Raw genomic sequence first — 288,358 nt, 5'->3', positions numbered from 1 at the left:
CAGGGCTGCTCTTGCACCTCATACAACTGTCTTCTACCCCAAACAACTTGCTCATTCTCGCTGCCGTCATGTGTGCCCGGTGGACCACCTTAAATTGAGTTAGACTGAGCCTGGCACATGATGAGGAGGAATTAACCCTGCCCAGGACCTCTGCCCACAGACCCGCTTCCAACTCCTCACCTAGCTCCTCCTCCCAGTTACCCTTGAGCTCCTCCACCGGGGTTTCCTCCACCTCCTGTAGTTCCTGGTAGATATCCAACACCTTCCCCTCCCCCACCCAGGTGCCGGAGACCACCCTGTCCTGTATCCTCAGTGGCGGTAGCGTCGGAAAGGCCACTACCTGTTTTTTCAGGAAGGCTCGTACTTGCAGATATTTAAAGGCGTTTCCTGGCGGCCGAAATTTGTCCTCTAGCGCCTTCAAACTGGGAAAGCCTCCGTCTATGAACAGATCTCCCATTCTTCTGATGCCTGCCTTCTGCCAGCTCTGGAACCCACCATCCATCCTACCCAGGACAAACCTGTGGTTGTTGCATACCGGGGTCCAGACCGACGCTCCCTCCACCTTCTTGTACCTCCTCCACTGTCCCCAGATCCGCAGTGTCGCCATCACCGTCCGTTTGTAGAGTAACGGGTTGGCGAGAACGGCAAAGGAGCAGTTATCAAAGTTCCCAGACTAGTATCTTTACATGATGCCGCCTCCAGCTCCACCCCCCCCCCCCCCCCCCCCCCCGCGCCAACCCACCTCCTCTGCCTGCTCTCCAACAACAATTTCCTTACTCGCGGCGTCTTATTCGTCCCCACACAAAGCCCGTAATGATCCTACTCACCCGCTTTAAAAAGGCCTTAGGGATTAAGATGGGGAAGCACTCTATACCCTTGACAATCTCCTCCAATTCAATCGGGGCCCCCAGCCCCTTCACCAGGTCCTCATCCCTTCCTCTCCCGTCGGGGGCTCCGACTCGTATAGTTTACTATGGAACTCCTTAAAGACTCCGTTCACTCCCCCTGGATCCAAGACTGTGTTACCCTCCTTATTCTTTACTGCCCCAATTTCCCTGGCCGCCTCCCTCTTTCGCAGTTGGTGTGCCAGCATTCTACTCGCTTTCTCCCCGTACTCATAGACTGCCCCCCCCCTTGCCTTCCTCAGCTGTGCTACCGCTTTCCCTGTGGTCAGCAGTTCAAACTCCGCTTGCAGACTCCTCCGCTCCCTCAGTAGCCCTGCCTCGGTGGCCTCCGCGTACCTCCTGTCCACTCGGAGTATCTCCTCCACCAGTCTCTCTCTCTCCGCTCTTTCTCTCTTTTCCCTATGTGATCGAATTGAAATGAGTTCCGCTCTGATGACTGCCTTCAGAGCCTCCCAGACCGTTGCCGCTGCTACCTCATCGTATCGTTTGTTTCCAGGTAATCCTGGATGTTCCTGCTAATCCGCCCGCAAACCTCTTCTTCCGTCAGCAGCCCCACATCCAGGCTCCAGAGTGACGCTGCCCTCTCTCCTCACTAAGCCGCAGGTCCACCCAGTGCAGGGCATGGTCCGAGACTGTGATTGCTGAGTATTCTGTCTCCGCCACCTTCGAGATTAACGCCCTGCTCAAGACAAAGAAGTCTATGCGGGAATAAACCTTATGAACGTGGGATAACAAAGAGAACTCCTTCGTTTTCGGCCGCGCGAACCTCCAGGGATCCCCCCCCCCCCCCCCCCCCCCCCCCCCCCCCCCCCCCCGCCGCCATCTGCTCAATAAAACCCTTCAGTTCCTTAGCCACTGCCGGTCGCTTTCCTGTCCTGGACTTTGACCGGTCCAGCTCAGTGCCGATGACTGTGTTAAAGTCTCCCCCCATGATCAGGTGGTGTGACTAAGTCCGGCATTTTGCCTAGCATGCGTCTCATAAATGTCACATCATCCCAATTCGGAGTGTAGACGTTCACAAACACCACCCGGACCTCCTCCCACTTTCCGCTCACCATTATATACCTGCCCACCTTATCTGTCACAATTCTCCCAGCCTCAAATGCCACACTCTTACTAATCAGAATTGCTACCACCCGGTCTTCGAATCCAGCCCTGAATGGAACACCTGGCCTACCCATCCCTTTCTCAATCTTGTGTGATCTGCGAGTTTTAAATGTGTCTCCAGAAGCATTGCTACGTCTGCCTTTAACCCCTTCAGATGCGCGAACACGCACGCTCTTTTGACCGGCTCATTCAAACCCCTCATATTCCACATGATCAGCCTGGACAGGGGGGCTAACCCCCCACCCCCCTACCCCCCCCCTACCCCCCCCCCCACCTCCCCCCCCCCCCACCCGCCGACTAGCCATCGCCATCTTTTGGCCAACCTCGAGCCCGTGCCCTTCGCTTCCTCGAGCGGCCCCACAGGGAGCTACAGCCCCCGACCCTCAATTGGTACCCCAAAATTGATACCTCCTCTGTCAGCAAAGTAGCATCCCCCCACTCCCCTCCCCGCCCCAAACAGCCCCACAACCCAAAATACCCCGGCAAGCACCAGCTGAGCACTTGCTCACCCCCCACTATGCTCCCGAGAATTAGCTGACCCATGCTGACCCCGGCAGCTCCCGCCCCTGGCGCCGATCAGACTGTCGCCTCATTGCCCGGACCCCTCTCCCCACATGAATAAACCAATTAAACTACCTCTCCAGCTCCAGTGAGTAAATAGTAATACGAAACGAAAAATAAACAGCAGACACTAACATTGCCCCGTGAGGGGACACTTGTTGAACCAAGGCTCCAACTTCCTGAAAATTCGCACTAAGTACAGGGCCCCCTTCCCCCTCCGTATCTCAACATTGCCGAAAACACTGCACCCTCCAGCCACCACCACAGCCCTTACACGCACCAAACATTGTATACAATCTTATATTAGAAACGGTACCGTGTTACCCAGCCCCACCGCCGCATTCCACCAAAGCTTAACTGTCCTTTAATTCAAGTCCAGTTTTTCTTGTTTGACGAATGACCACGCCTCGTCCGGCATCTCAAAATAGTGATGCCGTTCCTTGTACTGACCCATAGCCTCGCTGGGTGTAGAATCCCAAATTTCACCCCCCTGCTGAAGAGGGTCACCTTCACCCGGTTGATTCCAGCACGCCTCTTGGCCAGCTCCGTACCCAGGTCCTGGTAGATGCGTATCACGCTGTTCTCCCACCTGCATTTTTTGCCCACCGCAAGACAAGTTCCTTGTCCGAGAAGCAATGAAATCTCACCACCATGGCCCTCAGTGGTTCATTTGCCTTGGGCTTCCTTGCGAGGGCTCTGTCCAGCTCCAGGGGTCGAGGGAATACCCCCGTCCCTATCAGCGTCTCCAGCATCTTGGTCACAAATGCTCCCGCATCCGACCCCTCCACACCTTCGGGGAGGCCCACAATTCTCAAGTTCTGTCTCCTGGACCTGTTTTCTAGGTCCTCCAGCCTCTCCTGCCACTTCTTGTGGAGGTCATCCTGCGCCTCCACCTTAAGGGCCAATACGACCAACTCATCCTCATGGTCGGATAGCTTTTTCTCCATCTCCTTAATCGCTTTCCCTTGTGTCACCTGAGTTGTGATTATTTGGTCCATTTGATGTCTTCATCGGGGTCAGCATGTCCTTTTTAAGATCAGCAAAGCAGCCACTAAGGAACTCCTGTTGCTCTTGTGCCCACTGCGCCCATGCACCCTGGTCTATACCGGCCGCCAAGCCGTGCCTCAGCGCCCGCTCCGCACGCTTCTGTATGTTGGGACTTAAACGCTTCACCCGGCCTCTCCTGGTCCAGCTATCCATACAACAGAGAGGGAATCCCTTTGGCAGTATTCGCTTCACCAATCTGCCCCACAGTCAGTGAAAACTCCTGAAAACAGGTCCGTGAGTCCGTTCCAGACGGGAGCTGCTGAATGTGCGACCTACTCCTCCATGGCCGCCACCGGAAGTCTTGTCACCGCTTCTTCCCTGACCTTTGCGAGATCTTTTCACAGTTGTTCCCTCTGCTGCTTGAATTCAGCTTTAATAAAGACCATCAAGTCAGCTTGAAGCCTTTAAGCTTGCCCTTCTCCCGCCTGCATGCTGGAAGAGGCTTTTGTCTTTGCTGCAGCTTCAGCCAAATCTTTCACTATTTCTGCCGGGTCTGGTAACCAAGAGACATACCATTCCTGGGGGAAAGTACTCCTCCAACATTCACCTACATCTTTTCATCAAAATTCCACCCAGTATTGATTAAAAAGAGCTCGGGCGCGATTCTCCGCCCCCCACGACGGGTCGGAGAATAGCGGGAGGGCCTTCCCGACATTTTTCCCGCCCTCCCGCTATCCCCCCCCCCCCCCCCCCCGCCCAACTCCCGACACGAATCGCTGCCGCCGTTTTTTTACGGCCGGCAGCGATTCACAGCTGATAGATGGGCCAAAGTCCCAGCCCTTTACGCTGTTTTTACGAACGCCAAACACACCTGGTCTGGCCGTTCGTAAAAACGGCGGGAACAACTCGCTTTTTATAACCATGGCACCAATTGGCACGGCAGTACCACGGCCGTGCCAAGGGTGCCATGGGCCCGCGATCGGTGGGCACCGATCGCGGGCAGCGGGCCCGATGCCTGCGCACTATTTCTCCTTCCGCCGCCCCGCAGTATCGTTAAGCCCGTGATGCCGGAGCTTACGGCGTCGGGCTGCTAGCCCCGACCGGGGACCAGAATCGGTTCCCGGTCGGGAAGGGGCGCGCTGGCGTCAAACCCGCCCGGGTTTGACGCCAGCCTTACGATTTCTCCCGTTTTGGGAGAATCCGCCCCTCTTTTCTGTAACCTTGGGCAGGAGCTGCCTTGTGTGTGACCGCTTACTCCATGGTCCACACCGGAAATTCCTCGTTGACAGTTTTATTAAGCCGCACTTAGTCACTAATATCCCGCTCAACATTACTCAGCCTGGGCTTTTGCCAGACCTCATCACAACTGTTGATAAAAGAGCTGAGTCGAAGCGGTGTGTTGAGAGTGACTGCCCTTGACATCAAGGGCAATATTGGACCAAGTTTGGCACCAAGGAGCCCTAATCAAACTGGAGTCAGTGGGGGGTCAGGGTGAACTCCCCACTGTTTGGAGTCATCCCCAACACAAAGGAAGACTGTTGTGGTTGTTGGAAGGCAGTTATCACAGCACCAAATCACTGATGCAGGAGTTTCTTAGGGCACTGTACACAGCTAAAATTATCTTCAGTTGCTTCATCAATGACCTTCTCTTCATCAAAGGTTCAGAAGCAGGAATGTTCACTGATAGTTGCACAATGTTTATTCCCATTTGTAACGTCCAAGATATTGAAGCATTGTGTGACTGTAAGTCGCAACACCCGGACAACATTGAGGCTCGGACTAATTAGTGACAATTACATTCATGCGCAAAAATGCCAGAAATGACCATCTCCAACAAGAGAATGTCTAACCTCCTCACCTTGATGTTCAATAGCATTTTCATTACTAAATCTCTCCATCACCAACATAAGGGGTCAACACTGACCATTTAATTAACTAGGCCAGCTTCATAATTCACCCAGTTGCTTCACAGTCTTTCGAGACTATAACTGAGTGCTGTTCATGGCAACCTCCTGGTCACAGAGAATTTTAACAGTGGAGGAACACAATCCTCTCAGTTAATTCAATGAGTTCATAATACAGGACAGTAGACCAACATAGGTGGCATTGATTACTCATTGACATTTTGGGGAAACTAGCAATATGGTGGAACTGATTTACACAGAGTGTGACCCAAAGTTAGGTTGAATTTCCTTGATCTTCTGAAGATGGTGTTGGCGACTGGATATGCAGGCTTATCTGCCACCCTGGCTGATCTTGTTTAAAATCAGCATTGCAGTAAAGAAGGTGCTAATGGAATTAAAATGTTTGCCACAATCAAAACTTTTCAAACAGTAGATTTGGGTTTTAGGTCAATGTAACGATGGTGACACAATCACCCAGGGTTCTTTAGCACATCAAAACTGGGTGTTCTCACTTGTAAGATCACTAGTATCTCTTGTGGTGCAGGATCGGGGGTTGGCCTCATCCTTCTTTGATGCAACCACACGTCTTCGCTTCCTGCTTCTCATCCATCATGATTATCCATAGGATAATAACCAAAGGAAAACCCATGCTTTTCTATGGTGCAGAGATTGAAATAGGGACTGGAGTCCTTCCATTTGTTCGTCTCAGTAACTCCCCACAGCAGAAAATAAAAATCCTGCAACGTGCAGCAACCTAAGATAAAAGTTGTCCAGACTTTTTAAGTGCAGCATTTGTAACAGACTGAACTGACCAGGATAAGCCACGGTCTTCTGGTCTGACTGTAAGGGAGACAGAGTGTATCAGCACAGGCCAAGGGCAGAAATTATAGGATTTCTGTTATCTTAGGGCGTTTCTAATTCAATGTGCGCAGGTGGAAAAGGAAAGGTGCCTCCTCCCACATTATACTTTTTTCCCCCATAAATTTAGAGTACCCAATTCATTTTTCCCAATTAAGGGGAAATTTACCATGGCCAATCCACCTACCCTGCACATCTGTGAGCTGTGAGGGCGAAACCCACGCAAACACAGAGAGAATGTGTAAACTCCACACGGACAGTGGCCCAGAGCCGGGATCGAAACTGGGACCTCGGTGCCGTGAAGCAGCAGGGCTAACCCACTGCGCCACCATGCTGCCCTCAACATTATACTTTCTGATGAACATAAAATGGTTTGGAATCAGAGCGGAAATGGGCCCAGCCCCAAAATCTGCCCCACAGAATGAAATGTGCTAGAATTATGCTCGTAATTCACTAAAAATAGCAAGGAATTTCTTAAAAATTGGTGCTTTGGTTTATGTTAATCTAATAATAACTTTTATTAGTGTCACAAGTAGGCTTGCATTAACACTGCAATGAAGTTACTGTGAAAAGCCCCTCATCACCACACGGCGCCTGTTCGGGTACACAGAGAGAGAATTCAGAATTGTAGCCATCTGGGATGGCCACTTACAACCAGGAACAGAGAAACTCGCAAAGCCTGATGGGTAAAATGTGCAAAGCAAGATTCAGGCGGGCTCAGAGCCTGAAATGTATATTTGCAAGCAAGGAGTCCAGACGGTATCGAAACTCTGACCAATTAGCATTTTGATGGGCCAATTAGCATTTGATGGCTCATCTCTACCAAAGCAAAGGACTGGTACTCGAGCGACCGGTACAGTCCCAGACATTTCGGCACCACATTTCGGTAAATGCTTGGGACACGCCCAGCCATCCAGGCACCCGCCCATTTATTGGTTAGAAATCGAACACAGTGATCGGGGATCACCCAATTAGTGGGGTCCAAACTGAAGGACTGCCCAAAAGAGCGCGAAAACCCCCAAGTTTCAGAAGAGAGTCCACCATGCGTTTATTCTCTCTTCGACCTGGCGCCCCGGCTACGACCATTTCCAAGTGCAACACCACCAGAAGCAAGTCCACGTTCTACGCCCGCTACCAGATGGAGGAGCCCAGCTGAGCAGCAGTTACTTCTCCAGATTCGATAGATCCAGAATCGAACAACAGCCACTGTTCCTCTGACCTGAGGCGGGTGTCTGAAATTAAGTACAGGTTGTCTTAGTCGATAGGTGTAGTTAACTAATAGTGTTTATGTTGCATGACTAATTGTGTGTAAATAAAGTACCCTTGACCTTGAACTAACTAACTGGTGTTTGGCTCTTTGATCGATATCCGGTTGAACCTTGTGGTGGTATCATTTGATACCTGGCGACTCTGAGCATTAGAATATAGATACCAAAAGAAAGGAGGGCAAACCCACTGATTGCCATAGTTAGAGCAGAGCCACAGAAAAAGGCAACAGAATGTCCAATTCACCTAACAAGCACATCTTTCGGGACTTGTGGGAGGAAACCAGAGCACCTGGAGGTCCCACGTAGACACGGGGAGAAGTGCAGACTCTGCACAGACAGTGACTCAAGCCAAAATCGAACCTCGGACCCTGGCACTGTGAAGCAACAATGCTAATCTTATTAAATTTACTGTGCTCAAACTAAAAATTCACATTTGCTGATTTCTCAAAGCAGTTCTCACGTGGGTCAATGAAAAATTGGGCGTGGGGGGGGGTTATGATTTTTGATTGCAGATGAAAACATTTTGAAATCAGCAGCAGTGCACATGGGAAACAATAAGTGCACGTGTTTACAAATAACCACTGCTTTGAGGACCTTGGAATAGGAGCTATTAAATATTAATGAAAGGGAATGCATTAAAAATGCAACTGTAGGTTGCAGACAGAGATCTTGTGCACCATATGTTCATACAATACAGTTTAAAAGAAGTGTTAGTGAGGTACTCTGTTAAAAGGCAAGGTTACCATTTGCACTTATCATTTAGTGAATGTAACTGCTCTGTCTTCATACATCCTGTTAATTAAAAATGTGCTTGTTAATTAAAAATGTGCCAAACTGCTTCTTAGCAGATTTCCTATCCAGTTGATAACATGCTGCTTCTTACCTGTTCTGGACTCTGTTCACTGTCCCCATCGGATTAACTGAGGAGTGGAGTGAGGTGGTGTTGTGCTGGATGTTAGGGTGGCCAGAATATGCAGTTGGATTGGGAAATAGCAAGTATCGCAGGGTGAGCTTTAATTTCTAAACAATACATTTTATTCAAATGCCTGAAGGATCAACTGCATGAGGGAAAGACTTTTGTAGGGAATCATGGACAGCGGCAGATTGGAGTTTCACGACAGCGATACTTGCTATTTCCCAGTCCAACAGCAAAACTGGCACCGCACCTGGACCGATTCAGCGACTATTGAAGGGCTCGCACCGGCGCCACATGGAACACAATCATTTCCAATGAGAAATAGTGCCGGATTCTCCGGATTCATGATTTACACTCAGGGGGCTGACAAGCTGCAGCCACATATACACACTTCACTCCCCACCATACCTTCCCAGCCAACAAGATGGGTGTGTTATGGGCTGCTGGGGAACTCCACAGCGGATCGTTGGTTTCCTGCTCAAACCGAGCATAGAATGCATTGAGTTCATCGGGGAGGGGTGCTCTGCTGCTGGCAATACTGCTCAGCTTCGCTTTGTAGCCTGTTGTTTAACATAGAATATAGAACATAGAACAGTACAGCACAGAACAGGCCCTTCGGCCCTCAATGTTGTGCCGAGCAATGATCACCCTACTCAAGTCAACGTATCCACCCTATACCAGTAACCCAACAACCCCCCCCCCCATTAACCTTATTTTTTAGGACACTAAGGGCAATTTAGCATGGCCAATCCACCTAACCCGCACATCTTTGGACTGTGGGAGGAAACCGGAGCACCCGAAGGAAACCCACGCACACACGGGGAGGACGTGCAGACTCCGCACAGACAGTGACCCAGCCGGGAATCGAACCTGGGACCCTGGAGCTGTGAAGCATTTATGCTAACCACCATGCTACCGTGCTGCCCCCCCAATTAGGCCTTGCATAATCATACATAATTATAATTAGCTCTGCATAATTATGTAAAAGAGCTGGAGTGGGCCCATCCTGCTAATGGGTCGGCTGAGGCCAAAGGGCACCTGGGTTGGGGGGACAGGGGGTGCCCGTTGGGAGACATCCATACAATCTGTGGCCCTAGGTTCACAGTGGGCAGTCAGCAGTGAGTGCAGCTGCTTGGCTATCTTGCAGGCTGCGGCAATGGTGCTCCATGCCCATCTGCCGCGACTCCACAGCCCACCTCCTGGCCCCCCCCCCCCCCCCCCCCCCCCCGCTGCACCCACTGGCCCAGGCAGAACCCCCAGTCAGTAGCACAACTGTCAGCAAACTATGGCGATGTTGGACACTTTCCGTACGTACCCCCTCTCTCTCCCTCAGCAGCCACGATGTCGGTTTCACAAATTTTAAAAGTGAATTTTACAAGTAAACTGCACCATTCGGAATTCGGCCTCTCGGAGTCAGAGAATCGCAGAGGTCCTGGAGAATACCGGGTCAGGCCCGTTAATGCGGAGTGGAACGCATTGACGAAGCTGTCGAGGTGACGGAGAATTGCGGTTTGGCATGAAATCAGCGCTCGCCGCGATTTCAACGTCTAACCGATTCTCTGCCCAATCGTGTTTCCTGATTTCAGTGTCAGCCAACAGAGAAACCCACCAAGAGTATTTTCAATGGTTAAATGGACATACTAGTGTCCTGCACTGTAGGATATAGGCTTTAGCATAGTTCAGTCCTGAATCATCAAGAGCTGGTGTAATTCCAAAAAGAATAGTAATGAACTAATGCAATTTTTTCTGTGTCTGCTCTTTTGTATAATTATGCAGAGCTAATTATAATTATGTATAATTATGCAAGGCCTAAACAACATAATGGGCTACAAAGCGAAGCCGAGCAGTATCTCCAGCAGCAGCGCACCCCTCCCTGATGAACTCGATGCATTCTATGCTCGGTTCGAGCAGGAAACCAATGATTCGCTGTCAAGTACCCCAGCAGCCCTAACACACCCATATACACCATCACAGCTTACGAAGTCAGATCGGCCTTCATGAAAGTGAACCCTCGGAAGGCGACTTGTCCGGATGGGATCCCTGGTCGTGTACTAAGAGCCTGTGTGGAGCAGCTGGCAGATAGTGTTTGCGGATATCTTTAACCTGTCCCTATTCCGCTCCGAGGTCCCCACCTGCTTCAAGAAGACCACCATCATACCGATGCCAAAGGAAAAACAGGCAACGTGCTCAATGACTACCGTCCAGTGGCCCTGACTTCAGTCGTAATGAAGTGCTTCGAGAGGTTGGTCATGAAGCGCATCACCTCCATACTCCCAGAACGCCTTGATCCACTGCAATTCGCATACCGCCGCAACCGGTCCCTAGCAAACGGCATCTCCCTGGTCCCCCACTCATCCCGAGAGCAGCTCAACAGGAAGGGCTCCTACATCAGACTCGTATTTATTGACTACAGCTCCGCCTTCAACACCATAATCCCCGCCAAGCTCATATCAAAGCTCCAAAATGTAGGACTTGGCTCCTCACTCTACAACTGGATCCTTGACTTTCTAGCCCACAGACCACAATCGGTAAGAATAAACAACAACACCTCCCCCACAATAGTACTCAATACCGGGGCCCCGCAAGGCTGCGTACTTAGCCGCCTACTGCACTCCCAGTCCACACACGACTGCGTGGCAAAATTTGGTTCCAACTGTATCTACTAGTTTGCTGATGATACGACCATAGTGGGCCAGATCTCGAATAATGATGAAGCAGAATACAGGAGGGAGATTGAGAACCTAGTGGAGTGGTGCACCGACAACAATTTATCCTTCAATGCCAGCAAAACTAAAGAACTGGTCATTGACTTCAGGAAGCAAAGTACTGTACACACACGTGTCAACATCAACGGGGCCGAGGTGGAGATGGTTAGCAGTTTCAAATTCCTTGGGGTACACATCTCCAAAAATCTGTCCTGGTCCACCCATGTCGACGCTACCACCAAGAAAGTACAACAGTGCCCATACTTCCTCAGGAAACTAAGGAAATTCGGCATGTCCACATTAACTTTTACCAACTTTTACAGATGCACTATAGAAAGCACCCTATCTGGCTGCATCACAGCCTGGTATGGCAACTGCTCAGCCCAAGACCGCAAGAAACTTCAGAGAGTCGTGAACACAGCCCAGTCCATCACACAAACCCGCCTCCCATCCATTGGCTCCATCTACACCACCCACTGCCTGGGGAAAGTGGGCAGCATAATCAAAGACCACTCCCACCCGGCCTACTCACTCTTCCAACTTCTCCCCTCGGGCAGGAGATACAAAATCTGAGAACATGCATAAACACTCCTAAACGACCCTCTTATGGACTGACCTGATTAACACTACACCCCTGTATGCTTCACCCAATGTCGGTGTTATCTAATTACATTGTGTACCTTGTGTTGCCCTATTATTTATTTTCTCTTATTTCCTTTTCTTTTCATTTACTTAATGATCTGTTGAGCTGCTCGCAAAAAAATACTTTTCATTGTACCTCGGCACACGTGACAATAAACTAAACAAATCAATCAATCAATCAATCAGCTGCTAGTGTAAATTCGGATGTGGATAGTGAGGAATCCTTAATGGTGGGTTTGGAAATGCAAAAAATATTTGAAGGAAGATTGACAGAGATTGTACAAAACACAGGGGCAAAAGTTTGGAAAAGCGCTAATCGCATTTCAAAGTATATGTGAAGACTAATGGGAAGAAAGTGACAGGAGGAATAAGAAATAGCCTTCATCCAAAACCCTTGAGGCTGACTGCATTTTGGATTTTAGATCATGTCGGTTTTCGGATATCCCAGATAAACAATAGCCTAAGCTTAGGCTAGCTATAGTCTAAAGTGAATTCTATGGCTGGAAAAGTGAGATATATCACTGAATAATAAATCAAGGGTAAATTAAGGGTAACTGTAAAAAGTGTATTTTGACACGTTCACTAAAAAAAAATCACAAGGCAAACAGTGCAGACAAACAACTAGACACGCCACACGGGGCAGCACGGTAGCATTGTGGGTAGCGCAATCGCTTCACAGCTCCAGGGTCCCGGGTTCGATTCCCGGCTTGGGTCACTGTCTGTGCGGAGTCTGCACATCCTCCCCGTGTGTGCGTGGGTTTCCTCCGGGTGCTCCGGTTTCCTCCCACAGTCCAAAGATGTGCAGGTTAGGTGGATTGGCCATGATAAATTGCCCTTAGTGTCCAAAATTGCCCTTAGTGTTGGGTGGAGTTACTGGGTTATGGGGATAGGGTGGAGTTGTTGACTTTGGGTAGGGTGCTCTTTCCAAGAGCCGGTGCAGACTCGATGGGCTGAATGGCCTCCTTCTGCACTGTAAATTCTATCTATAATAAATGCAGTGAGGTACTAAAAAGTGTAGATTTTGAGTGCGTTTGGTTTTCAGATTTATGGATGAAGGGCACTCAACCTGTACAGTGTTCTCACCTTAGCAGCTCAACACCTGAGCACCCATTAGCTAACCACTGTTAAAGTTAATAAAAGCAAATTACTGCGGATGCTGGAATCTGAAACCAAAGAGAAAATGCTGGAAAATCTCAGCAGGTCTGACAGCATCTGCAGGGAGAGAAAATAACTAATGGTTTGAGTCCCTGGTTGTGAGGAGAAAGTTCAAGTTTGCCACTATATTGCACCACCCCCATAAGTCAGAATTATTGTGCTGCATCCCACAAGGAAGTAGTGGAGGATTTCAGATCACTGTGGACAATTACGTCATTGTAATCAATGGTAGAGTTCTGCATCTGTCTGCTGCTCAGGCAACTTGTGAATACAACATCCACAGCATTATTGAAATATGTCAACAGTAGATTGCATTTATATAGTACTGTCAGCCTACAGAAAAGACTTCAAAGGATCTCAGAGGTGTAAGGGGAAAGATAGACACTTAACAACAAAAAACAATATTTGGAGAGGAGAGTAAAAGCACTGTCTAAAAGGCGAATTTTAAGGCATGTGTTAAAGGTGAAAAGGCATAGGGGCATAGTGTTGAAACTCCAGATCATGGCCTAAGATGACTAAGGACAGAGCTGTCAATGAAAGGATGCAGACAGAGCGCTCAATGAAGGGATAGAGGGAAACGGTCAATGATGGGATGAAGGGAGAGTAGTCAATCATGGGGTGAAGGGAGAGTAGTCAATAATGATATGAAGAGAGTGCAGTTAATAATGCAATGAAGGGAGAGTGGTCAATGATGGGATGAAGGGAGAGTGGTCAATGATGGGATGAAGGGAGAGTGGTCAATGATGGGATGAAGAGAGAGTGGTCAATGATGAGATGAAGGGAAAGTGGTCGATGATAGGATGAAGAGAGAGTGGTCAATGATGGGATGAAGAGAGAGTGGTTAATGATGGGATGAAGGGAGAGTGGTCAATGATGAGATGAAGGGTGAGTGGTCAATGATGGGATAAAGGGAGAGTGGTCAATGATGAGATGAAGGGAGAGTGGTCAATGATGGGATGAAGGGAGAGTGGGCATTGATGGGATGAAAGGAGAGTAGTCAATGATGGGATGAACGGAGAGTGGTAAATGATATGATGATGGTAAAGTGGTCAATGATGGGGTGAAGAGAGAGTGGTCAATGATGGGATGAAGGGAGAGTGGTCAATGATGGGATGAAGGGAGAGTGGTCAATGATAGGATGAAGGGAGAGTGGTCAGTGATGGGATGATGGTAGAGTGGTCAATGATGGGATGAAGGGAGAGTGGTCAATGATGGGATGAAGGGAGAGTGGTAAATGATGGGATGAAGGGAGAGTGGGCAATGGTGAGATGAAGGGAGAGTGATCAATGATGGGATGAAGAGAGAGTGGTCAATGATGAGATGAAGGGAGAGTGGTCAATGATGGGATGAAGAGAGAGGGGTCCGTGGTGAGATGAAGGGAGAGTGGTTAATGATGGGATGAAGGGAGAGTGGTCAATGAATGGATGAAGAGAGAGTGGCCAATGATGGGATTTAGGGGAGCGGTCAATGATGAAATGAAGAGAGACTGGTCAATGATTAGATGAAGGGTGAGTGGTCAATGATGGGATGAAGGGAGAGTGGTCAATGATGAGATGAAGAGAGACTGGTCAATGATGGGATGAAGGGAGAGTGGTCAATGATGGGATGAAGGGAGAGTGGTCAATGATGAGATTAAGAGAGAGTGGTCAATGATGAGATGAAGGGAGAGTGGTCAATGATGGGATGAAGGGAGAGTGGTCAATGATGGGATGAAGGGAGAGTGGTCAATGATGGGATGAAGAGAGAGTGGTCAATGATGAGATGAAGAGAGAGTGGTCAATGATGAGATGAAGGGAGAGTGGTCAATGATGGGATGAAGAGAGAGGGGTCCGTGGTGAGATGAAGGGAGAGTGGTTAATGATGGGATGAAGGGGGAGTGGTCAATGAATGGATGAAGAGAGAGTGGCCAATGATGGGATTTAGGGGAGCGGTCAATGATGAAATGAAGAGAGACTGGTCAATGATTAGATGAAGGGTGAGTGGTCAATGATGGGATAAAGCGAGAGTGGTCAATGATGAGATGAAGAGAGAGTGGTTAATGGTGGGATGAAGGGAGAGTGGTCAATGAATGGATGAAGGGAGAGTGGCCAATGATGGCATGAAGGGCAGTGGTCAATGATGAGATGAAGAGAGTGGTCAATGATGGGATTTAGGGGAGCGGTCAATGATGGGATGAAGAGAGACTGGTCAATGATGGGATGAAGGGAGAGTGGTCAATGATGGGATGAAGGGAGAGTGGTCAATGATGGGATGAAGGGAGAGTGGTCAATGATGGGATCAGAGAGTGGTCAATAATGGGATAAAGGGAGAGTGGTCAATGATGAGATGAAGGGAGAGTGGTCAATGATGGGATCAGAGAGTGGTCAATAATGGGATAAAGGGAGAGTGGTCAATGATGGGATGAAGGGAGAGTGGTCATTGATGGGATGAAGGGAGAGTGGTCAATGATGGGATGAAGGGAGAGTGGTCAATGATGGGATGAAGGGAGAATGGTCAATGATGGGATGAAGGGAGAGTGGTCAATGATGGGATGAAGGGAGAGTGGTCAATGATGAGATGAAGAGAGAGTGGTCAATGATGGGATGAAGGGAGAGTGGTCAATGATGGGATGAAGGGAGAGTGGGCATTGATGGGATGAAGGGAGAGTAGTCAATGATGGGATGAACGGAGAGTGGTAAATGATGTGATGATGGTAAAGTGGTCAATGATGGGGTGAAGGGAGAGTGGTCAATGATGAGATGAAGGGAGAGTGGTCAAGGATGGGATGAAGGGAGAGTGGTCAATGATGGGATGAAGGGAGAGTGGTGAATGATGGGATGAAGGGAGAGTGGACAATGATGGGATGAAGGGAGAGCGGTCAATGATGGGGTAACCAGGCTGAGCACATGGACGTCAGGGGACTGAATGGGCCGGTCAAGAGGGCTCGTGTGTTCCCGCATTTGAGGGGGCTGATGGAGGACATGGCAATGCTACAAGTCACACACCTAAAGGTTACAGACCAGACGAGATTGAGGAAGGGGTGGGTCAGCCAAGTATTCCACTCAGGGCTGGGCGCAAAGACCAGGGGGTACCGATCTTTATCAGCAAATGAGTGGCATTCGAGGCAGGGAGAATTGTGTCAGAGAAGTGGGGTAGGTACATCCTGGTGAGTGGGAAGCTGGAGGGGGTGCGGGTGGTAATTGTGAACACATATGCTCCAAATTGGGATGACGTGGAATTTATGAGGTGGGTTTTAGGTAAGATCCCAGACTTAGAGTCACATAACCTGATCATGGGAGGAGACTTTAACAGAGTCATTGATCCGGAATTGGACTGGTCCAAATCCAGGACAGGGAGGAGGCCAGCTGCGGCAAAGGAATTGATGCGTTTTATGGAACAGATGGGGGGAGTAGACCCATGGAGGTTTGCACGGCCGAGGACAAAGGAGTTTTCTTTTTTCTCACATTTCCACAAGGTAGACTCTCGCAGCGACTGTTTTGTTCTGAGCAGGGCGCTAATCCCGAAGGTGGTGAATACTGAGTACTCGGCAATCGCAGTGTCAGATCATGCCCCGCATTGAGTGGATCTATGGATTAGTGTGGAGAGAGGGCACGCCCGCTTTGGAGAATGGATGTGAGACTGTTAGCAGAAAAGGCGATCTGTGTGCAGGTTAACAAGTCCATCCAGAACTACCTGGAAACAAATGACACGGGGGAGACCTCTGCAGCGACAATCTGGGTAGCTTTGAAGGCAGTGGTCAGAGGGGAATTAATCTCGATACCGGCTCACAGAGAAAAGGTGGAACGGGCCGAGAAGGATAGATTAGTGGAAGAGATACTCCAGGTGGACAAGAGATACTCGGAGGCCCCGGACACAGGGCTACTGAGGGAGCTGCGGAGGTTACAAGCGGAGTTTGGGCTGTTGACCACAGGGAAAGCGGTGGAACAGCTGAGGAAGGCAAGGGGGGCAATCTATGAGTACGGGGAAAAGGCAAGCAGAATGTTGACGCACCAGCTCAGGAAAACCACTTCCTATATTCCTCTAGTATAATTACCCGATTATTATTCTTATGCATTTCAGTAAATTGTCTAATATCTGCTCCACGATTTCCCACTGACTCTTTGGGGGCCTATAATACACTCCCAGTAATGTGGCTGCCCACTTTGCATTCCTAAGTTCCACCCATAAAGCCTCATTTGAAGACTCTACCAAGATATCATCTCTCCTCATTGCAGTAATTGATTTCTTAATTAACAGTGCAACACCACCACCCTTTTTACACCATCCTCTGTATCGTCTAAAGACCTTATACCCTGGATCTGGAAAGGTTTCAACCCAGAGGCAAAAGAGGGGAGGGGAATTTCTGTAACCAAGCTGCAAAAACAGAAAGTGCTGAAAATGCACAGCAGACCTGGCAGCATCCGGGGAGGGGAACCTCAGTTAACATTTCAAGTTGAATATTACTCTTCTTCAGGCCCTCCACAGATGCCACCAGTCACTGAGTACATCCAGCAGTTTCTGTTTCCAGAATCCACAGCTTTTGTTGTTATTCCTGCAACCAAGTTTCCTTCTCCCATCACAACTACAGACAGCCCACTGACCGACGTACAGCAGCTCAAAGATAAGGCAGCAATTTTGCAGATGATATGGAGCTGGGAAGAGTGGTGGAATGTGAGGACGCACCTTACAAACTACAAAATGGGTTAACCAAAATACCCAAATGGGTGGGACAAGCATGTGAAATGTAATACAACCAAGTTTAGAGAACAATCTTTGGGAAAATAATAAATGGGCAATTTAAGTACTCAATGAGTAATGGTGAAATAGCTAAGGATGAAATTGAAAGAAATCTCATCTCAGGTCTTTAGTAGGATAAAAGCTCAACGTGTCCAAACATTGGAACAGCAATTAACGAAAGCAATAGATTGTTGGATGAAGCCAAGCTCAAATTATAGCATTAGCATACGATAGGGAGTGGTGGAGGCTTGGGCCATACATGTTAAAACGAACCAGCGGCAAATCCACAACTGAATTTATTTTCAGTTACTAACATGCAAAATGGGAGGATAGTTTCCATTTGGAACCCAAAATTGCGATAAGTACATACCTCCTAGACGTTGGTGATGGAGAAGAAAATCCACCCTAAATTGTGTCAGCAACGGATGTTTGATCAAATAATAATTAATAAGATATCTAGAGTGCTTTACATTCTCTCATGGAAAAAAATATTCTAATTACAAGGTGGAGCGAATATTATTTCTAACTGTTGGATGTAATACGAAGCTATTCGATTGATAGGTAATTGCAGGGAGATATTTTTCTCTTTCCTTCCCTTTCTGCCTCCCGGTCCCCAGTAGTTCCTTAAAGTTAAATCAGCTGCTGGTTGAGCAAATGTCAGATGACATTCCAAAAAGGACAATATATCAGATCAGTGCTCTGCAGTACTTCGCCATCCAGTCATGGATGGTGGTGGCCAATTTACCAACCAGCAGGAGGAGAAAGTTCCATGAACATCCCCATCCTCAATGATTACTGAGCCTAGCACATCAGTACAAAAGACAAGGCTGAAGCATTTGTAACCATCTTCAGCTAGAAATGCCAAGTGGATCATGCATCTCGACTTCCTCCTGTCGGCATCACAGACGTCAGCATTCAGCCAAATTGATTCACTCCATGTGATATCAAATAATCATTCCACACAGTGGATACTGCAAAGGCTCTGGGCTCTGACAACATCCCACTCTAATTCTGAAGACATCTGCTCCAGAATTAGCCATACCCCAACCCAGGCTGACCCAGTACAGCTGCAACACTGCTATCTACCTGGCAGAGTGATAAATTGCCCAAGAATGTCCTGTCCACAAAAAGCAGGACAAATCTAACAAGGCCAATTGTCATCCCATCCGTTTAGTCTCAAATGATTAGCAAAGCCATGGAAGATGTCTTCAACAGTGCTATCAATCTGCACTTACTCACCAATAACTTGCTTATTGATTCTCTGGGTTCTGCCAAGAAAACATAGCTTCAGACCCCCTTACAGCTTTGGTCCAAACCTACACAGAAGAGCTAAGTTTCAGAATGAAATGAGACAGATATTGACCGTGTGTGGAGACAAACAGCCTTGACAAATTTGAAGTCATGGGGAATTGTGGAAAACTCTCCACTGGCTGGAGTCATACCTGGAGTCAGCACAAAGGAGCACAGTTATGGTTGTTCAAGGCCAATCAGCTCAGTCCCAGGACAGTGCTACAAGAGTTCCTCAGGATAGTATCATAGATTCAATCATCTTCAGCTGCTTCATAAATGACCTTCCCTCTGTCATATGGTCAGAAGTGGGGATCCTTGCTGATGATTACACAATGTTCAGCACCATTTGTGACTCCTCAGGTCCAGGAGTCCATGAGCACCTGCAGCATGACCCGGATAATATTCAGGCCAACGTTAATAAGCAGCAAGTAAAATTAGGGCACACAAGTGTCAGGCAATGACCATCGCCAACAAGAGAGAATCTAATCATCTCGCCTTGAAAATCATTTATATTACCATCATCAAACCCCCACCAAAATATCCTGGCGATCACCATTGGCAAGAGGCAGACTTGACCAGTCATCAAAATACTCTGGCCACAAAGGTTCGGAAATTCTGTGTTGAGTGAGTCTTCCCCTGACACCCCAAAGTCTGCCCACCAACTACAAGTCTGGGTGTGATGGAATATTCTCCAGTTGCCTGGATGACTGCAACTCCAACAACACTCAACAAGCTCAACATGATCCAGAAGAAAGCAGCTCGATTGATCTACCACCTTAAACATTCACTCCCTCCAACGCCAGACCACTGTGACAGCAGTGTGTATGAAACCGTAAGTCATTGGAGCAGAAGTAGGCCATTCAGCCCATCGAGTCTTTTCTCCAATTCATTGAGATCATGGCCAATCTGATATAGTCTTCAACTTCACTTTCCTTCCCTATCCCCATAGCCATGGATTTCTTTACTGATTAAAAATCTGTCTATCTCAGTCTTGAACACATTCAATGACCTAGACTCTACAGCTCTGTGCGATAAAGAATTCTACAGATTCGCTACCCTCTGAGAGCAGGGGCTGGATCTTCCCAAAAGGGAACAAAATCCTCGAGTGAGCGTGTTTAGCCATTTGTTTCCTGGCACTTGTAGTGCTGAGAAACATGTGGCTATTGAACTCGACTTGCTTTGAATAAGGGACCTGAATGGGGATCATGTGGCCATGGCTGCACATAGCCCCGTTTTTTTACAATGGAGAGCTCCGTTCGCCAGAACTACCTGTTGTAGTGAGAGACCGGGTTGCCATTTTAAAATGGTGGCCCGATCTCCAATACCCACAAAATAAAATCCGACCCCCTCCCCCCCCCCAGCCTGAACGCAGCATAGGCAAATCGGTGTCGTCGTCCCGTCCCCCCCCCCCCCCCCCCTCCCCCCCGCCCCCCTGCTCCCGCAACACCCATGCCGGGCAAATACGGCCCGATCACGCGTGCGCAAAAAGTGCCATCTGGACACCTTGTCAGTGCTAGGCTGGTACCAACGTGGCATTTCCAGGTTGCTCAGTGCCACCGCAATGCCAGGGCACCAAAGGGCATGCAGCTGGGGGCCTCCAATCCCCTTGGAGACCCCCACAATTGCCATTCTCTGTGGTGGCCGTTTGTGGGGACTAGTACCACACGGCGCTCGTCCAAGGTCTCTAAAGCGATGGGATTGAATCCCAAAGCTTCAAGTACCTCGGGAATCTGGACAGTAGAGTAAGGCTTACTGCCTCACTCTAATATGCAGATTTGCCAAAAACTGATCCCGCCCATTGTGGAGCTCCTGGCTTTCACCGGCCATGCCGCGCCACGTTGACTGCTTTTCCTGTGCAGCATGGTCGGAAAATCGCGACCAAGAAATTCCTCCTCATCTCTGTATTAAATGGGCGACCCCTTGCATTGAGATTATGCCATCTAGTCCTAGATTCCCCCAACAGAGAAAACATCCTCTCCGCATCCGTTAAGCTCTCTGAGAAACCTATTGTTATGTATCTGGGAATACATTCTTGATGCTTAACATAGACATAGAACAGTACAGCACAGAACAGGCCCTTCGGTCCTCGATGTTCTGCCGAGCAATGATCACCCTACTTAAACCCACGTAACCCGTATACCCGTAACCCAACAATCCCCCCATTAACCTTACACTACGGGCAATTTAGCATGGCCAATCCACCTAACCCGCACATCTTTGGACTGTGGGAGGAAACCGGAGCACCCGGAGGAAACCCACGCACACACAGGGAGGATGTGCAGACTCCACACAGACAGTGACCCAGCCGGGAATCGAACCTGGGACCCTGGAGCTGTGAAGCATTGATGCTAACCACCATGCTACCGTGAGGCCCCCTTAGCATTGATGCTAACCACCATGCTACCGTGAGGCTTCTGGGTCACATGATGTGTAGTGACGTCAGCAGAGTGTTTGCACAAGCTTTGAGCGGATCACCATCTTGATTGTATGAGCAATACATTTAATAAACCTCTTATGGTGTTTTACAGGAATCCAGAGTGTGGGTACCTCCACTCCTTTTTTCTTAAAGAAACACGGAAATATAACAGGAGATAAAACTGGCAGCGAGGATTCAGGCAGAAAAATTGCTGAAACTAATATTTATAATGACGAACTATGGGACGGCATCGGCAACAACAGAAGATTCTCTGGAGCAGCCACACAGCCTGCAACAAATATTTTGGCATCAACTGTGAGTAAGGAGACCGACAGTAGAGAAAGACTTGTTTGCGTTGAAGTGAGTGTGGTCTGGGCTCCAGGGACCACGCACATGGTAAAGCTACACAGGCTGAAGTCTACTGACTCAACACAGGCCATTACTCGGGGGCAAAAGCCGAACTACAGTCAGGAAAAACAGAAAAGAGATCCTAGTTTCTTGTTCTTTCTTAAAATAAATTTAGAGAACCCAATTACTTTTTTCCAATTAAGGGGCAATTTAGCGTGGCCAATCCACCTGCCATGCACATCTTTGGGTTGTGGGGGTGAGATCCATGCAGACAAGGGAAGAATGTCCAAACTCCACACGGACAGTGACCCAAGGCCGGGATCGAACCTGGGTCCTCAGCACCGTAGGCAGCAATGCTAACCACTGCGCCACCATATCGCCCCCCCCCCCCCCCCAGTTTCTTGTTCAAAGGATTGTTTGTGCCATACTTCAATTAAAAAATCAGTAAGGAGGAAATGTCAACCTTAGGAGCCAGGATCCAAACATGGCGGGAAAACGGGTGCCATGGATGCACTTGATGAGGATTATGAGACATGGGGAAAGATTCATTGGGGAAAGATTCTAATTGTTTCTAATAGCTAATTAGACACTGGACAACCGAAAGGTCACAATATTTCTCAGCTCAGTTGGCCATGAAACATTTACAATGCTACAGAATCTAGTTCACCCAACAAAACAAGGAGAAAAGTTCTATATTGAATCAATGAAAATGTTAAAGGGACATTTCTCTCCTGAAAAGCTATTGATTGCAGAAAGGTTTTGGTTCCCCCGCCATAGTCAGGCGATGAAATCATTTTACAGTTCGAAGCGTCTTTAAGAAGATTAGCTAAATATTGTGAATTTAGTGCAAGACTTGATGACACTCTTTGTGACAGGCTGGTTTGTGGACTCTGCAGTGAAGCTATTCAGAGGAAGCTGTTTACTGTAAGTGATTTAACTCTGAAAGCTGCTGTGGAATTTGTCATACCTAAGGAGTTAGTAACGAGAGAAGCTTCACAGATGGGGACTGTGGGAAGATCCACAAAATGGATACCTCAAGGAACAAGGCTGCAAAGGTGCCACCATGTCACCGTTGTACACAGGTTGGACACTCAACGGGGCAATGCTGGAATAAATCAAATACATGTAAGAACTGTGGCAAGATCCACATTGCCAAGGCATGTTGGGCTCAGGAAACCTCTCCTACACCCAAGAAGGTACAAGAAGGAAACAACATTCATACGGTCTTAGAATGTCTAATTAGTTGATGAAACTCAAAACCACTCAAAAGCCAGCAAAACTGAGCTACAGCAAGACCTAAAGCTAGATGTTTTGTCAATGCAGGATGATCAACAATGTTTTTGGGAAGATCTAAACCTTGAAGATCATGAAGTTAAAATGGAAGTGGGTGCGGTGCAGCAGTATCGCTAATACTGGAGTCAATGTATCATCAAAAGCTGAATTATTTGCCTTTAAAACCATCATATGTGATCTAAAGGATGTACTGAAGAGATTGTATCATTAAAACGATGCATTGTCGTGAAAACAGAAGCAAAAGGACAGACGGCAAAGTTGCCTGTTCACGTTGTCTGTGGAAACTTTCCTTCTCTATTTGGTAGAACATCGTTGACTAAGATTAGGTTAAACTTGGAAACAATTATTGGAATCAAAGAGCAACTTGCAACAACTTCTAAAGAAGTATGAGAAGGTGTTTGAAGATTCGCTAGGCTCAATGACTGGAGTTGAGGTACACCTAAAAATCAAGCCAGACAACACACCCAAATGTCTCAAAGCTAGAACTGTACCATACACCATCAGGCCTAAAGTTGAAAAAGAATCAGAACTAGTACAAGCAGGAGTCATTGAATCTGTTGCTACAAGTGTTTGGGCAACACCAATCGTTCCTGTATTAAAATGGGATGGCTCAGTGAAACATTGTGGAGATTTTAAACCCAGTTTTGTGTGCAGATCATTATTCACTGCCGCTGATAGAAGACTTGTTTGCTGGAACTTTCTGGAGGACAGAAATTAAATAAAAGTGATCTTTTACAGGCATATCAGCAGATGAAAATGGCTGCCAAATCAAAGGCACTAGTTACCATCATGTCGCACAAAGGTCTTTTTTTTTAATTCATTCATGGGATATGGGCACCATTGGCTGGGCCAGCATTTAATTGCCCATCCCTAACGGCATTTAAGCGTCAACCACATTGCTGTAGCTATGGAGTCACATGTAGACCAGACCAGGTAAGGATGATAGATTTCCTTCCCTAAAGGACATTAGTGAACCAGATGGGTTTTTATGACAATCAACAATGGTTTCATGGTCATCGTTAGACTTTTAATTCCAGATTTTTATTGAATTCACATTCCACCATCTGCCCTGGCGGGATTTGAATCCAGTTCCCCAGAGCATTACTAGTCCAGTGACAATACCACTACGCCACTGCCTCCCCATTACAAAATACTTCCTTTTGGAAAAACATCTATGCCTGCTCTTTTTCAAAGATCCATGGATCAAATTCGAGGTGGGTTGAATGGAGTGCAATGCTACTTAGATGACATACTGTCCAAAGATGAGCAGGTTAGGTGGATTGGCCTTGCAAATTTACCCCTTGGTGTCCCGGGATGTGCAGGCTTGGTGGGTTGGCCATGATCAATGCGTGTGCAGGGTTGCGGGGATAGGTTGGGGAAATGGGCCTGGGCGGGATGCTCTTTCAGAGGGTCGGTTCAGACTCGATGGGCCAAATGGCCTGCTTGTGCAGTGTCGGGATTCTATGATGCTCATCTCCGGTTCGAGTGAACAGGTACACTTGGAGAATTTGGAAGCTGCCCTGAAGGGGTTACAGAGCCACAAACTGAGAATTAAAAAGGAAAACGTGTGGCATTTTCAAGTCATCCATAAATTACCTTGGCCATCAGCAAAGACGGTTTACACAAAGAACCAAAGAAAATGTCAGCAATCTTAGAAGCACCATGTCCTCAAAATGTCCCCTGCCCCCCTTGCTCTTTGCGTTAGCAATTGAGCCCCTGGCCATGGCGTTGAGGGAGTCAGGGAACTGGAGGGGCCTGGTGCGGGGTGGGGAGGAGCATTGAGTGTCGCTTTGTGCGGATGACCTGTTGCTGTATGTGGCGGACCAGGTGGGGGGGATGCCGGAGGTGATGAGGATTCTTAGTGAATTTGGGGGCTTCTCTGGGTATAAGCTGAACCTGGGCAAGAGCGAGTTGTTCGTGGTGCACCCGGGGGATCAGGAGGAGGGGATTGGTAGGCTCCCACTGAAGCAGGCAGGGATGAGCTTCAGGTACCTAGGAGTCCAGGTGGCTGGGAGCTGGGGGGCCCTGCACAAGCTCAACCTCACAAGGTTGGTGGAGCAGATGGAGGAGGAGTTCAAAAGATGGGATATGTTACCGCTGTCACTGGCGGGGAGGGTGCAGTCCGTTAAGATGACGGTGCTCCCGAGGTTTTTGTTCCTGTTCCAGTGCCTCCCCATCCTTATCCCGAAGGCCTTTTTTAGGAGGGTCAACAGGAGCATTACGGGATTTGTGTGGGCGCATGGGACTCCGAGGGTGAGAAGAGTGTTCTTGGAATGGGGCAGGGATAGGGAGGGGCTGGCGCTGCCCAATCTATGTGGGTACTATTGGGCTGCCAACGCAGCGATGGTGCGTAAGCGGGTAGTGGACGGGGAAGGGGCAGCATTGAAGAGGATGGAGGTAGTGTCCTGTGTGGGCACGAGCCTGGAGGCACTGGTAACGGCGCCGTTGCCGCTCCCTCCAACGAGGTATACCACGAGCCCGGTGGTGGCGGCTACCCTCAAAATATGGGGGCAATGGAGACGGCATAGTGGAGAAGTGGGGGGCTCAATGGAGGCCCCGATACGATGGAACCATCGGTTTGTTCCAGGGAGCATTGATGGTGGATTTCTGGGCTGGCACAGGGTAGGGGTTAGGAGGTTGAGGGACCTGTTTGTGGAGGGGAGGTTCGCGAGCTTGGGGGAGTTAGAGGGGAAGTTTGGGCTCCCCCCGAGGAACATGTTTTGGTACATGCAGGTTAGGGCGTTTGCCAGGCGGCAGGTGGAGGGGTTCCCCTTGTTTCCCCCATGTGGGGTACAGGACAGGGTGCTCTCGGGGGTGTGGGTCGGAGGAGGGAGGATTTCGGGTAATGCAGGAGGTTGACGAGGCCTCGGTGGAGGAACTGAAGGGTAAATGGGAAGAGGAGCTGGGTGAGGAGATTGAGGAGGGGACGTGGGCGGATGCCTGGAGAGAGTGAATTCATCCTCTTCCTGTGCGAGGCTTAGCCTCATGCAGTTCAAGGTGCTGCATAGGGCCCACATGACTGGGACGAGGATGAGTAGGTTTTTCGGGGGCGAAGACAGGTGTGCTAGGTGCTCGGGGAGCCCAGCGAACCACACACATATATTTTGGGCGTGCCCAGCGCTGGGGGAGTTTTGGACGGGGGTAGCAAGGACGGTGTTGAAGGTGGTGGGATCCAGGGTCAAGCCAGGCTGGGGACTCACAATTTTTGGGGTTGCAGTGGAGCCGGGAGTGCAGGAGGCGAAAGAGGCCGGTGTCTTGGCCTTTGCGTCCCTAGTAGCCCGGCGGAGGATTCTTCTTCAGTGGAAGGATGCGAGGCTCCCAAGCGTGGAGGCCTGGATCAATTATATGGCGGGGTTCATCAAATTGGAGAAGGTGAAATTTGCCCTGAGGGGATCAGTACAAGGGTTCTTTAGGCGGTGGCAGCCTTTCCTGGACTTCCTGGCGGAACGGTAGAGAAATAGGCCGATAGCAGCAGCAACCCGGGTGGGGGGGGGGGGGGGTTTGGTTCGGTGGGAAGGAGAATTGTGTACATGGGTTTGTTGGATGTAGCGGGTGTTATCTCTTTCCTTTTTGTTTCTGTTGTTTCCTTTTTTTTTTCAGTTGCTTTTGTAGTTGGGTGGGTGTTGTTCTTGGGTTTTTTACCATGGTTGTTTTGTTAATATTGTGTTGTTGTTGATATTTTGTGAAAATCTTAATAAAAATTATTTTTTTTTAAAAATGTGACACAATGAAAGTTGTTTTAGGATTGATCCGAATGGCCTCCTTCGTGCCTGCAAATTCTATGATTCTATGATTCTGTGGTAAATTTGGGTTGAATTTAGCAACACAGCCGAAGCCTTTCCCCACTTTGCTATGTGTCAAACAGGCATAGCACTGGTCAGAAGAAGGTTACAATGCACCCAATGAAGTGAAAGAAGCTTTACTGAAGTCAGAGCTGTTGGTTCATTATAATCCCAACATCACGTTGCAACTTGCTTGCGATGCCTCACCCTTAGGGGTTGGTTGGCCCAACGACATTCACAAGGAAAACTTTATTCACACCATAGCATCACACTGCACCTCCATTTGACTATCAATCTGTAACTATGCCTGTGTGAGAAAGACACTTTTCATGATGGTCAACGTGTGTCAGCATTCACCGACGTCACAGGAACGTCAAAAGGTAGAAGCATTGACCTTAAGGTTTGTCGTCAGTTGAACTACACAAAAACAATTGGGAATTTAGGGTGACACGGTGACGCGGTGGTGAGCACTGCTGCCTCACGGCACCAAGGACCTGGGTTCAACCCTGGCCCCAGGTCACTGTCCGTGTGGAGCTTGCACATTCTCCCCGTGTTTGCGTGGATCTCACCCCCACAACCTAAAAAATGTGCAATGTAGGTGGATTGGCCACGCTAAAATTATGCCTTAATTAGAAAGAAAAAAAGAATTGGATACTTTAAAATAAAAAAAATGGAGAATTTTGCCTCCAAGCACAAGAGATCAAATTTTGAAATGATTGGGGTGAGCTGCCACGTTTCTGTCACTAAAAAATGTATTTTTTTTTCAGCCATTTGTTTTTTTAATTTGAAAGTCCTTTTCCAAGTAAAGTAGTAGGAAGGTCAACCAAAGCACAGGTGGGAGGAGTTCGGGTAGAGGTCAACGCCTCAGCCTTTGTCCACGGACATGAGTCTAACACCGACGCTGCTGTCCAGAGTCCTGTTGGACTCCAGATTTTCACCACCAACTCCAGATTTGTTCTATAACTTTAACATTGCGGCAACCACTACACAGTGACGTGATAGTTGCACTATAAATGAAGCCTTATTTTCCACCTTCACATTCCTGGCATGCTGCCTTACCTGCTGAGAGAGCATATTGGAAATTCCAGAATACACTGTCCATTATTGTACTTTTAATAGTTGGAAAATCATGTACAGCACGGACTGGAATCTCCAACATGCACTCTTGGCAGGAGATGTTCCCTGCTGGGAACATGAAGTTTGGAACTGTACCCATTTGGTGTCTAGGAGAACAGGTCCAATTCCTATACTCATACGCCAACTGTTTGAACAGAAGTTGACTCTTCTGCGATCGTGGTTTTCCAGAGTCTGCTGAACTCCAGGACAAATTATTGTTAAAAGGTCATGACTGATTCACAACTTGATATTTCACTTACTTTGCAAGTAAAGTTTCTTTGGTAGCACACTTAAGTTTATAGGTTTAATGCTTGTTCTGAGACGTCATTGATACGTCATTGCAGGAAACCAAGGGAAGCTGTTTAGTGGTCAATCTTGTAATTTTACACAATAACATCTGTGACTAAATCAACAAATGAGGGAACTTGAAGGATTATATTGAAGAACTTTGTAAACAGTTGCAGAGAGATGTGGGGAAATGGCTTGGGATGACTCAGCTGCCCACATTGTATTCTTCCTGTGCAGAGGCTTCTGCTTCACTCAGTTTTTGACCTCGATAAGCTAGCTGGAATTGTGATATTACATGAGCAACTCCTGCCAAGAAGATACATCCATGATTTAATTGCACAGAAGGAACCTGACTCCGCACCTCCCTACACATACCAACAACTAGGTGAGGAGACATGCTATTAATAAAGACTACAGTACTGGCAAAGGAAGGGATGGACAGGTTCAGGGGAATTGAGCTGGATGCTGCGTTATTTGGTTGTTGTTTACTGTTGCGAGACAGTCCTGAATGAGGTTTACCCACAGGAAGGCGAAATCTCACATTATACAGAGCTGAGTTCAATAGTGAGTCTGTGCTACAAGTGTGACCAATGAACCAAAGTCCTGCTCCCCTGGGGCGGCCTTTATTGCCGAGAGCTGTGCACCCAGTTTGTCCCAACTGTTCTGTTGTTTGCTAATTCTGAGCCTGGCCATGGAGCTTGGCTAGAACTTGACTAGGGATTTCTTGGGATTCTCCAATAATTGCTTCATTACTTGGTAAACTATTTTCTAGGCACAGGTCTTTGTCGGGTGGGTGGGTGGGGGGGGGGGGGGGGGGGGGGGGGGGGGAAGGGGGGGGGGGCGCGGGGGGGGGGAGACTCAAATAGAATTTTACAGTTAAGGAAGCCTATAATCCATACACACCATCCTACAGTGTAATATTCAACCCTTAGGTCTGCACGACCCTCCGAAAGAGCACTCTACCTCGGCCCCAGTAACCCCGCACATTGATCGTGGTCAAAGCATCTACCCATCTTTGGGCCTAAGGGGCAATTTTGCATAGTCAATCCGCCTAACCTGGACATCTTTGGACTGTGGGAGGAAATGGGAACACCCAGGGGAAATCCATGCAGACACGGGGAGACTCCACAGTCACCCAAGGCTAGAATCAAACCCAGGTCCTTGGCACTGTGAGGCAGCAGTGCTAACCACTGTGCCACCATGCCGCCCTTGTAAGTGTTGCCATAGTCCCAGAGGCTGCTGTCCGCTTTGAGAGGTGACTAGTGATTTAACCCGAGGTTCACCACATCTCAGACGAGGTCATTTAACAAGGGGCGAGATCTTCCGATGCCGCCAATAGTGCACCCGGCAACGAGGGGTGCATTCTAGGGGAAGCCCTGCTTACAACAGCAGGACAAGAGTATTCCGCCACCAGCTAATGGCAGGCCGCCACCCACCGCCACGGGGTTGCTTGGTGAATCCGGTCAAGGTTTTTTAAATTTCAAACAAATGTGGAATCAATGGAAGATGTTACTTGATATCAGCCACGGATTTACAATATTGACATATTAATGCTAATGAAAGAAAAATATGATCTGATCATGTGTTCAGGATCACACATTATTAAAGTAGTCTTATGTTAGCACAAACAAGTCAAACAAAAGGCAAAGATCAAAAGCAGCGCAATTGTCATTAGTTTTCTAAATTTAACTGCAGCACTTAATATGTCAACAAGTACAGTAGATGGTATATCAATGTGCTGGTGTACTATGTAACAACAAACAGCCATACCTCATTCTAGGCCAAAGATTTTCCTTTGGTTTAATGCATTATATTCCTTGTCTATTTAGAAGCAAGCCTCAAGAGTGTTCCCTTTGAACATAATTATTGCAACTAATCAATTTAAAAAGTTCTGCTCTATTGTGCGATATATTCTTTTATCTAATATCGGTATTTATTTCAACCATATCAAAGTGATTGTGTTATAAAGCACTTGTACTTGGTAAACAGATAAACAAATTGGCGAGGTAGTGGTGCAGTGCAGTAATTCAGAGACCCAGGGTCATGCTCTGGGGAGTCACGTTTGAATCTCACCATGGCAGATGGTGGAATTTAAATTCAATGGAACATCTGGAATTGAAAGCCCATTGATGACTACGGATCGACTGTCGTAAAAATCCATATGGTTAACTAATGCCCTTCAGTGAAGTAAATCTTCTGCCTTTCGTGGCCGGGGTCTACATGTGACCACAGACCCACAGCAATGGTCTAGCAAGCCTCTCCATTGTATCCAACAGCTACAAAGAAAACAAATAGGAATGAAACTGGACAATTCGGAAGTGACAACAGCAATTCTGTCAACCTGCGGAGTCCTCCTTACTAACACCTGGGGGCTTGTGCCAAAATTGGGACAGCTGTCTCACAGATTGGTCAAGCATAGTCATACACTCAGGATCGTACCTTACAGATAACATTCCAGACGCCACGAGCACCAATCCTGGGCATGTCTGACCTCAATGTCCATCACTAAGAGTGGCCCAGTTGTACCATCACAGACCGTGGTGAGGTTCCTAAAGGACATAGCTGATAGACTGGGACTGCAGTAGTTGGTGAGGGAACCAACAAGAGGGAAAAACATCCTCACCATCCTGGCCACCTCAAATGCATCTAACCATGACCCTATCAGTAGGAGTGACCACCGCACAGTGCTTGTGGAGACAAAGTCCAGTCTTCACATTGAGGATACCCTCCATCGTGTTGTGTGACGTTACTATTGTGCTAAATGGGATAGATTCAGAATAGATTAAGCAACTCAAGACTGGGCATTCATGAGGTCCTGTGAGCCATCCGCAGCAGCAGTATTGCATGCAGCCACAATCTGTAATTTCATGGCCTGGCACATCCCCTCACGCCACCATTATCACCAAGCCAGGGGTCAACCCAGGTTCAATGAAGATTGCTGGAGGGCATACCATTAGCAACACCAGGCATATCTGAAAATAAGATGTCATCCTGGTGAAACTACAGCACACTTGAGTGCCAAACAACACAAGCATCAAGTAATAAGAGCTAAGCGATTCCACAGCCAATGGATCAGATTTCAGCTCTGCAGTCCTGCCGCATCCAGCTGTGAATATTGGTGGACCATGAAACAACTCACTGGAAGAGGAGTTTTCACAAATATCCGTATCTCAATGGAGGAGGAGCCCACCCAGCGCGTCAGTGCAAAAGATAAAACTAAAGCAATCACAACAACCTTCAGCCAGAAGTGCCAAGTGGATGATCCATCTTGTTTTCCTCCTGAGGTTCCCAGCATCACAGATGTCAGTCTTCATCCAATTTGATTTACTCCACATAATATCAAGAAATGGCTGAAGGCGCTGGATATTGCAACGGCTATGGGCCCTGACAATATTCTGGCAATAGTACTGAAGACTTGTGCTCCAGAACTTGCTGCGTTCCAAGCCAAGCTACAATACTGGCATGTCTGTGGAAAATTACCCAGATATGTCCCACACACAAGACACAGTACATGCCCAACCCGGCCAATTACCACCTCATCAGTCTACTTTCAATCATTTATAAAGTAATGGAAGAAATAATCAACAGCGCTACGCAGCAGCACTTACTCAGTAATAACCTGCTCACTGATACGTTGTTTAAGTTCTCACCAGGATCACTAAGCTTCTGATCTCATTAAAGCCTTGTTTCAAACATGGACAAAAGAGCTGAATTCCAGAGGTGAGGTGAGAGTGACTGCCCTTGACATCAAGGCAGCTTTTGACTGAGTATGGCATCAAGGAGCCTTAGCAAAACTGGACTCAATGAGAAGGACAATAAATGCTGGCCTAACCAGCAATGTCACATCCCGTAAATTAATTTTAAAAAAGTTACAGTTCAGCCTTTCTCCAATGATGTGTTTTGTAAGTTGAATATCCATGCTGGGGATGTGCTACAGCATGAGCAAGTACCTTCAAATTCTGGCGCAACACACTGGAGATTATGTGTAATGTCCAGAACCGTCTCCTGTTTTCTCCTCAAAGTAGTTAATATCAGACAGTGATATCCAGGCTAAAACTAATAGCATTAACTACAAAGAAGAGAGAAGCAATTATTTATTAGCCAAGGCATAGAATGTGAGAGCAGGGAAGATATGTTAGAACTTTATAAAGCACTAAGTCCACAGAAAGAGGACACCACATTGCCAGAACGATACAAACAAATGAAGTAAGAGTGCTGGCCATTCAGCTCCTCGGGCCTGCTCCGTCTTGGCTGATCTGACTGTGGCCTCGACTCTGCATTTCGTTTCCCCCGATAACCCTGTGTCACACTTGAAAAAAGGTTTAAATAAACAAAGCCAAGCCATTGAAGGCATCAGAATCTCACACTCCAGAGCCATAATATCTTCACCCTCTCAATGGAATTATGTATGAATTTACCCAATGTTTACTTAACAGCAATTGTAAATATAACGGGCAAGATCTTCCGTCTGTTCACGCCGGCAGAATCTATCTGTCCCACCAACGGCGTGGGGTGGATTCAATGGGAAATCCCATTGACAGTGGCAGGACCTTTGGTGGGCCGCCCACTGCCCACCAAGAAACATGCCATGGAGATGCCAGAGAATTTCGCTCAATAACTTGTAATTATATAGGCCCTTTGGCATAATATAAAGTCCTACACTGCATCACTGGAACATTATGAAATAAAGTATGGCACTGAGCTATATAGGAAGGTATTAGATGTCCAATGACCAAAAGACTGGTTGTCGAGGTAGATTTTAATGAGTATCTTAAGGGAGGAAAGAGAGGTTGAGTGAGGGAGAGGTTTAGGGAGAGTTTTCAGAGCTTAGGGTTAAGGCAGTTGAAGGCACGGTCACAAATGCAGAGTGCTTAAAACCCGGGTCGGCAGAAAAGGGAGCATCCATGAGTGGCTGACCTATTGAGGGCAGGCGCTGGTGGGGAATTGGATGAATGAAAATATCTTGAAGGGTTGTGGGGCTGGAAGCGATTACAAAGACACAGCGATTACAAAGGTGGAATGAGGCCATGGAGGGATTTGTAAACAAGAATGAGAATTTTAAAGCCAAAGGGATGGATTCTCCATCCCGCTACGCCAGATTTCTGGTTCAGCACGCCGGCTCAATGATCCGTTTCACCGGCTGGTCAATGGGGTTTCCCATTGTGAAGCAGCCCCACGCCATCAGGAAACCCTCGGACTGCCGGCAAAACGGAGTATCCCGCCGGTGGAGAATTCAGCCCAAGATCTTGCTTGACTGGGAACCAATGTAGCTCAGCGAGCACAGGGGTGATAGGTGTATGGGGCTCAGTGAAAGTTAGGACACAGGGAGCAGAGGTTTGGATAACTTCATGTTTATGGAGGGTAGAATGTGGAACACTAGAGTGCATTAGAATAGCCAAATCAAGATGTAACAAATAAATGAGGGTTCAGCAGCAGCTAAAAGGGGAGGGGTGTGTGATGACGTTGCAGAGGTGGAAATAGGTGACCTTAGTGATGGCCTGAACATTGGTCAGAAATTCATCTTGGGATCAAATCTCATCTTGGCGTCAAAAAGGGTGTGAATTAAGTAGTTTAATCTCAGGCTGTTGCCAATGAGAAAGGTGACATCAGTAGCCAGGAAGCAGAATTTGGAGTGGGGACCAAAAGCAACAGCTTCAGTCTTCCTGGTATTTAATTGGAGAAGCAGTCTAAAAATGGGGCCGCACGGTAGCACAGTGGTTAGCACTGTCGCTTCACAGCTCCAGGGTCCCAGGTTCAATTCTTGGCTTGGGTCTCTGTCTGTGGGGAGTCTGCACGTTCTCCCCGAGTCTGCATGTGTTTCCTCCGGGTGCTCCCATTTGCTCCCACAGTCCAAAGACGTGCATGTTAGGTGGATCGACCATGATAAAATTGCCCTTTGTGTCCAAAAAGGTTAGGTGGCGTCATGGGGTTATGGGGAGAGGGTGGAGGTGTGGATTTAAGTGGGGTACTCTTTCTAAGGGCCGGTGCAGACTCGATGGGCCAAATGGCCTCCTTCTGCACTGTAAATGCTATGATTCTATGAAAATTAAGTAAGTGCAGGAATCAAGAGAGGTGGTGGTTAAGAAGAGCTGAATGTGGTCAGCATACATGTGAAAATGAACATTTCTTTCACATGCTGCCACAAGGGGCAACATGTAGAGAAGAGATAGATGGGGCCAAGGATAGATCCTTGGGAACACTGTAGGTAATGGTCTGGAGCAGAAATGGAAGCCTTTGCTAGGGGTAGTCTGGCTACAATTAGATGGAGAAGGATGGAACTAGGCAAGAGCAATCACATCAAGTGTTGGAGGAGAATTGTATGGTCAACGATGCCAAAGGATGCAGATAGGTTGGGAAGGATGAAGAGGGACAGTTTAGCGCAACCACATAAGATATCATTTGTGACTTTGATAAGAGCCATTCAGTATTGTAATGGGGGCAAAAAACTGATCGAAGGGATTCAAACATGGATTGCTGGGAAAGATGGGCAGGAATTTGGGAGATGTCAATATGTCCAAGGGCTTTAGAGAGGAGGGGAGGGTGGAGATTAAGCAGTAATTTGCATGGGTGATAGGGTCAAGAGTTGTATTTTTGAGGAGAGGGGTGATGATGACAGATTTGAAAAGGAGAGTGGGACAACTTCTGAGGAGAGTGAATCATTAGTAATGTTGGCTAAAATGGGGGCCAGGAGGGAATGTTGGGTGGTCAGCACTTTATTGGTAATAGGGTCAAAGGAAAAGGAGTCTTCTCCACATTCAATAGGATCATTCCCCCTATACATTAGGTCCTCACTTAAAGTTGCAGTTGCTTTCCTGAAAATTGTGACTTTAACTGAAACAACATTAAGTGGATTAACGGTTCCCATAGAAATCACTGTTAAAATCAGAGTTCGATTCCCTCAGACATTTCTCACCCGGAAAAAAAAATGTATAAATTGAAATATTGAACCAAACATGTGGTACTGTGCTTCGTAGATGAAATAACTTGAAAAATAAAATAAATTACTAAATATAAGTACTGCATAAATTCAAATAGATAATAAGCACCAGTCTCTCTTTTTTCTTAAGCAGTCTCCTAGCAAGGGGGATGACTTGCTTTCACTTTGGTTCAATGGGTTCTGAGATGGTCGTTAAGTCCAATGTGCAATCTGCGGACTCTGCTATGTGGGTCAGGTGTTGCGTGGAGGGTCAGTTAGATGAGTTGTTTTTTCACTCTGTCTGCCACCTTGACTTTGCCTCCAGATGCTCTCAGCAAAGGCTCGCTGTTTGGTTCCCTCCCAAATGAAAGAACCTTCTGACATTTTGGTGGATCACAGTTGGAATCACAGAATCATAGAATTTACAGTGCAGAAGGAGGCCATTCGGCCCACTGAGTCCACCTATGCTCACACCTCCACCCTATCCCCACACCTCCACCCTATCCCCATAACCCCACCTAATCTTTTTTTTTTGACACTAAGGGCAATTTAACATGGCCAATCCACCTAACCTGCACATCTTTGGACTGTGGGGGGAAACTGGAGCACCCGGAGGAAATGCACGCAGACAAAGCGAGAATGTGCAGCATCCGCACAGACAATGACCCAAGCCGGGAATCGAACCTGGAACCCTGAAGCTGTGAGGCAACTGTGCTAACCTCTGTGCTACCTTGCTGGAGGAGATGTTTGACCTCTTCAAGGATACTTTGAGGTCATCCCGAAAGTGTTCCACTGGAGCTGATGTGGAGTGATTACCACCTCCGTGCTGGCCGCCAAAGCCTCTCTTAATGGTTTTTAAATTGTCACTCTGCCTCACCTGCTGCAAAGCTGAAAAATGGTCAGACGTGGGGCTCCAAATTTAATCAGAAGATTGCAATGATGTGAAATGGCTCTGAACAACACAAAACAACGTGAAACTGAAATTCGAGATGCAAAACGGGAATAAAATCCTCAAAGCAAAATGACTTAAATGAGGGTAACTTAAAACGAGGATTTACTGCATCCATAAACCTTGATTTGTTTAATGTCCCAAAATCTACTGATCTCAGTCTTCAATATGCGCAATGGCTAAATCTCCACAGCAGTCTGGGGTAGAGAATTCCAAAGCTTCACAACCGTCTGAGTAAATAAATCTCTCCTCATCTCAGTTCTAAATAGCTGATTCCTTTTGCTGAGGATCCCTAATTCTTGACCGGCGAGGTAGGAAAAACAGTCTCTCAGAATCTACTTGTCAAGGCCTCGAACAAGTTTATACATTTCAATGGCATTGCTTCTCATTCTTCTAGCACCCAGAGGCTATAGGGCCCATTGCTGAACGTAAGCAAAGGCGCAAGAGGAAGCCATAGAGATGATTTCATTCCATAGGCAGCTGGGGTGTCGAACTGTCCATCAACCAGAATCAAGGACACAATGAAGTGTGTACACAAGAACCTGACGAGCAGATGTTTCATAACTGCAGTTAGTTCACATTTTCCCGAACTGAAGTATGAAGGTCTGCTTTCTTTCCACATAGTTAACTGAAGTCACACATATTTAGTGATGATTTTACATATATAGGATGAAACACTTGCATTTCTGAGCAACAATCGCTTCTGAGTAAGCGCAATTATATTTGCTTGCGTATTTTTGGGATCATAAAACACTAATCTCCATGACTGATAACAATTTTCCTACATTGCTTTATTCACTGCAGTTTTTTTTTTAAATTGCAAAGGGATGATCTCATCATTTCAGCAACCTGCAGAGTGATTGAGTGCTCGTTACTGCATGAACAAATCAAATATTATCCAGACAATATGATCCTAATTACTCCCACACAACATTGAGACCAATACTCCAATTGTCCTCATACAGTAACCACATTGGCTTATTACATTGTTAAGAGGCTATCTGAACTGGGAAGCAGACATTATTCAGAACCAGTTAAATATTTTATAAGCAACAAAAAAAATGTACTGACTACAATAGTAATAGCAATTTTAGATTCAGTTGACTTCATAAACCACAAGAGAGATATTTGAGTGGCTCATAACAATTAATTTAACCCTTGAGGTCACTTCCATGTTACAGATTTTATGCAGAATATATAAGATAGAACATCCATTTATTATTTTTATTTGAGGAAGGTGAATGAAATGAATGAATGAAAATTGCTTATTGTCACAAGTAGGCTTCAATGAAGTTACTGTGAAAAGCCCCTAGTCGCCACATTCCGGCGCCTGTTCGGGGAGGCTGGTACGGGAATTGAACCGTGCTGCTGGCCTGCCTTGGTCTGCTTTAAAACCCAGCGATTTAGCCCATAATTCTAATATTCTGAGAATTCTCCCCATAACGATGTCCACACTGGAGGATTAACAAAGGTGGCACATTCACTGCAACTTTAAATCATTGTCTATAGTTCTCATACATATAGTCTTGTTTTCTTTTAAAGTTAGAATCTGTTTATTCTATGTAAGGGGTCAACTTTAACCTCCATGTATATACTGACATCCTCTGTCATCTTTTTCCTTGACCCCAAAATCTGACACTTTCTACTATTACTCACGTGGCAAACAGATCCAGATCCTTAAGAACTTATATAATGGCAGTAATGTCCTTTGGCTCCCAAGAGCTCTAGCCCCCTGTCACTGGTTATCAATCTCCTTAATGTCCACTTCAGTTAAACTCGAGCTGAACGGGAGCTCAGCATCTTCCTTTATATCTAATGCAGTATCAGAAATATCCTCTTCTGACTTGGCATTAAATAGCGGGCGCATCTTGGGTGGCTCCCTCACAGGCTCTGGCAATTTGGGCTAATCTGCCCGATCCGCAAGGAATTCCGTAATCGGACTTGACGGCTTGGCAGAGCGATGTCAAAATTGACATCAAAGCGGGGCGGAGGAGTGAAATTGCAAATGATGAGCCCGAACAAGGACACATTAAAGATGGCGGGGGAAGTGGCCATGCCTATCACCCACAACAGGATGGCGGGAGTGGTAGCGAGAATATTTAAAAAGTTTGGTGGGAGACGAATGAGTGCTTCCAGAAACATAGCCAGAAATTGAAGGGTTCATTTCAAATTACTGTGGAGGAATCTTTGGGCCCAGCCAGGCAGCACCAGTGGCAGGCGCACAGGTGGAGAAATTGAAAGGCGTGGAGGAGGTCTGATCCCAATTTGAAGACAGACTTGCCTCTTTGGAGGCCGAAATGGTGATCACTGGGGACAGGAATGAGGGCCTCAAGGCTTTGCTGGGTGATTTGGAAAATAGGCTGGTGGGTCTACCCGAGGGAGTTGAGGGCTCAAGGCCAACCAAATACTTTCCTGCGATTTTCTCCCAGTTGATGAGTGGCGATGAGGTATTTGCCAGGCCAGAGTCTGACAGGGCCCATGTAGCCTTGAGGCAGAAATCGCGACCGAATGAGCCACCTCGAGTGGGTGATCATTTGGTTTCATAGATTCCATTTCCTCTGTTTCTGTGTTTTTTTTAAAAGATTACCCTTCTTTACAGGCTTAGTAGTTGCTGGGACGGCAGGGGACTGGTGGTGGGTCTCTCCTTCGTCTAAGGCCTTTGTTTATTATGGGCTGGAAAGAGGATCGGGGGAGAGATCAGCTTGGAGCAGAAATGAAGGTGGATAAGGAACAGATGGGATCTGGGTGGGGTGGCCACCTTACTAGCACGAGAAAGTAAGTTAGTTAATAGAAGTTAAGTGGGGGATGATGCTGCGACATATCGGGCTAGTTTGGTTAAGCTCGATGGGTCTGGGGTGGCGGGAGGTGGGGGGGGGGGCGATAGATTAAAATAGATGATAGGCTATCTGTTGACAGGGAGTGAGGGGAACTGATAGTGACCAGTTATCTATTTCTGCTCCACCATTTAGGTGGGATGGGTCATCATCTTAGGTGGGCCTGCGGCCTGGGAATCATCAGTAAAGCTATGACCGTTCCCATAGGTAATGACTGACTCAGGGTGGGGGTGGGGTGATGTGTTTCATGATCTTGTCTTTCAATGATTCTATAGAACTGCTGGTGACTTAGCCAGAACTAGGATTTATTGATGTACACGTGCTAAGGTAACGATCTGATACAGACCAAGTTATCATCGAGTTACACTCGACTCTCCTGGAACTACTCTTAGAACATAGAACATAGAACAGTACAGCACAGAACAGGCCCTTCGGCCCTCGATGTTGTGCCGAGCAATGATCACCCTACTCAAACCCACGTATCCACCCTATACCCGTAACCCAACAACCCCCCCCCCCCTTAACCTTACTTTTTAGGACACTACGGGCAATTTATCATGGTCAATCCACCTAACCCGCACATCTTTGGACTGTGGGAGGAAACCGGAGCACCCGGAGGAAACCCACGCACACACGGGGAGGACGTGCAGACTCCGCACAGACAGTGACCCAGCCGGGAATCGAACCTGGGACCCTGGAGCTGTGAAGCATTTATGCTAACCACCATGCTACCGTGTTGCCCTATGTGTGACTGTTCTCATATATGCCTTACAGGGCGGCATGTGGCACAGTGGCTAGCACTGGGACTTCAGCGCTGAGGACCTGGGTTTGAATCCCGGCCCTGGGTCACTGTCCCTGTGGAATTTGCATATTCTCTCCATGTCTGCGTGGGTTTCACCCCTACAACCCAAAGATGTGCAGGGTAGATGCATTGGCCACACCACATTGCCCCTTAATTGAAAAAAAAAGTAATTGGGTACTCTAAATTTATATTAAAATATATATATATGCCTTACAACCTTCCGCTGGTAGCCGGATGTCATCTGGCTTATGTCTGATGCCACCTGTTGGTGGGAGGTCACACTGCTGAGTACTTGTATTGTTATCTACAGACATTGTGGCGCTAACAATTATACTCAAAGCCGACAGACTAGTACAATAGAGGCTTTATTGCTGTACGATGTTTCCCTCCATCTGCAACAGTAGACTAAGGGTCTGAGCAGCTCTCATACATTTATACATAAGCTCCCTGTGGGCGGAGCTAGCCGGCAGGGGCTGACCGGAGGAACCTGTATTACAGGTACAGGCATACATCCCCCTACTGCAGTACACATAACTACAGTGGTTATCTCACCACATTCACCCCCTGTAAAAAATGAGTCCGGCGGGGGTGACATGTAACTCTAATACAAAGGATGCTATTTACAAGAGGGTCCAACAAGGAAAATCAAGAGTCCATCCGGTTAGCAGGTTACAGGTTGAGCCGAATCGGTGGTCGGACGTTCCGCTGTGATCGGCGTAGCTGTGATGGTGACGTCGGCACAGGCGGTGATGGCCCCGATGGTGCAGGTGCTGGTGGTGTTGGTGCTGGCTGCTGGCGGGATGACTCCGAGAGCAAGCCGAAATCTTCCGTGTCCTCCAGGGTGGGCAGGGGGATGAGGGATGGACCTGATGGGGACGAATAGGGGGGCGCTGGGGTTGGCGCAGGAAGTGGTGTGGGCATGGGATCGGCACCTGAGGGAGCCAGGTCCCGGAGCGACACTGTGTCCTGGCGGCCGTCGAGGAACTCCACGTAGGCATACTGAGGGTTGGCGTGGAGAAGGCGTACTTTGTCCACCAGGGGTTCCGCCTTGTGGTGCCGTACATGCCTACGGAGAAGGACTGGGCCCGGAGTCGTGAGCCAAGTCGGGAGCGACACTCCGGATGTGGACTTCCTAGGGAAGGCAAAAACACGTTCATGGGGTGTACTGTTAGTTGCGGTGCACAGTAGTGATCGAATGGAATGGAGCGCGTCAGGGAGGACCTGCTGCCAGCGAGCGGCTGGGAGGTTTCTGGACCGTAGGGCCAGCTGGACGGCCCTCCATACCGTCCCGTTCTCCCTCTCTACCTGCCCGTTACCCCGGGGGTTGTAGCTGGTCGTCCTGCTGGAGGCGATACCCCTGCTGAGCAGGAATTGACGCAGCTCATCGCTCATGAATGAGGATCCCCTGTCACTGTGGATATAGTCGGGGAAACCGAACAGGGCGAAAATGGAATCCAGGGCCTTGATGACGGTGGCAGACGTCATATCTGGGCATGGGATGGCAAAGGGGAACCTAGAAAATTCATCGACCACACTAAGGATGTAGGTGTTGCGGTCGGTGGAGGGAAGGGGCCCTTTGAAGTCCACGCTGAGTCGTTCAAAGGGGCGGGATGCTTTCACCAGGCGTGCGCGATCTGGCCGATAGAAGTGCGGCTTGCACTCCGCACAGATCTGGCAGTCTCTGGTGACTGTCCGTACTTCCTCGACGGAGTAGGGCAGATTGCGGGCTTTGATCAGATGGTACAAGCGAGTGACCCCCGGATGGCAAAGGCTGTCGTGCAAGGCACGGAGCTGGTTCACTTGTGCACTGGCACATGTACCTCGGGAGAGGGCGTCTGGGGGCTCGTTGAGCTTGCCGGGGCGATACAAGATCTCGTAGTTAAAGGTGGAGAGCTCGATTCTCCACCGCAAGATTTTGTCATTCTTGATCTTGCCCCGCTGCGTGTTGTTGAACATGAAGGCTACCGACCGTTGGTCAGTGAGGAGAGTGAATCTCCTGCCGGCCAGGTAATGCCTCCAGTGCCGCACCGCTTCAACGATTGCCTGGGCTTCCTTTTCGACAGAGGAATGCCGAATTTCGGAGGCGTGGAGGGTGCGTGAAAAGAATGCCACGGGTCTGCCGGCCTGATTCAGCGTGGCGGCAAGGGCGACATCTGAAGCGTCGCTCTCTACTTGGAAAGGCAGAGTCTCGTCTACGGCGTGCATCCCCGCCCTGGCTATGTCAGATCGAATACAGGCGAAGGCCTGCTGTGCCTCGGCCGAGAGGGGAAAATGTGTGGACTGGATAAGTGGCCGGGCCTTGTCTGCGTATTGCGGGACCCACTGGGCGTAATAAGAGAAAAACCCAAGGCAGCGTTTGAGGGCCTTGGGGCAGTGGGGAATTGGGAGCTCCATGAGGGGGCGCATGCGGTCGGGATCGGGCCCCAGTAGTCCGTTTTGGACTACGTAGCCAAGGATGGCTAAGCCGTCTGTGCGGAATACGCATTTCTCCTTGTTGTACGTGAGATTAAGGAGAGATGCGGTGTGGAGGAATTTATAAAGGTTGGCATCATGGTCCTGCTGGTCATGGCCGCAGATGGTGACATTGTCGAGGTACGGGAAGGTGGCCTGCAATCCGTACCGGTCAACCATTCGGTCCATTTCTCGCTGAAAGACCGAGACCCCATTCGTGACGCCGAAGGGAACCCTCAGAAATTGGTACAGACGACCGTCCGCCTCGAAGGCAGTGTAGGGACGGTCCGATTTACGGCTAGGGAGCTGGTGGTAGGCGGATTTCAGGTCAATAGTAGAGAAGACCCGGTACTGTGCAATCTGATTGACCATATCAGAAATGCGGGGGAGGGGGTACGCGTCGAGCTGCGTATACCGGTTGATGGTCTGGCTGTAGTCCACGACCATCCTGTGCTTCTCCCCGGTCTTAACCACTACCACCTGGGCTCTCCAAGGGCTGTTGCTGGCCTTGATGATACCCTCCCGAAGCAGCCGCTGGACTTCGGACCTGATGAAGGCCTTGTCCTGGGTGCTGTACCATCTGCTCCTGGTGGCGACGGGCTTGCAATCCACAGTCAGATTAGCAAAGAGGGAGGGGGGCTCGACTTTGAGGGTCGCGAGGCCGCAAACGGTGAGGGGAGGTAGGGGTCCACCGAATTTGAGGGTGAGGCTCTGGAGATTGCACTGGAAATCCAGGCCTAGTAAGAGTGAAGTGCAGAGATTGGGGAGAATGTACAGACGGAAACGGTCGAATTCCACACCCTGTACAGTGAGTTTAACCAGGCAGAAACCCCGGATCGGGACAGAGTGGGAACCGGAGGCAAGGGAGATCTGCCGGTCGGCGGGATGGATCGCAAGGGAATAGCGCCTTACCGTGTCCGGGTGGACGAAGCTCTCGGTGTTCCCGGAGTCGATGAGGCAGGAGGTCACATGGCCGTTGACCAGCACCGATGTGGAAGAGGGTGCCAGGTTGCGAGGACGGGACTGGTCGAGCGTAACGGAGGCGAGCAGTGGTTGGTCGGCGGTTGAGTCAGATGAGTCCGACGAGGAGCGGTAGCGACCCGTGTCCCGTGATGGCGGCCCCTGGAGACGAGATGGCGGCATCCGCAGTACCTGTGGGTAAAATGGCGGCGTCCATGGAGCGCACGTTATGGGGTCGGAACAAAATGGCGGCACCCATGGAACGCACATGGCTGTGGTGGATGAAGATGGCGGCGCCCATGGGGCGCACGTGGCGGGGGCGGCAAAAGATGGCGGCGCCCACTGATCGCACGTGGGGTCGGGGGAAGCGGACGGCGGGGCCCATTGAGGGAGCGGCTGAGGCGTGGGGACCGGCGGCGCGATAGCGGCGACCGTCCGGGACTGACACACCGCTGCAAAGTGGCCTTTCTTGCCACAAGTTTTGCAGGTCGCTGTACGGGCCGGGCAGGGTTGGCGAGGGTGCTTCTGTTGGCCGCAGAAGTAACAGTGGGGACCCCCAGGGGGTGCGGTGCGGCGGGCAGCGCAGGCATAGTGCGCGGGGGCGGCTGCTGGGGGGGCCGTTTGCGGGGTCCACGAGGGGTAGGACGGATGGGCCTGGGGAGCCGTTTGCGGGGTCCACGAGGGGTAGGACGGGTGGGCCGAGTGGCTAGCGGAGTAAGTGTGCGCACTACGGGAGGCGGCCGTCATGGAGAGCGCCAGGGCCTTTGCGGCCGCGAGGTCGGGGCAACCCCTTCCAGCAGTCGTTGCCGGATGGGGTCCGAAGCAATGCCTGTAACGAAGGCATCGCGCATGAGTAAATCAGAATGTTCCGTGGCTGTGAGGGCCCGGCAGTCGCAGTCTCGTATCAGGGGTATAAGGGCCCTCCAGAAGTCCTCAATCGACTCACCCGGCTGCTGGACGCGAGTAGAAAGTTGATGCCTCGCAAACAGGGTGTTCGCCGATGGTGCATAGTTCTCCTTGAGCAGTTCCATAGCTGCGGTGTAGTCGGTCGCATCTCGAATGAGCGGAAAGACGCTGGAGCTAAGTCTGGAGTACAGGAGTTGCTTTTTCTGAGCCTCCGTCGGGGGAGGGTCTGCTGAAGAGATGTAGGCCTCGAAGACTGCGAGCCAGTGATCAAAGTCTTTTCTGGCGTGAGGCGAATGTGGATCCAGCTGCAGACGGTCAGGCTTGACTCTGATGTCCATGGTGACTGGGAAATCGTACAGCAATAAATTGTGGCGCTAACAATTATACTCAAAGCCGAGAGACTAGTACAATAGAGGCTTTATTGCTGTACGATGTTGTCCCTCCATCTGCAACAGTAGACTAAGGGTCTGAGCAGCTCTCATACATTTATACATAAGCTCCCTGTGGGCGGAGCTAGCCGGCAGGGGCTGACCGGAGGAACCTGTATTACAGGTACAGGCATACATCCCCCTACTGCAGTACACATAACTACAGTGGTTATCTCACCACAGACATATCACCACAAGGGTGGTCACCTAGAATGTTCAGGGCCTCGGGGGCTCAGTCAGAAAGGGTGTGGGTTTTTGCTCATTTAAAGAAATTGGGAGCAAATGTGACATTTCTCCAGGAGACCCACATTTGCGAGTGAATCAGTCATGTTTTCGAAAGGTTTGGCTGAGCCAAGTTTTCCACTTGGGGTGTGGCGATCCTTATTACTAAAAGGAAAAAGCGTCCGGTTTCATTCAGGGAAGGTATTATCAGATGCGGGAGGGAGGTTTGTTATTGTAAAGGGGGTGCTAGAGGGATGCAGATGGCGTTGGCGAATGTGTACGCCCCGAATTGGGATTATACAATGTCCATGAAACGGCTACTGGCAAGGATACTGGATCAAGACAACCAACACCTTATTATGGGAGGAGACATGAATTGTATGCTGGACCAAAGGTTAGATCATTCAAGGCCAAGATCGCTGCTCCCAGAGGGTATGGCTAAGGCATTAATTGCTTTTCTGAAAGAAACCGGGGGGGACAGAACCTTGGCGGTTCGAACACCCGGGTGATGAAGAGTTCTCATTTTTCTCCTCAATACACACTATTTCTTTCAGGATTGACTATTTTGTCGTGAGCCGAGTGCTTCAGGGATGAAGAAATTTGAGTACTCTTTTTTTTTAATAACCTTTTATTGTCACAAGTAGGCTTACATTAACACTGCAATGAAGTTACTGTGAAAATCCCCTAGTCGCCACATTCCGGCGCCTGTTCGGGTACACAGAGGGAGAATTCAGAATGTCCAAATTACCCAACAGCACATAGTAGGGAGTTGTGGGAGGAAACCGGAGCACCCGGAGGAAACCCACGCAGACACGGGGAGCACGTGCAGACTCCGCACAGACAGTGACCCAGCCGGGAATCGAACCTGGGACCCTGCCGCTGTGAAGCAAAAGTGCTAACCACTGAGCTACCGTGCTGACGTGATCAGTTCTGACCATGCCCCACATTGGATGGACCTAGAGTTGGGGGTAGGCATGGGACATCGAAAGGGATGTGGGTTTGCTAGCGGACATGCGGTTCTGCACAAGGACCGCAGGGACTATCCAGGATTATATTTTGAACAATGACAATGGGGAGGTCTCGCCCTCAACACTATGGGAAGCACTGAAGGTTGTAATTAGAGAAAAAAATATATCTTTCAAGGCCCATGGAGAGCTGGAGGAAGCAGGAAAAGGTGGTAGACAATATTATGGAGGGAGGTGGTAAATATTCAGACAGTAAATCACCAGGACTATTAGCAGAGAGGAAAAAGCTGCAAACGCAGTTTAATGTGACCACTACAGATAGGGCAGTATCACAGCTGAGGCAATCTAAAGGGGCTATTTACGAATATAGGGAGAAAGCAAATCGGTTCCTGGCATATCAACTGAGGAAACAGGAGGCTGAGAGGGAGATTGCCTAGATTAGGGCACAGGATTGGGGGGAGGGGGGGGGGGGGTTGGTCTCGGATCAGGAGAAGGGTAATGAGGTATTTAAGACCTTTCACTAAAATGTATACAGGTCCGAGCCTCTATGGGATGGGAAAGATATGGTGGAATTCCTGGGTGAGTTGGGAGTTTCCCAGTGTGGAGGAGGAGTTGCAAGAGGACCTTGAAGCTCTGCTGAGGCAGGCTTCAATTCCCTGCTTTTGAAACAAGACAAAGACCCCTCAGATTGTGGAGCTTTCCTGGTTGTAAGATAAAGACAAGAAAGAGTGAATACTTTGTGATTGGGGTGCCGAGGCAGGGAGCGGGGCTTAGGAGAGTGCCGACCCGGCTAGCTGGAAGCCATTAACGGTATTTGGGTGTCTAGATAGCAAAGGACTGGGGTAAACTCCTGAGGTTGAATTATACAAATCTGATGGCAAAGGTCAAAGAGGCCTGGCAAAGATGGGACAGTCTTCCATTGACCCTGGCGGGCAGAGTGCCATCGGCTAAGTGGAAATCTTGCCGAGATGTTTATTTTTATTCTAGTGTCTTCCGATATTCTTGCCCAAGGCATTTTTCAGAGAGATTGACTGTCTGGCGACTGGGTTTATTTGGGTGGGTAAGACCCCGAGGATCAAGAGGATGTTGCTCCAGGTGGAGAGACAATTAGGGCTTGGCCTTGCCAAACTTTCAATACTATGATTGGGCAGCTAATTTGCTGAAAAGGTGCGAGAGTGGTTCGGAGATTCGGATCAGCTTTGGGTCCGGGTGGAAACAGAGTCTGCGAGGGAAGCCATTCTAGCGGGACTGGTATCAGCTTTGTTACCGGTGGCACTGAAGAAACATTTGCCTAACTCGGTAGTAATAGCCATGTTAAAAATTTGAGGCAGGTGGCAGTGGTTAGCACTGCTGCCTCACGACGTCGAGGACCCAGGTTCGATCCTGGCCCCAGGTCACTGTCCATGTGAAGCTTGACATTCTCCCCATGTCTGTGTGGGTCCAAACCCTTCAACCCAAAGATGTGCAGGATAGGTGGATTGGCCACGCTAAATTTCCCCTGAATAAAAAAATTTGGAGGCAATTCTGTCGTCATTTTAATTTGAGGGCTGCCTCTCGGCTCACCCCCATTTGTGAGAACCGGTTATTCAAACCTGCTAGGTCGGAATAGAAATTTAGCGAATGGAAGGCTAAAAGTTTAGAGAAAGTGAGAGGCTTATTTTCTGAAGGTCGGTCGGTTAGCCAAGGGAACTGAAAGAAAAATATGGACTTACAGAAGCTGATAGGTTCCGGTATCTCCAGGTGCGCAACTGGGTCAAAAAGTACTTTTTAGCTTTCCCGATGAAGCAGCTCAAGAGGATCATATCCTGTTTTGGTTTGGAGGTGGCCACCACGTCGGGTATATACCAGCGGATGATGGGGGAGGAGATGGGCTCTGTTGAGGGCATGAAGGCAAAGTGGATGGAGGAGCTGGGACCGATCTTGGAGGAGGAGGTGTGGAGTGAGGCCCTGAGGAGGGTGAACCTGACCTTGTCCTCGTCTCACCCAGCTGTAAGTGGTGTTCTGGGCACATCTCACGAAGGCTAGAATAGTCGGTTTTCTAAACGAGTGGATGATAGATGTGATGGTTGTTTGGGGAGCCCAGCGCAACGTGCTCAAAGCTGGCGGATCTCTAGAGGCCCTTTTTTTAGACTACGTCGGCAATCCTAAACATTGGGTTAGAGCTATCCCATTGGTGGCTATTTAGGGGGTTTTGCTTGTGCCAGAAGTCCAGACAGGGGCGGAGACTGACGTCCTGGCCTTTGCCTCACTGGTGGCAAGGAGGTGGAATCTCATGGGTTAGAGGTCGAGTACACCACCAAGTTTATTGTGAGAGGGTCAGTGGAAGGATTTACTGCAGATGGCAGCCGTTTATATTGTACTTTAAAGAGCAGATCACTGTTAGCTGATAGGAGAGGCAGGTGGCAGAGTGGGTGGGGGGGGACAGAGTGAGTGGGTGGACTTAGTACAGGGGTGGGCAAACTTTTCCGTGCAAGGGCCACATTCAGAAATTCACAATTTTAAAGGGCCGCATAGTATATTAAGTAAAATAATTACTTCACCCGGTTATGATTCTGGGCGCCTCATATAGAACATAGAACAGTACAGCACAGAACAGGCCCTTCGGCCCTCGACGTTGTGCCGAGCAATGATCACCCTACTCAAGTCAACGTATCCACCCTATATCAGTAAGTAACCCAACAGTAACCTTTAAAAAAAAATTTATTAAAAAATAAAAATAAATTTTTTTTAATGACTTGGTGGGCCGCATAAAGACCTTTGGTGGGCCGCATGCAGCCCGCGGGCCGTAGTTTGCCCACCCCTGACTTAGTAACTAAGTTTTACTGTTGTGAGGGAAGACGGAGGGTGGGGGAGGGGGCTCTTGCTGTTTAATTCTCAGTGTGTTTTAGTAGGTTTTGTATTAAAATTGATATAATTTCAAAAAGAAACCTCTTCTCCCTGTACAACATTGCCTGCTTCCATCCCATCTTTAATCTGTGCCTTTGTTGGTCAAGTCTCAGCAACTTTAAATCTCAGAAACACGAAATTGTCATTCTTAGTAGACAGTTTATTGTTCCTACCTCCTCTCACTGAATCAAGTTCAGGGATTAAACAGTGCAACATGATTATTGCAACATTTTATATCATTATATAAGGTGTGGCCTCTTTGAAAAAGGAATGTTGACGAGCTTCTAGATGAGTCCCATCTGACAGGAGTACAAATTTCGCAGGAGCCATGGAAATGGGCGTGGCCTTCTTTGCTTCACTGTACAAACTGAAACAACATGGGAGCATTTTGCAAAAGTGGACAGAACATAAGGCATAGGAGCAAGAGTGGACTATAAGACCGCAGTTACCTGAACTTCGATTTCCCTTTCTATCCCATATCCGTGGATTCCTTTAATATTAAAAAAAATCTAGCATTCTCGGTTATGAATACACTCAATTACTCTGCATTCACAATCTTCTGAGGTAGAAAATTCTAAAGGTTTACAACCCTCCATGAAAAAGATTTCTTATCTGAATCCTGAATAACCAATTCTTTACTCTGACGTTGTGACTCTTAGATCTCGATTCTCTAGCCATGGGAAACAATATGGCAAAGTTGCATTTTGTCCAAAATTGCAAATATTTCTGTATTATCTGTCAAATTGTGATATTCCAACATATGAGGCAATAAGAAGCAAAATACAGGAAAGGGTCTGTTAACTTTTTGCAGTAACAACGTATTGATTAGACATATTGAAGAGAGTGACAAATTCAGTTGCAAAACATTGCTTCTATCAGCTGTTCACCTCAGTTTCCCAGGCGCACAATGCAGTTGCTTCTTGCACACTCTTGTTGGAAGACATGGACACACTTAGGATCCCTTGTGCGCCCAGAAGACATTAATGTGACATGACCCAGATGCCACACAGCTCAACCAACTGATACGATGCCATCATAGAGATCCCTTATTTCGTTCTGGTGTTCCCTTTCCAAGAATTTACATTGTATGAGAATGGATGTTTTTTTCAAAAGTGTGAATATTGTGTTATTCTGTAAAGAAGACAGTGTATATAAATTATTTAATCAAGCTGGGAAATGGTTAATCGAGTCTATTTGTCTGGAAGCATCGAGGGAAAAGGAGTAGAGGTGTCAATACATGCATTTATAATGAAGCTCCAATTAAGTGGCTTTATAAATTAGAAATTTGCACTCGGAGATAGATAGATCTGTTTTATTTTGTTTGTTGAATTTCAGGGAGGAAAAGGCTTTTCCAACTTGCAAAGGTTTCATAAGTAAGCAAGGGAAGGTTATTGAATATTATTTGATCCCAAAAGTGGGGGCAATAGGAAAGGCATAAAAGACTTTTATATTTTAGAAAAAATATGTTAACGAAGTACTCAGAACAATGGAATCGAAGACAAAAAGGAAAAAGGATACATGAGAAGAGATGTCGAATCGATTTGGGGTTGGCTATGTGAGGAAGGCCTCCTAGAAACAGCTCTGGACTGGGAGAAGATGCAATTTGAATTATCCTTCCAGTCAAGCCAGAAATGTCTTGGGCTGCAAAAAGCAGTCTTGCCCTGAAATCTTGGATTTCTACAGCAGAGTGGACGTGAGTTTGAGTGGTTGTGTGGTATGGCTTTATTAAAGCTAAGCAGTTTTCCTTAGGTATTATTACTGGATTTATACAGTTTAACATCTATGAGGGAGTGTTGCCTGGAAGATGTTTATTGGCGATCTGACCAAGTAGGAGTTTTGGGGGGGAATGTTTTGCAAGACTAATTTTAACTGCGTAACTAACTTTGTGTCATTAAATTTCCTTTTCTCCCATCCATTGACTCGGTGTACACCTCCCGCTGCTTAAGGAAAGCGGGCAGCATAATCAAAGACCCCTCCCACCCAGGTGATTCTCTCTTTCAACCTCTTCCATTGGGCAGAAGATACAAAAGTCTGAGAACACACACCAACAGATTCAAAAACAGTTTCTTCTCCGCTGTTACCAGACTCTTTAATGACACTCTTATGGACTGTACTGATTTCACTATGCATCCTATCTACTGTTTTAGGATTATACTCCATATGCTTCACTCGATGACTATGTCTGTGTACTAACATTGTGGATTTATCGCATGTCCTATGTTTTTTATGCATGGAACGATCGGTCTGGACCATATGCAGAACAATACTTTTCACTGTACCTCGGTGACAATAAATCTAATCTAATAAACGTGGTATTTTCAAATTTTCAAATCAAAAGCTTTATGACACTTCTTTCAGCTGAGATCAGTACTTTTCTCACTTTCAGAATCCTCTGGGATCTGGTTTGTCCAGCAATTAATATCTGCTGTGGTCATAACAATTGCACCAATCTCTTTGACCAGCTTCACTTTTAGAGGAACAAGCTGCCTGTACTGGAGTCTGGTGCAGTATTTGCTTTATTGGGCGAACAAAATGGCCAAAGTTTGTTTGCATATCTATCATTTTATTTTAGGCACATTTTTTTTCTTTCTTGGGAGAAAACTAAATAATTGAGGTTAAAGGGATGTTTACGGACTTCCGGTTGCTGCTATGCCTAGCTAGGTCGCACGTTCGGCAGCTCCCGCCAAGAACGGACTTTTGGGCCCTTTTGAGGAGCCCCAGTGGCACTTGTACGACGGTTCCCAGTGTGGGAAGGTGATAGTAAGGTTCCCCCAGCACAGTATGGAGTGGACCAGGAGTGGAGCGATCAAAAGAGTGGTTTTGGAGCAGCGAAGAGAGAGGGGGAGGAAAAGCAAGATGGCGGCGGCTGGAGATCAAGCAGCTTGGCCGCAGTGGTCGCGGGAGCAGCAGGAGTTCCTCAAAAACTGCTTTGCGGAGCTGAGAGCAGAAATGCTGGCGCCAATGAAGGCGTCGATAGAAAAGCTGGTGGAGACCCAGAAGGCCCAAGGGGCGGCAATTCAAGAGGTGCGGCAGAAGGCCTCAGAGAACGAGGACGAGATTTTGGACCTGGCGGTGAAAGTAGAGGCGCACGAGGTGCTACACAAGAAGTGGCAGGAGAAGTTTGAGGACCTGGAAAACAGGTCGAGGAGGAAGAATCTTCGGATTCTGGGTCTCCCTGAAGGAGTGGAGGGGCCTGATGCTGGGACATATGTAGTTACAATGCTCAACACGCTGATGGGCGCGGAAGCTTTCCCGAGGCCCCTGGAGCTGGATGGGGCTCAGCGAGTCCTGGCAAGGAGGCCCAAAGCCAACGAGCCGCCAAGGGCTGTAGCGGTGAGATTCCACCGCTTTATGTACAGGGAGTGCGTCTTGAGATGGGCGAAGAAAGAACGGAGCAGCAGGTGGGAGAATACGGAGATCCGTATCTACCAGGACTGCAGTGCGGAGGTGGCCAAGAAGAGAGCTCGTTTTAATCGGGCCAAGGCGATTCTCCATCGGAAGGGGGTGAAGTTTGGAATGCTGTAGCCAGCGCGATTGTGGGTTATGTTTCAGGACCATCACCACTATTTTGAGACGCCAGATGAGGCGTGGACCTTTATTCAGACTGAAAAGTTGGACTCGAACTGAGGGTTTGTTGTGGGGGGGTGTTCACTGCATTTTGGGGGTGTTCTTCATCTGGTTTCGGGTTTGGAAGAGGGGACATGGGAAGGGGTGCGTGGATATGATGTGGGGACTGTGTGAGAGTGTGGGCGCCGGTACTGTAGGGGCAGGTCCCCGCTGATGGAGGGGGGGTTGGAGGCCCGGGGTCGGGGAGCTGGGGCGAGGTCGCAGAAAAAGGAGCTGCGCAATTGGGGGCAGGGCCGACTCGGATGGAAAGCGTGGGCTTTTTCCCATGCTAAGGAAGGGAGGGGCAGGGCCGGGGGGGAAGGGCGGTGCTGGAGGAGAGCGCATATTGATCGGCAGGGGGAGGCGGGGGGGTTCCCACACTGGGGGGTCGTTGGAATGGCGGGAGTGGCCGGGGTCAGCAGGAGTCAGCTGACTTATGGAAGTGTAATGAGGGGGCAGAATGGCTGGACGGGGGTCTGGCTGGGGGGGCGGGGAACTGGGTTGCTGCTGTATTGGCCAAAGGGGAGCTGAAGGTAGAAGAGGGAGTTGGGGCGGGTGTCCGCCGTCTGAGGGGCTAGATGGTGCGGGAGGCGCAGGTGCGTGGCTGGCCTAAAAAAGGGGATGGCTAGTCGGCGGGGAGGGGGGGGCGCGCGAGTATCCCAGCTGATAACATGGAATGTAAGGGGCCTGAATGGGCCGGTCAAGGGGGCCCGGGTGTTCATGCACTTAAACGGACTGAAGGCAGATGTGGTCATGCTTCAGGAGACACACTTGAAGGTGGCAGATCAGGTCAGGCTGAGAAAGGGATGGGTAGGGCAGGTCTTTCACTCGGGGCTGGATGCGAAGAATAGAGGGGTTGCGATACTGGTGGGGAAGCGGGTGTCATTTGAGGCGATGAATATTGTGGCGGATAATGGAGGTCGATACGTGATGCTGAGTGGTAGGTTGCAGGGGACGCGGGTGGTACTGGTGAACGTTTATGCCCCGAATTGGGATGATGTCGGATTTATGAAACATATGTTGAGTCGGATCCCGAATCTGGAGGCAGGGAGCTTGATAATGGGGGGGGGGGGGGGGAACTTCAACACGGTGCTGAACCCAGCACTGGACCGTTCCAGATCCAGGACGGGTAAGAGGCCGGCTGCGGCCAAGGTGCTCAGGGGGTTTATGGACCAGATGGGGGAGTGGATCCGTGGAGGTTTGCCAGGTGGTGGCCAGAGAATTTTCTTTTTTCTCCCACGTCCATAAAGCCTATTCCCGGATAGATTTCTTTATAATGAGTAGGGCACTAATCCTGAAAGTGGAGGAAACGGAATATTCGGCTATAGCCATCTCGGACCACGCCCCGCATTGGGTGGAGCTGGAGTTGGGGGAGGAGAGGGACCAGCTGTTATGGCGCCTCAATGTGGGACTGTTGGCAGATGAGGAGGTGTGCGGGCGGATCAGGGGGTGTATTCAAAGATACATGGAGGCCAACGATAATGGGGAGGTGCAGGTGGGGGTAGTCTGGGCGGCTTTGAAGGCGGTGGTTAGGGGAGAGCAATTTCCATTAGGGCCCATAGGGAGAAGAGAGAGGACGGTGAGGGAGAGATTGGTGGGGGAGATATTAAAGATGGACAGAAGCTATGCAGAGGCCCCCGAGGTGGGGCTGCTTAGGGAGCGATGAAGCCTCCAAATGGAATTTGATCTATTGACCACGGGAAAAGCAGAGGAGCAGAGCAGGAAAATGCAGGGGGTGGTATATGAGTATGGGGAGAAGGCGAGCCAGATGCTGGCACATCAGCTTCGTAAGAGGGAGGCAGTGAGGGAGACTGGTGGAATTAGAGATAGAGGGGGAATACGGTGCGGAGTGCGGTGAGAATAAACAAGGTATTTAGAAACTTCTATGGGAATCTGTATAGGTCTGAGCCCCCGGAGGGGGGAGGGAATGCGGCGATTCTTGGATTAACTGAGGTTCCCGAGGGTGATGGGGCAGCAGGTGGCTGGTTTGGGAGCGCCGATTGGGCTGGAGGAGCTGGTTAAGGGACTGGGGAGTATGCAGGCGGGGAAGGCTCCAGGACCGGACAGGTTCCCGGTTGAATTTTACAGAAAATATGTGGACCTGCTGGGCCCATTGCTGGTGAGAACTTTTAATGAGGTGAGGGAGGAGGGGACCCTGCCTCCGACAATGTCCAGGGCACTGATCTCGCTGATTTTGAAGCGGGACAAGGATCCATTGCAATGTGGATCGTATAGGCTGATTTTGCTCCTCAATGTAGACGCTAAGTTATTGGCGAAGGTTCTGGCTAAGAGGATTGAGGACTGTGACCCAGGGGTGATCCATGAGGACCAGACGGGGTTTGTGAGGGGCGGCAGACAGTTAAACACAAATGTGCGGAGGCTCTTAAATGTGATCATGATGCCCTCGGTGGAGGGGGAAGCGGAGGTAGTGGCGGCCATGGACGTGGAGAAGGCCTTTGATCGGGTGGAGTGGGAGTATCTCTGGGAAGTGCTTAGGAGGTTTGGGTTCGGGGAAGGGTTCATAAGGTGGGTCAGGTTGTTATATAGGGCCCCAGTGGCGAGTGTGGCTACGAACCGGCGGAGGTCGGAGTACTTTAGGTTGTACCGCGGGACGAGGCAGGGGTGTCCCTTATCCCCCTTGTTGTTTGCACTGGCAATTGAGCCATGGCACTGAGGGAGTCTAGGATCTGGAGGGGATTGGTCCGGGGCGGGGGAGGAACACCGGGTGTCGTTATATGCTGATGACCGGCTGTTATACGTTGCAGACCCAGTGGAGGGGATGGTGGAGGTTATGCGGATCCCTGGGGAGTTTGGGGACTTTTCGGGTTATAAGCTCAACATGGGGAAGAGTGAGCTCTTTGTGGTGCATCCAGGGGACCAGGAAAGGGGGATAGACGAGCTACCGCTGAAGAGGGCGGAGAGGAGTTTTCGATACCTGGGGATCCAGGTAGCTAGGAGCTAGGGGGCCCTGCATAAGCTCAATTTGGCACGGTTGGTGGAACAGATGGAGGAGGATTTCAAGAGATAGGACACGTTGCCACTCTCCCTGGCGGGTAGGGTGCAGTCGGTCAAGATGATGGTCCTCCCGAGGTTCCTGTTTGTGTTCCAGTGCCTGCCCATCCTAATCCCCAAGGCTTTTTTTAAACGGCTAAGCAGGAGCATTATGGGATTCGTATAGGCGAATAAGACCCCGAGGGTGAAGAGGGTGTTTTTGGAGTGTAGCTGGGACAGAGGGAGGTTGGCGCTGCTGAATCTATGTGGCTATTATTAGGCAGCTAATGTGGCAATGATCTGTAAGTGGGTAATGGAGGGAGAGGGGTCGGCGTGGAAGAGACTGCAGGTGGCGTCTTGTGTGGGTACAAGTCTGGGGGCGCTGGTGACGGCACCGTTGCCGCTCCCGCCGACAAGGTACACCACGAGTCCGGTGGTGGCAGCGACCCTGAAGATCTGGGGGCAGTGGAGGCGTCATAGGGGCAAGGTGGGAGCCTCGGTCTGGTCCCCGATACGAGAGAACCACAGGTTCGTTCCGGGTAGGGTGGATGGGGGGTTTCTGAGCTGGCATCGGGAAGGGATTAAAAGAATGGGGGACATATTCATCGATGGGACTTTTGCGAGCCTAGGGGCGCTGGAGGAGTGATGCGACCATCAATTCACTTGGAGACTTGAGTCGAAGTAAACAGTGGTTTTAATCAGCTTACAACTTTGCCTGCCTGCGACTGGTAAATTACTGATGGCGGTCCCACAGGTCAGCTGCTCTTATACTTCCCATAAGGGGCAGAGCCATGGGCGGTGCCCGTACATGCTCCACATCACCCCCTGTGGGTGAAGCCACACAGTGGCCCATAGATGGGGCCCACAGGGTTAATGGCATGGCATAATGCAACACAGTATACTGGTGAATTACTAGTGCTTATACATTCACCACAAGGAGAAATTTGGGTTACCTCCCGGGAATGCTTTTAAGTACATGCAAGTGAGGGCGTTTGTGAGACGGCAGGTGAGGGAATTTCCGCTGCTCCCAGCACGAAGGATTCAGGGCAGGGTGATTTCAGGTGTATGGGTTGGAGAAGGCAAGGTCTCGGCGATCTATCAGGAACTGCAGGAAGTGGAGGAGGCCTCGGTGGAGGAGTTAAAGGGCAAGTGGGAGGAGGAGCTCGGGGAAGAGCTGGATGAGGATCTGTGGGCTGATGCCCTGAGTAGGGTTAATTCCTCCTCCTCTTGCGCCAGGCTCAGCCTAATACAGTTCAAAGTTGTTCATAGGGCGCATATGACGGGGCGAGGATGAGTAGGTTTTTTGGGGTGGATGACAGGTGTCTGAGGTGCTTGGGGTGACCAGCAAATCACGGCCATATGTTCTGGATGTGCCCGGCGCTGGAGGGGCTTTGCAAGGACTATGACCAAAGTGGTGAACACCCGGGTCAAGCCGAGCTGGGGGATAGCATTATTCGGGGTATCGGACGAGCCGGGAGTGCAGGAGCCTAAAGAGGCCGGTGTTCTGGCCTTTGCGTCCCTGGTAGCCAGGTGGAGGATCCTACTAATGTGGAGGGATGCAAAGCCCCCAAGCGTGGGCAGGGTTCATCAAGCTGGAAAGGATAAAGTTCGCCTTGCGAGGGTCTGCGCAGGGGTTCTCCAGGCGGTGGCAACCGTTCCTAGACTTTCTCGCGGAACGTTAGATGGAGGTCAACAGCAGCAGCAACCCGGGGGGGGGGGGGGGGGGGGGGGGGGTTGGTTTTTCTTTTTGGTTTAGATTAGAGTGGGCCGTTTTCCTTACTGGCGTGTTTAACTGTTAAATGGGGGTCATTGTATTTTGTTGGAAATCCCATGTATAATTTTTGCTTGTTTTGTGCTTTATTCCTTTTTCTGTTTGGAGTGTTTTGTTGAAAATCGTTGAAAATTTGAATAAATATATTTATTTGTAAAAAAGGGATGTTTACTGCATATGCAAATTACTCATCACATCTATTTTATGAACTTTATGAAACAAATAATATTTTTTACATGTTACATCCTTTGCCAATCTTTGGGTAATGTATTTTGGATCTGTTTGAATAGTTTTGCTTAATTACAGTCTGGCATTGCACGAATGAACAACATCAAATCAATCATCGCTTTCAGTTACTAGCACCAAGTTAGTCACTCCTCGACTTTGGAGGCTAATAATTGGTGTGACAGACTCTGGATATGGTTTCTTCCATATCAAATTGCCAGAAATGTCCTCAATCCACTTGAGGCATCAAAGCCACAATTACCAAGAATGCATTGGCACAGTGAAAGCTGGAGACAAGTTGATACTTATCCAAAGTTCTGATGAAGGGCTGCACTCGGGGATGCACTCAGAACATATAACTGCCTTTTTTTCTCTCGGAAGCTGTACAATTACAACATCTTCTGTTTTGTTTTAGGTCTCAAGCATTTGTGCGTTTTCTTTAATCGTTACTTTAGATATCTCATTAGTCATGAACATCAACTTCAGGTGGCGGCCATGGAGTGAGTGGTCGCACAAAGGGCAGGTCTGGCTCAAAGGCGTCAGTTTGGGCATTTTATACCCGTTAATGGGTAACTCCGGCAGGAAAGTGGTGCGGAACATGTAGCGGGAGAGGTTCTCCCCAAGACTGGCATGTCTACTGGCTATCAGACCGGACAGTTTAAAGACCGGGCTAAGGAGTTGGAGGGAACCTTGGGCGCAGCAACAATTGTGAAAACGACTGAGGGGGCAGGGTCGTTCCAGTGGGGAAAGCCCCAGATTGAGCAGTTGAAGGCTTTTAACAAGGAGGAATTTCACCACGAAAGGAAGGAGATGCATGGCAACTGGTCAAAGGTCATTGAGGGAGCAGTAATACCTCTGCGAGGTTCAATGGACAGGGTAAGAGAAATGCCTTGAGGCTCAAGGGGCAACGAGAGGAGGAGAAGGCGGTTTCTGACCAGAGCAATCGGATGGTGTCCTTGGAGGCGGAGATCCTGGGGGATCTATGCAGGTCGTTGCAAGTGAAGATGGAGGGGTAAGAGAACAGGTCCAGGCAGCAAGAATGAGTGTCACGAAATACATGTCAAGGATGCTTGCCGGGCTGGTGGAGGGGAGTATGCTGGACAAGACCCCAGAGGTGGGCCGGGCCCACAGGTCCTTAATGCAGAGGCCAAGGGTGGGGGAGCCGCCGCGGACGGTGATTGTGCGGTTGGTGATTGTACTGAAGGAAGATTCGGTTTGGGATGTTGCACCCGGCAAAACTTTGGGTCACGTTTGAGGACTAGGAGTACTACTTTGAAGGGGCCAATGACTTTATAACGGACCATAAACTGGGGGAAAACTGAGAGTTGGTGTGAGATGGAAGAGCTGAATCTGCAAAGATTGGATTTTATGGCTGTTTTGTGTTACCAGAGGGTGGGAATTTTTCGGGAAGTTGTAAGTTTGTAAGGGGTGATCATCCCCCCACTCCCCCCCCCCCCCCTCCCCCCCCCCCCCCCCCCCGCCTCTTTGTGGTGTTTTTCTTTTTGGGAGGAGGTGACTTGTGATTAAGTCATTTTCTTTACTGGTAAGGGGTGTATATGATGGGGCCTGTTGGGTGGGGTTGCCGGTTGAGGGGTATTCAGGTGGGTAAGGGGCCGTTTGTACAGGTTAAGGGGGACTGATGGGGGAAGCGGTGTGAAGGGGGCACAGGAGTTTCCAGGCTAGAGGTAATGCTGGTGAACAGAGGTGAGGTGGGGAAGGAGGTCATGAAAAATGGCTAAGTTGGGGGGGGGAGCGATTGCGATGTGGCAGGGTTGGAGACTGAGCGTGGTCATGGACAGAGATGGGGGTCATCTTGGATGGGCCCAGTTCAGGGCGGTATTAAAGGAGGTACAACCGGTGGGGGATGATGGTGTGGAATGGAGGCATAAGCCTCCGCAAGGGGTTGCGATGTGGAATATACGACGGTTAAATGGGCAATTAAGAGGTCATGGGTTTTTGCACACCCGAGGGGTTTGAAGCAGATTTTTCTACAGGAGACATGCTTCCGGATGAAGGCTCAGGTTAGGTTGAGGAAGGGATGGGTGGGGCATGTATTTCACTCGGGGTTTGACTCGAAGTTGTGGGGGGGGGGGTTTGGCCATTTTGTTGAACAAAGGGTCAAGGATGTGCGGAACTGGGGGGGTAATATATGTGATAGTGAGTGGAGTGTTGGGAGGGGATATCTGTGGTGCTAGTCAATTAGTCAACACGTGTACAAGGTGTATTCTAGAATTGATTGCATTGTGGGGAGTCGAGCGGTGTTGATGGGGGTGGTGGGGTTGGGGTATGTGGGAATTGTGATATCAGATCATGCACTGCATTGGCTGGAGGGGAGGCTTAGTTCGGGCAGGTGCAGAGGCCTGGGTGGAGGTAGATTCGGGTCTCCTGGCAGAGAAGGGGTTTTGCAAAAAGGTGAGATCGATGACTGGGGATTATGTGGAGGTTAATCAGAATGGAGAGGGGTCGGCGGTCATGTTCTGGGAAGCATTGAAGGTGGTGGTCCGGGGGGAGATTATCTAATTCAAGGCAAACAGACACAGGAGGAGGGAGGAACATGGATGGCTGCTGGATGAGATAGTCGAGGTGGACAGGAGATGCGCGGGGGCTCCCACTAAGGAATTGTTGGTGGAGAGGAAGAGGTTGCGGGGCAGTTTGATAGGTTGATGACGGGAGAGGGGGTGGGGCAGTTATGGAGGGCGAGGGGAGTGCAATATGAATATGGAGAGAAGGAGAGCCGTATGCTGGCCCAGCAGCTGCAGAGGCAGGCGACGTCTAGGGAAATTCGGGAAGAAGCGGGAGGTGGTGTCAGAGCCAGGGAGAATAAGCGAGGTGTTTAGGAGGTACAGAGCCAAACCGAGTGGAGAGGAAGGGGATATTGGACAGTTTTTGGATGGATTGGAGTTTCCAAGGGGAGAGAAAGTGAGGAGGCAGGCTTTGGGGGAGCCACTGGGACTGAGGGAGGTGATTGACCATGAGGGCGATGAAGTCGGGAAGGCCCCAGGACTGGACAGCTTCCAGGTGGAGTTTTATAAGGTGTTTGTGGCAGAGTTGCCACCACATTTGTTGGGGATATTTAGTGAGGCGCTAGAGAAGAGGGATCTGCCAGAGACGTTGATACAGGCGTCGATCATGCTAATCCTGAAGAAGGGGAAGGATCCATTGGAGTGAGGGGGGGAACGTAACATTTTGTTGCTGAATAAAGATATAAAAGTACTGGTGAAGTTGTTGGCAGGGTGTATGGAAGGATGTGTGCCAGGGTCAAACAGGGTTGTAAAGGGCCGGCAGCTCTCTGGAAACATCAGGAGGCCGTTGAATGAGATCACAACTATCTTGTTATGCTCTAGGTGTAGCATAAGTGGCTTCCTTGTGGTGCACTCAATAAAGGAAGGATCAGACGTGGAGATAACTTCAACACGTTTATTAAACAATGTACACTGTTATAACTTGGGTTCGACACTACTGTAAATCCTCCTATAGCTCCTCAGACTCACTAACCAGATTGCTACAATCCACGTGGTGGGAATGATATCGAATCAACCTTGTCTCTGTACTCTCTGACTGTCTCCACTGGAAAGAGGCAGATCATGTGTGTGGTGTCCTTTATATATGAGTTGGTGTAATGCCCTCCTGTGGTCGTGTCACCTCTGTGAGTATCGTGAGTGCCCATTGGTCGTGTCCTATCTGACTGATGTATTGGTTGAGTGTGTGTGTATGATGTCTCTGGTGCTCCCTCTAGTGTCTAAATATTCCACGTGTATGTACATTAACCCCTTGTGTATTTACAGTGATGAACATCACCACAACAACCCCATCGGTTGTGGGGGGGGGGGGGGGGGGGGGGGGTGATGGAGGTTATTGTTTATATGGATGCGGAGAAGGCCTTTGATTAGGTGGAGTGGAGGTCTTTATTTAAAATTTTGGGTAGGTTTGGGTTTGGCCCAAAGTTTGTGGCCTGGGTGTGGCTGTTTTATGTATTGCCGATGGTAAGTCTACATACAAATAGGGAAGGCAGCTGAACACGAATGTGCGGAGATTGTTGAATGTCATCATGATGCCGGCGATTGAGGGGGAGGCAGAGATAGTGGTGGCGCTGGATGCGGAGAAGGCCTTCGATAGAGTGGAGTGGGGGTACTTATGGGAGGTGTTGGGGAGGTTTGGATTTGGTGAAGGGTTCATTAGATGGGCAAGGCTGCTATATGAGGCCCCAATGGCGTGCGTGGCCACGAATGGGAGGAGGTCGGAGTACTTCCGGCTTTACCGAGGGACCAGACAGGGTTGCCCCCTGTCCCCCTTGTTGTTTACACTGGCAATCGAGCCGCTGGCGATGGCAGTGAGGGATTCAGAGAGGTGGAGAGGTTTGGTGCGAGGTGGAGAGGAACATAGGGTGTCGTTGTATGCCGATGACCTGTTACTGTATGTGGCGGACCCGGTGGGAGGGATGACGGGGGTGATGGAGCTGCTAGCCGAGTTTGGGACCTTTTCAGGTTATAAACTAAATTTAGGCAAGAGTGAGGTGTTTGTGGTGCACCCTGGAGACCAGGCGGAAGGAATTGGTAGGCTCACGATTAGGCGGGCAGGGGAGAGTTTTAGGTACCTGGGGGTGCAGGTGGCCAGGGACTGGGGGACTCTTCACAAACATAATTTCACCAGACTTGTAGATCAAATGGAGGAGTTCAAGAGGTGGAAACATGCTGCCATTGTCGTTGGCGGGGAGGGTGCAATCCGTCAAAATGACGGTGCTTCCGAGGTTCCTCTTTCAGTGCCTGCCCATCTTTATCCCCAGGGCCTTCTTTAGGAGAGTGACTAGCAGTATCTTGAGCTTTGTGTGGGCACATGGGACTCCGAGAGTGAAGAGGGTTTTCCTGGAGCGAGGGAGGGATAGAGGCGGGTTGGCGCTGCCCAACCTTTTGTGGTACTATTGGGCGGCCAATGTGTCAATGGTGCGTAAATGGGTGATGGAGGGGGGAGGGGCGGCGTGGAAAAGAATGGAGATGGCGTCATGTAGAGATACGAGCCTGGGTGCCATGGTAACGGCGCCGCTGCCGCTCTCCCCTAAGAGGTTTACCACGAGCCCGATGGTGGCGGCGACCCTAAGAATCTGGGGACAGTGGAGACGGCATAGGGGGGAAACAGGGGGCTCGATGGAGGCTCCACTGGGTGGCAATCATCGGTTCATCCCGGGGAACAAGGATGGGGGATTTAGGGGGTGGCAAAGGGTTGGCACCAGTAAATTGAGGGACTTGTTTATTGGCGGGAGGCTTGCGGGCCTGGGGGAACTGGAAGATAAATTTGGGCTTCCCCAAGGGAACATGTTCAGATTCTTGCAGGTAAAGGCGTTTGCTAGGTGACAGGTAGAGGGATTCTCTTTGCTGCCCTCGCGGGGGACGATGGACAGAGTGCTTTTGGGGGTGTGGGTCGGAGAGGGGAAGGTGTCTGACATCTATAAGTAATGCAGGAGGTGGAGGAGTCGTCAGTGGAGGAGCTGAAGGCTAAATGGGAGGGGAACTTGGGGAGCAGATAGAGGACGGGACTTGGGCGGATGCCTTGGAGAGAGTCGACTCTTCCTCTTCATGTGCGAGGCTTAGCCTCATCCAATTTAAGGTGCTGCACCGGGCCCACATGTCCGGGACTAGGATGAGTAGGTTCTTTGGGGGTGACGACAGGTGCACTAGGTGTTCGGGGAGTCCAGCGAATCATGCCCATATGTTCTGGGCATGTCCGGCACTGGACGAATTCTGGAAGGGGGTGGCGGGGACGGTGTCGAGGGTGGTTGGATCCAGGGTCAAACCAGGGTGGGGACTCGCGATTTTTGGAGTTGCGGTGGAGCCGGGAGTGCAGGAGGCGGAAGAGGCCGGTGTTCTGGCCTTTGCGTCCCTAGTAGCCCGGCGGAGGATCTTGCTACAGTGGAAGGATGCGAGGCCCCCAAATGTGGAGACCTGGATCAGTGACATGGCGGGATTTATAAAGTTGGAAAGGGTTAAATTTGCCCTGAGAGGATCAGTACAAGGGTTCTATAAACGGTGGCAGCCTTTTCTGGACTTCCTGGCTCAAAGATAGGTATCTTGGTCAATAGCAGCAGCAACCCGGGGTGGGGGGCGCAAGGGGGGGGCAAGGGGGGGTGTTTCTAACTATAGTTTCTATATATTTTTTGCTACGGTTATGTAACTTAACACTGGGTTAACTTAAGTTGTTGTTAATATGTTGGGTTGTTCATTGAGGAGGGGCGAAGGTTTATGATTGTTGTTATTATTGTTATCGTTGGTATTTTAGTATGGTTTGATGTTGTTGTGTAAATTCAAAATTTTCCAATAAAAATTATTTTTTTAAAAAAAGTCTACATACAAATGAGATGAGTTCACAGTGTTTTGGACTGCATAGGGGACCGAGACAGGGGTGTCAATTGTCGCCGTTGTTCACGGTGGCGATAGGGCCCTTGGCGATGGCCCTCAAGGGGTCCGTGAAGTGGTCGGGGATTGTGAGGGGGAGCAGGGAGCACCGCGTGTCATGTACACAGACAACCTATTGTACTGGAGAGCAGGGGTAGGACCATTGGAATATTGGAGAGGTTTTGGGCCTTCTCCGGATACAAGTTAAATGTCGGAGAGAGTGAGGTGTTTCTAGTGAACGAGCCAGGATGAGAGGCCAACTTGGAGGTGTTGCCGTTCAAGGTATTTGGGGATTCAAGTGGGCCAGGATGGATGGGGGAAGAGTACTGCAGGGAATCCTGTCTAAGGGCGATGGTGATGGCTCAGCTGCCATTAGCACTGGGAAAGTAAACAGGGAGTCCGGTGGTACAGTCAATGGTTAGGGTATAGAATCAGCGGAGGAGACATTTTGAGTTGAAAGGGATGTCGGTGCTGTCGCCACTATATGGGAAACACAGGTTTTAAGCCGGGGGGGGTGATGGATGGGTTGTATGGGAAATGGAGGGAGGCGGGACTGGAGAGGGCGAGGGACTTGTATTCTGAAGGGAAGTTTGCAGATCTGTATGAGCTGTGGGGAAGGTTTGAGTTACCGAGGAGCAGTAAGTGTAGATATATGCAGGTAAGGGACTGTGCACAAAAAGAGTGGAGGACGTTTCCCTGGTTGCTGGAGTACACTTTATTGGAGCAACTGCTCGTCCTTGATGAGTTGAGGGGGGTGCAGGATCAAGAACAAATGGGAAGAGGAGTTGTGGGGGGGGAAATATGTTGGGGATTGTGGTACAAGGTGATGCGGAGGGTGAACTCAACCTCCTCCTGTGTGAGGATGTGCCTGATCCAGTTTAAGGTGGTGCACAGGATACATATGACTCGGGGTTCTTTCAGGGGATTGCTGATGAGTGCAAGATGTGTGGGCGAGGGTCGGCAAATCATGCACACATGTTTAGGGGTTGCAAGAAGCTGGAGAGCTACTGGGAAGTGGTGTTTGGGATGATATCTCAGGTTTTGGGGGTGGAGGTCAGGCCGAACCCAATGGTGACCATCCTTTGGGTATCGGAAGCTGTTGGAGGGGAAGGGGGAGCCGATGTTGTGGCTGTCGCCTCTCTGATCACCCAGTGAAGAACCTGTTAAATTGGAGGTTGGATACGCCACCAGGGGTGTCGGCCTGGTTGGGGGACTTGTACAACTTTCTCCAGTTGGAGAAAATTAAGTTTGAGTTGAGGGAGTCTGTGGAACATTTTGAGATTCGGTGGACATTGTATTGATGTTTGAGGAACTGTTCGACATGGGAGGGTGGTAAAAAGGCAAAACAATTGTACAAACTGTGGACTGTGATTTTATGGGGTGTGCATTTCACATGTTGCTGCCTTTTTTATACACATGTTTGGAGTAAAGTACAGCTAAAAAAAAAATCAACACATGCGATGTTGGTGATATACTTCTCGCAATCTTGATTGTAAGAGGATTTTTTTTTTGTTTAATTGAAGCTATGATAAATCCCAAGGAGCTGATGGCCTGCAACCGAAGGTCTTCACGGAGTGGCTGCAGAGATGGCGGAGGCATTGGTTTTAATTTTCTAAAATTCCTTAGATTTTAGATAGGTTCCAAATGTAAAACACCTGTATTCCAGAAAGGAGGAAACTATAGGCCAGTTAGCCTAGCATCTGTAATAGGGAACCTGCAAAGAAGGCTATAGCAGGACACTTAGAAAATCATAATAGGCCCAGGCAGGGCCAACATGGTTTTGTGAAAGGGAAATAATGATCCCCAACTTCCTGGAGGATTTGTGACTCTAAGTCGCTGGTGCTAAAAGCGCGCAGCGTTTAAACACCCGATTTTTTCCCCCTGCTTGAAGTTTTACGCTGCTGACTGAAAAATCCAGCCGCTAACTTGAGCCACTTACCGAATATTTGGTGAGTTTTCACACCTTTTTATTTACTTGGAAGTTTTTCAGTCTAGCAGAGGCAGGATACATCGGGAGACATTTTTTTGGTTAAAGTTTTATATTTTTAGTTCTTAGTGTTTGTAAAGATTTTTCAAATGTAAATAAAATGAAAGGAAGATATATTTGTATTTTTTTTAAAACTTTGGTTCATCATGAGGCTGTTAATTCCATTAAAAGGATATTTTACTGTATAAAATGAGTTTGAAGTCACAGGTGAGCAAATTTCTTTTTTTTAAATTTGGTTTGTTACGAGGTTGCTAATTCCAATAAAGGAACTATAATGGATAGAACGTGGTGATTACTCGCTAATGGGTATAATTGTCTAGCTGAGATACTCAGTGTTGCTGGTCACGGGTTCTGTGGGTCCTTGCGCAGCTGATAAGCCCGATTCTAGAGCTGCATCTTCAATCAGTCACCTGGCAGGAGTTTCCAAAAGGTGGGATCGGTCCTTGGACGCCAGGTGATTCTTTTCTCAGGCTCCTTTTCCCAGCCTCCTCTTGCCTTTGGGTGTTCTCGAAGAATTGTGTCCCTTTAGTCAGGAGGTCCCTCCAAGTAGGTTTCTTCTGAGCTAGCGTGTCCCAGGCACTGACGTCTATGTTCCATTTCTTGAGTAAATCTTCAAGGTATCTTTGAAGAGCTTCCTTTGTCCTCCTCTTGTTTGTGATCATTCCTGGAGCTGGGTGAAGATTTGCTTTGGCAGTCAGGACTCTGACATCCTAAGCATATGGGCGGCCTAGTGAAATTGGTTTCATATGGTCATCGCCTCAATACTGGTGCTATTGATTCCTTCAAGGACACTAATGTAAGTACGCCTGTCCTCCCATCTGATGCAGAGATACATTTGGATTTTGCATTATTTTTAAGCTATGTTGTTTGAGTGCCCCTGATGTAATATTCATCCTTACAAGCCTCAGTGATTACTTTAAATTCTTTAATAAAGTTTAATGCCTTAGTTGTCATATAGAAGGCTCTAGTAAGCTAATGTGAGCTATCTCTCTGACAGACATTGCAGAATCCAGTGCAGATTCAAAATCTGTAGTCATGCTTCACCTTCACTGGGGCATCACACTTATAGCTTTGGAGGCATCGACATATGTGTAGGAATCATCTCTGCCTGGCGAGGAAGTGAATCAATTACCCCCCCCCCCCCCCCTCCCTCACTAAGAATGTACAGGCAAAGGACATCCCAAAATGTGTCAGAGAAGATGTGTGCCAGGACACTGTGCTTCAGCAGCTGCTATTTTTGGTCTTTGAGTTTGCAAAATTAACCGTTGGTATGTTGAAGCCCTCTCTCCCTCCTCATCTTACTCCTCCCTCGCTCCCCTTCCTTCCCCATTACAAATAGACAGAACCGTTGTGTTTGTGGAAATACTGTCATGGACGTGTCGCTTTAAGAAATGTTTTTGTCTTACCACATGGCTTCAGTGATGTCATTGCATGGGTGGAGCTGGGCTGTGGCCCTGGGAGTAAGTTGCACTTTTGCTTTGAGTTTGACTGGTTTGTTCTGCACAGGTTCAAAAGAAGTGTCTCTATCTTCATTTTAAAAACTGCTTCCAGACTGCTTGATAACCTGAAAATAAATAACTGTTTTCTGGAGGGAATTCAAAGCTGCTGTTTTGGAAAGGAAACAAGAGCATCCATATCAGGTCTTGAGGGCTGTGTGGTGGGCCACACCTTTGAAAAGGGGGTTTCTGTTTTGTGGGATCTTGTTATTAAATTGGAACAGCTTAAGGGGGGAATTTATTAAGGGTGATACATAGATTCCTGTAGCTGTGTGGGGTATTTATGTTTGTAGTTGATAAAAATACTGTGTGTATTTATAAAAATGTGAACTTAATTCGTAGAATAAAGCTTGTTTTTGGTTAAAGGTGCTTAAGGCCTCTGTTGAATAATACTCGAAAGGCAGGCCCTTGTGCTCCTCGTAACTAAAATCTATAAACAGTTGTAGGTCAGGTGAACTCCATGATATACTTTGGAATTTTCTAAACCCCGACCCATAACAATTTGGGGGCTCGTGGGGCAAAAGTCTGTCTTTTGTGATTGGGTTGGCTGAGTGAACTTAAAGACAGAGTGGGATGATCATATTTTTGTTTGCGTTTCAGGTGCTGTATTCCAGTTTAAGTAGGGCGTGTGTTGTGTATAATGGCTCTTTCAGAGGCTGAGACAGTTTGGAGGTCACACGCAGTACCTTACAGAGACTAAAAAAAGGCTTTTAGATTTTGTTGACATTGCCTGACTAAATACGAAAAGAGGTAATTGCAGTGGTAGCTGAGCATTTAAAATTGCCTGAGAAATAGTCAGAATCGTTGGAAATGGAAAGAATTCAATTACAGATCAAGCAGCTTGAACATGAAATGAGGGAAAAAAGAGAAAGGGAGGTACAGATCAGGTAAAAAGAAAAGGAGAGAGAAGGGGAAAAGAATAGCCCTAGCAAAAAAAAGAAAGAGAAAGGGAGGTACAGATCAGGGAAAAAGAAAAGGAGATAGAGGAAAGGGAAAAAGGAAGAATAGTCCTTGCAGAACAAAAGGCGAGAGAAAGGGAGGTATAGATCATGGAAAAAGAAAAAGAGAGACACTTTAAACTTCAGAAAATGGTCATGAAACATGAAAATCAGTTAAAATTGGTGGAAGTAAAGAGAAACGTACAGTTTGAGGATAGTGATGACAAAAGTGGGAATGAGTTTCACAGTCGAAGTCTTGGTAGGGATCTATGATGTGGAGATGCCGGCGTTGGACTGGGGTGAGCACAGTAAGAAGTCTTACAACACCAGGTTAAAGTCCAACAGGTTTGTTTCAAACACGAGCTTTCGAAGCATTGCCAAGGTTTGATGAGAAGGATGTAGAAGCCTTTTTCTTTTAATTTGAGAAGGTAGCTAAACAAATGAAATGGCCACAGGACATGTGGGTATTACTGATTCAAACAAAGTTGGTAGATAGAGCTAGTGAAGTGTTTACATCATTATTAGAGGAGGTATCTGGGACGTATGAGGAGGTGCATCTTAGGTGCATATGAACCAATGCCTGAAGCCTACAGACAAAGGTTTAGAAATTTAAGGAAAGAATCTGGTCAAACATACATGGAGTTTGAAAGGATCAAAGAGTAATTTTGATAGGTGGATAAGAACTTTGAAAATAGACCCAACGTATGAAGCTCTTAGAGAAATGATAATTTTTGAGAAATTTAAAAACTCAATTCCTGATCTAGTAAGAACTCATGTGGAAGAGCAGAGAGTTAAAACTGTGAGTTTATCAGCAGAAATGGCAGATGATTATGAATTAGTTCATAAATCAAAGTTTGGTTTCTGACATCAATTTCAGCCTGTGAGGGATAGAAATTGGGGAAAAGATAAATACTCAAGTGGTAAAGGTAAAGAGGATGTGATTGGAGATAATAAGGAGAGTGTAGCTCAGATTAAAAAAGAAATCCAGAAGGGTGGGAGAAATTAAAAGTTTCAAATTTTTATACTGTAATAAACTAGGCCATGTAAAGTCACAGTGTTGGGGATTGAAGAGAAGCACTGGGAAGACTGATGTGGTAAAAGAGGATAAGCCAGTGGGGTCTGTTAAAGTGGTAAAGGAAAGCCCAAGTGAAGCGAAGGAGGTGCGCTGGGGATCCAAGGTTGCCACTGGAGCAGGAAGATTTGTTGTGCTAAGGGTAGTAAGTGTGTAGTTTTCTCTCAGTATCTGCGGCCCGTGGCTTTCTGCCGATAATTGGAAGTTGTGGGCCAGTGTTTCCTTGTGTGCAGGAGACTAGAACTACGGGACACAGTTTAAGTATGAGGTCTCCCTTTTAAGATAGAGATGGGGAGAATTCTATTCCTCCGAAAGGATGCTGGGTCATTGAATTTGTTTAAGGCTGAGTCAAATACATTTTTGTAGAAAAAGGACTAAGGGGTTAATGGGGAGCTGGGTGGAATGCAGATAGGAAAGTGATGTTGAGACAACGACCAGATATGTTCCTGCTCCTAAGGCCTATACCCTACAAAATGTGCTGTATACATGCAAGTTTGTTCTAAGTGCAAGACTTTATATAAGCCTCCAGAAATCCATGTATGCTTTCAATTGCTATGGTCTCCCTATATAATATCACAATGTAGATTAATAATTGTTAAAAATAGAAGAGCTTTAAGACAACCATGTTGATATTTTTATCCAGGTCCCAAAATTGAGCATAAAGCTGTGCGGGATACCAAGCTAATGTATATAAAATAAATTACGTCGACTATATCCAGTATTCCACTGAGGACAGCAATAGAGCCATAATGTCTACAAAGCATTTCACCACCATGTCCAAGTTTCTTCAATGATCATTAACATCCTTCATAAACAAACATTTGTTAGCAAAGGAAGCTATTCACTGTATTGATAGCTTTTATATATTCATGTAAAGGTTGAGGACATCTCTGCTCGGCCAGCATGGATTTCCCAACCCTCACTGCCCTTCAGAAGGTGGTGGTGAGCGGCCTTCTTGAACCGCTGCTCATGATGCAAATCTATTTCACAGAAATCCCCAGCCAGGAAATGGCACCATCTGAAGTGCCAGTGGTGAACTCACCCCTGCCAATACTCCAAGGAACTTTAATTGGCTGGAGATCGGACATGTGCCTCTCAGAGTGGCTGATTGGCCGGCAGCTCTCTACTCCTAAAAGCTCTAGAAACTTCAGTGTACACGACTGGGACAACAAGCAACTCTCTGTCTACGGGTGGGATTCTCCGGTCGCCGAAATCGCGTTTGGCGATCAGCCGGAGAATCCCCGTTTACAACCAGATTGGGGCAGTTTTCACGATGCTCCGCCCCCTCCAAAGCAGGGTACTTTCAGAGTACGCTACGCGCTGTATCTGCGGCCTCAGGCAATCCCCGATGCTCCGCCCACGACCGGCCGAGTTCCCGATGGTGTCGGTCGTGTGCGGCATCACCCGTAGGGAACTCAGCATGGCTTCTGTGGGCTCAGTCCAGCACCGCCACAGTCGGAGGAGGGCAGATCCGTGGGCAGGGGGGACTTTGTCAGGGGCTGGGGCACTACTGGAGGGGGTGGTCCTATGTTTGCGAGCCGGCCAAAGGGGGGGGCAGTATTTTGCAGACCGGGTCTGCGGGCGGCCGCTGCAGGCCGCCGCCGTGTGCATGCATGGCCACGAACCCGGCAATTCTCCGGACCGTATCAGCAGCTACAACCGGGTGCTCTACGCTGTTCGGCAGCTGGCCCCCAGCCAAAAAGAGGATCGGTGGCCATTTTATGCCGAATTTTCAGTCGTAAAACGCCGCCGTTCCAACGCCGGACTGGGGACATAGCCTCAAAATCAGAGAATCCAGCCCCAAGTCTCAGAGGACAGGATCAGGTATGGGCAGGGATCTCAGGGTGGGGGGAGGTGGTGAGGTACAGGCAAGGGGGATGAGGGGTTTAGGTATTGGGAAGGTCACCTTGTTGGTGGGAGGGGGGGTGCGGTGCACTATATTGAAAGGCGGCTGTTGATGGTGGAACCCTACCTTCACCTGCCACTCAAAGACCGAGCAGGGTTACTTTCAGAGTTTTCCCTGCTGCTGTTCTCCTCCTGCTGGCCTGAAGATTGAGATAGGAAATAGCCCATAGGTGGTCAATAATTGGCCACTTAAGGCCTCAGTTGAAGCAAGGCAAGGCGGGTCGTGCTAGGCCTTGCCCCATCCCACCAGAAAATTGTTGAGAGGTTTGAACGGAGAGTAAGCTGGTGGAAAGGTCACATGAAGAATTTTATCGTTCCTCCTGTCATGTGAGAGTACCTTTAAGAAATTGGTGTTTGGGAAATAGTGGTAGTGGATGTACCTTTAAGAAATGGGTATTTTGCAGTGATGTCAGAATATGGGTGGAGCTGGCTGTCTGTCTGCTTTTACTTTCACTTTGGGCTGTCTGCTGCAGGTTTTCTTTTAAAAGTTTCGTTTTGAGAGCTGGATAGCTGTACTCACAGCAAGGTGCATTAGACTCTCTCTCTCTCTGCAATCTAAAGCCTAACTCCAGATCCTGTGGTGATTTAAAAATAATACCTGTTTCTGTAGAGAAGTTAAATCTGATGACTTTCTGTAAAAAGGGTTCTTTTTGACTTATGGATGTTGCAAGGACAGATTAAGAGTTACTTACAGAGTACTGTATTCTTTGGGGGATTTATTGGTGTTGATAGTTGTTAAGATGTTTACTGTGGGTTTATAAAGTGTTAACTGGTTTCATAAATAAACATTGTTTTAATTTAAAAGTACGTTAGTTCTCTGTTGCATCACACCTGTAAAGTAGGCCCGTGTGCTCCCCATAACCACAATCTATTAAAAGTTGTGGGTCAGGTGAACTCCATGATACACTTTGGGGTTCTCTCAACCCTGGCCCATAACACTTCCACCTGCCAATCCACTGGCAGGGGAACATAAAATTCTGGCCTAACAAATGGAAGTGTCAAACTTATTGTAGATGCAAAATAATCTTGAATAGGCAGTCTTTTCATACAGGGGATCTTCTGTATGATAAATATATGCAGCCACAATTACCCGGATTTGTTAAGCCATACAATTTATTCAAAGGGAGTGCAGGATCCAGGTAAGTTGGAGTGGCAGCAACATTGCGTTCCAACCCTCTGATGGATAATACCATGAAACATCATCCAGGGAGGAAAACAAAGGGGATGATTTCCCTTCTTCGAAGTGGCTAAATTGCTTCTCATCTGCACGTCAGTACCAAAACTGTAGGTTTTAGATCTCTGGGTAAATTTAAGAATGGCTATAATAAATCAGTCCTAAAATTGAGTGTAGAAACAAGACTTCCAAATAGAGTGCCTGATGTAGCCGGATCATCCTGTCACTACGTGATGACAGTCACATGGAGCATCATGGTGGCGGAGCTTGGCAGGATTACTATAAGACCATAAGATATAGAAGCAGAATTAGACCATTTGGTCCATCAATTCTGCTCTGCTATTTGATCATGGCTGATATGTTTCTCATCCCCATTCTCCTGCCTTCTCCCCACAACCCGATTCCCTTAGTAATTAAGAATCCATCTATCTTTGTCTTAAGAGACTCAGTGACTTGGCTTCCACAGCCTTCTGCGGCAAAGAGTTCCATAGAGTCACCACCTTCTACTGAAGAAATGCCTCTTCTCTTCATCTCAGTTCTAAAGGATCTTCCTTTTAGTCTGAGGCTGTGTCCTCGGGTTCTAGCTTCTCCTACATCTCCACGTCTACTCTATCTAGGTATCTCAGTATTCTGTTAAGTTTCAATGAGATTGCCCCCTCATCCTTCTAAACTCCATAGAGTACAGACCCAGAGTCCTCAACTGCTCCTCATACAACAAACCCTTAATTCTCATGATCATTTGTAAACCTCTTCTGGAATCCTGTGTGGCAAGTCCAAGGCCTTCGCCCCGTATGACCAATGTGTCTTACATGCCCATCACAATGCACACTGCTGATAGGACATCCCACCTGCACCTATTGGTGACAAAGTCCCGATGCCGCATATTGGACTTTCTCAAGTGTCGTACACGTTCTGGACGTTTGAGAAAGTCCAATATGTGGTATCGGGACTTTGTCACGTCTTAAACTGTCTGAAGAAATGCTGTCCATTTTACTTTTGTTATTCCTCAAATGTATCCTGAAAGAAAGGGGAGGAGTGCACACAATGGACACACAACAGGCTATGCACTAGTTACAAGAGCCAAGGTGGAGTTCTATTGTTCACTGTGCACCAACTAACTGCAAGAGTCAAACTGGTGTTTGTTTGTACAGATTATTGTACATTTCTGTAAATTATTGTTCTGTTTACACGTACTTAGTTGTAAATAGTTGTATGCGTATACTGTTACATCTTGCACCGCCGGAGTCCAAACTAAATGGGGAGGATGTAGACCTAGTCATGATGACGTAGTCACGTAGAGCAACACGAGGCGGTGGTAGGAGGATCACCCAGGACCTCGGGCAGAGTAGGTGTGTTAATGAGAGTTTATCTTTATCAAAATAACCCTCAATAAAGTGTTTTAATCTCATCTATAACATGGCATTAATTTTAAATTCTAGTCTTGTAATCATATCTTAAATTGAAACTTGTTTATATCCTTTGCTTTCAAGACGTTAAAGACCAAGATCATGTCTGTAATTTTTGAAAAAGTCTATGTAGATTATTCTGGAGTTGTGAAGATTGAAAGCTGTGAGCAGAGACATCCTTAACAAGGTTTGATACTTCAAAAATTAGATCATGGCACAGTCAAGGAGAAATTCTTCATGATACAAGTTACATTCCTTAAAAACCCTGATTCACCAAAACAAGCTTAAATTTGCATTGATATTCTGCATACAATGACAAGAGATCCTGGCACTGCTTTAAACTGGAATAAACAGACAGGTGAAAAATGTAAAAGTTGTACAATGAGTAATTTGTGAGCACCTTTCTCTACTTCTGGTGGCTTATCCTTACAACTCGATTTAAAGTACCACAATCATTACTATATTTTCCTTTCAAAACTAAGATGCACACAACTGCAGAAAATATTCCAAATGTAAGCTCCCACATGACTTATATAGGGCTAAGATAACAATCAGCGTGCTATAGCTTGAATTGACATGTGGCATGTTGAGACTCTAAACGCAATACTTTCAGCGAGTAGTAAACCAGCATGCATTTACTTTTCCAAAAGTCATCCATTATGTACAGGCTTTAATGTTCCTGTTCCATGGATCCACACTTCTTCACCTTAAATTGAATTTGCCTTTCCATATCCTATCCACTTAATTTGAACATTTGATTCTGTAAATCTTCACACAGATACCTGGGTGACATAGTTTTATTAATTGTGCAATATAAGGGTGGACCTGTGCATAATTGACAACAGAACAAAAAAGGTAAATCCAACATGTCACTTCAAATAGCCCAAGCAGTCAGGCTTACAATAATAACTTGTAAATTTCATGCGGGTTTTAGCATAGTAAAAATCCCAAGTAATGTTCCCTCTTATTATTTTTTTGTGAGTGGGCTGTATATTGCCCTGCGTAGCCCCTTTAGCATTGCTGTGTGCCTATGCCAGCTCACATGTTAAAGGAAATCCTGGTTGCGTGCGGGCTCTCTGCATGATATGTTGTGGATTGCTAGTCATGCAACTCAAGAGGAAACTTGGTCCCAACAGGAGTATTGGCAAACAAAATTTGACACCAAACCAGAGAAATATTAGGACAGGTGACCAAAAGCTTAGTCAAAGATGTGGGTTCAAGAAGCATCTTAAATGAAAGCGAGGACGACAGGTTTCAGGTGAGGATCCCACAGCTGAGCACAGGAAACTAAAAGCATGGCAGCAATTTACATTGATTAAAACCGGGCATGTGCAAGAGGCCAGAATTTGAGGCACGCCATGATATCAGACAGGTGTTAGGAATCACCAATATATTGAATGGATTTTATAGGTCATGTGGACGGAATCAAAAGTCATCAAGTCACATTCTAATATTTTGTTATATTGACGAAGCAGTTATGTAATTGTGTCAGGTTTCATTGCTGTCAAATTGGCCCCTTTAATATTGTGGGAGATTTGCTAACAGAACTGCATGCATATAAAGTTTATTTGCAATTCAGTCATTCTGGCTGGAACTTTTCCAGATATTAAAGAGATGTTATGCATGCTTTTACACTTGCCGGCTTGTGACCTGAGGCAAGATGGAAGTATGAGTTGCAGTACTTCATTATTACAGGCGTACAGAAAAATGTCTTTCTGTTGAGAACGTAGTGTCCCCAATAGCACCGTAAGGTAACTAAGGTAACTAAGGAAACCAAAGGTTTCCACAATGGCTTATAAGAATGACTTACTTTTCCTTTGAATGTACCAAAGATTTGGGTCAATTACTGGGGAGGTGGGTCAGGTGAAGAACCTCGCCTAGGGACTCTACTGTTAGATTTTGATCATAAAAACCTGGGATAAAACTGAGGCAAAACTACAGATTGAATCCGGTCTTAGTTGCTTCTCTTCTCAGCTATTTTTCATTCCTTTAAAGACCATGGATGTAAAGAGGCAATTTCGCGATTCCACACTGCAGCTGGGAATCCACATTTGGAGGTTTAGAATTGAGAAATTACCACTTTAGAATTGTGCTAAAAACCTTAAATCCTAAAAGATGGCCAATTGGTTCAAACTTGTTCCAGCTGGAAACTTGTCTATGGTAACCATTTTGCAAGAATAGTAACATTTCATAATTGGATAATGCAATTCAGTGGTCCTTTTCTTCACCTTTTTAACATATCTCAACATCTGTATAATGCTGAGGACTTTCAGCTTCTTACTCAGCTCTATCACAACCAAACCTGGAATTATGTTCTTTTTCTGGGTTGACCCATGTATACAGGTATCTATTGCACCATGTTTCGGGTTGTTTTGATGTTGTTGCTGACCATAATGAGGTTTCCCTAATACTATGCTTTCCAGTCTTACCGAACCTTTATGAGGCTTTGCTTCCCTTTGATAAGACTAGCTGGTTGGTTTAGCTTAACTTCAATCCTTTTATTAAGAACTATTTACAAAGACCGCAGGATAAGCACATAACATTCAGGACACAGACTGTTCACTCCAGCTCTCTTGGAGATTCTCGATCGTGCAACTGTTTATGTCACAATTACATCACTAAACCATCATGGTCTTATTAACCCATTAACTCAACGTTTATCTTGAATTTTACATAATCCATTAAAAAAACACTGATTTTGCATCCTTTCTACTACCAAGAAAGTGTTTAATTTATTCAATCAACCAAAGCATTGTTGCGATGGGTTGAGCATTGTGGCCACAAAGCAAGGTCTTTATTTAAAAACCAGCCCCCCCCCCCCCCCCCCCAACTACTTCATAAACTAATTACCTGCATTTGGACAACGTTTAAAGTAAGGAGCAAAACAGGAACCCCAGATGTAGAAACTTCAAAAGCATAGTGAATAAAATGTTGTTTCCTGATGTCTTTGCAAATACATAGTTGTAGTTTTTGTCACTGAGGACATTTATTAACTAGAGAAACCCAGGAAAAGTGTAGTTACTCAAGTTGCTTCCATATACTTTCTCCTACTAACTGAAAAATAATGGAAAAGGAGCACAGGGTAGTGACTTTTCTACATGATCCTCAAAATTATTTTCTAAATGATTCGTCCTCAGTGTATCTGAACAGGCGCCGTAGTGTGACAACTAGGGGATTTTCACAGTAACTTCATTGCAGTGTTAATGTAAGCCTACTTGTGACAATAATAAAGATTATTATTAATTTGTTTTATTTTCAACACATGGGCAGTAAGCCATTTTCAATCCCAGGGTGAATTTGGAAAATGGTCTTACCCGAGTTACCATGGTCCGCTGCAGATGTGTTTTTATTCTCTCCAGTTTCACAGCAAGGAACATGGGATGCCACAAATTGCTTCCAGATGTTTGCTTCTCTTTTCCAGCAAGCAGTTCAAGACAGGCAGAAACAACAGAGTAAAGTGTCCACCTACACCTTTTTGTGGCACTGCACAACAGAAGATCCTACTCCGGTCAGTATTTATTTTCAATTTAGGCATGTTGCAACTAATTCTTCTACATTTGAACTCTTCTCATAAAATTAAATTGTGACAGGAACCATAGAGGACTCCAGAATGTATAATATTGGCAAGCAAGTTAGCAAAATATATTATAATGTAATATATTATAATTGCAAATATCGGATTCCATAATCCATGAGGTATACTTTTAGTTTTAGCAATTAAAGTGTTAAGTGCAGATAACTGGAAACACTTGGCTGAAGAACTTGTAAACTGACCCGAGGTAATTGCAGTTCATAAGCTAACCAATGTTTATTTACAGTAAGGAGGTTTACAACACCAGGTTAAAGTACAACAGGCTTGTTTCGAATCACTAGCTTTCGGAGTGCAACTCCTTCCTCCGGTGAATTCACCGGAGGAAGGAGCTGCGAACCGAATGCTAGTGATTCGAAACAAACCTGTTGTACTTTAACCTGGTGTTGTAAACCTCCTTCTGTGCCCACCCCAGTCCAATGCTCGCATTTCCACATAATGTTTATTTAATGAGGGAGAATTGGAAGTGATAAAACTTAAAAATTGGTTGGTCCATCTTTGAGAGTTTGGCAGGGCCAGGAGGTCTGCAGCTAGGACAATAGACAATTTGAATTATTCATGTTGCTCTCAGGTCAAAAAAGCTACAAACACTTTTATAAATAAGGGTGTTACTTGGTGGGACCAGTTAGTCTGCAGGACATTAACTGTATTACAGATAAATTAAGCATGTGGGTCACAGAATCAAAGTGGTTGATTTGAAGGGAAAAGTGGTTAATTCACATTTGTTTGGAACATTTATACCATGCTGCCATGCAGATGGGCTCTGGGACTGAGGCCTTGTTATTTGCTTACATGTGTGTGCTTTTGCTCACAGAATAATTAGCTTAGAGAAGGGGGAGGAAAAGGATGAGGAAGATAGACTGGCAGGAACCGTGTCTGTCTAAAGCCAGGACATGGAGCAAGAGAACCATTAGAAATCAGGGGGTTTTCTGATTTTTAAATCTCTAAGCATGAGCTTGGAGCTTAACCACTGTTAGTTCACAGTTGCAGGGTCAAAACTCTGGGATTTCCTTCCTATCGTCACTGTAGGTGTAATTACAGTTCAAGATGACAGCTCACCGCCAACTTTGGGCAATTATAATATCAATCTTTATTAGTATCTCAAGTAGGCTTACATTAACACTGCAATGAAATTACTGTGAAAATCCCTTAGTCACCACACTCTGGCACTTGTTCGGGTACACAGAGGGAGAATTCAGAATGTCCGATTCACCCAACAAGCACGTCTTTCTGGACTTGTGGGAGGAAACCGAAGGAAACCCACGGGGAGAAACCTCCCTGCAGGCACGGGGAAAACATGCAGACTCCACACAAGACAATGGCCCAAGACAGGAATTGAACCTGGATCCCTGGCGCTGTGAGGCAGCAGTGCAAACCACTATGCCACCCATGCAGATGGGGCAATGAATGTTGGCCGAGCCAGCAATGCCCACACCCACAAAAGAATAAAAATAAACCTTGGAGAATTAGGAAGTAAAGGGTTACTGGATTTATAGTCAAAGTCTTGACAAACTGGTGTTAAATTAGCAGAGTTCACTTTGTTTAGTTTTTTTTAAAAAAATAAAGTTTTTGTTTTTAAACGTGAAATCTTGTGACGTGGTTCTTTCAGTTAATTGTTGGGTGCTTGAATTTCTCTTTAAATGTTAATAGTCTCTATGGGGATTGTAACAGTACAGAAATGTGAAATAATACATTTTGAAAGCAATAAGTGGTAATATTTCAAATGCTGCAGAGCAACAGAAGAGTCTTGGTGCAGATCATAGGTAAATAACTGCCACCTTTAGAACAAAGGAAAGTACAGTACAGGAACAGGCCCTTCGACACAGGCTTGAAGGGCCTGTTCCTGTGCTGTACTTTTCTTTGATCTGGAGATGCACCGGTGTTGGACTGGGGTGAGCACAGTAAGAAGTCTTACAACACCAGGTTAAAGTCCAACAGGTTTGTTTCAAACACTAGCTTTCGGAGCACTGCTCCTTCCTCAGGTGAATGAAGAGGTATGTTCCAGAAACACATATATAGACAAAGTCAAAGATGCCAGACAATGCTTAGAATGCGAGCATTTGCAGGTAATTAAATCTTTACAGATGCAGAGATAGGGGTAACCCCAGGTTAAAGAGGTGTGAATTGTCTCAAGCCAGGACAGTTGGTAGGATTTCGCAAGCCCAGGCCAGATGGTGGGGGATGAATGTAATGCGACATGAATCCCAGGTCCCCGTTGAGACCGCACTCATGTGTGCGGAACATGGTGATAAGTTTCTGCTCAGCGATTCTGCGTTGTCGTGCGTCCTGAAGGCCGCCTTGGAGAACGCTTACCTGGAGATCAGAGGCTGAATGCCCTTGACTGCTGAAGTGTTCCCCGACTGGAAGGGAACATTCCTGCCTGGTGATTGTCACGCGATGTCCATTCATTCGTTGTCGCAGCATCTGCATGGTCTCGCCAATGTACCACGCTTCGGGACATCCAGCATACGAGGTAGACAACATTGGCCGAGTCTCACGAGTCTACCTCATGCAGACGCTGCGACAACGAATGAACTCTCCAGGTAAGCATTCTCCAAGGCGGCCTTCAGGACGCGCGACAACGCAGTATCGCTGAGCAGAAATTTATAGCCAAGTTCCGCACACGAGTGCGTCCTCAACCGGGACTTGGGATTCATGTCGCATTGCATTCATCCCCCACCATCTGGCCTGGGCTTGCGAAATCCTACCAACTGTCCTGGCTTGAGACAATTCACACCTCTTTAACCTGGGGTTACCCCTATCTCTGCATCTGTAAAGATTTAATTATCTGCAAATGCTCGCATTCTAAGCATTGTCTGGCATCTTTGACTTTGTCTATATGTATGTTTCTGGAACACACCTCTTCATTCACCTGAGGAAGGAGCAGTGCTCCGAAAGCTAGTGTTTGAAACAAACCTGTTGGACTTTAACCTGGTGATGTAAGACTTCTTACTATACTTTTCTTTGTTGTAAAGGTGGCAGTTTAACTATAAAAGCCACAAAAAGGACTGTATCTGACATAAAAAAAACAAAGGCAAGCAACCATGCTGAACTTTCATTACAGATTAATTTGGCTACTGCTGGAGTATTATAGTTCTGAACACCTCTATAGGAAGAATGAAAAAGATGTATGTTACATTCATGTGCATGTCAGCAGGAACAGGGAAACAATTTGTTATTGAGGTATTTGCAGAATTAAGGGTTTTTCACTGGAGGGGATTCAACGGGGGATTTTACAGTTCTGAAGGATAAATAGCGGATTATATTAAATTATAGGGTAACTAGCAATGAATTGTTTCCATTGGACAGCCAGATGGTAACAAGAAGGGTCAAACATGATCACTACAACAAAAATGAAAGGAGAAATTAGAGAAAGTATAGTTTTAGGATAGTCAGAACTTGGAATTCTCCGGCATAAACTGTTGTTGAAGCAGATTTCTCGTACATTCAAAAGAAAAATCAGATACTTGCTTGAAACAATATTGAATATTACAGGAATAGATCATGAGTGGGATTAAACTAGCCAACAGTGCTGTGACTTGATAGCCTGTTTCTATGCTTCAACATTTCATGACCTACAGGAGTGGAATATAATCATCATCATCATAGATGCAGAATTTGTTACCAAATGAATTGCAAATTATTTCTTTCTTTTAAAAAAAATAAATTCAGAGTACCCAATTATTTTTTCCAATTAAGGGGCAATTTAACATGGCCAATCCACCTATCCTGCACATCTTTTGGGTTGTGGGGGTGAAACTCACGCAGACACGGGGAGAATGTGCAAACTCCTCATGGACAGTGACCCAGGGCCGGGATTCAAACCCGGGTCCTCAGCGCCATAGGCAGCAATGCTAACCACTGTGCCACCGTGCTGCCCGCAAATTATTTCTTAATAACATTCTGTGAAGTTAGTCTTGGGTACTGCGCTGTAATGTTCTATGTTCTCTATCACAATGGCCATAACGTAAGTGGCTATATGTGAGGTCAATGCACAATATGGAACTGCAATTAAAAATGGAGACATCTTACTTCAGTTTGAAATGAAACACTGGGAATTACAACATAATTACATCTAGACATTTATATTGTTACTTTATAATCAAGTAAGATCTGAGGCAGTGACTTGAAAAAAGCATTAAAACATCAACAACTTCCATTTATCTAGCACCTTTAATGTAATAAAAACATCTCCAGGTGCTTTACAAACATTAACAAACAAAATTTGACACCTAGCCACATCAGCAGCTATCAGGTTAGATAATCAAAACCTTGGTCAGAGATGTAGGTTTTAAAGGAGAGTCTTAAAAAGGTAGCGGAGTAGAGATATTTAGGGAGGGCATTCCAGAGTTTAGTGCCTTGTGGCAGGAGAAAACATTTCCAATGGAGGAGTGATTAATCAGGAATGCTCAAGATATCAGAACAGGTATAGCATAAAAAACTCAGGACTGTAAGGTTGGAGAATATCAGAGATGAGGAGGGCCGAGACACTGGAGATAGTCAAAAACAAGGATGAGCATGTAAAAATAAATCTGAGGCGTTGCTTAACTGAAAGCCAATGTAGGGCATTCAAGCACAGGTGAGATGGGTGAGCAGAACTTTGTGTAAATTAGGACAGGCAGCAGAGCTTTGAATGAATTTAAGGTTGCTGAGGGAGGCTGGGCAGGAGTGTGTTGGATCAGGCAAGTCTATGGATGAAGGTATCCAAGCATGGACCAAGATGTCAGCAGCAGATGAGTCGGGCAATGTTACAGAGGTGGAAATAGATATTCTTCGAGATGGTGCCATACGCAGTAGGAGGTTAATTTTAGGGCAAAATTTAATACCAAGGATGAAAGCAGCCTGCTTCAACCACAGACAGTAACCAGGGAAAGGGATGGAGTCAGTGGCAAGGACACAGATTGCGACAGGGATTGAAGACAACATTAAGTTGTAAGAAATTTCTGCTGGTCAAACACTGGATATTGGACAATCAGGCTGAAGTTTAGAGACAGTGGGGAGGTCAAGAGAGATGTTGAAACTGTTGGTTTTAGGACAACATCTGGACCACTTGTTCAAGGGCAATCTACTCTGCTATGTTACTCTACTAGTGCCTTACATATTATTTGTTAGTATTAAAAACCAATTATCCCGATAAAAAGAATATGCATTTTACACTGAATTTGTAAACAGTGAAATATATAGCAATTAGAAAGAGAACATTCAATATCTTCTGCCTAAATATCAAGTAACTAATAAAAACACTCAAGGTTACACATCTTACATTTTATTTAAACACTATGATTTAAGAGCCTAAGGATGCAAGTTCTTTCAATTGTATGTCTCTCAACAGCACAGCAATCTTAAAATTCCTTACAAAATTTTAAAATACAAAATGTACATGAAATTACAAGGCTCTGTAAACATCTGCAAAACAGTTGACTTAGCCTGTAGTAGCTTTGCTCCTTCTACAAAACGTACAATTGTTGAACAAATTCAACCGTTAGGAATGACATCTGTTTTGAGTATCAAAAATAGAGTTTTAAAGCAAGTGTTCACACCAGCAAATGAAAGTTTTTATTCTTTGGTTAAAAAAAGGATGGCAGTTCCATTGACACAGTAATGTTTTCCAAAGGATGAACATAATTGCACTGAAGCCAGTTTCAGTTCCAAATTATACAATCCTATTCCATCCTTTTTGTAACTGACGTGATTATAATTCAGGACTTTTAATGTAGTTTATTTTACTAAAATGCAACCACAATTCATTGAAATTTACAGATTTTTTTTCTCTTGTAGCTTTTGAATACAATAAAATTTAAGGCTTTCTTACAGCTTTCCAAACATTCTATGAGAGTCAGGAAACTTTTTTTTGGAAATACAGAGTACAGAGGGTACCATAAATATCAGCTTATTTTTTGTGCTTGCCAACAACAGGTCAAAACCCCAACGTGCTGTTTACAAAACTGAATTTGCATAGCCTAATAAGTCTGTGCTTTTACAATAAAGGATTAAAACAACAGTTTCAGAAAGTTGTTTACTTCTACACTCCTATGAAAGCAACAAACTGCAGTTTTATTAAGACCCTTGTATGTAATCATTGACAAAGCAGATACATAGACGAAAGGTGGTTGTCCACAGCTAAATATTTTTTGGGATTTTGTTTTTTTTTTTAAAAAGCAGTTCTAGACTTTCTACATCTTCAGGCGTCAAGGTAATTTGAAGGCATCAGGAGGTTCAGTGCATAGGATTTTCTGGGGGTTGTACGGGATTCCGTACACTAGTACAGTACAGCTTCATAAGTCACTCCAGAGGATTTGCAAAGAAAACTCAGATGATGCACCAGTCATTACAAATTCCACATGCTATGATATCCAAGGTCAAAAGATAAGGCAGGGAAACAGTTTAAGCCTTTATAGAGTTCTTTATGTAATAAGTGCTAGATATATTGTGAAATAAACATGCCTGAACAATATATGGTTCAGTATAGAAAATGAAAGCAACTGAACCTTTCACTATTGCACATGTTCGATCTAACATTAAGAATGATACTCCGCTCAGAGCTCCCTACTCTAGACAGCAGTGACATGAACAAATTAACCTATTCGGTTAACCTTTGTTTTAAGAATAATGGTACCTAACCAAGTGATAATATAATTGTAATTTGGCAGTTAAAAGGTTGACCTCAAATTCATAAAGTCTCACGATATAATGTCACCCAATGAACTATGATTCAGATTTTACACTGGCCCCACAGAAATCTGAATTTTGTTCAGACTTGTGCTTTTCTTTTGTGATGAGTAGTAAAATTAAACATTCTCATTGCCCATGTATGGTACAGGTTAATTTTGCATTTAACAAGCAGATTCACTAACATAACAGGAAAATAAAAGCAATTTATTATGCTGACAAAAATAAAAGCAACGTTTGTTTCACCTTTTATTTTACCTCATCCATTGCCTCATTCTTTAAAATGCATTAATGCTATTTCATAAAACAGCCTGTGTGCATTCTGCATGAAACAGATAAAATTGGCCAAACAATGGAGTTACATTGTTTGAATTTCATTTGTTTTTATTTTAAATATTTGGACTCTCATGCTGTAACAGTGGCAATTCATTGTTTTTATAAATACTTGAAGATTAAGGATGTTGTGGGACTGTTAATAAGGTGATAAACATGATTGCAACTATTTATGTGCCAGTCCTTTGTATACTGTATAATTTGGAGTTTAATGAAAAAGACAAGCAAGATGTTTCTCAATTATATTTCCACTGTACCAAAAGCAAAGCTATATAAATTCTAGGTACAAACACAATCATTTTAAATGTAAACCAGAAATCTGGTCTACACCATCCTAATCAATGGTCAGATTACCAGTATTGCTGTCGAATGAAGCACCAGTTTTCTTCCCAATGCCCTGTTCTGAACCTACAACAGCTTCTTAGTAGGATCTGTTTGATGATGTACAGGCGTCACATAGGCTATTGCAAATGACTAAAACACATCAAAAACGCTTGAAATCCTTTGCAAACTGAGTCATTTAAACTTATTATACTTCAATGGCTTCAACATAAATCCTGTACATAGTAAAAGTTCTTTATTCAGGGAGCCCTATTACAAAATCCATCAGTTCTAAGAAAGCTTCTGACATATTCTAAAAGCTAAATTAGTAAGGCGCTTGTATTTGTGCTAACTTGAAGTATAGAGAAACATATCTACAAAGTTTCAAAAACTCCTTGAATTTGGAATGTTGTTTCCCAGCCGCCCCAAACCACATATTTCCATGATGGAATGGTCTGTCGAATCTACAAGATACCATTTTAAGTTTAGAAACAAATGCAGGACCACATTTGGCTTTTCTTCCTATTAACAAAGAATTGTTAGTCATTTTAGATTATGGCTTCCGCGACATTGGCTACACTGGACAGGCTTCTAGTCTCTGTTCATTTTCAAGAAACCTTTTGCACATCCTGCATGCTTAAGCACTCTTCAGGATGACAGAATGAAGAATACACCATTTCGCTTACCATCTATTTATATTACCACCTTATTAAATCCCCTTTTAGCTTAAAATGAGTGTAATATTTACAGTAGATACAAATCACCTTAATTGTGATAAAACACTATTCAATACTATTTGATTTAATCTACCAAAGGAGACCCACCTCTCTAAATGTATTCCTAAAGTAGATTAAAGTTGCTTTTGCTTTTTCAGAAATTTTTGCCTGTTGCAGTGACATGCAGGCAATAGGAGATTTGTGAGCATTACGATGTAGGACTGACACCGTATGCTCTCTTTCAGTATAGAACTGCAGCACCTCTTGTAGGAACTACGCAAGGATCCACTGTTCCACTTTATAAAAGGCCACAATATTGGAAGCACAACAACTTTGTCTAGATGGGGTGGGGTGAGGCGGGTGCAGGAAGGGTTGATGTTCGGCAGAATATGTGGTGTGTGGTTGACATCAGACTCCCTCAGGTATTCCACTATCCAAAGCTCCAGAACAGACACATTGTGATTGGGCATGCACTGCTGTTGCATGAGACGTTGGAATATGTGACAAGTCTCTTCCTATAATTTCGTTCACTGGCAAAAAAAAAAGAAAACAAAAATTAGGGCATTTCTATGTATACATGATAATTAAGGCATATAAACTTCCCCCATCATCAAGTCTACTAAAACAAGAATGGAAAGTATTACATTCAGATGTATTCACATTAATGTATTTTAATTGTTATTCAACTTTCATAAATAACATTTTATAAGTCAACGACATAATTCATTTGAACATGTTTTATCGATACCCATTTTAAATAATATTTATAAACAACCCCTATTGACTGATGGGTTGGGTAAGCTGGGTCGGCGAGGACTGCGTTTGCTGCAGCAGTGAGAGAGACAGGCTTCCAACACTTGAAGAAATGCAACTTGATTTTATTGAACTCTGAACTATCATACATACTTTAACTGTGGGTTGACACTATGCTGACTTGACTGGAGACCTGAGGCTAACCTGACCAGACTATCTTACTACCACATGGTGTATGTTCTAGTTGTTGCTCACGGACTCTGACTGTCTCAGAGGCTGTATCCCAAGAGAGCGGGAAAACTAGTGCCCTCTGGCTTTATAGTGGTCGTGTCCTGTTTGGTGATTGGCTGCTGTGTTCAGTGTGTTCATTGGTCATCCTGTGTGTCAATCACTGCCTGTCTGTGCACCATCATATATGTGTGTGTATATTATGACACTGACATCAACGAGGGCACTACATTGAAAAAAAATAGCGATTCTAACAATAGGAAAGATAAATTGCCAGCAAACTCATCATTAAACCAGAGTACTGTATGTTACCTCTGAGAACTGCAAAAGCCAGGGCCAAGAGAGGGGAGAGCAGGGGGGTGGGGTGGGAAGGGAGTCAGGGAGGGTGGGGAGGAGAGAGAGGGGGCAAATGAGGGAGAGAAAAAAGCGAGGGGGAAGGTGAAAGAGAGATGAAAGAGAGAGAGAAAGGGAGGTGAGAGAGAGAAAGGGAGGAGAGAGAGAGAAAGAAACGGAGGAGAGAGAAGAGAGAGGGAGAGAGAGAGAGAAAGGGAGGGGAGAGAGAAAGGGAGGAGAGAGAAAGGGAGGAGAGAGAGAGAGAGATAGAGAGAGAGAAAGGGAGGAGAGAGAGAGGGAGAGAGAGAGAGAGAGCGAGATCTGTAAGAACAGCAGGGCTTTTAAGGCAAACACATAGATCACAGATACTTAATCTGTAGCTGGGTTGTGACACTGAACGTAACAAGAGAAAAAACTGCAAGTGATGACAGAGATCAAGGAGACAAGCGAGGTGAATATAGTGGTAAGCTTACAAATTAATTCAAGTTAAACTATAAAGACCAGTGTGATTAATTTGTATAAAAACTAAAACCAATTTCATAATTTATCAAATAATTACAAGCAGTGTTAAATTAGTTAGCTTTATTCCCCAGAGTTGATCTCAATATTCCAGTAAAGAGGTATATCAAGGTTTAAGTACAAATATTTACATTAACTCCCTATTTTTATAAAGAAACATCAGCATACTAGAAGCATCTAATTGATGTCTTCATTTATTTAAGTTTAATAGAGGCATGACAGAGCAGGTCAGACCCATGGTGTGTGCATCATATTTCATGTTGGAACTCCAGATAATTTCTCCTGTCAGGAACATGTGTAGCTCAAACTGCAGGGTTTGCAGCCTGAGCCACCAGCTGGCATCACTCTGCTGCATCCATGAGGCTGAAAATGACATGGATAGCACATCTATGCAGGAATCCCCCAAGTGCATTTCATTCTCCAACAAGTATTCAGTTCGGAATACTGGCGAGAGTGATGATTCCAGTGGAGAGTGCAGTCAGAACCTAGTCCATGACACAACAGCTGATCCAGTTTTACAGGGGGGCGAAAGATGATTAGAAAAACAATAGCGATAGGGGATGTGATAGACAATCGTTTCTCTGGCACCAGGCATGAATCCAGCATGGTATGTTGCATCCCTGGTGCCAGCATCAAAGATGCATTTGAAAAACTACTGAGCGCTTTGGGGGTAAAGCCAGGCAGCAGTCTTAATCCATACTGCTACCAAAGATTTAGCTAGAAAGACGGGTGAGGGCCTACAGGCAGAGTTTAGGGAGCTAGGAAGAAAACTAGTAAACAGGACCTCAAAGATATTTAGCACAAGATTATTCTCATTCTGCCACATTCTGTACATGCGAAGCAAATTTAGCCTTTATTAAATTCCCTCTTACTGTGATGTTATATTTCCTACTCCAGTACTATCTGAATCTCCCAATTCTCTTGTGCACTTTAGTTTTCCTATCTAGTAATGCCTCCTGGCCTCACGGCCCCGTCGAGTTAGTTTAACTCTCCCCATGATCCAGTGAGTATAGAAACAGGAGGATGGAGCATATAGCTGGAGAGATGGTGCAGGAGGGAGGGCTTTAAATTTGTATGTCACTGGGATGGATTCTTGGGGAGATGGGAAATGTACAGGCTGGATGAGTTACAGCTGAATAGAACTGGGACCAATATCCTTGTTGGGTTATTTACTCGTGCAATTGGGGGGGAGTTACACTAACTCGACAGGGCCATTGAGACCAGGAGGCATTATTAGATAGGAAAACCAAAGTGCACAGAGAATTGGGAGATTCAGATAGTACCAGAGTAGGAAATATAACAAATTAGATGGGATCACAGTAAGAGGGAATTTAATAAAGGCAAAATTTCCTTTGCATGTACATGGATGTACAGAATGTGGCAAATATAGTTAGTGAGGACATGAGAAATAGCAGCACAAGTCAGTTATTTGACCACTGAGCCTGCTCCATCATTCAATATTATCATGGCTGATCAGACTATCGCTTTTAAGTCCTCTTTGCTGCCTGCCCCCCATAACCATTGACACTTTACAGATCAAAAATCTAACTCAGTCTTCAATTTATTCAATAATCCAGCTCCCACACCTGCTTTCTGGGATAGGGAATTCCAAAGATTATTGACCCTCAGAGAAGAAATTCTTCTTTACCAGTCTTAAATGGGAAAATCCATATTTTAAAACTATGCCCCTTAGTTCTAGATTCCCCCATGAAGGAAGCAGAAGGAGTGGTTCCACATGAAATTATGATGCTGTGGCAGTAACAGAGACTTTACTCATAAAGAAATCAAATCAAATCAAATGAAAATCGCTTATTATCACGAGTAGGCTTCAATGAAGTTACTGTGAAAAGCTCCTAGCCGCCACATTCCGGCGCCTGTCCGGGGAGGCTGGTACGGGAATTGAACCGTGCTGCTGGCCTGCCTTGGTCTGCTTTAAAAGCCAGCGATTTAGCCCAGTGTGCTAAACCAGCCCCTAGAGCAGGACTGGGTACTAAATATTCCTGAATGATGTTGAAGAAAGGTGGGGAAAGTATTGATTAAAGATAACATTACAGTGCGGGGGGGGGGGGGATCGTGGTGTAGAGAGAGAATGTCCTAGAAGGGTCAAGGAGAGAAAGGTCTTCTCTATACATATAAATAGTAAACGGGTAGTAAAAAGAAATAGTGGGGCAGACTGGGGATCTAAAAGGGAATTCACACAAGGAGGAAAGGGGAAGGACCAAGGTACTAATTGAGTCTTTACCAAAGACAATGATTTCCCACAGGGCAAGAGAAGGTGGCTGAGACATTGGATGTGATTAAAAATTAATAAACGGTCAGGTGGAAGCAGTTTATCGCTGTCTTTAAGGACTTGTTCGTGACCAGCAACTTTGGGGGGGGGGGGGGGGGAGGAAAAAGAGGGGGGGGGGGGAGGAAAGAGAGGGGGGGGGGGGGGGGTGGTGGTCATTGTTTACGCTGTTAAGCCAAAAAACAACAAAATGTTTGCACCACATTTATCCGTTCTATTATTGTTTGTGAGTTGCATGGTCTTTGTTTTTTTTTTGGCTACGATTGGAAGAAAAATGTAGTTAAAACTTTAAGAAAGGAGCGATATTAGATAGGCTAGCTGCACATTAAAGTTGACAAGCCACCAGGACAGAATGAGATGCATCCAAGGATATTGAGGGAAGAGTGGAAATTGCATATTTCTCCAATCCGCCTTAGAGACAGGGACAGGAGAATTGCAAATGTTAAACCCGTCTTCAAAAAGGGTGCAAGGATAGGCCCAGCAAATATAGGTCAGTCAGTTTAACCTTGGTAATGGGAAAGCTTTTAGAAATGATTGGGACAAAATTAATTCCACACTGGAAATTGTTGATTAAATTAAGAAAGCCAGCACGAGTTTGTCAAGGAAAATTATGTTAAACTTATTTATTTGAGTTTTTTTGATGAGGTAACAGGTGGTGGGTAATGCTGTTATGGATGTGGTATACATGGACTAATAAAAGCATTTGATAAAGTGCCACAAAACAGACTTGTAAGTAAAGTTAGAACTTATTCCATAAACAATAGTAGCAGCTTCAATATAAAATTGACCAAGTGGTGCAAAACAAAGCAGTGGTAAACACTTGTTTTTCGAGTTGAAGGAAGATATTTAGTAGGGTCCCCCATTAAGGACCAGTGCTTTTATAGATCTATATTAATGACCTAGACTTGGTTTCACAGGACACAATTTGTGAATGATGCAAAGCTTTGGAGTACTATGATCTGTGAGGAGGATAATGTTAAAATCAGCACAACAAACAGATAGAATGGACGGACAAGAGGCAGATGAAATGGAATGCAGAGAAGTGTGAAGTGATATTTTAGCAAGAAGAACACAGAAAAGAAAAATAAACAAAATGGTACAATTCTTAATGAGGGGCATGTGCAAATGGAGCTGGGGGTATATATATGGGGCAGGTGGAGAAAGTGTTTAATAAAGCGCACAGGATCTTAGGTTTTACAAATAGGGGCAAAGAGTACTAAAGCAAGGACGGTATTATAAATGTGGATAAAACACTGATTCAGCTTCAACTGGAGTACTGTCTCCAGTTCTCGGCGTCACTTTTTAAAAATAAATTTAGAGTACCCACTTTTTCCAATTAAGGGGCAATTTAGCGTGGCCAATCCATCTAACCTGCACATCTTTGGGCTGTGGGGGCGAAACCCACGCAAACACGGGGAGAATGTGCAAACTCCACACGGACAGTGATCCAGGGCTGGGATCGAACCTGGGACCTCGGCGCCATGAGGCCGCAGTGGGCATCACGTTTTAGGAAAAATGTGAAGGCGCTGTGGAAGGTGCAGAAAAAATTCCCGAGAATGATTGTAGGATGAGGAACTTCAGTTACGTGGATAGATTAAAGAAGCTGTGGCTGCTCTCCTTGGAGAAGAGAAGATCGAGAGGGGACTTAATATAGATGCTCAAAATCGAAGGGTTTGGACAGAGTGGATGACAAGAAACTGTTCCAGATGGCAGAAGGATCGGGAACCAGAGGGCAAAAGAAGCATCAGTGACATGAGGAAAGTCTTTCCTTACAGTTAGCGGGGAGGATCTTGAATGTGCTGCCGGAGATTGTGGTGAAGGCAGATTCAATCAAGGCCTTCAAAAGAGAATTGGATAATTATCGGAAGAGAAAATAGATTTACAGGGCTCTTGTGAACAGGTGGAGGAGTGGGACTAGTCGAGTTGCTTTTGTAGTTAGCCTGCACAGACAACAGGGCAAATAGCCTCGGTGTAGCCATTCGGAGATTCAATAAAGATTAAATATCTGCAACAATCTAGTCAATTTCTAATACTTTCACAAACACAGGTCTACAAATATTACAGGACAATTCTCCAATTACCACTCAGTTGTAGCAAAACAATTTGTTTCTGTACTAAATGGACTAATCTACCTTTCATTACATGATTTGGGTTTTTAGAGAAGGCAGTAAGGTGTTGTTGACAATAGTACAGATAAAGATGTCAATTCCTCGAATCAAGAAATGTGGGTGGTTGAAAATAAGCCAATGACCTTAATATGCTGCATTTATTTTTGTCATTGGAGACTGAGTGAAGTGGAAATTAACTGTTTGAGGATAAAGTTGTCTCGCAAGCTTAAAATGCTATGCACTGAAAAGGATAACTGTACAGTTAATTTGCATCAAGTTAATCAAATGAGCCAGAATGACATGATTGTAATAATGTTGAAACTCTGAAAACAAACAAATAAAATTAATACAAAGAATATTTTGCACTGATGACAGATTTCTTTTAAAAAACATTACAAGTCTATGCATGATCTTTGCTTTGTTTAATACATTAGGAACTGCTGCGATACTTCTGCTTCCCGACTGTGAAAGCCTCCTGTCCACCACACTTCATTTCTAATTAAAGTGTATTAAGACTGTCACATTTGGGAATACAGCCCAAGGGTAGAATAATAGTGAAACACTTTACATCTTGGAATAGAACTAGTGAATACTAAATTCCATTTGCTCATTTGAACAAAAATTATTTTGGCTCTTGTGCAAATAATGCTCAACGTCAACTTATTAATAATTAGAATTGATTTCACAAATCTCATTTCATGAAATAGGTTGACTGCACAGGCTTTACAAATAATAGACCTATGTGCCACACATAATCCCACATTTCTTGAATGAGTCTCATTGATACAACTCAACTGATACAGCCCTATCAACTAATGGCTTTAACCATATCCAGCAGGGGAAAAACACACAGCTCCACTTCATCTTCTCATCTCCCAGTTCATCTTCTATATGATCAAAAAATATTCATTCCATACATAGCATAATACTTAAGTAGGTGTCATAGGATCTAAAATATCTATTTGGCTTAGACCCAACTAGAATGATTTTTTAATACATGCTGGGAAAATGCCACAAGATATTTGACCACATATTCTTGCCATGTGAACCACACCGATGTTGTCAACACATGTCACAATTAGTAAATGACACTGTCATGTGGTAGATTAGAGCATCTGCATACTAGGACACACGACCTTCCAAAAAATTAAACCACGCTTTCAGCTGTGCCAGAGACAAGGGGCGGAATTCTCCGCAGGGGGCCGAATTCGTGAAAGCCGTCGTGAACACGGCCGAGGTTCACGACAGTCTCGGAGCCTGCTCCCCGCACCTAATTCACCCCCACCAGGAGGGCTAGGAGCGGGCCTCCGTCTTTCTCGGCAGCGACCTCGTCACGCCGAGAATGTGAAGTCATCCGCCTTTCTCCTCAGCCGCCCAGCAAGATGTGGCGGCTTAATCTTGCCGGGCGGCGGAGGGGAAAGAGTGCGTCCGTTTTGGACGCTGGCCCGACGATCGGTGGGCACCGATCGCGGGCCTGTCCCCTCCCGAGCACAGTCGTGGTGCTCCCGTCCCAATTGGGCCCCTAGATGCCCCAAATGGGCATCTGGCGCCCGTTTCACGAATGCAGCGACCAGGTGTGTTTGCTGCCGTCGTGAAAGGCCGGCCCCATGGGCTCGGAGAATCGCCGTTCGCCGTGAAAAACGGCGAGCGGCGATTTTTCCGAGCCCGGGGCAGGGGGGGGGGGGGGGGGGGGGGGGGGGAAGAGAGGAGGAGAATCCGGGGGGAGGAGGGGAATCGTGGGGGGGCGCAAAAAATGTCGGGGAGCCCTCACGCGATTCTCCCAGGCCGCCTGGGGAGCGGAGAATCGCGCCCATGGTATCATATCGTGATCAATCTTCCTGAAAGAGGACAAATGCATGGAAAACCCCCCACACTTGCATATATTTTTTATTGATGATTACGCTCAAGTGGGCGGAGGATCTTTTACAAAGGATAAAACTTAATGTTGTTTCATATACTGATAACATGTCATAGTAATTCTATCTTTCAATTTTTATAGTTGTTGTGATGACCTCTCATAATGTATCTAAAATCTAAAAGGCAATGGTTAAAAAAAACTTCCTAAAATCAGAACTATCTAAAATTTAACCTCCGCTTTATTTAGGGGCTTTTCACAGTAACTTCATTTGAAGTCTACTTGTGACAATAAGAGACTTTCATTTCACTTAATTACCAATTTTCTCCCCTTTCTTCTTCCCTCAGCCAAGCCTCCACTGACAAAAATACTGATTCTCTGCATCGAAGTTCTGCATAGATACCATTTGCTATCTATGGTACCACTCCTAAATGGTCTTATTTACATAGATATTGACTGCGAATGTTAGCGAACTATTCAACCACGTGGCCCTTCACAGAGAAGTCAGATTGTATTCTTAATCAATATCCACACACAGGCACTTAAATCAGCGAAGTGGACAGTGATCAAGTGACACCTCCACATTTTTTTCTTTTCATAGTCCACGAAGACGAAGGTTAGCAACCGACTGCTTCCTCCACAAATTTAGTATTTCATAGTCAGAGTACGTAATAAGAGGACTGTTACCAGAAATTACAGAAACTGTAATAGACAATGACGCACAAACAGCAAATCCTTTTAGATCTCTCTGCAACCTGCTCTGAATGCATTTCATTAATGGAAGTGTTTAAATATTAATCAAATTCTAAGCATTGTAAACATAGAGAAAGTACTATCAGGTTTTAGGGAACATACTTTAAATACCTCTATTACCTAGATGATAAAGAAACTTAGGTTGAAGTCTGTAGATAGTTGCATTGTGAATTGTACCAAGATAGAACACGGAGGAGTCAGGAGACCATGAATAAGTTTTGGTCTGATCTGTGTAAACATGGCATGTTAATGCTGTGTCCCAGGGTTTAGTGTGACAGCTAGGTTGAATTCAAAAGAATCATAGAATCCTTACAGTGCAGGAGGAGGCCATTCGGCCCATCGAGTCTGCAGCGACCTTCCGAAAGAGCCCCCTTCCCAGCGTACTCCCCAACCCTATCCCCGTAGCTCCACCGAAAGTTTGGACACTAAGGGGCAATTTAGCGTGGCCAATCTACCTCACTTGCACATTTTTGGATTGTGGGAGGAAATCCAAGCTGACACGGGGAGAATGTGCAAACTCTGCACAGACAATCACCCAAGGTTGGAATCGAACCTGGGCCCCTGGTGCTGAGGCAGCAGTGCTAACCACTGTGGCACCGTGCTGCCCCAATTTACATTTCAAATACTTAGCAGCAATTCGCCATGGAAGTTCTGTTAATTACTTATGGTGCTTATGCTCTTTGTACAAGTACAATCCACTTCTACTTGCAGTTGTTTGTGCTCTAAGAGTTTTGGAATGAAAAAGGAATGGACTGCATATATTGACACAAATGAATATTTAGGCCACCAAGACAACTAATTCTATGAAAAATACTTTACTCTGTACTCCTTCCACATTATTCTTTGATAAACAATTCTAGGTACTGCTGGACCGCCTCTTGGTCTGGAAAGTGACCTGGACAATAACTGAACAGCATCGATATTGGGACAGGAAAATATTCCTGCCTATTTGTTGATACTGTAAACCATATGTTCTCCGCCCACACCTGGTCTGTTCAGAACAATGTCCGTGTGCTAGGTCAGCATCTGCACAAATCATCATTTCAGTCTGCTTGTGTGTCAGGAATATTATGGGAGATCCTCAGATCTCTGACAACCAAGGTTCAAGGTGCATTTTTCATTCTGAAAGGGAGGTTGTCAAGAAAATTGGAGGTTATAAGGGCTGCAGAGATTATAGCAGCTCATTTGAGCTCTGTGAACCAGCAGAGGTGGTAATCTGGGTCCAAAGGAGGTTCACAAGAATGATCCCTGGAATGAAGAGCATGTCATATGAGAAAAGGTCAAGGACTCTGGGTCTGTACCCTTGGAGTTTAGAAGGATGAGAGTGGATCCAAATGAAACTTACAGGATACAGCAAGGCCCGAATAGAGTGGACGTGTAGAGAATGTTTCCTCTTGCAGGAAAACTAGAACCAGAGGACACAATCTCAGACTAAGGGGACGATCCTTCAAAACAGAGATGAGGAGGACTTTCTTCAGCCAGTGGGTAATGAACCTGTGGAACTCTTTACTGCAGAAAGCCATGGAGTTCAAATCACGGAGTGTCTTTAAGGCAGATATAGATAGGTTCTTGATTAATAAGGGGATCAGGGTTTATAGGGATAAGGCAAGAGAATGGGGATGAGGAAAATATCAGCTATGATTAAATAGTGGAGCAGACTCGATGGCCGAATGGCCTAATTTTGCTCCTATGTTTTATGGTCTTCTAATTTCAGCTGGGTAAGGGTTATGCAAATATTTATATATTTAATTACTCCTCAATATCATAGAGTTTCTTGTGTTTCTATGTGGGTGATCTGGGACAAAGTGATAAATTATTTAAGTAACATTTTTTGGAATAACGTGAACCAAAACTAAAAATAACCTATCTCAATAATTTGAAAACAATTATGTTTGTTGGGATATTACAAAAGGTTTTAAATTAAACAGATGGATCATTTCAAATTCACAATATTAATGTAAGTTTCCTTCCTAGAGGGGCAACCCCACTTCCCCAAGTTCAAACAATGTAACTCAGGTCCATTTAGCAAACTCCAGGTGTGTGGAATACTGTTGGTGTTTAACCAATTCACACCATAAAATTTACCAGTACAGAGCAGACAACCTTTCTGCTGTGTGGGTAACTGGACTACCTGTCCAGATACACCACTGATTGCATAATTGTTTGTAGCCAACTGGGGAGAATTTCCTGTGTTAATTCTATCAAATCACTATGCGAGCCAGACTGGCTGGTAAACCAATAATGCTCTGGAGATACAAGCTTTAGAACCAGCATGAGGCAAGATAGCCCATGCCAGAGTAACACAGCTCACTTTAAATGCATAACTGTTTTGCTCACATCTGTCCTGAGCGTGGGTCCTTCTGTTTCGAACCCTTGGTGTAGGATTTGGTTCTAATGCAGACTATACTCTTATCTGCTTAACATTTGTTGTTAGTACTAATTCTAAACAGGTTACAGAGTAGGCACATATTTCTGAGTATTATTCCAACTCCTCTCTCTTTCTGTCAAGTGTGACACATGACTAACTAATGTCAGTCAATCATCTACATAATACATTAAACATATCCCATTTGTTAACCCTATATACTACAGCATCCTCCTTCCCACACATATAAATACACACTTTATCCCCTTGTAGCTTATTTTTGCTAAACCCAAAGCAAAACTTAACAGCTGAATGCTTCTGATGTGACATAATGGGTCTGAATGTCCGTGGATTAGCAGAGAAAGATTGCCACTTTGATCCTAGTTTTTTTAAACTCAAAATCCTTTTGATCCTTTGTCACCGAACCTTCGGCCTCAGGCTGGGCGAGAACTGCGTAAGACAGTGCGCCCTCCTGAGGCCTTGTGTCAAGGACTACTGAGTCAGATGCATGGAGGCATTAACGGCACAATTTGGAGCGGTGGGGTCCAGTGGCAGGGTGCAGTTGGCTGGACGATAGCACAAGAGTTACCCAGAAGCTAGAAGTGGTTTTAACTCATCAAACGTTTTCTGGGTAACTATTGCTGTCAGACCATCCAAAGGTTTGGGTAACTCACATTTTGGATGGTTCCCAGTTCAGGGCAATTGCCCATCGGAAGTTTGAGCATCCCAGGCAATTGCTGTGCAATCCTTACCTGGGAGGTTCTTGCAGCTGGAAACTGGGGGGAGACGGGGGGGGGGGGGGGGGGGGGGGGGGGGGGAGAATTCACACATTTTCCCTTTTATTCTTTATATACTCTGAATGAATTAAATAAACTATAAGCAAACTTGGATCAACGACCTGAAGCAATAACACAATTGCACAAGTGTATACACCTACAGATGTACAAAATGGGAGAACAGACATTTCTAACCCTTTCAAAGCTTATCGGTATCGCGGAAGGAAAAACTACTCTTCCAAAAGTTTGAAGATTTATCTCTTTGCGATATACATTTATTGGATATTCTTTTAAAGGTCTAACTGGAGGCTATGTAATTTTAGAATAAGAAGTTAGTTTTAATTTACTGAAATAACTAATAAAATGCAAATTATGAATGACTGGAAATTACATTTCAACAAGAGATGCTGCTTTAGAAGGGCTTGTGTGGTGAAAGATAATGAACAAACCCAATAAACCACCTGCAGCTCAGGATTCTTTTTTATATGCTAGTTTGCTGACTCAAATTTGCTTAATCAACAACCTCTTTTATCCTTTCTACAGTCTGCATGAAACACCTGCTTCTGCAAATGCATAGCCAAAGAATGCATTATTGTTAAAGCTTCCAATTGTTGATGAGTGCCAGAAATATATAGCACTGAATCAATAATTGAGTAGCTTGCTAAGCTACAATCATCATTTAGGTACCTGAGCAAAAGTGAAATACTATTTCCTGTAGGTAAAATTTTTAATTGCAATCTGCTTCTCAATTTAGTTTGTTCACAATGCACTGTTACTGATGGAAACATTCTATGCGCCCTGTATTTTGTATCATTAACTCCGCCCTTTGTAAAATTAAGCATTTACTCTAGAGAGGAAATAAGCCACATTTGTGTTTCAATTCCCATGGATTCACTTGTTATCAACTTAAACAATGCTCATGATCTTGTGTTTCATACCACCAAGTTGAAGTGAGAAATGGAGAAAGAAAATTTCTCTGGTTTTCAACTATGTTCACTTAAAGATCAGCAACTATAATTTAGTTTCCAGCCACATTTTAAATCAATGTAAAATGGATAATGAATAGTGGCTTTTAGAAATTCATATATTTAGAAACGTCATATGACGCGTCAGCCGGCGCAAACTCTGGCAAGCGGGCTTAACGAAATTCGTTAAGCCCGCGATGCCGGAGTTTACGGCGGCGGCATGCTAGCCCCGACCGGGGACCAGAATCGGTTCCCGGTCGGGGAGGGAGCCTTACGATTTCTCCCCCTCTGGGAGAATCGCGCCCCATATTGGGTTGCTTAAGTGGAGTTAGTAGCAGGTATTGGTAACAGATTTCCATTTTTCTTTGTTCTTTAGAACTGTTTAAGTGATAATTGTAAAGCTATTTTCTTTGATGTGAATGTGGTTGATTCTGTGTTTAAATTAAAGTTTGTTTTAACCTAAAAACTACCTATTGGCCAAAGTCAACACTCCTGGGATTAAGTATCCATTTGTCAATTTTACAAATTAAAAATAAGTTGTTTGGGGTTCTTGTCCGGTATCCTAACACATGTTGGGGTGGCCCGGTATCCTAACAACTGCTGCCATCAATTGGGCCATAAATTCCAAGCTCCAATATCAGATTTGGCAGGGTGTGTGTCCCAAAGCTGCACTGGAAACCCCTCTCAGAAGTCCAAAGGTAATTACCCAGAAGTGCCAACTTCCTCTGAACAAATGGCCTGTGGATCGCTGACTCCACCACCCCTCAACGTCCAATCTACCACCCCTTTTTATTGGGCCAATTCACCTAATCTGCACATCTTTGCTTGTGGGAAGAAACTGAAGCACCCTGAGGGAACCCACAGAGACACGGGGAGAAATTGCCAACTCCACACAGTCACCTGAGGTCGGAATCGAACATGGGTCTCTGCTGCTGTGATGCAAAGGTGCTAACCACTGTGTCACCATGCCACTCAGCATAATTTCTGTAGCAGCCCTATAAAATTACTAAAGCAACACTATTTTAAATGATGTTCTTCCAAGGCTTCTCTGGAGGCAGCAATGCTCGAGCTGCTGGACATAAACAGCGGCAGCAACCGACTATTGAAGGCCAATGGATGTGGAACCAGAGGCAGTCAGACCTGGATCTTGGTCATTGTTGGAGGGCGATGGTTTGCCGGCACCATCCCACTCCTGAGCCATTTTCAAGGTTGATTCAGAGGCAGTATGGCTACCTGCCCACGGGTAGCTAACTCAGATAATGAAGGGAAACTGGATCTTTTCCAGTCGGCAGGCCAAACCATACTGCGGCCTCCCCCTGGGGAACACCCTTTTCTGCACCCATCATGGATGTTGAGCCACAGCTTGGCTGTTGGTTGCAGTGAACGGGTTGCCCTCAATTCGATAGCGAGTGTGCCTTCTGGCTAATAACTGGCAAGCTCACCAAAGATTATTTGTCAGGTGACTATTGCAGACCAGGTGAGGCTACAAGCCACATTTGATCCCGTTGTCGGGGTCCCAATACCAAATGGAAAATCAGGTACCATGTTTCCAGTTAGCTGGGAGTTAAATGTAGATTTTATATTGCAGGATCTCCAGATCTTTTCCAATATTAGATAATGTCATTAGGCTTGTACTAAATTGTAGGTGTGCCTGGTTGCTATGCTGCTCTGAATTTTACCCTGTGGTTCTGCATAGCACCAACTCAGTAATGATGTATTTTACCGGCATCCATTACTGTTGCACGAGTACTGTGAATAACACTAACTGCTGCACTCCTGAAGTTTTTGGTTCAAGTCTCGATTACAATTGACATTAATACTTGACTATTTTACCTACAACAGTTTTGTTGTTGCTTAGAGCAACTTTCATAAAAAATAGTTCATTTTAAGACTGTGCACTTAAGTGTTACTTTTGACTGTACTATAATTTCATGTCAATTTCTTTCTTTAGAATATGATTTTGTAGTAAGCACTCCAAATGCAATCTTTTCAGAACCATACGGTGCTGGAAAGCAGGAAATTGTAATCAAGCTAGCTTAAGCACTGAATGAAAACCCCATTCCATGCTTGAATGGGTAATTTACAACCTCCTTCCAGTGAGTTACCTCAGAGAAGCTCTACTCGGACCCAAACTAAATCTAATCTATGGAGATGAAGAGCGTATGACAGACTTTGGAGTGGAATCAGTAGGTAGTCAAATGCACTGTCTCGGAGAGATTACTCAAATGATGGAGGTTTTGCAATTATACAGGGGAATGGAAACAAAGAAATATGAATCCCAAAAATCATTTGCTGCCCACATTCTAAAATTATCCCTTCTCTCACAATCAGCAACTGAATGCACCATACAGAACAGGATTATGATTGCAATAAATTGTATCTAAACTGAATTTGATGTGTTTGATATTGGTCCTTTTGAACTTTTCCATTTTGAACTCCTACTCCGTCTAGTTTCTTCTTGTAAAGCACTTTTGGATATTTCATTATGTTAAAGAAAAGTTATAACCAGAGTTTACATTACAGATCAGGTAATTCTGTCCAACTAGCCTACTGTGGTGTTTCTGTTCCACATAAAGCTCCTCCCACTCTATTTCATCTAACCCAATGTGCAAATCTTTCTATTCCTTTCTCTCTCGCGTGCTGATCAAAGCTCCTATGTGGTAGCAAGTTCCACATCTCAATGTTCCCTGGGCAAAGACGTTTCTCTTGAACTCTTTATATTAGATTTTTAGCAACTACCATATTTATGACCCCTAATTTTGGGCTCCACTACAAGTGGAAACAATTTCTCCACATCCACCCATAAGACCATAAGACATAGGAGCAGAATTAGGCCACTTGGCCCATCGAGTCTGTTCCGCCATTCAATCATGGCTGATATTTTCTCATCCCCATTCTCCTGCCTTCTCCCTATAACCCCTGATCCCCTTATTAATCAAGAATCTATCTATCTCTGTCTTTATGACACTCAGTGAATTGGCCTCCACAGCCTTCGGCGGCAAAGAGTTCCACAGATTCACCACCCTCTGGCTGAAGAAATTCCTCTCTTCATTTCTGTTTTAAAGGATCGTCCCTTTAATCTGCGATGGTGTCCTCTGGTTCTAGTTTTTCCTACAAGTGGAAACATCCTCTCCACATCCACTCTATCCAGGCCTCGCAGTATCTTGTACACTTCAATAAGATCCCCTCTCATCCTTCCAAACTCCAACGAGTACAGACCCAGAGTCCTCAAACGTTCCTCATGTGACACGTTCTTCATTCCAGGGATCATTCTTGTGAACCTCCTCTAGACCCTTTCCAAGGCCAGCACATCCTTCCTTCGATATGGGTCCCAAAACTGCTCACAATACTCCAAATGGTGTCTGACCAGAGCCTTATACAGCCTCAGAAGTACATCCCTGGTCTTGCATTCTAGCACTCTTGACACGAATGCTAACATTGCATTTGCCTTCTTAACTGCCGACTGAACCTGCGTATTAACCTTAAGAGAATCGTGAACAAGGACTCAAGTCCCTTTGTGCGTCTGCTTTCCGAAGCATTTCCCCATTTAGAGAATAGTCTATGCCTAGATTCTTCCTTCCAAAGTGCATAACCTCACACTTTTCCACATTGTATTTCATTTGTCACTTCATTGCCCACTCTCCTAGCTTGTCCAGGTCCTACTGCAGCCCCCTTCCTCAATACTACCTATCCCTCTACAGATCTTTGTTTCATCTTCAAACCTAGCAACAGTGCCTTCAGTACCTTCTTCCAGATCATTAATGTATATTGTTAAAAGTTGCAGTCCTATCAAACCGCTTTATAGTTTAGGACCTCTATTAGATCGTCTTCTCTTGTCTAGAGAAAAGAGGCTCAATGTGTTCAGTCATTGCTGATGGATAGAATTGCTCAGTTTTGGTATCATCCACTGAAATCTAAATTGCACCATTCCTCTCAATATGAATCCCGGTGCTTTGTTTGTATTTTAATAGCCATTTTAACTTGTGCTGCTACTTCTAATGATCTGTGCATTTGCACCCTTAGATCCCTTTGTTCCTCTACTCCAATTAATTTGACAATTACACATATCTGTTCTACAAATTTCTGAACATTTTTTGTATTTTTTCTAAGTATTAACTAAATACCCCCATTTGATGTCAACTGCAAATTTTGAAGTTCTACTTCCAATGCACAAGCCCAAATAATTTATATAAATAGTGAACAACAATCATCCCACCACAGATTCTTGTGCAATACCACTTCCTACCTTAAGCCAGTCTAGGTAACTATCTTGAACCTCTACTATATTTTGCTTTATTGCCAAATAGTAAATTATATCAACAGTGCATCAGCTTGCAAAAATCCAAAATCGTTCCTACCCTCTTCTTTGAGCACTTTGAAGGCAAGCTACCCCAAACTATAAGCAACATTTCAAATGTGGTTAGATCAACTATCTAAACAAGAAGAATGCAATTTTTTTTGAACTTATACTTAAATGCCATTGAAGTGAATTTTAGCTGTTAGACTTGCCAATAATTTCATAATAACCGATACTTTCAATGAACTTTTAAACATATCAAGATCTTTTTTCTTTGCTAATGGATACGTTTTTATCGTACATTTTATGTTTCTGGTTCCAGTTTGCGTAACCTCACATTTATCTCCAAATAATGTTTTTCGACATATATAAATGTTTTGTCAGCAGGGATTTAGTCCTTGGAAAACAAAGCGGATAAATGGCTAACACATTACCTTTTCTTTCACCTGATAATTTTTTAAAATCGTTGTCACTTGCCATCGTCATGAGATTTATTGGGTCGGTACGTGTTTATTTCTGTAGTGTTATAACATGCTAGGAATTTACCATCAATACTGCAGCATCTGCGCCTTTGACTATGGGTTCCCCCAGCCCCAACAGGAATTGGTTTGTACCAGTACATCACAAAAAAATAGAGAAACTAGGACAGAATAACCAAAAAGGTTAAACATCTGTCAACTGTTGATCTATTTGTTTCCATTTATGATGTCACAACAAAAGCATCAATGCAAAATACTTGAACATCAGGAGGCAAAGTGCCCACTTTCAGCATGCAGCTACTTTGTTCATCAGAACAATTTCAATATGTTCTCCACTTACATTTCCATGATGTGAAGATGCCGGCGTCGGACTGGAGTGGGCACAGTAAGAAGTCTGACAACACCAGGTTGACCTGATGAAGGAGCTGTGTTCCGAAAGCTAGTGATTACAAACAAACCTGAAGACTTCTTACTGTGCATTTCCCATGAGCAACTAAGGCACAAATGAAACCTAGTGGCAAATTTTTCCATTTTGTGCTTATTTGCTATATTTTTCTTGAAGGCTTTATTTGCATTTGAAAATAAAAATATTAAACCTCTTGCCTAACAGAAACAGACATACAACAAATCACAGTTGTGGCAGTTTCTTTTCAATTAGACAAGCAAGAAATTAACTGAGGCAAGCATGGCTATCACATTTTGGATAAATTAATGCGGATTTCATAAAAACAGCATGCAGTCAAATTTAACTCTGATATTTATAATTTTGTGGAAATCTTCTTTTAAAAATTAAACATTGCCTAAAATATACACAGTTCACACCTTATTCTCTCTTACTCTTACTATATTCATTGCCATCTATATTGGCTGGTCACACATGGCCAGATTGAACAAAGTAGGTTTTATCTCACAATTAGAATTGCCTAGTTATTGGCACATGACTAAGTTAAAAAGAACAACAAATCAAAGGCATGACTTTTTGAGTATCTGCATTAATAAATTTAAAGTCAATATTAATCATGAACTTCTTTAATTCACTGACACTCGATCTTGTTGATAGATTGCAGGCAGCAAAGGATCACTTTCATAACAGGCCAAACAGCTGCACTAAACACTATGGAACAAGAGGCTTACACATTAATGTTGGTTTTTCTTCGAAAGGGAGCTAGCTAAAATAACTTACAACTGCGGAGAAATATTCCAGACTCTCAATTCATCAAGTTAAATGTTACTGATGAGATGTCAGAATAAAGAAAATAAAAGGCAGGGTATAAGGAGATGACAAAGAATTAGAAATTAGTTACAAAACTGCAATCTAATCGAAGGTACAGAATAGTTTATAAACTAATGGCCGCGATTTACTAGCTATGCGCACTCAAACTGGAGCGCGGCACAGCCAGTAGGTGCTGGGTGAAGCCTCCCACAGGCTTCCCGGCAGCCAAGTATGCCTCGTAAAGCGTTGGGATCAGTATCCTGTTCACATGGGAGTGACCAAGCCACGCTCGCTTTAGTCGGTTTTAAACTAGGCGTACTTAGGAGATGGGGCACCATTTCAAAATGAGGACCCAATCTGGCATGCGAGTTCAACTCTCCAGTGATGAAAGTAATTCCAAGTGTGGGCTAAACCTGTGAGAAACTCCCTAGGGCCCAAAAGAGTGACGAAGTGTCATTAGATAACGGTTCCCCCGCCAGCAGAGGCAGCGGTAAACTCCCAGGTAAACCCACCACAGAAGACACTTAGAAACCTTTTCATTAGATCACGCCCTAAGAGTCTGAAGCTACCAGCTAATTGTCACCGAATTATTTTTGAAGGCCATCAATCCAACAGAACTAATCTTGAACTGGCAAGTAGGAGAAAGCAAACAGACATTTCAAAGTGCTTTGTAATGTTCATTTGAGCAATTAATTTTTTTCTCGCAGATTAAATGTTCTCAGGAAAGGTGGTGTGTCTCACCTAAAAGGTTATAAAATCAAATTATTTTGAATAAGATGCTTATTCTCAACTGCAGGGCAACGGAGAATAATAGACAAAAACAGAAAATACTGGACAATCACAGCAAGTCTGAGAATATCTGTGGAGAGAGAAGGGAGCTAACTCTTAGTCAAAGCTGGAGAGAAGTGGAAATAGGTCTAGATTTATAATGTTGTGGGGGGTGGGGAGGAAAGGTGTGGGACCAGCGATAGGTGGCGATTGACATTGTGGACAGAAAGACAAAAGAAATGTAAATGGAGTGATTAAGGCTGAGGAGGGTGCCGAATAGTGGCACATAAAGAGATTAAAATATGTGAATGGCAAAACAAAGGTGAACCAAGGGCAACTCGGAATTGATGGCCCAAATGGAGTGGGGGAAGGGTGGACAATGGTGAAGGATAAACAGATTAATGGAAGAAATAAGAATAAATTGATAGAAATAAAAATGGGGTGTAGTTGGAAGAGAGTGTTCACAGAGACAAGCGTCTGCCTTCCAGTTTCCCTAGCCCCAATGCTTTCTGATCCACTTTTCAGTCCGAGCTGTTCCCAGCTTTCCAACTCAGCCAAACTGCTTAGCCATTGTTATTCATCCTTTTTCCTGAAGTGTTTCCTCCCAAGTGTTTGAGCCGACATAACCTCAATACAGAATAAACAGAAGTTAAAAAGGGAGAGAGTCTGAAGTGACAGAGAGCAAGAAGGGGAGGTAGTAGTGTGAAAAGCATAGAAATGAAGGAAGAAAGGAGATGGCAGTGAAGGAAAGGGTGCATAAAACAGGAAGAGCAAGAGGGTGAGAGGGAGAGAGCACAAGTGAGAAATGCATAAGAAAGAGCTCAAGTGTGCAAGAGCAATAGACACCATGAGTGAGAAGATAGGATTTGTTCCTCTAATGAGCTGCAAGTGAAGGCCAATGGATGTTAACGATTAGTGGCCTAAGGGAAAATTCTGCTTGTATTTCGCAGCCAAAACAATGGACTGAAAAATCTCAAAGTAATCTTACATCAATTTTTAAATTTTTTTTAATATTGAAAATACAGTAAGTTCTTTTTCTTCTGGGTTTCCAAAAGTTGTTTATTTGATTCTAAAAATGGTTACCAAATAAAAAAATTAAAAAGTAACGAAGGATAAACTTTACACAGTAAACAAAAAAAGGGAGTGGAAGTGGGGAAAACATGCCCTGAGATAATTACAGGAATTATTTTCAGTAATTTACTGAGTTTGGTGAAATATCCAACAGACTTGCACTAGAACAGGGTACCTCAAGTTTAGGAGTTGACTCTAACCTTGAGCTTCAATCATTTATCCCAATCCAGCAGCTCACAATGGTCTTAATTGAATTTTATTTCACAATACTGAAAATCTATTGACTTTATTTATCCACAATAGCTTCAATCTAGAGAACATCATATGCTTTTATAAACAGATATGCATGGTTTCTTCAGTGTGTTCTACACTGGTAATTACTATGCATACTGTATGTGTTTGCAGTGCACTAGCAAATTTCGAGATAAAAGAAAATCAGATATCTAATCACAAAGATAATCTATTTTGTGGGGCAGACTTCCAAAGAGAACATTTTATGTTCTGTAGACAAAGGCTATATAGCTTTTTATAGCATTTCAAGACATCTCAGCTTATCATTGAAATAACCCATAACATTTGACAAACAACATACAGGTAAAATGGTTAGTTTTTTAACAAGTACTTTCTCATTTCCAAAACCTCTCTTTAATCCAAAAGAAATACCACCTCAAACATGGCACCAAGCCTTTTTTTGTATTATCTGACCTACTTTATAAAGAAACTCACCAACAAAGGTATATTGGTAAAGGAGTGGTGTATTTCGCTCAATAACCTTCATCAGCTTTCATACTGATCCCATTTATCTAATGCTGTCCTGTACCATGTAACCATTTTCTTGTCTGAAAATAACCTGCTTTATCGGTACATCTTTCCTGTAGGATAATGTACTCGATGATCTATTATACAAATGCTAGGTTAACAGATCCAGTTCCATATTTGACTTAATCGAAGAACATATTGGCTTAAATCTTTCATTCTCCAGATAGTCAGACTCAAAATGCACATCAGGACCCTGCGCAAGTCTCAACACGATGGCTTTATGGAAATTGTCCAGGAGGTTTGGACTTCTGACAGGAAATCCCCCTGTTCCCTGGGATCCTCAGAGTGTCTCAGACTCTGAGCTAAAGTCGGGGACTTTGGGTAGCTCTGACATACATGGATAGTTACCCAGGAAATGTTAAGACAGAAAAATCCAAGGGCAGCACGTGGCACAGTGGTAAGCACTGCTGCCTACAGCGTTGAGGACTCGGGTTCAAATCCCGGCCCTCGATCTGTGTCTATGTGGAGTTTACACATTCTCCTCGTGTCTGCATGGGTTTCGCCCCCACAACCCAAAGATGTGCAGGTTAGATGGATTGGCCACGCTATATTGCCCCTTAATTGGAAAAAAGAACAATTGGGTACTCTAAAATTATTTTTTAAAAAGACAAAAAAATCCTAGTCTAACTCCTCAAAAGCTAAAAAACTGACCATCTCCAATTATACAAACCAAGCCACAATTCCTCCCTCTACCAGACATGAAGTCCTCTTCCCAAACCCAACTAAATTCCACCCCCCCTCCCATCCAGTCAGACCAGATTCTCTCTCCCGACCACGCTACCCCAACCACCTGACTACCCTTTCCAAACTGATCCCCCTTCCTTCACCACTTGACGAACTCCCATGACCAGAGCTGACCAGTCACCAACCTGACAATCTCACAACACACTCACCTAACCACCACCCTTCCCACCTGCCCCTTCCCACCTGCCCCCTGGCCCACTTAGCCCATGCACACTAACACCTTCTCATTCATTCACAGTGGACATTTAAACTTGCCTTGCGACAGCTAGCACTGTAAAAATGGGCATGTCCAGCTCTCCCCATCCACCGACACTATGCTGTGATGGAGTTCACTGATGAATTGTGCACTCCACATTTCGGGAGAACACAGATTTGGTAAACACAGTCAGAAATGCGGAGCTGTGTCAGGACACAGGGAAGTACGGTTAGAGTGGCAATTATATATGGTGATTGAGGCTTCGCCAAAGATTCAATATATCAGTTTGAATGGAAGAATTATCATGTTTTTAAATGGGTGATGTCAAAATATTGGAATTTAATTTTAAGCATTAAAATTATAGTTTAAAGATTCCATACATGGGGTTGGATTTCCAGGCCAGGCCAAGAATGGTAGCGAACGAGGCCCATAATTACCAAAGCCAAGCATTTTAGTGGAGGCCGGGTAGGGGCTGGGATGGTAGATAGTCCAAAGGTGTGCGGGTTAAGTGGATTGGCCATGCTAAATTGCCTGGTGTCCTAAAAAGTAAGGTTAAGGGGAAGTTGTTGGGTTACGGGTATAGGGTGGATACGCGAGTTTGAGTAGGGTGATCATTGCTCGGCACAACATCGAGGGCCGAAGGGCCTGTTCTGTGCTGTACTGTTCTATGTTCTATAATTAGGCTTAAGAGCCTTGTCAAGTGCAATTAAAAGAAATTGAAGGGAAATTTCCAGTTGGTCTCCTGTTTGGTGTAGAGTGTCTGGTGGCAGGGTGGGTGTCCAGAGCTCCAGGCGAGTCTAACATCTCTCACTGTCTGCGTGCACAAGAGCAGCCACATGCGGCGCCCCCCCCCCCCCCCCCCCCCCCCCCCCCCGGTACACAGGCTTTCCCCAATAATGGTGGCCTGGCTGTAAGAATCAATTCTAATTAAAGAGGTAGGTGATTGGGTACTTTCCTGTTGAAGCACTCTGTTCCTCACCTGTCATCATATCTTGCTCTCAAGCTGGAAAGCTTCTGATTAGCCCTCCAACTTTGAGAGCCCACTCACCAAGCTTAATCGGACAGGGACCTGCCTCTGTACAAACTAAGGGAGCACATCATCCAATGAGCGATAGCCTCCCCCTTGGGGTGGGTTTTCAAGAACTGAAAATGGCCCTGACATCTGTTTCCCGCCTCTGTAACAAAATCTAGGCCATGGATCCTTTGGTGATGTTACACCATCAATGTCCAGTACTCTAGAGGCAACACAGTGGTTAGCACTGCTGCATCACAGTGCCAGGGGACCAGAGTTCAATTCCGGCCTTGGGTGATTGTGTGGTCTCCCCGTGTCTGCATGGGTTTCCTCCGGGTGTTCTGGTTTCCTCTCAGTCCAAAGATGTGCAGGTTAGCGGGATCGGCCATGATCAATGCACAGGGTCATAGAGATAGGACGGGAGAGTGGATCTAGGTAAAGTGCTCTTTTGGGGGGTTGGTATAGACTTGAGGGGCTGAATGGCATCCTTCTGTAGGGATTCTATGGTTCTACGGTTAATTTTTTCAAAGTACGTGTCTAAGGATTGAATCCAGAATAGGGTTTCTAGTGTTTAATTTCACTGGTTGATGTTTTTGACTCCTCATTTTTTGTTTCTTAATGAAGTCAGTAAAGAGATGAAAAGGGTCATTAGGGGTGTCATCAAGCGACAATGAGTTACCAGTAACCCACTCACGGAAACTCAGTTTAGCATCACCAGAGCCATGCAGCTCATAATTTCATTGCAGCCTCAATCTAGACATGAACGCAAGAACTGAATGCAGAGTGGAGTAATTTCCCTCAATTTTAAGGCATACCATTCACTATCCACAACATGCAAGTCAGGACTGTGATGGAGTAATCTCCATTTTCCCGAATGGATGCAACTGCAGCAACACTCCAGAAAATTGACATTACCCATGACAAAGCAACGTGTTTTATCATCACTTCATCTGCTAGGCAAAACATCCAATGCCTATCCCATCATAGCATTCCTGCAGTGCAACAAGGTTTCTTCAGCAGCATCTCTCAAACACACAGCCGATACCACTCAAAAGACGAGGCTAGCTGGTGCATGGGCCACGGTCAGCCCCAGGTTTCCAAGTCACGCACCAACCTGACAAACACACATCGCTATTTCTTCACTGTCGCTGGGTCAAAACAGCAATTTGGAAACAACTTTACCACATAGTGCATCTACTTCAATCTTTTCAAGTGGGTCAGGCACTAAAGTTGACCATGCTAGCTACACCCACATCCCGAGAATGAATAAAACAAAAATAACTTGACCTAGTACAGCATCAAAGAACCTGGACTTGACCAAAGTCCCTGGGCTTCAAAGGGAAATCTCAAATCTTCAAAGGGGGGGGTACCGGCGTTGAGGGGGGGGTTGTGGCGTTGAGAGAGGGGGGGCGGCGTTGGAGGGGGGTAGGGGTGGTGCAGAGGGGGGGGCGACGGTGCGTTGGCCCCGGGCATCCGTCACCCCCCTCCTCTGCACGCCGCTGCCCCTACCCCAACCCCCCTCACCACCCCTACCCCCTTCACCACCCCTACCCCCCTCCAACGCCGCCCCCCCTCAGCTCAACGCCGCAAACCCCCCCCTCTCCTCTCAACTCAACGCCGCAAACCCCCCCCCTCACCTCTCAACTCAACGCCGCAAACCCCCCCCTCTCCTCTCAACTCAACGCCGCAAACCCCCCAACGCCGGGTCTGACTCTCTCCTCCTCCCCCCCCCCCCCCTCCAATGCCGGGTCGCTCTTCTCTCCCCCCCAATGCCGGGTCGCTCTTCTCCCCCCCCCAAAATGCCCGGTCGCTCTTCTTCTCCCCCCACCCCACTGGGTCTCTCTCTCTCCCCACCACACAAACTCCGGGACTCGCCACTTCCGCAGCTGGTGAAACTGACGCCTATCGCATCAGACCGCTGCTGGCCCTTCCGGGAACGGAGATTGCCAGCTTAAAAGAAGGTCCGGACGCCGGAGTCATGCGCACTGCTTTTTCCCGCCGGAAATGGGCGTCACGTCGGTCCGCGGAGAATTTCGCCCCAGATTTTTATTATTTTTAAAAATGTTTTTATTGCAGTTTTTCATTTTATATACTGTACAATACACAAAGCTATGTGGATTGGGTACAATATACAAAAACTTTCCATTACTTTGGCCCAAGCCTCTACCCCTTCCCCCGCAATCGCCCTCCCCTTTTTTATTGTTTTAGGATACTTTATTAGATCACATATTTTACAGAAGGTAATTGTCCTTTATTTACATATGTGCAGCTCTCCTTCCCCCTCACCCCCCTCCCGTCGATTGGTCCTGCCCCTCTCTCTCTGGGAAGCATCTTCATCTTGATCGTCTGCACCCTCCCTGCTAGGGAGAGCGGGGTGTGTGTCCCCACCTCTGTAGGTCCTTCTTTACTTCCTCCGCCAGACTAGTCAGGTTCCACTTGTGAATCCATGTTCAGTCATGGGCAATCTGGATTCCCCCAGATAGCGGAATTTGCTTTGGGCTAGTTTGAATGGTAGTCCCCCCGATTTTGCCCTTCCCCCTTTCGGATTCACGGGGAACATTTCACTCTTGCTCATATGAAATGAAATTAAATGAAAATCGCTTATTGTCATAAGTAGGCTTCAAATGAAGTTACTGTGAAAAGCCCCTAGTCGCCACATTCCGGCACCTGTTTGGGGGAGGTTGGTATAGGAAGTGAACGGTGCTGCTGGCCTGCCTTGGTCTGCTTTAAAAGCCAGCTCTTTAAAAGCAAGCTGTTCATTCCAGGGATCATTCTTCTGAACCTCCTCTGGACCCTTTTCCTTAGAAACGGGGCCGGAAACTGCTCCCAAGACTTCAAATGGGGTCTGACCTGAGCCTTATATCCCTGCTCTTGTATTCCAGTCCTCCCGACTTGAATGCTAACATTGCATTTGCCTTCCAAATTGCCAACTGAATCTGTACGCCTGTGAGCAACCTGCAAGGTGAAGGCTAAAACGTCTGCCCTGCTCCTGTCTACTCCAGCAAGTCCAACACCCCAAATATGGCCCTCAGGGGACTGGGCTCCCAATCCAACTGCAAGATCGCCGACATAGTGCTGAAAAATGACGCATAAAATTTCTCCAACTTCGGGCAGGACTAGAACATATGTACATGATTGGGCGGACCTCTCCCACTCCCAAGCGTTTTCACAAGATATCCGTCCTCGGGTTGCATTAATCAAAATATTTTAAACTTCAACTTTCTGAACCAGTGTTATTTAACGCTAACATCAAACCGTTTATTTAAAATGGATTCACACTTAGGTTAAATAAGGAGATTTCAGAAATCTAGACACTAACGGGCAGGAAAAGCAATCAGAAGCAATTTTCAGATAGAAACAAGTAAATATAATTCTGTGCTGTATATTCTATGTAATTCTAAGGATAATAGCTTGGCTGCATTTCTAAAGCTCGGAGAGAGGAGTTCAACCCTATATTCCTGTAGGTTTAAATCAGATTGCCAATCTTTAAAGATTGTCCAGGAGATTCCCATAGGGAGGCGTAAATCTGTTTGCATTGTTACTAACAGCCTGGATGAACTTAACCAGCGAGATTTCTCACTGCATTAGAGGCCTTTCTCCTTAATGTCCTTACTGCACAAAAAAAGTTTCCAGTTTGGTCACTTAAAAAATTGTGGTAAGCTTTCAGGATTTCACACAAGCACACTGAACAGATTGGTTCAGTCCTTAAGTTTCAGAGCTATTAGTATTTGCTGAAAAGTCATATAACGTACAGAATCTGTATTATATTTTACATTTTTAAAGTCTAGATAAGCTTAACAAAATCTAATCAAGTATTACCAGATTAAATGGAGGGTTTTTTTTGTATTGCTGTGATTTAAAAATTTTAATAAAATAAAAACAAAAGCCCCCACTTCAGTTCAAGAAGCTTTAATAAACACAAACATCTGGATAACCACATGGATAAAAGTTGGAAACATGACTAATGTATATCCTCACATCTGTTTAGGCTAATGTCAGATGAAAATTAACTTTAAGAAACATAATTACTATTAAAAAGTTAACTTGAACTCCAAGGCACCCTCAAGTAAGTTATCTAGCGTACAATAAAAAGACAAGCGTGATCAATACATGGGAAACATGCTGCTGGCCGAAGTGGAAACTACCACCACAAACTGACGTACATCAAGCAGAACTTTCACTGCTACTTTTTCCATGTGAAAGTACATTTAATCAATTGGTTTTACAAGTGCAAGTTTGTGGTAAATATCTGAACTCCATTTACATACATACCACTGCAATGTCCAGTAAGCATACTGCTATTAAAAGACCCCTTTGTTGAAATTTAGGGTACATTTACACTGCAAACTTAATGTTGGTAAAATGCAACTTCAGCTTCATGCCAAAGATAAATTGGCAATGCAAGTTTTGATTCCAGAACAAAGCTTAGCGAAGCCTCCTGAGAGGATGCTCCTGTACTGAACATAAGAACATAAGAACTAGGAGCAGGAGTAGGCCATCTGGCCCCTCGGGCCTGCTCGGCCATTCAATGAGATCATGGCTGATCTTTTGTGGACTCAGCTCCACTTTCCGGCCCAAACACCATAACCCCTTTATTCTTCAAAGAACTATCTATCTTTATCTTAAAAACATTTAATGAAGGAGCCTCAACTGCTTCACTGGGCAAGGAATTCCATAGATTCACAACCCTTTGGGTGAAGAAATTCCTCCTAAACTCAGTCCTAAATCTACATCCCCTTATTTTGAGGCTATGCCCCCTAGTTCTGCTTTCACCCGCCAGTGGGAAAAACTTGCTCGCATCTATCCTATCTATTCCCTTCATAATTTTAAATGTTTCTATAAGATTCCCCCCTCATCCTTCTAAATTCCAATGAGTACAGTCCCAGTCTACTTAACCTCTCCTCGTAATCCAACCCCTTCAACTCTGGGATTAACCTAGTGAATCTCCTCTGCACACCCTCCAGCGTCTGTACGTCCTTTCTCAGGTAAGGAGACCAAAACTGAACACAATACATGGATTACGGTAGAATGCTGGGGTGTAGATTGATTTGTTCTTAATGTAGGACAAAAGTTCGGCACAACATCGTGGGCCGAAGGGCCTATTCTGTGCTGTATTTTCTATGTTCTATGTTAATACTTCAGGTGTGGCCTCACTAACACCTTATACAATTGCAGCATAACCTCCCTAGTCTTAAACTCCATCCCTCTAGCAATGAAGGACAAAATTCCATTTGCCTTCTTAATCACTTGTTGCACCTGTGAACCAACATTTTGCGACTCATGCACTAGCACACCCAGGTCTCTCTGCACAGCAGCATGTTTTAATATTTTATCATTTAAATAATAATCCCTTTTGCTGGTATTCCTACCAAAATGGATATCCTCACTGCTGAGACGATGTTCCTGTATGCTTTGATTGACATAATATGGAATTTAAATCCAGTATTGTGCTACCCAAGGCTTGTAAAATGCTCTGGTGGCTCAAGTCCCATGGACATTTTGTAAATCCAACTAACCTTAATTTAGATGTTGAGAGAATAAGAATTCTCTGCTTGCTAAACATTTAGGCTTGGATTCTGCTGTTAAAATGATAGTGAATTATTCAGCATCATTACTCCTCTGATACGGACAGCAACTTCTGCAGTCCAAACATGTGTAGTTAGGCACAGAAATCCAGAAGTTGATGTCAGTGATTCTATTCTTCATAGAGTACACTGTTGAAGTCTTCCCCCCCCCCAACACAATCAAATATAAATCACTGAACTGACAAAATTTGACATTGATACCATTAGCTGTACTACAAAGTCTCTTGAAAGAATTATACCTTGTTGAAGGAAGAGCAACTGAGTTTTTAACGACATACTATTACTAAACAGCCTCACTGTCCTTGAGCAACTAATTACATTTGTAGAATGTCAGATTTCTTCATTATGATAAAAAAATTAGACTTTACACACGCAATTTTAAATTTTCTTTTTACAATAATGACTCAAAACCATCACCCTCAGACAGGGTCCATGCCAGTGTACGGGGGAGGGGGGAGGGAAATCAGAACCTTAATTCAATTAATTGGGAGCACAAAGTCAAGAGATTAAGTTTCTATAGTTTATACACAAGTATTTTCTATCCATTCGAGTTTCTAGTCTTTCTCGAACACCTTCTTGCTTCGCCTGGCTTTTCTATTGATGCTAACAAAGCTTGATATGACATATTGGGAGTTTTTCTGAGTTTTTTTTGATTGATTGCCGTAACTTTATTACTCTGCACAGTGTACCAGTATCACTAGCTGTATCGAAACTGTGCAAGTTTTAAAAAAAAAATACAAGTTCAGTTTTATTAGCTACTGGGATCAGGTTGGGTGCTCCTATACGGGTCGGGCAGTTTGGGCAGGTTTGTGTTGGTAGATCAGACTGAGTTTTTTGTTAATTTAGAGTCTCCAATTAATTTTTTCCAATTAAGGGACAATTTAGCCTACCCTGCACATCTTTGGGTTGTGGGGGTGAAACCCACACAAACATGGGGTGAATGTGCAAACTCCACATTGACAGTAACCCAGAGCCAGGGTCAAACCTGGTACTTTGGCGCATGAGGCAGCAGCACTAACCACTGTGCCACCATGCTCACTGAGCTGGGTAAGACAGGGAGACGGTGGCGTAGTGGTATTGTCATTGGACTAGTTAACCAGAGACCCAGAGTAATGCTCTCGGGCCCCGGGTTCAAATCCCACCACTATAGATGGTGAAATGGAATTCAATAAAAAAAATCTGGGATTAAAAGTCTAATGATGACCACGAAACCCTTGTCGAATGTCGTAAAACCCCATCTGGTTCACCAATGTCCTTACCTGGTCTGGTCTACATGTGACTCCAGACCCACAGCAATGTGGTTGACTCTTAACTGCCCCCTCAAGGCCAATTAGAGTTGGGCAATAAATGCTGGCACAATCTGCGATGCCCTCGTCCCATGAATAAATTAAAGGAAAGTGGGGTCAAGTTTTGTTCTGATCACTAGGAGCGCACAAAGGTGGTAACTACTCAACACGTCAATGCAGCAACTCACTGAACAAACCAGTAAAAAAAAATTTACTCTCTTAATACAATGTAAAATTCTTGCATGGCTGTTTACAAAAATGTCTGTTTTTTGGAAAGCGAGATACTGTATTGTATTTCAGTTTCTACCTTAATTCCATGTGTATTTTTCATGTAATTTGTTTTGTTTATTGTAAAATTTTAATTAGAAATGAAAAATTCAGTGCAGTTGTTGGGGAAATTACTTCAATGTGGTTGGCTACTTATCTTGTTTGATGGCATTCTTGTTGTTAGAAGCCTGGAGACCACGTTGACATGATGCCAGATTCAAACTGACGTCGGGAAAGGGGAAATCCACACCAGAGATAATTAGCCTTTTGTGGACGGATTCCTGAGATGCAGCAGTGGTGAGTGCCATCAATTTGTCATTTACAGTGAAATCTGCGCCAAACATTTTAAGGTATTGCGAGAGAATTCTACTCACATTTGTATCTGCGCAAGCTGGTAGCTCTATCCTGGACAGGACTTTATGGTCTCATCCAAAACATGGCACCACTGACAGTACAGCACTCCCTCAGTACTGCACTGGAGAGAGACTTGAACCCACAACCTTCTGACCCAAAGACAAGAATGTTACCCGCTGACCCACAGCTGACACATACCAAAATCCATGTTTCACAGCATAGTGTAATAACATCTTATCAGTATGTTATCCAGATTTTGCTAGGGCAGAGCAAGTTTTCTTCCCTCAGCTAGCAGCTCAAAAGGTTTTGCCTGCAAGTTACTGGAGGAAGAAGCTGATAACAGAGAGGGACAATGGGACTAAACAGTCTATTTCCTTAACCAATGAGATTTAATGATTGAGGTCAAAACAGGAATGAATGAAAGGAAATACAGAGAATTAGAGTCAAATTAGATACTGAAAGTGAAATAGAGAGAGAAGGAATAATTGATTAAGAGAGGGAAATGGAGACAGAAGAGTAAGGAAAAATGAATTTAAAAATAAATCTTTCAATTTTCTACGTGTAGGGTTCAGACGTCTTAGTTTACATTGTTTCCTTTCAGAGACAGATATGGGTGAGGCAGAAGAGTGTCTTGGATATGGGTTCATATTCCACCATGGCAGCTAGTGGAATTCATATTAATTAATAAACCTAAAGTAAAAGTTAGTCAATTTCTGTAAAAAACTATTTGGATATCTAACACCCTTACCTAGTCTGGCCTACACATGACTGCAGACCCACAGAAATGTAGTTGACTCCTAAATCCCCTTCAAAATTGCCTAGCAAACTTAACCTGCTACAAAAAGTCAAATACGAATTCAAACTGGATGGACCATCTGGCATCAATCTAGCCACCAGAAATGGCAACAGGAAACCCAGCCCTGTCCATCTTGCAAAGTCCTCCTTACTATATCTTGGGGGCTTGCACCAAAATTGGGAGAGTTGTCCCACAGACTAGTCAAGCGCCAGCCTGACACAGTCATACTCACCGAATAACTTAAAATGTCCCAGACACCACAATCATTAGGCATGTCCTTTCCCGTCTGCAGATCAGGCCCATCAGAGGTGGCAGCGACACAGTGCTCTACAGTCGGAAGGAAGTTTGTCTGGGAATCCTCAATATTGACTGCGGATTCCAAGTCAAGCATGAGCAAAGAAACCTCCTACTGATTATCAACATTGCCAGCCCCGCATTCCCTCCCTCCGGCCAGTGGCGAGGAAACCAACAAGAAGGAAAAACATACTTGATCTCATCCTCACCAATTCACCTGTCAAGATACAGCTGTTCAATACAGTACTGGTTGGAGTGACCATCGCACAGTCCTAGTTGAGACACTGTCCCATCTTCTCCCCGTGTCTGCGTGGGTTTCCTCTGGGTGCTCTGATTTCCTCCCACAGTCCAAAGAGGTGCGGGTTAGGTGCATTGGCCATGCTAAATTGCTCTTAGGGTGGGGTTGCAGGTATAGGTTGGGGGATTGGGCCTAGGTTGGGTGATCTTTCAAAGGGTCGGTGCAGACTCAATGGACCAATGGCCTCCTTCTTTACTGTAGGGATTCTTTGATCTATGATTCACATTGAGGATACCTTCCATAAATGTTGTGTGGCATTACCACTGTGCTAAATAGGATAGATTAACAGATGTAGCAACGCAAAACTGGGCATCCAGGCGGCTCTGAGAGTCATTAGCAGGAGCAGAATTGTATTGAACCGTAATCAGTAATTTCATGGCACAGCATACCCTAAATGGCACACTCTGCTGTTCCCCAGCATTAAAGATGCCAATCATCAGCCAATTCAATTTGCTCCACGTGATATCAGGAAATAGCTGGAGGCATTAGATACTGAAAATGCTATAGGCCTGACAAAATGCCGGCAATAGTACTGAAGATGTGTGCTCCAGAACTAGCTGTGTCCCTAGCCAATCTGTTTCAGTACAGCTATAACATTGGCATCTAGCCAGCAATGCGGTAAATTGCCCCAGTACAGCCTGTCCACAAAAAGCAGGTCAAATTAAACCTGGCCAATTATCGCCCCATTAGTCTACTTTCGATCATCAGTAAAGTGATGCATGAGGCTGTCAACAGTGCTATCAAGTGGCACATACTCCGCAATAAAATCTGCTCAGTTGGGTTCCGCCAGGGCCACTCGGCTACTGACCTCATTACAGCCTTGGTCCAAACATGGACAGAAGAGCTGAGGTGAGGTAAGAGTGACTGCCCTTGTCTTCAAGGCAGCATTTGATCCAGTGTGGCATCAAGGAAACTGGTGTCAATGTGAAACTAGTGAAAACTCTCCGTTGGTTGAAGTCATACTTAATGCAAAGAAAGATGGTTGTGGTTCTTGGAGGTCAATTATTTCAATCCCAGGATATCGCTGCAGAGTTCCACAGGGTAGTAGCATAGGCCCAACCATCTTCAGGTGCTTCATCAATGACCTTCCCAAACCATAAGGTCAAAAGTAGGGATGTTTGCTGGTGATTGCATAATGTTCAGCACCATTCGTGACTGCTCAGTTACTGAAACAGTCCGTGTCCATATGCAGTATGACTTGGGAGATCATATGCAGGCTTGGCTGACAAGTGGCAAATAACGTTTGCGCCACACAAGTGCCAGGCAATGACCATCTCCAACAAGAGAGAATGTAACCATCACCCTTGACCTTCAATGGCATTACCATTGCTGCTTTGTCCTGGATGGTGTAGGAGCGGCACAATATTATGGGAGTCATAATATTTTTAAATTGTGTGCCGGTTCTTGATTCCCTCCTAAAGATCTTGCTCTGTGATAAATGTTGCTAGATCATGGGAGATTCATAGAACATAGAACATTACAGCGCAGTACGGGCCCTTCGGCAACATCGAGGGCCGAAGGGCCCGTACTGCGCTGTAATGTTCTATGTTCTATGAATCTCCCATGATCTAGCAACATTTATCACAGAGCAAGATCTTTAGGAGGGAATCAAGAACCGGCACACAATTTAAAAATATTATGACTCCCATAATATTGTGCCGCCCCTACACCATCCAGGACAAAGCTGCATGCTTGATGACACTCCAACCAAAACCTTAAACATTCACTCTCTCTACCACTGACGTACAGTGTGTACCATCTACAAGATGCACTGTAACAACTCACCAAGGATCCTTTGACAATACCTTGTAAACCTGCAAACCCTACCACCTAGAAGGGCAAGAGCAGCAGATGCATGGGGATACCACCAACTGCAAACTCTCCTCCAAGCCACTCACCATCCTGACTTGGAACTATGTTGCTACTCCTTCACTGTCGTTGAGTCAAAATCCTGGAACTCCATTTTCATCAACACAGTGGGTACCTACATCACATGGACTACAATGATTCAATAAAGTGGCACACCATTACATTCTCAAAGGTAATTAAGGATGGATAATAAATGCTAGCCTAACCAGCAATGTCCACATCCCATGAATAGACAACTAATGAAAAATGTTGATTAGCATTGCAGGAAACACAAATCTTATTGGAAAGGTTGGAATGCTATCAAGTGGAAGCCTTTCACAATGAGTTTAATTGGTAATTGCTTTTTTAATGCAAAAAACATTAATGTAATTCAGTGAGGTTGAGGACAGGCTATTTGCACAAGGCTAGAGTGGTGCAAACTGTTCGGCAACTTATGGCGTTTCACAATCGTCTGGATTTCATTTTTACTTACCATCAGATGCTGGGTGATACAGACACTAATAATGGCGCACTACATTAAACTGCTGTTATTTTGGCTGCCAAATCTAGGAAATTGAATTACATATTGTATTTTAAAACAACCACGGATTGGTACAAAATATAGGATATTGTTTCCTGTTGACCCATCTTGTTTTTGGTGCGACATGAACCACAAGATATTATTCGAAGTTTAAACAACCCACGCAACCTTGCAAAAGAAAAACTGCTTGCTCAAGTGATAAGTTCTAAACCACATTTTGTTCCTAGGTTTTAAAATTGATAAATGTGCACAGTGAAAGAGAGATAAAATTGAACTCTCTTTTTCGAAGAAAGCAAGCAGAAACAACCAAAAACAACTTAAAAAGTATCCCTGTATTTACATTTTACAACAATCCAGTTATAAAATATTCTCCCAAGAGTATTTTTCAAAATGAAAGCCATTAAGCAAAATGAGAACAAATTCAAAGAATCAACAGAGGCAGGATTGGTTTGAAAATAAGAAACCATTTAATTCAAAATATTGCTTCATGTTTGGTTGGGAAATAATGGGCTCAGCATATTGCATAAAACTGATGCTATCACTGTTATGTTAAAACACTGCCAGTTACTCTGAAAATTTCAAAGTTTACAATCTGAACGCCAAATGCAATTTGGCCCTTCATATATTACCTTATTCTATACTAATTTTACAACTACATGGAAACAGTAAGTGAATTACTTCCCTGATTTTGAGATTGCAAAGTTGTTTCATTTATCTTTCAATAGATATCCATTTACAGGGAAAATTAATCTAAACAAAATTATAAATAATGCAACAGTTTTATATTAAAATGAAAGAAACACTTCAGTGAACTCTTTGGAAGCTGCCATGCTATTAAGCATCCACGAAACATGCTCTACCGAGCTTTCATGAAGATTGGAAAATCAAAGATTTTCACTTTAATGGCACAAAGTAAAACTTTATGCTCAGTTCTGTGATGAATTTAGAAATTGTTATACATATTTCATATGTATTGCAGTAATATTATTAAAGAACCCTTGTTTAAAATATATACAGGCAGCATGTCTTCTAAAGCTATAATTAGGGAACTGTAAAGGTGAGGTCATGATTCATTTCAACCACTCATTTGATTACAGATAAAGGTCTAATGGGAAATTGTTATGATTGCTGGAGATTCCCTGGAAAAATATAATTTATGAGGGGGTGTATTTAGTCCTAGCTAAGCAGGTCATGTGGGATACAGATGATGTAATTAATGGGCGGAGCCAGGTCTGACTGTGATTTTGCAGTTTGCTATAGAATTGGGGTCTGACAAGACAGAAGAACTTTAGCTGAATAGCAGTTTTGCCAATTACTGCTAGGCTGGGTAGAAGTATACTGGCTCTGCTCCTGAAAGAGTTCTCTCTCTAAAGGTTTCTCCACAACTAAGCAAGTAATCTGCTTGTTAACTTTATTTATAAGTGCCATTTGAACAGTATTGGGTTCAGTAATTGGAATTAGTAGCAGGTGTAGAGTAAGGTTAAGTTTTTCCTTTTATTCAACAATTGTTTAACTGATAACTGTTGAATGTTTTCTACTTTTTGTAGTAGAAATTATATTTATTTTTAAAATTTAGTTATCTATTTAATTGCAGTGGATTTTACAAAACTAGGATACAGAAATAACAGTTCAAAAATCTGAATTATGTAGAAACAACATTTACTTGCTCAACACTTACAAATGCTGGGAAACTTCCGGTGACGGCTATGAAGGAATAAGTCACACATTTGGTGGCTCCCGCTCTGGTCAGACTTTTGGACCTTTTCCCCTGATTTTCTACCGGACTTGAATTGTAAAACTGAGGACAGAGGCAACTGTATACTGAATTCCCACATCGGTGCATGGACAGAAGGACTAGAAGTGCTCGTAAAGGCAGAAACAGAAAAGACAGAAGGCTTGGGCTGAAGCTGCAGCAGGAGACATCATGGCGGAGGACTAGACCTCTGGTTTGTCGACCCAGCGGTCAACGGAGCAGCTGATGCAAGTTATTCAGGAAGGCTTTGCTAAGGAGAAACAGGACTGCTTGGACCAGATAAAAGAGTCAATTGAGCGGCTGGAGCTTAGATTGGATGCCCAAGATCGGGCGATCCAGAAGGAAGAGAAGGCGCTGGCTGAGCAGGAGGAACATCAAACTGCAGTGGAGTTGGAGGTGGGGATGATGAGAGACCAGCACGCTGAGACACCTAGAAAATAGGTCCCGCCGGCAGAACTTGAGAATCGTTGGGCACCTGGAGTGGTCCGAAGGAGCGGACGCTGGGGCATACATCGCAGACATGTTTGAGAAGCTGCTGGGGAATGGGGCATTCTCCCGGCCCTTGCAGGTGGACATGGCTCACAGAGCAATCGTGAGGAAGCCGCGAATGGGAGACCCTCCCCCCCGCCCCCGAGGACAATGGTGGTGAGATACCACAGGTACGTGAATAAGGAGCGCATTCTGCAGTTGGCCAAGCAGACACGGAGCTGTAAGTGGAACAGCAGTATCCTGCGGGTTTACCAAGACCTGAGTATGGAGGTGGCCAGGAGAAGAGCAGGCTTCAACCAGATTAGGTCGCTCCTTTTCAGAAAAAAGTGAAGTTTGGACTGTTGTATCTGGCCCATCTCAGGGTCACGAATGAGGAACAGCACTTTTATTTTGAGTCGCCTGAGGACGCGCTGGACTTTGCAAAAAGGAAAGGGCTGGTGGTGGACTGAGAACTTTTGAACTTTGCTGCAACGTTCTTGTTTTTTTTTGTTTGTTTTTCTGTTCTTTAAAAAAAAAGTTTCTCGTTTTTTGTTTTGTGGAAGCTGTTTGTAATCCCATTTGCATTGATTTGGGACCAGCGGTAGAGCTGAGTGAGTTAAGGTTTTCATTTGCACTGTTGGGGGCTGGAGGTGTGCTTGTTTAGATCTTGGTGTTTTTCTGTCGGGCAATTGTGTGGGGATTTTTTGACGTTGGAGTATGTTTGTATGAGCGGCGGGGCGGGAGACTATCCGGCGCCAGGGATGGGGGGCCACCAAGCTAGCTGGGCGGGCTAGCTCACGGAAGCGCAGTGGGGGGGGGGGGGGGGGGGGGGGGGGGGGATGCATATCTTTGGTTTATCAAAGGGGTTGGGTTACAGAGTGTTGTTACTAGGGGGGCGAGGGGGGTAAATGTTCTGCTGACGATGGAGGGACTTGGGCTAAGGGACAGAGAGAAGGTTGGGGGCAGAGGCTGCCTGTCGGCGAACGGGTGGAGGCGCCAGAGCATGGGCTGGCGCCGGCCCAAAAAAGGGGATGGCTGACCGGCAAAGGGGGGGCAATGAGCCCCCAAATATGCTGATCACCTGGAATGTTCGAGGGTTAAATGGGCCGATGAAGAAGGCACGTGTGTTCACGCATCTTAGGGGACTAAAGGTGGACGTGGTAATGTTGCAGGAGACGCACCTTAAAGTAACTGACCAGATTAGATTGAGGAAAGGCTGGGACAGTCAGGTCTTTCACTCGGGACTGGACTCAAAGACTAGAGCGGTTGCGATCCTGATCAATAAGTGGGTGGTGTTTGAGGCGGGTAGAATAGTCTCGGATGTGGGAGGTCGGTACATTATGGTCAGTGGGAAACTGGAGGGGGTGCAGGTGGTATTAGTAAATGTGTATGCACCAAATTGGGATGATGTGGAGTTTATAAAGAGGATGCTGGGGAAGATACCGACCTGGACTCCCACAGGTTGGTCATGGGAGGGGACTTTGACACAGTTATTGACCCTGGCTTGGACTGGTCAAGCTCGAAAACGGGCAGGACGCCAGAAATGGCAAAGGAACTAAAAGGATTCATGGAGCAGATGGGGAGGGGGTGGATCCATGGAGATTTGGGCAGCCGAGGGTGAAGGAGTTCTCCTTCTTCTCCCACGTGCATAAAGTGGACTCCAATCGCGGGCCAAGCCACCGTGGGAGCACCCCACGGGGTCCGATAGCCCCGCACCCCCCCAGGACCCCTTGGGACGGCTCGCGCCGCCGGCACCAGAGGTGCTCCAATTCCCGTTGGCTGGAGAGGCCTATCAGCGGCGGGACTTCGGCCCATCGCAGGCCGGAGAATCGCAGCTGGGGGCACGCCGATCGGCGGGGCGTGATTCCCGCTCCCGCCAATTCCCGGGTGGTGGAGAATTCCGGCCACGGTGGGGGCGGGATTTACGCCAGCCCCGGGCGATTCCCCAACCCTGCGGGGGGTCGGAGAATTCCGCCCTAGATGTGGGACTTTTGGCCGACGAAGGGGTGTGCAAGCGGCTGAGGAAATGTATTCAGAACTACCTGCAGGTCAACGACACGGGGGAAATTTCAGCAGCGGTGGTCTAGGAAACACTGAAGGCGGTGGTTAGAGGGGAGCTGATCTCGATATGGGCCCATATGGAGAAGGTGGACAGGGCAGAGACGGACCGACTGGTAAAGGAGATACTACATATCGATAGGAAGTACGCAGAGACCCCAGAGGCAGGGCTTTTAAGGGAACGGCGGAGGCTACAGGCGGAGTTCGGCTTGTTAACCACAGGGAGGGCGGTGGAGCAGCTGAGAAAGGCGAGGGGGGCGATCTATGAGCATAGAGAGGCGGCCAGCAGAATGCTTGCACAGCGGGGCCGGAGGGGATGAGGCACTTCTTGGAGGGGCTGAATTTCCCAAAGGTGGACGGGGAGCTGATAGAAGGGCTGGGGGCCCCGATCTGGTTGGAAGAGATAGTGGAGGGTCTGAAGGCCATGCAGTCGGGAAAAGCCCCGGAGCCGGATGGGTACCCAGTGGAGTTTTATAAAAAGTTCTGTGGGATATTGGGCCGGTGTTGATGAGGATGTTCAATGAGGCAAGGGAAAGAGGGGTGCTGCCCCCGACGATGTCACAGGCCATGATTTCGCTGATTCTGATGCGGGGCAAGAACCCGGAGCTGTGTGGGTCCTCCAGGCCGATATCCCTGTTGAATGTGGCTGCTAAATTGCTGGCCAAAATTTTGTCCTCCAGGACTGAGGATTGTCTTCAGGACGTTATTGGGGAGGACCAGACGGTGTTTGTTAAGGATAGGCAGTTGGTGGCCAATGTAAAAAGGTTGTTAAACGTGATCATGATGCCCCTGCAAGGTAGGGAGGTGGAGGTAGTGATCGCAATGGATGCAGAAAAGGCTTTTGATTGGGTAGAATGGGATTATCTGTGGGAGGTATTGGGTTGGTTAGGATTTGGGCAGGGCTTTATTGACTGGGTCAGGTTGCTGTATCAGGCTCCTGTGGCAAGCGTACGGATGAATAGGACAACATCGGACTATTTTAGACTGCACCGGGGGACGAGACAGGGATGCCCCCTCTCCCCACTGTTGTTCGCGCTAGCTATAGAGCCGTTGGCAATTGTTCTGAGAGCCCCAAGGGGCTGGAATGGTGGTGGGGGGGCACAGAGTCTCACTCTATGCAGACGACCTGCTTCTGTATGTATCGGACCCAACAGAGGGGATGGAAGAAATCATGAGGAATTTAGGGGAATTTGGCCGGTTTTCAGGGTATAAGCTAAATATGGGTAAAGTGAGATGTTTCCGGTCCAGTCGAGGGGACAGGAGAGGCGACTGGGGGAGCTGCCGTTTAGATTAGTAGGGGGAAGCTTTAGGTACCTAGGCATTCAAGTGGCACAGGAATGGGACCGGCTGCATAAACTAAATCTGGCCCGACTCGTAGACCAAATGAAGGATGATTTTCGGAGATGGGATGGGCTTCCGTTGTCACTGGCTGGGAGGGTGCAGACGGTGATGATGACGGTCCTCCTCGAGATTCCTGCTTGGATTTCAGTATCTCCCCATCTTTATTCCGCGGTCCTTCTTTAAACGGGTCAACAAAGTGATCACTGGCTTTGTTTGGGCGGGCAAAACCCCGCGAGTAAGGAAGGTAATGCTTGAGCGGAGTCGGGGAGAGGGCGGGCTGGCACACCCAAATTTTAGTAACAATTACTGGGCGGCGAATATAGCCATGATCAGGAAGTGGGTGGTGGGGGAGGGGTCGGCATGGGAGCGTATGGAGGCGGCTTCATGCAAAGGCACCAGTCTGGGGGCGTTGGTAACTGCGCCTCTGCCGTTCCCGCCGGCACGGTACTCCACCAGCCCCGTGGTGGTGGCGGCCCCCGAGAGTCCGGGGGCAATGGAGGAGACATGTGGGAGCAGAGGGAGCATCGGTCTGGTCCCAAATCTGTAATAATCACCGGTTTCCCCCGGGAAGTACGGATGGGGAGGTTCCGGATATGGCGGAGAGCAGGGTTTGAGAGGATGGGGGATATGTTTATAGAGGGGAGCTTTCCGATTATGAGGGCGCTTGAGGAGAAGTTTGGGTTGGCGAGGGGAAACAAATTCAGGTATCTGCAGCTGCGGGACTTCCTACGTAAAGAGGCGTCAATCTTCCCACTCCTACCGTTAAGAGGAATTCTGGACAGGGTAGTTTCCAGAGGATGGGTCGGAGAAGGGAACGTTTCAGACATTTACAAGGAACTTATGGTGTCAGAGGAGACGCAGACCGAGGAGCTGAAGTGCAAGTAGGAAGAGGAGTTGGGACGAGAGATAGAGGATGGTTTACGGACAGACGTGTTGAGTAGAGTCAACGCGTCCGCAGCACGTGCCAGGCTCAACCTGATACAATTCAAGGTCGTTTATCGGGCTCACATGACAGTGGCCCGGCTGAGCAGATTCTTTGGGGTGGAAGACAGATGCTCAAAATGTGCGGGAGGACCAGCGAACCATGTCCACATGTTCTGGACATGTCCGAAGCTTAGGGGATTTTGGCAGGGGTTTGCAGATGTCATGTCCACGGTGTTAAAAACAAGGGTGGCACTGAATCCAAAGGTGATGATTTTCAGGGTGTCGGAAGACCCGGAAGCCAGGAAGAGAAAGAGGCAGATGTTCTGGCCTTTGCTTCCCTGGTAGCCCGGAGACGGATACTATTAGCTTGAAGGGACTCAAAGCCCCCGAAGTCGGAGACCTGGCTATCGGACATGGCAAGCTTTCTCTGTTTGGAGAAAATCAAGTTCGCCTTGAGAGGGTCACTGTTAGGCTTGGCGCTTATTTCATTTTCACATTTGGCAGAACAGTTTGTTTAATGCCCAAATAATGTCCAGGTAACATTATACTCAGATTTAAATAAGTTTAAACTCCCATAGAGTGTCAGTAATAATTTGTGTGCGCCCATAGGCTGACAATATATACATCAAAAATAACACTCAGACACGGCGCCGAGATCCCAGGTTCGATCCCAACCCTGGGTCACTGTCCGTGTGGAGTGTGCACATTCTCTCCGTGTTTGCGTGGGTTTCACCCCCACAACCCAAAGATGTGCAGTGGATTGGCCACGCTAAATTGCCCCTTAATTGGAAAAAATGAATTGGATACTCTAAATTTTAAAAAAATATATCTTTCAGCAACAGGGCCAGGGGAAAGAGACATTTGGATTCTCATTCCACCAAAGGCCAATCACCATTGTGACAGAGGGCATTTTAAGCCAGTATTTTTGGATGCATATATTGACTCAAATGAATGCAAAAGGGGTAGCTACAAGCAGTTTACAAATTGAGTGATTTGGTTAGTCTTACAGTTGTTGGCTTCTTCTCAAATTGGAAATGGTAGCAATCAGATGTCAGGAAAAAATAGAAATGGTTTACTGAGCAACTTCTGATTATTTAAGCTGGTCATTCAAATGTGGCACATTTAAACTGCGGAAGTGGTGACATAGTGCTATTGCCACTGGAGTAAACCAGAGACCCAGAGAAATGCTCCAGAAATACCCAGCTTCAAATCCCTGCCACTGCAAATTTATCACAGGGCTAATTCACTGGCTTTGAAAGCAGACCAAGGCAGGCCAGCAGCACGGTTCAATTCCCGTAACAGCCTCCCCGAACAGGCACCGGAATTTGGCGACTAAGGGCTTTTCACAGTAACTTCATTTGAAGCCTACTTGTGACAATAAGCGATTTTCATTTCATTTCATTTCAGATGTTGAAATTTGAATTTTTAAAAAAAATCTGGAATTAAAAGTCTAATGATGACCATAAAACCATTGCCAATTGTCGTAAAAACCCATCTGGTTCATTATGTCCTTTAGGAAAGGAGATCTGCAATCTTTAGCTTGTCTGGCTGGCCTACATGTGGCTTCATATCCACAGCAATGTGGTTGACCCTCGAGGGCAATTAGGGATGAGCAATAAATGCTGGCCCAGCCTGCATCACCGCTGGCCCAGCCTGCATCACCTGCATCCCATGAACAAATTTTTTAAAATCCAGTTAAGCGTACATTTAATATGCAACATGTATGTGATCAGTTTCACGAGGACCACGGTGGAGGGGGTCACTCACTGATTGATCTCCCAGCGGGCTTCATAGAATACATAGGGGCAGCACGGTAGCATGGTGGTTAGCATAAATGCTTCACAGCTCCAGGGTCCCAGGTTCGATTCCGGCTTGGATCACTGTCTGTGCGGAGTCTGCACGTCCTCCCCGTGTGTACGTGGGTTTCCTCCGGGTGCTCCGGTTTCCTCCCACAGTCCAAAGATGTGCGGGTTAGGTGGATTGGCCATGCTAAATTGCCCGTAGTGTCCTGTAAGGTTAAGGGGGGGGGGGGGGGGTTGTTGGGTTACGGGTATAGGGTGGATACGTGGGTTTGAGTAGGGTGATCATTGCTCGGCACAACATCGAGGGCCGAAGGGCCTGTTCTGTGCTGTACTGTTCTATGTTCTATGTTCTAATACAAGTTCCTATGGTAAGCAGGCAGAAGCCCGCCAAGCTGGGACTCGTTCGCGGGACCTTTTCAGTTTAAAATAAACCAACTCGGCCTCTCATGCTGCGCCTCTTGGAATTATTGCGCACGATGTGGGCCATCATGAACGCTTCAAGTGTATTCAGTTGCAAAAGCTCACCAAACGCATGGATAGGATGGAGCAGCAGCTGGAAGCAATGAGGAGCACACAATTAGCTGAAATTGTGATAGATAATAGCTTCAGAGATGTGGCCCAAGGTACAGGAAGGTAGATGGGTAACCGCCAGACGGGCTAGGCAGACAATGCAGGGGTCCCCTATGGCTGTCCCCTTATCTAACAAGTATGCCGTTTTGGATACTGATGAGGGTGAAGGTCCATTAAGAGACAGCAGCAGCAGTGGCCAGAGCGAAGGCACCAGGAATAGCCCTACTGCACAGGCGAGGGTTACAAAGTGTAGAAAAGCAATAGTGGTTGGGGATTCAATAGTCAGGGGCACAGATAGGCGCTTCTGTGGCTGCAAAAAGGACTCCAGGATGGTCATTTGCTTCCCTGGTGCCAGAGTCCTGGATGTCTCTGGCAAAGCATTCTAAAACGGGAGGGAAATCAGAGAGGTCATTGTCCACCTTGGGGCGAATGACATGGGTAGAAAGAGTGGCGAAGTCCTGCAATGGCAATTTAGGGAGCTAGGTAGAAGATTAAAATGTAGGACCTCTAGGGTAGTAATCTCAGAATTATTTCCCGTGCCACGTGCTAGCTAGGCTAGCAACACGGATATAGTGCAGTTGAACATGTGGCTAAACAACTGGTGCAGGAGGGAGGGCTTCAGTTTTTTGGAATCACTGGGATGTCTATCAGGGAAGGTGAGGCCTGTACAAGAAGGATGGGTTACACCTGAACTGGAGGGGCACAAAGATCCTGGCTGGGAGTTTACTAGTATGGTTTGGGTGGGTTTAAACTAATTTGCGGGGTGGGAATTAGGACAGTAAGGGGGGTGGGAATCAGGACAGTAAGCCAGCAAGTGTTGAGACTGGGGATGAGCATGGTACCAGGTTCAGGCTGGCTAAGAGGAAGGGTAGGCTGATGGAGGTCGAACTCAGTAGGCCTGGAGGTCTGGAGTGTATCTTCTTCAATGCAGGGAGTATAACAGGCAAGACAGATGAACTTAGAGCATTGATTCACTCGCGGAACCTGGATGTGGTTGCTGTAACGGAGATTTGGTTAAAAAAGGGACAGGACTGGCAGCTAAATATTCCAGGATATAGGTGTTTTAGGCGAGACAGGGAGGAAGGTAAAACAGGTGGGGGAGTTGCAATACTGGTTAGAGAACATATTACAGCTGATCAGAGGGAGGACACCATGGAAGAATCAAGTAATGAAGCACTGTGGGTAGAGCTCAGAAACAGAAAGGGGGCAGTCACTAAGATGGGGGTATACTATAGGCCTCTCAACAGCCCACGGGAAGTTGAAGAATAGATATGTAAGCAGATTCTGGATAGATGCAGAAATGATAGGGTTGTTGTAGTGGGAGACTTTAATTTTCCTCATATTGACTGGAAATCCCTTAGTGTCTGGATGATGAGGAATTTGTTAAGTGTGTCCAAGAAGGGTTTTTGGAACAATATGTAGATCGTCAGACTAGAGAGGGGGCTATACTGGACCTAGTACTAGGGAACAAACCCGGCTAGGTTATCAAAGTTGCAGTGGGAGAACACGTAGTGAACAGTGACCACAATTTCGTACGCTTTTGGATACTCATGGAAAAGGACGAGTGTTGTCATAGGGTTAAGGTGCTAAATTGGGGGAAGGCTAACTACAATCAGATTGGGCAGGATTTGGAGGCTGTTGTTTGGGACAGGCTGTTTGAGGGCAAATCCACATTTGGCATGTGGGAGTCTTTTAAGGAGCAGTTGATGGGAGTGGAGGACAGGCATGTGCTGGTAAAATGACAGGAAAGGCAGGATTCGGGAACCATGGATGACCAGGGAAATTGAGAATCTTGTCAAAAAGAAAAAAATATGCAAATGTGAGGTACAGTTAACTAAAAACAGATAAAGCACTTGAGGAATACAAGGAAAGCAGAAAAGCTCAAGCAGGGAGTTAGGAGGGCAAAAAGAGTCACGAAATGTCCTTGGCAGACAAGATTAAGGAGAATCCCAAGGTATTTTATACGTATATTAGGAACAAGAGGATAGCTAGAGAAAGAGTTGGTCCATTCAAGGACAAAGGAGGGAAATTATGTGTAGAACCAGAGGAAGTAGGTGAGGTCCTTAATGAGTATTTTCATCGATATTCACAAAGGAGAGGGGCATGTTGATTGGTGGCGTCTCAGAGGGACGTGTAAACACTTCAGAACAGGTCATTATTACGAGGGAGGAAGCATTAGGTGTGTTAAAAAGCATGACGGTAAACAAATCCCCAGGGCCAGATGGCATCTATCCCAGATTATGGAGGGAGACAAGAGATGAAATCGCCGGGCCTCTGACAGAAATCTTTGTGTCCTCATTGGCCACAGGTGAGATCCCAGAGGATTGGAGGATAGACAATTTTGTAACATTATTTAAGAAGGGTTGCAAGGATAATCCGGGTATTATAGGCCAGTGAGCTTGATGTCAGTGATAGTGAAATTGTTGGAAAAGACTCTCAGAGATAGGATCTATGCACATTTGGAAGTTAATGGTCTTATTAGTGACAGACAGCATGGTTTTGTACGAGGAAGGTCATGTCTCACTAATTTGATTGAATCTTTTGAGGAGGTGACAAAAATGATTAACGAGGGAAGGATTGTGGATGTTGTCTATATGGACTTTAGTAAAGCATTTGATAAGGTCCCTCATGGCAGGCTGGTGCAAAAGATTAGATCACATGGAGTCAGGGGTGAACTAGATGGATGGATTTAGAACTGGCTTGGCCATAGAAGACAGAGGGTAGCAGTGGAAGGGTATTTTTCCAAATGGAGTTCTGTTACTAGTGGTATTCCGCAGGGAACAGTACTGGGTCCTCTGCTCTTTGTAATATATATATAAATGACTGTGAAGAAAACGTAGCGGGTCTGATTAGCAAGTTTGCGGATGATACTAAGATTGCGGATAGTGATGAAGATTGTCAGAGAATACAACAGGATATACATAGGCTGCAAAATTGGGCAGAGAAATGGCAGATGGAGTTTAACCCAGGCAAATGTGAGGTGATGCATTTTGGTAAATCCAAGGTGGGAGATATAAAATAAATGGCAAAACCATCAGGAGCATAGAGATCTGGGTGTGCAAGTCCACAGATCCTTAAAAGTGGCAGAACAGGTGGAAATGGTGGTAAAGAAAGCATATGGCATGCTTGCCTTCATAGGATGGGGTATAGAGTATAAAAGCTCGAAAATTATGTTACAATTATATAGACCGTTGGTTAGGCCAGATTTGAATAGTGTGTCCAATTCTAGTCACCACACAACCAGAAGGACGTAGAGGCTTTGGAGAGAGTACAGGAAATGTTTACCCGGATGTTGTCTGGTATGGAGGGTATTAGCTATCAGAGATTGAATAAACTAGGATTGTTCTCCCTAGAGAGACGGAGGCTGAGAGGCGACCTGATAGAAGTTTATAAAGTTATTAGGGATATAGATAGGGTGAACAGTTGGAGGCTTTTTCCCAGGGCGGAAAATACAATTACATGGGGGCACGAGTTTCAAGGTGAGGGGGGTTAGGTTCAGTGGAGATGTACGGGGGAAGTTTTTTGTTTACACAGAGGGTGGTGGTGGCCTGGAATGCACTGCCAAGTGAGGTGGTTGAGGAAGATACGTTAGCGACCTTTAAGACTTTTCTGGATAGGCACATGAACAGATGGGGTACAGAAGGATATAGGCAGTTGGTCTAGATAGGACACGTGATCAGGGCAGGCTTGGAGGGCCGAAGGGCCTGCTCTTGTGCTGTATTGTTCTTTGTATTACAATGTACCTACACAAGGTTTGGGGGGGAAAAAACACAAACACACTTCATGTCTGGTATATTAGATGACATCTAACCCTGGAAATTACAGGCCAGTTAGTCTTACTTCGGTGGTAGGCAAAGTAATGGAAAGGGTACTGAGGGATAGGATTTCTGAGCATCTGGAAAGGAACTGCTTGATTAGGGATAGTCAGCATGGATTTGTGAGGGGTAGGTCTTGCCTTACAAGTCTTATTGACTTCTTTGAGGAGGTGACCAAGCATGTGGATGAAGGTAAAGCAGTGGATGTAATGTACATGGATTTTAGTAAGGCATTTGATAAGGTTCCTCATTGTAGGCTTGTGCAGAAAGTAAGGAGGCATGGGATAGTGGGAAATTTGGCCAGTTGGATAACAAACTGGCTAACCAATAGAAGCAGAGAGTGGTGGTGGATGGCAAATATTCAACCTGGAGCCCAGTTATCAGTGGTGTACCGCAGGGATCAGTTCTGGGTCCTCTGCTGTTTGTGATTTTCATTAACAACTTGGATGAGGGAGTTGAAGCGTGGGTCAGTAAATTTGCAGATGATACGAAGATTGGTGGAGTTGTGGATAGTGAGGAGGGCTGTTGTCGGCTTCAAAGAGACATGGATAGAATGCAGAGCTGGGCTGAGAAGTGGCAGATGGAGTTTAACCCTGCCAAGTGTGAGGTTGTCCATTTTGGAAGGACAAATATGAATGCGGAATACAGGGTTAACGGTAGGGTTCTTGGCAATGTGGAGGAGCAAAGAGATCTTGGGGTCTATGTTCATAGATCTTTGAAAGTTGCCACTCAAGTGGATAGAGCTGTGAAGGAGGCCTATGGTGTGCTAGCGTTCATTAGCAGAGGGATTGAATTTAAGAGCCGTGAGGTGATGATGCAGCTGTACAAAACCTTGGTCAGGCCACATTTGGAGTACTGTGTGCAGTTCTGGTCGCCTCATTTTAGGAAGGATGTGGAAGCTTTGGAAAAGGTGCAAAGGAGATTTACCAGGATGTTGCCTGGAATGGAGAGGTCAGTCATACGAGGAAAGGTTGAGGGTGCTAGGCCTTTTCTCATTAGAACGGAGAAGGATGAGGGGAGCCTTGATAGAGGTTTATAAGATGATTAGGGGAATAGATAGAGTAGATAGTCAGAGACTTTTTCCCCGGGTGGAACACACCATTACAAGAGGACATAAATTTAAGATAAATGGTGGAAGATATAGAGGGGATGTCAGAGGTAGGTTCTTTACCCAGAGAGTAGTGGGGGCATGGAATGCACTGCCTGTGGAAGTAGTTGAGTCGGAAATGTTAGGGATCTTCAAACGGCTATTGGATAGGTACATGGATTAGGGTCGAATAATGGAGTGTAGGTTAACTTCTTAAGGGCAGCACGGTAGCATAGAACAGTACAGCACAGAACAGGCCCTTCGGCCCTCAATGTTGTGCCGAGCCATGATCACCCTACTCAAACCCACATATCCACCCTATACCCATAACCCAACAACCCCCCCCCCTTAACCTTACTTTTATTAGGACACTACGGGCAATTTAGCATGGCCAATCCACCTAACCCGCACATCTTTGGACTGTGGGAGGAAACCGGAGCACCCGGAGGAAACCCACGCACACAGGGGGAGGACGTGCAGACTCCACACAGACAGTGACCCAGCCGGGAATCGAACCTGGGACCCTGGAGCTGTGAAGCATTTATGCTAACCACCATGCTACCCTGCTGCCCGTTATCTGCCCATTAGCATTGTGGATAGCACAATTACTTCACAGCTCCAGGGTCCCAAGTTCGATTTCGACTTGGGTCACTGTCTGTGTGGAGTCTGCGCATCCTCCCCGTGACTGCGTGGGTTTCCTCCGGGTACTCCGGTTTCCTCCCACAGTCCAAAGATGTGCAGGTTGGGTGGATTGGCCATGAAAATTTGTCCAAAATTCTTTGATTAACCTAGGACAAAAGTTCGGCGCAACATCGTGGGCCGAAGGGCCTGTTCTGTGCTGTATTTCTCTATCTATCTATCTATCAAGCGTGCCAAGTTTGTGTCCAAGTTTGCAGATGACACTAAGATGAGTGGTAAAGCGAAAAGTGCAGAGGATACTGGAAGTCTGCAGAGGGATTTGGATAGGTTAAGTGAATGGGCTAGAGTCTGGCAGATGGAATACAATGTTGACAAATGTGAGGTTATCCATTTTGGCAGGAATAACAGCAAACAGGATTATTATTTAAACGATAAAATATTAAAGCATGCCGCTGTGCAGAGAGACTTGGGTGTGCTAGTGCATGAGTCACAGAAGGTTGGTTTACAGGTGCAACAGGTGATTAAGAAGGCAAATGGAATGTTGTCCTTCATTGCTAGAGGGATGGAGTTTAAGACTAGGGAGGTTATGTTGCAATTGTATACGGTGTTAGTGAGGCCACACCTGGAGTATTGCGTTCAGTTTTGGTCTCCTTACTTGAAAAAGGACGTACTGGAACTGGAGGGTGTGCAGAGGAGATTCACTAGGTTAATCCCAGAGCTGAAGGGGTTGGATTATGAGGAGAGGTTGAGTAGACTGGGACTGTACTCTTTGGAATTTAGAAGGATATGGGGGGGATCTTATAGAAACATATAAAATTATGAAGGGAATAGATAGGATAAATGCGGGCAGGTTGCTTCCATTGTTGGTTGAAAGCAGAACTAGGGGGCACAGCCTCAAAATAAGGGGAAGTATATTTAGGACTAAGTTTAGGAGGAACCTCTTCACCCAAAGGGTTGTGAATCTATGGAATTCCTTGCCCAGTGAAGCAGTTGAGGCTCCTTCATTACATGTTTTTAAGGTAAAGATAGATAGTTTTTTGAAGAATAAAGGGATTAAGGGTTATGGTGTTCGGGCCGGAAAGTGGAGCTGAATCCACAAAAGATCAGCCATGATCTCATTGAATGGCGGAGCAGGCTCGAGGGGCCAGATGGCCTACTCCTGCTCCTAGTTCTTATGTTCTTATATTAAAGAACCAAAACGATGTGCTACGGAATCAGCGCACCTGTACAAGTATCATGCTACTGTACAAGGATAAGAAAATGTTCTCAAAATTCTCACAGGAATTTTCCACAATGGCAGCCTGAATGTATTCCTGTGGGGCAAGAAAAATATTTAAGGAAAAATTATTTTCATTTGAAATTTCACAATGAATTGGCCACAAAATATATGCTCGTGCGGAAATACGGTTGTGCAGATAGATCTGTGAAGATGACTACAGTGACACCAATCTTTGAATAGCGGGGGGGAATTTAAGCAGTTTCAAGGTCATCATAAAATCCCCCTTTTCCTGTCAGACAAATACATCTCAAAAATCTCAATATCAATGAGATTGAAAAGGAACATCAAATATAGGAGATGAGATTTCACTAGACAAGGTCAATATTCTAATAGTATCTCAAGAAAATTGTTCAGCTGAGTCAATAGCTGGGCGTTTAGGAACACTGGCCATGCCAGTGATGTCCACGTCCATGAAATAATAAATTAATCAAAATCACCTTGTTTGAAGTTACTTCCAATACTACTGTTAATTGAGACAAGATTCATTTTTGAAGTATACAAGGATACAACCAAACAAGGTCTTTTGCCAGCACATATAGAATAATCCTTTAGAAACTGGTTTTAAGTCTGTTGGTGTGGTGTGCTATTTTTATACAATTCATATTGTATGTTTTACATCATTTTCCAATATAGACGTTTCTCACAGAAAATCATTATTCCTATTTGAGTCTGTAATGAACTCTCTGCAGCTTAAGTATTATGTTGGGCTGTCCTATTGCCACTTATTAATTACATGAGCAGCGGCTTGGGTCCCTTATTGACCCCATCAATCACATTTTGGTTGAATGTTTTAAGTTTCCCTTTAAGGGACTGTCCCTTCAAATTTGTGCCTCAGTTCATTTGATTTAGTTTACTTGGTTATTTATGTGAATCAACATAGTGAGAAAGAAACAGGGATATATATTGCTCAGATTTCTTGTATAAACTAAGCAAAAATCCACAAATTGACTTTTGAAGGGAAATCCCAAGAAAACTTTAGTCAAAACAGGTTTTTAGATAGAAATCAAACATTTAATGCATATTTAAAGCAAGTCTCAAATTAAAAATAAAACTACTTTGAAACCAGCAGCTGAAAAATGTTGCATGTTCCGAAATGAAAGAAAATACTCTAAATCGGTCATTAAACTTTGCAAGTTGCTTATTTAGCTCTGAAAACTCTTTCATGAAGGATTAGATTGATAAACATAGTTCTGGAAGCTAAAATACAATATAAAATTTAATTTATGATGTAACTAATTTGGCCTTTCTTAAAAACTGAAAATGCAACAAAAATTGAAATGCTTTTCACTTTTTGTTGATTTCTTCACATTGAGTTTGTGAGAACACAAGGTGGAGGTTGGGGTAAAATCAAGAATAAACTTAATTGATAAAGAACATATCAAACTGTAATAAACAGAATTTCAAAGCTCAAAATCTTTTACTAATTAATCTGCAGGTAAAAAAAAAATCACTCGACAGTTCCTAGCAGAGTAAATCCCCAACTGATCATAGAACCTGTCTAATTTATATTCCATACATATAGAAAGAATGAAAATGGAGGCAAATTTTATAATGGGCAGCCAACCTGTCTTGGCAATGAAAACAAAAATAAGCAACTCTTCAACCAACTACATTATAACTGAAATACAAACATTAATCCATTCATTTGTTATGTGTGCATGCATTTTTTAATGTTTGGCCATTCCCTGAGACAGTCCACTGAGTTCCAAAGACAGCGAAACTTTAGGGAGTAATTATTATTGCTAATCTCGATTAACTGGACCACACTCGAAGAAGCTTAAGGGCAACACTTGACATACAAGGCCAATTGCTTATCATCTAGCTGTACAGTTTTAACAGCTGTGGCTGCGTAGAGATTCCCTGTAGTGGCGTCAGATTATTAGCAAAGTATATTTAGCATTGCCTGTGACTGAGCGCAACCTGCGGCTGGTATGGTGTCAACTTTCACCGTAGCAGCAGCCTTCACCTATAATTAACCCAGATTATTCTTATAGCTGAGCAACAGCTGCAATCTCTTTGCGCTGGTATGATCAATGTTAGCCATTTGGTGGAGATGGGAACTTTGTGATATGAGATAGCGCAATAGAATCATTCCAATTCGACTAACCTTTTGATTAAGAGAGTATTTATCCATTTATAGTCCATACAGTATACTCTCATATCTCTCAGAATAGATATGCCATTTCGCAAACTATTACAACCTATGATTTCATAACATTTCATACTAGCTCAGAAAGAAAAGCTTGCATCTGTATAATGGCTTCCCTCTCATCCTTCAGGTACCATGCTTGAAGAGGGTGTTGGCGACCAAGGACTCTATTGGATCAGTCCATGATTATGCTTGGCAAAGTATTGCAGTGGTTTGGTCATTGCCTTCTGCAGGATGGCTGACAAGGAAACTCTCCCATTCTTAATGCCTGCATCAGATGAATTGTTGGGATTTATAAGCTGATGATCAACCTGTATGAACGCCCCTTCTGTAGCCATCAGATCCTTAAGTGAAACTTAAAGCCAGAGCTTCGGGTCCAGAGACAATCAGCAATTCAGGTGCCTGGATGACTGAGGTCATGGGCATTATTGAGAGGCAGAAAAGGTCAGAATCCAAGGAATGGGAATTGAGGGGAGTATGGAGGAGGGGATTTGGATTGGAGGGGGATACAGCAATAAGAAGGGGCAAGGCAACAATGGAATTTAAACATTGGCTGTGATCAAATCGGCAAGAGTGAAACCACCTCCATATTCGGCAGGAATGGAAATCGGATTGAGGAAAAGCAGAGATATGGATATATGCAGACTTGGTTGAATACAGCTTCCATTTGAGTCTCAATAAAATTAAAATAGAAAGTTTGAATTAATATGCTACTTCAGCTTTGGAAAATTAAATACATAGCAACAAGGTTGCAATTTTCTCCATTCAAGTGAAGAAATTTAAGAACACAATTATGTCAGAGAATACACAGGGAAAAAGGGATTAAATGATTGCCAATTGCGAAATGTATTTCTGGGAACATGGATTTTTCATTGACAATGCACATTAATCACCTTTCAAGTTCTAGCACATTTACATTTTACTCATTCCTTGCGGAAAATGCAGGAGGGTACTCCCTGTACAGCTATGTATTTTCTTAACTGTACATTAATCAAACAGACAAAGGTTTGGTTCTCTTAACTTTTCAATATGGAAAGCATAAGGTATCCAAAATTAGAAATGTTGCCTTGTCCCAACATTATTAAACAAAAAGCAGAATAAAATGCAGCCTTAATAATAAGAAACGGTCAAAATTTAATATACAATCAGTTATAAGCTGCCCGAAAGGGCTTTGAAATCAGTTCATATTTAAAATAACGTAAAATATGTGTTTCTTAAATTTACACAAATGTGGTAAACTACAGATAAACTTCTAAAACGGAGGGCAGACTATCGATTGCAGGTTTGTGTTTAGCATATTTACACTTAACTCTTTTATCTGCATGAGCGCATGCTTGTACATGTAAACTTGACACAGGCACTTTTGATTTTTTTTGAAGAATATGGGAAGCCCTACTCAGAGGCAAAATGAATCACCTCTCCAGAATTACTGTAAGACTCAGAAATCAATTGCAGGACAGGGCAAACAGTAGATTGGAAGCTGCCCAGACTCTTTCAAGTACAGAATTAATAGAGTAAAAGTGGGCAGAATGTGGAATTAGAATTTGGGAGACTGTAGACTCTGGAATAATAATCCAGAGGCCCAGGCTAATCCCGGAGGACATGGGTTCTAATCCTACCATGGCAGCTGGTGCACCATGAAATGGCAACCATGAAACTTTCAACAATGGTCATAAAAACCCATTTGGTTCACTAATATCATTTAGTGAAGGAAATTTGCCATCCTTACCTGGTATGGCCGATATGCGACTCCAGACCCACAATAATATTGTTGATTCTTAACTGCACTAGTAACCACTCAGTTCAAGGGCAAATGCTGGCTTCCCAATCAGGGAACCATCCTTTCTACATCTACTCCGTCGATCCCTGTAAGTATTTTGTCTCAATGATGTCACCTATCATTCTTCTAAACTCTATATAGGACAGGGCCTGCATTCTCTCAAGTAGGAAGGATAGATGCAGGAAGGATGTTTCCCCTAGCTGGGGTGTCTATAACCAGGTAGACCATTTAGGACTGAGATGAGGAACAATTCTTTCACTCAGAGGGTGGTGAACCTTTGGAATTCTCTACTCCAGAGGGTCAGTCATTGAGTATGTACAAGACAGATGGATTTCTAGTCATTAAAGATATGAAGAAAGTGTGGAAAAATGCTGTTATTAGAAGATCAGTCATGATCTAGTTGAATGAAAGGGTTGAAGAGGCAGAAATGCCTATTCCTGCTCCAATTTCACATTCCTAAAGAATAAAAAATTTGAAAAAGAGACAATATTTTGGGGTGTCTATTAAAGCACAATAGCCATTTTAACGTGTAGCAACGCTACTTTGAAATCTTCATTTAATTGGTATCACACGCAACAGCAAAGCAAATTAGCAGGATGGGCTCTGTTGGAAGTTGAAAGACCCGACATTCTAAAAAGTATAATAACTGTATCATTTACTTTTGCCCAGTGCAAAAAAAGGGAATTAAAAATACCCATACATGTTCCCTCCCCTTTTAGTAAAAATACAGGAGCTTGCCATATTTGTGCAAATTAGGTTCAGACCATTCAGAAATAAATATCCCCTGTTTACAATGGAATTATACAAGTGATTTTACAAGAAACAAATTCCTTCCAGCTTAGTGGTTCGGTTGAACGAAGAAGCACTTAATTTCATTTCTGACTGAAGAAAACGTTCAAAAACCTAAACCATGGTAGAATTCGCACAACCCCCCCCCCCCCCCCCCCCCCCCCCCCAAACGGGTTCATTCAATGGCAGGCAAGAAGGAAGAGTTCAGTGGGAGACCAAGAAATCAAGTTTTTTTTAAGAATCCCAATAATAGAATCCCTACAGCGCAGGAGGCGGCCATTTGGCCCATCGAGTCTGCACTGACCCACCGAAAGGATACTCTACCTAGGCACACTCCTCCACCCAATACCCGTAAACTACCCTACACATCATTGGACATCAAGGGGAAATTTAGCATGACTAATCTACCTAACCTGTACATATTTGGACTGTGGGAGGAAGCCAGAGCACCTGAAGGAATCCCACACAGACACGGGGAGAATGTGAAAACTCCTCATAGTCGGGTCCCTGGTGCTGTGAGGCAGCAGTGCTAGCCATTGAGTCAGCATGCTGCCCTGCCTCTGAAAATGGCGCAAAGCACCCAGTTGCATAATTAAAAAGGTCGGGGAAAGAAGATTTGGCATGTTTCCCAATTGGTCTCTGGGGCGGGAAACAGTTTACATTCCCAGTCTGTCATGGAACTTAGTCCCAGGATGGGAGAATTCTGCCCCCACATTAAAAAAGATCAATGCTTTATTAAAAATGATTCTCATAGGCAAAATATTAATAATAGTACCTTTCCTATGTTTACATCATATTACTCTTATTGCAAATTTCCGTTTTGTTACTCAGCATGCAGTTATTTAATTAGAAATTATATAAGTGAAACCTGACTACATAATCAAACGCATATAGTGCTACATAATTATTAAGTTATAATTTAAATTCATTCTAAGTCTAGCAGCAAACAGAGATGGGTTACAGACTTTGCCATCTGATAGTTATAACTCAAGTTTGAGTAAAAATAGTGTATATTCTAAAACTTTAAGAAACAGGTATCTATGAAAATATATTGATGACTGACAATGTTCTTTCATTTACGTACTACAGCTTATACATTGTGAAAAGATTAGTTTTGTACTCTAATACATTGTAGACATGAGGATTAACTTTCTTTTATGTATCTTCCTCCTTCCTTCCTCTCATATAGTTGTTTGCTTGCCATTGGCCTAGGTGTAATCTGCTATATGTTAGTGATTGTAGGGGACATCATAGATTACACCAGACCAGATCTGGCATCCCAGTGTCTGCATGTGCTCCAGTTTCCTCCCACAAGTCCCGAAAGATGTGCTGTTAGGCAATTTGGACATTCTGAATTCTCCCTCAGTGTACCCGAACAGACGCCGGAGTGTGGCACCTAGGGGATTTTCACAGTAACTTCATTGCAGTGTTAAGGTAAGCCTACTTGTGACAATAATAAAGATTATTATTATTAGATCTGCATTTCAAGCAGGGGTCAAATGATCAAAAGCAGAAATGCTGACCAGTTAGAACCATAGAATTCCTATGTTTCTTTTCTTACTCTGGAACTTACTCATTGAACAGTTTATAAAATATGGAGAATTGTAAGGAATTTGTCTGTACTTCTATAACACAAAACATTTCTCTTATCATTAGGAGGTGTTATATTGACACATCAGTCCATCTTTGGGTTCCTCACTAGATTCTTTTTGTCAGGCCTCTTAGTTTTCAGTTCTCCCAAGTTATACACAAGTCAGTGCAGCTATTTGCCCTCAGTTGGGAGTTTGGTTGAGTGCCAGAGTGTGTCCACATGCTAAAAGGCCTGTACACCGCATGTCCAGGAGCCAAACCTTTTCAGAGTTCCTTTGATGGTTTAGCCTGGGGCCGTGAGGGACCCAATTTCCACATGTCACCACGAGGAGACACAGCTGAAGACCTGCAGATGTACAGGCTATATATATATATATATATATACTGACAGGGAGATATATATATACATATTTGGCACCCTTTTGTTTTTTAAAATTGCTGCCAGCCAGCAGTGTAGGTTGAAAATGATACAAATTAGCAGACAAAAGTGATACCGATGTCAACTCTCTTCACCCACACACTGGACACATCACATTGACCTTTTGGACATGTCTAAATATGTAATCTTTGTGGAAACTCCTGAAATCATGCCTGTGGCAAATATAGTGCTTTGCATTCCTTTGAACCCATCTGGGAAGCCTAATATTTGGCCAGCCCAGGATGTGCATAATGTTTGTCTAGATTCAGACCCTGGAGAGGGCACTCCAGCTCCACTGCAGAGCATTAACATAATACAGGAGACATCATTTTATGAGAAATAAGCCCAACTTGATTGGCGTAGTAAATGGCTGCTATGGGCCATCTCTGACGGTGGAAAGGAACATCATAACCCACTGGTCAGCCACTGCCTACCTCCAGTCAGGCAGCCCCTGACACGAAATATGCTGACCCAACATGGTCCATTAGCTTCAATGGGTGCTTGGAGTTTAAGAGACTCTGCTCAACAAGTGGATATAATCCATCACATGAGGCAAACAAACAAAAAGAAAGAATGTGCCAACTCTTCGATTGGCAAGCTGGAATGTCAGGACCATCTGCACAGGTTTGACAGATGGTTTGCAGCTGGTCGATAATACCCGTAAGACAGCTTCAATTGATAGACTGAGCATCGTCATAGAGTCAAGAGACCAGGCTACAAGAGACCAGGCTCGCTGAGATTACTGAAAGAAAAACATTACTTATTCAACTGGAAGGGGGAAGTGCTCAGATGAAATGCGTGAGCGGGATTTAGGCTTTGCTGCAAGAAACTCGCTACTCTCGATGATAGAACCCCGCTTAAATGGTTTAGAACATTTTATCTCCATCCACCTTTCAAGTCAAACAGGATCAGTTAACCTTACGAGTATCTATACTCCAACAACGTGTTCCAGTACAGAGGCAAAAAGTTCTGAGGAGCTTGACATTACTTTCAGCAGAATTCCCGTCAGAACACTTTGACCTACTGGAGGATTTCAACGCAAGTGGGGAGCATGAGGCTTGGCTCTCCTCAACCATCACCACCTGGGAAATATAAATGAGAAAGGACAGAGACTATACGAGCTTTGTGTACTTAACAGTCTTTCAGAACAAACCATTCTACAAGGTATCCTGGAGACATCCAAATTCAGTGCATTAGCACCAGTTGGATCAGATCATGAACAGACGTAACTCTCTGAACAGCATTCTCAGCACACGCCATGTATTCCCTGATATACACTGACATTTTTCATTCAAAGCAATAATGCTATCCTTGTACCAATATCAGCCATACTGCCTATTCAGATAGAAACCAACAGTTCCATGACTTGATTAAACAAGCGCTCTTCACAGCACTACCACACAAACTTCAAAGCGAAATGGAACATGCTTCACAATACTGTCTGTGATATCACACTCTCAACACATGGAAAAGAGCAAAAAAATGCTGACTGGTTCAAGGCTAATATAACTGTGATGGAACTTGTCATTGAAGCCAAGTGTTCCACTCTTATTAATTATAAGAGAGATCTGATCAAGAAAACTACGCATGCACGAAGAGCCGTTTGATGTAAAGTCCAACAGGCTGCAAGGTGGTCAGCCAATGGCTACTCGTTATAACTCTGCCAGTCCAAAGATATACAGGTTAGATGAATTGACCATTCTAAATTGCCTCTTATTGTCCAAAGGTTAGGTGGGGTTACGGGGATAGGGCGGACGTATGGGCCTAGGTAGGGTGCTCTTGCAGAGGGTTGGTGCAGACTCAATGGGCCGAATGACCTCCTTCTGCACTGCAGGGATTCTATGAATATCCAGTTGTCCTTCAACACAGGGAATATCAAGGCAGGTATGAAGGGATCAAAAAAGGCAACAAGTCCATCAAAAAAGAAAAAAAATGACCCCACTGCAGTTCATCACTGGCTGCAACAAACTGCTGGAGGGCTTGCTGGAACACTATGGGCGGCACGGTGGCGCAGTGGTAAGCACTGCTGCCTCACGGCTCCAGGGTACTGGGTTCAATTCCAGCCTCGGGTGACTGTGCAAATTCCGCACAATCTCCCCGTGTCTGCGTAGGTTTCCTCCAGGTGCTCCGGTTTCCTCCCACAGTCCAAAGATGTACACGTTAGGTAGATTGGCCGATATAAATTGCCCCTTAGAGTCCAAAAGATTAGATGGGGTTACTGGGTTACGGGGACAGGGTAGAGATATGGGCTTGAGTGGGGTGCTCTTTCCAAGGGCCGGTGCAGCCTCGATTGGCCGCATGGCCTCCTTCTGCACTGTAAATTCTATGATTCTATGACTACCTTAAATTGTATTCTGGGGAGAAGATCACCAAAGAAGCTCCATACATCCTACCTTCATGGCAGAGCTGGAAATCAAACTCAGAGTGGAGTTTACCAAAACTAATGACTAGTTTACCATAAGCAAAGCTCTAGATGTAGATGCTACACTGCTTGAATTTATTAATGTGGATATGCCGGAGTTGGACTGGGTTGAGCACTGTAAGAAGTCTTACAACATCAGGTTAAAGTCCAACAAGTTTGTTTCGAATCACTAGCTTTCGGAGCACTGCTCCTTCCTCAGGTGAACCACGTGAGGAAGGAGCAGTGCTCCGAAAGCTAGTGATCCGAAGCAAACCTGTTGGACTTTAACCTGGTGCTGTAAGACTTCTCACTGAATTCATTAAGCACAGGAAACCTGCACTCCTGTAACATCTGCACAAGCTCCTCGGTCTCTGTTGGAGGGCGGAGGCAGTGCCCCAGGAATTGTGGGACTCAAAGATTGTGACCCTGCACAACATCAAGAGTGACCACAACAATTGCAACAACCATCAAGGTATTTCCCTGCTGAGCATCGTGGGACAAGTATTTGCCTTTGTCGGACCACAGATCTTGACTGAATGGATCTATCCTAAGTCCTAGTGTGGTTTCAGAACAGCAAAATTTAGAATTGATATGCTATTCTCATTCCAGCAGCTGCAAGAGAAATTCTGTGAACAAAGGAGGACACAATATATTGTCTTCATTAATCTCACTAAAACATTTGACCATGAGTAGAGGCAGTCTATTTAAGCTGCTGGAGGAAACTGGCTATCTGCTGAAGCTGCTCATTGTGATCTCTGCTTTCCATGACAACATGACGGGGTAAGATCAGACATGATCTTATACCAAGAGATGCTGAGGATATGTTTGAGGCAGCAAAGTTGGAAACTATTTAGCCGTTTCTCCTGCCTAGCATATGTTCTCCAGGTCTCACTGCTGTAGAGGTGTATGAGGGGGATACATTGTAACTTTGTGAGATCCACAGTGGGGTCGAGAGGCTGGTGTTCTGGCACCGACACTCTTTCGCATATTCTTTTCTTTACTACGGTCATGTGCCTTCACGTCTGTCTCTATCCATACCAGACAGAGGGAAAGCCGTCAGCTTTTCTCCCCAAAGATCCAAGACGAAACCGTGCCAAGTTATAATCAGAGTTGGTCTACTCTCACAATCTCTCACTCAAAATCCATACTGAGGAATACCTGCACTGGCAAATGGACCTTCTCTCACGTCTGTAAGAGTTCGCTTTGACGATCATCATCAGAAGACAAATATCATGGTCCAGGATGTTGCCAGATTACTATCTACAAGCATTGCTAATGCAATGTTGGAGATTGTCAATAGCTTCACGTGTCTAGGCTCGATAATCACCAGCAATCCATCATAGTGCTGAAATCAGCACAATCGCAGTTGTTATGTCCAGGCTGAGTAAGAATGTGGAATAACAGCAATCTGACAAAGAACATCAAACTGCAAATCTACTAATCTTGCATCCTCAGTACACTCCTCTACAGCGGTAAGACCTGGAGAACATATGCTAGGCAGGAGAAATGGCTAAATAGTTTGCAACTTTGCTGCCTCAAACATATCCTCAGCATTTCTTGGTAGGACAGGTCACCAATTCAGAGGTCCTGGAGAGTTCGAATTCAATCAGCATACACTCATTGATAAGCCAACAACATCTGTGTTGGCTTGGCCATGTTCAATAAGTGGATGACAGCTGCATACCCAAGGAGCATCTGTGTGGCGAACTGGTCACTGAGACACAACCTGAAAGCGAGATATGAAAATGGTGGATGTTGATATTGACAACTGGTGTTAAGTAATGGGTTAAGAGACATTGCAATTAGTTGTCTCATTTATGTTAAGTGTTCAATGATTGTCTCATTTATGTTAAGTGTTCAATGATTGACACTGATATGTAAAGGGGCTTCAGGTGGCCTCTGGATCAGGTGATGTGCAGAGTTCTGTTGGAACAAATAAAAGTGGTTTGATGAACCAGCAGCAGAACTTTTGCCTCTTCATACCACAACATCGAATACGTCTAACAACTGGGAGACAATTTCTGACAGCATTCACCTCTGGAAGCTATGAGGTGCTTAACAAAGTGTTGACTCAAACCAATGTCTTAAGAGATAGATGGCTGTCACAGACTATGGGGCCAGGGGTAGGTGAATTTTAAAAGTTGAACTTTTATATTTTAATGTATCAAAGGTATGAATTTTTATAGCTTATATGACAAAATATTTTTGGTCAATTTGTGAATCAATGAGTAGCTGATCAGGACATCTGCGCCCATGATCATGAAAATTAAACATCTGTGGGAAGCTGGTGCTCTACACTACTGAAACTTCAAAAATACTAAGCACATTTGCATAAAACCGCAATTAATTATCAATCACTAACTGGCAATTAGTTATTTTAAGATTTCTGCATTTGAAATGAGAGACATTAAAAGCTGGTTATAATTGTACAGCATTTTTTTAAAAACTTAACCTACTAGAATGAAGCAAAAGACTTCCTTCAACTGCAGGTGGATTCCAACCACATATTCACATCATTACTGGTACTGACTATTTCCACATGGGTAATGTCACGCGACTCAGGCCCTGCCTTAGTTCATCTGCTGCTGAAAACTTCATCCAAGTCCCATTCACCCGTGCTCATTGGTTTCTGGTTAAGCCATATCTCTATTTTAAGATTTTCATCCTAATTCCTCCGTGGCCTTGCCTCTACCTGTCTCTGTAATTTCAAGTCCTACAACCCTCCAAAGTATCTACACTTCTCTACTTCTAATCTCTTCAGCACCCTTGATTTTAATCTCACCACCATTGGTGGCCATGCCTTCAGCTGGCAAAACTCCAAGGCTCTGGAATTTTTTTTTTTATCATTCGCTCATGGGACATGGTGTCGCAGGCTGGGCCAACATTTATTGCACACCCCTAATTGCCCTTGATGAGGGCAACCCACACATTAGTGAACCAGATGGGTTTTTAAGACAATGGTTTCATGGCCATCATTAGACTTTTAATTCCAGATTTTTATTGAATTTAAATTTCACCATCTGCAGTGGTGGGATTTATACCTGGATCCATAGAGCATTTCTCTGGGTCTCTTATTTACTAGTGCAGTGACAATACCACTCTGTCACCCCCTCTCCTAAATTCGCTCTCTAGACCTGGAATTCACACCCTAGGCCTCTGTCCAGCTTTTAAGGTGTGCCATGCAGACCTTCAATCAGCATCTGGTCATCTGCAGTAATATCGCCTCTGTGGTTCAATGTCAAATTTTAATTTACAATGTTCCTAAGAAGCTCCTTGGGGCATTTTATTATGTTAATGATCCTATATAAATACAAATTGTTATTAGATCTCCGCTTGCACTAAATTTGGAGTTGCGATGTCTTACTAAATAAGTTAATTCAAATAACTGCAGCTGCTGGTAAACTTGCAGTCAATTCGAGAGAAACTATGACAAATTTCTGATTCTCAGTCTGAAGAAACAGGAAGAAAATATTTACTTTTCTTTCAACTTTTTGTTTTAAAAACAGTATAACAAGGGAATTTCAGGGTAACAAAAATACATCAGCTGTTTTCATACATATTTGCAAAGCTCCAATAGTGATAGTCACCTTGAGTTATCAAAATAGGGGCAGCACGGTGGTACAGTGGTTAGCACTGCTGCCTCACGACGCCAAGGACCCGGGTTCAATCCCGGCCGCCGGTTACTGTCCATGTGGAGTTTGCACATTCTTCCCGTGTCTGCATGGGTCTCACCCCCACAATGCACAGGGTAGGTGGATTGGCGATGCTAAATTGCCCCTTAATTGGAAAAAATAATTGGCTACTCAACTTTATCAAAATAGAACTGTCATACCGTGAGATATGTTATATATTACCAGGGCTCATAATTACTGAATAAATCAAATTCCACCTATGTAACAAGGAACTATGAAATTATTACATCAGTGCTTAGAGCATCAACCATTTATAGTTGTGAAAAACTGCTAATCAGATTATAGATTCCTTTACCCACACATTTAATCTTTATTTTAATTTTAATAAAGTCCAGGTGACACAAAAGGTTGGCAGGCAGTGTGCAGGGAACTATAGGTATAAATTTAGCAGCCAAGGTAGTGGTTATTTAGCAGCATTTTTCTGTGGTTCTGGAGAATGATAACAGTAGGGGAGTTATGGGCTTGGTTGTACCAGGAAAGGACTGGAGAGATTGATAGCTCTGTATGGTTGGACTTTGTAGTTTGAGTAGATTCCTGAGGTGTCACTGGAAGGAAGGGGCTGGTGGTCCAGGGTCAGCAGCTTTGGGGGGTGGGGGCGGAGGGTGGAAAGAGTGCTGGAGTGCCTGAAGATCAATGTTTGGCCCAATATTTCCTTTCCTTTCGGTTTACAGTGTAGTGTTAGGAACCAAACACATATATTAGAATCATAGAATTTACAGTGCAGAAGGAAGCCATTCAGCCTATCGAGTCTTCACCGGCCCTTGGAAAGTGCACCCTATCTAAACCCACACCGCGAACCTATCCCAGTAACCCCACCTAACATTTTTCGGGCACCAAGGGCAATTTAGCATAGCCAATCCACCTAACCGCCACATCTTTGGACTGTGGGAGGAAACTAGAACACCCGGAGGAAACCCACGCAGACACAGGGAGAACATGCAGACTCCACACAGATAGTGACCCAAGCCGGGAATTGAACCTGGGACCCTGGATCTTTGAAGCAAATGTGCTACCCACTGTGCTACCGTGCTGCTGTATTATTTTAAAAACATGGAAGTTGGCCTTGAGGCCAGTAGTGAAGAAGGGCTTTAAATGTTTACATCACAATGACACAGCTCAATATTTGAATATTTACAACAACCGCCGGCACTGAGATTTGAGCTTCCAAGTAGATTTGTTTTTGTTTTAAATAGTGTCTCTGAACAAAACTATTGCATGGAGGTGATCCAAAGGCACATTAACCATTCTGAAACTCTGAAGTTTCCAAAATGGCATCTGTAGATTAATGCAATTTTACAAAACCAAAGTGGCTTAAGTGGATGTGATTGTAAACTTAAGTAAAACTTGAATGAGACAGAGTACAGTCATTAGGCTGAAATTTTTGTTTTGAGTGAGGCACCAAAGCAAGACAGGCCAAAAATAATTAACCCAGTTACAAAGGTTCCCCCTTCCAGTGTAAAGCTTTCACAATTTATTAAATACACGCAAAGGAATCTGGAGTTTGAAGTATTGGTCTTTCCTGGCTCATAAAATATTTAATATCTCATTTCAAGTGAAGTAAATCCATTTAATCAACTGTTCAGAGAAAAATCTCAACATCTGAGCGGTATTTGACTCGGTATGGCACCAAGGAGCTCAAGCAAAACACAAGTAACTGAGGATCCTAACCATCCAATGGCTGAAGTCATGTTATACAGAATAAGACAGTTGCAGTTGTCAGAGGCCAATGAATGCCAAGGATGTCACTGCAGTGGTTTCACCTCAACCCAACAATCTGTAACTGCTTCTTCAATTACCTTTCTTCTATCGCAAGCCAAGGAGCAGGGATCTTCAGCATGGATTCCACACTGTTCAACTGCCTGCAGCAAAACTTGGAAAAGTAGCACAGAAGGTTTATGGCACTCTAGTGTCAGATCATGAATCTGTTAGTCAAGAGAAACCCCTGTCATGTCCTTTGACCTTCAATTACTATTTCTTTAGCCAGCAACATCTTGGGGGTCATCATTAAATAGCGCAGAGCCTGGGGACTTCAATAAGTGGCTCACATCCTGGATCCTCAAAGTTTCTCCTTTAGAAAGCTCAAGTCAGAGTGTTATTGAACATTCACTACATGCATTGAAGGGTGGAGCTGTAACATTTAAGAAGCTCAACACCAAGCAGGTTGAGAAAAAATAGAAAACGTCAGGCAGAATTTGTAAAGAAAAGAGAATTTTGACCCTTCATCAGCACTGCGCACAGCGGTTTTCTTGATCAATGCCATTGCCACTAGACTGGATGACAGGGTAGTTGGTGGTTAGCTTAGCACTGTTATTTCATAGCTCCAGGGTCCCATGTTTGACTCCCCGCTTGGGCCATTGTCTGTGCAGAGTCTGCACGTTCTCCCTGTGTCTGCGTGGGTTTCTTCCAGGAGCTCCAGTTTCCTCCCACTGCCCAAAAACGTGCAGGTTAGGATTAACCAGGATTGGCCATGCTAAAATGAGGTTGGGTGGGGCTGCTGTGTTACGGGCATGGGGCGGATCTGTAGGCTTGAGTGGAGTGCTCTTCCAAGGGCCGGATGGCCTCCTTCTGCACTGTAAATTCTATGTCTATTTTTATGACTCTCCTCTACCACTTTGGCACTGTGACAATAGTATGTATGAACTACAGGATGCACTGCAGTAAGGTTACTTTAATAATACTTTCCCTCCTCTGTGACCTCTACGCCAAGAAGGAAAAGAGCAGCAATTTACAGAAACAACACCAGCTCCATGTCACACACAGTTCTGAGTTGGAGCTATATCACTTTTCCTTCATCATCAGTGGACCAATATCATGCGGGTTCCATCCAAAGGCTTTTTACCATTTATAAGGCTCATGTCAGGAATGTTGGAAAACCGAACACTTTCACAACAAGCAGCTCAACATCACCAGGACAGAACTATTCATTTCACTCACATCTATGACACTGGATTAAATATCTACCCTTTCTACACTGTGGTTCCAGTAAGTATGATGAGCAAGATGCACTACAAGGTTACTTTGACAACACCTCCTTCCACTGCAACCAAGAGCAGCAAACGTAGCAAAGTTGTGGGAATATCCTCACCTCTACAAGTTCCCTTCAAAATCAAACGCCAAACTTGACATATCACTTTCCTTGATTTTTTTTCCTTGATTATCACTGGCCTGAAATATCCTAGCTACTACCGCTGTCGAAGCACCAACATCACAGGAACTCCCAAAATTCAAGGCGGCCAACCACCACCTTCTCAGAGCAACTAGGAATAGGCCTTAAAGGGACATGGCCAGCATCTGAGTAAAGTAAAATCAACTTTTCAAAATATAAATCTTTCTCAGTTTTCAGACAAACCATTTCCATTGATAAATATTACAAAGCAAAAAAAAAAGAATATTGTTAGATTTGTGGAATAAAAAATATTTTAAATTCATGTTTTTGGTCGAGAAATGTACCACAGTCATTAAAGGATTAAGAGCAATCCTAAATTCCAATAACGAGCAAGCTTAATTTTTCCGCAATTTTACTGCTCGCCAAGAATATTCTGTCATTAGTTTGAATGCGGTTTCTTTCTTTTGAATAAATGTGGTGTATCCAATTTTTGTTTCCAATTAAGGGGCATTTAGCCTGGCCAATTCACCTACCCTGCACATTATTTGGGGTTGTGGGGGTGAGACCCACGCAGTCACGGGGAGAATGTGAAAGCTTCACACTGAGTGACCCGGGGCCGGGATCCTCAGTGCCGTTAAGCAGCAGTGCTAACCACTACACCACCATGCTGCCCTTACTTCAGGGGTTTCTAAAGTGCCAACAAAATGTATGGAATTCAGTGCCTTCCTCGGGTGGTCCTAACTCCTTTGAATTTGTATCACAACCAAAAGGGGAAGCGCAGTGGTTAGCACTGCTACTTCACGGTACTGAGGACCCGGGTTAGATCCCGGCCCCGGGTCACTCTCCGTATGGAGTTTGCACATTCTCCCCATGTCTGCGTGGGTCTCACCCCAGCAACCCAAGGATGTGCAGGGTAGGTGGATTAGCCACGCTAAATTTCTCCTTAATTGGGGGAAAAAAGAATTGGGTACTTAAAATGTTTTTTTTTAAATAACACCAATAGCTTACTCTAATCATAACAATTTCTTATTTTTATGGAACAAGGAATGTGAAGGTGCTAAATATATGCTTGTCTTAAAATTACCCCTTGAAGTCTTTATAGTGTTGACATTATTTGTAATGTTATTGCAACTTCAATTAGAGATACATTATAACTCATGAATTTTCTTTACCAAGTAGCTATCATAGAAGTAGAAATTATTCCTGACGTTTTGTGGAAATGCAACATGGTTGATGACTACAATCTGTAACAACTTTGGATATGAGTTTTCTTAGTTTATTTTTCACCTTTCTAAATTTCTGACTCGTTTGCCAGAATTTGTGTACTATTTGGAACTGCCCATTGTCCAACAAATCAGGATAAGACCAATATACACTAGCATTAAACAATGGAGAAATCAAATCCGTTTTAAGTCTGCAGTACAAGGTATTGAAGGATCAGACTCTGTTATAGTTCATAGAAAGAAAGGAGACATTATTTATTGCATTGTATATGTTTCACCTCAGCTTGAGCTGCAGGAAAATGAGTAACAAATTGCTCTAATCATCTCCTCCCCCATGAAACATTATGGAGAAATGTTGACCAAAAAAAAACTGCAAACCAGTAAAACCCTCAGTGAAGAACAGTTAATTATATATCAAATTGTGTTTCGATGTGGGCAGGTAGGAGGCGTTAGCCAGGGATCCACTTGTGCTCTGATAAATGGACACTGACCTAATCTGTGGCTGCTAGTTTAAGAACTTGTTTGCATCCTGTAACTGTAAATATATGCTTATAAAAGGGTATAAAGATTGGCTCCAGTAATATCCTTCACCAACTGGCTTTCTATATTACTACATACACCACCAGAATATCTTTCTCGCAAACCTTGCTCAAAAATAATCAAAACCAATGCATATGTTTATAGAATAGAACAGTACAGCACAGAACAGGCCCTTCGGCCCTCGATGTTGTGCCGAGCAATGATCACCCTACTCAAACCCACGTATCCACCCTATACCCGTAACCCAACAACCCCCCCCTTAACCTTACTTTTTAGGACACTACGGGCAATTTAGCATGGCCAATCCACCTAACCCGCACATCTTTGGACTGTGGGAGGAAACCGGAGCACCCGGAGGAAACCCACGCACACACTGGGAGGACGTGCAGACTCCGCACAGACAGTGACCCAGCCGGGAATCGACTAATTCTATATGGTTCCTTTAAAAAGCAACTCTTGTTCCAATTTGGCAATTCTGTGATTCATCATAAAGTGTAAACAATTACTAATGACAATCAGCAAAGGTTCCTTAGGCAGCACCTTCCAAACCCATGGCCATTACCATCTAGAAGGACAAGAGCAGCAGATACCTGGGAACATCACCACCTAGAGGTCTCCCCACAAGTCACGCATTACTCTGACTTGGAAATATATCACCATTACTTCACTGTCGCTAGGGCAACATCCTGGAACTCCCTCCCTCCCTAATAGCACAGTGGGTGAGCTGCACGTCGTGGACTGCAGCGGTTTAGAAGGAAACCCACCACCACCTTCTAAAGGGCAACTTGGAAAGGGCAATAAATGTTGGCCTAACAAATGACGCCCAATTCCCAGGAATTTTTTTTTTTTTTAAATCCGCAGTTCCCATTTTCTTCAGCAAGTGCTGGCAACGGCTTTGGTTTTATCATCTACATCTCCTCTCTACCCAAGTATTTTTTCTTCATTTATCTCATTACCACCTGCTATTGCCTTGCACCATCATCCCTTTTGTAATTTAAGCCCTCATGCCTTCCATCCTATCTCAGATCTTTCTATTTCTTCTTTCCTCCCCTCCCACTTTTTTCTGTCTCTGGGCATGCTTAAAACCGTTCTCCAACATGTTTCAAAGCTGATGAAAGATCATCAAGTTGAAAGATTAATGCTATTTCACTCTCCACAGATGCTGTCTGAGCTGCTGAATATTTCCAGCATTTTGTTTTTTATTATTACATTAGTAATGTTTTTCTTGACCAATAACCTCGCTCTTGATGACACATGATCCTGATGTTCCGAGGATTTCATCTTTAGTGAAAAATTTACCATCTTCCTAGTCAACATAACAGATACAAAATATTTAAAATAGGCATTTCAACTTGGTAGCTAATTAAAAGGATGTGTTTGGTTTGCGTAGGTGGGGACGAAAAAAATCATGATAAAAGATAACATCTGTGTTTCTGTCAACAGTTAACATTTCTAGAATTGCACTTAACCAAAGAGTACAATTTCAAGAAGTTATGCATTAGTAGCTGTTCAGAAAAATCACTATCTTATTTTTCATTTTTTTCATATACGTTTCCTAAATTTAGGTATTAATCCTTTGATAATATCCTTTTCAACGATAAAATTAAAAGTTACTTGAATTACTTACCATCATCAAGTGTGATATCCTGCAGACCAATAGCCTGAAAAGGCAACTCACTATCCTCTGGTTCTTGTTTAATATTCATTGATGCTCTTTCTGGTGTTGGAAATGGCAATGGATCACACACATTGTGATGCGTCAATGGAGGAGGTGCTGACAGACCTCCTAAACTCGTACTATGTAGCTGTGGTGAGTTTTGTCCAGAGTGTGGAGAATGTCCCAAAGGGTGAGCTGCTGTTGGAGATGGTGAAGCTGGACCTGAATTCGGAGAACAGTACATTTGCTGCATTTGCTGACATCCAAGGTTGATTTGAAGTGGACCAGCTACATCAGGCTGATAGGATAATTTATCATATCTCTGGCTAGAAACAGAGTTCATGGGAAGACCTGCCTGCCCATTGTACATCATGTTAGATTGCATAGGCTGATAAGAAGGCCTGATAGGTGGAGCTGGTGTTGGGAAGGACTGGCAACTCATGGAAGGTATAATGGGACATTCTGAACCTGGGCTAATGCTTCTTCCGGATAGGTGTGACATACACGCTACTGATGGAGAAATCATTGGTGCATACGTTTGCTGCATTGGAGGGCCGAGGTTCCTCTGTGAAGCAGATGCCAAATTTTCATGATGGTGGCCCGTATCTGTGGAAGGCAGCTGAGATCCAACTTGATGTAGACCAGATGTTGCAGTGTGTGCAACAGACATTGGAAGGGCTGGAATGGTGGGCAATTCTAACTCGTCTGTGAGCTCCCGTTTGATTAAAACTGTGAAGAAAAAGAAAAGACAGAATAAGTCCAGATGGAGTGAATAATATATACCATTAATACATCAATGCATCCACTTTCATACCTTTTTTGCTGATACCATGGTGTCAGGTTGCCGAATGTTCAACTCATCTGAGTTGGCGAATGCCAAACTCAAAAAAGGTTGTGGGCTCAAACTTTATTGCTGGATTAGAATACATAATCTGATGCTTCAGTGCAATACTGAAATGAGAAATGCATTTCCAAATGTGCAATTATAGATAGTCAGAGGCCCTATCTGACTACTCTGGTGGTTCACAAGGACAAGATGATCACATGACACTATTCTATGAGGAGCAAATATTTCTCCTCTGAAACAACAAACTAACAGAACAATTAGCATTAATTTCACTCTTATTTCGGAATCTAGCTACTTACAGTATGACTGCCACATTGACTGAGGCAACATCACTTCAAAAGATGAATTCTTGGATGTGAAAAATGTCATCATGTGCTGTATAAAGACAATCATTTTTTCTGACTCTGGCAGTCCCGAGAACCAAATCCAATTGGCCATTTAGTATAAGCGGTCGTAGACCATGAGAATTCTTTATTCCCGTCTGATTTTTCTCTTCCTTAGCCCAGCACCACTAAGGCAAACACTCTTTTATTCTGATCAGGGAACTCAGCACAAACCTGGGGCTAAATCTTTTGATCTGTAGCGCTGGATCATACAAGGGTAGAACTTTTACCCACCAAGTCATCAATGGTGAAATCTTAACATTCTGAGCATAATAATATAACCTACACTACTTAAGTAGAACTTTAGGGGGATACTTTTCCTCCTTCGGAAACAGATGTAAAAGTCTGAAATTACATTTACTACAATTACTGTTTGGCTCCTGCAGTCTAATCAAAAGTGTAGCTCAGCAGTAGTGCTCACTCCATAAGAAGACATCTGCTTAATACATGCACACTGCAGCAGAATGCACCTGCTTTTCACACCAACTCAGTCACACAATTTATGAATATAATCTTAATCTGGGACCACACAATTCCAAGCAATTCCCATCTAATTGCATAACACACATATATTTACAATCTGTAAGAAAACCAGGTAAAAAAATTAACAATGTTAAGACATTTTTAAAAATGCACTTATCTATCTTTTTTTTTTAAGACTATTGTTTACATATCCCCATGACAGAACTGCAAACTGCCAAGTACACATGGAAGATTCAAGGGGATGAAAGGTTGCATCTAAAGCTGCTTATAGTTGGGCTTATTGATGAGTTTTTAAAGATGTATGTTAAAATCATTCCATAATCATGGTTCTTTGACTAATCTTTTTTGAGTGGAATTAATCCATTGGTAAAGGAATAAAATAGCTATAGTCAGTTCGAAAAATTCTGAATAAAGTCAAGATTTTGCAGTGCAGCCAGATGCATCACAAAACTTGGAACATGGGTAGTTTTGTCTCCATTTAAAGATATGGAATAGTTTGTGACAAATGTTAACAGCTACTTTCAACATCTCCACTCAACTTTGAAGACCAAGTACAATCACTTATACCACTTCTACTGCTCTATTTAACAGTTTCAATTTCAAATTCACTAGAAGTTTAACTGTTTTGAGATTTTAAAATGAAGGACCTTGTTCACATTTAAGAATCTACATTTAGAGTTGAATATAAGTCTTTTATAAACAAACGTGTTTCCTGTTTCACTGAAATGTAAATAGAAGTTCACAATTATCATTTCCTATTTTTTTGAAAAGCACACCAATGGATCTTCCATGGCATTGCTCATTTGATTGGAGGATATATTTTGTTATAATGACAGGAAGGTTGCAACATATTATGCACAACACCAACTGTGCACAAGGAAGGAAAATCGGTCTCTATTCCTATCATTTCAAAGTAAGTCGGTACATGGTCCAATTCTCATCCAGTCATGCACTTGGAAAATCATCTGGCAAACCTTGGTCTCTTGCATCCATAAACTGCATATTTCAAACTAAATTATTTGTCTTTGTTTTAAACCTCCTGTCAAAAAGATTTGTAAATTACTCTCCTGGCTACCAACTCTAATCCTTTGATTACATATATGCCAAGTACTCAAGAAAGACAATACAGTAGCTGTTATACTTTTGTAAGATGGTAAAATACCATAAAACAAGCTATTTTACAGGTTTCCAAAATTTGGGTATCAAAACACTTTCGCCATGCTCCGCCCCTCCAAAACGGCGTACCCGCAGAGTACACCACGCGCCACATTGACGGCCTCAAGATGTTGCCTGAAGGCCACCCCCCAATGCTCCGCCCCTGACCGGCTGAGTTCCCGACGGTATCGTTCACATGTGGTAGCATCCATTGAGAACTTGGCGTGGCAGTTGCGGACTCCATCCAGCGCCGCCACAGTCAGGGGAGGGCCGACTTTGTCAGGGGCTAGGGGCACTATTGGGGTATGGTTTGGGGCTTGCGAGCCGGCCAAAGTGGTGGCACTATTTCATAGGCCGGGTCCGCGAGCAGCCACCGCCATGTTGCATGGCACGGCCACTGCAGGCTGCCGGTGTACACCCACAGACCCAACAATTCTCCGGGTGCATCGGCAGCTAGAGCCGGGTGCTCTACGCTGCTCGGCTGCCATCCCACAGCCAAACGGAGGATCGGTGGCCGTTTTGCTCCGTAGTTTAGCTTGTAAAATGCCACTGTTCCCACACCAGCGTGGGAACATAGACTCAAAATCTGAGAATCCAACCCTTAGTGTTGATGCTGGAGCAGGATTGGTCGACTTGCACTTTTTTTTTTGCGTTTTAAAAAAAAAAAATTTAGAGTACCCAATTATTTTTTCTTTTCCAATTAAGGGATAATTTTAGTGTGGCCAATCACCTAACTTTTACATCTTTGGATTGTGGGGGTGAGACCCACACAAACAGAAAAAATGTGCAAACTCCACACAGACAGCGACCGGGGTCGGGATCGAACATGGGTCCTCAGCGCTGTAGGCAGCAGTGTTAACCACTGCAACACAAACCTTCACAACAGTAAAACGGGTGCCGAACCTGTACCAATTTAGCAACTGTAGAGGGGCTAGCATCGGTGCCATGTGGAACACAATCGATTTCAATGAAAAACAATGCAGGATTCGCTGGCTCCGTGATTGACACTCTGAAGCTGTCGAGCTGCAGCTGCATATACACATTACAATCCGCGCACACAGTCATCCCAGCCAACAAGGTGGCATTGGTTGAGCAGGAGCATGGCCATTCCACTGACGGGTCAGCTGGGGCCAAAGGGTACCTAGGGGAATGTCCTGGGGGAACACTGTACGACATGTGATCCGAAATTCACAGTGGGCAGTCAGCCGCATGCGCAGCTGCATGGCTGTCCGGCCGGCCTCTGCAATGGTGCTCTGTGCCCATCCACCCCGACCTCTAAGCCCACCTCCTGGCCACCCCACTGCTACTCCCCCAGACCTGGCAGAAGCCTCCCGGCCAGCGACACCACTGCCAACAAACTATGGCGATGTTGGGCACTTTCCGTATCCCCTCTCCCTCAGCAGCCAGAACTTCGGTTTCACGATTTTTAAAAGCACAAGTGAAATTCTCCATTGGGAATTCAGCGCACGATGTTGTGCCGAACTTTTGTCCTAGATTAAGAACAAATTAATCTACACCCCATCATTCTACCATAATCCATGTACCTATCCAATAGCCGCTTGAAGATCCCTAACGTTTCCGACTCAACTACTTCCACAGGCAGTGCATTCCATGCCCCCGCTACTCTCTGGGTAAAGAACCTACCTCTGACATCCCCTCTATATCTTCCACCATTCATCTTAAATCTATGTCCCCTTGTAATGGTTTGTTCCACCCGGGGAAAAAGTCTCCAACTGTCTACGCTATCTATTCACCTGATCATCTTATCAACCTCTATCAAGTCGCCCCTCATCCTTCTCCGTTCTAATGAGAAAAGGCCTAGCACCCTCAACCTTTCCTCGTAAGACCTACACTCCATTCCAGGCAACATCCTGGTAAATCTCCTTTGCACCTTTTCCGAAGTTTCCACATCCTTCCTAAAATGGGATGACCAGAACTGTACACACTACTCCAAATGTGGCCTTACCAAGGTTTTGTACAGCTGCATCATCACCTCACGGCTCATAAATTCAATCCCTCTGCTAATGAACGCTAGCACACCATAGGCCTTCTTCACAGCTCTATCCACTTGAGTGGCAACTTTCAAAGATCTATGAACATAGACCCCAAGATCTCTCTGCTCCTCCACATTGCCAAGAACTCTACCGTTAACCCTGTATTCCGCATTCATATTTGCCCTTCCAAAATGGACAACCTCGCTCTTTTAAGTGTTAAACTCCATCTGCCACTTCTCAGCCTAGCTCTACATCCGATCTATGTCTCTTTGCAGCCGATAACAGCCTTCCTCACTATCCACAACACCACAAATCTTCGTATCGTCTGAAAATTTACTGACCCACCCTTCAACTCCCTCATCCAAGTCGTTAATGAAAATCACAAACAGCAGAGGACCCAGAACTGATCCCTGCGGTACGCCACTGGTAACTGGGCTCCAAGCTGAATATTTGCCATCCACCACCACTCTCTGACTTCTATCGGTTAGCCAGTTCGTTATCCAACTGGCCAGATTTCCCACTATCCCCTGCCTCCTTACTTTCTGCATAAGCCTACAATGGGGAACCTGATCAATTGCCTTACTAAAATCCATGTACACCCCATCCACTGCTTTACCTTCATCCACATGCTTGGTCACCTCCTCAAAGAATTCAATAAGATTTGTGAGGCAAGACCTACCCCTCACAAATCCGTGCTGACTATCCCTAATCAAGCAGTGTCTTTCCAGATGGTCAGAAATCCTATCCCTCAGTACCCTTTCCATTACTTTGCCTACCACTGAAGAAAGGCTAACTGGCCTGTAATTCCCAGGGTTATCCCTGTTCCCTTTTTTGAACAGGGGCACGACATTTACCACTCTCCAATTCCCTGGTACCACCCCTGATGACAGTGAGGACGAAAAGATCATTGCCAACAGCTCTGCAATTTCATCTCTTGCTTCCCATAAAATCCTTGGATATATCCCTTCAGTATGAAAGAGGACACTAATTTTGTCGTATCAATTTTAACCAGTTTCTAAAATAAACCAATTCTTAAAACCGATGATTTGAGACAAGTAACCAAAAAGATTGGTTGCTTTGCTTCAAATGCTCAGATGACAGCTCAAGCCTACACATTTCACACTGCTTTCCCAATGCTTTGGGTGCCATACGCCCACACGTGTACTGTTGTTAGCGACAAACAATTTGTGACAAGTTCAAGCCTCAGCTTCTGCCAGTTTAGCAGACGACCGTGGTTTACAGATAATAACTGGTTGCTGCTTAGCAGTACAACAAGCCACTTCCTGCCAACACCTGTCCTGATCCATCATTGGTCCACTGAACATTTCATGCAATGAAAACAGGAAACATATCAAGTAGGCTGTGTTACGAGCACTCAACTTTGATATAATATTTCATTATTTTACAGCTCTATGGCAGCACTATAGCTAAACATTACACAAACAAACAGACATAACAGGGGATTTAAATTCGCAGCTCTTGGCCGGATAGGAGTACAGCTAAAATTGAGTTCTCCATTTGCTGCTATTTCCCTGCTTCTGTTGCTGGTTCAAGTAGAAGGTGAGAGGCTCCTGCTGGAGCCTCAGTATAAATTTAAATTTTAGCCCCATAACTTACATATGGTCTCAATGGCATCTTTACTCATTCCTTGGACTAAAACAGGGGAACTCCTCCAGGGCCCGACACCAAAGTCCAGGCTTCTTCATTACTAGACACCCTACTTCCCAGATGCAATATCATCGCAACACTCCTCCCACCCTATCCTCTGCGATATTAGTTCACTGGGCTAATCTGCACCCCCTCCAATTACTTACATTTTTCAATATTTCAACCTTGCTCAAATTGCGATAAGTTTAATACTAATAATCTTATCTTACTATTCAGAAGTTATGTTGTCCATTGAGAATAGCAAAAGGTCGGAAAACAGCAATATGACCGTGAGACATAGGAGCAGAATTCGGCTATTTGGCCCATCAAATCCATTCCGCCAATCAGGGCAGCATGGTGGTGCAGTGGTTAGCTCTGCTGCCTCACGGCGCCACGGTCCCAGGTTCGATCCCGGTTCTGGCTAACTGTCCGAGTGGAGTTTGCACATTCTCCCCACGTTTGCATGGGTTTCGCCCCCACAACCCAAAGATGTGCAGAGAGGTGGATTGTCCCTTAATTGGAAAAAATTAATTGGGTACTTTACATTTTTTTTTTAAAAGTCTGTCCCGCCATTCAATCATGGCTGATATGTTTCTCATCCAAATTCTCCTGCCTTCTCCCCATTGTCCCTGATCCCCTTATTAATCAAGAACTATCTAGCTCTGTCTTAAAGACTCGGTGATTTGGCTTCCACAGGCTTCTGTGGCAAAGAGTTCCATAGATTCACCACCCTCTGGCTGAAAGAATTCCTCATCAGACCAGTTTTAAAGGATCGTCCCTTCAGTCTGAGGCTGTGCCCTCAGGTTCTGGTTTTTCCTACCAGTGGAAACATCCTCTCCACGCCCACTCTATCTAGGCCTGTTAGTATCCTGTAAGTTTCAATAAGATCCCCCCCTCATCCTTCTATGCTCCACGAGTATAGGCCCTCAACTGCTCCATTTATGGCAAGTTCATTTCAGGGATAATTCTTGTGAACCTCCTCTGGACCCTTTCCAAGGCCAGCACATCCTTCCTTGGATAAGGGGCCCAAAACGGCTCACAATACTCCAAATGGGGTCTGACCAGATCCTGTCCTGTCCCGACCTGACCAGAGCCTTATACAACCTCAGAAGTACATCACTGCTCTTGTATTCTAGCCCACTCGACATGAATGCTAACATTGCATTTGATTCTTAACTGCCAACTGAACCTGCACGTTAATCTTGAGAATCTTCAACTAGGACTCCTAAGTCCCCTTGTGCTTCTGATAAGGCAATATAATCAAGGAGCTCTGATATTCACGCTAGAAGAGCAAAGCTGAAACTGTTACAAAATCCAACCTTTTTTTTTATTTGATACATTTTGATTTCTTTCTTTCCCCACAGGGGAACCTTCCCAATTAACTTTATATCTCTTTAGGTTTTGCTGTGCGACATGAAAATGTCAATACCAGAGTTTTGGGAAGAAATTTTTTTAAATATAAATTTAGTACACCCAATTCTTTTTTTCCCCAATTAAGGGGCAATTTACTGTGGCCAATCAACCTACCCTGCCCATATTGGGTTGTGGGGGAGAGACCCACGCAGATATGGAGAGAATGTGCAAACTCCACGGAGAGTGACCCAGGGCCGGGATCAAACCCAGGTCTTCGGCGCCGTGAGGTATCAGTGTGTAAAACATTTTTAGAAGGATATTCATTGTGGCATGCAACTTTTCACAAATTGAAAAGAGCTCTCAGAATGACACTGAGTTTATCGTAAGTGACACTGATCAAGGAACTATATTTATTGAGTTTGAACCTTAGTATCTACCAAGTTAGTTAATTTCAGCAGGAACAATCGTGGGAGTGGTAATGGATTCAATGTTTTTGCATGATGGTAGAGGAAAATTGATAACTGGTCAGTATGATTGCTTCTGTTCCCTATCCATTTTTAAAAATTTGTTCATGGGATATTGGTATCGCTGGCTGGACCAGCATTTGTTGCCCGTCCCTAAAGGCCCTTGAATTAAGTGGCTTGCTCAGCCATTTCAGAGAGCATTTAAGAATCAACCATATTGCTGTCGATCTGGAGTCACGTGTAGGTCAGACCAGGTAAGGACGGCAGATTTCCTTCCCAAAAGGATGGTAGTGAACCAGATGGGTTTTTACGACAATAGAGAATGGTTTCATGGTCATCATTAGACTTTTAATTCCAGATTTTTTATTGAATTCAAATTTGACCATCTGTCATGGTGGGATTTAATTCCAGGTCCTCAGAGCATTACCCTGGGTCTCTGGATTACTGGTCCAATGACAATACCACCAAGCCATTGCCTCCTATTGTAAAATCTGGCTTGGCACTGAGGTTCCCGGCCTACCCACTGGTCAAAGGCCTACTGACATTTCCTATTACAATTTCTTCATGAATAATATTTGCCTGCCACTCCTCTATACCTTGTCAAATGTCTAAACACGAGCAAATAATTAATGCTCGGATGCCTAAGGGAAAATTTGACAAGAAAAATATAGGATCTTCCAGTCACTTTATCTTCCAACTGCACCACCAATAAAGGTGAGAATAAGATACTGATTTAAAAGAACAGTTCAGCTAGACCCTCAAAATCTAGCCTACCACTAAATGGGAAATACTTTTTAATTGCTCAGATTTGATAAAATGGAGAAAAACTAAACCACAACATCAAAAGTAAAAATAAAAGCTAGTGATGGCCATTTAACTGTTAGGTACAACCATTTTTATCTCCCTCCTCCCCTCCCTGTATATATTTAACCCATAACACCAATTCTTTTATAACAGAATTGTGCATGAGAAGGCAAGATACAATGTGGTCAGCTGGACTTTTAAACATCTAAGAAAACTTGCTGCACTATTATTTATCCAACTTGCACATGCCCAGGTCCTCGGTGCCGTGAGGCAGCAGTGCTAACGACTCCGCCACTGTGCTGCCAAAAATAAAGATTGTTTGATAGTAAACAAGTAGTTAAAGGCGACAAGCCCTAAAATTATTAGTTTAGCCCACATCTATATCAAATCACTACTGGCACTTCACACAATAAATCTGAATGGGAAGCCAGACAGAAATGCTGTGTTTATGTAGCTTATGACAGAGTGGGTCATCTCAGACGTTCAGATTTTTGGGTTTAACTGTGCATCTGTATTTGCCTCGAGTTACTTTCCATTTTGCGCATAATTGATAGTGAACACCATCAGTCTGTTATTTTAATGGTAAATTCCAGCCCAATCCATTGAAGAAGTAACTACATTGTCCAGTATAAGCAAAAACTCTAATGTCATATGCCAATCATTTCTTAAAAATTCTCTTTGGGTCATATTTTATTGCTTGAAAGTAGCAGCAACTCCCATTTCACATGTCATAACTCAAGCGGTTGCTGCCAAACCAAACAGTCTATCTGCCAGCACATAGAGAAATCATATTCCAAATTGTAGGATAGAAAGAAAAATAGCCACATATGCTGGAAATCATTGGGACATTTTATTTCTGCTGAACTCTTTGCCCTCGTATATTTTGCTTCATACTTGGGTTTGCATGACTGAATTAGTTTTCCCTCACCCTTATCATTCTCGGCTTTTCCTGATTATATTCTCCAAGCATGTTTTCCCAACATCTGCACTGAATCATCAATGAATATGTTTTCCTTAAGAGAACTGTAACTACCCCTAGATTGCAAAGCTATTCTAATTTTCAGACATTGAACTGCTGGGCAGGGGAGGTCAATGTTTGTTACAACCCATCATACTCTGTTTCTTAGGTAACTAAATGAAAGAACAATGATTCTGATTTGAAGACCAAGTCCAAATGCAGTACTGAAATAAAAATGCATATTTCGTTAAAAATGCATTTCATTGTAATTTTACTAAGAGAAAATACAATTCCCCTTGTATTTGCAGTAAAAATTAGACCAACTGAATGAAATGATTTACCTGGCATGTAAGTGAAGCGTTGGGACTGACTTCTTTTTCTCTTTCCATTACAAACATAAAATTGAACTTGAACTGCAGACGTTATATTTTTATTATGGTATGGAGGGACTTCAACAACAAGATTAACCTGAAAGAAGACAACTTCAAAGAATAAGCTCATGCACAATTGACTTTACAATATTTAAAGTAAAAAAAAAGTAAATTTTGTCCATGATCAAGGTGGCTTTTGAATATTGAACAGCAAATTAAGATCAGCTACAATAAAACTGCAACAACAGTTCTTGGTATCTTTCAAGTTTCTTTCAACTCAACAATGAAAAGAAAAACAGATTTAGGAGATGCTCTGGGGATCAAAACCTTAAAATAATGAAATATCTGCCAAATATGCAAATAGTTCCAAATTTAAAATATTAATGGCATCCAAGAAACAGGTTTCCATAAAACTTGAACAAAATTTTCCAACCAGAAAGCAAAGGCTTCCAATTACAAGTAGAATAATGGCACACAATGGAATTTGACTGATTTTAACAGGCATAGTAACTCTGCCACAAGACCATATTTCTAAGCCAGATTAATATTTTGAAGTCAGTAGCCAATTTCGAATTTTGAGCTAAAATACTAATATGATTTACTTGCAAAAATACTATGATTAAGATGTGTGTGAGAATTTGTAGAATTCTCCAATGCTACTTATTTTGCACATAATTCAAAAAAACTATTTTCAAGATGAATTTTCTTTTGCTCAAAATTAGTTGAAATGAAAATCAACTTTGTAATCGGGTTTCATTCTCTTAGCCCAAATGGCAGTAAACAGCATTAGAAAAAAAGTCAAAAAGACTAAGGCCGGAATTCTCTTCCCGTTGGGATTCTCTGTTCCCACCGGCAGTACACCCCCACCCGTGGTTTCCCGGCAGTGTGGGGTGGCTTCAAAGGCGAATCCCATTGACAAATTGCTGGAGTAGAGAAACCCGCCACCATCAAATGACATGCTACCAAGAAACACACGGCTGGGGGACCAGATAATCCTGCCCCAAAACTTTCATTCCTCAAGTCAACATAGATAAGAGGAGAAATTGATCAAGATTGCTTTTCATCTTCACAGTTCATGCAACTCAGCATTATTTGGACAAAACTTGAAAAAATGTACTTTAATCTTCTAATGTTCATCTAATGTGATGAGCAGCCACTCAAGACATATACAAGACTGTCTAAATATTACCACCTGGAATAAGATTAAAAATGAAAATTAAATATCTTACCCCTTGAAATTTCTCCCTGATAATTTTTCCTTCTACCTCCCATTGAGGGCGTCCATCTGTAGAACATATTAGAGCCATCTAAATATTTGCTGACAAAAATGACATTGTATCTGTGCAACTGATAAGGACCTGCAATACTGAGTCATGTGAACACAATTCTAAATACCACCACAGTTCCTGAGGGCCGGAGGGTGCTCTCCCGTTCGAGAGCTCACTGGTAGTGATTTAACCCTTATTAGTAAGTTTGCGAGTGACACTAAGGTTGGTGGAGTGGCAGATAGTGTTGAGGATTATCAGAAGATGTTTAATCTGGACAAATGTGAGGTAATGGACATAATTTTGGACATGGGGGGAAATATACCGTAAATGGCCAAACTCTTAGGAATATAGAAAGTCAGAGATCTGGGTATGCAGGTCCACAGATCTTTGAAGGTGGTAACAAAAGTGGACAAGGTAGTCAAGAAAGCATACGGAATGCTTGCTGTCATTGGATGGGGCATAGAGTATAAAAACTGGCAAGTCATGCTGCAGTTGTATAGAACCTTGGGACAGCCGCACTTGGAATATGGCGCACAATTCGGGTCGGCATACTACCAGAAGGATAGGAGGCTTTGGAAAGGGTGTAGAGGAGTTTAGCAAGCTGTTACCTGGTCTGCAAGGTGTTAGCTATGTGGAGAGGCTGACTAGACTGTTTTCATTAGAAAGACGGAGGTTGAGGGGTGACCTGATAGAGGTCTATAAGATTTTGAGGGGCATGGAGAGAGTGGAGGGGTCAGTCACCAGGAGGCATAGGTTTAAGGTCCATGGGGCAACGTTTATGTGCGAAGCAGGTTTTTTTACGCAGAGGGTGGTGAGTGCCTGGAAAGCGTTGCCAGGGGAGGTTGTGGTAATGGCGTTCAAAAGGCAACTTGACAAACACATGGATAGGATGGGTATAGAGGGATACAGCACAAGGAATTGCTGAGGGTTTTGGCAAAGGTTGGTATCGTGACCGATACAGGCTTGGAGGGCCAAAGAACATGTTCCTGTGCTGTATTGTTCGTTGTTCTTTGTTGGGTCACCACACCTCAAGCAAGAGGCTAAGTTGAGATGGCAGGGCCTTCATGAATAACCTCAGTTAGTATAGGAATCGAACCCACCCTGTTGTCGTCTCTCCATATAACGAACCAGCCGTCCAACCAACTGAGATAACTCGACCCCCAACTCTCAGCCCTCTGAATCATCTTTGTGACCATTATTCATGTGCACTCACACAGGATTCTGATCTTGTAAACAGCTAAAATTCTCTTTTCCTCAAGGTGGCTGGCCAGAAGTGAGGGAAGTACTTGAATTTTTACATTGTACATGGACACATACTTGCGTATGCTAGAAATGTGTATCTCTGTCCAGCATGCGTATCCCGACACATGCATCCAAGCTTGCATTTAAACAGTATGTTATACCAAATTTCTCACCATTATTTAGTACATAGTGATATCTCAGGACAAAACTATTTAATGAATGAATACTAAATTTCTTGGTAATGCTAGTTGAATGGTAACCACTGAGCACAGTGCAGGGAGATTTTCATCTCGAAGTAGGGCAAAAGAATCTTTAATGGCCATCTGAACAGGCTTTGGTTTAATGCCTCATTGGAAGAATGTCACTTCCTAAATCACATAAATCCACAAGAAGGTTTGAATCAAAAATCTTCCGAATCCAGAGCCATCTATTATCAATTGAGACAGACATGGTCACACAATTACAGGATCGGTTAACTCAGTCCAGACAAGGGATCAAAATGGGATTCTCCTGATTTAGAAGAGTCATTGCCACACATAGATAGAATGAGGTCACAATGACATACATAACCTTTTATATTATCTCTTTTTTTTCATAAAAATACCATTTGTTTTCTTTACACTGCTTTTAAAGTACTATCGTCATTCAGTACTCAAAATAAAATCTAGATAGTTACAACCTGTTGGCAAGTTTTAATAATACACAAAATTCAACATTTATGGAAGCTGAAGTACCTGCAAATTTACTTTAAAGAAAGCAGCAGAGTGTGACATAGTTGGAAGCCTGAGAGTTCAGCGAGTACTTGCAGAAGAAGCCACGGAAATGGGAAAACGTTCAGTCTTTAGCTTATACTTTCAAAACATTTTAAAGCAAGTAAAGTTCCTCGATCATCTGAGTCTTCAAAGGCATTTCATAATACAGTTCAGGGGCATCCGGAGAAGTTTTCTCCCGTAAGTGGTGTAGGCTGAAAATTCAATTCACTACTTTTTTTTAAATTTAGAGTACCCAATTGATTTTTTTTTCAATTAAGGGGCAATTTAGCATGGCCAATCCACCTAGCCTGCACATCTTTGGGTTGCTGGGGCGAAACCCATGCAGACACGGGGAGAATGTGCAAACTCTACACTGACAGTGACCCAGAGCCGGTATCGAACCTGGGACCTTGGTGCCATGAGGCCGAAGTGCTAACCCACTGCACCACCGTGCTGCCCTTATTCACTACTTATGACTAGGATTATAAATTAATCCTACGATAGGCTTTCACTACATTATACAACTAGTCTTCTGCACAAATCATTGCAGAATCTTGTGTACGCCTCAATTCTTGTAAAAAGATTCTAGACAGTCAGAATCGTTATGATATTTTAATTTTCCCGTTCACATTCAATGTTGATTTGGTCTTTTTTTTTTACTCGATTACAACATTATAATGAAATTTAGTTTAAACTCAGCAGCATTTTCAACACCACACTTTCTACAATTTTGATACCGGGGGGGGAGGGGAAAGAAGGGAGACCCCCGGCGTTTGGGGGGGGGGGGGGGGGGGAGAGAGGAGAACGACCCGGCGTTTGTTGGGGGGGGGGGGTTGCGGAGAGCGAGAGAGAGAGGGGTTACGGCGTTGAGAGGAGGGGGGAGGGGGGGGTACCGGCATTGGAGGGGGTAGGGGTGGTGAGGGGGGGTTGAGGTAGGGGGCAGTGGCGTGCAGAGGGGGGGGGGGGCGCGACGGATGGCCGGGACCAACGCACCGTCGCCCCTTCTGCACGCCGCTGCCCCCTACCGCAACCGCCCCCTACCGCAACCCCCCCTCACCACCCCTACCCCCCTCCAACGCCGCCCCCCTCTCTCTCAACGCCGCACCCCCCCCCCACTAACGCCGCACCCCCCCCCCCCACTAACGGAGGAAGGAATGGGGGGAGGAGGAAGGAGGGGGGAGGAGGAGAGAGGGTGGGTGTGTGGGTACCGGCCTTCAGAGGGAGGGGGGGGGGTACCGGCCTTCAGAGGGAGGGGGGGGGTACCGGCCTTCAGACGGAGGGGGGGGGGGGGGGGGGGTACCGGCCTTCAGAGGGGGGGGTGTGTGTGTGTGTACCGGAGGAGGGGGGGGGAACCCTGCGTTGAGAGGGGGGGGAACCCTGCGTTGAGAGGGGGGGGAACCCTGCGTTGAGAGGGGGGGGAACCCTGCGTTGAGAGGGGGGGGAACCCTGCGTTGAGAGGGGGGGGAACCCTGCGTTGAGAGGGGGGGGAACCCTGCGTTGAGAGGGGGGGAAACCCTGCGTTGAGAGGGGGGGGTGGGTTGCGGCGTTGAGAGGGGGGTAGGGGTGGTGGGGAGGGGGGTCGGGGTGGTGAGGGGGGGGGTGGTTGGGGTAGGGGCAGCGGCGTGCAGAGGGGGGGCGACGGTGCGTTGGCCCCGGCCATCCGTCGCCACCCCTCTCTCTGCATGCCGCTGCCCCCAAACCCCCCCCCGCACTCGCCCCCGGACACTGAACGGCGTCAACCATCATCAATGGTTGACGCCGTTTTAAAGCTACTCTGTTTTTCGCCAACGTGACCCGTGGCCACGTCGGCGGGACTTCGGCCCATCCGGGCCGGAGATTTGTTGAAACAAAAATATAATGAAATCCCGCCGGCGCCAGCTGTTTTCAGAGGCTGCCGGCGGGATTTGCACAACGCCGGTTTTTGGCCGGTCAGAGAATAAAAAACCCTGCGGGAGCGGGATTAACGCCGCTGCCGGCCGATTCTCCGACCCTGCGTGGGGTCAGAGAATTTCGCCCCTGAGACCAGATGATCAAATGCTTGGTGAAAGTGTTGGGTTTTAAACAGCTTCTTAAAGGTGGAAAGGAAAAGATGGAGAAGTTATAGGAAGGCGTTTCAGAGCAAAGCACATTGCAGTTGAAAGCACAGCTACCAAAGGTAGACAGTTAAAATCAGGGATGTTCAAGAGGCTGGAATTTGAATGCAGTTGTCTCTGGAGTGCTGTGGAGCTGGAGGAGATTACTTACATATGGAGAGATCCGGTCATGGAAGGATTTGAAAACCAGGATGAACATTTAAAAAAAAAAAAAATAGGAGTATTGCTTAACTGAGAGTTAATGTCAATGAACACAGAGCTAGTGGCCAAAAGCACTGGGAAATCAGAAGATTGGGAAGGCTACAAAAACAAACAGAGGTTAACAAAGAGACAAATAAGGAAGGAGAGGATCAAATATGAAGGCAGGCTAGCCAGTAATATAAGAAATGATAGTAAAAGTTTCTTTCAATACATAAGAAACAAACGACAGGCCAAAGTAGACATTGGGCCAATTCAAACTGATTCCGGAAGGCTAGTGATGGGAGACAAGGAAATGGCTGGAGAACTTAATAAGTACTTTGCGTCTGTCTTCACAGTGGAAGACATGAGTAATAGCCCAAAAATTATAGAGTGTCAGGGGGCTGAGTTGAGTATGGTTGCCATTACAAAAGAGATGGTGCTAAAAAAGCTAAAAGGTCTTAAAATTGACAAATCTCCTGGCCCCGATGGGCTACATCCTAGAGTTCTGAGGGAGGTGGCTGAAGAAATAGCGGAAGCGTTGGTTGAGATCTTTCATAAATCACTGGAGTCAGGGGAAAGTCCCGGACGATTGGAAGATCGCTGTTGTAACCCCCTTTTTCAAGAAAGGATCAAGACAAAAGATGGAAAATTATAGGCCAATTAGCCTAACCTCGGTCGTTGGTAAAATTCTAGAATCGATCGTTAAGGATGAGATTTCTAAATTCTTGGAAGAGCAGGGTCGGATTAGAACAAGTCAACATGGATTTAGTAAGGGGAGGTCGTGCCTGACGAACCTGTTAGAATTCTTTGAGGAGGTGACAAGTAGGTTAGACCAGGGAAACCCAGTGGATGTGGTCTATCTGGATTTCCAAAAGGCCTTTGATAAGGTGCCACACAGGAGGCTGCTGAGTAAGGTGAGGGCCCATGGTGTTCGAGGTGAGCTACTGGCATGGGTTGAGGATTGGCTGTCTGACAGAAGGCAGAGAGTTGGGATAAAAGGTTCTTTTTCGGAATGGCAGCCGGTGACCAGCGGTGTCCCACAGGGTTCAGTATTGGGGCCGCAGCTGTTCACCATATATATTAATGATCTGGATGAAGGGACTGGGGGCATTCTAGCGAAGTTTGCCGATGATACAAAGTTAGGTGGTCAGGCAGGTAGTGCTGAGGACGTGGGGAGGCTGCAGAAGGATCTAGACCGTTTGGGAGAGTGGTGCAGGAAATGGCTGATGCAATTCAACGTGAGAAAATGTGAGGTCTTGCACTTTGGAAAAAAGAATCCAAGCATAGACTACTTTCTAAACGGTGAGAAAATTCATAAAGCCAAAGTACAAAGGGATCTGGGAGTGCTAGTCGCGGATTCCCTAAAGGTAAACATGCAGGTTGAATCTGTGATTAAGAAAGCGAATGCAATGTTGTCATTTATCTCAAGAGGGTTGGAATATAAAAGCAGCGATGTGCTACTGAGCCTTTATAAGGCTCTGGTTAGGCCCCATTTGGAGTACTGTGTCCAGTTTTGGGCCCCACATCTCAGGAAGGACATACTGGCACTGGAGCGTGTCCAGCGGAGATTCACACGGATGATCCCTGGAATGGCGGGTCTAACATATGATGAACGGCTGAGGATCCTGGGATTGTATTCATTGGAGTTTAGAAGGTTAAGGGGAGATCTAATAGAAACTTACAAGATAATACATGGCTTAGAAAGGGTGGACGCAAAGAAACTGTTTCCGTTAGGCGAGGAGACGAGGACCCGTGGGCACAGCCTTAGAATTAGAGGGGGTAAATTCAGAACAGAAATGCGGAGACATTTCTTCAGCCAGAGAGTAGTGGGCCTGTGGAATTCATTGCCGCGGAGTGCAGTGGAGGCCGGGACGCTAAATGGCTTCAAGGCAGAGATAGATAAATTCTTGATGTCGCGAGGAATTAAGGGCTACGGGGAGAATGCTGGTAGGTGGAGTTGAAATGCCCATCAGCCATGATTGAATGGCGGAGTGGACTCGATGGGCCGAATGACCTTACTTCCACTCCTATGTCTTATGGTCTTATGGGATTTGGTAAGAACACAGCAGCAGAATTTTGGATGACCAAAGGTTATGGAGGTTAGAATGCTGGAGATCACCCAGGTTGCCTTCAAATAATCAAGTCTAGAGGCAGCATGGATGAGGGTTTCAGCAACAGATGAGCTAAGGCAGGGGCAGAGACAGACAACGTAACAGAGGCAGAAACTGGTGGTCTTTATAATGACATAGATATGTAGCTGGAAGATCATCTTTGGGTCTGGCACTAAGTTTGCAAACTGCCTGGGCTAGGCTTATCAGTATATAGCAGGACCGGAGACAATAGCAACTCAGGAATTAATTTTCTTATTACTGCATCATGTACTGTGGCAAATTAGAATATTTTCTGAGCAAAATAAAAATTGAAGCTGCCATTTAATGTCAAGTTATTCTCAGTTTGTATGCTCTATTTTCCAATTAGGACATTCATGTTAATGTTATCTAAGCTTTACACATTTTCAATATCATTTCCTTATTAGATAAAGCAAATTGTATTTCTTGCTCTCAACTTTAACCTCATTGGATTGTCTTCCAAACAACTGAATGTTTTTAATTCAATTTCGCAACTTGTAAAAGTGGGATTTGTCTATAAAACCACCGGTTTCTTCATTGATCAACATCTAAGCAGGTAACCAATAACACAATGTGACTGACTCTAGTCTGTGTCCACGGTCAGCATTTGAGTATCTTATTAACAGATCTACTCATCCCCACTTGCACATATCAATCCCCCTCAGTGATACCAAAAGATCAAACTCTCCCCAGACATCATGAGGCTGAGAATATTTTCAGTCAATTACTTAAATATTCTCGAATGGTGAAAATAAATAGATTTTTGCTGTCCCCGCCCACCTGCCATTTTTCAGTTTTCAATTTGAAGTCAAGAGTTTTCCATCTGAAGTCACAGTATGCTCTCGTAATTCTGGTTTCACGGGAGCAATTTAAGAATTTTAAGGTCTTTGATTGAACTTTACCTTGACACAAGCAGACAAAACTTGCCCACAGTAACTGGCAATTACATAGAATTACATAGAATTTACAGTGCAGAAGGAGGCCATTCGGCCCATCGAGCCTGCACCGGCTCTTGGAAAGAGCACACTACCCCCTACCCAAGGTCAACACCTCCACCCTATCCCCATAACTCAGTAACCCCATCCAACACTAAGGGAAATTTTGGACACTCAGGGCAATTTATCATGGCCAATCCACCTAACCTGCACATCTTTGGACTGTGGGAGGAAACCCACGCACACACGGGGAGGATGTGCAGACTCCGCACAGACAGTGACCCAAGCCGGAATCGAACCTGGGACCCTGGAGCTGTGAAGCGATTGTGCTATCCACAATGCTACCGTGCTGCCCCACTTACGCACATGTGAAATTTTCAATAAGCTCTTGATAAAGAAGGATATTTGGTGAAATTAGTTGATCATTACACAGCCAAAATAATGGATGAGTTCCGTGATTAATCATACCATAGAATCCCTACAGTGCAGAATACGGCCATTTGGCCCATCGAGTCTGCACTGACCCTGTGAAAGAGCATCCTAACCAGCCTCCCTGCCACCCCATATCCCCACCTAAACTACACTTCACTGGACTCTAATGGACAATTTTAGCATGGCCTATCCACCTAACCTGTACATTTTTGGGCTGTGGGAGGAAAACAGAGCACCTGGAGAAAACACAAACTGACACGAGGAGAACATGCAAACTCCACACAAGCCAGAATGGAGCCCAGATCCTTAATGCTATGAGGCAGCAAAACCAACCACTGTGCTACCGTGTCGCCCAAATTAACTGTATGATTTGTCGTCTTACTTTGAGTTGGATGCACTCATCTGATCTAAGCCAATTCCGAATTTCAATATAAATGAGAAATACTTTAGGACAATTTTGAAGTAGGCTGCAATAATCCAAATATGATCAGCCGAATTCTCCATTTGGGAGACTAAGTGTGGACGCCGAGGCTGAATCACGAGTATTCTATGTGGATAAAAGCAGCGCCAGTCCCAGAGATATTCCGATCCCATTAATGGGCCAGCACCAGTACCACATAGAATTCATAGGCCGACCCTCATCCCAGCCAGGATGATGGCACTGGTTGCGCTGGAGCACGCTCATCTCCACTGCCCACCTCCTGGCTGCCCCACTACATTCCCAGCCCTGGCAGAACCTCCCTCCCCTCCAGCCAGTGGCTCAACTGCCAGCACAGTATAGCGATGTTGGGCACTTTTCATATCCCCACTCTTTCCTTCAACAACCACGGTGCCAATGTTCCGATTTGAAATACCACAAGTGAACCTCACCGTCGGCAATTCCTCCTGGCAGAGCTGGGAGAATGCGGCCTTAACCTGGCCATGCATATTTAAATGAGCCTAATGGATGGATCATTTAAATATTACCTGGATCACGGCCGGTGACGGTGTGGTCTTGATCACGCTATGCACCACAGGTTGAGTGACCCGCGCGCAGTTTTGCACCCAGTGTAAAGTCCGATTTGGGCCTCTCCCATGATGCACCTGACATGCCGAGATTAGCGCCAGCCACAACACGGTGGGAAACCAGTCATGTCAAATGGGGTTTCACCCACAACTGTGGTTGACAGAGCCCTTAACTGTGTCCAACCCATCTCTGCCCCCACTCATTTCCCAACCTCCCAGAAGCATGACAGGGTGCCTCTTGTTTCACTTTTCACCCCACCAGCCTCCACATTCAGAGGATTATCCTCTGCCTTTTCCGCCAATTCCAGCATGACACCACCACTAAGGGTGGTTTAGCTCAGTTGGCTAGACAGCTGGTTCACGATGCAGAGCAAAGCCAGCAGTACGGGTTGAATTGCCATACCGGCGAAGGTTATTCACGAAGACCTTACTTCTCAACCTTGCCCCTCACCCGAGGTGGTGATCCTCGGGTTAAACCACCACCAGTCAGCTCTCCCCATCAAAGGAGAAAGCAGACTATGGTCACCTGGGACTATGACAACTTTACCTTTGCCACCACTAAACACACCTACAGTCTACCCCTCCCCATCCACCTATTCCGCTGCGACCACTCCCTGGTCTACTCCTCTTTTCCCCAATCCTTCATCCCCTTCTAGCAGCACCTTTCATGCCGCTGCCACCACTCCCTGGTCTACTCCTCTTTTCCCCAATCTTTCATCCCCTTCTCGCAGCACCTTTCATGCCATCACAGAAAGTGCAACATCTGGTCCTCGGCTTCCTCATTGTCCAAGGCCCCATACACCTTTCAGGTAATGCAGTATTTCACTCGCACGTCCTCCAATTTGGTCTACTGTATTCGCTGTTCCCAATGCTAAATGTAGACTGGGTGACCACTTTGTGGAAGACCTTCTCTCCGTCCGCAAGCATGACCCCAACCTTCCGATTGCTTGCTGTTTCAGCTAAACACCCTGTTCTCATGTCCACTTGTCCGTCCTTGGCCTGCTGCAATGCTCCAGTGAAGTCCAATGTAAAGTGGAAGAACAACACCTCATCTTATAATTAGGTGCGTTACAGCCTTTTGGACTGAACATTAAATTCAACAGCTTTAGACTGTGAACTTTACCCTCCATTTTGACCACCCGCTTTATTTTCTGTTATTCAGTTCCCCTGGCATGTCTCCCCCCCCCCCCCCCACCACCACCACCACACACACACACACACACACACACACACACACACACACACACACACGGCTGCTGACCTTTGTTGGTCAGCTTTTCTCCCACTGAGCAATATCCTATGTTCCCCTACATTTTGCTTTGTCTTTTTTCCAACTTTAGCACGATTAACACTCTTCAATCCCTAATGACACTATCAACAACCCCCTTTCTCATGTCCCATGACATATTTGTCAATCTCTCCTTAACTCCAGCCTATCACTGACTTTCCATTCTGCGCCATCCCCTCTCCTAGCATAAAATTAATCACATTTCTATCCCTTTTCAGTTCTGTAGAGCTTCATATGGAGGGGACGCATTAACAATGAGCACGATCGGAAGGCCACGCTGTGCCTGAAAAGCAGCGCGCCGAGGCACAACGTGGCCGATAGAAGCTGGGAGACCCCACTCCGGGGATCTACCCGGCTCTCTTCGCCTTGCGAGATCTAACGCGATCTTGAGATGGTCAAATGTGCGGGATCACTTTTTGGCAAATCTGCATTTTACATCGAGACAGTTAGTCTCACTGTAATGTGCAGTTTCCTGAGGCGTTGGGATCGATCCCCTTCACCTTAGAAACGTCGGGAGAGCACAGTCAGTACTGGTCTTCACAAACGGGACCAGGCAGAACGGCACTCGTGGGGGTCTCCCAGGGCATTGGAGGCCCCCAGGTGCATGCCCTTTGGGCAGGGCTGCACCTTAATATTGCTGGTGTCACCTGGGCAACCTGGCACTGCCAGCCTGGCGGTTCCACCTGGGTGCCAACCTGACACCGCCAGATGGCAGGGCTCTGCCAGGGTACCAGGCTGGCAATGCCAAGGTGCCAAGCTGGTATTTTTTGCACGACAGTGATCGGGTCGGGGGTCTCCAGAGATCAGAACGCTATTTCCGCTACACTGAGGAGTTCCGGCGAATAGAGCTTCTCAATGCAGAAAACGGAGCTGCGTGCGGCCTCGGCCATGCGTTCCCCGCTGAGGCCCCCTATCTAACCCGAGTGCCTTTCGATAGCATTGTGTGTCTTGGCGCTGTGAGCTGCTGAGTTTATCCAGCATTTTGTTTTATTTCAGATTTTCAGCATCCGTAGTATTTTGCTTCTATTTGAGAGTTTGATTTATTGAGGGTTATTTGCAGTGTCTGTAAATTCCCAAAAGCAAGTCAAAAAGAAAAATCGAATAACTACCAAACATTTTTCCCCTCGTATTTTAGATCTTTGACAGATTCTGTTAAAACATCTACACAGAGCAGCTCACCTCGATGGCTGCGGAAATTGGGCTAATGAGAGATCGTCAGAAGAGGCTACAGGACAAAATGGATGACCTGGATAGATCGTGCAGGCAGAATTTGAGGATCGTGGGCCTGTCGGAGGTCAGTGAGGGAGTGGACACCGATGCATATATAGCATGAATGTTTGAGAAGGTGCTCGGTGAAGGAGCGTTTGCTCGGCCCTTGGAGGTGGACAGGGCACGTGAGGAAGCCGCAGAGAAATGAGCCGATGGTGGTGCGAATGCACCAGTTCTTGGATTGGCCAGGCTGACGAGGCACTGTACATGGGAAGGCAGCGAGCTACGTGTCTACCAGGACTTGGGTGCGGAGCTGGCAAAAAGGAGGGTGAGCTTTAACGAGGTTAAATCAGCCCTCTTTAAGAAGGGGGTGAAGTTTTGCATGTTGTACCCGACGTGTCAGTGGGTAACGTACGAGGGCCAGTAACTCTACTTTGGATCGCCAGAGGAGGCGATGGTCTATATCAGAGACAATGGACTGGCAGGACAAGGGGAACATTGAATTCTGGAGGGAGTGTTTATATTTTGTATTTTTATTTTCTTCTGGTTTGTATGAACCACATTTGCACTATGTTTGGGACATTGCTCTGTTTTGTTTTTGGGTCTTGTTTTGTTCTTAATGGCGGATGGTGGGCTGCTTTTTATTCTGTGTGTTTGTTGGGGATTGTAAAGTTTGTCCACAAAGGATGGTCGAGCATGGAGGGGGGGGAAATCAGTGGAGGGATAGGTTCATTGGCACCATGGATGGGAGCCACCAGGCAGTGGGAGGCGAGCAGGTGATAAATTTGTTGATGGGGGTTGGGATTGTTAATTTGCTATGGGGTGGGGGGCTGGAGGGGCAGAGAGGGAGGGGGGGCAGAAGTCTGCTGACAGGGAGGGAATCCCCGACCTGAAAGCGCATCGGCTGATTGTGTAAGGGGGACTTTAATACGGTCAGAGATTGGATCAATCGAGTTTGAGGACAGGGAGGGTGTCAGCGGCTGCGAAGGAACAAAAGGCGTTTATGGAACAGATGGAGGGGGAGATCCGTGGACGTTTGGGTGGCCGAGATCAAAGGAGTTTTCTTTTTTCTCCCATGTACACAGTGTACTCCCGGATTGACTTTCTCATTATGGATGGGACGTTGTTTGCGGGGGTGGGGGATGCCAAGTATTTGGCGATTGTAGTGTGGGAATATGCCCCACACTAGGTGGATTTACAGGTGAATAAGGAGGGGGGGCAGGGCCTGCACTCGAGATTAGATCTGGGACTATTAGCGGATGAAGGAGGTGTGTGTGCAGGTGAGGGAGGCCATTCGGAGATATGTAGAGCTAAACGATAGGGGGGAGGTTTCGACAACTACAGAATGGGAGACGTTGAATGCAGTGGTGAGGGGGGTGTTTATCTCGATACAGGGAGAAGGTCAAGCGGGTGGAAATGGATACAGTAATTAAGGAGATTCTTCAGGTTGACAAGAGGTATTAGGAGGTCTCGGAGGAGGGGTTGTTGAAGGAGCAGCAGAAGCTGCAGATGAATGGAGTTGTTATCTACAGGGAAGGAGTGGTGCAATTGAGAAAAGCGAGAGGGGCGGTGTATGAATATGGGGAGAAAGCCAGTAGGATGTTAGCACACATGTTTGCAGATGACTATTTGCAGGTCAAATAGACCAATCTCCCTTCTGAATGTGGAAGCCAAAATGCTGGTGAAGATCTTGGCATCGAGAAGAGAGAATTGTGTGCCAGGGTAATAGGGGATGATCAGACGGATTTGCGAAAGGGAGGCAGTTAACAGATCAGAAGGCTCTTATGACACCCTTTGAGGGAAGGGAGGTGGAAGTGGTGGGCACCATGGATGTGGAGAAGGCCTTTGATCGGGTGGAGTGGGAGTACCTGTGGGAGATCCTGGGGCTGTTTGGGGTTTGGGCACGGTTTTGTGGACTGGGTCCGGTTGCTGTACCAGGTTCCAGTCGTGAGCATGCGGAAAAAAACGAGTGAGCTTGGTTTATTTTAGGCTGCACCAGGGGACGAGGCAGGGGTTACCACTCTCCCCATTGTTGTTTGCCTTGGCCATAGAGCCACTGGCGGTGGCACTGAAAGCATCAAAGGGCTGGCAGGGGATAGTGCTGGGGGTGGGGGGGGGGGGTGGTAGTAAAGAAGGTGCTGCTGGAGCGGGACCAAGGGGGTGCAGGTCCTACTGAATTTCAGGAACTACTATTGGGCAGCAAACATAGCAATGATCAGGAAGTTGGTAGTGGGGAGGAGTCGGTGTGGGGGCAGGTGGAGGTGGCATCGTGTCAGGGCACAAGTTTAGGGGCACTGGTAGCGGCACCTCTGCCATTCTCGCCAGCTCGGTACTCCGCAAGCCCGGTGGTGGTGGCGGCTTTGAGGGTGTGGGAAGCATGAGAGTGGAGGGAGCTTCGGTATGGACTCCAATTTGTGGCAATCATTGGTTTGAGCTGAAAGCAGATACAAAAAAGGGGGGCGGATGGTTGAGGCGAGGTTAGCAAGTGGAGGAGGGGGACTGGGGAATTGTGCATGTAGACCATGTTGGCTGGGTGTGATTGTTGGTTGGGTGGGTGTTACTTACTTTGTTGTGTTTTCTCTTGAAATTGTTGCTAAAAATTTACAAATGCCTTATTAAAAGGTTTTTTTTTAAAAAAACTTCTACACAGCTAGATATAAACGGCAAAGCAACGACCTCATCCTTCACAAATTGTATGATCGCTATGCTAACGAGGAAAGTCAGGAAACATTTACCTTGAAAATTTTGCCAGACACATGGCTGTGAGCTACTTGTTCATATTACTTACAACAGTCAATCATATGTGGCCAGAAGGAGCAAATTTAAATAGGAGCATTTATAAGAATGCAGGAAATTGCTGCAGGAGTAGGCCCCATAAATCTGCTCCACCTTTCAACAAGACTGTGGTTAAGTTTCTATATTAACTCCATTTTCTCACCCAAATTCTAGACCACTTGATTACCTTACTGCCCAAAAATCTAAATCAATCTCAATGTCAAACTTGAAACACTCATTAACTGACCATCCACAGTCCTGAGGTACATAATTTCAAAGATTAACAACCCTCAGTGAATAAATTTGTCATCTTAGTCCTAAATGACTGAACCCTTGTCCTGCGATAATGAGCTTCAATTATAGACTTTAGTCAGGGAAAACGGGCTCTCAGCATCTACCCTATCAAACACCAACGCATTGTGACAGCCGTGTGTACCATCTACAAGATGCATTGCAATAACTCAAGGTTCCTTACCTTCCAAACCCACAACCACTACCATCTAGAAGAACAAGAGCAGCAGATACCTGGAAACCCCACCACCTGGAGGTTCTCCTCCAAGTCATTCACCACCCCGACTTGGAAATACATCGCCATTCCTTCACTGTTGCTGGGTTAAAATCCTGGAAATCCCTCCCTAACAGCACTGTGGGTGTACCTACACTTCAGGAACTGCAGCGGTTAATGAAGGCAGCTCACCCTATGCAACAACCTCTTGGGTGGCACCTTATCGAATGTCTCCTCAAAATCCAAATATATTATAAACGTGTCCACAGTTTTTCCCTCATTTACCCTCCTAATTTTACCCTCAAAACTCTTGTGCATTTGTCAAACACTATTGCTCTTTTATAAAACCAAACTAACTCTACCTAATCATATTGTGATTTGAAGTGCTTTGTCATCATATTCCTAACTATAGATTATAAGAGCATAGGAAATAGGAGCACCATCTGTGCCTTTAAAACAATATTTCTTTCAGTTTCATTTTGACCACTACCGATGTATCATAGAATATACAGTTAAACGAGCTGGCCATGTTTTCTTTCTTTCTTCCTTTATATTTTCTATCACTGACAATTCCAGAATTTAGGAAATTCTGGAAGATGAAGCCACCAGCTCTGCAGCAAACCCTTTTAAAACTCAAATGATGTAGACCATTAGATCCAGGATGTCAGTTTTTAGCCACAGTTTTTTTTTTAAAGTATATTTTTTTTCCCTAATTATTTTTGAATTTCTCACTCCCCACAATTTTTGATATGTCCTATGTCTCATCTTCTGTAAGGCAAGACACAAAATATTAGTTTGTTTCTCATTCCATTATTGTCCATTATAATTTGCTGTAATACTGCCTCTAAGGGACCTATGATTTATTTAATTAATTTCTCCCTTTTTACATTCTTTTAGGGGCTGTTATAATCCATTTTTCTATTACTTGCTAGTTTACTGTCATATTCTATTTCACTCTTCTTTATCAATTTCTTGGCTATCCTTTGCTGATTACTAAAACACCCCTAATCCTCAAGCTTACAACTTTTTTTGACAACAGAGTAAACATCTCCTTTTGATTTAACTTCTAGTTAGGCACTTTTCCACAAGAACTCAAAAAAAGAGTAGACCATATGGCCTGTTCTGCCATTCAATACGATCATGGCTGATCCTGGACTTCAACTTCATTTTCCGGCCCGTTCCCCATATCCTCTCGATTTCCTGAGACACCAAACACCTGCCTATCCCAGCCGTAAATGTATGCAACAATGGAGGATCCGTAACCCTGTGGGGCAGAGAATTCCAAACATTCACGAATGACGTTATTTCTTGTCATCTTAATCCTATATAATTGACCCTTATCCTGAGACTGTGCCCAATGTTTTAGCTTTTCCTACCAGCAGAAACAATCTTTTTCAGAGTCGACGCTATCAAGCACCTTCAGAATTAGTGGGCGAGATTCTTCGCAAATGCGGAGAGTCGTAAAGGCTGCCGTAAAACTGGCCGTGTTTCACGGCAGCCTTCACGCCCGTTCTCAGGACCCGATTCCCTCTCTTTCCCCCCCCCCCCCCCCCCCATCGGGGCTAGGAGCGGGACCCGGGAATCACGGCTTCGCGGCCTTAACGACCATCTTTAAGGCCGCGCGCCAAGATGACGCACGGCCGGCTCCAACCCGCACATGCGCGGGTGACGTCATCACGCCATTGACGGAACCCACGCATGCGCGGTTCTGCATTTCTCCACCGCCGCCCGACAAGATGTGGCGGCTTGATCTTGTCGGGCGGCGGAGGGGAAATAGTGCGTCCCTTTTGGACGCAGGCCTGACAATCGGTGGGCACTGATCGCGGGCCTGTCCCCTCCCGAGCACAACGGTGGTGCTCCCGCCCCAAACGGGCCTCTGGATGCCCCAAACGGGCATCCAGCGCCCGTTTTTACGACGGCAGCAGACAGTGTGCTTGCTGCCGTGAAAAAACGGGCATAAAGACTTGGCCCATCGGCCTGCGGAGAATCACCGCTCGCCGTAAAAAACGGTGAGCGGCGATTTGTGACGTGGATCGGGCGAGGCGGGGGGGGGGGGGGGGGGGGGGGGAATAGCGGGAGGGCGCAAAAAATGTCGGGAGGCCCTCCCGCTATTCTACCAACCGGCGTCCAGTATGTTTCAATGAGATCACTTTCATTTTCTAAACTAAAATAGATCTAATTTGCTCAGCCTCTTGTCAAAGGTCAACTCCCTCATCCCAGGACCAATTTTGAAAACCTTTGCTGTGCTACCTACATGCAGGTACATCTTTTCTCAAAAATGGAGACTAAATCCAAAACAACTCTAACAAAGTCTCTATTCCTGTACTCCAGTCCCCTTGCAATAAAGGCCCATATGCTATTTGCCTTCCTAGTTGCTTGCTGTACCTATGTTAACTTATGTTCCATGTGCAAGCACATCCAAGTCACTATGAACATCAATACTTGGAGGTTTCACACCTTGTAAAAATATTTACCTAGAACATAGAACAGTACAGCACAGAACAGGCCCTTCGGCCCTCGATGTTGTGCCGAGCCATGATCACCCTACTCAAACCCACGTATCCACCTATACCCGTAACCCAACAACCCCCCCTTAACCTTACTTTTTAGGACACTACGGGCAATTTAGCATGGCCAATCCACCTAACCCGCACATCTTTGGACTGTGGGAGGAAACCGGAGCACCCGGAGGAAACCCACGCACACAGGGGGAGGACGTGCAGACTCCACACAGACAGTGACCCAGCCGGGAATCGAACCTGGGACCCTGGAGCTGTGAAGCATTGATGCTAACCACCATGCTACCCTGCTGCCCCAGATTCTATTCCTCTTCTATTTTTTTGACCAAAGTGAATAGCTTCACACTTCCCTACATTATAATTCATCTGCCTCTTATTACTCACTCACTTAAGCTCTTTATATCTCTTTGCAGCCAGCACAGGTGGCAGGGTTTCACAGTGGTTAGCACTGCTGCTTCACAGTGCCAGGTTCGATTCTGGCCTTGGCTGATTGTCCATATGGAATTCACCTGGTTTCCTCCTACAGTTCAAATATGTACAGATTTGGTGGATTGGCCATGATCAATGTGAGGGGTTACAGGGCTAGGGCGGGGAGTGGGCCTATGGAGTGCTCTTTCGGGCGGCGCAGTGTCACAGCGATGGCACTTCTGCCTCACAGCGCCAAGGACCCAGGTTAAATTACGTCCTTGGGTGACTGTATGGAGTTTGCACTTTCTCCGCGTCTCTGCATGGGTGTCCTCTGGATGCTCTGGTTTCCTCACACAATCCAAATATGTGCAGGTGAGGTGAATTGGCCATGCTAAATTGCCCCTTAGTGTCCAGGGATGTGCAGGTTGGGTGGGGTCCTCTTTCAGAGAGTCAGTGCTGACTCAGTGGGCTAAATGGCCGCCTTCTGCACTGTGGGAATTCTAGTCTAATTATATGCTGTTGTGTGGCCCCTTATGGAAAACCTCTTGGAAATCCAGCTTTACTATATCTACTGGTCCCCCTTTATCTACCATACTAGTTAAATCTTCAAATAATTCCAATAAGGGATGGCATGCGGCTCAATGGTTAGCACTGCTGCCGACAGTGCTGAGGACCCTGGTTCGATCCCGGCTCCGGGTTACTGTCTGTATGGAGTTTTCATATTCTCCGCATGTCTGCGTGATTTCATGCCCACAACCCAACGATGTGTAGGTTAGGTGGGGTGGGCTTGCTAAATTGCCCCTTAATTGGAACAACAAATATTTGGGAACTCTAAATTTATTTGAAAAAAAGAAACAAAAATTTCAATGTTGACTTGTTTCAATCATTCTATGCTTTTCTAAGTGCATTATTCACAGTTCCTTGATAATAGATTCCAGCATTTTCCCAACAACTGATATTAGGTTAACGGTCCTGGAATTCACTGTTTTTTCCCTCCCTCCTATCTTGGAAAGCAGAGTAAAATTTGCCAATTTCAATCTGTTGGGACAATTTCCGAATCCAGTGAATTCTAGAAAATCACAGCCAATTCATCCATTACCTATGCAGCTATATCCTGTAGAATTCTAGGCAGTAGACCAGCAGGCCCCAGGTAATTGTTGGATTTTAGTCCTTTTAGTTACTCCAGTACTTTTTCTCATTACAATATCCTCTGTCTCTGATTCTAACTTTAGCTACTGGCTTCCTTTATATACTTATAAAAGCTCTCACAATGTATTTACATAACTGGCTAGTTTACTCACATTTGTTTCCCTTTTTATCCACTTTTTGGATGCCCTTCCAGTGGTTTCTAAAACATTCTCAATCCACAGACTTTTTTTTTACAATATTGTAAGCCCTTCTATTAATCTAATACTATCCCTAACTTCCTGTGTGAGACACTACCTTGCTGCATTTTTCATTTTCTATAGAGTGTATTTTTGTCGGACTTTCTTTTGTTACAAAGTGATTTTTAAAAGTATTTCTTTACGTGTCTCTCACTGTTCCTTTACCGACCTACCTTTTAATCTATTTACCTTCGCAAGTTCTCCCCTCATACCTATGTAATTGTCTTTTTATTAAGTTTATGATTCTTGTTTGTAATTGGAGTACCTTATTTTCAAATTTAATCTGGAATTCAATCATGTTATGATCACTGTTTTCCAGTGGATCTTTTATTACAAAATTACTAATTAACCCAGCTTCATTACACAATGCTAGGTCTAAGAAAGCTTCATCCATAGTTGGTTCCAAAATGTCTTGGTCCAAGAAACTGTCACAAAAATATTTCACAAATTCATCTCCTGGGCCACTATTCTCAATTTGATTGCCTGAGTCTGAGTCTATCTGAAGGTTAAAGTCCCTCACAAATATTACATTGCTTTTGTTACAAGCTCGAATAATTCCTAATTGAACACTCTGTCCAACAGTATAATTACTATTAGGGGCCTATAGCTACTCCATTAGTATTTTCTGATTCTTGTTATTTCTAATTTCTACGCATATTGACTCTACATCGTGGTCTTCTGAGGCCAGCAACGGTCTTTCTAAACGTCCAGTGGACTTAAAAAGCAATGTATGCTTGTTGACAATTATGAATTAATAAAAACTTATTTGCCATTGCTTATCTACTTAACTCTAATTTCCTAATCTACCTCCGCTAACTCAACCTTCATGCCTCCATAATTGACCCAATATCATTCTTGAAAGTAATTTGAAATTCTCTCCTAGTGTCTTCATAGATCTAAAATATCCTGTTCCCTAGTTAGTTCCTTGACTAGTGTTGAAAGGCCATCAACCTGCTTTGTTAACTTTACTTTTCTCCATCGATACTGTCTGGCTTGCTGAGTATTTCCAGCATTTTCAGTTATTTCAGATTTCCAGGATATGCAGTATTTTTGCTTTTTTATTTCCAGTTATCTGCATCATTAATTCATCTATCTTGCTTTGTGCATTCAGAAACAGTCTGTAGTTTTAACATATTACTATTTTCCCTGATGTAACCTTGCTCGCTCATGTAATTTTATTATAAAACCCTCTATACTTTCCCGACACAATCTGCTTGATTTTATCTAAAACACTGCTCTGTTCTACAGTCTTGACTGTTCTATTCATACTTGTAAACCACTTGCCAACCTAGAACCTTCTGACCTGGCAATTAAGAGCATTACAATTATGTCAATCCAACACACAAGGTCGGATAGGCCAGAATGAGATGGCCGCAAGAAAGCCAATGCTCTTTGATCAGCAGTTTAAAGAAATACCCAAAAGTACTGTTTCATTGATTAATAATGCACTAAGGCTATGACTTCACAAATGCAGCAACAGCACATAATTTAGTCTTTACTAAGGATTGCTCTAGTCACTGTAGTGAAATACTCTACAATCCACTGGCTAATGACTAACCAGCGATTATTCTGCCCAGTCAAAATCTCTCCAGAATCTAAAAGTTACAACAATATCTGGAAATAACTGATCAATTTCAAAGGTGTCAAACAATCTATCACTGGGATTACAATGGTTTTTGGTTATTTGAATTTGAGTATCAGAAGCAGACTTATTAAGAATCAATGGGCTTGATTCAATTAAATGGTAACAAGGTCCCATAGCGAGCATGTTTAGCCACGTGTTTCCTGGTACTTGTAGTGATGAGAAACACATGGCTATACAATGCAACTCGCGTTGTACATGGGGTCTCAGCGGGGAACGTGTGGCCGAGGTTACACACAGCCCCATTTTTTACACTGGGGAGCTCCCGATCTCCAAGGGCCCCGAAACGATCCCCGACACCCCCAACCTGAATGCACTAGGGTCTTCCCCATGCGCCCCCACCCCCCCAAACAACAACTGATCGCACGTGCAAAAAGCGGCAGCATGGCACTTTGGCAGTGCCAATGTGGCACTGCCCATGTCAGCTGTCAATGCCACCTGGGCACCTTCGCAGTGCAAGGCTGGCACAAATGTGGTACTGCCAGGGTGCATAGGGGCATCACACTGCCAAAAGGGCATGCGGCTGGGTGCCTCAGATCCTCTGGGAGATCTCGGACAAGTGCCATTCATGTGGTCCCGGTTTGTGGGGACCAGTGCTGAACTGCGCTCGTCCTCGATCTCCGAGATGAAGGGTATTAATCCCAAAGCCTCAGGTACCTTGGGAATCTAATATGCAGATTTGCCAAAACATGATCCCACCCACAGCGAGCCTGATTTACATCGCAATGTCTCGAGAGATCGTGTTGGATCTCGCAAGACGTTGTGGGCCGGGTAGATCCTGCCTGCAGGATCTCCTGGCTTTTATCAGCCATGCTGTACCGCAATGAGCTGCTTTTCAAGCACAGAGCAGCCATTGGATCGCACCCAGTGACTTGAACTGATTGAATTTGAATCTCTAAAATGTTCCTCAGAGGGCTACAAAACGTAAGGCAATTCAAAATTAAGCACCTAAAGATGACATCCTGTCTTTGCCTAAGAAAAATTGTTCTTCCATCTGAAAATCAGTTCATACTCAGTTTCTAAGCATAACTGCACATACAAGAACAGGTTTTGCAGACTGTCCACCTGTGGATGGGCAGCTAACAAAGATAGCTATCTAGTAAAACATGGGAACTGCTATTTGCTTAAAGAGGCTACTAAATAGGCTCTAAATTGATAGGTAGAAAACCGACCAGACGCTGTGGGCTGACTTTCCCCAGCTCTTGGAGATGGCCCGGGAAGCGTGGCAATATGGCAGAAAAAAAAGTCAGGAGAGAAATGCCCCGGCAACCTCCTGGCAGGTCTCTGGGAACGGGGCTCTCGTTTATAGATGGAGAGAGGTTCTCACAGTGGGCCCCCTTCAGTAGCAATGGTTTCCACTGCAGCAGCAGCATCATTGCTACCCCACGACACCACCCCCCTCACCCACCGCTGATCATTGAAACCTGTCTTCCTGTCCCGGCTCTCTGATGAACTTACCTGCTCTTTCAGGGCATCGCTAGTAGTGGCGCTGTGGAAACTGCTGAGCAATTTCCTTCTGATTATGCCAGCAGCAGATCTGGGGTGCCATTGTCAACTGTATGACAGCCCCCGCACCATGCAGTTAATTAGCTGCATGGCTGCCGTCAAGAGCATGTTTTACCAGGTCCCTGCCCCACGATTTTCAGCTGAGAGCAGATCCCTGATATGGAGATGCCGGCGTTGGACTGGGGTGAGCACAGTAAGAAGTCTTACAACACCAGGTTAAAGTCCAACAGGTTTGTTTCAAACACTAGCTTTCGGAGCACTGCTCCTTCCTCAGGCGAATCACCTGAGTGAGGAAGGAACAGTGCTCCGAAAGCTAGTGTTTGAAACAAACCAGCAGATCCCTATAATGGCCAAATTCACCCCTATATCTGAGAACATAACTGCACACTCTATCGCAACTTGTTTATATAGCACGTTCAGCACAAGATGTTCCAAGGTGCTTCACATTAGATGTACAAAGCTAAACTTAAAACAAGCCATATTAGACCATGATGTGGAGATGCCAGTGTTGGACTGGGGTGAGCACAGTAAGAAGTCTTACACCACCAGGTTAAAGTCCAACAGGACCTCTTACTGTGCTCACCCCAGTCCAACGGCGGCATCTGCACATCATGGTGATTCGAAACAAACCTGTTGGACTTTAACCTGGTGTTCTAAGACTTCTTACTATATTAGACCATGTTAGAGCACACAATCAAAAATTTGAAGCAAATTTCAAGTAGGGTTTAAAAATAAGAAAGAGTATCAGAGGGGAGAAGTTTGGGAGGAAACTGTGAACCTTAGGGTAGAAGCAACTGAATGCAAGGTCACCTCCACCAATGGTGAAGCAATAAAAATCATGTCACAGTTAGATGAGCACAGCTACGGTTGTGGGACTGGTGCAGATTACAAAAATAGGGAAGGGCAAAGCAATGGAAGGATCTGAAAAAGAGGATGAGAATTTTTAAAAATAGAGCAGGTGCTTAACCTAGAGGTCAGTAATTACAGGGGTTAATTGGACATGGTGTAAGTCAGGACATGGCAACAGAGTTTTGAATAGCCTTGCCTCAAGTTTACAGAGGGTAGAATGGCGGAGGCCAGCCAAGACATATTTGAACAGTCACATCTAGAGGCAATGAAGAGATGGATGAGGTCTTCAGCAGCAGATGAGAGACGCTGGGCAGAATCAAGCCAAGTGACACACTGGTAGAATCAAGCCAGTTACAGATGTGGAAACATGTGGGCTTCTTGATGACATGGATGCGAGTTGGCAAGTTCAGCTTTAGGTCAAGTATGTCACCAAGGTTGCAAACTAAGGTTACACAAATCGAATAATGATAAATAGGAGAAAAGTAACTAGACACACGAGAGCACAGCCAACATAGAGCCGGAAATAAAAATGTATTATTCAAATTTCTCCATCTGATATGCCGATTTCAACCAAGTAAAGGATAACAAGGAAAATAAAACAAAATTTGCATGCAAGCAAAGCTGCATTTGAGGTGAAAATCACAACTGACTTTTTTCCAAAATAAAGATAATTCTAGACAGCCAACAACTTAAAATGGCATTCAGTGCAGCTAACTGCACAATTCTTTACCTGGGCCCTTTTCAAGGAAGACAATCTTAGATTCCGGAAGAAAATTGAAGCCATTAACGATCATTTCTTCTCCACCATTGACAGTGCATGAATTGATGCTGTACTTTTCAATCTGAGGAAGTTCCTGAGCTGAACGCTGGGCTGTATTAATCAAGTAACAAGGATTACTGATAATAAAAACCTGACCAAGTACATATTTATTATATCATCGATTCTTCGCCAATTCAACACAATATGTTAAGAGTTATATGAAATGCTCAAAAAGAGCATAGTACATAAGAATCACAAACACAAACCATACAAATATTACAAAGTCAAATTTTGAAAATGTGCAGGTGCATTTGCTTCAGTTCTGCTTTACCTGCTCAAAGGATGTGTCTGCTCTGCCCAAATATGCATTCTATGCTAGCCCTCTCTAATGCAATTTTGTACATTCTCAATATTGAAATAGCATTTAGCAGCTAATATCAAGGACAGCTAAGAAAGATCCAAAACATTCAAGTAATGTCTCAAATTAAATTCTGACGATATTTCCAGATGATTGAGATGACAGGATAGCTACGAAAGTACAAAATGTTCACATAGTCTGTCTGATTTAGATAGTAGCCGATGTGTTCATTTTTAAACAAAGGAATCCACAACAGTAGTGAAATCAACAATTCGGTGAATTTCAGCATTTAATTAATTTTGTGATATAACAATATTCTGGTCACATGAAAGGAAAATACATTCTGCATCTGAAATATTTCATTACTGAGACAATAAGAAGTTTGTGTCCGTGCATATGTGCGTTTCTGCTTGGGTTCCAGAGTGTGAAGAATAAACAATATTAAAAACAAGTTAGCAAAACTATCTGACATACTGAACAGCACCAAAGTACATTAACTCATGGTAGCACTGCCCGCATTCAACCCATAATATTCCACATGATGAATCCCACTACCAAATACTCAGTAAATTACAACTTGAGAACATTTCCCAACTTCCTTAATCTTTCCTCACACATGCCAAAAACCAGGACTATCAATGAGTGTTATCTAAATAAATTGGGGCACAAGAGCACTGAAAGTAGGAGCAGACCATATGGCCCATCAAGCCAGCTCTGACGTTCAATAAAATTAAGGCTGATAGAACCATAGAAATGATACCGCAGAATAGAACCATAGAAATTATACTGCAGAATAGGAGGCCATTTGGCCCTTCCTATCCATGCCAAGAAAAACCCAGGTGCTCTTTCTAATCCCATCTTCCTGCACAAAGCCCATAGCCCTTCAGCTTACAGCGCTTAAGGTGCAGATCCAGGTTTTATTTTTAAAAAGAGAGTTTAGGGTCTCTGCCTCCACAACTAACTCAGCAATTCCAGACAGCCACCATCCTCTGCGTAAAAAAATTTTCTTCGTGTCCCCTCTAATCCTTCTGCCATTTACCTTGAATCTGTGGCCCTGGTTCTTGAACTCTCTGCCAAGGGAAACGGGTTCCTCCTGTCTACTCTATCTCTACCTCTTACAATTTTGTATACTTCAATCATGTCACCCCTCAGCCCTCTTGGGCTTCAAGTCAATGGCAGCACGGTAGCATGGTGGTTAGCATAAATGCTTCACAGCTCCAGGGTCCCAGGTTCGGTTCCCGGCTGGGTCACTATCTGTGCGGAGTCTGCACGTCCTCCCTGTGTGTGCGTGGGTTTCCTCCGGGTGCTCCGGTTTCCTCCCACAGTCCAAAGATGTGCGGGTTAGGTGGATTGGCCATGCTAAAATTGCCCGTAGTGTCCTAAAAAGTAAGGTTAAGGGGGGGTTGTTGGGTTACGGGTATAGGGTGGATACGTGGGTTTGAGTAGGGTGATCATTGCTCGGCACAACATCGAGGGCCGAAGGGCCTGTTCTGTTCTAAGTCCATTTTCCCACCTGCTCCCCAGATCCCTTAATTCCCTGACAGAACAAATATCTGTCTATCCCAGCCTTAAGTGAAGCATTCAGAATCCTCTGGGGTAGAGAATTCCAAAGATTCACAACATTTGAGTGAATAAATTTCTCCTCATCTTAGTCCCAAATGATCGGCCCCTTATCCTGAGACTGTTGCCCTGTGAAATGAGATGACAGGTGCATGTCAAATTTTACTATAACCTTACATACCACAATCTAAACATATAGTGCCTGACAACAACTAGTGGGAGGCACAGTATCTAGACATCAACACCCGGCCAAATAAAACAAGTCACTAAAGCAGCAATCTCTGTGGGAAGATATGGAAACATGAAGAAAAAAATGTAGGAAAATAAAGTTTGATGAATGTGAATTTAATACTAACAGCATTCAACTGGAATGGAAGCTGCTTGCAGTGAGACAACTTTTCCATTGGGCTGTGGGATGTGCACACGGAAAACAAGGCGAACTCTTGTATTTTTTCTACCAATGTCAGTTTCACCCTTGCGAAGTTCAATATCAGAGTTGCGTAGTTTCAAAATTCCTGCACAGTCAATGCTAGAAAGAAACAACAAAACAGATTTGTAAGAAATGCATGTTACATGAACCTAAATGGGACACTTTAAAAAGTTGTTTAATTTTAAATAGATTTTAAATAAAACTTGAGCAATCAGCTGTCTCATATTAAAACAGAAACAACATTTTTTTTTTTTAAAAACAGGCTAATACTAAGCCACACTAATTAGTTTGCTCCATGATTAATATAAACCAACATTCTGATTTTCACACATTTAGTCTGGGGTGCTAAAAAGGTAAATGTACGGTCAAGGTATCTTAATTTTTTGCTCAGTTTAGTAACATGAATTTTGAAGCATGGACACAATGATACCTGCTCCTGCAATTCAATAAAACTCATGAGAATCCTGCTATTTGTAAGGCGAAGCACATAAAACTGTAAATGGCCAATCAGATTTGATGTTTTAAAGTAGTAGTAAAAAGCTGCAACACTCACAGCAGGGATAAAATGCACCAGGCAATTTCCTAGAAACTGGTTTCCACCCATCGATCCCTTCAGGATAAAATAAAGCTACAAGCCTTGCTCGCAACTCTTACTTCCCTTGCTCAATCAAACACTCACAACTGATCAACATTTCTGTTCTGCAGCCAATCAATCGACATTAAATGTTTCTATGTGAAATTTAGCAATCGGTTCTAGTTAAGGCCTGCAACTAAGATAGAAATGAATCAACCCCAATTTGAAGTGCCATTCGCGTTGCTTCACAGTGCCAGGGACCCGGATTCGATTCCCGGCTTGGGTCACTGTCTGTGCGGAGTCTGCACGTTCTCCCAGCATCTACGTGGGTTTTCTCCGGGTGCTCCGGTTTCCGCTCAAGTCCCAAAAGACATACTTTCAGGATTAGACATTCTGAATTCTCCCTCAGTGAAACCAAACAGGCGCCATAGTGTGGCGACGAGGGGTTTTTCACAGTAACTTCATTGCAGTGTTAATGTAAGCCTACTTGTGACACTAATAAAAGATTATTATTATTATAGGTATTCAGCCATGTAATTTGTTTCTGCCAAGAATAAATAAATTGTGGTGGTAATCAGCTGGCAAGTTATCCGAACCCTGTAAAAGAAACATAGTTTTATGATTATGACTGAGATAGTGAAGAAGTGCTTTGCACCCATCTTCACAAAAGAGGACGTTGCCAATATCACAATGAAGAAAGATTGGACAGAATTAAAATAATAATAAAAGAAAATTACTGCGGATGCTGAAATCTGAAACGAATGAGAAAATGCTGGAAAATCTCAGCAGGGCTGACAGCATCTGTAGGGAGAGAAAAGAGCTAACGTTTCAAGTCCGATGACTCTTTGTCAAAGCTTTATAAAATAATAGTAATCTTTATTGTCACAAGTAGAATTAAATTAATACCGCAATAAAGATACTGTGAAAAGCCCCTAGTCGCGACATTCCGGTGCCTGTCCGGGTACTCAGAGGGAGAATTCAGAATATCCAATTCACCTAACTGCACGTTATTCAGGACATGTGGGAGGAAACCGAAGCACCCGGAGGAACCCACGCAGGCAAGGGGAGAACGTGCAAACTGCACACAGACATTGACCCAAGCTGGGAATTGAACCTGGGACCCTGGAGCTGTGAAGCAACTGTGCTACCCACTGTGCTACCATGCCGCCCAAATAGTTCAAGAGCACATACTCCCAGCAATAGTACCGAAGACTTCTGCTCCAGAACTTGCCGCACCACTAGCCAAGCTGTTAAGAGTACAGCCACAACACTGACATCTAGCCAGCAATGTGGAAAATTGTCCAGCTGTGCCATTTTCACAAGAAACAGGACAAATCCAACTCGGCCAATGACCACCCTATGAGTCTACTCTCCATCATCAGCAAAGTTATGGAAGGGGTCATCAACAGTGCTATCAATAATGGCGTCTCTGCCGTTCTTGCCGGCCAGGTACTCCACAAGCCTGGCAGTAGTGGCTGCCTCGAGGGTATGAGGACAGTGCAGCACATGAGGGGGGGGGGGCATTGGTGTGGGCACCAATCTGTGGTAACCACTGGTTTGTTCTGGAATGATAGGGTGGGGGCTTCCAGGGGTGGCAGCGGGCGGGGATCGAGCGGTTTGGGGATTTGTTTATTGTCGGCAGCTTTTCATGTTTGGAGGAGTTTGAGCTGGCTGGTGGTAATGGGTTCCGCTACCTGCAGGTGAGGGACTGGTGCAGAGGCAGGTCCCGACTTTCCCGCACCTACCGCCCCAGGGGCTACAGGATAAGGTATTGACGAAAATGGGAGTCAGGGAGGGGAAGGTATCGGAGATTTATAAGGAGCTGATGGAATGGGAGGGAGCCCTGATAGGGGAGGTGAAGCAAAAGTGAGGAGAGAGCTAGGTTGGGAGCTGGAGGCTGGGTTGTGCCCTGAGGCAAGCCAGGCTTATGTCAGGCTTAGCCTGATACAATTTAAGGTGGTCCACAGGGTGCGTATGACTGTGGCGCAGATCAGAAGGTTCTTTGAAGGGGCGGAGGATAGGTGCGGGCGGTGTGCCTGTGGGACTGCGAATCATGTCCACATGTTTTGGGCATGTCCGAAGCTTAGGGGATTCTGGCAGGAGTTTGCTGACGTCATGTCGGAGGTACTGAAGTGTGTGTGTGTGTGTGTGTGTGTGTGTGTGTGTGTGTGTGTGTGTGTGTGGGGGGTTGGGGGGGGGGGGGCTTTCAAGCGGCACTTACTCAGCAATAACCTGCTTACGGATGCTCAGTTTGGGTATCACCAGGTTCACTCAGCTCCTGATCTCATTACAGTTTTGGTTCAAACATGGACAAAAGAGATGAATGCCTGAGGTGAGGTGAGAATGACTGCCCTTGACATCAGGGCAGCATTTGACAGAGTATGGCATCAAGGAGTCAATGGGAATCAGGGGGGAAACTCTCCGCTAGTTGGAGTCATATCTGGCACAAAGGAAGATGGTTGTGGTGGTTGGAGAGCAATCATCTCAGCTCCAGGACATCACTGCAGGGGTTCCTCAGGGTAGTGTCCTAGCCCCAATCATCTTCAGCTGCTTCAGCACCCTTCCATCATAAGATCAGAAGTGGGCATGTTTGCGGATGACTGCACAATGTTCAGTACCATTTGCGACTCCTCAGATAATGAAGCAGTCCGTGTCCAAATGCAGCAGGACCTGGACAATATCCAGGCTTGGGCTGACAAGTGGCAAGTTATATTCGCGTCACAAGTGTCAGGCAATGACCATCTCCTACAAGAGAGGATCTAACCACTGCCCCATGACATTCAATGGCATTACCATCGCTAAATCCCCACAAACAACATCCTGGGGAGTTACCATTCAGCAGAAACTGAACTGGACTAGCCACATTAATACTGTGGCTATCAGGGCAGGTCAAAGGCTAGGAATCCTACAGCCAGTAACTCGCCTCCTGACCCCCCAAAGTCTGTCCACCATCTGCAAGGCACGAGTTTAATGGAATACTCTCCATTTGCCTGGATGAATGCAGCCCCAACAACACTCAAGAAGCTCAACAATATCCAGGACAAAGCAGCCCGCTTGATTGCTCCCCCTTCCACAAACATTCAAACCCTCCACCACCAACGAAATGTGGCAGCAGTGTGTACCATCTACAATATGTACTGCAGTAACTCACCAAGGTTCCTTAGATAACAGCTTCCAAACTCACGACCATCTAAGAAGGACAAGAGCAGGAGATACCCGGGAACCCCACCACCTTCCCCTCCAAGTCACCCACCACCCTGACTTGGAAATATATCACTGCTCCTTCATTGTTGCAACATCCTGGAACTCCCTCCCTAGTAGCACAGTGGGTGTGCCTACACCTCGAGGACTGCAGCGGTTCAAGAAGGCAACTCACCACCACCTTCTGAAGGGCAACTAGAGATGGGCAATGAATGCTGGCCTAACCAGCGACGCCCACATCCCGTAAATGAATCTTTAAAAATGGGCCTATTTCCAGTGTTGTAACGATTCTTTGGCAGAAATCTTGGAGCTGCAATTGATTCGGCCTAACATTTTCAAATAGAGGAGAAGCTGCAAAAGGTCTTCCAGTATGTATGCATTTCTCTGTCAAACCCATTAGTGCTTTAATTCACAACCCTTCGAGTGCAGAAATTTCTCATGTCAGTCCTAAATGATCGGTCCCTTATTCTGAGATAATGCCCTTCTGTTCTAGATGCCCCACCCAGAGGAAACAATCTCTCAGTATCTATCCTGTCAAGCCCCATCAGAATCATATATGCTTCAATGAGATCTAATCTCATTCTTAAAAAATTCAATGGATATCGCCCCAATTTTCTCAGCCTCTCATCATAGGACAACCCTCTCAGCTCAGGCACTAAACTAGTAAACCTTCCATCACAACTCGTATACCTACTGAGCTTTATATCATTAGCCACTTTAGATATATTACACTCTTCATCCAAGTCATTAATATAGATTGTAAATAACTGAATACACCAATTCTTTCAGGACTTCACTAGACACAGTCTTCCAACTTGAAAATGCCCACTTTATCCCAACTCTTTTACTTTCCGATAATTCTCTATCCATGTTAATATATTACCTCCAATTCCATGAGCCCCTGATCTGGTGTAGTAACCTTTGTGTGTGGTACCTTATTAAATGTCTTTTGGAAATTCATATTGAATGCCTTTTGGAAATGCAGGTATACCACATCTACTGGTTCCCCTTTATCTACCCTACTGGTTACATCCTCAAAAATCTCTTAACAAATTTGTCAAACACAATTTCCCTTTCATAAGCCATGTTGACTTTGTCTGATCATACAATGATTTTCCAAGTGCGTTGTTAAGACTTTCTTAACAACAGATTACAGCACTTTTCCAATGACCGTCCAGCTAACTGACCTGATATGGAATTTGGGTTTCTCCCTCCCTCCTTTCTTGCATAGCGGACTTAAATGTGTTAACTTCTAATCCACTGGGACCATTCTAGAATCTACAGAATTTCAGAAAATCATACACAGCATATCCATCATCTCTGCAGCTATCTATTTTAAAGCACTAGGATGCAAACCATCAGGTTCCAAATATTTGTCAAATTTTAGTCCTTAATCTTTCTCCATGCTTTTTCTCTGTTGGTATTAATTACCTTAATTTCTTTACTCTTATTAACCCCTAAATTGCCTTCTATTTCTGGTATATAACTTGTAACCTCTGAGATGACAAAAAATGTTTGTTCAATTTCTACCATTTCCTCATTCATCATGATATTTCTCCTGTCTCTGCCTCTAAGAGACCAACAATGCAGTAGCCACTCTCCTTTTTATATACTTGCAAAAGCTCCTCCTGGCTAGTTTACTTTCATATCTTTTTTTTTAAACCTTTAAATCGTCTTTTTGTTGGCCCTTTGCTGGTTTCTAAAATATTCATAAACCCAAGATTTATTACTAATTCTTTGGAATATTATGAACCTCTTCTTTCAATCTAACACCATCCTTAATCTCCTTAGTCAGTCACAGATGGATCTTTCTTGCTGAGCTTCTGTTTTTCAATGGAATGTAATTTTGTTGAACACTTTGAATTGTTTCATTAATGTTTGCCATTGTTAATTCACTGCCATATCTTTTAGTCTATTTACCTAATCAACCTTAGCCAGCTCTCCCCTCATAACCTTGTGTAATTGGCTTTGTTTACATTTAAGATTCTTGCTTGTTATTGGAATATCGCCTTTTCAAAATGGAATTCAATTGTATTATGATCACTATTTCCCAGCGGGTCTTTTATTATGAGTTTAATAATTAACTCTGCCTATGCACACTTCGAGATCTAAAATTGCTTTATCCCTAGTTGATTTCACAGTATGTTGCTCCAGGAAACAGTCACAAAGGCGTTCTCCTTCTTGTCCACCTATGCTAATTTGATTTGTCCAGTCTCTATGAAGGATAAAGTTTCCCACAATAACATTCTCTTTGTTACAAATTCTTGCAATTTCTTGTTTGATGCTCCTAATTTTCATCCACACTGATTCGACTTCCTGATCTTGTGAACGAAGATCCTTAATCACTAAATGTCCTATGCCACCCTTTACTATGAGGGCCACCTCTTCTCCGTTTCCAATCTGTCCGTCTTGTCAAAATGTTGTGAACCTTAGAATACTTATTTCCCAACCTTAGTCACCTTGTAAACATGCATCCGTAATGGTGATTAGGTCTAAACCATTTATCTCTACCCGGGCCACTCGTTAACCTATTTTACTTCTCACATTCAAATAAAGAGCTTTTATTTATACTTTTACGACTATACTTTGCATATGCCTTATTCGCAAAAGTACTATTGCCATTAAACTCAGTTTTTTCCTGCCCAATTCTGCTCATCTTTACCCAAATCGGTACAACATTTCATGGTCTTAATTTTTCTCTTTGGATTTCTAAATCTCTCGATACTCAAATTCTCCTGTACTCTGTTAAGTTAGAGCTCTACCCACAACACTGGTCACACAATTCCTCAGGATCCCGGTTCCAGGCCGGTTTAAGTCGACTCCATCCCAACGGAGCAGCTTCCCTTTCTTGAAAACTGATTCCAGTACCCCCGGAACCTATACCCCTTCAACCCATACTATCTGAGCCTTATGTATAATTCTCTAATCTTCTGGACTCTTATGTCAATTGACGCGTGGCTCAGGTAACAATTCAGAGATGATTACCTTTGAGGGTATTTTTTAAAATTTTGACACTCGGGTAAACTCTCTTAGCAGAACATTCCTAGTTCTACATGTGCCAATAGTTCCCCCATCCAGTCCAAGTTTGTTTCCAGCCATTATGAGATGTCCTTAACCCTGGAACTGGGAAGCCATCACAACCTTCAGTGCTCCTGGCTACAGAGAATAGAGTCTATCAAAGACTGTACTGTCCCCTATTACTACAACATTTTCTTCCCCCCATCCCCAACCACCTCCCAACTTCTTGAATGGCACCCTGCCCTTTGCCCCGGACCTGCAATTTGTTTCTCTTTGGGTGCTTATCCATTTCCCCCCTTAAAGCCATGATCTGCCTCCACCAAATCCCAGGTAGTGCACTAAAGTCCTGTAGCTGTGCAGTAGCCATGTAAAAAGTTTTTCTTGTTGCCTTTGTCAATCGCCTTAAATCAGGGTCCTCTGATTCTCAATCATTCCACTACTGGGAATAGTTTATCCCTATCTACTCTGTCTAGACCCCTCAAATTTTGAACAGTTGTTTCATTCTCCTCTCAACCCTCTCTTGTGACCAGCTCTGAAAAATACTCTCCTTTGGTTCAATGTTAAGAAAACAATATTTAAAAATATATCAGTTGCATCAAGATGTTCACCACCAATACTTCAGCTCATCTATAATCATATGTAATCCCCATCTACTGGAAGCATCCCAATATTCCACAAATAACCTAACACTGGGCTAAATAGCTGGCTTTTAAAGTAGACCAAGGCAGGGTGGCAGCACGGTTTAATTCCCGTACCAGCCTCCCCGAACAGGTGCCGGAATGTGGCAACTAGGGGCTTTTCATAGTAACTTAATTTGAAGCCTACTTGTGACAATAAGCGATTTTCATTTCATTTCATTTTTCATTTGTAGAGGGTTTGCCATGGATGAACATTTAGTGGGGTCTTCATCTTAACGCAGGAAGAAAAATCTTTAAAAATTGTTCCAACAGAAAATACTCCTTGCAGAAAAGAATACATTATGTCAAGAATTCAATCAAAATATGTACAATCCCATCCAAGTTGCTTTTTAAGTTTGTTATACTCTAGGGCAGGAGTCCCTTGCTGGTGGCCGTTTTATACTGGAATCTAGTTACAGAAGCATGACATTTCTTCACTTCGATTTCCTGTTACATCCAATACAGAAAATGATCAGAACTAAGAAATCTAATTTCTAGAAATAGAGTTATGAATAACACCTTGAAGAGACGGACATGGATTTTTTCTTGCAGTTTATACTGTGTAATTTATTTTCTGAATAATCAAGGTCAAGAGTTTTGTGACATCTTATCCTGGAATATTATTTGAATAAGATAACAGTCTCTCTCTCTCTCTCTCTCTCTCTCCACCCTGTGTAAAAATGCATTTTCAGAAATTTAATTATTGGGACTGCAGCTTCATATTAGATGGAACTAACAAACGTTTTAATAAAGTTCCAATGCCTTCTGCAGTTATGGGGTTACACTATCAAGTTTTCATCGCTCAAGCGTGAAAGGATTCAAACAGCAGAGATCATGAAAAGATAAATACCATTACATTGAGGGATTTGGTTAAGTACCTGGCAGTTCCTTGTCGTGTGCGAGGTGAAACCGCATCCAGTTTAAAGTGGTGCATAGGGGCCACGTGATGGTGGGGAGGATGAGCAGGTATTTTGCAGGGGTGGAAGACAGGTGTGGGCAGTGTGCGGGGCCACGAATCACGTCCACATGTTCTGGGTGTGTCAAAGACGGAGGGCCGGTATGGATGAGCAACCTGGCAGAATTCCTGAGGTTGGAGAAATTTGGGAGATTTGTGGCTGTGTGTTTAGGTTGATGTGTTGCTCTTCTGGTATTTTATGTATATATGTAAAAAGCCTTGAATAAAAATATTTTTTAAAAAAGTACCTGGCAGTCATATTGTTTTCAGGCAGAAGAGGAATTTCAAGAACCTTTGTACTGGTTACTATAATCTCCTGGCTAGCTGTAGCAACGGTCTTCCCAGTGATTCTGTGCACCTGGTAGAATGCATGTGGTCTTAAATAGCGATCATCAGCAGTTCCAATAAACATCTGCAGGTTGATTGGTTTTTCATTGTAACCTTGAAGCTGCAAAACACAACATGTTTACAGTAAGCAAAAGCAACTAGATTTTCTGGAGAGAAAGAACAGGAAATGATCACCAAAAGATGAATCAGGTTTTCGTCAATGAGAGGAGCAGACCATCTTCAAAACCCCCAAGTTATCTTTTAAAACTGGAGACTTCCCTTTAGCAACACAGCATTAATAAGTGAGAGTTATTTTTCTCCCCTCACAACTTTACATCTTTTCTTCTCAGTTTTTTCTGGTTCAACATGGAAGGTAATTTCAAAATACAGCAATCGTCAATCAGAAATACTATCGTAAAACTGCCTACTCATTATTACAGCGTTCTATAATCATTCACCACATTGGTAACAAACATACTGCAAATCCAAAAAGAAACAATTGTACAGTGTGGAAAATGTCATATTGCATGGAAAAAGGACACTTAAATTTCATAGTCAAGAACTTTGCTCAATCATGGAAACAGTAATGCAGTGTTTCGAGTTTGATTATTGCAACTTTATAATTAGCACTACATTGGCTTCTGCCCATTACATGCTCCTGACTTCCATCAGAAATAAATGAAATTATGCAGCAATTTACAAAGGCACAGAAAAAAAACCATAATGGAAGTCAAAAAGTAAAATACCGCAGGTGCGAGAAATCGGAAGTAGAAATAGAAAAATCTGGAAATACTCGGCAGGCCAATAAGCCTCTGTGGGCAGCAAAAGAGAATTAAAGTTTCACATTGATGCCATTTCATCGGAAGTGCATATGTTAAAGCTGCAACTGGTTTTATCCGCCCGGGGGGGGGGGACAAAATAGGCTGGAAGGCACAAAATGGTAATGGGGCAAGTAGTCTGCAAACTGCATGGTTATTATTAATTTTAATAAAGAAAATTGAATAATTTACTGTTGAAAAAGAAAAGCAGAAATTAATTTCCAACCACGTTCAAAGCCTCATTTTGTTTCCTGATTTTAAAGTTAGATTTTAAAACTATACCTATTGAAGCTTCAGGAGTGTACTCAGATTGACACTTTGAGGGTCAAAGTATGAAAACATCAATCAAGAAAATACCTCAGATGGGGCAGAACAGTCTTCCCACTATAAAGGTTCAGATGGTTTTGGTGTACAAAACTCTTTGCTGTTTAAAATCTCTTCAATGATGCATGTGAAATTGAAAACTCCTGCCAAAGTCAGGAGTTTGCCAGATAAAAAAAGATCTTTCATTCATTGTTCCCTAATTTTTGTACACCAGAGAATCAATATTGTGCCCAGTGTGCTTAGGTGGGGCAGTGGGGTCGAAGGTGGATGTCAAGGACATCTCTCTCTGTCTCAATGAATGTACAGTGACAACCATTACATATTGGGAAAAATTTGTCTCAATTGTGTTTAGGTAGCACAATGGTTAGCACTGTTGCTTCACAACACCAGGGACCCGAGTTCGAATCTCGGCTTGGGTCACTGTCTGTGCGGAGTCTGCACGTTCTCCCAGTGTCTGCGTGGGTTTCCTCTGGGTGCTCTGGTTTCCTCCCACAAGTCCCAAAAGACGTATTTGTTAGGTAAATTGGACATTCTGAATTCGCCCTCAGTGTACCCGAACAGGTGCCGGAGTGTGGTGACTAGGGGGTTTTTGCAGTAACTTCAATTGCAGTGTTAATGTGAGGCTACATGTGACACTAATATAGGTTATTATTAAATTTACAAACCTGGTGGCTGTAATTATTGGTCAGTTAAGGGCCACAGGATATTTTTCTAAGAATTATTGGTTAATTTAATTGTGTTACGACTCGGTCAAGGGGGGGCTGGAATTGACCATGCCCTAGTTCAGGGTGCTGTAACAGCACTGACACACCACATTAAAATTTAGAGAGCCATTATCAGTTAAAGAAAACCACTGGCCAGCAAAAATAGGAAGTTATGGCTTTTCAATACAACAAGGTAAAACTATCTAGCACTTCCAAACTGGGTTGACAGGATAAGTAACAAAGTTTTAATGTAATTTTACTAATTTCCCCTTGAGGCTGAAATTCATTACCATTTTGTAGTTGATCTGATAAGAGGGTGTTTAAGCAAGATTAGGAATTGGGAGGAGCCTCCATGAGCTAGAGGGTACAATAACTAGCACTGGCGGGAAAGACCCTTAGATGTTTCTTACATCTTTTTTTCTGAGAGGATCGTAGGTCTATGGAATTCTCTTCCCAATGCCCGCAATGGATACATAAAAACATAGAAAATAGGAGTAGGCCATTCAAGCCTGCTCCTCTATTCATCATGATTATGGATGATCATACAACTCAGTAACCTGCTCCCGCTTTGATCTTTCGCCCCAAGAGCTATATCTAACTTCTTCTTTAAAACATACGTTTTGGCCTCAACTGCTTTCTGTGGTAGAGAATTCCACAGGCTCACCACGGTCTCGGGTGGAGAAATTTTTCCTCCACTCGGTCTTACATTGTCTACCCCGTATCCTCAGACTGTGACTCCTGGTTGTGGACTCCCACGCAATTGGGAACATCCTTCCTGCATCTACGCTGCCTAGTCCTGTTGGATGTCTATAGGTTTCTATGTGAACCCCCTTCATTCTTCTAAACTACAGCAAATATAATCCGAATCGACTCAATCTCTCCTCATGTCAGTTACGCTATCCCAGGAATCAGCCTGGTAACCCTTGCTGCACACCCACCATAGCAGAAACATCCTTTCTCAGATAACGAGCCAAAATTGCCATAATATTCCAGGTGTGGTCTCACCAAGGCCCTGTATAATTGCAACAAGTCATCCCTACTCCTGTACCCGAATCCTCTCGCTATGAAGGCCAACATACTATTTTCCTTCTTCGCCACCTGCTGCACCTGCATGATTACTTTCAGCGACTGGTGTACAAAGACACCTAGGTCTCGTTAAACATTCCCCTCTCTCAATTTGTAGCCATTCATACAATTATCTGGCTTCCTGTTTTTGCTAACAAAGGGATAACCTCACATATATCCACATTATGCTGCATCTGCCTTGCATTTGCTCACTCACTCAGCTTGTCCAAATCACAATGAAGCATCTCTGCATCACCCTCGCAGTTCATCCTCCCACCCAGCTTGGTCTCATCTGCAAATTTGAAGATATTACACTTAGTTTTCACATCTAAATCATGAATATATATATATTTTGAATAGCTGACGTCCTAGCACTGATCCCTGCGGTATCCCAGCAGTCACTGCCAGCCACTTGGTAAGACTGGCTTGTTCCTACTCTTTGTTTCCTTTTCTCCAACTAGTTTTCTATCCACCTCAATACACTGCCCCAATCCAATGCGTTTCAATTTTACACACTAATCTCTTAAATGGGATCTTATTGAAAGCCTTCTGAAAGTCCAAGTAACCCACATCACCCTGGCTCCTCATTAATTCTACTAGTTACATCCTCAAAGAATTCCAGTAGATTCTTTGAGCATGATTTCCCCTTTCAGTAGTTAGTGGTGTCCCTCAGGGATCAGTGTTGGGCCCACAATTGTTCACAATTTACGTAGATGATTTGGAGTTGGGGACCAAGGGCAATGTGTCCAAATTTGCAGACAACACTAAGATGAGTGGTAAAGCAAAAAGTGCAGAGGATACTGGAAGTCTGCAGAGGGATTTGGATAGGTTAAGTGAGTGGGCTAGGGTCTGGCAGATGGAATACAATGTTGACAAATGTGAGGTTATCCATTTTGGTGGGAATAACAGCAAAAAGGATTATTATTTAAATGGAAAAATATTAAAACATGCTGCTGTGCAGAGAGACCTGGGTGTGCTAGTGCATGAATCGCAAAAAGTTGGTTTACAGGTGCAACAGGTGGTTAAGGCGGCAAATGGAATTTTGTCCTTCATTGCTGGAGGGATGGAGTTTAAGATTAGGGAGGTTATGCTGCAATTGTATAAGGTGTTAGTGAGGCCACACCTGGGGTATTGTGTTCCGTTTTGGTCTCCTTACCTGAGAAAGGATGTACTGGCGCAGGAGGGTGTGCAGAGGAGATTCACTAGGTTAGTCCCAGAGCTGAAGGGGTTGGATTATGAAGAGAGGTTGAGTAGACTGGGACTGTACTCGTTGGAATTTAGAAGGATGAGGGGGAATCTTATAGAAACATATAAAATTATGAAGGGAATAGATAGGATAAATGCGGGCAGGTTGCTTCCATTGGTGGGTGAAAGCAGAACTAGGGGGCACAGCCTCAAAATAAGGGGAAGTATATTTAGGACTAAGTTTAGGAGGAACTTCTTTACCCAAAGGGTTGTGAATCTATGGAATTCCTTGCCCAGTGAAGCAGTTGAGGCTCCTTCATTAAATGTTTTTACGATAAAGACAGATAGTTTTTTGAAGAATAAAGGGATTCAGGGTTATGGTGTTCAGGCCGGAAAGTGGAGCTGAGTCCACAAAAGATCAGCCATGATCTCATTGAATAGCGGAGCAGGCTCGAGGGGCCAGATGACCTACTCCTGCTCCTAATTCTTGTGTTCTTGTGTTCATAAAGCCACGCTGACTCTGTCCGAACCTGCCACTGTTTTTCAAGTCCACTGCTATTAAATCTTTTATAATAGACTCTAGAATTTCACCACTACAGACATCAGGCTGACTGGTCTATAATTCCCCGTTTTCTATTTACCTTTCTTTTTAAATAGTGGGATTACTTTAGCTATCCTCCTATCCGTAGGAACTGTTCCAGAGTCTACAGAATCTTGGAAGGTGACCACCAATGCATCCATTATTTCTAGGGCCACTCTCTCAAGCACTCTGGGATGTAGATAATCAGGCCCCGGGGATTGACAAGGGAGTCAAAGCGTTTGGTGTGGACAGAAAAGTAGAGTAAGACAACAATCAGATTAGCCTTGATATTAACAAACAGCAGAGCTGGCTTGAGGGCCAGGAACTCCTGTTCCTGATATGTATGTTAACATGTCTCTATTGTCTTGAGAGTGGGGACCCTCTACTGGCAGCGGTAAATGCCGGCCAGACACCCCCTGCAATCCAAGCTGATCTTGGCCATGATAAATTGCCCTTAGTGTCCAAAATTGCCCTTAGTGTTGGGTGGGGTTACTGGGTTATGGGGATAGGGTGGAGGTGTTGACCTTGGGTAGGGTGCTCTTTCCAAGAGCCGGTGCAGACTCGATAGGCCGAGTGGCCTTCTTCTACACTGTAAATTCTATAACCTCACACCATGAACCTAATTTGCTGGTGTTAGAAGGACATCAGTGAACACTTCCATAAAAAAAAAGAACTTGAAATCAGTCAAGGAAAGTTAGTAAAAGCCATGTGGTACTCTGTAGTCATCCAAGCAGTGCCGTGGTTCAAAATAAACCAAAGTCTCCACAGATAGAGATGTTACATCAAGTATATCTTGTGCTCAACAGTAATATATTTGTTCTTTGCGCAGTAAATATTTAATATATCCCTTCTTCTACCTATCCTGCATTTATTGACCAAGAATAGCAGAAAAAACCTCCTATTTTAACTCCAATTTTACCTGGTAGGCCGATAGAGCTAAGGCGAGCACAGGGCAGGATGGTGGCGCAAAGGTTAGCACAGCTGTCTCACGGCGCCGAGGACATGGCTTCGATCTAGGTCCCAAGTCATTGTCCGTGTGAAGTTTGCACATTCTCCCCGTGTCTGAGCGGGTATCAACCCCACAATTCAAAGATATGCAGGGTATGTGAATTGGCCACACTAAATTGCCACTTAACTGGAAAAAAAAATTGGGTACTCTTCCATTTTTAAAAAAAGGCAAGCACCAACATCTGCTTGAGACACGAGTGTGATTTTAACTACGGAGTATTTTTTTTTTTTTAAGTGGTGACCCCCAAAGAAGCCGGAAGTGGCAGCCAGTAGCCGAGATAAAAGGAATGGTCTTTGGCACTGGGATAAGTTTCAGGAAGGACATTTCGATGGGAGCTTCTGATTGAGAAAGGAGGGAATCTGAGGATCTATGCAGACGGTGATCCCACTGTTACATTAAATTTGTTGAGCCCTTTTTGTAGGCATTCCAAACAGATACCCAAAACATGCATTCATTAATATGCAAGTTTGTGCACCTGCTAAAGAACCCCTTTCCAAAACCTGTCTGCAATGATTGAGAAAGATGTGGACAGCTCATGCTCATTAAAAAACTAATCATTTGTTTTCTTAAAAGACATAAATTGCTTTTTTGAAATAATCGCCCTGATATTACAGAAGTGTACTTGTTCTTCACCAGCCTGCTCTAATCCCCACACGTGATATACCCGTGTTCTGCTGTTGTTAGTCAGGTGGTCTGATAATTATGCAGATCTTGTGAAGGCATGACCAGTGCTGGTGGCATTTCATCCCAAATATACCAACAAGAGTCCGATTGGCAGAGACAAGCTTGTTGCACAACTGGGTGCCTATGCCCAAACTAAGTTTTAGGTCTATATCTTGCACAAAACCCAAGGTGCACTTACTTATCCAATCTTTTGAGTAGATGGATTGAAATACTTTAGTGAGATGAAACCATATATTAAGTTGTTTTATTTTATCGACAGACAGTAAACATACTGAAAGTGATGTCATGATCAAAACTTACTCACTTCATGTCTCTTCGTCACAGATAGGAAATTAGTAAACGATGTCACACCTAACCCACACAAGAACATAGAACATAGAACATAGAACACTACAGCGCAGTACGGGCCCTTCGGCCCTCGATGTTGCGCCGACCTGTGAAACCATCTGAAGCCTATCTGACCTACACTATTCCATTTTCATCCATATGTCTATCCAGTGACCACTTAAATACCCTTAAAGTTGGCGAGTCTACTACTATTGCAGGCAGGGCGTTCCACACCCCTACTACTCTCTGAGTAAAGAAACTGCCTCTGACATCTGTCCTATATCTCTCACCCCTCAATTTAAAGCTATGTCCCCTCGTGTTGGTCATCACCATCCGAGGAAAAAGACTCTCACTGTCCACCCTATCTAACCCTCTGACTATCTTATATGTCTCTATTAAGTCACCTCTCAGCCTTCTCCTCTCTAACGAAAACAACCTCAATTCCCTGAGCCTTTCCTCGTAAGATCTTCCCTCCATACCAGGCAACATCCTAGTAAATCTCCTCTGAACCCTTTCCAAAGCTTCCACATCCTTCCTATAATGTGGTGACCAAAACTGCACGCAGTACTCCAGGTGTGGCCGCACCAGAGTTATGTACAGCTGCAGCATGACCTTGTGGTTCCGAAACTCAATCCCCCTGCTTATAAAGGCTAGCACACCATATGCCTTCTTAACAGCCCTATTAACCTGGGTGGCAACTTTCAGGGATTTATGTACCTGGATGCCGAGATCTCTCTGTTCATCTACACTACCAAGAATCTTGCCATTAGCCCAGTACTCTGCATTCCTGTTACTCCTTCCAAAGTGAACCACCTCACACTTTTCCGCATTAAACTCCATCTGCCACCTCTCAGCCCAGCTCTGCAGCTTATCTATGTCCCTCTGTATCCTATAACATCCTTCAGCACTATCCACAACTCCACCGACCTTCGTGTCATCTGCAAATTTACTAACCCATCCTTCTACACCCTCTTCCAGGTCATTTATAAAAATTACAAACAGCAGTGGCCCCAAAACAGATCCTTGCGGTACACCACTAGTAACTGAACTCCAGGATGAACATTTGCCATCAACCACCACCCTCTGTCTTCTTTCAGCTAGCCAATTACTGATCCAAACCGCTAAATCACCTTCAATTCCATACTTCCTTATTTTCTGCAATAGCCTACCGTGGGGAACCTTATCAAACGCCTTACTGAAATCCATATACACCACATCAACAGCTTTACCCTGATCCACCTGTTTGGTCACCTTCTCAAAAAACTCAATAAGGTTTGTGAGACATGACCTACCCTTCACAAAACCGTGTTGAGTATCGCTAATCAACTTGTTCTTTTCAAGATGATTATAAACCCTATCTCTTATAACCTTTTCCAACATTTTACCCACAACCGAAGTAAGGCTCACAGGTCTATAATTACCAGGGTTGTCTCTACTCCCCTTCTTGAACAAGGGGACAACATTTGCTATCCTCCAGTCTTCCGGCACTATTCCTGTCGACAAAGACGACATAAAGATCAAGGACAAAGGCTCAGCAATCTCCTCCCTGGCTTCCCAGAGAATCCTAGGATAAATCCCATCTGGCCCAGGAGACTTATCTATTTTGACATTTTCTAAAATTGCTAACACCTCCTCCTTTTGAACCTCAATTCCATCTAGCCTCGTCGACTGAACCTGAGTGTTCTCCTCGACAACATTGTCTTTCTCCAGTGTAAACACTGACGAAAAATATCCATTTAATGCTTCCCCTATCTCCTCTGATTCCACACACAACTTTCCACTACTATCCTTGATTGGCCCTAATCTTACTCGAGTCATTCTTTTGTTCCTGATATACCTATAGAAAGCCTTAGGGTTTTCCTTGATCCTATCCGCCAACGACTTTTCGTGTCCTCTCCTCGCTCTTCTTAACTCTCCCTTTAGGTCCTTCCTGGCTAACTTGTAACTCTCAAGTGCCCTAACTGAGCCTTCATGTCTCATCCTAACATAAGCCTTCTTCTTCCTCTTGACAAGTGCTTCAACTTCCTTAGTAAACCACGGCTCCCTTGCTCGACAACTTCCTCCCTGCCTGACAGGTACATACTTATCAAGGACACGCAGTAGCTGTTCCTTGAAAAAGCTCCACATTTCGATTGTACCCATCCCCTGCAGTTTCCTTCCCCATCCTATACCTCCTAAATCTTGCCGAATAGCATCATAATTGCCTTTCCCCCAGCTATAATTCTTGCCTTGCGGTATATACCTATCCCTGCCCATTGCTAAAGTAAACATAACCGAGTTGTGATCACTATCACCAAAGTGCTCACCTACATCTAAATCTAACACCTGGCCGGGTTCATTACCCAGTACCAAATCCAATGTGGCCTCGCCCCTTGTTGGCCTGTCTACATACTGTGTCAGAAAACCCTCCTGCACACACTGCACAAAAACTGACCCATCTATAGTACTCGAACTATAGTATTTCCAGTCAATATTTGGAAAGTTAAAGTCCCCCATAACAACTACCCTGTTACTCTCGCTCCTGTCAAGAATCATCTTTGCAATCCTTTCCTCTACATCTCTGGGACTATTCGGAGGTCTATAGACAACTCCCAACAGGGTGACCTCTCCTCTACTGTTCCTAACATCGGCCCATACTGCCTCAGTAGACGAGTCCTCAAGCGTCCTTTCTACCGCCGTAATACTTTCCTTGATTAACAATGCCACACCCCCCCCTCTTTTACTATCTTCTCTGTTCTTACAGAAACATCTAAATCCTGGAACCTGCAACAACCATTCCTGTCCCTGCTCTACCCATGTCTCCGAAATCGCCACAACATCGAGATCCCAGGTACCAACCCATGCTGCAAGCTCACCCACCTTATTCCGGATGCTCCTGGCGTTGAAGTAGACACACTTCAAACCAGCGTCCTGCTTGCCGGTGCCCTCTTTCGAACTTTTAACCCTATCCCTGACCTCACTACTCTCAACATCCTGTACACTGGGTCTACAATTTAGGTTCCCATCCCCCTGCTGAAGATTAACCTTTTTTGGTCATCTTTCCAGTGATGACCTGAAGACAAGTGAGTTTTCCCTCATTAGGTCAAGCTCCTTTCCCAGGCCTAACTGGACTGGCTGATTTGAATACATATTTTTTCCTCTCCTTTTCTTTAAGTTATTTCAGCTTCAGAAGCCTAGCCCAAGATTTCAACAAACCATTTGCAGAGCCCTTCACTACAATATTACTGTACATTCAGCAAACATAAACGCTAATGATGTATTTAATTTCAAATAAGATGGTCTCATGATGATTTAAAACTTGACAACAAGTAAAGATGAAAGCCCAGAAGCATTATGAAATCAAAATATGAAAGACAGGTCAATTCGCAGACTAGATTTTCTTTGGAAAACCTATACCTACAATGATTAGAAAACATTAATTTTCAAATTAAAATGCCAAATATTAGTGCAACTAAACCAGTAACTCAAATGCTTATTTCTAAAATTCGTGATGCTCAGAAGATAGATGTGTGGAAACAATACTTATACTGTAAACCACTTGGCAACTATTAACACCAAACAAAATGATTTATACAAAATAAATTTGCTTCCAAAATATTTCACAACAAATTAATGTTGGATCCAAGTGAATAAAATGTAATATTTTGCAAACAACAACTATAAGGCTCAATAGTATAAATTATACATCCTTAACTACCAACCAGAAATTGAAGGAATTAGAGTCCAATTTTTCAGTCATTCAAATCTACCAACCGAATCAGAATGAGCTGTGTCAGTTCCTGACCAGGACTTAATATGTCTATTCACTCGCATTCATTTTGTCCCTCCTTTGTTCAAGCCAATAACTTCCTCACTGGCCCAGATTCTACCATACATAAACTTTTGATTCATCCAAAGCTTTATTGCCCACATCCCATAAGACATAACATCCTACTCCCATCATAGCCCTGTGTTCAATGACCTCCATTAGCTTCCCATTCCTCATCAAATCAAACTTCAAATTCCTTGGCTGGAACTTCCAGCTGTTCATGCTGGCAGGATCTTCCAGTCCCTCCAATGCTGCACCCCTGCGGTGGGTTTCCCAGCAGCGAGGGTGCATTTAACAGAAACCCGATTGACAATGGCAGCACCAGAAGATCATGCCGCCGGCCAATGGAGAGCTGCTACTGCTGCTGAGAAACACACAGCGGGCTGTGTTGAAAATCCCACCCCTCAACGTCATCACTAAACCCTCAATAGTCTCATTACCAAACTCTGCAACCTCCTGTAGCCCTTCCACTATTCCAACTCTTGTCTACCAGACATTTCTCAACCCTTCATATTTCCATCAGTAACCTTCAGTCATTTAACTCAACACTATCTCCCAAAACCTGCCTAACCTTACTACGTCTCTCTACAGTGCACCTCTTCAGCTTGTTCCCCTAATTTCCCCCTATTCAATTCCAGCCCTCTACTGTAAAACATAGGATGTTTTGTTATGTTAAACGGAATGCATAAGTAAATTTTGTTCTGAAGCATCTGATTCGTATCAAGGAGGAAAGATGGAACTTGCACTTTTATAAGCGCTTTTCACATCCTCAGGATGTCTCAAAGTGCTTTACAGCCAATTTAATTATGAAAAGCAGTTGTTATTTGAATGTAGGGAAACATAGCAGACAACTTGCGCACTGCAGGGTCTCACAAACTGCAAGGAGCAATGATTAGATAATGATTTTGGTTGAGGGATAAATTGTGGCCAATACATCTGAAGAACATCCCTGCTTTTCTTTAAAAGAAAATGCCATTGCAGAGCCTTGGAAAAGCTGGTAACTTTGACAGTGCAAAACTTCCTTCAAACTGGATTGAAGTCCAAGCCTAGGGTGGGACTTTAATCCATTGCCTTCTGACACAGAGGCAGGATTGTTACCACTGAGCCACGGCCCACACTACACATAAATTAGATAAGGAAACTGAAGAAACCCTTCACGCATCGTTTGAAGACTCAAATTCTACTCTGCAAAGTATTTAGATGAACAAAAAGACTTTCAGTTTTCTAATTCAAGCATTGCGGTTTTGGAATATTCCATTTAAGCTCCCAAGCTGTGGACATAATTATTCTCCGCAAAATAAAGTTAATTAATAAGACAATTGTGAAATGCATTCAAATTAACGTAAACAAATTAGAAGCAAGAGACATATTTAAATGGTATGCAAATATATCAGATGATAGCTGCATGGCCATTTGGATTTGGAAAATGTCTCTGAACTACTTTCTCCCTCCCCTTTTCTTTGTAAATCATACACTCATCTCCATCTTTTGATGTCCTGGCCCCCAGGAAAATCCTTGCTGTTCATGCTACATCCTCCCATTCTTTGCCACCCAAGACATGCCAAGGTTACCCAATCCCACCCAGCCCTAGACTTCCTTCATTTTATTTTCTCTCACTTTGTTGAGAAACAGAGCAAAGAAGGATTTCATATGAAATGGTTCACTGTATTAGTCATTAGTGCCTATAAGGGATCCTCTGCTGTGCTTCCCCTTCTGGTGGAATTCATTTAGAGAATGTATTTGATTGAAATTAAACTGTATAGTTTGTCTATATATGGGCTGAAAGATATGCTCATTTATTTGTTCACAAGAAGTGGGCATTGCTGGCCTGGCCATGATTTACTGCCCATCCCCAATTGACCTTGAGAAGGTGGTGGTGAGCCACCTTCTTAAATGGCTGCAGTCCATGGGTACAGGCATCCCCCCCCAAAAAAGTTGCTGGGAAGTTACAGAATTTTAACCCCGCAACAGTGAAAGACCGGAGATATATTTCCAAGTCAAAATGTTTACGGCTTGGAGGGGAACCTGCAGGTTGTGATGTTCCCATCTATCTGCCATCCTTGTCCTTCGAACTGGTAGAGGTAATGAGTTTGGAAGATGTTGTCTAAGGATCCTTAGTGAGTGGCTGCAGTACATAGATTGTACACCTATTGACACTGCGCATCGTAGGTGGAGGTAGAGAATGTTTAAACTGGTGGATGGACTGCCAACCAAGCTGGATAGTGTCAAGCTTTGTAAATGTTGTTTGGAGGTCATCCAGGCAAGTGGCAAGTATTCCATCACACTCCTGACTTGTGTCTTGCAGATGGTGGGCAGACTATGGGGGGTAGCCGGTCTGATTAGTAAGTTCGCGGATGATACCAAGGTTGGTGGAGTGGCAGATAGTGTTGAGGATCGTCAGAAGATACAGCAGGACTTAGATAGGTTGGAGAATTGGGCAGAGAAATGGCAAATTAAGTTTAATCCAGATAAACGTGAGGTACTGCATTTTGGTAGGTCTAACAGAGAGGGGACATATACCGTAAATGGCAAAACGCTTAGGAATATAGAAAGTCAGAGAGATCTGGGCGTGCAGGTCCATAGATCTTCGAAGGTGGCAACACAAGTGGACACGGTAGTCAAGAAAGCATACGGAAGGCTTGCCTTCATTGGACGGGCCATCACGTATAAAAACTGGCAAGTCATGTTACAGTTGTATAGAACCTTGGTATGGCTGCATTTGGAATATTGTACACAATTCTGGTGGCCACACTACCAGAGGGACTGGTTTAGCACAGTGGGCTAAATAGCTGGCTAAATAGCTTGTAATGCAGAACAATGCCAGCAGCGCGGGTTCAATTCCCGTACCAGCCTCCCCCAACAGGGGCCAGAATGTGGTGAGTACGGGCTTTTCACAATAGCTTCATTGAAGCCTACTTGTGACAATAAGCGATTATTATTATTATTATGAGGAGGCTTTGGAGAGGGTGCAGAGGAAGTTTACAAGGATGTTGCCCGATCTGGAGTGTGTTACTTATCTGGAGAGGTTGAATCGACTTGGACTGTTTTCATTAGAAAAATGGAGGTTGAGGGGTGACCCGATAATGGTCTACAAGTGTATGAGGGGCATGGATAGAGTGAATGGGCAGGCACTCTTTCCTAGGGTGGAGGGGTCAGTCACCATGGGGCATAGGTTTAAGGTCCGTGGGGCAAAGTTTAGAGGAAATGTGCGAGACAGGTTTTTTTACGCAGAGGGTAGGGTGTGCCTGGAACGCGCTGCCAGGGGAGATTGTGGAAGCAGGTACATTAACAGGGTTCAAAACGCATCAATCACTGTTTGTCAATGTACCATTTGTCAACGTACTCTGTCGATTATTCTTTTTTGTCTACTATATACGTACTGTGTACATTCCATTGGCAGCAGAAATATACTTTTCACTGTACTTCGGTACATGGGACAATAAATCAAATCTTGACAAACACATGGATAGGATGGGTAGAGAGGTATACGGCACAAGGAAATGCTGAGGGTTTTGGCAAAGATTGGTATTATGATGGGTGCAGGCTTGGAGGGCCGAAGGGCCTGTTCCTGCACTGTACTGTTCTTTGTTCTGATTTGCTACCACATCCTCTTCCGCAGCTGATGAATCGGTTTTTCTCCACATTGAACACCAATTGAAGGAATACACCAAGGGTAGCAAGGGCACAGAATGTACTCTGAATGGAGGACTTCAATGTCCAAGCCTCAAAGGGCGCTAGGCTGGGTCTGCGGCAGGTGATGAGGGAATCAACAAAAGGAAAAAACCTACCCGACTTTGTTCTCACCAGTCTACCTGTCGCAGATGTCTCGGTCCATGACAATATTGATTTGTGACCACTGCACAGATATTGTGGAAACAAAGTCCCATCTTCTCATGGAGAATACCCTCCAACATTCTCAATGTAAATAAATTTTGAACACATATAGTAACTCAAAACTGGGGATCAACGAGGTACTGTGGGCAAACATCAGCAGCAAAATTGTTTTAAACCTCATGGCCCAGCATATCCCCAATCTACCATTGTCATCCAATTAGGAGGATCAACCTTGTTTCATTGAAGAGTGCAGGAAGGCACACCAGCAGCAGCAACAGGCATACCTAAAAATAGGAACTAACCTGAAGACACAACATAAGATCACTTTGCATGTCAAAGAGCATAAGCAGCATGCAATACATGAGCTATGCAGTCCCACAACCAACGGATCAGATTTAAACTCTGCAGTCCTGCCATATCCAGTCGTGAATGACGGTGGAAAGTTAAACTAGCTGATGGAGGAGGCTCCACAAGTAGCCCCATCTTCAGTAATGGCAGAGCCCAGTACAATAGGCAAGGCTGCAACATTTGCAAGGATTTTCAGCCAGAAGTGCCACGTAGATGATCCATCCCTCCTGAAGTCCCCAGCATCACAGGTGCCAGTCTTCAGCTCATCATTTTACTCCACAAGATATCAAGAAGCCGAACGCACTGGATACATTAAGGCTTTGGGCCCTGATGATATTCCAGCGATAGTATTGAAGAGTTGTACTCCAGAACTAGCCACACCCCTAGCCAAGCTGTTCCAGTACAACTATAACACTGGCATGTACCTAACAAAATTGAAAATTACCCCAGTATGTCCTTAGCTATAAACAGCAGGTTGAATCAAACCCAGTCAATTCACCCCATCAGACTGCTCTCAATCATCAGCAAAGTAATGGAAGGGGTCATCAACAGTGCTATTAAGTGGCACTTACTCAGCGACAACATACTCCCTGATGCTCAGCTTGGGTTCCACCAGGGCCACTCAACTCCTAACCCCAGAATATCCTTGGTTGAAATGTGGACAAAAGAGCACAGAGATAAACTCAAGAGGTGAATTAAAGATGGTTGTGGTTGTTGAAGGTCAATCATTTCAGTCCTGGGACGTCAGTGCAGAAGTTCCTCAGAGTAGTGTTCTTGGACTAACCATCTTCAGCTACTTAATCAATAACCTTCCTTCTATCATGTCAGAAGTTGGACGTTCAGTGATGATGCCACCTGTACTGCATGGATTGCAATGGTTCAAGGCGGCCGCTCACCTCCACCTTCAAGAGCGATTAAGGATGAGCAATAAATGGTAGCCTAGTCAGCGACACCCACATCCCTTAATTGCCACAAGGGTTAAAATTGAGCAGTAATTTACATTTTAAGTCTGAAACTGACCTTCCTGAGAATTCAATTTACGACATATTTCAAAGTCATCTGGGATAAACAAAAACTCTTCATTCTCACAGAACGAGGAAATCCCAATTCCTATCTATCATTTAAACAAACTATTTATGCAAACTGAACATGCTTAGAACGAATGAATGTGGTTGGTAAATCCTTTGAAAATATATCCTGATATGGCTCTGTACTTTTGAGACATTGAGGCCTTGAAGTAAAAATATTACAAGGGTATTAAAAAGGATTATTCAATTGGGAAACTTGATTGTGAACTAGCTGGCCATCATAATGAATGCAGACAAAACATTGGTTAGGCAGTAATTAAGGATACTGTGTAAAGTTTTGGTTGCTTCATTGCAGAAAGGAAATTGAAGTTATAGCCAACATAGATTCATCAGAATGATGCCAGAGATGAACGACTATAGTTATGAGGAGAGAGTTAAGATAAGGTATCATCTTCACTGCAGAGTCCTTAAAAGAGATAAGGATCATGTTGAGGGTTGTGAAAAGGTTCTGATATGGTGAATAGGGACGGACCACTTCCGCTTACTTAGAGGTCCGTAAGAAGTGGCCATCAATTTATAATGTCACAGAGTGAACAGGCATAGATTGATAGCATACACCAAGTATGCACCGATCCTCCGAAAGGTGGGCTTCCCTGCCCACCCCACCTTATCTCCGTAACCTAATCTGCACATCCCTGGACACTAGGGGGAAATTTAGCATGACCAATCCACCAAACCTGCATACCTTTGGACTGTTAGAGGAACCAGCGCGCCCAAAGAAAACCCACACAAACAAGGGGAGAACATACAAACTCCACACAGTCACCCAAGACCAAAATGGAACCCGGGTACCTGGCGCTGTGCCACAGTGCTAACTTGCTAACCACTCTGCCACTAGGCAGGTGATGAGCACTTTTTTCCTACAGACTATGGCATTGCACTCAAGGGAACAGTAGATTAGCATTTGAGGCAAAGGAAAATATAGAACTGTGTGGAGGACGCAAAGTTGTGGAATTAGTTTTAGATTGCTCTAGCAAACTGCCAGCTGAATGACCTCCTGCACTGTTAACATCCATTATGCTATGCATTTAAAGATAAAATTAATATTCAGAACAGCCAACTTTGAAACATTAATGCTGCTTAGCTCTCCACAGGTGTTGCCAGATGCGCTGAGTATATCTAGCATTGCTTTTATTTTGGCTTTCTAACATCCACAGTATTTTGCTTTTGGCAAAAATTATCACTGCAGTTACCAAATGCATTTACTGTTTGTGAAACAGCTTTTGACTCTTTTCTCAGTAGGCTAAGCATTAACTTCCATTCCACTCCAATTACACATTCATGCAATATTACTCAGTTCTCTTCCATGATTTAACTTCCTGCCTATACAGCTTTTGATCTTCCCCAGCCCGGTATCTTGTCCCTCTTGATGCCTTCCTAGAATCGCTCTACTTTTTCCCCCATTAGACCTCTAGCCGAGCACATGCAATGATACTAGCCATGCCGCCAATGTTGAGGCGTAGCTACTGTCTCGACTTTCAGTACATAATGCCACAGGGGATCATGATTACTGTAATGTTCAAGAGCCCAAGCTACGCTTCTGATTCAGTACTTAGGAGAATTTATTTTATGAACTTGGATAAAATTCATTATACAATAAATTGAATTAAAATTAATGTTCACGTAGGTTACAAATCTCAAGTCTGAGATTATTTTGTTTTCATGTATTATAAATAAAAATAAAATAGAGTCTCTAATATGCTGAGATACACATAGGCTTAATGCCAAAAACGTTTAGTGGGCAGAAAGGAAGACTGGGATATTTACATTTCATCTTGTGATAAAAGCACAACGCTTTTTACCTCATAAAATATCCATGAATAGGAGGACAATATTGGAGTATTGCTCTCTTAAAACGCACCTGCCATTCTTTCATCAATCACATACCAAATTTCAATTGGCAAGTACGGATCAAACACACCATGTTGCAGGGAAGAATGCAATGTCTGCAGGGTTCATGGTTATTTAATCTAACAAGACCTCAGCCGACCAGCTGTTACACATCACAACTCAAGCATATGAATTCTGAGTTATATTAAAGTACTGACATTTATACCTTCCAGATCAGTAAAACCACCACATGCCCTTTCTGCAGAGATAGTAAACAGAAACTAAAATAAAACTGCTGTATAATATTACATATGTTGATCATCTAATTTAAGGACACTTTATTTTGGTCTCCATCTGTTCCATCAACACTCTCCAGTAATAGCAAAAGAAATCAGCTTATAAACACTGCAAAAATTAAATTCTCTTCAAGAACTTAAAAACATGGTAAAGTTAAAAATTAAATGTCATCCTTGGGTTACTTTAGTGGTCTATTATATATGACACAATGCCAGCCAGCAGTGAGGCCTATTCCCCCACCCATGTAACATTACACCTTAACTGACACCCATTGCTTGTACAGGGAACCATTGCCAAGTTGTTTCTTTATGTTTCTCTTGTGTTTCCATGGCAAAGGTCAGTGTGCGCGTAAATAAAATTGCAGTGAAGGGGCTAACACCAAAGGTCACTGCAGGATAAAAAGCAATCCAAAGCAACTGTGCAATTACAATCATTGTGGCTGTTCTAGGTCATACACTAAACTAAATAAATGACAAAGCAGAGTAAAATCATTTGAAAAGTCAAATTATACAGTTGAAAAGCAAAATACATAGCTATGATATTTTAACTTGGAATCTTCAGTGACCTTTAAAATCAACAAGTACAATAGTGTACTAATCACACAAAATCAGCTCATGCACAAGTACAAGAGAGCCAACTAGCCCATGTGTAAAAACATAACACGGAAGTATGAATTGGGTTCAGTTAATAAATTAACTTCTAACTGAATAGTTTATTGGAGAGCTATAGCAAGTAATGCCTTTTTGCATCCCTGGGTAAAAGAAACAAGAAACCAACACTGTAGGTTGATCACGCCCTCCAATCTGTTATCTCGGTTCTTTACAGCCACAGCACAATATGACTATAAAGGTGCAATATACCCATCACAACACAATGTGACTATGAAGATACAATATACCAATCACCCACTGCACCATGGCAAACTGCCTTTCCTTTGCATCCCTCCCGTAATATGTTTTCAAAATCAGACGGAAACATACAATGAAATACAAAACCATCTCAACTTTTCCTTTACCATGTAGCAGAAACCTTCTGTTACCCGAATATCCAGGAATTCCCATGTGAAATCCCTCCCCCTCAACTCAACACCTTTCACCAACACACATATGCCCACACAGTTGGGGATCAATGTATTTCAGTGCGGTTGAGCAACACAACCAATAAATTTCAGTAGCACTCACATTTCCTCAATATGTGAGAAGTGATTTCTTTCAATTTATACATCAATTGCTGGATAGAGAATCAGAAAAGCAGTTCAGAGGTAGAGTGGGTCCCATTGGGGGCAAAAAGGGGATATTTACTTATAGGCGAAGGGCAAGGCTGGAATGCTTAATGAGTGCTTTACATTGGTGTTTACTAAGAGAAATCTAACAAAATACCAGTGGAAGCAGAGCTAATTAATTAATAATCTTTACTGTCACAAGTAGGCTTACATTAACACTGCAATTAAGGACACAGGTACACAGAGAGAATTCAGAATGTCCAAATTACCTAACTGCACGTCATTCGGGACTTGTGGGAGGAAACCAGAGCACCCGGAGGAAACCCACGCAGACATGGGCAGAACGTTCAGACTCCGCACAGTGACCCAAGTCGGGAATCAAACCTGGGACCCTGCAGCTGTGAAGCAACAGTGCTACCCACTATGCTACCGTGCTGCAGTGGTGGCAATGGATAGTATGAAAATTAAAAGGAAAGAAGTACTGGAAAGGCTGACCATGCTGAGGGCAGATAGGTCACTTGATCTGGATGGCTTGCATCCCAGGTTCCTATACGAAGAGGGGCTGGAGACAGCAGAAGGACTTGCCTTAATTTGTCAACCTTCCTTAGCTTTTGGGATGGTGCCAGAGGGCTGGGATAAAAAAAAGTGACTCAAGGGCAGAAAGCACCGAATTGTGGTAGATAGCTGTCTTTTTAGGACTGGGAGTGTAAACAGCTGTGTTCCCAGGGGTCATTGCTAGGACCATTGTTTTTTTTTAAATATATAAATGATTTGGATTGGTAATATTGAGCGAAACTTCAAAATTTGCTGATGATACCGAGTGGCAAACAGTCAGCAGGATATGAATTGCCTGCATCAGAACATAGATAGGGCAGACAACTCACAGATAGAATTTAATATAGAGAGGTGTGAGGTGACCAATTTTGGCAGAAAGGATGGGGGGAGGTAAAACAGGCCTAATGGCATAATTCTAAAGATGTGCAGGAATACGGCACAGTGGTTAGCATTGCTGTTTCACAGCACCAGGGATCCGGGTTCAATTCCAACCTCGGGTGACTGTTTGTATGGCGTTTGCACATTCTCCGTGCCTACATGGGTTTCCTCCGGGTGTTCCAGCTTTCTCCCACAGACCAAAAATGTGCAGATTAGGTGGATTGGCCATGCTAAATTGCCCCAGGTGGGGTTACAGGGATAGGGCGAGGGATTGGGCCTAGAAAGGATGCTCTTTCAGATGACTGCTGCAGACTTGATATGCTGAATTGCCTCTTTCTGCACTGCAAGAATTCTAGAGGAACATAGGAATTAGGAGCAGAAGTCAGCAATTCAGTCCTTCGAGCCTGCTCCGCCATTCAATCAGATCATGGCTGATCTTTTCCTGATCTGAAATCCACCTCTCCACATGTTCCCCATATCCTTTTAACCCGTTTTTTACATCAGAAATATATCGATCTCCTTCTGGAAACCATTTAATGTCTCTGATTCCACCGCACTATGGGGAAGTGAGTTCCACAAATTCGCCACCCTATGTGAGAAGTAGTTTGTCCTCGTCTCAATTCTAAATCTACCACTTCTCAACCCATATCTATGACCTCTCGTTCTAGATTGTCCCACGAGGGGGAACTGTTGGTCTACGTCTACTTTATCAATCCCTTTTAGTCTTTTATTAGCATTGTGGATAGCACAGTGGCTTCACAGCTGCAGGGTCCCAGGTTCGATTCCGGCTTGGGTCACTGTCTGTGCGGAGTCTGCACATCCTCCCCGTGTGTGTGTGGGTTTCCTCCGGGTGCTCCGGTTTCCTCCCACAGTCCAAAGATGTGCAGGTTAGGTGGATTGGCCATGATAAATTGCCCTTAGTGTCCAAAATTGCCCTTGTGTTGGGTGGGGTTACTGGGTTATGGGGATAGGGTGGAGGTGTTGACCTTGGGTAGGGTGCTCTTTCCAAGAGCCGGTGCAGACTCGATGGGCCGAATGGCCTCCTTCTGCACTGTAAATTCTATGATATCTATGATATACCTCAATCAGATCCTCTCTCATCCTATGACGTACTGAGCAAATGGCTAGCAAACCTTATGGGATCTTGGGCTTCACAAAAAGAGGCATTGCGTACAAAAACAGGCAAGTTATCCGTAACCTAGAAAAAGCTCTGGTTGGGCCCCAACGTGAGTATTGCATCCAGCTTTGGACACCACAATTTAGGAAAGATGGGACGGTCCTTGTGATAGTCAGAAGCGATTTACTAGAATGGCTCCAGGAATGGGCAAGGGGTTTAGCTATAAGGTTAGGTTGGAAAGGACGAGGTTGTTCTCCTTGGGACAAAGGAGATTGAGGAAGATTATGAAAAGGTTAGTTAAGGCAGACAAGGAAACATTCCTCCCATTAACTGATTGTACACAAGGACTGGGGGACACAGATTCAAGATTTTGGGTAAGAGATGCAAGAAGTACGCAGTGAATGGTAATGACCTGAACTCACTGCTCACAAAGGTAATGAATACAAAAACAATCAATGATTTTTAAAGGAAATTGGATGGACATATGAGGAAATAAACTTGCAGGACTGTGGTGATAGTGCATGGGAATATGACTATTTCTCCACAGAGGCTGGCATAGACCTGGATGGGCTGAATGGCTTTCTTTGGTGCCTTAAATGACTGTTATTCCTTTTAACACTAATCTCCAACACATCCATAATTTGCAATCAAAAATATTAATAAACAAAGTGGTGTAAATTTGTTATACAAGGATAGCTTCTTACACAAATAAACTTATCACCCCTCCAGCACAAGCAAGGTTCTAATGTAACAAAGTCTCAATCCACCAGGAAAAGACATTCTCTTCAAAATGCTAGTCACTGGTACAGTGGGGCTGAAAGGAAGTTTCCAAATTGGCTTCAATGGTCTTCCTCACGGAACCAAGTCCACCTTTGTTGCACATCCATAATTTCTGGAGATTTGGGTGGGGTTTTTGGGGGGGGGGGGGGGGGGGGGGGGGGGGGGGGGGGGGTTGTAATTTATATCTGAATTTGCATATAGCTAAATTACAGGTCGGACACTTGAGACCTCCATTGTTCATTCACTCAAATCTAGCTGGTAAATTATTCAGGTGGCACATGTCTCATTACAAAATGAAACACGAACTACAAGCTTTCAAACTTTAAAAAAATATTCAGTTTAAAAAGGAATACTCTCAAGAAATGGAGAATGAAGTTAAAATGTGCCAAAATACAACAACCTTTACACCAAAACTTATTACAAATGATCAGTGATTAAAGTAGAAACATTCCAATTAAAACTGGTAAACAGACCAAAAAAAATGAATAAAAAGAATGTGGTCAAATAATAGAACTGGCCCCAATTGTCCCAATATTCTGATTAATACTGTACAACACAAAGCAAGCTACAGCATTGGGCTCTCCACCTGCCTGAACTGAATTGGTGCCATAAAGTATAGAACTTGCAAACAAAATGGATGATTCTCTGATCAATGCTGAGTAAACCCATCTCTGTCAGATCAATTGTGGATACCATCATAGAATCCAGATAATGCAGAGGCCATTCGGTCCACCTGGGCCCAATACCCCACCTAGAGACAATTTATCATGGCCGATCCAGCAAACCGGCACATCTTTGGACTGTGGGAGAAAACCAGAGTACCCAGAGGCAATCCACGCCAACACGGGGAATATGTGCAAACTCCACACAATCACCCATGTTCGAAATTGAACCGGAGTCCCTGGTGTTGTGAGGCAGCAGTGCTACCCATTGTGCCGCCCATGAAAGGAATAAAGGGTGTGAAAAGGGAACAGTTTGTGTGTTACGATCCCAGTGGGGAGTCAAATTTAATGAAGAACCCTTGGGTGGAGAAATTGCCAGGCAAACTTCAATTTTTGTAATTTTACTTTTAACATGAATCAGAATCATGCAAAGTAAACAGGCAAGTCACAGTCACAATCTATGAAGTACACATGGGATAGCAGATACAATAAAGCCTATCAGAGGTAATAGGCAGTCCCATTCCATCTTTATTGTCCCAGTTTCAGCCGCGTAGTTCAAGGCAGAATTCCAGTCCCTTCCCTTGGTCTCTCTGCTCGTGTTCGTCACATGCCTTCAATATTTTAACTTCTTTTCTGTTGGTGCTGCTTTGGTCAAGGCTCGCCAGGTCACATGGACCTGTATTTCTTACTATCCAAAAATAAGTTTGCTACGAACATTTCTGAAAAAATAATTACATATGCCCAAAATATTTTTAAAGCAATTGCAAATTTTCCTTAACATTACTGATTCCGGGTCAAAGGCAGTCACAGGAGGCCATAAAGAACCACACAAGGCATTTTGGCAAAGCATTAAAGTGTACTGATATAACAGGGTCTCTTTATAGATATTCATAACGTAAGTACATATGTATTCATGGCAGAAGACATCCAAAATTATGGAACTGACATTGCAAGTGCCTATCTATGAAATTACTGAAACATACAAGTGTAAAATAAGACTTTTAAATTTGAGTTGCAATTCACTGTGCTTTCGTTTTCACATTGATCCAAATGCAAAGTTATCTCTCCATCATTACTCGGTAAAAACATATAGCGATGTCCTGATAAATTGTGCTCTAGGCTGCTCAGGGAGGTGAAGGAGGAGACTGCAAGGGGCTCAGATCCAGATTTTTAATTCCTCTCTGTCTTGGTCCACCCACGTCGACGCTATGACCAAGAAAGTATAACAGCACCTATACTTCCTCATGAAATTCAGCATGTCCACATTGACTCTTACCAACTTTTACAGGTGCACCATAGAAAGTATCCTATCTGGCTGCATCATATGGCAACTGCTTGGCCCAAGATCGCAAACTTCAAATTTGTGAACACCGCCAAGTCCATCACATGAACCCGCCTCCCATTCATTGACTCTATCTGCACCTCCCGCTGCCTTGGGAAAGCAGGCAGCATAATCAAAGATCCATCCCATACGGCTTACTCACTCTTTCAACGTCTTCCATCGGGCAGGAAATACAAAAGTTCTGAGAACGCACACGAACAGATTCAAAAACAGCTTCTTCCCCGCTGTTACCAGACTCTTAAATGATCCTCTTGTGGACTGATCTGATTAATACAACACTCCTGTATGCTTCACCCAATGCCGGTGTCTAGGTATATACATTGTGTATCTTGTGTTGCCCTGTTACATATTTTCTTTTCATGTACTAAATGATCTGTTTGAGCTGCACGCAGAAAAATACTTAATACGGAATAACACGTAATAACAATCAAGGCTATGGGTGCTGACAAATGGGATCAAGTAGGTAGGTCAGGTGTTTTTCATGCATTGGTGCAGACTCGATGGGCCGAAAGGTCTCTTCTGCACTGTATTTTCCATGATTTTGGGAGGTGTAGTGATCCTCAGGTTAAATCACCACCAGTCAGCTCTCCCGCTCAAAGGAGAAAGTAGTAGTCTATTGTCATCTGGGACATAGAGACTTTTCTACTACAACTAGTATCTCAATCTGCAAAGACAACCAGTGGAAAAGAAATCAAAGCAAATCTACATATCTAATTCCAAACAACTATATGTGGTGGGACGATAAATAAACTCTTATTTGGACTTTATGTTTATTTTAATATTTTCTGTTGCAGTTCCATACCTCTTCTAGGTGACAACTAACTAGCAGGTGGCTTCCTCATCCTTACAGCATTCAGATTTGATTGCCAAACATACTTAGGGCACTTGTACTTATTTAAATGCTAAGGTAACAAACCCAATTCATATCATATTGACGCCTGGGAATCGTGACTGACACAGCTGCCCAACTGACTATTTCAGTCATATGCTCCCTAGACAATATTAATGTTTACATTACATTAGGCATTCTCTGCCAATGCCATTCAAGCTGGTTCCCACAAAGGTGCACAAGCAAATTCCCCTTCCTCTCAGTGGAAAGCACCTCATCTCTATTTGAACCACTTTGCACAACAAGAATTTCACAGAAAACAAAGACACCAGTTCGGCAAGGACAATATAGTTCACATTTACTGTAAGATAGATGATATTTTTTATAATTACCGCCCTCACAAGACAAACAGCATTGCTCATTTGCAACTTCAACTCTACAGCTATCTTCAGAAAAAAAAATTAAAATTTCTACCAAGGTTTTCTAAACAGAACCATTCTTTCAACTTGCTCGGGAATGTCCACATGCAGGTGGGCCCGCACATTGCATGTCTTGGGGCCAAACCCCCTAAGAGTTCCTCGGAAACTTTAGCTTGAAGCCACAAGGGACCCACGTTTCCATGTGTTGCCATAAGAAGACAGCGGAGAGGATGGAGAGGCTGTGCACTGACAGAAAAACCTGCACATTTAACTTTTTTAAAATATTGCTGCTTTTGGAGCGGAGTCCAAAGGTAGACGGATGTATAAATATGTAATCTTTCCAGCAATTCTTGCAACCAAGCCGGTGGCAAATGTAGTGCTTTGTATTCCTTTCAACCTAACTGGGGAGGTCGGAGGGGGTCCCTGATATTTGGGCAGCTCAGGTTCTTCATAAATCTTTCCCAGGTTTGTGCCAAGAAAAGGACATCCCAGTTTCACTGCAGAGAATTAACACCAATATGTACAGCAGTAGTAATGTGTGATAGCCCAACTACATTAGTGTGTTGAATGGGTGCTAGGGCTGCCTCCAATGGCGGGATGGGCTCGTGTGTCCCACTGCCCACCTCAAATCAAGCAGCAAAGTGCAAACCTGCCACAGTCCATTTGTTTCAATGGGTGTTTGGAGCTTAAGAGTCTCCATTGCAACAGGTAAACTAATGAAACGAGCAAAAAGATGCCACGCTTCAACTGGCAAGTTGGAACGCCAGGACTACATGTGCACAGGACTCACACATGAGGTTACAGCTTGTCGAATACGTGGACAAGATAGTTGTGATCGACGTGGAATTTAATTGACTGAACATTGACACAGCTTCCAAACAAAGCTCGCCGAAAGTCGATCACTGAAAGAAAAACATTACATGTTCAGCGGGATGAGTTCAGAGGAAACTAATGCGCAGGTGTAGATTTTGTACAAAAACTCGCTGCTGTCAATGACAGAACTCCCTAAAATGTTTCAGAATATGTTCTCTCCATCTGCCTCTTAGCTCAACCAAGGCCAGTTAACCTCATGGGTAGCGATGCTTCAAAGCTGTGCTCCACTACGGAGGGCAAGGACCAGTTCTATGAGGAGGTTGACACTATTATCAGCAAAATTCCCAAGTCAGAACATCTTTACCTATTATTTCCCTGGTCAGACTGCAGATCCTGGCTGAATACATCTACCCAGAATGGTTTTGGAATTGGAAGATCTACAAGTGACATGATTTCTCAGTCCAGCAGCTGCAAGAGAATTGTTGTGAACAAGGGGGACCACTAGATATTGCCTTCAACAGTCTCACCAAGGCATTCAACCATGTGAGCAGAGGCAGTTTGTTTAATTTGCTGGAGAAAACTGGCTACCTGCCAAAACTGCTAAGTGTGGTCTCCTCTTTCTATGACGACATGATGGGCAAGGTCAGCTTTGTTGGGGCAACATCATAACATTTTGAGATCCACAGTGGGGATTTGCATTGATTACATTGGTCGATTATATGCACAAGAGAGCTGTGATCAACGTGGAATTTGATTGACTGAACACTGACATCTTCCACACAAAGTTCGCCGTAAGTTGATCACTGAAAAGAAAATATTGCATGTTCACCTGGAAGAGTGCCAGTTAACTTCATGGGTAGTTATTCTTCAATGCTGTGCTAGATTACAAAGGGGAAGGACCAGTTCTATGAGGAGGTTGCCACTGGTATCAGCAGATTCCCCAAGTCAAAACAGCAGGGTTGTACTCTAGCAGTGACACTCTTTGACAAATTTTCTGTTAAATGCCTTCATATCATACACTGAGACGTACTTGCATACACTGAGACGTACTTGCATACCACTATTGATCGAAAACTGGTCAGCCTTACATCACCGAGTTCCAATACAACGGTGCGCCCGTCCACATTAGAGAGCTGCTCCACGCTAATAATGCCACACTAGCATTCCATATCAACAAACATTTCCAGCAGCAAATGGCCATATTTTCTACAGCGTGTAAAGAATTTGGTTTGACCACCAGGAAGAAAAATGTCATGGCTCAGGACATTACTGATGAACAGTGATATGGCACTGACAATGTGAGGCTGCAGGTTGCGAATAACTTTGCACATCTACAATCACCAGCAATCTATCACTTGAAAAGATTTAACAAGCTATTCAAAATCATGAGGGGTCTGCACAGAGTGGATAAAGAAACTGCTCCTGTCCATGAAAAGACCAAGATAGAGCAGACACAGATTTAAAATAAATAGAAGCAAGAGTGTTAAGAAAAACTCTTTTACGCAGCGACATGCTAGGTTTTGAAATGTATTGCTTGAGAGTGTGATAACAATTGATAGCAATGAGCGTATGCAAATAGATTAGCATGCTCTCGGACTTCCGAGTTGGTGGCCATATCCTGCCAAAAGATGCTGAGGATATATCAGAGACAGCAAAGGCAGTGGAGGCAGTTCAAATGTAGCATTCAAAAGATGAATGAGACTGTTATCTGAAAAGGATGAATGTGCAGGATTACGGGGAGAAGGCAGAAAAATGGTATTGGGAGAGTTGCTCATTCAAGAGCCAGTTCAGACACGGGATCAAATGGCCTCTTTTCTGCACCATGACAATTCTGTGATTATGAAGTTAACATACACATCATAACAACTGCATGTGTTATGTCCAAGCTGAGTAAGAGTGCGAAGCAACAGCAAACTAACCAAGAAAACCAACGGCAAGTCCACCAAAGCCTGCATACTTTCCTATAAAGTCGAAGACCTGAACAACATATACTGGGTAGGAGAAAAAGCTAAACAGTTTGGGCTTTTTTAGTCTCCGATGTATCTTCAGCATCTCTTGTCAGGATAAGGTCACCAACTCAAGAGGGTCTAGGGTGTGATAATTCCATCAACATACATTCATTGTTATCTCTGCTGACTCGGCCACAGGCATCGAATTCAGGGCAGCCAAATACCCAAAGTCCAGGATCACTACATAGATACATGGAAGATAGGAGGAGGCCTTTTGGCCCTTCGAGCCTGCTCCAAAATTCATCACTATCATCCACCTCAATACCTAATCCTGCTTTCTCCCCATAATCTTTGGGCGAAATTCTCCCAAAACGGGAGAAATCGTCAAACTGCCGTAAAACCCGGGCGGGTTTTACGGCATCGCGCCCCTTCCCGACGGGGGACCGATTCTGGTCCCCCGTCGGGGCTAGCAGCCCGACGTCGGAGGCCCCGACAAGTCGGGCTTAACGAAAATCGTTAAGCCCGCTTGTCGGACTTAGCGCCGGCTGACGCGTCATATGACGTCAGCCGCGCATGCGCAGGTGGGAAGACTCCACCCACGCATGCGCGGGTGACGTCATCGCGTTTTTGCGCGAAACCCGCGCATGCGCGGTCCGGGTTGCCCCTCAGCCGCCCCGCGTATTGATACTGCGGGGCGGCGGAAGGACAAATAGTGCGCGGGCATCGGGCCCGCTGCCCGCGATCGGTGGGCACCGATCGCGGGCCCATGGCACCCTTGGCACGGCCGTGGTACTGCCGTGCCAATCGGTGCCATGGTTATTTTTTTCCAGGTGGTCACGACGTTTTTACGAATGGCAGGACCAGGTGTGTTTGCCGTTCGGAGAAAGGTCGTAAAGGGCTGGTACTTCGGCCCTTCTAACAGCTGTGAATCGCTGCCGGCCGTAAAAAAACGGCGGCAGCGATTCGTGTCGGGATTTCGGCGGGGGGGGGGGAGAATAGCGGGAGGGCGTCAAAAAAGTCGGGAAGGCCCTCCCGCTATTCTCCCACCCGTCGTGGGGGGGGGAGAATTTCGCCCAGAGATCCCATTCTCCCCGGGTGCTGTATCTAGCCGCCTCTTGAATATATTCAAAGTTTTAGCATCAACTACTTCCTGTGGTAATGAATTCCACAGGCTCACCACTGTGTGTGTGAAGAAATGTCTTCTTATCTCTGTCCGGAATGGTTTATCCTGAGTCCTCAGGCTGTGACCCGTGGTTCTGGACACACCCATTATTAGTAACTTCCCCCCTGCATCTACTGTGCAGAAGGAGGCCATTCAGCCCATCAAGTGGCCACCAACCCTCTGAAAGAGCACCCTATCTAGACCCATGCCCCCACCCTATTCCTGTAACCCCCCCCCCCCCACTAGTCTTTTGCACACTAAGGAGCAATTTAGCATGGTTAATCCACTGCAAATCTCTGGACTGTGGGAGGAAATTGGAGCACCTAGAGGAAACCCAGACAGGGGGAGAACGTACAGACAGTGACCCGATCCAAAGCTGGAATTGAATCCGGGTCGCTGACGCTGTGAAGCAACAGTGCTAACCATTGTGCTGCCCCACTGAATCGAGATCTCCTAGGTGTCCACACCTCCACGACAAGGAAACCTGCAACAATATATGAAGACAGCAGGCATTGACAGTCACCAACAGCTGATACCTTTGTGTGGTAGACACTGGAAGAGACAAGAAAAACAGGAAGATCAGCTGGCCACAAAAAGGACCAGTCAATCTAGCACATTCTCAGCCACTGTCTTCCTCTGCAGAAAATGAGGCAGAGATGGCCATGTCAGAGGGGCTCCTGAGCCATACCAGACAACACTCAATACTTAGCTGACCATTATGACGCATACCAGTGTCTCACAAGAGAAGGCTGTCAACAACACTTTCAAAGGTAAATTAAACATGAAACAGCTACAGACCTTTCACTAGGTAGGTAGTATTCTACCAATTGTAAAAATGGTTGTGGTATCATGCAGAAGCAAAAATTGTACAGGTTTACAAAGCATCAATAAGGACTATGTGTTCAGCTTTTCCATTACATACAGAACTGGAATACAGAGCTGCACATAAATTTCTAAATATAAATAGAGCCATTTGACTTATCATATTTAATAGGTGTTACGTGAAATTTGATAAATCCTCCCAAGAAAAAGGAGAGGTTATCATAGGGCAATCTACAGGTTTTAACATTTTCACAATTTTCATTCACAAAGGGGCGGCAAGGTGGCACACTAGTTAGAACTGCTGCCTCACAGCACCAGGTACCCAACTTCATTTGCAGTCTTGGATGACCGACTGTGCGGAGTTTGTCCCTTCGCCCCGTGTTTGAGTGGGTTTCCTCCGGATGCTCCGGTTTCATCCCACGGTCCAAAGATGAGCAGGTTAAGTGCTTGTCCATGCTAAATTGCATCTTATTGTCCAAAAGATGTGTAGGTTAGTTTGAGGAGATACTGGGATAGGGCGGGCGAGTGGGCTTGGGTGGAATCCTCTTTCAGAGGATCAGTGCAGACTTGATGGGTCAAATGGCCTCCTTCTGCTCCGTAAGGATTCCAGATTCTAGATTTATCTTTCTTCTCACAATCTTTCTTTGTCATTTCTCACTTAAAAACTTCTCACAAAACAATGATAATTCTCTTTCTCTCCTTATCACTCATTACATGGAACTGCAGTGTAAACTTGGTACTATTCTGTAAACTTTAGTCATACAGATGAATAAGTTGCCTTCTATCTTGCTTGAACAATACATACAGGTTCTTAAAAACAAAGGAAATTACTTTCCTTAAAAAGCAAATTAATTGCAATTTGCAAACTTTTAGATATGATCTGTCCATTCCAATGGCAGCTCGAGGGTTCCACATTTTACCCCAACATGGTTTTTGTCTTGAATCAATTCTACTGCGAACAAGCGAAGTCAAGGACTTTTAGACCAGACCAGTGCTGTCCTTTACATTAGCGCCACGTGGTTAATTTGGGAATCTGATTATGAGAATGATGATGCTGATTAGCAAATTAAAAGGTCAGAATCCATGCTGTAGCACAGGGGTTTGCACCACACCAGGGGGACGTCGTGTGTGTGTGCATGTGTAGAGAGAGAGAAAGGGAGCACGCGAGAGAGAAAACAAGAGGAGTGCATGAGAGAGAAAGCGATGTGTGAGAGAGAGGGATGAGATAGAGAGAGGTGAGTGCGTGAGAGAAAGGGGTGTGAGAAGAAAAAGGGAGCACGTGAACACGAGAGGAGACTGTGCAAGAGAGAGAAAGTGATGAGAGTGTGTGTGAGAGATGAGATAGAGAGAAATGAGTGCGTGAGGGAAAGGGACTCGATGAGAGAGAGGGGAGTGCGAGAATCCAACATTCCAGCAGCACTCTTCCCATTTGAACCAAAGAAGCAGCAACACTCCTCCCATTAAAAATTACAAAATGGTATGTTTTTTTAATGAAAGAGCCTTTTAAATTATAGTAAATGGATAGATACAAGGTCTAGAAAAGACTCAAATTATATTTTTATATGTTTAACCATTGTGCGAAAACAATCTTTTTTTGTGGTTTGGCTCTTCAACGCGATAATAATTCTTAGGGGGAACCTTCAGTATTCTTGGGGGGCCAAAAGGGTTCCATAACTGGAAAAGTTTGAGAACCACCATTGTAGTACATCTTAGTGCCTTCCTAGTGAAATGTAGCCTTTAAAGGTAGCTTTCATTTGGTATTTGAAAATTCGTTTTCCTCAGCCTTACAATTAAAATTCCAAAACAATGCCTCTTTGTAAATATTTGTGACATACAGCAATTTTCCTGCAACCAAACTGTTGCATTTTTTATGTGCATTGTAAAATAGTCACTTCTGAAGATATTATTTATACAGTTAGCAATACAATTGAGCAATTGTTTGCTCCCATGGAGGGGAAAAAAAATTTTAATAACATTTTTTTTTTGCAGATCTGCACACATGATAGTGTTTTTTGCTCACAGTGATAAAAACCTTCCTGTCATCATTATAATGACCACTTTCACTTTTCACTACGGCTCCACAGGTGTCAGCAAAGGTAGGAACATAAATCGTCAAAATCTCTATTCTAAGCCAACCCATCCAAAAGTCAATGTGTCAGCTGAGCCAGTTTTGGCAATTCATCTGCCCAACCTCAAGAGATGGACTCCCAAGAGTAGCCTAGAAGAGCATTAGGAAAAGGAAAATAGCTTTCCTGCTTTTATGACATACTGTTAGAGATAGAGAAATACAGCACAGAACAGGCCCTTCGGCCCACGATGTTGCGCCGAACTTTTGTCCTAGGTTAATCATAGAATTTTGGACAATTTGTCATGGCCAATCCACCCAACCTGCACATCTTTGGACTGTGGGAGGAAACCGGAGCACCCGGAGGAAACCCACGCAGTCACGGGGAGGATGTGCAGACTCCACACAGACAGTGACCCAAGTCGAAATCGAACTTGGGACCCTGGAGCTGTGAAGCAATTGTGCTATCCACAATGCTACCGTGCTGCCCTTAAGAAGTTAACCTACACTCCCTTATTCTACCCTAATCCAAGTACCTATCCAATAGCCGCTTGAAGGTCCATAAATTTTCCGACTCAACTACTACCACAGGCAGTGCATTCCATGCCCCCACTACTCTCTGGGTAAAGAACCTACCTCTGACATCCCCTCTATATCTTCCACCATTTATCTTAAATTTATGTCCCCTTGTAATGGTGTGTTCCACCCGGGGAAAAAGTCTCTGACTGTCTACTCTATCTATTCCCCTGATCATCTTATAAACCTCTATCAAGTCGCCCCTCATCCTTCTCCGTTCTAATGAGAAAAGGCCTAACACCCTCAATCTTTCCTCGTATGACCTACTCTCCATTCCAGGCAACATCCTGGTAAATCTCCTTTGCACCTTTTCCAAAGCTTCCACATCCTTCCTAAAATGAGGTGACCAGAACTGCACACAGTACTCCAAATGTGGCCTGACCAAGGTTTTGTACAGCTGCATCATCACCTCACGGCTCTTAAATTCAATCCCTCTGCTAATGAACGCTAGCACACCATAGGCCTTCTTCACAGCTCTATCCACTTGAGTGGCAACTTTCAAAGAACAATGAACATAGACCCCAAGATCTCTCTGCTCCTCCACATTGCCAAGAACCCTACCATTAACCCTGTATTCCGCATTCAGATTTGTCCTTCCAAAATGGACAACCTCACACTTGTCAGGGTTAAACTCCATCTGCCACTTCTCAGCCCAGCTCTGCATTCTATCTATGTCTCTTTGAAGCCGACAACAGCCCTCCTCACTATCCACAACTCCACCAATCTTCGTATCATCTGCAAATTTACTGACCCACCCTTCAACTCCCTCATCCAAGTCGTTAATGAAAATCACAAACAGCAGAGGACCCAGAACTGATCCCTGCGGTACGCCACTGATAACTGGGCTCCAGGCTGAATATTTGCCATCCACCACAACTCTCTGTCTTCTATCGGTTAGCCAGTTTGTTATCCAACTGGCCAAATTTCCCACTATCCCATGCCTCCTTACTTTCTGCATAAGCCTACCATGGGGAACCTTATCAAATGCCTTACTAAAATCCATGTACACTACATCCACTGCTTTACCTTCATCCACATGCTTGGTCACCTCCTCAAAGAATTCAATAAGACTTGTAAGGCAAGACCTACCCCTCACAAATCCGTGCTGACTATCCCTAATCAAGCAATGCCTTTCCAGATGCTCAGAAATCCTATCCCTCAGTACCCTTTCCATTACTTTGCCTACCACCGAAGTAAGACTAACTGGCCTGTAATTCCCAGGGTTATCCCTATTCCCTTTTTTGAACAGGGGCACGACATTCGCCACTCTCCAATCCTCTGGTACCACCCCTGTTGACAGCGAGGACGAAAAGATCATTGCCAACGGCTCTGCAATTTCATTTCTTGCTTCCCAGAGAATCCTTGGATATATCCCGTCAGGCCCGGGGGACTTGTCTATCCTCAAGTTTTCAAAACGCGCAACACATCTTCCTTCCTGACAAGTATCTCCTCAAGCTTATCAGTCTGCTTCACGCTGTCCTCTCCAACAATATGGCCCCTCTCATTTGTAAATACTGAAGAAAAATACTTGTTCAAGACCTCTCCTATCTCTTCAGACTCAATACACAATCTCCCGCTACTGTCCTTAATTGGAAGTGATTTTTCAAATGAGAAGCTCCGGCTGCCTATACCAGTGGTTCATTAGCATTTACAATGTCATGGCATTAATTGAGGAAAATCAGAGATTTCTGGTCATGTCCCGAACAACATTCTGCCTCTGAGCTAATACAATCAAAAACAGAACCAATTACCCAGTAAAGATGCAAGTGCCCCCAGATAGATCCCAATTGTTCATGAAATCATTCTAAAACGCAAAACATTTGAAGTTTTAAACAATGGGTGGGATTCTCTGACGAGGCCGGCGTCAATCCAGCCCCCGCCGTGTCCCGAAGTCTCCGCGCAGCCCCCCCCCCCCCCCCCCCCCCCCCCCCGAGATTCGGCAGGGGCAGGAATCGCGCCGCGCCGGTCGGCGGGCCCCCCACAGTGATTCTCTGGCCCGCGATGGTCCGAAATTCCACCGCTGACAGGCCTTTCCCGCCGGCGTGGAGTAAACCACCTACCTGACTGGCGGGATTGGGGGCGCGGGCGGGCTCCCGGGTTCCATGGGGGGGGGGGGGGGGGGGGGCGATCGGACTCCGGGGGGTGCCCCCAAAGTGACCTGGCCCGCGATCGGGGCCCACCGATGTGCTGTGGGGGCACTCTTTTTTTTCCGCCTTCACCATGGCAGAGGCGGAAGAGACCCCCTCCTCTGCACATGCGTCGGTACGACGTCAGAAGCCGCTGACGCTCCGGCGCAAGCGCGGATTTATGCCGGCCGGCGAAGTCCTTTCGGCCCCGGCTGGCGTGGCGCCAAAGGCCGTTCATGCCAGCCAGCGGAGTGGGAACCACTCCGGTACAGGCCTAGCCCCTCAATGTGAGGACTTGGCCCCTAAATGTGCTGAGAATTCCGCACCTTTGGGGCGGCCCGACGCCGGGTAGGGGAGAATCCCGGCCAATGTTATTCATGAATTTGCAACATGTGCACTAAGCAACAGATTATGTTTCTTTCTCAGCCTAAACCACATAGAAGAGAAACTTAGCCAAGTGCATGCCAAAATCCATTGAAATGAATGAAATTTAAGTAATTCAGGCTGACCGTCAACATTTGCTCTCCAAATCCTCGAACATAGCGTCATCTCTCAAATATATATCCATTTCCCCCAGAATTCCATGTTTGAATCCCTCCAACCAGGTTGCCACAATGCCAAAACAGGTCTCTTCAAAGTAACAAATGGCATCCTTCATGACTGTGACAAAGGTAAACTTTCCCTCCTCATAGGCCAGCATGGCGGGGCAGTGGTTAGCACTGCTGCCTCTCAGTGGTGAGGTCCCAGGTTCGATCCCGGCTGTGGGTTATTGTCCATGTGGAGTTTGCACATTCACCACATGTTTGCGTGGGTCTCACCCCCACAACCCAAAAATGTGCAGGGTAGGTGGATTGGCCATGCTAAATTGGCCCATAATTGAATTGGGTACTCTAAAATTATTTATTTTATTTTTTTAAAACTTTTCCTCCTCCTTCTTCTTGACACAGTTAACCAAATCATCCTTCTACAACACCTCTCCACTGTCATCCAACTGGATGGATCTGCTGTCCCATGGCTCCATTCTTACTCAATCATAGCCAGAGTGTCATTTGCCATGGTTATTCTTCCTGCTCCAGTACCATTACCTCTGGTGTGCCTAGTGGTCTATCCTTGACCTCCCTCCCATTTCTCATCATCTTACTGCCCCGAGACCGCATTATTCACAATCACAGCACTGGGGGCGTCTTGACAAATACACAAATAGGATGGAAATAGAGGGATATGGACCCCGGAAGTGTAGAAAATTTTAGTTTACATGGGCAACTTGGTCGGCGCAGGCTTGGAGGGTCGAAGGGCCTATTCCTGTGCTGTACGTTTCTTTGTTCTTTTGTTTCCACATGTTTACTGACCCTAGCTCTATCACACAGTTCTTGCCCAGAAAACTGTTTGTAAGGGGGAGACCGTAGGCAATCTTTATTCAGTCTGCTATTTGTTTAGATTAAAGCATTACAACCATATCATAGAGATCACAGCATTTACAGTGCAGAAGGAGGCCATTCGACCCATCGAGTCTGCACCGGCCCTTTGAAAGACCACCCTTCCTAAGTCCACACCTCACCCTATCCCCGTAACCCCACCTAACCCAACCTTTTTGGAAACAAAGGGCAATTTAGCATAGCCAAAGCACCTAACCTGCACATCTTTGGACTGTGGGAGGAAACCGGAGCACCCGGAGGAAACCCATGCAGACACGGGGAGAACATGTAGATTCCACACAGACAGTGACCCATGCCGCGATTCGACCTGGGACCCTGGAGCTGTGAAGCAACTGTGCTACCCACTGTGTTGCCGTGCTGCCCTAACTCAACACACCACAAATTCAATAAGTGTCTCTTTTTATGTGCTCAAGTAAAAGCTTAATTAATGCCCTCCATTTGTATATAATTAAACACAATTGATATACAATTAACATTCATCACCATCCTTTTTTAAATTATTTTTTCATAGTATGTGAACGTCACTGGCAATGCCAACATTTGTCGCACATACGTAATTGCTCTTGTGAAAGTGATGGTTAGCCTATTTATTAAACTGCTACTGTCCATCTGATGTATGTACATAGAACATAGAACAGTACAGCACAGAACAGGCCCTTCGGCCCTCAATGTTGTGCCGAGCCATGATCACCCTACTCAAACCCACGTATCCACCCTATACCCGTAACCCAACAACCACCCCCTTAACCTTACTTTTATTAGGACACTACGGCCAGTTTAACATGGCCAATCCACCTAACCCGCACATCTTTGGACTGTGGGAGGAAACCGGAGCACCCGGAGGAAACCCACGCACACAGGGGGAGGACGTGCAGACTCCACACAGACAGTGACCCAGCCGGGAATCAAACCTGGGACCCTGGAGCTGTGAAGCATTTATGCTAACCACCATGCTACCCTGCTGCCCTGATGTACATCCACAATGGTGTTTGAAATGGAGTTCCAGTCTCTTGACACCACAATGATGGAAGGGTGATATTGTTCCAAGTCCGGAAGGTGCTGTTGAAGGAGCCTTGGTGAGTTGCTGCAATGGATCTTGCATATGGTACATCCTGCTGTCGCAATGCATCAGAGGTGGAGAGGTAGACGGGATGCCAATCAAGTGAGTTACAACCATATCATAGAGATCACAGCATGGTGTCAAGCATCTTCAATTCAAGCTGCAGTCATCCAAGCAAGTGGAGAACATTCCATCACACTCCTGACTTGCGTCTTTCAGCTGTTGGATAAGCTTTGGGGAGTCAAGGCGAGTTACTCGCCACAGAATTCCCAGCCTCTGTTATGCTCTTGCAGCCACAATATATATGTGGCTGGACCAGTTCAGTTTCAGGGTATTGACTGTGGGATACAAAAATGCTTACGCCAATTAATGTCATGGGAAGATGGTTCGATTATCTCTTGTTGGAGACAATCATTGTCTGGTACTTTTATGGCATAAATCTTACTTTGGGGGGGGGGGCGGTGGTGTAGTGGTATCATTGGACAAGTAACCCAGAGGCCCTGGTAATGCTCTGGGGACCCAATTTCTAATCCCAGCATGGCAGTTGGTGAAACTTGAATTCAATAAAAATCTGGAATTAACAGTCGAATGTTGACATTGAAACCATTGTTGATTGTCATAAAAGGCCATCTGGTTCACTAATGTCCTTTCGGGAAGGAAATCTGCTGTCCTTATCTGGTCTAGTCTGCATGAGACTCAAGATCCTTAGAAATGTGGTTGACTCTTAACTGTCCTTTGAACTGGTTGAGCAAGCCACGCAGTCCAAGTGCAATTAGGGATAGGCAATAAATGCTAATATTGCCAGTGATGTCTACATCCCATGAATGAATAAAATATCGGAGGAGCCACAAATGTTACAATCACCAGTATACATCTCCTCTTCGGCATCCCCGATTTTAAACTGTTCCAGTTTTGGTGGCCATGCCTTCAGCTGCCTTGGCTCAAAACTCTGGAATCCCCTCCCTGCATCTCTCATCTACATCAATTTTTTCCTTTAAGACACCCCTTACGACCTACCGCTTTGACTAAGCATTCGGTCATCTATTCTAATATTACCTTATGTGATTTGGTGTCACATTTTGTTTTATAAAGCTCCTTTGAAGCAGCTTGGGAAACTTTATAAAGTTAAAGATGCTATGTCAGGCAGCACTGCTGCCTCACAGGACCAGGGGCCCAGTGTTTGATTCCGATCTTTCAGTGACAGTGTGGAGTTTGTACATTCTCCCAGAGCTGCATGGGTTTCCTCCAGGTGCTCTAGTTTCCTCCCACATATGTGGATAGGTAAATATGTGCCGGTTAGGTGGATTGGCCATGCTAAATTGCCCCTTAGTGTCCAAAAAGGTTAGATGGGATTACAGGGATAGGGCGGCGGCACGGGTCTAGGTGGGGTGCTCTTTCAGAGGACCAACGTTGACCCAGTGAGCCGAATGGACTTCTTCTGCAACGTAGGGATTGGTTTTTTCAAAAAGTTTGTTTCGAGGTCCATTTCTCGATTGAGCGAAGCTCCCAAGATATATAAAGACCTAGTAATTGGTTTACCTTCGCGGTTTTCAAATTCTGTTTGGGGGAAGCCTGCAAATATTAACACGGTCCAACAGACCCCCCCCCCCCCCCCCCCCCCCCCCCCCCCCCCCCCCCCCCCCCCCCCCCCCCGCTCAAAGACAGTGGCTGCAGTTTAGCGGGCGCATTGGTCGTGGTCGCAAATCCCATAATGATCACTTAATCTCGCAATGGCCAGAAACAGATGAGCTGGCGAGATCTCAATTTGAGCTCTTTACTGCCACCCCCCCATGGCGGATGGGCGTGAACCTGATTTCCACAAATTAAATACATTTTAATCTAATGAATGAGCCTGATGCTGTAACATCCGCTCAGAATCTATCCTTCCCACAGGCGAGGTGATGGAATGCCGGTGCAAATTACTTCTGATTTTCAAAAACGAAACATGACCACACATGGAGGTGATTGTGGGCCCCGGGGATGAGGGATACGCCTGGACACCCAGATGGTTCACTGCCAAGGGGAACATCCAAGAGGGCACATACCAGGGTGGCAGAGTCCCAGTATCCATGGAGGGGGGGCCTTAAATTTAACTTTGAGATCAAGCTGGCGTGTTTAGGCGCCAACCCTCCATCTGGCTGCGAGACCTTCGCCTGCATTATGAAATTACACAGAGTGCTATTTAATCAGGCAAGAAAAGACGGCTATAAAGCCAACGAGTTTCACACAGCTTTTCTCACCTGATCCATCACTCAGTATTAACTACCCCAAAAGTATAGTATTGCAGAAAGTACTTAGCTTGGACATAACGGTTGCAGGTATTGCAATGTGTGTGTTGATTTCAGCATCAAGTGACAGATTGCTGTTGATTGTTCAGCCTTGATATATGAAACTAGAAGAGTTCTGAAGAGTCATGTCTGGCTTGAAATGTTAACTTGGTTTCTTGCTCCACAGACATTGCGAGACCTGCTGAGTATTTCAGGGACTTTGTCTTTACATTAGTGTTTTTCCATTTCTTGTTTTTCCAATTTTGCTTCGGTAGCACAGTAGTTAGCACAGTTGCTTCACAGCTCCAGGGTCCCAGGTTCAATTCTCGGTTTAGGTCACTGTCTGTGCGGAGTCTGCACGTTCTCCCCTTGGCCACGTGGGTTTCCTCCGGGTGCTCCGGTTTCCTCCCACAGTCCAAAGACGTGCTGATTAGGTGGATTGGCCTTGTAAAAATTGCCCTTAGGTTAGGCAGGATTGCTGGGTTACGGGGAAAGGGTGGAAGTGTGGGCTTAAGTAGGGTGCTCTTTCCAAGAGGTGGTGCAGACTCGATGGGCCAAATGGTCTCCTTGTGCACTGTAAATTCTATGATTCTATGATAGTGCAGCATTACAAATGATATCTTGAAGTATGTTCCATTTGGCTTCTGCACTGTATTAGAATGCTGAACTAAAGGGGTAGCAGGGTAGCACAGTGGGTAGCACTGCTGCTTCACAGCTCCACGGTCCCAAGTTCGATTTCTGGCTTGGGTTACTGACTGTGCGGTGTCTGCACGTTCTCCCCGTGTCTGCGTGGGTTTCCTCCGGGTGCTCCGGTTTCCTCCCACAAGTCCTGAAAGACGTGCTGTTAGGTAATTTGGACATTTTGAATTCTCCCTCTGTGTACCCGAACAGGCACCGGAATGTGGCAACTAGGGACTTTTCACAGCAACTTCATTGCCCACTAGCGACAATAAAGATTATTATTAATAAAACTGTTGGTTCTTGCCCAAGTAGGCATTGTGGCTGACATTGATATGAGAATGGTCTTTTTGTTTCAAGCACTGCATCCCACCCATGATGCACTCAATGGAGCTTTGGTTTCTTAAAAGAGTACATAATTACTGATGGAAGTTGACGGAATTTTCTCTGAAGAGGTGCCTACGGTAGTGGAGGAGAATATCTATGGTTGTTATTTATATGGACTTTCAAGAGGCATTTCATAGTTTCTCGAAAAACTTGTGATTCACAGAGGCATTTGAGTGAGTAGCAAGAGACAGAGTCGGGATAATGTGCAAGTATGCCAATTGGCAAAATGCAACTAGTGATGGACCAAAGGAATCCGTGTACGCTCTACTTTCATCTTTTGTGTTATGCAGGTGATTTAAGTGCACGGGTTCTTTACATTTTTGGCATGGCCATGCACAGGTGATAATCTAAAGAATTTTTGAAGCCTTGTTTAATCTACGCAAAGCCCTGGTTAGATGACACCTTGAGTACAGTGAGCAGTCCCATGCACCACTTCTTAGGAAGGATATACTGATCTTCGAGTGCATGCATTATTAGAAATATATTTCCTGAAATGTGGACAGTTAGGTGGTGATTTGAACAAGTTTTCAAGTTATGAAGGGGAACAGATAAAGTAAATAGAGATGAACTATTTCCACTGGTTGAGCAATCTAGGACTTGGGAGCATGGACTAAAAATCTGACCTTTCAGGAATGAAGGTAGGAAACACTTCTTCATAGAAAAGGTGGTAGAAGATTGGAATTCTTTCACAATGGGGAGATCCATGCTGATCCTTTGGGGAGAGGGGTTCCAACCGCACCATGGCTGCTGGAGGAATTTAAATTCAATTAACAAATCTAGCATTAAAAGCTAGTCTCAGTAAATGGCGATACTGAACCCATTGTTGATTGTCCCAAACATTCATCTGGTTCATTAATATCCTTTAGGGAAGGGAATCTGCTGTCCTTACCTTGCCTGGCATAAATGTGACTCCAGACCCACAGCAATGTAGCTGACTCTCAAGTGCCCTCTGCACTGTCCCAGCTAGCCACTCAGTTGTATCAAACCAATACAGGAAATCAATAAGGAATGAAAGTGGACGAGCCACCTAGAATCAACCTAGGCACCAGAAATGATAATAGCACACCCAGCCCAGTCGGCCCTGTAAGTCCACCCTAATAACATCTGGGGGCTTGTGCCAACATTGGGAGAGCTGTCCCACAGCCTGGTCAAGAAACCGCCTGACACAGTCATATTCATGGAGTCACACCTTACAATGTCCCAGATACCACTATCACCACCCCTGGGTAAGTCCTGTCCCACCAGTAGGAGACCTCACCAGAGTTAGCAGTCTAGTATAGAGTCGGCAGGGAGATGCTTTGTGAGTCCTCAGTATTGACCCCAGACCCCATGAATTATTGGCGAGTAACTCACCTCCTGACTCGCCAAAGCCTGTCCACCATCTACAAAACATTCCTGTACACTCCTCTTACCTGATTGAGTGAAGCTCCAACAACTCTCAAGGAGCTTCACACCATCCAGCAAAGCAGCGACCTGACTGGTACCTCATCTACCACCTGAACATTCACTCCCTCCACCACCAGTACACAGTGGCAGCAGTGTGTACCATCTACAAGCTGCACTGCAGTAACTCATCAAAGCTCCGTCAATAGCATCTTCCATCCCCCGGGGAACACCTTTAGGTACATGCAAGTAAGGGCGTTTGTCAGGCGGCAGGTGGCGGGGTTCCCCCTGCTGCCGCTGCGTGGGGTCCAGGACAGGGTGCTCTTGGGGGTATGGGTTGGAGAGGGGAGGATCTCGGAAGTGTACCAGGTGATGCAGGAGGTCGACGAGGCCTCGGTGGAGGAGCTCAAAGATAAATGGGAGGAGGAGCTGGATGAGGAGATTGAGATGGGGATGTGGGCGGATGCCCTAGAAAGGGTGAACTCCTCCTCTTCATGTGCGAGGCTTAGCCTCATACAGTTTAAGGTACTGCATAGGGCTCATATGACCGGGACAAGGATGAGCCGGTTTTTTGGGACCGAGGACAGGTGTATTAGGTGCTCAGGGAGCCCAGCAAACCATGTCCACATGTTCTGGGCATGCCTAGCACTGGGGGATTTTTGGAAGGATGTAGCAAGGACGGTATCGAGAGTGGTAGGATCCAGGGTCAATCCAGGCTGGGGACTCGCAATATTTGGGGTTGCAGTGGAGCCGGGCGTTAATTTATTGTTTCTCTTTTGTATTTACGGGGGGGGGGGAGGGTTCTGTTTTTTTTGTTCTTAGAATTTTCTGTTATTGTTTTCCAAACCTGCAACTCCAACCACCTCAAAGGACAAAAGGGCAACAAATGCATAAGAACACTAGCACCTACAAGTTCTGTTCCAAGCCACTCATCATCTGGTCTCGGAACTATATCACTTGCTGGTCCAAAACCCTGGAACTCCTTTCCTAACAGCATTGTGGGTGTACCTACATCACTAGACTACAGTGGTTGAGAAAGCACCATGCCACACCTTCACACCTTCGCTTTTTTAAAATAAATTTAGAGTACCCAATTCATTTTTTCCAATTAAGGGGCAATTTAGTGTGGCCAATCCGCCTACTCTGCACATCTTTGGGTTGTGGGGGCAAAACCCACGCAGACACGGGGAGAATGTGCAAACTCCACACGGACAGTGACCCAGAGCCGGGATCGAACCTGGGACCTCCGTGCCATGAGGCAGTAGCGCTAACCCACTGCGCCATCATGCTGCCCTTGCCACCACCTTCTCAAGAGAAATTAGGGTGGGGCAACAAATGCTGGCCGATCCAGCGTTAGATACCCACATCCCTTTTTTTTTTTAAATTTAGATTACCCAATTATTTTTTCCAATTAAGGGGCAATTTAGTGTGGCCAATCCACCTACTTTGCACATTTTTGGGTTGTGGGGGTGAAACCCACACAGGGACAGGGAGAATGTGCAAGCTCCACACGGACAGTGACCCAGAGTCGGGATCGAACCTGAGACCTCAGCACCGTGAGGCGGCTGTGCTAACCACCAGGCCACCATGCTGCCCTGATTCCCACATCCCTTGAAAGAATACAAAAACATTTAAAATGAATACTGGGTTAACTGTTCATTTTAAATCTGAGATTAATAGATACTTGTTAATGCAAAATTATTAGGGGATAAGGGAAAAAGCCAAATATATGGAGTCAGGCCACAAATCTGTTTTGATATAACTGAATGGCAGAACAGGCTCCAGGGGCTAAATGGCCTTCCCTATGCGAGGTTGATACCAAAATTCCTCCTGACAATGTCACTCTCTGGAAGTTTTTGATTAAATATGCACAGAAAGGGGTTTTAAAAGAGCAACTGACGTCTATCCATATGTTTGAAGAAACATCAGGAAGGAAAATGGTAAAAACATCGACGAACTAGGTTTTGTAATTATTAACTCAAAGATGATATACTATTTGCCAGCATTCCATCAATAAACACCTTACTGCTACTGCATCAGGAAGTTCTTGGTCCCATTCCCAGTCGAAGGAAGAGAGATTAATCACAGCAGGTAAGCTTTGGGGATGAGAACTATTGCTCCTCCTTGCAAACAAGCAGCACTGGAAACATCCTCAACTGCTGCAGCTTTCATTGCCTTTCAGCCGTCAGATTTTCCAGGCCCTGGGAAATCAAGCCTTCGACCACTAAATCCATGTGGCTGCTAATGTCCAAGGCACACAACCTCAATTCAGTATTATAATTTCTGATGAGTCTCTTGAAAGCAAATTAATGAAGAACAGCATGTGGCACAGTGGTTAGCACTGCTGCCTCACAGCTCCAAGGTCCCAGGTTCAATTCGAACCTCGAGTGACTGTCTGTACGGAGTTTGCACGTTCTCCCTGTGTCTGCATGGGTTTCCTAAAGGTGTTCCGGTTCCCTCACAGTCCAAAGATACGCAGATTAGATGGATTGACCATGCTAAAATTGCCCCTTAGTGTCTAAAAGGTTAGATGGGGTTACTGGGGTACAGGGATAGGGTGGCGGCATGGGCTTAAGTAGGATGATCATTCCAAGGGCCGGTGCAGACTCAATGGGCCGAATCCTTCTATGATTCTATTAAGTGAAATCCAACCCATCCTGAGTTAAGACAGAAATAGGCTCATTCTTCCTTTATTTATGATCATGACAGATGCAAATTTTAAAAGTTTAAGAATTCCTACATTTACAATATGCACTGAAGGGCATGATAGATAACTCTGATATTAAGCAGAAGGCATTGAATCACTTGGTAAAAGTGAAGGAAGTGTCTTTAAACTGCGCAATACGTTTTTGATTTAATGACTTTTTGATGGCTATAATTTAATTGCAACCTGCAAATTCCAACAGGGAAAGTGCAAGTTGTCAGCCATTTTGGTCATATTACACTTGAATGGTTCTTTAGTGGTAAGAGAGCAAATATTCTGCTAACATTCAAAACACATTATTTATTACAAGTATAAACAGTAGTGCATTTTAAATGAAAGAGAACAATTCAGCTATTTGATTTGTTCTTTCACTATAAATTTAGGATTTAAAAAAATCTGTATACTGATGTCAACACCAAAATTGCCACATTTGCTCCAATATCAAAATTGCAAAAATTAATTATTTGCACTCGGTGGGGTTGAAAGTACCCATTTAGACGATTCAATAAAATTAAATAAAAACAAATGCTTCTCAAGTAGAAATACACTATTTCCCAAGACATCCTTCCACCCAAATAGGAGCACAGCCAATACGAAAATGCTTGTATCCCATCATAATTACTTGAGATAAAAATTAACACTTGTTATCCAAATATTTCCACTGGTAAAGAGCCTCTGTGGAGAACTATATGTCCTGCATATCAACATTAGAACAGAACAGTTGATGCCCTACGGTGATATAAGCAGATGTAATACTGGCATCTACCTAACAATGGAGAAAATTGGCCAGATATGTCCAGTCCACAAAATGGGCAAATTTAACCTAGTGAATTACCACTAGCAGCCTATTCATAATCATCAGCAAAGTGATAAAAACTATCATCGGCAGTTCTATTAAGCGACACTTACTCAGCAATAACCTACACAACTCTGGGTTCCTCTAGGGGCACATGGCTCCTGATCTCATTGCAGCCTTGGTCCGAACATGGACAAAGGAGTAGAATTCTAGAGGTGAGATGTGAGTGAATGCCTTTGACACCAAGGCAGCATTTGACCCAGTGTGGCACCAGGGAGCCCGAGCAAAATTCAAGTTAATAGGAATCAGAGGTAAAACTCACCACTGGTTACAATCATACCTTGCACAAAGGGAGATAGTTGTAGTTGCTAAAGGCCAATCACTTCAGCCCAGGGCATCGCTCTAGAAGTTCCTCAGGGCAGTGTCCTTGGCCCAGCCATCTTCAGCTACTTCATCAATGACCTTTCCTCCATCATAAGGTCAGAAGCGGGATGTTTGCCGATGACTGCACAATATTCAGTACCATATGTGTCTCTACAGTTACTGAAGCAATTTATGCACAAATATAGCAAGACTTGAACAACATTGGAACTTGGGCTGATAAATGGCAAGTAACATCCGCACAGTAAGAGCCTGGCAACAACAATCTGCAACAAAAGACAATCTAGCCAACTCGCCTTGAAGTTTAACAGCACTACATTCATTGAATCTCCCACTATTAACATTCTGGCGGTTATCATCGACCAGAAACTTAAATATAAATACCGCAGCTACAACAGCAAATCAGACATTGGGAATTCTGCAGTGAGTAATTCATATCCTTACTTCCCAAAGCCTGTCGAACATGTACATGACACACATGAGAAGTATGATGAAATAATCTCATCTTGTTTAGATGAAGACCTCAAGTTAAACACCACTTTGGGCAAAACAGCCCACTTGTTCAGCACCCCATAGACCACCTTCAACATTCACTCCCTCACCACTGGTGCTCAGCAGCAGCACCTGCACCATTTATAAGATATACTGCAAACCTCCTTCAACCTTCCAAACAACCTGCACCTCTACCACCTCGAAGGTCAAACTTGGCAGATACATGGGAATAACCTTCAGATTCTGCTTCAAGCCACACACCATTCTTAATGCAAACTACATCTTCGCTCCTTCACTGCCACTGGGCCAAAAACCTGGAACACCTTTCCTCACAAAACCATGGGCGCGATTCTCCGCCCCCCCACGCCGGGTGGAAGAATAGCGGGAGGGCCTCCCGACACTTTTCACGCCCTCCCGCTATTCTTTCCCACCCCCAACCACACCCGACCCATGGCACGAATCGCCTCTCGCCGTTTTTTACGGCGAACGGCGATTCTCCGAGGCCGATGGGCCGAGCAGCCCGTTTCAACACGGCAGCAAACACACCTGCTCACTGCCGATCGCGGGCTGTGCATCCGTAACGGACGCACTCTTTTCCCTCCGCCGCCCCGCAAGATCAAGCCGCCACGTCTTGCGGGGCGGCTGAGGGAAAAGACGGCAACTGCGCATGCGCGACTGACATCATCGGCCGTGTCAGCCGGCGTGACGCTTGACGTGCGGCCTTGACGACCGTCGTCAAGTCCGTGACACACGGGGCCACGTTCCTAGCCCCGCCCGGGGTGGGGGGGGGGGGGGGGGGGAAATCGGCCCCAGAAGTGGGCGTGAAGGCTGCCGTGGGTCACAGCCTGTCCCACGGCAGCCTTTACGATTCTCCGGATTTGAGGAGAATCTCGCCCCATGTACTTCAGAGGTTCAAGGGGGCAGCAGGGTAGCATGGTGGTTAGCATAAATGCTTCACAGCTCCAGGGTCCCAGGTTCGATTCCCGGCTGGGTCACTGTCTGTGTGGAGTCTGCACGTCCTCCCCCTGTGTGCGTGGGTTTCCTCCGGGTGCTCCGGTTTCCTCCCACAGTCCAAAAGATGTGTGGGTTAGGTGGATTGGCCATGCTAAATTGCCCGTAGTGTCCTAATAAAAGTAAGGTAATGGGGGGGGGTTGTTGGGTTACGGGTATAGGGTGGATACGTGGGTTTGAGTAGGGTGATCATGGCTCGGCACAACATTGAGGGCCGAAGGGCCTGTTCTGTGCTGTACTGTTCTATGTTCTATGTAAGGTGGCAGCTCAGCACCGTCCCCTCAAGGGCACTTAGAGATGGGTAACAAATGCTGCCCTTACCAGCCCATGAATAAAAAAAACTATTACTTAAAGACCAGAGAGGAAAAATGACCAGCGCTTAGTCTGAAAATAAAAGGAATAACTCTGGCACTAGAGCTAAATAGTGGATGAGCTCAAGGATATCCTCTTGATTTATGGAATCTAAAAATATCCATTCCATTCAGTTGCTGAAATTACAAATAAGCCTCCACAAAGTACCCTTTTTAGGAAACTTTTGGGAGGATGGGCAATCTGATTTAATCCAGGGAAAAACTACCTGCAGCTTCTATTTAAGTATTAGTGAAAAAATAAACTACCACATCACGTGTCACTAGCAGTCTCATATTTCTCATACATTCTGTAAATGCACATTTCATATAAACAACTGCAAAGCTATAAGGATGGCAAAAGGGCAAAATTCTCATACATGAAAGCATTCAAAGCGGGGTAAGATTGTTATGTACAAGTACAGTATTCAAGTACAGCACTGTAAACTTGTGAATAATTTACTGAATGCTTTGTTTCCCTTTCTTGTGGCTTTCCAGAATGTAGCTAGTCACAATTACAAAATACAAATAAAAAAAAGAGGCAAAACACAATGTGGGTCATGTTTTTTTAAAAACAATACTGGATTTTTAACTGAAAGGTCAACCCAATTTCATTGAAATGTACAATCTGAATAGCACTGTTACTACAGGCATAAAACGTATATGTAGATAAGGGAAGGCACCATTTCAAACTAATGACTTAACAAGTACTTTCCCACATAAATACAACTTATTTACCAAGCCGTGTGCTATTAACAGTAACAGTGAGAAATATTTCCTTGCATGTATTAATTGTGTGTCAGGTACAGGTCCCTGGCTCCACCATTTAGTTCATGCCAGATCGATGCCTGTTATGGCTAAGCGAATAAGAAACTTCACTAACGAATTGAAATTGTAGTGACAATCAATTGTTCCTGCTGCTGTTTTCAGTGCATCAATAGGTGACGGTAGACTTGTGAACCAAACCACCTACAGTAAAAATTATTCTGCAGAATCATGAGAATAGGAAGGGATTTTCAAATTTTAGTTCAATTTCCTTATTGCCCATAAACCTCACCAATAGACATTTGCTAATATTTGACAAAGCAGGAGAAACTGGCTGCAGTCATAGTTTATTGAGTATTAAAGCACTGCTAAAATAAAATGCAGTACATGCTTTTACAAAACTGCACAAACAGAAACAAAGGAACATCACTTTTCTGACAAGGAAGTCCACCAAGGAAGAAATCTTTCACATAATTTTCTAGCATTTGTGCTTACGTGCAATATTTCTTTTTTATTCTGCATTATCAATATGGCAAGTCGAGTGACAATATTGTTAAAACATGATGCACAACGGATTCCATGCCAAAGAAACTTAAACAGGTTTGCCAGCTATACAGAAAATTTCATAATAATGAAGGAGTTTCAATAAACAAAATTTTATATGCACATAAAACACAGTTTTTGTGTATGGGTAAAATGATTTACATGTTAGGAAAACAAAGGTAGTTTTTTTTTTAAAGGGAATTATATGTGTGTTGGTAAACATTAGAAAAAAGGAATATTTTAGCTGTGGTTAGTTTAATGTCTCTGTGCCTGGAAGGGTAAATTCTATAGTTAGATTCATCCTGGACAAGAGTGTTTGTATGATTGGGGGTTGGTTAAGTTCCCACTGTGTTTCTATTGTGCTTAGAGAGGGCTAAAGTGTAAAGAATAAATAGGATCAAATTGGTACTGAGCAGTAAGAAGGTTTTCAGCGGTAACGGTTTTCCTTTGATCTTAGTTTTAACTGGAAACCGGAGCAGTTGTAGCCAGGTCACTCAGGAGTGAACAGCTCTCAACTCTGCCAGGAGAAACCAGGAAGGAAAAGGGAGTTGCAAAGATGCAGGCTTCCTAAGTAACAGGATACAGACCAAATAACCAGGAAATTGGGACAGAAAGACTGTCTAAGAATTCTGGACTGTCTAAGACCAAGGAATTGTTCAGAAGAATTCAAGGAAGAGTAAATAAAGTGTTCTGAGTTAAAGAGATAATCGCAGTGACTAGATTTAAAGTGAGACAGTAGACTTCAGAGGTAGACAAAATGCTCAATCTCATTTTAATATGGTCTGGGAATTGAAAAGTTACTGCAATTGTTAGCAGTTTGCACAGTAGTCAAGAGCAAAAAAATCCTAAAGAATGGTGTGAAATCCTGAACTGAATTCGCTGCTAAAAATGAAGTTGAAGCTTTGTTTCAATGTGTCATTTGTAAAACCTGTACCAGATTTTGGAATGCAAACTTCCCACGGGAAAGCAATATTATGAGAGAAGATTTTAAAGCATGTTTTTGGGAATAGAGTTTGGAAACTCTCGAGAGTTAATCATCTGGGGGGACTCCGAGGAGAAAACCACAGATACTAATTTGGGTTCAGAGCACAGTCTGTACATGACCATAATCAACTTGTATGCTTAAAAGGAACTTTGTGTTTTAATGAGACCAATGAACTTACGATGTACTTTGCAATGCATGTTCAACTTCAAATCTGTGTATTTGTTAAGCTAAGTGGGAAGTAAAGCTCTATTATCATCCAATTTTTTGGTGTTTAATAAATGTTTTTTCCTTGTTGTTAAAACAAATTAGTAGTCCTGTAACTCTGTTCTTCCATGTTTTATAATAAAAAAAGTTATGGTTTTTTGAGCAAGAATTTGATTCTGGGATATTCCCAGCCAGTTATATCAACAGCGATCGTAAGGTACTTGATATAGTCAATGGGTCAAAATCCTGGAACTCCCTACCTAACAGCACTGTGGGTATACTACACTACACAGACTACAGCAGTTCGGGGAAGCAGCTGATCACTACCTTCGAGGGCAATTAATCCTGACCTTGGATTGGATTTGTTTAGCCACAATTTGATGAATCAAAGAAAAAGTTGTCAGCATTTAAACAAAATGAAGTACATACCTTAACAACTGGGTGTCCTCCAGAAGATGCTTTCACAGCTCCTCGACTCCCTTCTGTCTCATAGTGAGCTCTGTGATGGGTCTTCGGCTGCATTTCAATCTTTAGTTCATACTGCAGATACTGACTTGGCAAGGGCCAGTCTAAAGAAGGCAACGATGAAGTACTGAAAGACAAAATGTAAATAATGATTCAAGTACACTTTGTGACTTGATTACATGTATTTCAAACCACAGATCACATTGAGGCTTTACATGGTGTCTTTTTACATGTGATATAAATTTTAAAAGTTTACCTTCAATGCATTTTCATTCAACATCCACAACCATTTTTGACCCTTCGAACTCAGTTGACAAAACATTACAGCCAGAAACCTTCCACCTGCCCTCAGGCAATGCCACTGTCCGAGTAGCCAAAAATAAGTGAAACAGGTCTCAGTTGCTTCACATCTCAAGAAACAGTTTAAAAGCTGGAAGCTAAATGAGGCTAATAATACTCCAATCTGAACAAAGTAATCATGCCACCTATTTGAAATGAAGACAAATAGATTGGGCGGGATTCTCCATTCCCTGACTCCTGCAAGCAGAGAATTGGGACTATGTCCTGCTGGTGCTAGGAGCGTCGCCGGGTGGCGTTTGGAGATCCGGAATTCCAGCCCGTTAATCGCATTCTAATGACACACACATCAGCTGTATGCATGTTCGCGCCAGCATGGGGCAGGAAGCTCGCTATGGTCAGCGGGGCGGGACCAAAGACTAGAGCGAGTCTTCCACCCGGTGCCAATCCAGTTTTTGGGCCGACACAGGTTTCTCCAGCCAGTTGGAATTCCCCATCTTAGTTGCTGTGATCATTCAGTATTTTCTACAATTTAATTATGGTTGTAGTTTAAAAAGGTATATCAGAAATACGAGCCACTGGTACAATATTATTGAATGCCAATGTGCTTATTCAAGTTCAATTCTCATTCTCCAGGGATCTGATCACAACCACGTGCATTGTGGCTCAACAAGAAATTGCGCCTTTTCCAAAGACAGATAGGAGAAAAACGGGACCATCGGATGGCCCAGTGCATTTTTATAATAATAATTATTATTAGCGTCACGAGTTACATTAACACTGCAATGAAGTTACTGTGAAAAGCCCCTAGTCGCCACATTCCGACGCCTGTTTGGGTACACAGATGGAGAATTCAGAATGTCCAATTTACCTAACAAGCACGTCTTTCGGGACTTGTGAGAGGAAACCGGAGCACGGGGAGAACGTGCAAACTCTGCACAAACAGTGGCCCAAGCTGGGAATCAAACCCAGGTCCCTAGCGCTGTGAAGCAACAGTGCTAAGTACTGTGCCACCATGCTGCTCAAAAACAAGCTTATAAAAGCAACCTCCTTCAAACTTATCTAACTTTTTGCTAACTCTATTATTTGGGACTCCGGCTCTAAAACACTATTTCCACTTATCTGCTCTACCTTAAAACCTTTCTTAAAACATATCTCTTTGACCTAGACTTCAGTTAACATTCCTAATCTCTCTCCCTTTGTTTGGTATCTGTTATTTTCCGTAATTTTCTGAATTACTTTGGAGGGGTTGCATGTGTTAAGTAGATATTGCACACAACTAAACACACATGGTGTTGTTGGTTCTGACTGGTAGTAGCAGAGAACATGGGGTAACTGGGATGGGAGATTTTATTTTCAATCCATAAATGAATAGAAACTCACTATTGAAGTCCAGAGGAACAGCAAATATAGGACACCAAATTTAATTGCTTTCTTTCAAAAAGCATTACAAAATTGACTCTCCCTTTAGTTTCCAACAATAAATGTTATATCCAATGAAGTGCAGAGAAACAATGATTAACGATTAACATACAGAATTCTAGGACTATAAAAAAGCATTATTTTTGACTTTAGTAATGAAATATTACTGCAATCCCCAGGAAGCTAAACCCCAAGATGAAGCAATTTATTTCACATCATTACATAATCTCTTTAACCAATTTAATTACAATGACCTTTTCACAACTCTACACAGTTCTGTGGTAAGAATAACCTCTGCTTTTTAATCAGACCACTAAAGCTGCTATTGCACATTTTTGTGCTGAAATTTCTGGACAGTTTTGAAAAAATACATCTTGTATCATTCCCAATTGCATGATGCAACTAAGAGAAAAGGATGCAAACTATGAATAAGAGGAACTTGATTCAGTTACATAATCTATACATTAATTCTCACAGCCAAAAGTGGTCGCTGAGTTAGGAATAAATATCTCCAAGAACTGTATGTTTTATTTTTAAATTGGAAGGAATTATTTGGGCACTTGGCGGATTTTTTTTTTTTTAAAAAGGTTATGTTCACTTTGGACTGTGGGCAAAAATGGTCTTTCCCAAGAAGTCATGTAACTTCAGTTAAATGACCAGCAAGGCACCACAGGAGATAAACCCTATTTGTTTACTTAAATTTTAATTGCTAAGGGAAAAATAAACTGCTGTTTTCAAGCTACAAGGCCTTTGGATTTTCTGGAACCCACCTTACTGAGGTGAGCTTTCTGTTTTGAACTTGGTTTTTTGGACTCCGTTTTAGGGAATAAAACAAAAAAGAGAAATTGCTCAACTTGCTCTCTCACTGCCTCAACTGAAGTTCAGTGTAATTATTAGTTTCCAGCGAGAAATCTTCATCTCAGTATCACATATCTGTGGGCTGGTTTAGCAGAGTGGGCTAAACAGCTGGCTTGTAATGCAGAACAAGGCAGCAGCGCGGGTTCAATTCCCGTACCGGCCTCCCCAAACATGCACCTGAATGTGGCTTTTCACAGTAACTTCATTGAAGTCTACATGTGACAATAAGCGATCATTATTATATTATTTGGAATTTTGAGAACCAGAGGTGAGAGAGAGAAATCCTAAGGACATGTATTTTGCCCTGCTCTCTTCCACACTGAAGCTCCTTTGGAAAGAACTTCCAGACAACCACTGTCACCAGCAATAAGTCTTTGGACGCAGGATCATCAGATCGACAGCATTGAAAGCCCTCTAAATTTATCCTTTTTCATTAAGTTTTCCCATTGGCCGGAAGGTGTTTTTAAAATACCAACCTCTGCAGAGATTCATTTTGTTCTTTGTTTAGGTGTGTGTACACGTGTTGGGATTTAAAGGGGTATATAATTACACTTCGGAATTGCAAATTGTACGTTAGCCACTTTTTGCAACTTGCTCTTAAAAATAAGTTTCATTGCATATTAAATCGGTCACTCTGAATTAACTGAAAGAAGCCTGGTTAGAGTCTCTTTTTTTCTGAGTTTAACTCTAGCGAAAGTACACAATTGGCCATTTTGTTAAGTGAATTAAGCATTTACACTCATGCTGTGACCTGTGGAGTAGTGGGGCTCCTCCCATACCTATTGGAATAACTGTTTTGGCTGAGATGGGGAGGAAGAGATATTTACAAAGACAAGAATGGGGAAGATAGAGACGGGGATAGGGAAAAACAGATTACGAGGGAAAAAGAAAGAGGGAACAGGAAACAGAAGAGAAGACAGTGCGAGAGAAGTGGAGTAAAGGAGGGCACAACGGCAAAGACGAGGAGAGCCAAAGACCAACACAAGCATATTGAAAATTATACTTTTGCACACAATTACTTAGCATGCTTGAAGCACTGAAGAACTTTCAGAGTCTCAGTGTGGCTCAAAGGAGCACTCTTACTTCTGAGTCAGAGGATTCAGGTGTAAACCCTACTCCACACGAGTACAGTATTTAGGAAGTGCTATATTGTTGGGATATTTCTTTGAGAAAGTATATTAAACCAAGGTTTATCTGTTTATATGGCTGTAAAATTAGAGAGAAAAAACAGCTTCTTGATGTATATATAATTCAAGGGCACTGCAGGCACAATGCAAGCTCAAGTATATGCATAACGAAACAAAATTATAAACAAAATTCTGTTTTAATATGCTCGGTTGATACAAATTCTGCTAATAAACTGCAATCCCAGATGGTTGAAAATACTTCAAAATTAAAATATGTACCCTACAATCTTCAAGTCTCCAGCAATTTTTGGTCGTAGTCTGCTGTGCATTTCGATTGAGGTTTAGGTTTGGACACCTTTCGTTAAGAATGCAATCAAGTCTCACTCCAGGATTTAAGCAGAAAAACCAAGAAAAACACTCCAATGAGTTCTAAAGAAAGGCTGTACTTCGGCAGATTGCCTTTCGATTAATCTTTGATAGCTTGGTTTGATAAGGTCCCTCATAAGTGGACAAAACACAGGGCAGCACGGTGGCCTAGTGGTTAGCACAACTGCCTCAGGGCGCTGAGGTCCCAGGTTCGATCCCGGCTCTAGGTCACTGTCCGTGTGGAGTTTGCACATTCTCCTCCTGTCTGCGTGGGTTTCGCCCCCACAACCCAAAAGAAAATGTGCAGAGTAGGTGGATTGGCCACACTAAATTGCCCCTTAATTGGAAAAAATAATTGGGTAATCTAAAATTTTAAAAAAATAAAATAAGTGGACAAAATATTCCGTGGCATTATTTCAAAGGAGACCAGGGCAGTTATCTACAGTATCTTGGCCAATATTTATCTCCCAACCAGCATCCCCAATGTAGAATATCTAGTTATTTTCACATTGCAGTTTGTGGGAACTTGCCAAGTACAAATTGGTTGCCATATTTCCCACCTTACAGTAGTAGCCAACTTGAAAGCTGCAAATTGGCTGCAAAGAGGCATTATATAAATGCAAATCTTTCTTTCTATTCACTACTTTCACAAAATAATCCGTAATTGGAACAGGTGCCAAGATTTCAAGCATTGAGTCTTTAATAACAAGGTACTACTGCCAAGCCAGGTCAGCAGAATGGTGTTAAACTTTGTGGTTATAAGGAAACTGGAGGGCATTAAATCTTATACATCATCTGTCAATAGAGGATGTTTTTCCATTGTTTTGGTAATTAAACATACAATGGGTTTCGCCCCAGGAGGATGCTCTACTCAAATAACAAATTGGTGGCAAGTGTTGACTACAGACACCTTCACACTTAGGCGATCCCTTGGGATTGAGGATGACTTGCTTCCACACCAGTTTGATGGGCTCTGAAATGGCTGATAAACCTAATGCACGATCTACAGACTCTGCCGCATATGGGGCAAGTGGTGCTGGAAGAGTTGGGTAGATGGGCTGTTTGAAGGTTTGTGCATTCCTCCCTTTGAAGCCTCAACTTCACCTCTGCATGTTCCTCAAGGATTCTCTCTCTGTGCTTGGTTCCCTTGTGATATATCTCAAAACACAGCGACTAAATTTTGATTTCAACTCTATATTCTATAGTCACATTATACAAGTAAACATTTTAACTGACTTAGAAATGAATTAATTGCTAATTTCAAATAACTCCACAAACACATTCCATTGGCACTGAAACCCCTTTAAAAATCTCAAACATTTTCTGAACTGGAGTGGAATACAGTTGGACCCAGCTTAACCTCTGGTACTCATTAAAATTAATTCTCTACATAGCATCTGTTTCAGATCCCAACTGATGGGTTAACACAAATTTTACGCAAGAGAGAACAGAGTACAAGAAATTACATTTATCATGTACACATTGATTCAGACAATACGATCTTTTAATGAGCAGAATAAGCCAATGAAGTTAATGAAGTTAAATCATCCAGGTGCTAATAATGTAGCATAGGATATTAAATGGCACTATATCTTTATATCTAATACAAGATTCATCATTATTGGCTGCACGGCGGCACAGTGGTTAGCACTGTTGTCTCAGTGCCAGAGACCCGGGTTCAATTCCTGCCTTGGATGACTGTGTAGAGTTTGCACTTCTCCCCGTGTCTGCATGGGTTTCCTCCGGGTGCTCCAGTTTCCTCCCACAGTCTAAAATTGTGCAGGTTAGGTGGATTGGCCATGATAAAATTACCCCATGATAAATTTACACAGGACCTGGTTACACATCTCAGGGTCCTCACTCCTTCCTGTCAGCTGCTACAGCAGTTGACCTGCTATACTAGTGCTGGTTAACTCAACGAGGGAACAATCATCCCCAGCTGGATGAGTCCCGTGCAGGGTTATAACATCGGGATTCTATGATTACATTAACAATAAAAATTGAGTTAAAAAACTAAATGGGTAAAAGTAAACTGGGCTAGCCTTTAGATCTCAATCATTAACTGGTGAAAGAACTTTACATTGTCCTGATGAATGCAAGACAGAAAACTTCGACAAAATGTATTTTTTTCAACAATACTCAACTTTACAGTGCTTAGAGTAATGATCAAATAATACATATTCCACTATTATCTTCAGTGACTGTTACTAAAAGTATTCACATCCTATCTGCTGTATTATAGCTGTATTATTGGAGAATAAGAGTCCATTTTAAATAAGTATCCTACAATTCACTTTAGTTTTACTAAGAATTCAGTATAGCAATTTCAACCTATTTGTTCTAGACTTATAGGCTTAAAATTCAGATAAACAATATTCTTTGACCTACCTGTATTTTTCTCCAGTATTAAAAAAAGACTATTTTTTAATCTAGCATCTAAGTTATCCACTTAGTTATTTCTATTTAGACATAACCTTCCGCAGACAAACTTTACAGACAGACAATGCATAAGGTGCTCATATTTAAACTTTGCTCAAAACATGAACATTTGGTATCATCACCAAGGCTTCCCTCTACCACTGTTAAGGAGTCCAGGATATTTTTCAGACTTTGCATTAGATTTCTAGATTTCTGAATGGTGTTCAGTTATGGATTGATCACAATACGTGCCAAAAGTAACAAGTGAATAATCATATGGCATACAGTGTTCCAATGATACAAAATGTATTTTCAAAACAGTAATAACTAACAAACTTTCTACTTTCAATTATTAAGATTATATTTTTTTCACTTATTATGATATTTTACATTATTTATAGCTCTATAATTGCTCAGTTTACTCTCAAGAGCCTCTGCAAAAGTAAAATCGTTACAAAGCTTTTAACACAAGACCCTTTTCGGTTTTAATAATCAATATAGACAAAGACCGTGCCTCACTGCTACATTAGTAGCAGCATTTTGGCATTCATGTTGCTATTTCCTTATTTTTAAAAAATGCCAACTCAGATCACTTGGGAGATCAGAAGATATGGGAACATCCTTTCAAATAGACTGTTTACAGGATAGAATGAATTCAGTTGGGATGACACTGATCTTCATCTGAATTTGATCTTTGCATTTACAATACACATATGTACCTGAAGCAGGCAATGCAGCAGTGTCAAATTACAGTCTGAATACGCATTGTGATACACCATGAGGCTGCAGATTAGCTGGGAACTACTACACCAACTTGATTCACATCGTGGTCACTTTCAAAACAAATGCAATATGAAATGAAATGAAAATCGCTTATTGTCACGAGTAGGCTTCAATGAAGTTACTGTGAAAAGCCCCTAGTCGCCACATTCCGGCGCCTGTCCTGGGAGGCTGGTACTGGAATCAAACCGTGCTGCTGGCCTGCTTGGTCTGCTTTCAAAGCCAGCGATTTAGCTCAGTGAGCTAAACCAGTATTGATACTTTTTTGAGTTTAATATTTAAATAGGGTATTGAATTTTATTGATTATCAAAACAACAAATTGCATTTGCACATCATCCTTAATAGAATAAAATGAGCCAATGCATGCAAACAGATTTAGAAGAATTAGGAGAGCTGATCAAAAAGAACCCAAAAAAAATGCTTTAAGGTTTTTAAAAGGTAGAGAGTTAAATAACAAATCATGGGTCTTAGGATGGGGGAGTTGTTCCAGGAAGGGTGGGGGGAGTTGTTCCAGGTAAGACTTGGATAACTGAAAACATCACTAATAAAATAATTGTAGGGGACATTGTAGCAGACTGGGCAGAATTCAGGTGAGAGCTGTATTTTATGGTGCAGTAGAGTTACACAAGGAGAGACATAATTCCATCATTTTAATCCAATAGCTCACAAACCTTTACAACATATTACGGTTAAAACAAGCCTATAACAGATTAACCATTTGGAATCACTTGGGACGGTGAGTATTTAATTCAAACAAATTTTAATCCTTTTTCTAAAGTAATCTTTACTGATTCCTGTAAACTAAAATTCTTGTGAAAAGTTCATTAGCTTTTGGTCCATCCCTATTAAAAATATCACTGTTACAGCAAACAAGCTGGATTACTTTGAAAATTATGGCATCAGAAACAAACTCCTGATCAATGAACATGTGCAAAGATTGAACATAAATACACTAAAAATATATATTAACTTAGAGCTACATGGTAATTTAACTATCACTTTCAAGAGGTGCTGTCAGAATTTGCCCCTTCAGCATTTTGTTCCCAAGTATCTGATTCAGTAAATAAGATTACTGATGTTACAATCTAAATTATTTAACCTTCACTTAAGTTTATTTTAGTTGCTGTTCTGCTGATTATTTCCCAAAAGGCTAGCCAGCATTCCCTTGAAATATTTCAGCAAGTAGCAAACGCTAAAAAAACACCGAGGGACTAAATCTATAACAAGCCTCGTATTTTTAGCTTCAAGGCTTCTTGAAGTTTATGTCAATATATACACTGAAGCTTGAATTTTGAATCAGTCTTTGGGGTCTCTATAGGTCTAATTTAAGAGGCAATTTTACTTGGGAGTGTATATGGAGGTTGAGTTAAATTCCTCAAGCCACACCTGTTTCAAACAATTAACACTTCAAACATTACTTTTGTTTGTGTGCTCCAAGAAACCAATTTTGGTGTTGCACCTTATGCAACAAGTCTAATGAAGTCAGCTGCAAGCACTGGGACTACATTGTTACTTGTCCCAGAACTGAGTTATCGCTCATAACTGCAAAAGCATCATTTTCTTCACTGAAATGGCTTTACAATTTCTAGTTCTAACCTCATGGGGAGTCCAGTTACTTCACCTTGAATGTATCACATATTTTGCAGTTTTACCATCAAAATATTTTCCACTGATGTCATTGAAAAATGTTGCATGGGCCAACCCCCATGGGGGATTGACATCATCTACTAGATGCAGGGTTGTTGAAGACAAATACTGTGGGGCCTCCCCTCTCATCAACAAGTCTTAAGTACAACCCTCCAGGATTGTCGCAAATTCACCAATGCAACCCTGGGGGAAACTCATAGGGCCATTTTAAAAAGTGCATGGGAGCAGAGGTGTTTCCACTTGTGGTGTTGGGAGAAAGGGGAAGGTGATCAGGAACCACTTGAGACTATTACTCAGCAGTCATTTCAAATTTAGAAAAAAGCCTGCATTGAAAAATTGACTATTCTCAAATAAATGGAAAATGAAAACCATGCATTTATTTTACTGATTCAATGCCTGAAACTATAGCCTGTCCTTCAGAAGACGTGGTCACAGAACAATATGGAGAAAAGAGGGGAGGTGAGAGGAAGGGGAGTGAGGAAAGGAGATGGAGATGGAGATGAAGAGGGGTAAGAGAGGAAAATAATTGGAGAATGTGGGACACAGTGGGTATCAAGAGGAGCAGATGGAAAGAGTGAAGGGGATGAGATGTTAAGGAAAAGCAAGAGGCCAAACTTGTGTTTATTTGAGGGCTTTCACAACCACAAAATATCTCAGTGCTTTACTGCCAATGAAATACCAAGGTAGAAAACGCCGCAGCCACTTTGAGCACAGGAAACATCCCACAACGTCCCTCAGATACGTCTCCATTTTCTTTTACACACTGAATTTGGGTGAGCAACCACTTTGACCAGGGCATCATGAGAATTCCTCTACTGTTTTCTTTCTTCGCCAACTTAGAGATTCGAAAGACAGAGCCTCTGATAATATGAACATTGCTGGAGTGGAGCTTGATCACCTTCAGCCATGAAGCCTCAACTTTTCAGTGGGGGAATTTGCAGGAATTTCTATCCACCTGACTACCAATTTGTTTTAGTGGGTAGGTGGAGGGAAAGCAAGAGTAAAAACAATTTCTCCCTCTCTTAAACAAGCCCAGCCTTTGTTCTGAAGGTCACAGGTTCCAATGTCAGTTGTTGGAAGACAGAGGCCACATGATCTAAGAGCACAGCAACAGAAATTCCAATTTAGTGCAGACAAGTAAACCACCTGCAATCTCAGGCTCTCTGTTAATGCAGCAGGATATTGAGCAACGTTAGCAATCTGGTGCAGTACAGGTTGCCAGATGACAGTTGTCAGCAGCAGTTGCGAGGCTGGAGAATTCTGGTATTCAGAAGTGAAGTAAAAGGATTTGAGTTACTGCTGTACTTCCAATTAATTATTACTCTCTTAGATGATACCAAAAGGTCTTCATAGAATAATCTGACAGCACAAAATGTAAAACTGTTCATTTATATTTTGCTTTATTTCTATTCCTAGCTTCCATTTCCCCCACACCGTCCTGGTTTCATTTTAAATACTATAACTTACACCTGCCTTTCTAATATTGTTGGGTAGAAGAGATCCTCCTGTAGGAAAACATCAACATCAACACAAATCGTGCCCAGACAACTCGTTCAAGGTTAAAAGAGGAATGAAGCCAGACAGACTTCATTCCACTCATATATTTAGTGAGAAATTCCAGAGTAATTATCAGTTTTTAAGAATGCCAATGAAAATGTTACCAACCTTTGCAGTTGGTTTTCCTGGGGGAGGGGATTAACTTTTAACAGCTCTTTTTTCGGCTAATTTTATAGAAGAGTCACAGAGATGGAGAGCTTCACCCACCAACTGCATATTGAGAAATTGACTGATTAGATGTGTTTCCACCAGCAGGAATGTCAGTAATCAGAGGACATTCAATGTAATTGACCAGTAGACAAGATTGGATATACACAATTAGTAAAATTAGCCATCATATTTTAATATTAGCGAATGCACCTTTGTCCTGAGTATTTTAGTTCCAATGTCCCTTAATGTCCTTTAGGGCAGCACAGCACAGTGGTTGGTACTGTTGCCTGAACTCCAGGGACCGGGGTTCAATTCCAGCCTTGGGTGGCTGTTTGTATGGTGTTTGTACATTCTCCCAGTGCCTGCATGGGTTTCCTCTGGGTGCTCCTCCCACAGTCCAAAAATGTGAAAGTTAGGTGAATTGGCCATGCTAAATTGCCCCTTAGTGTCCAAAAAAATGGTCAGGTGGGGTTACGGTGATAGTGTGGGGGATTGGACGCAAGTAGGGTGCTCTTTTGGAGGGTCGGTAGAGACTCGATGCGCTGAATGGCCTCCTTCTGCACTGTAAGGATTCTATCATTCCTCTAGGATCCTATGATCCCTCCAATTTTCCAGCAATTAACATGATTGGTGAGTTCAGCAAGAGTGAAGATGCTGAAAAAACAACTTATTTCACTTCTGTCTTCTATTTTTAAAAGTGTTTTTTTCTATTCCGCACCAATACACACTTACTCATTTCAGAAGTAAGCTCATCCGGGTGCTTTAACCCATGATTATCTCATTGCACTAGCAAGAATTCCAGTTCAATCAATACCCAACCTTATCTTACCAATTTATGTTGAATTGTAGAATCAATTGGAATGAGTCCAAGACTGTTCAAACTCTTTTCATACAGATACTCTAACAGGTAGCATAAACACCTTAATTGCCTAGCTTAGATTTGAGCCAATGCTCAAAACTGCGGAAACAAATGAGATTTTTGTCTTCAAGATTGTAAATTCAATGCAGCACAGTGGCGCAGTGGTTGACTGCTGCCTCACAGCGCCGAGGTCCCAGGTTCGATCCCAGCTCAGGGTCACTGTTCGTGTGGAGTTTGCACATTCTCCCCGTGTTTGCGTGGGTAGGGGCAGCACGGTGGCGCAGTGGTTAGCATTGCTGCCTACGGCACTGAGGACCCGGGTTCGAATCCCGGCCCTGGGTCACTGCCCGTGTGGAGTTTGCACATTCTCCCAGTGTCTGCATGGTTTCACCCCCACAACCCAAAAGATGTGGATAGGTGGATTGGCCACACTAAATTGCCCCTTAATTGGAAAAAAAAAATTATTGGGTACTCTAAATTTATTTTTTAAAAGCGTTTGCGTAGGTTTTGCCCCCACAACACAAAAGATGTGCAGGCTAGGTGGATTGGCCACGCTAAATTGCCCCTTAATTGGAAAAAATGAATTGGTTACACTAAAAAAAATTTTTTAATTGTAGATTCCTGTCTTTGACACATCTTATGGCCACTTTTCCATTGGTTAACTGTCAATAGTTCTTATTAGCGCACACTAAATTAATGAATCAAGAATAGTTACAGCAGAGGAAGTCACTTGGCCTGTCCTGTCTGTGCCAACACTCCAGTCCCACTCCCTCACCTTTTACCCCAGAGTCCTGCAAGTGTTCCCTCTTCAGACAATTATCAAATTCCCTTTTAAAAGGCACAACTCATTTTGCCTCCACCATAATCTATTGCAGTGCATTCCAGATCCTAACCATGTGCAGCATAAAAATGTTTGTTCCCATGTTGTCTTTGTTCTTTTGCCAATTCACCTTAAAATTGGTTTCTTCTGGTTATTCAATGGGAATAATTTCTCCCTATATACTCTGTCCAGACCTCTTATGATCTTGAAGATTTGTATCAAATCTCCACCACTCAACATTCACCTCTTGAATGGAACAGCCCCAGATTCTCCAATCTATCCAGTTATAGTCGCACATCCCTAGAACCATGCTAACATGGAACATACAGTGCAGAAGGAGGCTATTCGGCCCATCAAGTTTGCACCGACCCACTTAAGCCCTCACTTCCACCCTATCCCCGTAACCCCTCCTAACCTTTTTGGTCACTAAGGGCAATTTATCATGGCCAATCCACCTAACATGCACGTCTTTGGACTGTGGGAGGAAACCGGAGCACCCGGAGGAAACCCACGCAGACACGGGGAAAACATGCAGACTCCGCACAGACAGTGACCCAGCGGGGAATTGAACCTGGGACCCTGATGCTGTGAAGCCACAGTGCTATCCACTTGTGCTACTGCGCTGCTGAAATGTGAATATCGAATGTGAAAGAAATGTAGAATGCTGTAGATCGCCATGAATAAAATCAGAATGTACATAAACAAGATGTCTAGAGGAGGTGTTTTGTGCTGTTATGTCTTGCCTAACCCACCGTACACTGCAAGCCAGTGCAACATGAGACTGCAGAATCCATGCTGTTAGCCAGCTCGGCCGCTCCATCACTTCAGCACCCAATGTCAAAGACCACATGCCAATCCAGAGCATTTGACGAAGCAACTGACAGACCCAAATTAAGTATCTTCTTTGGTAGTTTCTTCTACATATCTATAATCCCCTATGATTTTTTTCACTTATGTCCCTATGTTCGTTTTCCAAATTATTTAATATTCATTTCATCAATATTTTGTAGTAACAAAAATGGTCAGTTACTTATTAGAAGCACTTCTTTCCCTTAAATCTTTTTTGAACCCTCTCTAATGTCTTTACATCCTTTCTAAAGTGTGGTACCCAGAACTGAAGCAAAACCAGCATTTTATAAAAGTTCATCATAACCTCCTTGATTTTGTACACTATGGGTGGAATTCTCCCACCCCGCCCATGATGAGGACTTACGATGTCAGGCAGAGGACAAAATGATGAACAATGGAAGTCAGAGGGAAGACTGAGGGGAGGGAAGCTAGACTCTGACAAGCCTGCATGAGAACTCACAAACAAGGGTTTCAAAGGAATACCATATTGTTTACTGGAAAGGGATGAGGGTTGTTGTTAGTGGTTCTTCACACACATACACTGTTCTTGACCCTTTGGGGCATAGTTGGGGAAGTGGTGGAAGGATTTCCAAGCTAATAGGCAGCCCGTTGAACCATATTGAATGCTCCTTCCATGGCCAACAAGTCCTGGTGTTGGACTCAAACCCAGGGCTTCTGGGCCAGCAATAGGGACACTACCACTGCGTCACAAGGCCTCCACAGGGGATGAATAAAGACGTGGAACATGGATGCCTCACAGGTGATGGGCTCGGTGGTTTAATTGAGGAACAGATATCTTGAAGCTGCTAGCCTTTTCCCTCTGGGCTGCTGACATATTGCAGAGTTTGGTGAAAAGTGGGCTGGAGAAAGTGATGTGAATGTGCTGGACTGGCTTTTTAAAAATGGCAGAGACCTCTGAACCCATCAGTTGAGGGCAGGCAGATGAATCAGCTGCCAAAGTACCAGGAGAGTCAGAGGGTAACTCACCTGTGCATAATTAATAGATTCAAAGTGCAGAATCTGGCGTGGGTTCCAGGTAATCTGGGCAGCGGGAAAGGCTCCGCCAGATCCACCCACCACCACACTCAGTCTCAGAATGGGAGACGTCCACTCTTCATCTCTAGTTATAAAGCCCCGGGATCCCTTGTACCCTGTTAAAAGCCTTCTCAACCTGCCCTACCAACTTAAATGAATTTTGCAGATATCCCCCAGTCTCTGCTCTGGCACTGCCTTTAGAGTTGTACCCTTTGTTTTATATTGCCTCTCCTTATTCTTCCTGCCAAAAAGCATAATTTCAATCTTCTCAACATTAAATTTCACCTGCCATGTGCCCGGCCATTCCAGCAGCTTATGTCCTCATGAAGTCTATCATTTTCTTCCTTGCAATTCATAAATTCTGTGCCGTCTGAAAATTTAGAAATTGCGCCCCAAACATCCAAGAAAAGATCATTAATAGAGAGCAGGAAAGGTTTTGGTCATTAATATCAACCTCTGGGGCACTAATTCTAAAAATCATGCAACAACAAAAACTTGCATTTATATAACCCCTCTAGTTCAGTAAAACATGCCACGATGCATCACAGAAGCATTAAAAGACAAAGTTTGACACTGAGTTGCACAAGAGATATTAGGGCAGGAAGGAAGATAGGAACATTAATAATCCATTCAACCATTCAAGCCGCTTTGGCCATTCAATTGTATCAAGGCTATCCTGTTCCATAACCCTTGATGCCTTTGCTTAACAAAATTAAAAGCAATTTGGTTTGGAAATTTTCAATTGCCCTAGACCCCTTTGGGAATTCCAGATATCCAAAAGCATGGTCAAAGATATTGTTTTTAAAGACCATGTTAAAAGAAAGAGACGGAGGCGAAGAGAGGTTTGAGGAGAAAATTCTAGAACTTGGGTCCGAGAGTCCCGAGAGCACAATCATCAAAGGTGAAAACTCTAGGATGTACAAAAAAGCAAAACAACAGAAACGCAGAGTTCTCAAAGAATTGTAGGGTTGTTGGTTGCAGAGAAAGGGAGGGATGAATCAATGGAAAAATTTGAACACAACAGGGAGAATTTTAAACACTCGGCATTGCTGGATCAGGAGTAAATGCAAGTCAGTAAGCACAGAAATAATGGGAGAATGGGATGATAAGAGTTAGGATACAGGTAGCAGGTTTTTGGACGAATATAAATTTGCGAAGGGTAGAAAATGGGAGGTCAGTCAGCAGACCAATGGAGTAGTCAAATCCAGGTGAGTCATTCCTCTATCTTAAGTAACATAGGTAAAGGCTACTGTTGTTTGGAGTTATATATTATGTGCTCTTTCAGACAAAATAATCTACCCTAAATACAGCAATTTCACGTGAGATAAAACCATATAACAAGAACAATTTTCACTTTAAATTGTGCATCACTATTGTAACTTATTTATTTATTTTATGCTCCAAGGCACAAACTATTTGCTTGCCAAATATATTTATTTGTTTTCAGGTCGAAACATTTCAAATGCTGATCATACTCAATCAATTTGAAGCACTGGAACTGAACAATTTAAAAGCTCGCCGCATTTCTATTCTAATCAGAACAACACTGATTCTTTCCAGTTGAGGCATTATTTTCAAAATGTAATTATTTCGTAGTCAATTTTCAAAAAACACACACTACTGTAACAGGATTTAAACTAATAACATTCGCTGTCTTATTTTAACTTCTGGATATGGCTTTTAAAAGGGCAACACTATTCCAAGGGAATTTTCATCTTTTTCAGCCACAAAGTCCTTGAATTAAATTTTGGCAATTATGTACAAGAAAAGAAGAATGCATTACTAATGGTACAACTACCTGGAGACGTCCTTAGCTCAATAGAATTTTAATTTTTATTTCCTTTTACTTTTAGAAAAAAAATCTTAAAAGGCATTATATTAAAACAAGTGCTGACTTACCGAAAAATTGGTGTATGGCCACCAGGTTTTGGTTTGTTCCAAGTGAAATGTGAAGGAACAGAAAGAAACTGTTCACTTGACAAATCTTTCTTTAAATGATGTGGAGAGCCACAAAGATCATCGACTGGAGATTCAAGTGAAGGTGACAAACTTCCCTGATCTTCTGAAGTCAAATCTATTTTTCCTGACACTGTAGCAGCCTGATCCTGAGAAGTCTTCCTTGATTTTAAAGGGATGTCAGTCTCTGGGGGACAACACTGAAAAGGTATGAGCCCAGGACTTAGACTAGAGGCACCTTGAAGAGCAGTATTACCAAGCCATGTATCCTCTGTGACACTTCCTCTTGGGGAATGGCCTGGAGATGGTGTTGGTGAATGATGGGGTGAAAGTGAACCTGCATAACAGATCTCTGCACTTGAATGTCGCCGCTTCCCCCAAGGAGAAGTGGGCCTAGAAGATGGCCTTGAAGTTGGGCGAGGGCTGAGCCAGTTTTCATCAGTAACACTAGCTCTAGGTGAATGGCAAGGCGATTGTCGAGGTGATAGAGATTGTGCAAATGAGTAATTTGGCTGCCAGGTCTCATCTGCTGGGCAACATCTAGGTGACCCACTAGGAGAGCCAAGTGTAAAACGAGCAGCAGCTTCATTCAATTCAGAGTCTACATCATCGTATATATGAGAGAAAGATTCGCAAGAAGAAGCATCTGAAAACCAGCTCCTGGAAGAAATGCTGCTAGCTGGACTTGGACTCAGTGATGCATCCCTGTAATAAGCAGGATCAAGAGGAAGATATAGATGGTCCCTGGATGGTCTTTCCATGTAGTCATTATCTGTGCCATTTGCATGCACTTCTTCATTATGCCCTATCCCTTGCTGACAACTGGGAGAAATAGAGGTGATTTGAATACTAGGGCATTCAAATGCTTTTGGACCACCAATGGGATTATATTTAGAGTCCTGGATATTAGAGGTCTGCAGCCGATGTGGTGATGAAAATGTTGCAGTATGTGTCTGTGTTTCATGGTGATGAACACCTATTGGTTGGATTATACTTGATTGAAGATGGCCTTCATTAAAGATGTAAAATGATGCAGAATCATCTGGCTCTGTATCTGAAAGAAAAATAAAACAGATGAGCTAAACCTTTCATTTACCGTGCATTCGTAGAAACTTTCATTATACTACACAAGATTTGTCGATTTCGCTAATATAAAGTAAAAGTGCACTACCCTTCCCTTTACATTTTTGTTTCTATTACATAAAAATGTGTACCGAATACTCCAGGCTCAGCTGCAGAAAGGTGTGCAGGTAACTAGTGCACTTATATTCAGTTGTGCCAATTATCCTAATTTATCCAAGATCAAATTTACTTGCTATAGATTTCTCCAATTCTCTTGGTTGCAGGCACTCAGCAACGATCGATGCGGAATTAAACTTCAGGAGCAGCAAACATCCCAAACTATCTTCTATGCCTTAACCCATCTTTTAATGTTATATCAGTATAAATTTAACTCAGTTATTATCATTCATGAGTTAAGCTGTTGGTTCAAGCTCACCCCAGGATTTATAGAACACAATGCAGGCTAGCCCTTCTGTGCAGTACGCAAAAATGAGAGCAACATGGTAAGAGGTGCTATCCTTCAGGTGAGATCTTTAACTGAGGTTCCATGCTGCTGCTCATGTGATATAGGTGTAAATGTCAAAGATCCAATGGTACTAAGAGAAGCAGAGAGTTATTGGTGGTATGTGGATAGCATCCACTGCAGTTGATAGGACTTTGTGGTTCACAATATGGCTTCCATTTTTTTTTTTACTGTACTTACAATATATTTCATTGTATGTGAAGTATTTGAGATGCAAGGTTCTAACAATTCTCTCTTTGTAGATCTGAAATTCCCTATAAAAACTACAAACATCAGAAGCTTTCCTTAAAAAATGTTACAACAGCTTTACACATAATATTGTATTGCTGAGAGACCACAATAGCATGCAGTCAAGAGTTTACGAGTTTCCTCCGAGTGCTCCGGTTTCTTCCCACAGTCCAAAGATGTGCAGGTTAGGTGGATTGGCCATGCTAAATTGCCCCTCAATATCCAGGTATGTGCAGATTAGGTTATGAGATTACAGGGAGAGGGTGGGGTGGACACTCGTAAATGGGCAGACTAGTCATTCGACGGGTTGGGGCAGACTAAATAGCCTCCTTCAGCACTGTTGGGATTCTATGATTAGTATAAAATTAAAACATAATATATACGCCAAGATATTGGTGCAAAAATGCATTGCGACATGTTGCCACTCAAGCCACGATCCACTAACCTGATATGTTCATTTGAAAAAAACAACTGAAAAGTGTTAAGCTCCGACGGCAACTCAATAATAAGAACTAGGAAGCAAGTCGCGACTTCTTAAACTCTGTTTGTGTTCAGTAATCACTTCAACAACAAAACAGAACCACCTGTATCCCCTTTATATATTTTGGCGCAGTCTATTAAACAATAAGTGCAATCCATTAAACATTAAAGCCCCAATTCAAACTTCAGTACTGGGGAAATCTTTCCTAACAAAAAGGCGATCAAGGAGTGCAAAGATTGTATAATTGCAATTTAAGTCTGAATTTGACCAAATATGTTTCCGCAAGCATACCAAGAACATAAATGAACATTTTCATGGAATTCGTCAAACCCTTAGAATTATGAAAAATTTAAGTATTGCAAGTTTTAGTCCAATGGTTACCCCAAAGCTATTTGCTTATGGATTCAGGTACTGCACATGTGCAGATAACCGCCACAGAAGTTTTCATATAATCAAGTATATTTCATAATCTTCACTCAACACCACTTGACTAAACAATTTACTGTAAACCGCTAGCAAAATGCATTTGAGTTTTGAAACAATGAACAGAACTCTCAGCTACGCAGAGGTAGATACATACAAACATGAGCAAGGAGTGGATCATTCAGCCCCTCAGGTCTGCTCTGTCATTTAATATCATGGCTGATCTGATAGCAACCTTAAGCTGCACCCCACTTACCCCCGAAAACCTATCATTCCCTTATGTAAAAGAGGCAGCCACAAATCAGTCATCCATTATGCAACCTGGTCAATTTTCCAAAAGGCAGGCATGCTGTAAAATATGTTGCTGATTGTTACACCCTACAGATGAAAATTTCACAAAATATAAAACAGCAGAAGGTAACCCATACTAACAGGTGCTGTAAATGTTGCATTGGGGCAATAATTTAAAACTTTGAAAGCACTTTAGGCAGTATTGTCCATTAAAATGTCAAATATCGGCTCAACTGATTCATTATGTTAGCAGCCTGCATTATGTAAGAGCTTTTGAGTAACAGTCAATCTGACTACATATAGATAACAAAATGGTACTCTTGCAATGTCCAAATGCATTTAAAAACTTGTGTATTTCTCTCTGGGATCTATAAATAGATAGCAATCCAGGGCAGTTTTCATTTGTCAACGTGGTTATAAATTCTACCAACTGACATTCAATAACTCAAATAAAATAATTCTAACGGCCATCATAGCCATTGCCAATTTAAGAAAGTTAACTCTAATCACTTTATTTTTGGTTCATAGAATTTACAGTGCTGAAGGAGGCCATTGGGCCAATTGAGTCTCCACCGGCTCTTGGAAAGAGCACCCTACACAAGCCCACAACCCCACCCTATCCCCATAACCCAGTAACCCCACCCAACACTAAGGGCAATTTTGGATACTAAGGGCAATTTAGCATGGCCAATCCACCTAACCTGCACATCTTTGGACTGTGGGAGGAAACCGGAGCACCCGGAGGAAACCCACGCACACACGGAGAGAACATGCAGACTCTGCACAGACAGTGACCCAGGCAGGGAATCAAACCTGGGATCCTGGAGCTGTGAATCAATTATGCTAACCACAATGCTACCGTGCTGCCCACATATTTCTCAGAGTTTTAAGCAGAAATGAACTATATCTGTAACTCAGTCCAAGTTCTCTAGAGTTCCATCAACTTGTAGGACTCAGATCGGAGGTGCAATACAAAGTCTTTTACAAAATTAACCTGTAGTTTTACACAAGGAAAATAGCTAAGAGTATGTCATTTTTGGTAGAGTAGATGAAATGTTGTTGATCAATGTAAAGATCAGACCTGTGGAGTGAAACATGTTTTTCAATTTCTGTCACAAGTTCTCAAAAATTTTCATATCACAGCAAGCTGCCCAGTAAATCTCTCTCTACGTAAATCCTAATTATTTGCCCTAACACAAGAAGAATGAATGCTTCATACCGAAATTTCCAATTTCCACACAGGCACTTCTCCTAACTGAATTGTATTGTCAATTAACCTGCAATTTCCACAAGGCACTGGGTTCAGACTATCCAAATGCACTAACACAGAGAACTGTTACAGACAATAACAAAGGAAACTTTCATTTACTAAATTAAGTTGCATTCAAAAGTTTACCTTTCTGATGGTGCGAACGAAAGTTACCAATTGGAACAATAAATGTAGAAAATGAAATTATGGCGAGTATCATTTGACAGACAAAAGTGAACTAAGTAGTTGGTGAAAGATAAGCTTTTGCTAAAGAGGCCTTTCCTTTTCTTTATAAATATTTGTGTCCAAAAGGTTTAAAGGAACTGGTTTCAATATTTTGTTAGTTGATTTTGGAAATACAAGACAATTCCATCACTATATGTGCTACTTCCTTACTAAAACAGATCATATCCAGGAATGAATGCAGTCTTCTTCACTATCTGATCCGTAGAGAATGATCCACAGATAATTTGTACCTGGTGGGCCAATATAAACAGCAGCACCAACAAGGGACAACTGAAGATATGAGTGTTTCATATAAATGTACAATGTACATGAACCGATGACTGCTGATGCCATCCTTGTGAGAATCAAAGAGAATAGTTCCCGAGACTGAAGGGCGAAACAATTTATTAGCATCTGTAGGAAGTCTATTATGGCAAACTGATTCAACGGTGTGTTAATTCAGCTCCCACTTACAATCATATTTTAATTGAATCAGCCTGCCTTCATGACTGCATTTAATTTTCTTCCCTCACATTTTTGAATTCAGTAACATCTGTAAAATGAGTTTCATCCAGCAGCGTCACTAGCCTTTATCATGTTTGAAAGATAGATGCAAGAGAAAGGTCAATTTTAAAGGGCCCCAATGGTGAGACACCTAAATTGCTAAAGGGAACCAAATTTCAAAGCAGTTTTTTTGAAATTGTCAGTTTTATTTCATTTTTAGAGGAAATCGGAGGGCAGGGAAATGCAATGAGCAGGAAATATGCATTAGAGATGACATAACCACAAGTGTCCTACGGTGCTGATATTACAAATCATTGATGATGTAAACACAACAATAATCATCTGCCATAACAGTGCGGATATATGTCCCTTTATGGCTAATTTATATTAAGCAAACACTGAGTGAGTTCATTCAAAGGTTAATTGATATTCAGGCTGGAGATCAGGATCCGGGTTTTACTTGTGAATTATCAGCTAAAAACTTGCAATGTACAGGAGTGCAGTTATCCATGTGGTTAACAGGGAAACCAGGTGCATCTAACTACTTTTGATTAGTAAATTTAAAAATGAATAGGTACAGGTATTGGGCATATAATCTTAATAATCATACAAAAAGATGGTTTGCATGTATTTGCGAGCTTGTTGATAAATGGGGAAAAAATAAAAGCAGAACGTGCAAGTATTTTGATCAATGTGAATGCTTTACTTCCTTGGTTACTAACTAAAATGGTGTGTGACACGGACAAAAAAAACTATATTTAAACAACTTGGAAACACCAGGAAAATGGTGTGGAGCGAGGAACAATCATAATCGAATGGACCAATAAGATTGTTCACACCAGGCCTCCAGCAGGAAGCCAGGTAACCAACAAACAAAGTTTTGGATGAACAGCAGGAATGGGTCTTTTGCACCTCAATGCAAAGAATGTCGACTTGGACAACTATTCTGGTGAAGTCAAAGCACTGCTTTCAGCTGCTGAACAAAAATCTAGAAGCTGCACCAGGATATGCATATATTTGTGCGAGAATTTTGAACATTGGTCAGAAAGACTGCAAATCACCACACTGAATAGTGATAGATCTGTTAAGCAAGTGTGCACTTGAAATTATGAAAGATGTTTTCTATTAAGACTAGTATATGTGGTTAAAAAAACTGTCACAATTCCTAATTAAGTCATTTCGGCTTGTCAACGCTGCTCCAGTATTGCATGTTTCAGAGGAGCTTTTTTGGTCATTTCATATTACAGCCTTTATTTACACTTCTAAGAAAAATGAGACAGCAATTTGCATTTTGTGTGAAGACTGAATTGTGACAAATTTTAGGAGACAGGACTTTTCATACAACATATAGACAAACAACACAGGACAAAGCAGCCTGCTTGATTGTAACCCACTCTACCACTTTAAACATTCACGCCCTCCACCACTGTGCACTACATACAAGATGCACTTCAGCAATTCGGCAAGGTTTCTACAACCTTACCTTCTAAACATGCAACCTCTACCACTTCAGCAGGATAAGGGCAGCAGATGCATGGAAACACCACCATCTGCAAATCCATCCCTCCCCCCCAGTCACCCACTATCCTGACTTGAAATTAGAATGGTGTTCCTTTACTGTCACTGGGTCAAAATTCTGGAACTCTCTTCCCAACAGAACTGTAGGTGTACCTCCCCTGCACCAAATGGACTGCAGTGGTTCAAGAGAGCTCACTATTATCTTCTAGAGGACAATTAGGGATGGGCAATAAATATCACATCCCATGAATTAATAGGAAAAAAATGTGGATCTCATGTAAAATGGTTTCCGCCGGCGTATTTGATGGCAGGGTATGATGGGAGAACTTCTACTGGTTCCCACGATGACTGGTCAGAAAACCTGCCGGAGGCTGACATGAAACACTTGCATCCTGTTAATGGGATCACAGTATGATCATAGAATCCAAACAGTGCAAGAAGCCATTTGGCCCACTGAGTCTGCACCGACCCACTGAAAGAGCACCCGACTTAGGTCCACACCCATAGGCATCCTGCCCTATTCCTGTAACCTAACCTGCATATCCCAGGACCCAAAGGGGCAATTTAGCCTGGGTGTGAGCGTGCTGCATCCTTGTCACTGTTCTCTTCTGGAACTTGATTGGCGTTCCTTGGGGAGAGGGGAGGAGGAGGAGTATCATAGGGGTTTCCCTAAATTCTTCAGGGAAGAATTATTGTTTGTAACCTGGACTCCTATTGGTCGCACACCCAACTAAACCGACCAATAAGGCAGCCCCACTCATCCACCCCACTACGCGCGTTTTTATCGTTGACTCGGCCAGGCTGTGCTTCTGTCAGTGTTAAGGATCAGCACAAGCAACTTGACACCTGATTTCAACAAACTGGTAAATGACTGCAGTCAGATGCATCATTCTCATTGACATTGTTCTGTTACTTACTGAGTTACTTTGTTTTTCAAATAAATGTGCTTTTTTTTCTTTAAAGACCTTTTATTTTGGCTATTTAAAATATTAATTATTTTACTTAATATACTATGCGGCCCTTTAGAATTGTGAATTTCTGAATGTGGCCCTTGCACGGAAAAGTTTGCCCACCCCTGGTCTACCCTGTCAAGCCCCGTCAGAATCTTATACATTTCAATCTCATCTCATTCTTCTAAACTCTAAATGAGTATAGAGAGGCTCAACCAACTCAAACATCTGCTTCCCAATAAAGATGTTTGCCTTTGAGACCAATAATTTACTGTTTTCCCAAGTTCTTCGCAAACATCCTCAGGAACCAACGGGAAATTAGAGATAGGCAACAAATGCTAGCTGTGCCAGCAACACTCACATTCCATGAAGTACAACTGAGGACACATCCCTTAACAGGAGTATGCAAGAACATTTTCCAGCTCTAAATTTGTGAAATTTGTGTATGTGTAGAACAGTGTGTGGAACACTGTTCCTCAGTGAATAGGGTCATTAAATATTTTTATGACTGAGTTAGATAAATTCGTAATGGCAAGGTAGTCAAAGAATATAGGATTAGACAGGAAAACAGTTGAGGCCCCAATCAGATCAGCCATGATATCATCAAATGACAGAGCAGGTTCAAGGGGCCAAATGGCCTATTCCTACTTGAATATTAATATGCATCAATTAATTTTAAAATATATCTTTTTCGGGCTTTACGCTGATAATGATTTAGAGCTGTGCTCACACATATACACATAAATTTCACATGTATACTAGCAAACCACAACTCAAATTCCTCACCCCTTCCGAAGAGAATGTAACAGTTGAGCTCCCATCACATGATACTGCGCACTTCAAATTTGAAGCAATGCCCTCGGTCATACTAGAAATGCTCAACCTTCATTGTACACTCAGCACAAATACTGCCTCGAAAAAAGACTAATTATATAAAATAAATATTTGGAGTACAATACAATCTCTGTGTGCAGAAGGTGACAAACCTCACTTTCATTTGAACCCTCTTAGGAGAAGATACAAACTCTATTTGCTATGTGCTATGATAGCTACAGCATTTCTATTATAAGCTCAACAGTTAATCATTTTCATTGGGAACTCGTAATCCACAGAATGTATCCAGCAATTTCTGTCTTATTTCACTAAAATCCTATTACTGAGTTAAAGATAAACTATTTTAATTGTCAGAGTTAGAAATGAAAAGGTGCAAGCAATTTCAGGAGTCAACTCAAAATACAATGCCATAATTCTCACTTTCCTTTTAAAAAGAGCTAACAGCCGACAATATAAAACCTACACATCAATTTAAAGGTAAATTACACAATCACTACTTTCTCAAAATTTAGCAGCTTACAAGTGAAAGATCCTGCTATCCTGCACCAAAATGTAAATTATTACCCAACAAGGAAACATCATTACATATGCATCTAAAGAACAAAGTAAAATGTAAAATATTAATATAAAGACATTCAGGAAATTGAGAGTGAGCATTGTAAAGAATCTGACATTAACTAGCAGGATTTTTCTGCAGTTTGTTCAACTGAGAACAGTTGTTTTTGTAAACACAGCTGTAGATATCATTTGGCAAAGGCAAATGACAGTTCGAACACTAGCTCCGTAATTCTCAATAGTAAACAAATAACATGCTTGCAATGAATAAATGTCACTGTTTGCGATTATTAATGCGGCATTGCAACCAATGTCGTCAAGGCAAAATAAAATAGCAGCACGCTCTACCCCAATAATAAACAATAAGACCACAAGCTAAAAACCCTGACATGTAGCTGAAGCCATAGTTGATTAGCCCACTCAGGAAAGACTCAAGCAACTCTACTGTCAACACAACACTGATGCACTACATCAAAATACCAGTGCTATAATTAGTAGCCACCTACGCAAGACTTACACAAGGCCGAAACATTCCTATTGATGCACAGAGTTCCACTTTTATTATATCACAACTTGGTGCTGACTGATAAAATTTAAAAATATTACACAGACAGGAAACTCAAAATTGAAATTTGAGTGAAGTCAAAATGAGGCCTTTTCCGCAATCCACCAAGCACACATGGCAGTTATCAATCAAGGCTGAATGACTGCACAGTTATTATACCTTGTATTCTGCACAAATAAACAAATGGCTACCAAAAGAATATCATAATTTGCAAGATCCTAATCAATGTTTTCTACAGCCTAAACTACATTAAATTCTTGATACCCATCGCTTTCACTACCAAAGAGAACAGAAAAACGAGACCATTAGTGCACTTGTTGCACAGTATGAGCATATTTTAGTCATTTTCAACCCTTGCGCCACCTTCCCCTCCCCAAAGACTTGTGTATTAATTAAGATGTATATTGTCAAAGAGGGAGGAGGGGTTATCAGTGTTTCATACTATTTGCTTCTCTGTGGTTCTGTTCTCTTGGGTAGTAAATGAGATGGGTACTTTAAGACTTTTCAACATATTGACGATATTGCCTCCATCTCCCAAGTTTATAGTTTGTGAATTGATTTCCTGCAAAATATTTTTTTTTAAACTTATGTACCCCTATGCATTAACATTGCAAGACAATTAAACACCTACTTAAACTGCAAATTACAGTCAGTTACCTCTGCCATTTCCCACTTAATAAAAGATTAGAGTTAAGCACACCTCCCTCTCCTTCCAGTGTCTTTTCCTCCATTAGCATAAACACATGCATGTAATGACTGTGCTATCAATCAAATTATAGGTCCATTCTTCATGATTTTTAGTCCTGCCCAGTATAGCTTTAGAAATGTTTGCATCTTCCACGCTTTTCTGCTGCATCTGAAATCTATCAGCAATATCGCACAATCAAAATAATTCCTTGGGGTATCCCACCTCAGTCATGAGTGTGTACACCGAATTTGAGCTATGTGGACAGCTTGCACTTTTCTGGCTTACAAAATCAGAACAAAAGATTAAAAGCACAGTGGTATATGGCTATTTAAATTATATATTCTGTTCAATAGATTTGTCAAAGAAACTTGGTGATCGCTGGGAGGGGAAGAACCAAGACAATTTTAAACTTGCACTTTTAATTCTAGAGTTACAAAGAGTAGGTTGATGTAATTACATTTCAGTAACTATATTCTGCATTACTAAGAACAAGCCATGTCACTGCACTACTATAGTTACTATTGCACTAAATTTAAACTACTGAAATACCACACATAGCTATCTGATCTCTACTCCATGGAAACAAATCTTCTGCTCGTTATTTAACAAAACACATAGTACCTAGAACTTAAACTAGCCAATGTAGATAGTTCAGAAATCCCTTCCTTGAAACTTGTGTAACAAATATAATCAAAAATAGAAAAAAAATGTATAATACTGAAAGTACTTTTTGGGACAAAACTGTTGAACTTCGTTGAAATTTTCCAAGAAGCTGTAAAAGCCAACATAGTAACAGTAGCTTCAATTTTGATCAAACCAAAATCATTAAAACAATGTCAACAACTGATCCAGCTCAAATTATGCCCCCCAAAAATGCTCATTCAGAAATTGCTGCTCACCTGCTGATGTGGCACAAAGCATCATATACTTCGTAGTCCTGGCACTGCACAAAGTAAACCTGAAGTCTCAAAGAAACGTGCACCTACAAAGTTTAGAAACCGTGATAGTCCTCTGACAGCAAAGTCAGTCTGATATTTAATTATAATTAACCAGAAGGCCGATGAAATTACAGTCGTCCAATCACGCGGACACTATAGTAACTCGCAAACCACTTTCTTTTTTGAGTCTCGTACTGTCAGTGTCCCCCTCAAACCCGGAGATCACGTTAAAGAGGAATAACGATGTTTGGAGAAAGTAAATAGGTGAGTATATGACATCTGCCAACATTAGCGATCAGGTCTGGTAGCAGATTGCTACTCTGCTATAGGCTGCTGGAAGTGGATCTACCTTGCTGATCACTTCCCTCGTCTTAAATTCCACTGTCATCTGAACTGCACATGGCGTGTCTAGGCAAATTTGATGACTTGGATGTTGGGCTAGCTTCCAAGTCTACTTTAGTCTATTCCCACGTCCCATAAGGACTCGCAGAGATACAACACCTACCCTTATTTACGTTTTGTAGCGCGTAGTTTGATAGGGTAGCAAAAAAAATAGAGATTTAAACAAAAACTTTGCCAAACCAGTTTTAAAACAAGAGTGAAGAAGAAAAAAAGCTAACGTGGTCAGTTCCCGGCCATAAATTAAATGCTGCGGCAGATTAAAATTTACAAGCGAAAGTATTCCCCAATACTGTAATTCGTGCCAAACTGAAAATGCTGCAAGTGCATGAATCCGTTTCTCTGGAGAAAAATAATTAAAGCAGGAAATTTTTAAATAGAGAGAGACAGCCGATGACCTCTACATAGAATCAATGTGTACAGAACACTAATCCTCAGCAAAGCAAAACATAAACAGCACCCAGTTGTGTGTGTAAATACTCCAATTTATCGACATACGTCTCAAGCAGTCTAGCCTGCGCGATCACAAATCGGATGAGTACAAAAGCTAAAATGTGAAACCTGCCCCTTTGGCTTTTCATATTTACATCAAAATAACAATATAAGAAGAACGCCCGCAATCTCAACATTTAAATTCTGGGTTCAACAAAAACATTTTCTTTTTTTTAAAAATCCTATTTGAACATGAACAGATTGCAACTTTTTTTTCTTGTTGTTTTAATCCCCTCCATCTGGAAGCGCCCCCCCCCCCCCCCCCTCCTCTCATACAAACCTGCAGGGCCTAGTCCAGGCTGCGGACCGTCTTCACCAAATATCAGTCTAAAGTCAAACTCGTCATTGCCACTGTTTACAGTAGTCATCGGTTAGCAGTTTCCCTTTCCCCCACTTGTTTAATAAAGTTCATAACAGAATGTGGGGGGGAATCCCGGCTCACTCCGCCAACTTTTCCAGGCTTGTTTTATTTTTTTTTCCGCTCGCCTCTCTGCTGTCCTGTTTGGAAACAGTTAATCAGACCCCCCCACCCCTGCTCTCCTCGCTGCGCCTCTCAAACTTTGCCGAGCCTCATCCCCCGCGCCTGCTCGCTGACTCGCGCTCAGCTTCCCCCTCGCCCCGCCCTCTTGAAACCTCGTTGACGGCAGCCACGGCCGTGCCCCCTGTCCCTCCTTCATCGCGGCCACGCCCCTTCTCCCTCACCCCGCCTTCTCACTCCCTCACCGCGGCCACGCCCCCTCCCTCATCGTGACCACGCCCCCTCTCCTTCACCACGCCCTTTCTCTCACCCCGCCCCCTCTCTCACCCCGCCCCCTCTCTCTCACCCCGCCCCCTCTCTCTCACCCCGCCCCCTCTCACACCTTCCCGCGGCCGCTACCCCTTGTCCCTCCCCGCGACCCCTCTAACCCTCACTGCGGACACGCCCCCCTCAGTGCCTCAGCGCAGTCACGCCCCCTCTCTCTCACCCGGCCGCGCCCCCTCAGTCCCTCGCCGCGGCCACGCCCCCCTCTCCCACACCGTGATCGCGCGTCCTCTTGTCCTCGCCTGGCCACCACTTCGCACTCTCCCGTGGAGCCTATCCAACCCCCACCCCCACCCCGTGCACCCGACGGCCATCTTTTGAAACTTTGCCCACTACGCATGTACCACCCGCCCCTTGACTCATGGGAGTTGTAGTTCTCTCTGCTCTATTTGGAAACAAACTGTCATCTGGCATTCCCCAGTCGCTTTTAGTCCTTGGACAAGTTCAAATTCCCCAACAACAAGACTTGAGGGTAAAAGTGTGTATGTTTTTCTTTAATATTTACACATCACTCCACAGAATTAAGTGGAAAAGCAGATTGTGCTTTTTTCTAAATTCAGTGTTCTAATGTGGAAATATTAAGCGGGTATTTGTTGGCCATTCCTTATTGCCCTTAAGATTGCATTTTATATAAGCGGCTTCAACACATTAAAACTTTGCAAGGTACTACACAAAGTGTTATCAAACAAAATTTGACACAACCATATGAGCATGAACCATATGGGCAGCAGGGTAGCATGGTGGTTAGCATAAATGCTTCACAGCTCCAGGGTCCCAGGTTCGATTCCTGGCAGGGTCACTGTCTGTGTGGAGTCTGCACGTCCTCCCCCTGTGTGCGTGGGTTTCCTCCAGGTGCTCCAGTTTCCTCCCACAGTCCAAAGATGTGCGGGTTAGGTGGATTGGCCATGCTAAATTGCCCGTAGTGTCCTAATAAAAGTAAGGTTAAGGGGGGGGGGTTGTTGGGTTATGGGTATAGGGTGGATACGTGGGTTTGAGTAGAGTGATCATGGCTTGGCACAACATTGAGGGCCGAAGGGCCTGTTCTGTGCTGTACTGTTCTATGTTCTATGAGTTTATATACTAGGACATGGTCAAAGAGCTATGTTACAAGCAGCATCTGAAATGAGGCAAGAGGGCAGAGAGGTGGAAATGTTTGGGGAACAATTCCAAAGTTTAGGGCATTAGCAGCTGAAGGCACAGCGACCAATGGAAGAGCATTTAAAATCAGGCACACACAACTGCTAGAAATTGGAGGATTTCAGATAGCTCTTAGGCTTACAGGGCTGCCAGAGATTACTGAGCCTAGGCGAAGAGTGGCGAGGCTGTGAAGGTATTTGAAAACCAGGATGAAAATGGTTTGTTAATCACTTTGCTCAACTGCAAGTCAATGTCGGACAGTGAGCACAGGAGTGATGGATCAACAGGACTTGGTGCAAGTTAGGATCAGGCAGCAAAGTTTTGGATAAGATCACATTTATGGAGGATGGAAGATATGAGGCGGGCCAGGAGAATATTGTAATATTCACATGTGGAGATATCAAAGATATGGATGAGGGTTTCACCAGCTGACGAGCTGAGAGCCAGGTGGCATTGGACGGTGTTATGGATTTCAAAGTCTGCAGTTTTAGTGATGGGGTAGATATGTGGTCAGAAAATCATTGCAAAATTAAATATGACACCAAGGTTGCCAAGCTTCAGGCCAGGTAAAGGTCATAAGACCATAAGACATAAGCTCAGGATTAGGCCATTCAGACCATCAAGTCTGCTCCGCCATTCAGTCATGGCTGATATATTTCTAATCCCCATTCTCCTGCCTTCTCCCCATAACCTTTGATCCCCTTATTAATCAAGAACATATCTATTTCTGTCTTAAAGACACAAAGTGATTTGACCTCCAAAGTCTTCTGCGGCAAAGAGTTCCACAGATTCACCACCCTCTGGCTGAAGAAATTCCTCCTCATCTCAGTTTTAAAGGATTGTCCATTCAGTCTGATGTTGTGCCCTTGAGTTCTAGTTTTTCATACTAGTTTTTGATACTATCCTCTCCATTTCCACTCTATCTAGGCCTCTAAGTATCCTGTAAATTTCAATAAGATCCCCCCCTCATCCTTCTAAATTCTAATGAGTACAGACCAAGTCCTCATCCGCTCCTCATATGACAAGCTCTTCATTCCAGGGATCATTGTTGCAAAGGGATGGAGTTGGTGACTAGGGAATGGAATTTGTGGTGGTGACCAAAGGCAATGACTTTGATCTTCTCAGTATTTATTGGAGGAAATTTCTGCACATACAGTACAGTACGTCTGACTAATCAGAAACGGTGGAAGAAATCATAGAATTTACAGTACAGAAGGAGGCCATTTGGCCCATCGAGTCTGCACCGGCTCCTGGAAAGAGCACCCTACCCAAGGTCAACACCTCCACCCGATCCCCATAACCCAGTAACCCCACCCAACACTAGGGGCAATTTTGGACACTAAGAGCAATTTATCATGGCCAATCCACCTAACCTGCACATCTTTGGACTGTGGGAGGAAACCGGAGCACCCGGAGGAAACCCACGCACACACGGGGAGGATGTACAGACTCTGCACAGACAGTGACCCAAGCCGGAGTCGAACCTGGGACCCTAGAGCGATTGTGCTATCCACAATGCTGCCATGCTGACAGACGTCGTGAGAGGGAGAGCTTGAGTGTAGTCAGCATATATGTGGAACCTGTCAGGTGACATTGTCAAAAGGCAGCGTTTAGATGAGAAATACAGAGATTATTGGTAGACTGCAGAAGTAAACGTGCAAGAGTATGAAGAAAAGCCAATGCAGGAGGTTTTCTGGATATGTAAGAATTGAACCAGGAAAGGGTAGCTTCATCGAACAGGATGATGGAGCATATGTGATTGGAAGATGATGGTGGGGTCAACTGGATCAAAGGCTGCAGATGGGTCGAGAAGCTTACATGATCCAACCTGACCAGTTTTACTCATTTATGATGAATAGAGGATTTTAGGATTATAGGTATTGGGCAATTAAAGCGTTGAAATCCCTGAGTTGGTGTGTGTTTGACTGTAGTGGTCATGTTTTTAAAAAGGATTTTGTTTTGCAGGGCCTGGGAGGTTTTAGGAGCCAGGAGGTGAAATTGACCAGAGGAATGTGTTTTTCAGTCTGGGCTAATGCACTGTAGTTTGACTGGGGACAGTCTCTGGGGATTTAATGGGCTTTCAGCCTGGAAAGATATTTTCTTTCGGCTCAGGGAGATGATGTCATTGCTGGGTGGAGCTAAGGGATTCAGAGACATTTTGAGAAAGATTTTGAGAGGAGGCGACACAGTGGCGTAGTGGTTAACACTGATGCCTCACAGCGCTCAGGACCCAGGTTCAATCCCAGCCCCGGGTCACTGTCCGTGAGGAATTTGCACATTCTCCTCGTGTCTGCTTGGGTATTATCCCCATAACACAAAAGATGCGCGGGGTAGGTGGATTGGCCACACTAAATTGCCCCTTAAAAAAAGATTTGGAGAGGAGTTGAAGTCTGATCTGGCAACACTTGTTTTGACCACAAGTAAAGCACAAGGGTAGTTTAAAAAAGAGTAATAATAGTTAAAGCAGAGCAGTCTTGTCTGAAGACAAGGAAGAGGCTGAAATAGCCCAGTTGAAGCAACTATTTGAAGGTATTCAGCCAGAATCTGTAGGGTTCTAACAGGAGCCAAAATCTATTCTGTAAAGCAAGTATTACTCTATGCCATGCTGATTTAAAACATGGATTGAGAGCTGTATGTTTCTTTTCTTGCTGTTTATTATGAAATTGATTATCATTGTTTAAGGGTTAATTGTAAGCTGTTCTTTTTAGGTGTCAAGTTAAAGAGTTTAATATTGCATTCATAATAAAGTTTTGTTTTAAAATACCAAATTCCCATTTTTTCATGTAATCACTCCTGGAGTGAATCATTCTTTCCACACAGTCCTACAAAATAAACTCAAATGTCAGAGTCTAGTCTGCGATCATAATACAATCCCAGGCCAGACAGTCATTGACAGTCATTTGGTCTTCTTGCTCGTGCACCATTCCCAAAGGGCTGGTCCGTTGGTTGCATTTGTTTCCCAGGATCAGGAGAAGGTGTTCGACAGAGTAAATCATGAATACCTAATTTTGGACTCTGCAAGCTTTCAGGTTTGAGGCAAATTTCATGACTCGATCTGACTTCTGTATAATAATCTTTATTAGTGTCACAAGTAAGCTTGCATTAACACTGCAATGAAGTTACTGTGAAAATCCCCTCATCGCCACATCTGAGCGCCTGCTCAGATACAGTGAGGGAGAATTCAGAATGTCCAATTCACCTAACAAGCACGTCTTTCGGGACTTGCAGGAGGAAACCGAAGCACCCGGAGGAAACCCATGCAGACACGGAGAGAATGTTCAGACTCTATACAGAGAGTGACCCAAACCGGGAATCAAACCCGGTTCCCTGGTGCTGTGAAGCAACAGTGCTACCCACTGTGCTACTGTGCCACCCTCTGTGGAGTGTCTTAAGGTTAATGGGTCCATGACTGTGCCGTTTCACTTTAAGAAAGGGTGTTCCATGTCTTGCCAGTTATGTTCTCCTTGTGCAGGCTGTGGATGGCAGTGCCTCATCACATGCATGATGTGGATCAGTCCTCCCAGTTATGCCAACAATATGGTCGCCATTGTCACGGATCCCATTGACCTGCAGAGCGGACATGAAAATATGTGGGTTTCCTCCGACATGAGGATCAGTATTCCGGATGCCTGGTACTTCATTAGTGGCTGGCCTCCCTGCCGGAGGAGTTCAGAGCAGGAACAACACCAACCTTCTCTTCCTGGGATTCGATTTTTAGCCTTGTCAAGGAAGCCTTGTGGATGAACTGACAACAAAACAGCTGGAGGCCAAAGTCACCACTCAACTAGGGTGTTGTCCCACAGTGATCAAGGTTAGCACTGCTGTCTGAAAGCGCCACAGACCCGGGTTCAATTCCGGCATTAGGTAACTGCCTCTGTGGAGTTTGCATGTTTTCCCCGTGTCTGCATGGGTTTCCTCCAGGTGCTCCGGTTTCCTCCCACAGTGGAAAGATGTGCAAGTTATGTGGATTGGCCATGCTAAATTTCTCCTTAGTGTTCAAGATGTGCAGGTTAGCTGCGGTTATGGGGATAAGGCCTAGGTAGGGTGTTCTTTCAGAGAGTCAGTGCAGACTCAATGGGCCAAATGGCCTCCTTCTTCGTGTAGGGATTCTTTGGATTCTAAGCACTGGCTACACACCAATTGGTAGCTGCTATGCTTCCTCTCCCTGAATTTGTCACCAAGATACAGAGGAAGCTCATCAACGTCCCCTCAGACATTAGGGTGCACTGGGTATCTGCTAAAGTTCAGATTCTCCCCACTTCGGGAGGGTGGTCAGATGCGGGTGTGGCTTCCATCCTGGCAGGTATACCTATATGTCAAGCCTTCTCCTAGATGATGTAGGCTGGCAACATTTTCCTTCTGCCAGCTGCATGGCCTCAATTAGGGCACACTGATGCTATTGATATACCCTGGGGGTCTAAGCCCCTCCTTACTGAAGCTGCCTCTCTTCAGCCTGGACCTCAACAAGGTCTTGAACCCAGTCACCTCTAGCCAGATCCCTCTCCCACTGTTAAAAAATCTACATTTCCATCAGTATGGCTGTCTGGAGAGAGTATAGGAGTCTGGCCGACAAAGTGAACAGAGTCCAGGATGTACTAGTTTGCAGAAGAGTGGGGTCGATGTTACCAGAAGAGGTGGCACAATGTGGGTCCCTGGATGCCTCCAGCTCATCATCGAAACTATCAAGAATCCTAAATTCTCAAGAACCTTGAGAATCGAGAGCGGAGTGCACAGGGTGTCAAAGCGTCTCAGGAACGTGGAGTACTCCCATCTAAACTGATTCCTGTCCAGATAGAATTTCTCATTAGTGTCAGGCCATGCAACCTCTCTCAGGACGCTTGACCCCCACAACCTGAGTTGTCTCTCGGAAATCGCCTCCATGCCATTCCAATCTGCAACGAGAATTTCCTTACACATCCATCACTTCCTCACCTTTGATAGCCTCCAGACACAATGTGGCATTCTATCCCAACATACAGGGGAGTCAGGATTCCGTGGTGGAAGATTACCTACACATGAGTCATCCCTTTGTCAATCGGGATTTGGCATGGAGGATGCTGTCCGTGGTGGACCATGAAATAGTCTGTTCGGTTGATTCACTAATCTCCAAGGGTACCTGGAATTTCTGCAACCTGGAGGAGTCAGTGTTTCACATATATGTGGGATGTCAGATGTCGCAGCTACTCTTCCATTATCTGAGGGAGCTGCTCCTCAATTTTTGGCTGCATTTCAGACCCATATTCTTGACCCTTTTCCACCAGGGTAGGTGACGGCATAGTGGTATTGTCACTGGACTAGCGTAATCCTCTGGGGGACTGAGGTTCAAATCCCACCATGGCAGATGGTGAAATTTGCATTAAAAAGTCTAATGATGACCATCTTGACTTGCCAACATCCAATTTAATGCGACCGTTCCTGAATCTAAGGAATTTTGAAAATTTATATCGAGCCCATCCACTATATCTGCAGCTATCTGTTTTAGAACCTTTGGATGTAGGTCATCGGGTTGCTGATGATTTGTCAGACTTAATCCCTTACTTTCCTCCAATACTTTTTCTCTGATGATATTAACTTCCTCACTCTTTATAGCCCCTAGGTTATTGCCAAATTCTGGAATGAAACTTTTGTCTTCTACTGTGAAGACAGTTACAAAAGAATTGTACAATGCCTCCACCATTTTCTCATTCCTCCTGCCCCTGTTTCTAAGGTGCCAATGTTTACTTTAGCTACTCTTTACCTATTTATATACAAATAAAAGCTCTTATATTCTATTTTTTCCCTCTTTATCAACTTTTGGGTGGCTCTTTATTGATTTCTAAAATGTTCCCAATCCTCAGGCTTGCTACCATTTTTTGCAAGATTATAAGCCTCTTCTTTCAACCTAATTCTTAACTTCCTGAGTGAGCCATGGATGAACCTTTCTTGCTGAGTTTTTGTTTTTCAATGGAATATCTTTTTGTTGGACAGTTTGAATTGTTTCTTTAAACATTTCCCTCTGTTCATTTTCCATCATATCTTCTAGTCTATTTACACAATTAACCGTCGCCAGTTCTCCCCTCATACCCACCTAATTGGCTTTGTTTAAGTTTGAGATTCTTGTCTGCGATTGAAGTATGTCACTTTCAAATTTAACATGGAATTCAATGGGATTATGATCACGGTTTCTCAGTGGATCTTTTACTATGACATTACGAATTAATCTTTCTTCATCACGCAATATTAGATCTAAGATAGCTT

General features: G+C 44.3%; 1 protein-coding gene across 3 annotated transcripts; it reads right to left on the bottom strand.

Moving 5' to 3' along the window:
- Window positions 1-81,276: 81,276 nt before the first annotated feature.
- LOC119971343 (nuclear factor of activated T-cells, cytoplasmic 3-like) lies at window positions 81,277-280,779 on the bottom strand. Of its 3 annotated transcripts, none has more exons than XM_038806755.1 (10): window positions 280,463-280,779; window positions 268,201-269,311; window positions 252,080-252,242; window positions 201,415-201,614; window positions 192,668-192,840; window positions 190,364-190,504; window positions 166,741-166,796; window positions 165,482-165,608; window positions 155,023-155,781; window positions 81,277-85,691 (listed from the first exon to the last, which is right to left on the bottom strand). In XM_038806755.1, exons 1-10 carry the CDS (start codon window positions 280,548-280,550, stop codon window positions 85,570-85,572), a joined length of 2,940 nt encoding a protein of 979 aa, XP_038662683.1. In that variant the 5' UTR covers window positions 280,551-280,779; the 3' UTR covers window positions 81,277-85,569. The 3 variants fall into 3 exon arrangements, with proteins under 3 accessions (XP_038662683.1, XP_038662684.1, XP_038662685.1); XM_038806756.1 differs by lacking the exon at window positions 280,463-280,779 and adding an exon at window positions 279,253-279,781; XM_038806757.1 differs by lacking the exons at window positions 165,482-165,608; window positions 166,741-166,796.
- Between the last annotated feature and the right edge of the window lie 7,579 nt (window positions 280,780-288,358).

The sequence above is a fragment of the Scyliorhinus canicula genome, chromosome 9 (genome assembly GCF_902713615.1).
Source record: "Scyliorhinus canicula chromosome 9, sScyCan1.1, whole genome shotgun sequence".
Taxonomy (NCBI): Eukaryota; Metazoa; Chordata; class Chondrichthyes; order Carcharhiniformes; family Scyliorhinidae; genus Scyliorhinus; species Scyliorhinus canicula.
Note: the sequence above shows the minus strand (reverse complement) of the source record. Positions and strands in the feature narration are given on the sequence as shown.

Coding starts and splice junctions, on each gene's coding strand:
- LOC119971343 (XM_038806755.1), bottom strand. CDS start 280,550: ATGACTACTGTAAACAGTGGCAATGACGAGTTTGACTTTAGACTGATA. Junction 166,797..190,363: donor CTTCCTTGAAAAGGGCCCAG/GTAAAGAATTGT, acceptor TATGTTCTACAG/ATGGACGCCCTCAATGGGAG. Junction 85,692..155,022: donor GGATATCACACTTGATGATG/GTAAGTAATTCA, acceptor TTTTTTTGCCAG/TGAACGAAATTATAGGAAGA.